This window comes from Phocoena phocoena, chromosome 12 (assembly GCF_963924675.1).
Source record: "Phocoena phocoena chromosome 12, mPhoPho1.1, whole genome shotgun sequence".
In the NCBI taxonomy this organism is placed as follows: Eukaryota; Metazoa; Chordata; class Mammalia; order Artiodactyla; family Phocoenidae; genus Phocoena; species Phocoena phocoena.
In genome coordinates, this window is record NC_089230.1 from 76,779,374 (window position 1) to 77,067,731 (window position 288,358).

At 36.3% G+C, this 288,358-nt stretch overlaps 2 protein-coding genes across 2 annotated transcripts; one reads left to right on the forward strand and one right to left on the reverse strand.

Annotated features, from left to right (window-relative positions):
* Window positions 1–55,219: 55,219 nt before the first annotated feature.
* PHIP (pleckstrin homology domain interacting protein) lies at window positions 55,220–177,908 on the forward strand. Its single transcript, XM_065888990.1, has 40 exons — window positions 55,220–55,259; window positions 55,375–55,433; window positions 55,577–55,606; window positions 55,796–55,855; window positions 69,464–69,614; window positions 69,712–69,810; window positions 89,137–89,297; window positions 102,686–102,907; window positions 103,197–103,297; window positions 107,527–107,597; window positions 109,049–109,149; window positions 109,246–109,286; window positions 110,068–110,166; window positions 110,971–111,124; window positions 111,557–111,691; window positions 123,109–123,237; window positions 125,271–125,496; window positions 129,354–129,491; window positions 130,242–130,425; window positions 133,933–134,050; window positions 139,446–139,586; window positions 142,245–142,321; window positions 144,916–145,147; window positions 149,448–149,567; window positions 151,029–151,136; window positions 151,705–151,829; window positions 151,960–152,042; window positions 155,336–155,447; window positions 155,627–155,688; window positions 158,102–158,257; window positions 159,320–159,440; window positions 162,830–162,955; window positions 165,952–166,021; window positions 166,354–166,407; window positions 166,677–166,826; window positions 170,838–170,990; window positions 171,583–171,746; window positions 172,202–172,461; window positions 172,984–173,181; window positions 177,271–177,908. Exons 1-40 carry the CDS (start codon window positions 55,220–55,222, stop codon window positions 177,906–177,908), a joined length of 5,469 nt encoding a protein of 1,822 aa, XP_065745062.1.
* Window positions 177,909–222,615: 44,707 nt separating this feature from the next.
* On the reverse strand, window positions 222,616–257,835 carry IRAK1BP1 (interleukin 1 receptor associated kinase 1 binding protein 1). Its single transcript, XM_065889168.1, has 4 exons — window positions 257,496–257,835; window positions 239,089–239,154; window positions 223,113–223,243; window positions 222,616–223,005 (listed from the first exon to the last, which is right to left on the reverse strand). Exons 1-4 carry the CDS (start codon window positions 257,808–257,810, stop codon window positions 222,735–222,737), a joined length of 783 nt encoding a protein of 260 aa, XP_065745240.1. The 5' UTR covers window positions 257,811–257,835; the 3' UTR covers window positions 222,616–222,734.
* Window positions 257,836–288,358: the final 30,523 nt, after the last annotated feature.

Here is a 288,358-nt window from a genome sequence, read left to right on the forward strand (position 1 = left end):
TCTTGGCAATAAACTATACTAGTTCACCACTGACACACTACTGGACTTTATTTGCTAGTTTTTTATTAATAATTTTACATCTGTATTCTTAAGTGAATAATTGGACTATTATTTTTTTTCTCTTATTATTATTTATCTTTATTGTTAACATTATGCCAGCTTCATAAAATATATTAACAAGCTTGATATCATTTTCTATGATTTGGAATGGTGTAAATAACATTGGAATTATTTGTTCTTCAATAATTTTAAACGTAATAAATGTACTTATCTTTTGTTTACATAATAAAAGAGCCCCACAGTCAGCTCTTGGTTACGCCTGAGAATAATACACTCTAAAAATATTACAAATGGTTGATGTAGAAAAGTAAATGGATATGTTAAATTAAGTTATATGAACATCAGAAAAGTAACTTGGGCTTCCCTGGTGGCGCAGTGGTTGAGAGTCCGCTTGCCGATGCAGGGGACACGGCCGATGCAGGGGACACGGCCGGTCCAGGAAGATCCCACATGCCGCGGAGCGGCTGGGCCCGTGAGCCATGGCCGCTGAGCCTGCGCGTCCGGAGCCTGTGCTCCGCAATGGGAGAGGCCACAACAGTGAGAGAAAAAAAAAAGTAACTTAACTCCCCATCTCTTACCCCATGATAATGGCTCAAGGTGTGTAGACTTTCACTCCCCTTGAAAACTTCTTACCTTTTCTCTCTCCAATTCTACTCTTACTGATTTTGCTTAGAAAAATATCTTTTCCAAAGTGACTTTGGGACTCTTGATTCATAAATATCCACAGGTTTTGCTTAATTGCACCTCCTTTTATTCTCCTCCTCACTGCATCGACTAAAATGTGGCTTTTTCTTTTTTCCTTTTCTTTTCTTTGGCTGTGCCACATGGCATGTGGGGTCTCGGTTTCCTGACCAGGGATTGAACCCGTGCCCCCTGTAGTGGAACTGTGGAGTCTTAACCACTGGACCACCAGGGAAGTCTCAAACGTGGCTTTTTCTTGATAAAAGTTCCTGAAAACTCTTATTTTCATATGCATACATTATATATATATTTATTCATTTTCAGATTCTTTTCCATTATAGGTTATTACAAGATATTGAATATAGTTCCCTGTGCTCTACAGTAGGTCCTTGTTGGTTACATATTTTATATATAGTAGTGTATATACTTTAATCCCAAACTCCTAATTTATCCCTTTCCCCTTTGGTAATCATAAATTTCTTTTCTATGTCTGTGAGTCTATTTCTGTTTTGTAAATAAGTTCATTTATATCATTTTTTTTAGATTCCACATGTAAGCAATATCATATGATATTTGTCTTTCTCTGTCTGACTTACTTCACTTCATATGTTAATCTCTAGGTCCATCCATGTTGCTGTAAATGGCATTATTTCATTCTTTTTTATGGCTGAGTAATATTCCAGTGTATATATGTACCACATCTTCTTTATCCATTTGTCTGTTGATAGACATTTAGGTTGCTTCCATGGCTATTGTAAATAGTGCTGCAATGAACATTGGGGTGCATGTATCTTTTTGACTTAGAGTTTTCCTCAGATATATGTCCAGGAGTGGGATTGCTGGATCATATGGTAACTCTATTTTAGTTTTTTAAGGAATCTCCATACAGTTCTCCATAGTGGTTGCACCAGTTTACACTCCCATCAACAGTGTAGGAGGGTTCATTTTTCTCCACACCCTCTCCAGCAAAAGTTCCTGAAAACTCTTGAAAGGAGAGGCTGTCATTTTCTCATGCTCTCCGTCTCAGCAACAAGTTGTAGGGGTGGACAACCTTCCTAGACTGCTAAGTTACCAGTCTTGAAGGTCACGCCACAGTTATGCCATTCTCCTCTCCTCATTGTCATTATCTTATTATGTCATGGCATCAACTGAGGACATCATACTAGCTCATGATTTTCTTTCCTTTGTTTGTCCTCAGCATCTTGAGGCTACGCAGTGCCCACATTTATGATTCACCAAATCTCTCATCTTAAGTTTCTTAACCCCTTTCCATCAGCAATGCTCATCTCCTTACACCTCAGCACCCATCTCCATGGCTGTATAATCTCTACCATTATAACAGTTTATCTTTAGAGAGCACTTTATGCCAAGCACCATTCTAAGAGCTTTATATATATTGACTCATTCAGTCAACACAAAAATCCTTCAGTGGAGCTTAGTATATCCTATGAGGAGACTGAGGCACAGAAAAAAACATGACTAACTTGGCTAATACCGTATATCACTTGTGAGGGGCAGAGCAGCTGTTGAAACCCAGACAACCTGCTTTTAACAATCACAGTATACTACCATCTTGATAAGCGTAACTCCATGTCTTTTAACCACTTCTACACCAATAACCCTGATAAACTTTCCCTTCAACCCACTAAAACATACAGTTTTTTGTAGTCTTTTTCTCTATCAGCTTCCTTCTGGCTTCACTTTCTTCCTGTTTGCATCAAATGCTATTGTCAGTCACTTCAACTCTACTTTCCCAAGCCTCCCTAATTTTTTTAGAGATCTCCTCTTCATACCATGACTTATTTTCCAAGCCCTCATATGAGCATAATTATTTGCTTTTACTCTCAGGCTGGCAATCATTGCTGTAGAAAATGACAAACTCATGTTAGCTGACTCCAGTATACATTCATGAGCTATAGACCCAGCTGAGCATTTACCTCTGCTCTGCATTTCTTTCCTTTCTATCTACCCCATTCTCTTTCCCATTCTGTATAGTAATTTTCCCCTCAGCAACTGCTCAATCATTTTATTTCCCTCAATCTTGCAAGTCACCTTCTCAGCAGAAGACTTAATTTCCAATATCAGAGGAACGTAGTAGCCATCATGAATAAACTTCTTTAACTTCCTCTTTTCTACCTCCAAATTGTTCTACATTTTATCCCTCCCTAAACTTTCCTACATGTTTTAGAGGAAGAAGTAGCCCCATTTCTCTCTGACCTCTTAACTTCTAACCTTGAATCCATCCTCTGCCTCCTTTGAATTGTATGCTCATTAAGTACTAACTTTTAAATTTGTGTTTTGGTCAGGATCAGCTATGCTATGCTGCAGTAACAAAAACGCTAAGTTCAGTGACTAAATACAAATTTTTTTTTAATGTATTCCGTCCACCAGATCTACTGTGGATCCAGGCAGCCCTCCAGGGCAATTGTCTTTGATGTGGTGACTCACGGATTCAGGCAGTTACGATCTTGTGGTCCCTCACGTCAACATAAGGCCCCCCTTGGTTTCCATGACAGAGGAAGAGACACTGGAAAATAACACAGGGGCTTTTCACTATCTCAGCCCAGAAGTAACATTAAAATTTTGTTTACAGTGTTTTGGCCTGAACTATTCATATGACTTTGCCGAACAGCAGGGGAGCTGGAAATGGAGTTTTCCTTGTGCACAGGGAAGGAAAAATACGAAACAGATTTGAGGGCCATGTAGAATTGTTTCTTTTACCTTTTGTATTCATCTATCTCTCTCATTTTGCTGAGTCTTTTGCCTCTATCCCGAGTAATGCCAAGTCTAAACCACCTTGAGAAGCGGCCACCCACCATTTCATCTGCATACCTTCTCCGATGTATTCCCCACATTTCAGCCACACTGCACTGCCTGATGTTACCCATATGCCCCCTGCATTCACGTGCCTCCTCGTCTCTCCTGTGTGATTCCGCTTCCGTGCATGTAGATGCTCCTTCCTGGAATGAGCTTTCTACATCCCTTGCCTCTTCAGCACCCCTGCTCGTTCTTCAAAGCCACCCTGAATTGTATCATCTTTCTGTAGCTTTCCCTAAGTCCTGTAGACAGAAAGAAGGCCCTCATATCTGCAATTTATGAATAAGTCTATTTTAACCTATATCATTGTATATTATAGTTATTTGCATGATTTCTTGAACTTCCATTGTAACTATGAGATCATAGTGAGAATAATCATATTTTATTTACCCGTATACTCAGCACCTTGCATAGTGGTACCTGGCATATAGAAGGCTTTCAGTAAATGTTTAAATGGCTGAGTAAATCAGTGAATAGTAAAATTTCTGAAAACTGATAGTGAGGGTGTATGTTGCAATTTTTGAGGTATTATTTATGTTAGAATTGTTTTATTTTTTCAGACAACATAATAATTATTTATTTAAAAAAATTAGTTGATAGCAGAAGTAGAATGAGGCAAAGAATTACCAATAGTATTATAATGTATTATTTATGCAACATTAAATAAACATAGCATGACGCAAACTACAGACTAGACAAAGTATCCATTTCAAGGAGTTAAAGTACGTCTTGATATTTATGATAAAATGCCTTGCACTAAAGGCTGAGGTGCTCTGGCATGTCTCCCATAATTGGTGATTATGTTTACAACATGAGTAACATAGAAGTGAATTTTACTCCTGTATGAAGTATAGATGTTATAAATGAACATGTCCCCTCTAAGATATGATATTAATATTGGAAAAGAGTTGATTAATTAATTAATAATAATAATAAAGCTAACCAAATGTTTAAGGAAATGTCTTTTTAAATATTCTGAGGAAAATTATAATTATTAGTCAGTTCTTATAATTTAAATTTGAAATAGATGATAAGGCTTGGGTTATGAATAAAGCTAAAATATTAGAACATTATTTCAACCATTAATTTTGATTATTTCTGTAATGCTTATTCACTTATCACATCCTACCACTTTGTTTGAATTGCAGGACAAAAATTATTATCTTCTGACCCTTTCTTTTGTCCTAAATTATAAGCAAATAGACAAGGGGATCCGGGCCAAATAAAACACTGTTTTTTTTGTTTGTTTGTTTGTTTTGTTTGTCTGTTTTTCTTGTTCTGGGTGTGTGTGGCTCGCGGGCTCTAGAGCGCAGGCTCAGTAGTTGTGGCGCACAGGCTTAGTTGCTCCGTGGCATGTGGGGTCTTCCCGGACCAGGGCTTAGAACCTGTGTCCCCTGCATTGGCAGGCGGATTCCTAACCACTACGCCACCAGGGAAGCCCTAAAACACCATTTTATTCGTTCACTTATCAAAAGTCATGCCATATAGAATTTAGCCAATGTGGCCCTTGCTTTTCTTAGAAAATACTTTTTAAAACTAAGTTTCTTTCATGTATTAAGTTCATCACAGTCCCCCAAAATGGAGACTATTGATTATTAAGCTTCCCCCGCTGCCACCCCTTTTTTGTTAACACATCCTGGTCCAGACTCTGGAACTGGTTGGAGGTAGTTGGGGAAGAGCCAGGAAACAGTCAGGACAGGTGGCTAAGCATACAAATATTTATCAAGGGTTTGCCCTGAAATGGGTGTCAGAAACCAAAAGGATTCAAAGTGAGAAGCTGAAATCAAGGATCAGAGCCAAGCTGAGCCTTAGCAGACAGAGACATTGAAAAGAAAAGAAAAAAGAAGACCAAGCAAGAGGAGTCTAGGTAACCAAGGTGGTGAGCGAAAAACACAGTAAGGGCTTCCCTGGTGGCGCAGTGGTTGGGAGTCCGCCTGCCGATGTGGGGGACATGGTTTCGTGCCCCGGTCCGGGAAGTTCCCACGTGCCGCGGAGCGGCTGGGCCCATGAGCCATGGCCGCTGAGCCTGCGCTTCTGGAGCCTGTGCTCCGCAACGGGAGAGGCCACAACAGTGAGAGGCCTGCGTACCGCAAAAAAAAAAAAAAACAACAACACAGTAAGGGAGAGAATCAAGGAGGGGGCAGAGTAGTTAGCTGGGAATGAATTAGTACCAGAAGGATAGTTCAAAGAGCAAGAGTGCTTGTTTAGAATTCCTCTGGACATCTCATTCTGCTTCTACTTTTTTTTATTCCTAATCCTCCCATCCTGGGGTTTTGATCCCAGTCCTTGAAGGCATGAAGAATGGCTTATGACATTTCAAGTTTTATAAACATTTTCTTTCTCTCCAAGAAAAAGTGCAAAGGTCTTAACATTTCAAACTCCAAAGGTAAAAGCATGCAACTGAGAATTCTTTTTAACACTGAGGAATTGTTTAAAAATTCATAGATGCCTTTTACCCCCTATATATTGTTTCAGATTCCATCCTACAAGAGGAATATATCTATATATACAAGAGGAATATATATGTGTTTGTGTATATATATACATATATATATACACATACATACTTTTCCCCCCCGGAGGGCAGTAACCAAATACTTGTCAATCATTCTGTATGCTCTATTCCATTTCACTTATTCATTCATCCTCTACTAAGTAAGAATGAATGGAAAGTATTCAAGTCAACTCTTTGCCATTTTGTTTATCTTATAAAAGATGATGGTCCGTTAAGAAAAGAACATATAAATCTACACAACTAATGGTCATATCTTGCCGTTACTATTCCCCTGGCAAAATGAAGTTTCAGATTCATTTCCAGGAGAAAACTTGGGCCAAGAATTCTTGCATGGTGGAGCCTTCATGAAGTCATCCCTCCTTAGATAACAAGGAAAACACAGCCCAGATGGTGTCTGTGAATGCCTGGAGAGAAGTGGGCATCCACCCTTCTCTTGTGTGAGGCTGGCAAATGAAAGTCACAATGATAGCTACCTTCATTGGGCACTACTCTGCAGCGGGCACTGACATGGGCTCTTGTTTAAATCTTCACGGTAGGATCCTGACAGGATCCTATTAAATAGGCATTACCATCAACATGATTTAAATGTAAGCAGAGGCTCAGAGAGGTTTTAAAGTTTAGTAAAGGTAACAATGCTGGTGAATGGTGGAATCAGAAGTTAAACCTAGCTCTGCCTCCAAAATTATGATACTCACCTTAGGCAAGGTATACATTTACTCAGCTTCAGTTTCTTCAAATGTCAAATGGAATTATTAATTTAACACAGATCCTGGCACACAATCCCAGGTTGTCCAGAGATAAGATATTTGACATGAGTGTGAGGATGACAAAGATACTGGCCTGTCTGTTCCAAGAGTAGGGAGAGCAGTATATTCCAACTGATTTCCTCCCTAAAGAAGCACTTCTGTAAGAGGCATGAAGAAGTAGTGGTTAAGAGCACAAAGCTTCCATTTTCTCATCAGTAAAGTGGGGATGGTAATATCTGGCTCATAGGGTAAATGAAACGATATTTTAAAACTTTTCAGCCCACAGCTTGCACATAGTAATCAGTCAAACATATTATAAATTATTAACACTGTTATTATTATTATTAAAAAGCTATGTATCAATCTTGGATTAGAATTATCAGAAGCAATAATGCTGTTAACAGATTCCAAAATTAGAAAACTCCTAAGTAACTGTAAGTTACTCTCCAAACACAACAGTTTTCATATCCCTAATTTGCTGGAGAATTTTGCTTTGTAGGATCAACCTTTCTAAGTAGAGGCCACCCCAGATGGATGATGACTCTCACTGACTTGTACTCAAGGTGCTTGATTCTGAAAACATGATTGGCCAGCTTTTGGGGCATCCACACGTGTTTGTCTGAAGGAGTAGGGATCTCTGAGCTGAGTCTGGGACCCAAGGATGCCGTGGTTGTCTCCCGTTCCCCCTCTTAGCCACTATCAAAGTGGACATATTCACAGAGAACCCAAGAACCCACAGCTTTGACCTGGGCATAATTTTGGCCACAGAACAATTTCACCTGGTGAAGACTTTCTTAAATTGTCAAAGCAAGTTAAATAGAAAGAATAGGCAAATGATTTGATTGTAATATATTAAGACCCAACTTAGGCATTGTTTTATTTATAATTTAGACTAGGTGAGCATACCCAAAGTAGAAATGTAAAATACAGCTTGAAATATATTTCTGACCTTTCCAGGGCTGTGAACCTCCACAGGTAAACCAAATAATTGCTGGATCAAATGATCCATTATTCAGAACTTCGTTATCACAGAGTGAAAGTCCAGATCACATTGTACATCCACATTTAATAGTGGAATTTCATGGCTTTAATGAATAAGCGAAAGTGAAATATTTTACTACTTCCACGAAACATTCAAATATCATACTCCTACTCAAATTATTTATTATTATAATGATGCTTTTTATAAAGATCAAGTATGAGTAACCTGAAAAAAAAAACTTAAGCTGTTTCTAAGGGCATAACATTTAGAAACAACATATGGTTCTTGTAGTCAAGAATAGGTTCCTTAAATTAGCCAAAGACATTCACAGAGAGATGAGTTGTAGGAAATGGGATCGTGGGCAAGAGGAAAAAAATTGTCATCTCTCTTCTCTCTGCTCTTCGTCTTCTTTGCCTGGCTGAACGTGGTTTTCATTTTCTACCCAATTCTGAATGTAAAAATAAAACAAGTGTAAGTCTCATAATGCAAGGTCTTTGAATGCACTCACCTTTTGTTTAGTTACTATCTTAAATGTTATTAAAACAGAAGAATACACTATATCATAAAATGTAAATATTCCATTCATTCATTCAATCAGCATGCATGAATCCCTTCTCTATGCCCAGGGCTGGGCTCTAAGGGGCAGCACCTGTTATCTAGTCACTGTTACAATCCAGATCAGGGGAGAAGGCCAACCTAACCTGGCTCCTTTTACTCTCATGTTCTCAACTCTTTTCAGTATAGATAGGATCATGTAACTTATTTGCTGAAAATCCCTCCATGGCTTCCGTGTCAATAGAATAAAATCCAGACTGATTACTTTGTTTCATACAGTCCTGTACGATCATACCTCTTCCTCTCCAGGGTCAGCTCTTGTCCGAATCATCTACTGGCATTCCTTCAGCCTCTCACACTTATTTGCTTTGCTTTTTCCCATCATAGGGCTTTATACATATCTCTCCTCTATCTGGAGCATTCACACAGACCACACACACACACCCCCCCCACACACACATACACACACACCATCACTATCTCCTTTTCATTCTTCAGACTTCAACTTAAATATCACCTGGAGAGACTCTCCCTGAAACTCATGTGTAAAATAAGTCACTTTCTCATGCTTTCTCTTATTCCCTATCGTTTCCTTCATTGCAATTTATAATCATATTGCTTACTTACACATTTTTATGTGTGTTTCATATATATGTGTGTATATATACATATATATGACAATTTTAATTCTAAATCTTGAAAGTAGGTAGGTAACACAGTTATAATACTTAAAAAAAATCAGTTGAGTTAACTAAGTTATTTGCCTCATACAAGGTTGAATTAGGCCATGTGGAAGGTTCCTTTGCATAATCTCTTCAGGACTTTGCATTTAGTTATTTCCAAGCTAGTGTAGCTAACTTCTAATTTTAAAGGAATTGTAGACATAAATTTATTATTTTTCCCTTTGAAGAACTTTCTGATAAAAATTGGGTTGCTTTACTATTTAAATCTCATTATAGCAGTGGTCAGAAGTTCCAATAACAACTCTCTCCAAGGATCTGAGGTTTGGCATCCACCAATTCACTCTCTTTTTAACTCGTTTCCATGTAAGGAATATGGGCTCATTCGCTTCACAAACCTAATAATTATATAGGCATAATGCTTCTCTGTATATATCACATGATTAATGGGAAAAGAAATCATTCCATAACAAATATGTATTAAGAGTCTACTGTGCGTCAACTATTATGGCAGATGTGGAAGGATGAGAAGCAACCTGGGAAGGGAAATCAGAATCAAGAAGGGAAAACAGAAAAGAAAACATCATTTCAATGCAGAGCAAACTACAAGGGAAGGATGTACAGGGTGGCACAAAGATCTGCTTAAGCGAAGTCGGGGAGGTTTCCTAGAAGAAACATTTAAACTGGGGTTGGAAGTAAAAGTAAGAATCTGCCTGGTGGATTAGGGTTGGAGAGTGGGTAGGAAGAAATCAGGAGGATTCATTCCATATCCAGCAGAGGAAACATTAAAATAAATGTGCAGGGGCATGAAATGATGTGGTGCACAAGCTCAGCTTGGAAGAAACAAGTTTCAACGTTAGAATAGTTAGTTAGGCAACTTGTTGGGTGCTTACTAAATGTCAAGCACCTTGCTCAATTTGGGGGATTCCAGAAGTGACTGAGAAGGACCCTCAAAGAGATGAAAGGTTAGCCAGGAAGATCAATATTAAACAAATGATTTCAAGTGTGTTATGTGCTTCAGAGAAGAAGTAAGTGTAGGATGCTAGGATAGAACACTGCTAAGTCTGGAAGGATAATAATCTTGACATACCAACAAATGTTGTTCCTTTCCCTCATGTTTGCCGGTCTTTGCTTCCTTCCATAAATGCCTCCTTTTCCTCCAAATCCAATTCAGGTAGCTAGTTTTGTTGCCTAAGAATAACATTTTGACAGTATGGAGAAAAGAAATAATCTCCGTGGCTTTTCCTGACTTTGCTATCAATGGTATAATAATTTAAAATCATGGAAGTGGATGATTCACCTAGAAGGGACAAAGGGTATAGAGTCAATAAAGGATGGTGCCTAGTATGCTCCTTTGAGAAGCACACAAAGGAATTTGTGAAAGAGCTAACAGACATAAGAGTAAAACCAGGCAGTAAGAGAGAGAGTAGGCGAGTTAGGTGGAGAGGCAGGCAAGGCTCAGCTCAAGAAGGATCATGTAAATAATATGAGTTTTGTTCGAGATGGCTCTCCCTCAACAGTTCCTTGGTCACCCCTTCTCTATGGCCAAACCTATTATATTCCTTTTGCCACTTCTCTATGTACATTTCAGAAACTCCCTTTATTTACTCTTTGTTCCACACCCTCTGCCATGGGGCAACGCTTCTCTTACCCACACTCAAGTGGCTACTGTGACTTACTCAGCAATCTTTACTGTGAATAATGTAGGGTCACTAAAAGGTCTATTTTCCCCCACTCCTTTTTTTCTCCTGTTAAACATTTTTGTTAGTTTTACTGAAGTTCAATTTATGTAAATAAAGTCCACCAAGTCTATACTTCAGTGAGGTTGGACAGTTGGATATAGTGGTGTAATCACAACGACAATTATGATATAAAACTTTCCATCACCATGAAAAGTTATTGCACACTCCCTCTGTGGTTAATTCCTTCCCCCCCACCTCTTGAAAAATACTGATCACTTTGCTGACTCTATAGCCTTTTCTAGAATTTCATGCAATAGAATAATAAAGTTTGTAGTTTTTTGTGCGTGACTTCTTTCACTAACTGTAAGGCTTTATAGAATCATCGATGTTGTTGCATATATCAGTACCGTGCCTCTTTATTGTTGAGTAGTAGTCCAATATATAGATATATCACAATCTGTTCATTCATTCACAAGCTGATGGTATTTGATTATTTCCAGTTTGAGGCTACTATGAATAAAACTTCTATAAACAGTCTTATACAAGTCTTTATGAAGATGTGTGCTCATTTCTCTTGGGTAAATCTCTAGGAGTGAAACTTCTGATTCATATGGATGTATAATAGGAGTAGTAAGAGTATATATCCTTGCCTTGTTTCCAAATGGAAAAAAAGCATGTAGCCTTTCACCATGATGTATTATTAGCTGTAGGATTTTTTGTAGTTGCCCTTTATAAGATGGAGGAAATTTCCTTTAATTCCTAATTTTCAGGGAACTTTATAATGACTGGGTGTTTAATTTTGTCAAATGCTTTTGTCTTCATCTATTAAGAAGGTCATATCATTTTTCTTTTTAGTTTCTTAATACAGTGAATTACATTGATTGATTTTCTAATGCTGAACCAACCTTGCATTTCTAAGAAAAACTACACTTGGTCCTGATGCATTGCCTTTTTATATATGTATATAACTGTATTCAATTTGCTAATATTGTGATGAGGAGTTTTTGCATCTATATCCTTGAGAGATACCGGTTTGTATTTTTCCCCCTTGTTATGTCTTTGTCACATTTTGTTACCAGGATGATGCTGCTAGCCTTATAAAATAGGTTAGAAAGTGTTCCCTCCTCTCCATATTTTGGAAGAATTTGTATTATTTCATCTTCAAATACTTGATATAAATTGACAGTGAAGTCACCTGGGCCTGGAGTTTTCTTTATGTGCAGGTTTTTAGCTATAAATTCATTTTCTTTAATAAACACTGGCTATTCCAGTTATTTATATCTTCATGAGAAAGCTTAGATACTTTGTGTCTTTCAAGGGATTTGTCCATTTCATTTAAGTTCCCTAATTGATAGGCATAAAATTGTTTATAGGTACCTATTATACTTTTAATATAGGTAGGATCTGTACGGTGTCCATTTTCATATTCTTGATATTGTTAGTTTTGTCTTTTCTCTCTTCTTGATCAGCCTGGCTAGAGAAGTTAATCAATTTTATTAATTTTCCCGAAGAATCAGCTTTTGCCTTCATTGACTTCTTAAATTGTTTTTCTGTTTTATTAATTTATGCTGTTAAGTATATTATTTCCTTTCTTCTACTTGCTTTGGGTTAAATTCGCTCTTCTCTTGCTATTTTCTCAAGTTGAAAGCTTAGATCATTAAGAACTTACCTCATTTCTAATATGAACATTTAATGCTATAAATTTCCCTTTAAACACTGCTTTCACTAGGTCCCACAAATCTTGTTATGTTGTATGTTCACTTACATTCAGTACAAAGTATTTGCTAATTCCCTTTGTGACTTTCTCTTTGACTGATATTTATAAGTATGCTGTGTAAGTTTCAGGTACATGAGAATTTTCCAGATGGCTTTCTTTTTACTGGTTTTTAGCTTAATTCTATTGTGGTTAGAGATCATATTTTGCATGATTTCAATTCTTTTAAATATACTGAGGCTGTTTTATCACCTAAAATATGCTCTATTTTGGTGAATGTTCCATGTGCACTTGCAAAGAGTTTGTGTTCTGCTGTTTTGGGATGGAGTGCTCTAAAAATGTCGATTAAGTCAAGTTGGTTAGTAGTGTCGTTCAGGTCTTCTATATCATGAGTGATTCACTCTCTAATTTTTCTATCAATTACCGAGAAAAGATTGTTTAAATGTCTAACTATAATTGCAGTTTTGTCTGTTTCCCCTTTCAGTTCTATCACTTTTTGCTCTATGCATTTGAAGCTGTTATTAGTAAACTGGCTCCTTATCATTATGTAATGTCTATTTTGCTTTTTCTTTTAAATTGGGGTATAATTGCTTTACAATGTTGTGTTAGTTTCTGCTGTACAATGATGTGAATCAGCTCTATGTATACCTATATTCCCTCCCTCTTGGACCTCCCTCCCCCACCATATCCCACCCATCTAGGTTGTCACAGAGCATCCAGCTGAGCTTCCTGTGCGTTATAGCATGTTCCCGCCAGCTATCTATTTTACGCATGGTAGTGTATATATGTCAATCCTAATCTCCCAATTCGTCCCACCCTTCCCTTCTCCACCATGTCCATATGTCCATTCTCTACGTCTACATCTCTATTCCTGCCCTGCAAATAGGTTCATCTGTACCATTTTTCTAGATGCCACATATATGCGTTAGTAGACTATATTTGTTTTTCTCTTTCTGGCTTACTTCACTCTGTACGACAGATTCTAGTGTAGTAAATTCAGCTTCTTTTGACCAGTCTTTTTCATAGTATATTTTTCCATTCTTTTAGGGTTTTTTCATCCTTTTTTGTTTTAACTTACCTATGTGTTTATATTTAAAGTGGGTTTCTTGTAAATAGCATTTAGTCAAGTCTTGCTTTCTAATCTAATTAGAAAAATCTCTGTCTTTCAACATGTGTAGTTAATTGGAACTGCACTGTCCAGTAAGGTAGCTCCCAGCCACATAAAAAATTAAAAGATTTTTTCTGGATATAGAAATATAGGTTAGGGCTTCTCTGGTGGTGCAGTTGTTGAGAATCTGCCTGCTGATGGCGGGGACATGGGTTCGAGCACTGGTCTGGGAAGATCCCACATGCCGTGGAGCAACTGGGCCCGTGAGCCACAACTACTGAGCCTGCGCGTCTGGAGCCCGTGCTCCGCAACAAGAGAGGCCGCAATAGTGAGAGGCCCGTGCACCGCGATGAAGAGTGGCCCCCGCTCGCTGCAGCTAGAGAAAGCCCTTGCACAGATACGAAGACCCAACACAGCCAAAAATAAATAATTAATTTTTTTAAAAAAAGAAATATAGGTTAAAAATTTTTGTTTTCTTTTGGTTTCATTTATTTGATGAAATTCCTCCATTATCTTCTGGCCTGCATGGTTTCTGATTAGAAGTCTGCTGTCATTTTTATCTTCATTTCTTTGAATGCAATGTATCCTTTATCTCTGGATGCTTTTGAAATATTTATCACTGATTTTTAGTAATTTGATTATAATGTGTCTTGATCTACTTTTCTTCATGTTTGTGTTAATTGAAGCTCATTGAGATTCCTGGATCTCTGGATGTATAATTTTCATCAGAGTTGGAGAAATTGTGGCCATTGTTTTCTAAAATATGTTTTCTGTTTTGCCCTTTCTTTCTGGTACTCCAATTATACATATATTATTAGATTGTTTGATATTGTCACACAGCTCATTAATCTTATGTTTATTAAAATATTTTTTTCTTTCTCTTTATTTCATTTTAGATAGTTTCTCTTGCTGTGTCAAGTTCACTAGTCTTTTTTTCTGCAGTGTGTAAATACTATTAATCTCATTCAGTTACTTTTCATTTCAGATCATGTATTTTTTCATACCTAGAAATTCAAATTGTTTTTCTTTAATACCTTCCATATCTCTCATCTTCATGTTCATATTTTCTTTACCTTCTTAAACATATAGCATATGTTCATAAGAGCTGCTTAAACATCCTTGTCAATCAACTCTACTATCTTCTCATCTCTGGGTCTGTATCTATGATTGATTTTTCTCCTGGTTATGGGTTGCATTTTCTGCTTCTTTGCATGTTTGGAAATATTTGATTGGATGTTGACAGTACTAATTTCTACATTGTTAGATGCTGAATTTTGTAGTACTCAAATATTGCTGGACTTTGTTGCTTGAAATCAGATTGATCCTTTAAAGATTTGCTTTTAAGCTTTGTGAAGCAGTCTAGGCTAATGTGTTCCCATTACTGAGGCATCTTCTTTCTGAGGACTCTACTTAATGCCCATATATTAGGAGGTTGTTTCACTCTGGCTAGTTAGAACACAAACTATTGCCTGCCTGTGTGAGCTTAAGGACTGTTTAGCCTATTCCTTCCTTGGAGTATTTTTCTTCAGTCTCAGACAGTTCCTTTCATATATTCACAGATCAGTATTCAGCCTCAAGACTTGTGGGGAACCCCTGAAAGATCTCTGTAGCTCCCTCCCCACCAAAAAAGTTCTCCAATCTCTTTAGCATTTTTCTTTACAAATTCTAGCCACCTTCATCTCTAGAGTCTAAACTGTGTCTCTTCAACTGAGCAAGACTGCCAGGCTGTCTCTCACTCTTTCTAGGCAGTTAGCTGGGGCAATCAAAGGACTCACTTTAATAGTCTGCCTTCTCTTAGGGATCAATGTCCTGCACTGCCTGTTGTCTAAATGTCTAAAAATTGTTTTTTCCATTTCTAATTGTTTAAAGTGGAAATTAATATACTCTTTTGCTCTATCATGTCTAGAAGTGGATGTAGCCAACTTAAAGGCATAGAGAACATGGGAAAATGTATAGTTAAGTCACTCTGGTGGGCAAATAAAGTATTAACTGGAGGACAGTGAGACTAGGGACCAAATCAGGTTAAGATGCTAGTAGTCCAAACAACAGACAGCAAGAGTATGAATTCTTGGCAGTAGACATTGGTAGGTGTAAGAAGTGATGGATATAATAATTATTCAGAGTAATGGGGTGTAGTGACTGGTTGAATCTGGGAAAATCAAATGATATAATGAACACAAAATCATTTTCAAACATCCATTTAAACATTTATTGAATAACACTCTACGCCCAGCACTATGGTAGGTTAAAGACTGAAAATATAAACAAGACATAGTACCTGGGCTAAAAGAGTTAACAGACTTATAAACATAGCTATAAAAACAATACAGGAACTGCCATAATGAAAGTACAAACAAGGTGCTGTATTATATAAATAATGGAGCAAAAACAGCTGAAGGGAGTCAAGGAAAAACTTAAAGAAGAGGTATATTTGAGGCAGTTCTTAAATAGTAGGTGAAAGTTTTTCAGGCAGATAAGGAAGGAAAGAACATTGCAGGAAAAGGATAATCAAAGCAGGAACAAAATCACTGTGGATGAGTGCAGAATATGCTGGATAGGGACTTCCCGGGTGGCGCAGTGGTTAAGAATCCACCTGCCAATGCAGGGGACATGGGTTCGAGCCCTGGTCCGGGAAGATCCCACATGCCGCAGAGCAACTAAGCCCTTGCACCACAACTACTGAGCCTGCGCTCTAGAGCCTGTGAACCACAACTACTGAGCCTGCGTGCCACAACTACTGAGCCCACGTGCCACAACTACTGAAGCCTGCGTGCCACAACTACTGAAGCCCACACGCCTAGAGCCTGTGCTCCACAACAAGAGAAGCCACCACAATGAGAAGCCCATGCACCACAACAAAGAGTAGCCCCCGCTCACTGCAACTAGAGAAAGCCCTTGTGCAGCAATGAAGACCCAATGCAGCCAAAAATACATAAAATAAATAAATTAAAAAAAAAGAATATGCTGGATAATCGAGGTATATAAATATCAAAGTGTAATATAAAAGCAAGATATTATTGTATCTTCAAGGATTGATACTCTAGACATATATGCCATATGAAATATATAAATAACTTTTGGTGATGCCATGGTATTCAAAGTAGACTCGGTGTCATTATTTACATAGAACAGAAAAAAGTCAATATTTATGCCTGCTTCCAATCCAGGATACAACAAATGCAATTACTTAAAATGTCTGCATTCATGTACCAAAATAATGTTCAGACAATCCATGCACTTTAGAAGAAATAGAAATAAATATTTGAAATGGCTCTAAGGAGTAACGAAAATTTTATATAGCATTCATTTTTTAAGGTTCCCTCTATGTAGGCGAATGCCATTGGCAATCATTGCTACACATCAAAATAATGTTCTTTTTGTTATGTGCCTCCGTATCCCTAAGGAACATGCAGAGCACCTTCTTGATACTTCAGCTTTAAGCATTCTGATGTTAATTTTGACAATCTACCTGTTGGAGTTCTCATCTTCAAGGGTGCCTCTTGTTCTCCAGTCAAGACCCTCTCTTTAGTCCTCTCCAGAAAATAAAACCTCCAGTCTGTTGCCATGTAGGAGAAGGTTAATCACCTGCAGTGCAGAGTGGTGAGTGTGCTCTGGGTGTAACTGCCTCTCAGGCAGACTCTCAGCCAGTCTGTTGTTGCCCAGCACTTAACTCCTATATCAGAGGTGCCAGACACCAATTCCTGTGCCTTCGGGTGAGGGGGGGGGGGGGTGGGCTGGGGGCGGGGCTGGGGGATTCTGAGTCCTCCTAAATCAGGCTGCCTCTTGGCTTCTCCCCACAGCAGCCTCAGCTCTCCTGGGTCTAATAAGTTAGTTGCCATTCATCTGTCTTCTTTCAGCTTCCCATATTCTGGTGCTGTTGTTTTACTCTTGTTCTCTTTGTCCTTGTGGGTTTATAGCTTCTTTTTAAAAATCCATTTACCATCACTGTAGTGGTCTTAAGAAGGGAGCTGAAAAATGCATGTGTTCAATACTTCCTCTTTCACTGGAAGTCCTTCAGCTCATTGTTCTTTTAGTATTATATGTGTGGGGTTTTTTGTAATGCACATAATATATTTGTACAATAATACATATATCATTTATAAATAAAAATCTACTGTCTCATTGCTTAATTTCAATTATTTTTTCTTCTTCTTACGGATAATGATATGAGATAAAAGTTTGAAAACCACTGCTCTGATTGGCCTCTAAATGCTGGAGTCCTCCAGGATTCAGAGCTTGTGATTTTCCTCTTTTTGTGTTCCTACTCCCCCAGGTGATCTTACCTAGTCCAAATGTCAGTGACTCCAAAATGTGTATGTTTAGCCTTGACCTCTGCATTCAGCTCCAGAAATCCAGATGCCCTTTTAATATCCTCAGCTGTATATCTAATAGGTACCTCAAATTTAACATCCAAATCAAAGATCTTGATTGCCACAACCCCACACCCTCCACAGACTGCACCTTGCCCAGGCCACCAGATATTCAGTCAAAAATTTGTATTAAATACCTATAGATTCCAAAGCCTGAGAATACGACACTAAACCAAACTGAAAAGAATGCTATCATGCAGCTTACCTCCTCCAGGTTGCAGGCGTGGAGGAAGGAGGAGGAGACAACAGAAAAATTTTAAGTAAATATGTATCTTGTGTTTCTATTTACTTACATTTATCTAGGTTAAGTGCTATTGAGAAAAATAAAGCTATGCAAGCAGAATGGATGGTCTTTGTGTGTGTTTTCTGTTATCTCTTCTTTCCAGCTTCCAAAATGTTGTCATTAATGTCATCTCTTTTGCTCTTTTTGTCTTTGCGACTCCATGGGCTTAAAATACAGTCATTAACTGCTATTTAGTGGAGTTTGAAGAAAGTGCTGAAGGAAATGCATGTGTTCAATCCTCCATCTTCACTTAGAAGATTCAGAGTGTAAAGGGAATGTATTTATGAGAAAATGATATTCAAGCCGAAACCTGAAAGCAGTGAGGAAGTAAGCCATGTAGCCATCTAAAAAAAGAGCATTCCAGATGGAGGCAGTTGCAAGTGAGAAAGGTCCTAACGTGGGAGTGTGCTTAATGTGCTCAAGGAACAGCAAGGAACCTACTGTTGCCGGAGCAGAATTGAGAGGTAGGATGGAGAGGGAAGACGATTAGCAAAGGAGGCTAGAGAGATGGCAAGGGGCCGGATCATTTATTGGAGGCCATGTATGAATTCTGAATTTTATTCAGAAGGAAGTGGGAAGGCTTTGGATGATTTTAAGCAGACAATATTAAATTATGTTTTAAATAAATCACTGTAGCTGCTGTACAATATCCTGTTGGGAAATGAAGGCAGAAACAGAGACACCAATTAGGAGTGTATCGGCAAGAGATGATAATGACTTGAGCTAGAATGTTGGCCATTTTTGTGGTGAGAAGTGGTAGGATTCTGGATATGCTTTGAAGTTAGAGCCAATAGAATTTTACTGCTGGATTGGGCAACAGAAGAGTCAAGCATATTCCAGGGTTTTTGACGTGAACAAATGGAATTATAGTGTCACTGAAATGGAGATGGCTATAAGTGGAAAAAATATTTGGGGGGTTGAGGTCAGGGGGACAGGAGCTCAGTTGGACATGTTAAATTTGAGATAACTCTTAGACAACCAAATGGTGATGTCAAGTGGCTGCTGGATATACCAGTATAGGGTTTGAGGGAGCAGTCAGGTGGAAGATACTGATTAAGGCTCATCAGTGTATGAATAGTATTTAAAGCCACAAGACTTGATTAGATCAACAAGGGAGGGAGTATGGATAGAAAAAGTGAAGAGCTTCAATGATTGAGATTGGAGGGGTTCCACATTTACTGACTGTGAAGGTGAGCAAGAACTCATTGAGGAGACAGAGGAAAGAGCAGCCAGTGAGACAGGAGAACGAAGAGAGGATGGTGCCTGGAGGAGAAATGAAGGTGTTTCAAGAAGCAAGTAATGGACTCCGTTAAATCTGCTAAGAAGTTGAATAATATGAAGTCTGAAAAATGATCATTTGATGAACAGTGTGGAGGTTACTGATGACCCTGACAATGATAATTTCAGTGGAACTGAGGGAGTGGAAGCTTAAGTAGAGTGCTGCAGATGCTGACTGATGACACAGGAGAGACAGGTGTTACCTTCTGGAGCAACGCTCATAATTAGGCAAGAAAGACGGGATCCAGAGTTTACATGGAGATGGTGGGCTTAGGTGGAAGACCAGACAGTTCATCCATGGTAGTTGGAGGAAGGGCAGAAAGGGTCATTTTAAGTAGGTTGGCAGATGTATCCAGAGGCATGAAAACTCACTTTTCATTGAACTAGAAAGCAAGGTCATGATTAGATGAGAAGACAGACAATGGAGAATTAATGGAGGTTAGACACTGCCCGGCCCGCAGAGCTGAGGTGTCAGTGCAGCCATTTCTCACTAGGCACTCTGATCTGAAGTGCCAGGTGTGAGGCCTCTGCATGAAGCACCCTGTGAATAAGTGAAACTAGACGAAGCACAAAGGAAAAGAAAAAAACAAAAGGGGGACCTTCAAGATGGTGGAGGAGTAAGACATAGAGATCACCTTCCTCCCCACAAATACATCAAAAATACATCTACATGTGGAACAACTCCTACAGAACACTTACTAAATGCTGGCAGAAGACCTCACACTTCCCCAAAGGCAAGAAAATCTCCACATACCTGGCTGCATGGATGACAGGGTCTTGGTGCTCTGGCCTGGTGTCAGGCCTGAGCCTCTAATGTAGGAGAGCTGAATTCAGGACATTGGACCACCAGAGACCTCCCGGCCACACATAATATCAATTGGTGAGAGCTCTCCCAGAGATCTGTCTCAGCGCTAAGACCGAGCTCCACCCAACGGCCAGCAAGCTCCAGTGCTGGATGCCCCATGCCAAACAACTAGCAAGACAGGAACACAACACCACCCATTAGCAGAGAGGCTGTCTAAAGTCACACTAAGTTCACAGACACCCCAAAACACACCACCGGACGCGGTCCTGCCCACCAGAAAGATAAGATCCAGCCCCACCCAAGAACACAGGCACCAGTCCCGTCCACCAGAAAGCCTACACAACCCACTGAACCAACCTCACCCACTGGGGGCAGACACCAAAAACAATGGGAACTATAAACCTGCAGCCTGCGAAAAGGAGGCCCCAAACAAAGTAAGTTAAACAAAATGAGAAGACAGAGAAATATGCAGCAGATGAAGGAGCAAGATAAAAACCCACCAGACCAAACAAATGAAGAGGAAATAGGCAGTCTACCTGAAAAAGAATTCACAGTAATGATAGTAAAGATGATCCAAAATCTTGGAAACAGAATGGAGAAAAGACAAGGATCTAGAAGAACTAAAGAGCAAACAAACAATGATGAACAACACAATAAATAAAATTTAAAATACTCTAGAAGGAATCAATAGAAGAATAACTGAGGCAGAAGAACGGATAAGGGACCTGGAAGATGAAAAAGTGGAAATAACTACCACAGAGCAGAATAAAGAAAAAAGAATGAAAAGAACTGAAGACAGTCTCAGAGACCTCTGGGACAATATTAAACACACCAACATTTGAATTATAGGGGTTCCAGAAGAAGAGAAAAAGAAAGGGACTGAGAAAATATTTGAAGAGATTATTGTCAAAAATTTCCCTAAAAAATGTCATGAAGAACCTAGGGGTAAGATAGGAATAAAGACGCAGACCTACTGGAGAACGGACTTGAGGGTATGGGGAGGGGGAGGGGTGAGTTTTGACAGGGCGAGAGAGAGTCATGGACATATACACACTAACAAACGTAGTAAGGTAGATAGCTGGGGGGAAGCAGCCGCAAGGCACAGGGATATTAGCTCGGTGCTTTGTGACAGCCTGGAAGGGTGGGATGGGGAGAGTGGGAGGGAGGGAGACGCAAGAGGGAAGACATATGGGAACATATGTATATGTATAGCTGATTCACTTTGTTATAAAGCAGAAACTAACACACCATTGTAAAGCAATTATACCCCAATAAAGATGTTTAATAAAAAAAAAAAAAAAAATTTCCCTAACATGGGAAAGGAAATAGTCAAGTCCAGGAAGCGCAGGGAGTCCCATATAGGAAAAATCTATGGAGAAACATGCCAAGACATATATTAATCAAACTATCAAAAATTAAATACAAAGAAAAAATATTGAAAGCAGCAAGGGAAAAGCAGCAAATAACATACAAGGGACTTCCCATAAAGTTAACAGCTGATCTTTCAGCAGAAACTCTGCAAGCCAGAGAGAGTAGCAGGACATATTTAAAGTGATGAAAGGGAAAAATATACAACCAAGATTACTCTACCCAGCAAGGATCTCATTCAGATTCGATGGAAAAATTAAAATCTTTACAGATAAGCAAAAGTTAAAGAGAATTCAGCACCACCAAACCAGCATTACAACAAATGCTAAAGGAACTTTAATAGGCAGGAAACACAAGAGAAGGAAAAGACCTACAAAACAAAACCAAAACAATTAATAAAATGGTAATAGGAACATACATATCGACAATTACCTTAAATGTAACTGGATTAAATGCTCCAACCAAAAGACATAGACTGGCTGAATGGATACAAAAACAAGACCTATATATATGCTGTCTACAAGACACCCACTTCAGACCTAGGGACACATACAGACTGAAAGTGAGGGGATGGAAAAAGATATTCCATGCAAATGGAAATCAAAAGAAAGCTGGAGTAGCAATTGTCATCTCAGACAAAATAGACTTTAAAATAAAGATTATTACAAGAGACAAAGAAGGACACTACATAATGATCAAGGGATCAATCAAAGAAGAAGATATAACAACTGTAAATATTTATGCACCCAACATAGGAGCACCTCAATACCTAAGGCAAATGCTAACAGCCATAAAAGGGGAAATTGACAGTAACACAATAATAGTATGGGACTTGAACACCCCACTTTCACCAATGGACAAATCATCCAAAATGAAAATAAATAAAGAAACACAAGCTTTAAATGACACATTAGACAAGATGAACTTAATAGATATTTATAGGACATTCCATCCAAAAACAACAGAATACAATTTCTTCCCAAGTGTTCATGGAACATTCTCCAGGTTAGACCATATCTTGGGTCACAAGTCAAGCCTTGGTAAATTTAAGAAAATTGAAATCGTATCAAGTATCATTTCCGACCACAATGCTATGAGACTAGATTATCAATTACAGGAAAAAAATCTGTAAAAAATACAAACACATGGAGGCTAAACAATATGCTACTCAATAACCAAGAGATCACTGAAGAAATCAAAGAGAAACAAATGACAATGAAAACACGGTGAACCAAAACCTATGGGATGCAGCAAAAGCAGTTCTAAGAGGGAAGTTTATAACAATACAATCCTACTTCAAGAAACAAGAAAAATCTCAGATAAACAACCTTACACCTAAAGCAATTAGAGAAAGAAGAACAAAAAACCCCAACGTTAGCAGAAGGAAAGAAGTCATAAAGATCAGATCAGAAATACATGAAAAAGAAATGAAGGAAACAATAGCAAGATCAATAAAACTAAAAGCTGGTTGTTTGAGAAGATAAACAAAATTGCTAAACCATTAGCCAGACTCATCAAGAAAAAAAGGAAGAAGACTCAAATCAACAGAATTAGAAATGTAAAAGGAGAAGTAACAACTGACACTGCAGAAATACAAAGAATCATGAGAGGTTACTACAAGCAACTATATGCCAATAAAATGAATAACCTGGAAGAAATGGACACATTCTTAGAAAAGCACAGCCTTCCAAGACTGAACCAGGAAGAAAAAGAAAATATAAACAGACTACTCACAAGCACTGAAATTGAAACTGTGATTAAAAATCTTCCAACAAACAAAAGCCCAGGACCAGATGGCTTCACAGGCGAATTCTATCAAACATTTAGAGAAGAGCTAACACCTATCCTTCTCAAACTCTTCCAAAATATAGCAGAGGGAGGAACACTCCCAAACTCATTCTACAAGGCCACCATCACCCTGATACCAAAACCAGACAAAGATGTCACAAAAAAAGAAAACTACAGGCCAATATCACTGATGAATACAGATGCAAAAATCCTCAAAAAAATACTAGCAAACAGAATGCAACAGCACATTAAAAGGATCATACACCATGATCAAGTGGGGTTTATCCCAGGAATGCAAGGATTCTTCAATATATGCAAATCAATCAATGTGATAAACCATATTAACAAATTGAAGGATAAAAACCATATGATAATCTCCATAGATGCAGAAGAATCTTTCAACAAATTCAACACCCATTTATGATAAAAACTCTCCAGAAAGTAGGCATACTGGGAACCTACCTCAACATAATAAAGGCCATATATGACAAACCCACAGCCAACATCATTCTCAATGGTGAAAAACTGAAACCATTTCCTCTAAGATGAGGAACAAGACAAGGTTGTCCACTCTCACCACTGTTATTCAACATAGTTTTGGAAGTTTAGCCACAGCAATCAGAGAAGAAAAAGAAATAAAAGGAATCCAAATTGGAAGAGAAGAAGTAAAACTGTCACTGTTTGCAGATGACGTGATACTATACATAGAGAATCCTAAAGACTCTACCAGAAAACTACTAGAGCTAATGAATGAATTTGGTAAAGTAGCAGGATACAAAATTAATGCACAGAAATCTCTTGCAAAATATACAAGCAGCTCATGCAGCTCAGTATCAAAAAAACAAACAAACCAATCCAAAAATAGGCAGAAGACGTAAACAGACATTTCTCCAAAGACAATATACAGATTGCTGGAAAACACATGAAAGGATGCTCAACGTCACTAATCATTAGAGAAATGAAAATCAAAACCACAATGAGGTATCACCTCACACCGGTCAAAATGGCCATCATCAAAAAATCTACAAACAATAAATGCTGGAGAGGGTGTGGAGAAAAGGGAACCCTCTTGCACTGCTGGTGGGAATGTAAATTGATACAGTCACTATGGAGAACAGTATGGAGGTTCCTTCAAAAACTAAAAATAGAACTACCATACGACCCAGCAATCCCACTACTGGGCATATACCCTGAGAAAACCATAATTCAAAAAGAGTCATGTACCACAATGTTCAGTGCAGCTCTATTTACAATAGCCAGGACCTAAGTGTCCATCAACAGCTGAATGGATAAAGGTGTGGCACATATATACAATGGAATATTACTCAGCCATAAAAAGAAACGAAATTGACCTATTTGTAGTGAGGTTGATGGACCTAGAGTCTGTCATACAGAGTGAAGCAAGTCAGAAAGAGAAAAACAAATACCATATGCTAACACATACATATGGAATCTAAAAAAATAATGGTTCTGATGAACCTAAGGGCAGGACAGGAATAAAGATGCAGACATAGGAAATGGACTTGAGGACATGAGGAGGGGGAAGGGTAAGCTGGGACGAAGTCAGAGAGTAGCATTGACATATATACGCTACCAAATGTAAACTAGGTAGCTAGTGGGAAGCAGCTGCATAGCACAGGGAGACCAGCTCGGTGCTTTGTGACCACCTAGAGGCATGGGATAGGGAGGGTGGGAGGGAGATGCAAGAGGGAGGGGATATGGGGATATATGTATACATATAGCTGATTCACTGTGTTATAGAGCAGAAATGAACACAACATTATAAAGCAATTATACTCCAATAAAGATGTTTTTAAAAAAAAGAAGTAATGGAGGTTAAAGGAGAGAGAAGAACGTATAAAATATTTACCGAGGAGAGCAGGACAGTGAATTACCTAGGAAATTATAGTAGGATTGCATGGCAGGACAAAGGCCCACTTGAAGTTTGAGGTCCTGAAGCGAGATCGGCCAGCTTGTGCACGTGCTTTTTCTCCATCCATGTTTCATTGCTCAGGTGCAGATGAAGCGTCAGTGGAGATATATTCACCAGGTTTGAGGTTTTGCCAGGCAAATTTGATGGAGACGTGCAAGGGAGCTGAAGGTGTGCAATGTGGTGGTTATACATTGATCCGCCATCTCAGCAAATGCACTCTTAATCGCTTGGTTGTTCTATACTAAGACATAGGAGTCAACTTTGATTCTTCCCTTTTTTCATTCCCCACAACCATTCCGTCAGCAGGTCCTATTGTTACTTCCAGTATATAACTGGCATCTATCACTTTTTCTCAATCCCCATGGTCAGCACCTTGGCTTAGCCACTTGCCTCCTTTCGGTGCCAGGGTCTTGGCTGTCTAACTGGTCTACCTGCCTCATTTCTTACTACCCAGCAATCCATCCTCCACACGGCAGCCAGAGTCACCTTCTAAGATCTTCATCAGATTATACAGTCCCTTATTGCAGCCTTTAGTGACTTCCCACTGGACTTCTGTTTTAATCCAAAGGTGGCCACCAGGGTCTTTCCTCCTCTGCCCAGTTCTCCAGCCTCTTCTACAGCTGCTTTCTCTGATGACTGCTCCATTCCAGCCACACTGACCTCATCTCTGGTCCTCAAACATGCACACTCTTTTTGTCTCAGATTGATGAAAATTTCTCACTCTACCTGAAAGGCTCTTCCTCTGACTCGTTAATTGGTCACTTTTACTCATTCTTCAAGTCTCAGATCTAATTATAACTTCCTCAGAGAAGACTTCCCTGAGCTTCGTATTAAAAGCTCTTTTACCCGTGATGTATCACATCACCCCGTTTGTTTTAGAGCCTCACACATCTGAAATCATGTTTACACATTTGTTCACCTGCACACCCCAACTAGAATGAGGTCGTGGACTCTGTCTCTTTACTCTCCTGCCTAGTCTTAGAGCAGTGGTTCTCAAACTTATTCATCTCAGGGAATTTACACTCTTAAAAAGCATTCAGGGGCTTCCCTGGTGGCGCAGTGGTTGAGGGTCTGCCTGCCAATGCAGGGGACGCGGGTTCGTGCCCCGGTCCGGGAGGATCCCACATGCCGCGGAGCGGCTGGGCCCGTGACCCATGGCCGCTGAGCCTGTGCTTCTGGAGCCTGTGCTCCGCAACGGGAGAGGCCACAACAGTGAGAGGCCCGCGTACCGCAAAAAAAAAAAAAAAAAAAAAAAAGCATTCAGGAACCTGAGCAGCTTTAGTATATGTGACTTACATCTATTATTATCTACTATATACCAGAAATTAAAACTGATAAATTTAGAAAATATTTACGTATTTTATTCCTTTATTTTAAAACAATAATACAAGAGGGAGGAGATATGGGGATATATGTATATGTATAGCTGATTCACTTTGTTATAAAGCAGAAACTAACACACCATTGTAAAGCAATTATATTCCAGTAAGGATGTTAAAAATAAATAATAATAAATCTATTACATGTTAACACAAATAACATTTTTATGAAAATAACATTTTATAATTCTATTTTCTAGAACAGAAAAAATAGTGAGAAGAGTGGTATTATTCTTCATTTTTGCAAATATCTTTAATGCCTGGTTTAAGAAAAGAAAAGTGGATTCTCATATCTCTGTCTGCATTCAATCTGTTGTGATAGATTGTTTTGGTTGAGATATATGAAGAAAATCTGTCCTTACACTGACATGTAATTGGAAAGGGAAGAATATTTTCAGACTTTTCAGATACCTGTGTACAGATCTTCCTCAGCTTACAATGGGGTTATGACCCGATGAACCCATTGTAAATTGAAAATATCGTAAATCGAAGATGCATTTACTACACCTGACCTATCAAACATCATAGTTTAGCCTGGCCCACCTTAGATGTGGGCAGAACACTTACAGTAGCCCACAGTTGAGGATAATCATCTAACACAAAGCCTATTTTATAATAAAGTTTGAATACCTCATGTAATTTATTGAATACTGTACTGAAAGTGAAAAATGGAATGGTTGTCTGGGTACAGAATGGTTGTAAATGTATTGATTGTTTGCCCTGGTGATCGTATGCCTGACTAGGAGCTGCAGCTGCCCAGCCTATCTGGAGAGTTTTTTTAGGGCACACCACTGGCCCAGGAAAAGATAAAAATCCAAAATCCGAAGTACAGTTTCTACTTGTGTATCACTTTGCACCATCATAAAGTTGAGAAATTGTAAATTGAACCATCAGAAGTTGAGGACCATCTGTATATGTTTAAAGAAGTTCCTTAAAGGCTAGTTGCAACATGGAATCTGAAATCATATCAATTAAATTTCTCACTGTGCACTGAAATTCATTGGTCTATTTTGAAAGTTGAACGGATCAGTGCCTTTGCATGGTTTTGTGACTTCATGCATTTGTCATTTGGTAACTAGTTTATGCAGATTTTTCAAGTGTTGACACATTTTATTAGGCAATATCAAAAAAAATCACATTTTTTCTAATCTCATCAGAAAAGTCTTTAAATATTGGGGAGCCTTCAAGCCCATGGTGGTGGATAAAAATTCTCCAAAATTCTGATTTTTATTTGGAAGTTTTAGTTTTTTATTAGCATCATCTGCTTCTTTTCAAATGAAATACTCACTTTTCGCATTTTTGAGAAAAGATTTGCCAAATGCCCAATTCTGATCTTCATAGTTTGTCAGCCATTTTTTCAATTATTAATGATGTTCCATGAAAAAACTAATTCAGTTTTTAAATAACAGCAAAAGTCCTCTTCCTCAAGATGACCATTGCACTTCAGTATGCATACTTTCCATTTTATCACAAAATATTAAAAAACATCTTCAAGGGTTAGATCTGACAAAATTCATAATATTATTGCCTCAGCAAGGAGGTTCTTAATATAACTGGTGTTTTTTAATTTTTTCACCATGAATGCATGTTAGTGAGGAACACAAAGACTGTGCACACTTGTGCTACTGCCTTGATTCATGCTAAGACTCCAGCAGTTTTACCCACTATTGCTTTTGTACCATCCACGTAAATGTAAACAGAGTGCAAAAAGCAAATGAATCTTAGAACTGTTATGAATATAATCTTATCTCACAGACCTCTTGGAAGGGTCTCAGGGACGTAGGGATCCACAGATCACAGCAGAACACGTGATACCAGATCACATAATGGTAGGAAGTTTTAATAAAAATTTTTAATATAAATGAGGGACTCGATAATTCTACTAGCGTCCATTATTATTGGTTCAGCAACTCTTTATTCTAAAAATAATTAGGCCTTAGAATTTATCATTTTTGAGGCATTTTATAAGGAAAAAAATAAGGAATCATTTAATCAAAAGTACCCATCAAGGACTCCCCTGGTGACGCAGTGGTTAAGAATCCGCCTGCCAATGCAGGGGACACGGGTTTGACCCCTCGTCTGGGAAGATCCCACGTGTCACGGAGCAACTAAGCCCGTGTGCCACAACTACTGAGCCTGCACTCTAGAGCCCGCAAGCCACAACTACTGAGCCCACATGCCACAACTACTGAAGCCCGTGCGCCTACAGCCCAAGCTCCAAAACAAGAGAAGCCACAGCAATGCGAAGCCTGCACACACAACGAAAAGAATCCCCTGCTCACCGCAACTAGAGAAAGCCTGCGCACAGCAGTGAAGGCCCAACACAACCAAAAATAAATAAATATATTAAAAAATATATTTTAAAAAAGTACATATCAATATCTATCTTTACATGGAGCTGTGTAGACACTGCACAGATGAAGTTAAACAGATTTTGTCTTGAGGAGTTTATAAACACTACAGACATAAAGGGCATAAACAGGGCCAGTAGTGAACATGTACATTAAATTAGTTAATAATGCCAATTTGTAGAGGGATAACTACATATTAAATGAGATATCATTAATGCCTTAGCCCTCAAAGGAGAAAATTTAAAACACTACCAAATGGCATTAAAGATCTGAATAAAAGGAGATCTACCCATGCATATAGATGGAGTGACTTGACAGTGTAAAAATGTCTACTCTCCCTGAATTACTCTCAGTCCCAATTCAAATGTCAGTTGTAACAGACAAATAGATGAATGGAACAGACATAAGAATAGATAAAGAAATAATAGCTATAGCTATACTATTGTATAAAGGGAAGTCCTAGAATCAACAAGACTGAAAACCCTAGAGAGATGGAGATATATATGAATAAATAACAAGTATATTATCTCAGTAAGTAAAGAAGAAAATCAATGAGATACTACTTTACACCCATCAGACAAGGGAAAATTGCCCAGTTCTATAATGCTAAGTGTTGATGGGGAAACAAGAATTCTTTCACACTTGAACACTGCCATTTTGGAGGACAATCTGGCACAGTAGTTGCACATATACCAATTATGTAAGATTATCCAATCACACTCCTAAAGGAAAAAAGGGAGAATCCTTACCAGAAAAAGCACGTAAGAGAATATGTTTTTCACAACATTGTGGAAGCAGGGAGTTGGAAACAACCTTGTTGTCCACCACCAGAGGAAGGAAGCTGTGGGTGCACGCCCCTGAAGATGACACAGCAGTTAGAAACAGCATCTTGATTGTGTTGATGGTTTCATGGGTATAAGCATATGGCCAAACTTATCAAATTGTAGACTTTACATACGTACAGTCTATTTTCTGTCAATTACACCTTAATAAAGACGTAAAGAAATACATGGATTAGAAATGATAAGCCTCCTTCACTCTTCCCCACCCATAAGAAATCTCTTTGGAGATTATCAGGGTGTCAACTCATAATTCTTAAATTTGCTATAAAGGTAAAGAATCCAGCATTTATCTAGACATTCCTGCACAAACTGTATTTGAAGGTAATCAAATAGTTGGTGAAACAAAGTTCTTTACAGAAAATCACAACTAATAAATGCAATAGGAGAAAAGAATGATAAAATCTCTATTTTCCATCCTACACTGAAATGATAGATTTTTAGACAACTATCATCAATGGTCCCTAAACCATGAGGTGAGAGGTGGATGAGGAACTTAGCATAATTGGCAAGTCAGGCCAACATCATCTGAATGCACTGATTAATCTAACCAAAGGAATACCATGTGCCTCCCATCATGTTACACTAGGAAATACAAGGTACTATTCATGAAGTATTCTTACCAAGAAAACAAACAAACAAATGAATCAAACCAAGCCTTTAAATCTAACCACTAGGTTAAACAAGAAACATTTTAAATGATGCCTCACGGACACAATCAGCCAAAAGACAAAATGTGGGAAATAATTTAGAAGAAATAATCCAGTTTCTACAAAGAAAGAAATATATATTAAAAAAATGTGGGGTGGAGGGTTGTCAAAAAAGAAAAAAAAAAAAGAAACAGCGTAGCTCGTAGAAACGTAATGCTTGGTGAAAATGGAAGAAAAAGAGTGAGATAGATTTATGTACGTTTAAAGTTCATACACACAAAATGACACTACATATTTCCAAAGATGCGTTTACACTTAAGAGTATACATTAAACGCATCAGAGCAGTTACCTGTTGGGGAGGGGAGGATGGGAGTGAGGAATTTGATAATAGGAGGAAATCCATTTAAAATTGCTTTTTTTGCCTTGCCTAAATCAATGATGATACTGTGCCATGAGCCAAAGAATAAGATTAATTCACCCTCTGCATGTATCCCCCCCTCCTCTAAAAAAGACAAGAAAGAAAACTATATATATCATAGGATGGTAACAAATTCACATAGTCTGCATATTTGGACAAGGATAATTAGAAAAACTTGCTACCTACCAATTTTATGATTAATCAGGAAAATTAGCCAGAGAGCTGTAGAATTCTTGGGAGCTGAAAGAAGATCTCAGTAAAAGCTTTTCTAGTTCCCAAATTGCCAGTATATCTATTGCCCGACCATACCAAATTGATTTGTGTCAATTCTTCTTTGGAAAAGTCATCAACAAAGGAGACTCCACATCTTCTTTTAATAGCCTGTTTTAATATTTAACAAACAACCCTCTCAGGAAATTCCTTCTTATCTCTGTACTGTATTTTCACAGTTACTTTCCAGTTAGTTCTCAGAGAAGATGGATAAAAGTTGGTCTACATTTTCCTTATGATAATGCCTCATGTATTAGGAGGTATTATTGTCTCCAGACTAATTAATTTCAACTCCTTCTACCTGTCCTCTTGGGTCTTATTTATTCACCACTTTAATCATATTATTAAACTACTCCGAACTTCTCCACTTCACAGCATCGTCAAGGTAAGGAGACATAAACTGAATGCAATACTAACTCCACAATGGCCCAATGTGTGACTAATTGAGAGAGAAATTATTTCCAACTATTGCTACCAGGAGTCCTTAAAGATAATAACTAGTGGCTGGGAGATCTCATCAACCTTTTTCTTTATGCATTTTAATTATAACAATTCCTTACATGTATAAATGTTATTGTTACAAAGAACTGTCTAATTTGGTCTTCCAACAACTCTATAATGACAGGAAAGATGTCACGATTCTCACTGCATAGATGAGTAATGTAAAGTGCAAAGAGGTTAAAGTAACTTGCCTGAGGTCACTGAGCTCTTAGGCGTTGGAGGTAGGACTTCTGATTCTAAGCATCTAGGAAGCAAGCTTGATTTCAAGCCTGTGAAGAGCTCGAATGGGAGGCAGTACAGAGCAAGAGAAAGAACATTAATTTGTTGCCAGAGGACTTGGATTGAGACTCCAGTTCTGCCACTGGCAATGGTGTGACCAGACAGGGATAATAATAGGGTTGATGTGAACATTATGGTTAAGGTGCACTCTATAAACTTTTTGTTTGTTTAGTTTTATAAATTTATGTATTTGTTTATTTTTGGCTGCATTGGGTCTTCATCGCTGCACGCGGGCTTTTCTCTAGTTGCGGCTAGCGTGGGCTACTCTTCGTTGTGGTGTGCAGGCTTCTCATTGTGGTGGCTTCTCTTGTGGAGCATAGGCTCAAGGCGCGCGGGCTTCAGTAATTGTGGCACGTGGGCTCAGTAGTTGTGGCTCGTGGGCTGTAGAGTGCAGGCTCAGTAGTTGTGGCGCACGGGCTTAGTTGCTCTGCGGCATGTGGGATCTTCCCGGGCCAGGGATCAAAACTGTGTCCCCTGCACTGGCAGACAGATTCTTAACCACTGTGCCACAAGGGAGTCTCTAAACTTTGATTTTTCATGTTTTCTTTGTTCTGATGATTTGAATACATCTGCTTTAAGAAGCTATTCCAAAATAACTCCTTTTCTTCTTTTTAAGAAGTTATTCCGAGGTAATTTTCCTTTTCTTCTCTGTTCCCACATCACCAGTTTAATTCTTCTTGAAAATATGGTCTTTTGATGTTATCAGTTGTTTGGTTTTTCTTCCCTTTGCACCTGGAGCAACATTCCCTTGCTCCTCTTGTATTTTAGATATTTATTAACAAAATTGGGAAATAAGAAACACATTCACTCTGACACTTTTGTCCTTCCTTAGATTACATAATCGGCCTCAAAATATTAATTGACTATGGACCAAAAATGAAAAGCAATAGATATTTGTACTCCCTTATATTTGTGGGTTTTGAAGCAGTAAAAGAGGGAGCAAATGACCACAGGCATTGAGGGAAAAATAATTAATATCAGGTAACTTATGCGAGTCTGATGACTCTTTAAACCTTTAAAAGTTAGTGTTGGAGAGCAAAACCTCAGAACGTGTCAATGATCCACTATTGCAATACTTTATTGAACAGAATTGTAGTAGTTATACACCAGATTTTCCCAACTAGAGAGTCACAAAGTCTTCACAATTATAAACAATGCGTAAACTTTATTTCTTGCTATGTAGGGAATTTCTGGAAGTATCTGATTAACACTCCACTTCTAGAAAAGTCCCTCTTTTCATCCACATAATTAATTGGTCCAGGGCCTCTGTCCATGTTTCCAAAGTTTCCAGAGAGTCAGTGATTACTGACTTACTTACGATTCGGTTATTCAATACTTCCTTGGATTACATGAGCCAGTTTATTTTTTCTTTTGTATTAATGTGGTAAAAACTGACACCTCCCTCACCGTCCAACTAATATCTGCTACAACTAATGTTTACATGGTTGAGGTGCTGTCTGTCAGATGGGATGCTGAGCTGAGCTGGTCATGTGGAAATATGTAGAATAGAAAGCGACATTAAGCTGGCAACAAAGCAAAAATCATGCAGCATGGGAACATGTAAAAACTTTACCTAGTGAGTATTAAAGAGTACACAGTCAGGGCATCACCAACATAGTATTGAAAGAACCATCAAGTGAACTGTCTGATCACTGTCTCTGCTTTTATAGACACTGTGAGATATTATTATACAGTTGCCATTGACTGTGTTGTAATTGTTGCTCACTTTAGCTTTGCTTCAAGTCTTTAGCTGTTTCAATGTGCTGCCATAGCTAATATTAAAAAGTGTGACAGGAAAATAGAAGGTATGAGGACTCAGACTGACATACAAAGTAGAAAAGAAAGAAGTTGAAACATACCATATTTTCTCAGTTCTAGTCTTTTCTCTCTTCACATTTAATGTGTCTAGAGTTGGAATGTATTTTACAGTGATAATTTCTTAAAACCCGCCAGTCATCAGGGAGGAAAAAAAAAAAGTACGTTGTCTTGTCATTGTCTGCGTATGTGCAAACGTGTGTTTCGAAGGAATCTGTTCAACTTGTTATTTACTATTGAATTTTAAGTTAAATGGGGATCTTCTTTTTGTGAAGTGAAAGCCTTTCACTAAAGCATTGGACATTTATCTGTCAAAAGCTCCCAGCTGGCTTCTAAGAGAGGTAACTTTTCATTTACATAAAAACCCTGTGATTTTACTGAAATAGAAAGTGCAGGAAAAACACTGGTATTCCTCAACATGCCTATAAATTCTCCTGTCAAGTCTTAAGATGTTAAAGAGGTAAAGGTTTGAGCACGAACTATGAAATGTAGTGGGTCACCAATGCAGACCTCTTAGATGTCAGCCATGCAGAAGATTTACTCTCAAATTCTGATTTGCTGCTGAAGGAAAAAATATATATACATGTAAATATGTGGATAAAAGAATGATATTATTGGCAAGTTAAAATAAACTATTTTTATTTAATATAGTTTTTTCCCCCCTTGAAAGCTACTGTAAAATGGGTGAGGTGGCAACTTATAATTGAGGGATTCATGTATTTTTTTCTGTGTTTCTAACAGATTGCTAGTTGTGACTCGAGTATCTGTTTTTCAAATACATGGGTCTAAAAAAAAATGTCGTTGAAATAAATACCCCTAGCTCCAACTGTAATTGCTTAACAAATAATTTTATTCTCTTCATCTTCTAAAACTTTCAGGACATCATTAGTTAATATACACTGAAGCTTGAAGGTTTTGTAAGTTTCTACTACCATATTTTTTAAATTATCTTTTTTAGAAAAAGTTGGAAAATTTTTTATGAGAGGTTTTCACCAGGAAGTTTACTGAAAACAATTGGTGATGATTAAATGTTTCATTGCTACTTTAGGAATTCTTTTTAAACTCTCACAGAGATTGGAATTAATTGGGATTGAAACAAGAATTAATCTCCAGCCTCAAAACATTTGAATGACCTGGCTCTGAAAAAAAATAGAAAACTGTATACTTACTTTGAGGCTAGTGATAACTGAGATGGAGTGATGATTAGTAAGGCAAATAGTAAATATAGCTGGCCATGCACTGGGTCTTATATACCCTTGCTTTTCCTTCAGTATCAATGGACCTGACAGAATATTTAAGTGATCTTTAGCTCAGAGTTGCAAAAGTGTTGAGACTTTTTATTTTAGAATCTCTCACTTAATTGAATTCTATAGCCTATCTAGAATCTGTGGTCTATGTCAAGAATACATAGCTTTCTTAGATCTTTCATATTCTTGTTTTATGAATATGTGTCTGATGTGTTAATGTTAATACGCCCTTTTGTAAAGCAAATTTCATTATGTAAAGATGTTTAATTTTTTTTTTAAGTAATTGAATACCTTTGTTTATCAGGGCCCTAGTAAAAAGCAGTGTGAATTATTGTAGCTTGATACTAACAGATCAGATTCAGTGCCTTTGATCGGCTTGGATTTCCACAGGCATGGATCTTGAAATAGTCTCCATATCATGCTAAGATACTGCTTTAAAAAACTTGTCGCTTTTTCCACCTGTGCCACCAACTGCCCACCATTGTTCGAGGGAAGCCACGTGCAGGCATGACCAGACTTCATTATCTTTATCATTGTTATTATAGTCCATAAGTTAAGAGAATACATTCAAAGCATTTCCTATAATCATATATTACCTTTGAGATTACAACTGCTTGTATTAGATTTAGCTGCTTTTCAGCTGCCACATTTTATATCAGTATTGCATAGGTAAATGATCATTTCCTTCCAGGGAGGAAAATACTTTACCCAACACAATGGGTACAATGGACAAACTTAAATAATGATTTAAATTAATAACTATAGAAAGAACATATATGAAAGGTGGGTTTTCATTTACAAAAAAAGACTTGGTATTTTTAAAAAAATCAATATTTACTCATTATATTAAAAAAATTTTTTTAAATGTAGTTCTTACCAAAAAAAAAAAAAAAAAAAAAAAGAGAAAGAGAGAGACTTAGTAGAAAAACTCAGAATATATAGCTCTATTTATTATATTGGATAATTGGCAAGTTAGATACATCCTCAAATATTAATGCGGAAGACGCTTCAGTGATCAAAGAAAGCACTTCCCTCTTTAAATAAATTTTATTTTGGTATATTACTGACTCTGTTGTTATGGGTGAACTGCTTTTTAGATATACACTGCTTAATTCTTGAATTGAAGAAACCAAAATGAGAAACTGACAAAGGGAGAACTGAGTATAAGTTGAGTCTGAGACATGACAGGAAAATAAAAAGGTGAACGGATGATGGAAAATATTTTTAAAGTATGACTTCATTGTTAATGATTCTTTTCACAAGAGGAACATTCCTAGGTATGAAAAATGAAACTCAGTGGAGCTTTAGATCAAAAGATGGTGCTTAATAAGCATAATTAAAAAGTAAGGAAATGGACTTTCTCATGAACATAATCTGTTTTGGAGGTTCTGGATTGTTAGAAATGACATAGAAATAATTACACTTCCCCTATATATAAATCAAGATAGAGTGAATTATTCTAGGATGATTAAAATGACTAGTCTACATCCTGAGACCTAGTGTTGCTTGACTGAAAAGAGGAAAGTAGCAAAGAAATGGTTTACTGTGAGAAAGAATGATGTGAGGCCTGAGGCCCACTCTGAGGCCTGAGTGATCTAGATTCCTAATTTATCCTCAGAGGATAATTTTATGGGGATATCTTTCTCCTGTGCTTTTACAACGGGTCTGATTGTTCCGTTCTACTCCGCTATGCAAGTACATGGAGGACTCATTTAAAAACTCTCTGTGTATCAAATATAAGTTACAGATTCCATGTACAGAAAATATGAACACATATACAAACATGTGCACACAGTTACAAGATGTTCACAGATTCCTAAGCTCTGTGTACCTGATTCCAGGTTAAGAAACTATTTTGCAATGTCACATGTGCTATGAACTTGCTGTAAGCACAGCCTTTGCTCTGCCACTGAAGTCTATATAACTTCCATAATATGTCTCGCCTGCCAGTAGGTAAAATGCTTGCTCGAGAATAGAACAGCAAAGAAGAGGAGCTTTGTCCGCCAGTAGTAAACTCCAGAGGGGTGCACACCAGTACACAAAAGGAATGAACAAGCCTTAAATATTAGACAGTCTGTCGTCACTGACAGCCCCAAACAAGTCAAACCTCAAATTTGTCTAAGGCTCAAAGTTTAGCTCTTGATTTTATGGTAGATTTGATAGACAAATGTATGCTTTATATAAGTAACTGTAGAATTATTTATATTTTTCTTCTTTTAAATGGTTAAAAAATATGTCTTTATGACATTCCAACAACTAACTAACCCTAGGGGCAAAAAAAAGGACACAAAAAAAGAGTATGGCTGGTTTCCAAGCTTTTCTGCAAAGAATAGTGCAGTGATGAAGAAGAATTAGCCACAGCAGTTAAATCTCTTGCTTAGATTTTTTTTTTTTTTCACAATTAGAGGATGCACTCATCATACAAAGTCTTACTGTCAAATTGATCCCAATAGCTTACACTGAACACCTTTTATGAAACTGATGGGTGAAAATTATATAAGTCAAGCACCAAGATGAATACAAAAGTGAAAAGCTTTTTTCCCCCTTGGGGAAAAGTCACGTTTTTTACAGCGTCAAAGTTTTAAAATATTACTTAAAAATTAGCATAAAGTAAGAGAGATAAGTTAGTCAAATTTGGGTGAGTTAAATATTTTAAAAGTTGAAGAATGGACTTCTGCTTTCAGCCAAGATGGAATAGTAGGGACTAGATTTACTTTCCTGACCGAAACAAATTAAAAACTGAATAAAACATATGCATCATTGGTTTTTAAGAAACTGGACATCATGGAATGAGTGATAGCGATTCTAAAAAACAGGAAACAAATGAGATGAGCACCAAGATGGTCTCAGTTTATTGCCTACAAACAGTTTCTAGATCGTGGCACAGATTGGAAGAATTCAGGTGGATACTGGGTAGTCTCTCTGAGTTCAGAAAGCATAGCTGGAGTCCAGGGAGGCCAAGGCTGCTAGAGTTTGCAGGGCACAGAGGAGAGAACTTTATAAACGGAGATATCCTACACATACTAACAAAGCTCACTCAAGAAGAAATAGATCATTTTAATGGTCATCTATCTATTAAAGATTATGGAATTTTTATAGAGAAAACCCCAAGTCCAGATGGCTCTATTGGTGAATTCTACCCAAATATTTTTTAAAAGATAACAATCTTACAAAAGCTCTCTCAGAAAAGTTAAAAAAAAAAAAACTTTCCAACTTACTCTATGAGACCAGCTTTACTCAGATATGAAAACCAGACCAAGACTTTACAGGAAGAAAACTACAGACTAATATTTCTCATAACATAGATGCAAAAATTCTCAACAAAATTTTAGTAATCTGAAGCAAAAAGTGGGTTCCAAGTGGCGTTTTTTTCCCTCAGGAATGCAAGGTTGGCTTAACATTTAAAAATCTATCAATTTAATTCATCACATTTAACAGACTAAAAAGGAAAACCACATGATCATCTCAGCTGGTGCAGAAAAGCATTGAACAAAATCCACATCCATTCCTGATTTTAAAAAACAAAACAAAACCTCTCCACAAACTAGGAAAAAAGGAAACTTCCTTAATCCAATAAAGGGCATTTATGAAAAGCCCACAGCTAACATCAGACTTATCGGTGAAAGACTGAATTCTTGTCCCATAATGTCAACAACAAGGCAAGTATGTTAGCTCTCAATATCTCTATTCAACATTTCATTGGAGGCTAGGGTAAGCAAAAGAAATAAAACGTATGGAGTTTAAAAATAAAGTAAAACTGCCTTAATTCATAGGCAACATGACTTTCCTATCAGGAAAATTTTATGGAATCACATTAAATGTTTTAGAACTACTAGAGCTTAGTGAGTTTGAAGCATACAAGATCATTATACAAAATTCAATTGTTTTTCTGTATGCTAGCAATGAAAAATTAAAAATTGAAGAAAATTTTGATGAAGCAAAGGCAATTCAGTGGAGAAAGGATTATCTTTTCAACAAATGATAATAGAAAATTTGGATATGCATGTGCAAAAAGTAAATTTGATCAGCATCTCACATCATATACAAAAATTAATTCAAAATGGATCAGAGGGCTTCCCTGGTGACGCAGTGGTTGGGAGTCCGCCTGCCGATGCAGGGGACGCGGGTTCATGCCCCGGTCCGGGAAGATCCCACATGCCGCGGAGTGGCTGGGCCTGTGAGCCATGGCCACTGAGCCGGAGCCTGTGCCCCGCAGCGGGAGAGGCCACAACAGTGAGAGGCCCGCGTACCGCAAAAAAAAAAAAAAAAAAAAAAAAAAAAAATGGATCAGAGTACTTAATAAAATCTAAAACTATAGAACTTCTAAAAAAACAGACTAGAAAATCTTGAGTTAGGCAAAGGTTTTATAGATATGATTCCAAAAGCATGGTCCATGAAAGAAAAAATTGAGCTTCATCAAAATTCAAAATTGCTCTTCAGAAGACACTGTTAAGAGAATGAAGAGACGAGCCAGATTGGGAAAAAATATTTGCAAGTAATCATTACATATATCTCATAAAAATTTATATCCAGATATTTAGAAAAACACCTCCCAGGTCTCATTAATAAGAAAACAAATAACACAATTTTTTAAATGGCTGAAAGATTTCAATAGACCCTCCACCAAAAAAGATATAAGGATAGAAAATATCCTTATATGCTCAATGATGCTCAATGAATGATGCTCAATGTCATTAGTCTTTAGGGAAATGCAAATTAAGACTATAAGATACCACTCTGTGCCTATTCAAAAGGTTAAAATGAAAAATAATGACCATACCAAGTTTTGTTGAGAATGTGGAGCAACTGAAACAAACAATTAAAAAAAACAAAAACAAAACTAAAGTTAGGCATATCATTTTGAAACTACAGCAATCAAAGATAAAGGAAAGATGCCACAAGAAATCAGAGGGGAAAAAAAACCTTACCTATAAAGGAAAAGGGATTATAATTACATCTGACCTCTCCTCAGAAACCAAGCAAGAACAGAGTACAGTACAATATTTAAAGTATAAAGAGAAAAAACCCATCAACCCAGAGTTCTGTACCCTGTGAAATTGTCTTTCAAAAGTGAAGGAGAAATAAAAACTTTCTCAGATAAACTGATATTGAGGATATTTGTTGCCAGTAGACCTGCCTTTTTTTATGCTAATATATGAGTGAAATGAATGTTAGTAATGATACAAGGGACAAGAGGGAGGAATTAGGATTTTTAGGATTATTTTGTTATTAAAAGGTATTCACACTACCCATGAAGTAGTGTAGTTATTTGGACTTGGATTAGTTGAAAATGTATATTTCAAACTTCAGGGCAACCACTAAAAAAAATTAAAAAGATGTATAATTGATATGCATAAAGAAAGGAGAGAAAATGGAATCATATAAAATGTTCAGTTAGAACCACAAAAGGCAGAAAAAGAGTGGAAGAAAAAAATAGGAACAAAGAACAAGGGCAACAAATAGAAGACAACAACAAATATGGTAGACATTAATCCAACTATATCAACAATCACTTTGAATATCAATGGTCTAAATGCACCAATTAAAAGACAGAGATAGAGTAGATCAAGAAATAAGACCTAACTATATATTGTACACAAGAAACCCACTTTCAATATAAAGATACACATAGATTAAAAGTAAATGGATGGAGAAAAATATACCATGCTAACGCTAATCAAAAGAAAATAGAAGGGACTTCCCTAGTGGCGCAGTGGTTAAGAATCTACCTGCCAATGCAGAGGACACAGGTTCGAGCCCTGGTCTAGGAAGATCCCACATGCTGTGGAGCAACTAAGCCCGTGTGCCACAACTACTGAGCCTTCGCTCTAGAGCCCGTGAGCCACAACTACTGAGCCCACATGCCATAATTACTGAAGCCCACGTGCCTAGAGCCCAACACAGCCAAAAATAAATAAATAAATAAATTTAAAGAAGAAAATAGGAGCAGCTGCATTAATTTCAGAGCAGACTTCAAAGCATGGAAAGTTATCAGAGATAAAGATGGGCATTACATGATGATAAAGGAGTCAATTCTCAAAAAACAAAATCCTTAATGTGTATTTACCTAACAGCATAGTGTCAAAGTATTAATACATGAGGCAAAATTGACAGAACTTCAAGGAGAAATAGATCCATTCACTATCACAGTTGGAGATTTGAACAGCCCTCTATCAGAAGTGGACATATCAGCAGGCAGAAAATCAGAAGGATATAGTTGAACTCAACAACACCAAAAATCAACTGTGTATAACTGACACCTATATACTGCTTCATCCAACAACAGCACACTACACATTCTTCTCAAGCTCACATGGAACATTCACCAAAAGAGTTCATATTATGAGCCATAAAACATACCCTAATTTAAAACAATAGAAATCAAACAATGTCTGCTCTCAGACCACAATGAAATTAAACTAGAAATCAATAACTGAAATATAACTGGAAATTCCCAAAATATGTGAAGATTAAACAACATAAATAACATAGGAGTCAAAGAAGAAATCTCAGGAGAAATTTTAAAATATTTTGAACTAAAGGAAAATGAAACACATAACTTAAAAATTGTGAGACGCAGTGGAAGTAGTGCTTAGACGGAAATTTATGATGTTGAGTGCAGGTATTAGACAATAAAAAAGAGCTAAAATCAATAACCTAAGTTTTCACCTTAGGAAACCAGAAAAAGAAGAGCAAATTAAATCCAAAGTAAGCAGAAGAAAAGAAATAATAAGAATTAGAGCAGAAATCAAGGAAACTGAAAACAGGAGTTCAGTAGAGAAAATCAACAAAATCAAAAGCTGGTTCTTTGAAAAAGATAGGACATAAATCACTAATATAAGAAATGAAAGAGAGGACATCACTATAGATCCTATAGACATTAAAAGGATAATAGAGGGATACTATGAGTAACTCTATGCTCATGAATTTGACAAACTAGATGAAATGGACCAATTCCTTGAAAGAAAATTTGCCAAAACTCATACAAGAAATAGACAATCTGACTAGGCCTATATCTAGTAAAGAAATTGAATCCATAATTAATAACTTTCCAAAACAGAAAACACCAGCCTTCACTGGTGAACTCTACCAAACATTTAAGGAAGAAATTATGCCACTGGTCTGCAATCTCTTCCAAGAAGCAGAGAAAATACTTCCTAACTTAAAATATGAGGCCAACATTACCCTTTACCAAAACCAGACATTGTAAGAAAACGACAGACCAGTATCCTTAATGAACATAGATGATAAGATCTCTATCAAAATATTATTTCCTATGTACCAATAATGAACAAGTGGAATTTGAGATTAAAAACACAATACAATTTATATAGCACCCCAAAACACAAAATATGTAGGTATAAATTAATAAAATATGTACATGATCTAATGAGGAAAACTACAAAATTCGAATGAAAAAAATCAAAGAACTAAGGAAATGGAGAGACATTCCATGTTTATGGACAGAAAGACTCAATATTGTCAAGCTGTCTGTCCTTCCCAACTTGATCTATAAATTCAATGCAATCCCAGTTGAAATCCCAACAGTTATTTGTGAATATTGACAAACTGATTCTAAAGTTTAAACAAAGAGGCAAAAGACCCAGAATAGCCAACACAATAATGAAGGCCAAGAAATTGACACTACCCACCTTCAATACTTACCATAAAGCAACAGTAATTAAAACAGTATGGTATTGGTGAAAGAATAGACAAATAGATGGATGGAACAGAATGGAGAGCTCAGAACCACCCTTCCCCTACACAGCCCTCACAAACATAGTCAACTGATCTTTGACAAAGGAGCAAAAGCAATCCAGTGGAGCAAAGATAGTCTTTTCAACAAATGTTGCTGGAACAACTGAACTTCCACATGCAAAAAATTGAATCTAGACATAGATCTTACATCCTTTACTAAATTAATCAAAATGGATCATAGACCTAAATGTAAATTATAAAACCTAAAAATCTTAGAAGATAACGTAGGAGGAAGTCTAGATAACCTTGAGTATGGAGATGACTTCTTAGATACAATACCAAAGGCACGATTCATGAAAGAAATAATTGATAAGCTGGACTTCTTTACAATTACAATGTGTTTGCTCCATGGAAGACAATGTTAAGAGAATGAAAAGACAAGCCATGGGCTGGGAGAAAATATTTACAAAACACAATCTGATAAAGGATTGTTACCCAAAATATACAAAGAACTCTTAAAACTCAATAAAAAAAACACACAACCCAATTAAAGGGCCAAAGACCTTAACGGACACCTCGCCAAAGAAGATATATAGACGACAGATAAGCATATGAAAAAATGCTCAACATTATAAGTCATCAAGTAGATGAAAATTAGAACAACAATGAGATACCACTATAAATCTATTAGCATGGCCAAAATCCAGAACACTAAGAATGCCAAATGCTGGTGAGGATGTGGGGAAACAGGAACTCTCATTCATTGATACTGAGAATGCAAAATGGTACAGCCACTTTGGAAGACAGTTTGAAGGTGTCTTACAAAACTAAATATACTCTTATTATATGATCCTGTCATTGCACTCAAAATTAATCAAAAAATTTGAAAACCTATTTCCACACAAAAGTAGGCACACAGATGTTTGTAGCAGCTTTATTCATAATTGTCAAAACTTGGAAGCAACCAAGATGTCCTTCAGTAGGTGAATAGATAAATAAATTGTGGTACAACCAGTTAATAGACTATTATTCAGTGTTTTTAAAAAATGAAATATCAAGCCACAAAAAGACATGCAGGAACCTTAAGTACATATTTACTAAGTGAAAGGAGCCAACCTGTAAAAGCTACATACTGTATGCTTCTGACTATATGACAGTCTAGGACAGTCAAAACTATGGAGGCAGTAAAAAGATCAGTGGTTGCCAGGGGTTGGGGGTAATGGCGTTAGTGACTGTTCCAGATTAGAGGAGAGTTGACAGTTACATTACATAAATGCAATGTGAGATATCTGATTGGACTCTAGATCAAAAAAAAAAAAAAAAAGAGAAAGGAAGGAAGGAAGGGAGGCAGGGAGGGAAGACGGGCAAGCTATAAAGAAGATTATTGGGACAGTTGGAGAAATCTGGATATGTATGTGTATTATGCTATATTATAGTACCAATGTTAAATTTCCTAAGTGTGATTAATACATGTGATCCTGCAGGAGATTCCCTTTCACTTGGGAGATTCATTCTGAAGAATTCAGGGGTTAACAACAGCAACAAGGTACTTGCTGGTTCTGGAATTCTAGAATTGTTGAATAAGTTTGTGTTCATACTACTCATTTTCATCCTGACTTTATTATATTATATCCCTTTTCAGTTTTCAAAGGTATTAATATTTTTAGTCGATTTTCTCGCAGCAAATTTTCTGTATCTTTATGTCATTTTAATTATCTTTCTTTAGATGGTTTCTAACCTTATGGCCTTATGTCTTCCTTGAGGTATGGCGACTAGAACCACACAATATTTCTAATGCCGACATGTAGTACCATGGATAATGCTTTCTGATACTCTTCCTTGCAGCACTTTGCATGAGTGTTTGGTAGAAAAGCTCTTTTGGACAATGTTTTACAGGGAATAACCTAAAATGACAATAGATCCCCTGTCTAGCAGTCCATTTTAGGATCCTGCCATTTGATATCATTGGCTTGGCCCTTTTCTCCCCATAAAAGCTTACTATCAACTGAAAATTAATCAATTTTTATGTGTATTTGTATGCCCCATCACGCTCTAAAAATAAAACTTGACTAGCTCCAGTGTTGACTCTGGGGACAGCAGCCATTAGGTCTGCTCTTCAGAAACTTACTAAATTCTTCCTTTGCTACTCTTTATTTCTTCCTTACTAAAATGTACTCACCTATAAGTCAAATAAAACATTGATTTTATGTGTATATGTGCCTTACATCTTGGGTACATACCTACCCATACACCTAAGTGTGTTTTTGGTACAAGAGGAATAACAAATAACAGTACAGGCTGGAATGTAGTAAAAAGAACCTGGGCTTTGGAACAAGACCAATGTCCCCCCGAATCCCAGTTCTGACTGGTTGAACCATGATACCTCTATGGGCATCTATGGCCTCCCAGGCTGGTTGTAAAGAGAATGCATTACACTTAAAGTAGGTCTTCAGTCAGTATTAGGCCTCCTTTTCTTCTTCCATCTGATAAAGTATAAAAATAGTAATAACTAAACTTACTAAGCCCTTATTACGTACCTAGGCTGTGCATGAAAAGGGATTTGTGCATACTAATAGCACAAGAGGCAGGAGACTGGCTAAGAGTAAGCGCTCTAGAACCAGCCTTCCTGGGTTCAATTCCTGGCCTTACCAATAATTAGCTTCAGGATTCAGGACAAGTTACTTCTTTACTCTGTGCCTCAGTTCTCTCATCTTTAAAGTGATAAGATAACAGTATTTTCCTTGTGAGGGCTAAGTGAAATAAAATTTGTTATTACTTAAGAAATTGTACTTAATATATGTTAGCTTTTGTTATAAACAGTATTATTATCTCATTCAACCCTCACAGTAGCTCAGTGAGTTAAGTGAAATCACTTTTCTTATATTATTTGTGGGAAAATGATGATAAGTGAGGCAAAATAATTTGCCAACAACACTCAGTAAAAGCCAGAAATAGGACTTGATTCTTTATCAATGATATTAACTCTCAAATTTCTCCTTATTTCTCTCCAAGCCAATTTCTTATGGGGGTTGTTTAAATAGTCTGATATAGGAACTTGTCACAAGGCTTTTTGAAAGCTTAAATATAAATTTTCTCTTTAAATCTCCTTAGTCACGCTTATTTATCCCCTCAAACAACTCTAGTAAAACCAACAAACATCATTTCTAGTGCAGAAATCATGTTGGCTCCTCCATGCTAAATTATTCTCTTTTCGCTATTCAGTTATCCTACCCTTCACCAATAACCTCAGAAAGATTGCAAGGCTGACTGAAATTTGAAAAGGAGGGTGTGAGTTTGGATAAATCATTTAATCTTTGAAAAGGTATTTGGACTAGATAATCTCTAGGGTCCTTCCAGCTCTAAAATTCAGTGATCCTACATGCGGCATTGCCATAATTATGGATGTAGTAACACAGACCCTCTTTTCCATTTGCTATAGGGGCCCTGCTGATGCACTATTCCATTTATTTGATATCTTATTTACATGTATGTTTGTTTTCCATCTGATTCTTTAGGGCACAAGATATAAGATGGGAGACAAAAGATAACGTAAGAAAAATGTACTAAAAAAGACAAGTTAAAGTTAAGTGGCAAGGAGGGGAATGACCTAAAGTCATTCACTTTAGGTTAGGCTTTCGTTTTCTTTTTGTCGTTATTTTCATATTGTGTGACCTTCTTTTAGTGACCATTTTATCCCTTCATTTTACACTCAAGTAATACTGTACTAAACATTCTGAAAGGGCAGAGCTGATATCCAAATATCACATGATATTCTGGTGTTTCTTTAAATACAGCACCTATTTTGTTTGCTTCCTTTCAGTGGGAAAACTATCAGTGGTTCCATGGGCCTCTGCTAGCCCTGTGAAGTCATGGTGAACTGGGGTCATTGTTGGGATCCATCTTAATATACCTCCAGAAATGACCATAGTTTGTTTATCTGATAAATACATTCCAAGAAAAAACCCCACTGAATTTATTAAGTACCTGTTGTATATTCTGATTGTTACATATAATGGGGATACAGAAATCCAAAATTCAGAGCCTGTCCTAAAAATTCTTAGTCTAATCAGAGCAACATAAAACTATGATATACCTGAAAGCTGTGCTACGATAGTGACACACAGAAGACGTTCTGTGCTACAATAGAGGATGAACACCTAGAGGTTTGTTTTCTTGGAGGAGAGGTATACAGGGTTACTCAAAGAAGTGATGATTGGGGGTGTCTTGAAAACTGCATCACAATTGGCCTGATTTTGAGATCAAGATTCCAGAAAGAGGGCCCAGCATGTACAAGAAAATGAAAGAAAGGCACATTGGGGAAAATATTTTCATACAGGAGTTTAGAGTATTCCTGGTCCAGTGGGTAAAGGTGAGTGTGGACAGGTTGAGGGGGTTAGATTATGAGAGATCACACATGTCATGTTAAGGGTTGTCCAGGAGTTCATGATACATCATTGGATGGGGTTTAAGTAGTTGAGTGGTATGATCTGATTCCTTAACAGCATACATTTCCAGTTATAAGAGAACTTCTTAGAAATGGTCCCAAATGACCATATCCAGCCAATCAATTTCCAGGGCTTAATATGGCATCTAGAATACGGTAGATGTTCTACAAATGTTTAAAATATGAGGTGGTAAATAAATGAATGAATCAATCAACGAAAGAATTAAGCTAGTCAGAATTTGTTTCTAGACTACATACCAAATTATTTACAGGGGTATTGATGGCATTTACTTTAAAGCAAGAAAGAGGGTGGCTGGAGGATAGATAGTAGAGGATTGTCCAAATGTGGATAATTATGAACGCTGGGAATCTGGTACCTGGGGATCATACTGCCATTTTCTTTACTTTTTTGGAATGTTTGATATTTTTCCACCACAAAGAGGTTTAAAAACTTCTCCCGAGTTAAGGAGACTTGATTTCTAGACTTCAAACATTAATGTGTTGATACATAAATATATTAGTTAAAAAGAATCAAATTTTTAAAGAATGGTAATATATGTATGTATCTTGCAGCACTATACAAATTTTTGGCATCAATGCAATTCTTGACCCTAGGTTTGTAAATTTTCAATCTAATTTTGACTTGAGATCTTCTTGACTCAAATCTCTTCATAGTTTATATTGTAGAACTGAAACTAATCTGTCAGAAATTAGTTAAACTTTTAAGAAAGATGGGACTCATACACTCATTTCAAAAGGTGTTTCCCAAAATGCTTTCACATTAATCTATACCACACTTGATTATTTCACAAAATTTTATGTTACTTTGTATTACTAAAAATAACAGTGGAATTTAATCCCGCTAGTATTCATCGAATATGAATCTTTTATACGAAAAGCAATTAGGTTAAAACACAAAAACAGTCTATAAGTGCTGTTCGTTTTTATTTCAGGAATGTGAATTCCTTGTAGTTAAAATGTGAATGGTATGTATAGCCATTGATCCATATCTCTTGTAGTCCATTCAGTGAATTGTTATTGCTGCTAAGTAAAGTCAGGTTTTAATAACTGATAATATCTGGAGATTGGCCAGACTATCACAGAAACCTCTGCTTTCCAGGTGTAGCCATCAGCGGGGGTCTCAGCTGCTTCAGATTAGCTCTCATCTCTACTGTCAGCCTCTAGTGAACAGGGCATCTCCATGTGTTGGACTAAAAGTACACAATGAGGGTCAAGCGGTAAGCCAGTGTTTAAATGATGATTCTTCAGCTGATGTACAGAATGCTGCAATGAGGATACTATAGCAGTAGGAATGGCACATGGAGACAAGGGAGAGATATTAAAGGTAGACTTTGGGTCCTTACGTCAACTCAAAAATTTTTGCCCAGGAAACAGGAAGATGGCTTCACAGAAGTAGTACAGGTCACTGGAACTTGTGACTGAAGTTCCTGTTTCTTTTTCATATTAAAATAAATAAATTTCTATTAAAATATTCTCTTAGTAATAAAAAGAAAAAGAAGAGGCCACATGAGAAACTGGCTGATCGAAAGGGGAAATGACCTTTGTAATTATTATCCTAATGCAATATTCACAGGCATTAGGGAAAAATATCTTACCGTTGTTGTGCCATGGAAATTTGCCATTGTGTGTTCATCCCGGATTTCTTTTTCGAACATTTTTATGGGCATGATGGGATCTGGCTCTGAAAATGAAGTGAATTTCCGACCTAAATATTTCAAAGAGGTGAAGTTACGTAGCACCAGAGAGTGCTTTGAGTCAGTGGCAGTCCTCTTCAGTCACTATTAGACTGGAAACTTCACAAGCTAGCGTCAGATAGATGCATTAATTACTTCAAAAATAACTTCTAAAAAAATTAGTAATTCCTCGAACTCAGAAAATCTAATGTCTAAAGAGGCCACACTTACCTTGACTTTGGCAAAAAATACTGAAATAGGAAAAATTTTGTAACACAAAATTGTACATATACTTCACAAACAGAAAATGCTTACTGCTTGGCATTTCGTTTCTTTCCTTACGAAAAAGTAAAGGAAGGCTTTTTCTTCCCTCCTTTTCACACCAGGTGTGTAAATTGTTTCTCTAGTCTTTTGTAAAATAACCAGGAGGCTGAAAATAAGAGAGGTGGAAGATTTTAGTGTGCAACAGTTTCAACTATAAGAAACGAAGAATAGATTCATCTTCATATTTTTAGAGCTTTTAGGATATATCCAAATTAATTATATATCTTAATTCCTATATTTGGTTTACCATTAGAACGAAAGTTTCAATGATGGAAGAGAAGGAGAATTTTATAGAGACGCTGAAAAAACTGAAAAGGTGAGGAAGCAGGGAAAGGTGAAACTCTTATACATACACTTACCCCAAACCCCAAGACAATGAATGACAAAACAAGTATAAAGTGTAACATGTGCAAACCAGAGAGGTGAGGATGGTAAGACAAAAAGGCAACATATTTCTTCGTTCTCATATGATACCACTTACTCAATATTCTTAAGAAAGATCTTTCTTAATGATATTCAGTGACAACACTTCTAATAACTGTTGAGAGGAAATAATACATATGTTCTTACCAGGAGATTCCATTTAAAGGCTATATTAGTTTTTCTATAAATCACTGTCAGTTGGAAGTTTGGATAAGCATGAAAAATTCCACTATAACCACTTAATATGCACCTTTATTTGCACGTGTTCAAATGTAAGCATGAAAACTTTGAATGCAATGGAATTTGTAGGTGTAATCTCAAAATCATATTCAAAGGTTCTCTTTTTTCTCTTAAGTTTTTAACACACACATCTCATTTGAAAGATCTACTTGGTATCAATATTATTTTAAATTTTATAAATGTGTAACAGAACTCATTCTTTGGGCTAGTTAGCTAATCACCATTTCAACAAATAGGTACGATTATATCCATTGAAGGAAATAAAGCAACAGATGCATGAGTCAAGGGGATCTTTGCCAAGTATGTGTGTATATACGTATACGTATATATATATATATATATATATATATATATATATATATATATATATATAATGAAGGCAATTTACAAATAAGGTGGTATAACGAGACATGCCTTTCTATAGGAATTTAGAAAATGGAAACACCATTTTTGATTACAAAGTCAGCTTAAATCTAAATTGGCTTCATTCTCAATTTTGAGTTGGATCTTACTTTTTGTACGTCTTATTCTCATATTTGAATCTCAAGGCAGCCTTGTGGGCACTCTGGTGGTCAGATCTTATTCTTTTAAACAACCATTCTCTTTCTTCACCAACAGTGTCTGCTTTGGTGTCCTTGATTCTGATTATGTAGAAGTTCCTCACTAACTCGACAGACAAACCTCTCCCTTTCCATGAATAAAATAATTTTTCTTCTTGGCGGTTCTCAAAGTTTATGAATTCAGGTACATATGAATGCAAGTGGCTACACTTTCTGTCCTCAAATTCCATCTTAGAATCACATTGATCATATATGCTTTATTTAATACACCACCACTAGCAACTTTTCAAGTCTCTGCATCCCTTCTCCTGAGTCTACCTTCACTTCTTCCACTGTTCCCTGTTCGATAAAGCCCACTCTCAATCCATTAGACATCATCATATAATAGAACATGCCTACAGACTTCTCCTTTAAGTTTCCTGCCATCCGGAACAGCTCTTTCTACTTCATCCACCGTGTTGCTCCAAATCTTGGGGGAATGCGTTCTAAAATTGTTTTTCTCCTTTAATCTTTGTAGCCATACTGTGAACTCATGAAGTGATGTGTGTGTATGTGTGTGTGTCTATATACATGTTTTTTTTTCAACGAAGATATGTATTTCTCCTTATCATGCAAACTAAGACATTTAAAAATCTAAGCTACTAGAATAATTTAATTTGGAGGAAAAAAAGTTGAGTGGTAAATTACTAATAACATTTAAATAAGTAAGGGATTATATGATTGTTGATAACCAGCTAATCTTTGTTACAGATTAAAAGGTTTCTCAGTGAGATATAAGGGAGACCATACAAAGTGTTAAATAATGAGTTGGCCTACTGAAGTTGGTTCTCTCTATTCTTTATGTAGCAGCCAAATAGTATATCTACTTACATGGTTCAAATCTGATATATATTCAAGCTTTGTGAAGGAAGAAGAATATGTGTGTTGAGAGGGAGAAAGTCAGACCAACATGGACAAAACCAATATTGGGGAGCAATCCAGAAGGAGGAAAGTGGTGTGTAAAACAACACTCTTTTGACAATTGTATTTTGTTGTTAGGGCAGATGAGGATCGAAAAAGAATGTGGTTTTTGAAGAAGAGTGTTTTCTATTTTTCCATTTCTACACTTTATAGGACAAAGCTTTTGCTATTAAAAAAAAAGCATAATATCACACACACAAAAGATTTAATATATAATCTTAAAAGCTGTAATTGTAAAGTTTTTTTGGGTTCACCATACTAGTGGGAGCAAACTAAATTTCATAAATGTGGTTGAATCTTTTTACTTATAAACTATCCCATCTTGTTCCAGAAAGAATTTGAATGGTAGCATTTGATTATTTCATTAGAATAGTAACTTATCACAATCAAGACAGACTTTCTGTTAAATGTTTATCTTGTTTCATGTGTTGCCAAGTGAAGCAATGAATTTCCCAGGAGCTTTTACATTTCACGAAGTTTGTAATCTCCTAGACACTGTATTATATAAAAACAGTAGTTGTTGGCTTTCCAAACTTTTACTATTTTTTTAGCCTTCTTATAAAAAAAAAAAGGTATGAAAATCTTTTAAAATTGACATTTTATTTTTGAAGTCCATGAAAAAGTTAAAATAAACAAATAGAAATGGATATAGATGAAATTTGAACTATCCTTATATGCAAAAGTTAGCTGAGAATGCCACTGCCCTGGGAACTAAAATTTAGGACTTCAAAGTAAGATTTTCTTCCTATTTGATATGTGCTGACTTTTTGTGTACACATGCACAATACATGACATAATAAACCCTATGGTTAACTGATGATGTCAGATTCCAGAAATGTTTTATGTTTAAAGAAATTAAAATGTTATAAAGGAGTATTTGTCACATTTGAAGAACTAAGTAGAATTCAAATTAACATCTATTGTTAAAAACAAATAATTTATTTGGCTGAAAAGAAGTTTTAATTTTTAGCAGGTAACCTATATTTTCTTATAACTAATTTCTATAAATTAGTTCAAAGGCAGGCTCCCAACTATCTTCAAATTAGGTCTTTGAAAAAGAAACTATAAACATTGTCAAAGGTTAGTCAAAATGACAGGAACATCATATTCAGAAAACTTAGAAGGAAATTTTTCCTTAAAATTTTTTTAGGAGCTAAGTACTGGTAGCATACTTAGGAAAAGCTTCTAAATGAAAAGCATACATGAGATATTCATACTAGCTTTCCATATTTCCATACTACTCACAAGATATATATAGAAAACTTTACCCAGAGTAATATTATATTCCATGTCATGATTTGGTTTCTTTTCCTTAGCAAGGATAAACATCTATTAGTAAGAATCAGACTAATGCAAACATTTTAAAAATCACAAAATTCTAACTATAATGTTTAGTTCCTAAAAAATCTGTTTATTTGAAGAACGTCGTAATGTAAAAAAAATCACAATTATTTGAAGAATATGATACTTTTTAAAAAGTTAAGATAAAATAGAAAGCATGTGTCACGGAAATAAACAGAATTGCAAAAAGGCATATTAAATGTCCATCTTTTCAAACCTAACCATCTAGAAGCAAGCTACTTTACCTATCATAGTTACAATAGAACTAATGTCTTTAAAAATGCAAATATTTTTAGTACTTGAAGGATAGCCATTTCAATAAATAACAATGACTCTGATAACCCTACAGCAATAGGACAAGTCATGGTAACTTCCCTTTTTTAAAAAATTTGGTTAAGATTGTTATAAAAGGCAATTTTTACATCCTATTACTCCAAATAGGTTTAGGTGTTTTTTTCCTCTTTCTCACATGTACGGTGATTTCTGGCTGTTTCAGTACAAGGCATCACACCGGTGCAGTCTTGCAGTGCAGCCCAAGGCAGTTGCAGCAAGTATTTCCCACTAGGAATGTAAGGAGCTAGGAGGGTACAAGGGTTGAGGAAGCAATCTAGAAAACCACAATGCAGCTTGTTGGTCCTTTCCCCATAAATAACCTTTTTAGACCAGGTCCATAAAATGCAGTTTATTATCTAAATTTTTTAAGGAGACTCTTTTGTTAAATGTTAACAAAAGAACGACTATCCTAGTTCCCTTTAAAATGCAATCCTTAAAAAAAAAAAATCAACTCTCAAGTCTTTTTGAAAAGTGCTTAAATCCTCTGGAGATAAATATCACTTGGTGTCCTTGTTTCCTAACAAATGGCTTTTTCCATTGTTTCCATTAATTTCACCCATATTCGTTTTTTAAAAAACAAGGCCCTTATCCTCATCAGCAAAAGACAGATGTATGATTTAGCATATAAAACCGGTAATTACATACTAATTTATGAAAGATTAATTTTTTTCTCTTTTCGTCAGTCTCCAAGAAGTCTTCCCGTGATCAACTGTAAACAGGAATGGTTTACACCTCAAATTAGAAGCCATTAATTAGCATGACGAAGTCAACTGCAATATACACAGATAATTTAAATTATTTAATCACCAATCACCTTGGCTAAAAGCGTACTATACTCTTTCGTTATCCTTCGGTACGTTATTGATCTGTCAGTATATTACCTCTAGATCAGTTAGAGATAAATATTAACGTTCTTTCCTTTCGCTCAGGTTTACATTATTCCTTCTTGTAAACACTTAGAAAAGCTTTAAGGTTCTTTAATCCCAAATCCCTAATTAGCTATTACTAGCCTTTTTGTAATGAGGAAAAAGAGTATCTGAAGTACAGATCAGGAGTTCGCTTTGCCCATATAACAATGAAAAACATTTTTAAAATGTACGCTTAAGGCAATGGCAGTAATAAAAGACACGAAGAGGTGGCTTCAGCAAATAACGGGCTTGCAAACGCAAGTGCTCAACAAAAAGCGCCTGAACCTCTATTGCAATATACAGCACTCCAATAAATTACACAACACTTTGCATAGGCTGCAGAAATAACGCAGGACAAGACTTACACAGATGCCAATCCGCAGCATTTATACACATGCACATGGCAAGAGAGAAACCAAACACTATCATTCAACTCGGGCAGGGTAGCGCGATCCCGAGTTTGCCCAGCGTGAGAGTGCTGTCTGCGTGTGTGTCTGTGCGCGCGCGTGAGAGTGAGACCCATCCTCGGGGCATTTCCCCTCTTTGGGCAGTTTTGCTTCATTTGTTTCCTATTTCTGCTACATAGAAACTAACTTCCATCTCAGCCCCAGCCAGCGCCGCTGAATAGAGCCTGTGCTGCGGCTCCGTGTGCGTCAGATCCCTCCGCGGAGCCGTCCCTGGCCCCCTCCCTCCCGAGGTCGGCCTCCACAGAGAAAGCGCCTTCCAGCCAACCGGCGGCTCCGGCTCCGACATCTTCGACTGGAAATAAATAAATAAATCGCACCTTCGGTCGGGGAGCCGCGGGCGGGGGTCTCGCCGCGCCGGCTGCGGGGGCGCCGGGGCCGCGGGGTCGGAGGCACTCCTTTTTCTGCGCCGGGGGCGGGGGTGGGGGCGCGGGCGCGGGCCGAGGACAGGCCGAGCCCGGGGCCGCGAAGGCGGCGGACTCCTTTCTGCGGCGGAGGGATCCGCGGCGGAGGCGGCGGCGGCGCCTGTAGCCGCTGCCTGAGAGTTGTTGTTTCCTCCTCCTCCTCCTCCGCCTCCGCCGCCGTTGCTTGAATGGTGGAGCCGAGGCTCGGCTCGTGAACACACAGTGACAGCTATAGGGCAGGCGGCGGCACCATCCCCGCTTCCACTCGGCGGCGGGGTGTCCCGCCGGCGGCCCCGAAGTGACCCATAAACATGTCTTGTGAGAGGAAAGGCCTCTCGGAGCTGCGATCGGGTAAGTCGGGGGGCTGCCGGGGCCGCTGGCACCGGGCGATTCCGCCCGCGGTCCCCCGCCCCCCGCCGCCCGGCCGCTCAGCCTGTGTGTCTCCCTGTCCCTCTCTCCCGCGCAGAGCTCTACTTCCTCATCGCCCGGTTCCTGGAAGATGGACCCTGTCAGCAGGCGGCTCAGGTACGGCGGCGCGCGGCGCGGGCCGGGCCGGCGCTCGCCGCTCGCGGGCGTGGGGGAGGGCGGCGGCGGCGGCGGCGTTGGCGGCGGCGGCGGGGCCGCGGCCCGGGGCGCGGGGCTCAGCTCTCCCCGCTTTGTTGTTGCAGGTGCTGATCCGTGAGGTGGCCGAGAAGGAGGTAAGGGCGGCGGCGGCCCGCCGCGTCCCGCCGCCGCGCGGCCGCCCCTGGGCCGCTGCGCCGCCGCCGCCGCCGCCGGGGCGCGGGGCGCGGGGCTCGGGGTCCCAGGCGGGGCGCAGGGAGGGCGGGGGAGGGGCGCGGGCGGGCCGGGGCCGGGGGCCGGGCTCACGGGGCGTCCTCTCCCCGCAGCTGCTGCCCCGGCGCACCGACTGGACCGGGAAGGAGCATCCCAGGACCTACCAGAATCTGGTGAGACATTCACGTCGCGGAGCAAAGAAACTTTTCCCCGAGTCGAATAAAAATTGAATTTCCCGCAATTTTTTTACAGAGACAAAAACTTGGCCCCAGAACCTGAAAGCTCCGAAGGCCACGGGGAGGGTTGGGAGGCCGGCGCGGGGGTTGCGGGGGGCAGTGGCCGGGGAGACCCGCACCCCGGGGCCGCAGGGGCTGCAGACAATTTATTTGTGATATTTTGTTAATGTGCTAGAAATAAAGATACGTCATGAGTGTTGTGCAGTGCAAGGCCGGAGGAGGAGGGGCCGGCGCGCGCGTCCGTGCGGGCGCGGGGGCGCGCGCGAGGCGGCGGCGGCGGTGGCGGCGGCGGCGGCGGCGCGAGGAAGGAGGGCGCGCTCGCTCGCCTGCTCGCTCTGCACGCGCGCTCGGCTCGGCTTTCTCCAGCCGCACACAATAGCTGGTGACTAACTGCTCCGAAGTGGCATTAGCATTTCACAAGCCGCCTATTCAGCCGCTGCGGAACCGTGGCAAGACGTTATTTTTTTTCCTCTTCCGTTTCTGTGGCTTTCCTTTACCTTCAGAGCTAGGTTTTTTGTGTGTGTGTGTGTTTTTTTTTTTTTTCCGTCGGAGGGGTTCGGCCGGCTGATGGTCGTTGGCCAGCGGGCGCATCTTGCATCTACGGAAGCTTTTTTCGCAGAAGTGTAAAGCGTGTAACACCCTAAAGCCAGAAGTTTAACAGGCTTTTTTTCATTTTGCTAATTTTCGCGTTAGGCCCCTCGTTAAATTAAAAGCTGCTATTGGAGGCCCCTGAAGAGTGTTGATTTTTTTACACGTACACTTACTGTGGAGTGGCGATTGGCAAGTAAAAGTTTTTCAGTTTTACAGTGGGATGTATTTTGTTAGTCGCTTGAAAAATACCTCTCTTAATTTTGTGGGTTTCCGAATTGAATATTTTAGTCATTTCTGAAAATTGATTTCTAAAAGTGGTCCTGACCCCCTTGTGTATTGTGAATGGAACAGTGGGGTATTTGTATTCGGGAGTTCTGCTTTCCGTGTTAATTTCTCCTCCTCTTCTGATTTAGGTTGTATGCGTGTGTGTGTGATGTGTGTGTTAAAGCAGTCACTGGGGCACATCGAGCCTTTGAAATTTATGCAGTGCATTGATTTTTCGGAGACATGTTTGCAGCTGATGTTTTAAGATAGTTATAATGTTACTTCAAGAGGGCTTCTGAAAGGATCAGGAAGTTTCAGCTAGCTTTGAACGCCTTCAGCGAGATTGAGGAAGGCATGACATGATTTTTGATGGCTCCTGTTTCATTTGCATATAGAACATCTAACTTTTGTGTCTAAATGTGTTATGATTTAGTATAGGTTGTTGGTAAGTGCTCACAGCTATTGAAATAAGCAAGCGTACTTAGGTTTAGTTAAATGAATAGAGAGTTAACAGCGCATTCATTTCCATACTGTTAGTTTTTCAAGTACGTAGTGATTTCAACTAGTCTTATTCAGTACTTGGCTAAAATGAATGGAGTTTGAAGCAAACTCTAAGATTCAGTAACAGCAGTGTTTAATTTTTAGGTTTGTAAATACTTGACAAAATCTTAAGTGGATTTCCATGTATTTCTTGTTATTTAAAGAATTATCATAAAGATTATAATATTCCATTTTTAAGAACTGGACAGACAGAACTCATCTTTGCCTCTCTTTTAACCACACCCATCTTTGCGTTTTATAAAACCCCACAAACCCCAAGTCACTGAAGGTTGCTGTGTTCTTTTTAATGTGGAGACTATTGGTAACGCTATTTTTATGTTTTTTAAATGAAGCAGCCAATGGTATCTGGCCAAATTATGAGAATGTCTAGTCCTTGTAGGAATATCATTTTGTTTTCCAATAAAAACAGGGTTACCCGTGTTTTTCAGCTTTTTTTGAGCGAGTTTCTTACCTCTCAAACATTAGTAAAATGAGTTTATATTCCTAGTCTCTTTATCAGACTTGACTTAGGATACCCTAAGCAGTGTCTTTATCAGTGTGTTATTTATCAAAATCCACCTATTTTGTATGGAAGTGTTTTTTCTTGCTTAGAGTGTTTTCAGACCTTTTTACCAGAGTAGTCATGTTGGCACGCTCATGAGATAGTTAAGAATTCTCAGTAGACTTCAGGGTTCTCTGGCTCATTTTCTCATTTCGTTCGTTCAGCATATTACTCACTCTGTATCAGCTGGATCCAAGGCACCATTTGAGGTACTTTCATACCCATCGAACTATATATCGAGGTGTGTGGTATTTGGTTTAATTTTGTTTGACTTTGTTTGACATTTAGTTAGGCCTAAAGATATTTTAGAACACTAGGTATTTAAGTACGTTTTTGTTTAATAGTAGGGTTTTGAAATTTTATGGTGAGCTAGGTGAGCACATGCAAAGTCTCTTGTACATCATTCTCTGTTGTCTTAATTTATTCCTGAGACTGAAAAAAAATTTTATTTTGTGTCCTATTAAATTTAATTTACATAACGTTGGTTTGAAGATTATTTTGGTGAGTGAAGCCAAAGTAATAATTATTGTTTGTAGTTTCAGTAGTGTTTACCTCTACCTGGAAATTTTGTTGCTTACGTTAACCGATAAATTGGGTAATATTTTAAATGGTTTTAAATGGGAGAATTTGTATGTCAAATTGAAATTTCTAGAGAACCTCAAATTACAGCTATTTAGGATGGGGTATAATATTTGTATTTGTGAGCTTAAAACGAGCATAGATCAGCATCTGCAGTCAGGCTGCAGATAAAATCACAGTGGTTGAGTTTTGACCAAGCAGAAAGTGGAGTTTTAAGAGCAGTTTAAAAGTTTACAGAGTTGAAATAAACATATTATTATTTTTTTTAAGTGTCATTGGTAAAGGTATTGTTAAACAGGATTATGGTTATTGCTGTCTAAAGACTTAAAACATTTTTAAAAGTGGATGGAATTTGATAGGAAGTTAAAGGGTTTAAAAATTTTTTTTGGCTCAGTGGTATATGTTTAATCAGATTTTCTATTTTTAAAAAGTATGAGGTTGCTTTTAAAGTAAAAGGGCATTTTTTAAGCTTTCATTAGAATTCTTATTTTTTTAAAAGGAGTCAAGCGTAAGGAGGCAACTTTACAGAATAAGAAAACAACTAATTTTTGGACAAAGAGAAAGCTTTGTCATTTATTTATTTCTTAGTTTGAATAGTGAAATTAGTTGGTTTATTAAGTTTCGCTCTCTAGTTGTCACCTTCAGTAGTGGCGACATAATTTAAGTTGCATATTTATGAGATCTTGAGGCGGAATTTATAAGCGTTTTTTGCCAGATTTGGGACTCTGATTACATTTCATGCCTACGAGGCATTATTTTCCAAAACTGTGTTCTTGTTTTGCTAATCTGTTATGATATAATAATTATTATTTTTTTGTAGTGGTATTTGCTTTTTAAAAAATGATTCCACTTTATTAGAAATCTTTGTATTCAAGGGAAAGGATTGGGAATCAGGAGACTGCGGGTTGTGATCTTAGCCCTGCCTACAGTTAGCCTGCAGGTTAACCTCTGGCAAGTCAGGAATTTCTCTGGGCCCCTGTTATCTCTTTCTTGTCAGATAAGCGAATTGAAATCTGATTTTTGACTAGAAGTCGCAATGCATTGTTTCTAAGAGCTCAACTTTTTCATTTTGGAGTTTCATTATCTAAAACACAGAAAAGTAGACTTAGACAAATCATGCATTTTAGTAAATTGTATAAATGCTTTTTGTAGTGCTGTTCTTAGTTTGTAGAATCATTTCTCCTTGAAAAGATGAAGATTTTTGAGACACAACCACTTTGTAGACTACCTCTTTGTAATTAATATGTTTTCACCATGGTTTAAGAACTGGTTTTCATAAATTATTGGCCGTCTTAAATTCAGAGATGAATAGGAACCATAAATAGGATTTTCTTAAGTGTTTATTTAGAGTATGCTTATTAATGTGAAAGTTAAGGTATAAAACCTATGAGACCAGTTTTAGAAAAAAAAAGATAACATATTAAATATTTTTGAATCAGGGATTCCCATTCCCATTAAAGATAACATAGTACTGTCAAAATTTAACCAGTATCAATTTTGGAGGGGGGTGGCATATAATGAATTAAATGTGTAGTAGACTTATCATTTCCTTTTTTAATAGAGTATCAGTGAAATAGTACGTTTCGCTTGGTAGTCTCCATAACACGGTTTTCGTGTCTCATAATCATTATAATGAAGAAAAAATGTTAGGCGTGAAGGGAATAGTACATATTGAAGGGCTGAAGTAGGCAAATCTTCATCCTTTCTTATACATGCAATTATTCTATTGATACTTATACCATTATTTTAAAGAGTTTGAGGCATTTACAAAAATTTTAAAATAAATACCTGTTAAATTCTTAATACTCCTGAATAATTGTAAAGTGGCATGAATATAAAAGGGGAGTTGGATTATCCCCTCCCAAACTGCACAGTGGTGTTTTATGATTGTTATGAGGCAGAAAAGTACTGTTGGAGTCTGTTTCCCAATCTGTACAATGGGTTAATAATAGCTCCTACTTTGTAAGATTATGAGAGTAAAAACTGACTGGTACAAATCAAATACTATGTAAGGGTTTGTGTTTGCTATTATCAGAACTTTAGTAGTAGTAGAAAGGTTGTTCCTACTATAGCTTTCTAACATTGTATAAAAATTTAAGAAAAAACATTTTTATTTCAGAAACAAGTATGCATAACTTTCTGAATATAGTAGTTGCCATATAAAACCGGCTGCTTAAAACTTTAGAAGGTACTAGTATTATAGTTACTTTGTAGATTCAAGAACAAAATAATTAAGCCTAAGATACAAAGAAAAAAGTATAGTAAATATCAAAAATAAATCATTTTTAAAACATTGTGGGTAGATTTCTAGAAAAATTTTGTTGGTCTGTATAGTGATTCTGACTATGACTGTATTTGTGGAACAGTTAACGTTAAGAAATGTTTGGGTGGTTGAAATATGCAGAATTGATTAGAGGATATATGAAGCTCTTTCTTTTGGTAATGATCAGATGGCACTTAGGAATATGTGAAGGGAGCTTGGCTGTTGTATCTGGTTCCTTCTGTACAGAGATTTGTGTAATTTAAAATCATCACAATAGTTTGTATTTTTGGAAATAGGAGGAGATACTTTGTTTTGTAATGTGGCTTAAAGGTATTTCTGTTTTAAGCAGAATTTTAAAAGGACCGTTTTGAATTTATTCTTAAGTGAGTATTTGGTTAAATAAATCCTATGAATGTCAGTCTTTTAGTCCATACAGAATTTCTTTGTTAGATAGACAAGTTTTTTTGTTTCTTTTGTCTAGAAACTTTTCTCACCTCTTGCAGCCATTCTTCTTTTTCCTCAATTTTGTGGTTATCTGTCGTATCACTACAGAATTATAGCAGGTAGAATTGTATTTTACCCAACTTATTTTGGACAATACCAGGTAGGTGAATTTCATTCTTACTAGTAGTTTCCACATAGAAGTTTTAGAATTCATAGAAAAATATCCCTAGTACTAAGCAAAGTGGCCATTAGTTAACAGAGTACTAAGTATATACATTTAGAATAATTTCGTATTTTAATGTACTTCCCTTTCAGGAAAGAAAGTCAAGCATTAAAATGAGTGTATTAGAGGAAAAGCTTTTAACAGCAAATTTGTTTAGAATACTTCAGTTGCTTTTGTAATTGTACTTAAAAGTGATAAAGACTATTATATAATAGGAACCAAATTGAAAATTCTGGAAGTTTTAAATGTGTAAAGTTTCTGTCTTGTTTGTGAGAACCTCTGTTGTTGACATGTGAGTAATTTGTGAAAACAAATTATTTTGGAATTAATAAATACGTTGTTGAGTATATGGAATATAGAGGAGGGTAAGCATTTTATAACAGGTTAGGGAAAATGACAATTTTTTTTTCATTATGGCATTTGAGAATTCAGGGTACTAAAAATAAAAAATTGTGGTATTGAGCAGTGAAATACAAAAGTTTGAGAACCTTTGGTCACTACGGAGCAGGGAGACATTAGATGTGAAGCTGGTCCACCTTTAGTTATTTGCCTCACACACATGTACACACGTATATGCATATACACAAAAGCGGCCTTATTTAAGCTCAGGGATCACAGATAATGAAAAGGATGGTTGGATGAGAAGTTTTTGATATTAGGAAAATTGGGGTAGCAACATTGGTGTAATGCAGTTTCTGCTTTAGTTAAAACTCATTTACATTGTAAGAGGAGTGAGATTTGTAGTATAAGGCTTAAGTTATTCATGGCAACATGGGTGATAGCAGCCTGCTGCAAAGGAAGCACATAAGGAATCCGTTTATTCTGGGCTCCAGATGGCTGTGGTCAGAGTAGCATGACCCGTTTGGTCTCTGTCTGGGTAAAGAACAGGCACATAGCCTGTCTTGGCAGAGGTTATATAGTATAAATGCAAAAAATACTTACCTTTACTTGTGTCACTTGATTCTGGTTTAGTTTTGGGGTGTGGAAGTACTAAATTCTAGTCAACTTGGAGACATATGCATTTTCTGAAACAACTTTACACTGCCGTTATTTGTGTGATGTTAGTTATTTTGAGTACGGTGTTTGAAACGGAAACATTACTAAAAATGAAACTGATTGTTCTCTTAAGATTATTTATATTGGCATTTTAAGAATAAACAGTTTAAGAATTTTTAATCTTAAAATCAATGGACAATAACTTTTTCAACAGAATCATAGGTTTAAGTTTTAAATTATACTTTATTAAGTAAATAATGTTTTAAAGATTTCTTATTGCACAGATTTTGCTTAGCAAATTTGACTTGATTTAAAAACAAAACTTCAAAATGTTATTTTATAAAGTTAAACTTTGTCATTTTGTTGTGTTTTAAATTATTTTTTATAGAGCATCTTTACTTTGTGGTTTGTGGAAACCTTAATTCTGGATAGAGTTTTGGGGTTTTTTTTAAACAAATATAGTCAAATTGTAATGAATAAAATTTGGAAGAGCAATATTGCATTTTATTTATTTGACAAATATGTATTGGTAATTGCATTGATAATTCTAACTGAATTATTATTATCTAAATGAATTCTTAGGTGGTTGACCAAATTCTGAATATAAGACACAGTCTTTTGAGCATGTTTATTCATAGTTATTAAGAGTAAATAGACCACCAAGATTAATTTTGAGACTTAGTAAGATTCTATATTAATTTTATTATACTCTAAGTACAAATAAGTCATAAGCTTGTAAGAGTCCTAAGAATTGTTACCCAGCTTAGAAGATTTGGCTTGAAAAATGGTTACATGGGTTTTATTTAAGTTTGGTAACCATAGAGCCTGTTTGACAGTGTGGGGGAAACTAAAGTTTAGAGAAGGAAACTATAGTGTTATAGAAATAACACTAAACTCGGAATCAGAAGACCTCGGTTTGATTACTGTTTCTCCTACTTTCTAAATGTGTGACCTTAACCTTTGGGCCTCAGTTTTCTTTACCTGTGAAATGAGGAAAATACTTAACCTTAAATTTTGAGCATACTTGGCACGGAGTAAGTATTCCATATTTTTTTTCTATGTGGAAAAACTATTACAGTTTTAAAAAGCTCAGAAAATGTAAACTTGTTTTAAAAAGTGTAGATATAATTTAACCTGCACTTTGTAATAATGGTAACAGATTTATAAATTGTAAGTTTAGAGAATTTTAGGGACTGGATTTTAGTAATAGGCCTTATAGAGTGATTAAACAGTGAATAGGGTTTTAAAAAATTCATGATTTTGTTTATATGCTAGAATAGACCTAAAAATAAGGACTATATTCTATGAAGCTGACCTTTTAGAAAGAGCTCAGAACCATAGCAGGAAGCAGAAGCAACTAGCCTATCAAATCTGAAAAAAATTGTGAGAAAACAGATGTGGGAGATCTGAAAAACTGTTTTAGAACCAGTCAGGTGTTTGGGACCTAGGGGTAAAGTAAAGAGCCTGGTCAAATCAGATCGTTTTGGTGCCAAACATTAGGTGGATCTTATTTTCATTAGGACTTCTTAATTACATCCTAGAGGAAGGACTGGCATTTCTAGGTCTCACAGGTAAATCAAGTAGTTGGAATGAATATATTGATCTAAGCTCACTTTTAAGAGGTCCTTAAAAAGATATCCAAGTTTTTTTTCTCTGTTTAGGTCTAGAAGGATTTTTTTCAACATGAAAAGGTCAACTTTTAAAACATTTCTTTCTGGCTTACTTTAATGCATATGTTGAAAACTATTCAAAATGTCTAATTTATAGCTTGCTTACACATTTTTATATACATATATTTGAGGCAGTAGGTACTTTGGAGGGGAGGTAGGAGACGGGCTGTATGATTGTGGCTCTGGAGTTAGATTGCCTTGGCTTGTCTCATCTCTGCCATCCACTAAATGTGTGTGACCTTGGGAGGGTTCTTTTATCTTTTTGTGTCATCATTTCTTTATTAATGGGAATAATAATAGAACATACCTCTTACGGATATTAAAATCATTAACTCAGCTTTTTCATGTAAAACAACAATTACCCCAAGGCCTAGCATTTAGTGTGCAGCCAGTATGTGTTAGCTATGTTAGTATTATTAATATTCATCACACTTTACCATTTGGTCATACTTTTTTGTGTTGAATATCTTTAAGAGCTTGAAAGCAGCTCTGGTCCTGAAAAGTAATGGGTATATTAGAATTGAGAATGTCAAGTTTTGTTTTGTTTTTCCTTAATAATAGTGTATGGACAATTACTGAAAATCCAGATATAGACATTTTTGGATAAGGGATTTTATTACAATATTGTTTTGACTTTACCTTTTAATTATTTCCTAGTAAATTAAAAGTTCATTCAGACTAAAAAGCTTAAGGTAATATTAAAGATACAGGGTTCTTAATAATTTGAAAATTAAAAATCACATATGTATAGCCATAAATGAGCTATTTTAATTTTTTAAAATTTGTTTTTGTTTTTACATTTTAAATATTGACCATAAATACATGGATTAATATTCATGAAGGATAATGTTGAGAAAAAGATAGTACCAAAAAATAATTTTTATTCATTTTTTAAAATATGTATTGGGGATGTGTGTATATATATGATGCATCTAGGAATGAAAGCTGATGGTCCCTGTTCTCATGTAGTTTACGGTAAAGTGGAGAAGAAAAACATTAAATCATTACATTGTTAAAGGTATAATCACGAACTGGTACATGAGTTAAGGAAAAGTCACCAGAAGACTGTTCACCTAAGATAATGTACCTAAACTGAATAGGGTGAAGGAAAACAAAGGAAGTTCATTGAAGGGAAGATCTGAAGCAAATAGAAGAGTTATCTGGGCAAGGGGACGTGGGGAAATGCTGAGAGTATATACCACATGGAAAAGCCTGACAGGAGAGAGTGCAGGTAAAGAACCTGAAAGAAAGCCAGTGTGTCTAAATGTGGAAAGAAGTGGGGTCTGGAGAGTGTAGGGCTGGGAATGTGCCAGATGAGGCAGAGAAATAGTAATGGACTGTACATGTACTTCAGGGCTTGTAGACCATGTTAAGGATTTGGATCTCCAGAGAGCAAGGAAAGCCTCTGGAGTGCTTTAGGTAGAGGTGACCTGACCAGATCTCTGTTTTGGAAAGAGCGTTCTAATTGCAATATAGAGTATAGATTTGAATGAGGTTGTAGAAGGCATGAGTGGATGTGGGAAAGATGGGAGTTTATAGCAAAGATGATTTGAACTTGGATTGTTATTATGGAGATAGAAACGGGTAGATGGGTTTAAGGCTAGGAAGGAAAAATTCAATTGGAGTTGGTGACTGCTTGGGTATTTGGAATGAGGTGGGAGGGAGGAATGAACAGTGTGAAAAACGTGACTTCTTGATTTTAGGTTGGTTAGATGGTGTTGCCAGTCACCACCGTAGGGAACTTTTTTGGTGGTGGGGGGTTGGCATGAGCATCTTGAGTTTACTTCTGGGTATGTTGAGTTGAGGAGGCTTTGGGACGCCAAGGAGGGGAGTCTTTTAAGAAAATCTGATGTGCAAGCCCAGGCTATAGATACAAATTTGGGAAGCTTTGCATAAAGATTGTTCAGGGAGAGTGTAGAGTGAGAATAAGAGAGGGTCTGGAACTGGGCTCTTGGATCTCAGACCTTAAAGAACCTCACCCTTTAATGGCTAGATAGAGAAGTCAGTTTTTTTCTGCATATTTTCATATATTCATTTATCTAATAATTAAGCACTTACCTGTAAGTACTATGTTAGGTACTGGGTAGACAGGTAAACAAGTTCTAATCCCGTGTGTTCTTAGGTAGGACATGGATAAAGTAAACTGGCAATTTTAGTATAGTGCAGGGTCTTATGAACCCCAAAACAGGGCAAGATAGTGGTAGAGCCTATATGTGTTTTGGGGGGGGAGGGCATCATAGCTATCATTAGATTCCTCCTGAGGTCTAGGTATCAAAATATATTAAGAACACTTAATATGGTATGATAAGTACTACAGAGTTCCGGGGAGTGCGGTAAAGGAATGTTTGGGAAGGAGTTTAATGTGCTGTGGAAACACAAAGATAGAATTCTGTCCGCAAAGAAGAGGCAGCGGCAGGTCATGGAAGACAGTGAGGCATAGACTGACATGAAGGAGAGTGAAGTGTGGAGCTGCAGGGTAAAAATTTCTAGCAGAAGGGTCAGTTTGCACAAGGTCTCAAAGCCAGAAAGCATAAAATTCTCTCTCCTAACTTTAAAATGAAAGTTGATTTTGAACAATTGAAATATACTAGATAATCAAGGAAAGATTTAGTTGGAAAAAGTGGATTCATAATATTTTATTAAAAAGATACAGTTCTGCAGTGAAGATTTTCAGGTTCACTACCTGAATTGTATTTTGCAAGAAGACCCTAAAACAGGATCATCACGAAACTAAAGTTAACAAGTAATGAACTTTCTTGTTAAACACTTTAAAAAGAATTCCAGTCAATTTTTAAAAGTCACATTAGAATAATTATCATGTACAAGTTTGAAAGTCGAAGGGACCCTATAAATATTGTAGACTTTTACTTTAAATTTTTAATTATTTTAGGGAAGGTTAAAGTATAAATACAATTGTAAAATTTTATATTCTGCTGTATTTTCTTCTGAATGCTTTTTCTGTTTAATCATACTAGTGTTTGAAAAAGTATGTTTTGATTCGAGATGATAATATTAGGGGAAAAGGATTCATATAACTAAAGAGTTTGTGAAATAAACAAAATTGAAAAGATATATCAAGATTTTTCAGAGCCTTTAATGTCATTGTGCTTTTGTGACTCTCCAAAGCTTCTCCAAAGAGAAGCGTTCTCCAAAGAGACGTAGTATGTATAATTTGTATTAGAACTTCTTTTCCAGAAGTATTCATTCTACCAATAATTATTGACCATCTGCTATGTGCGAGACTCTTTATTATTTTAAATTATCCTTTCGAAGTGTGGCAATATGGCTACATATTGTCTCTGTGACAGTATATTATGATAAAAAGTAAGGTAGGTTCCTCTTAATTGGCTTGAGCTTAGAAGAATGAATATCAGCTAATTTTTAAAAAAATATCATTCACAGTTTTTTGCAGTTAGAGTATAACAGATACTGCAAGATGGAATGATTTAATCCCTCACTTCCCCCCAAATCTGTCTTACCATAAAGAATTCATACTAAAATTGCCATTACTAAGTGGACTTTTCTTTTAAGTTGTCGTGTCTTTTTTAGGCTATTCTTGGCTATGAAATTTTCTCAGACTTTCCTTGTTATTTATTTATTTATTTTTAATTGAGGTGAAATTGACATACAACATTATTTTAGTTTCAGGTACACAACATAATGATTTGATATTTGTATATATTGTGAAATGATCACCACCACATTAGTTAATGTCTGTCACCATATATACTTCAAGCATTTTTTTCTCGTCATGACAACTTTTAAGATCTTCTCTCTTAGCAACTTTCAATTGTGTAATACAGTATTATTACCTATAATCACCGTGCTCTTCATGGTGGCTTGAATGTTTTATAACTGGGAAGTTTTGTACCTTTTAACTCCCTTCATCCATGGGAGTGGACGAAATGTGTAAAGGGAGGCAAAAGGTACAAGCTTCCAGTTATTTTTTAAAAAAGAATCTAAGTGAATTTGAGTAGCAATTCTCAAACTTCTTCACCTCAGCACCTCTTCACATTAGTAAAAATTATTGCAGTCCCTTTGTTTATGTGGATTCTAATCTATTCATATTTAACATTTAAAAATTAAAACAAATTTTAAAATATTTTTATTCATTTAAATATAATAAACTCATTCCATATAAGTAAAATTTTTTTATAACATAATTATGTTCCTAAACAAACCAAATTTGTGAGAAGAGTGGTATTGTTTTACACTTTTGGGGATGTTTAGCGTCTGGTTTAACAGAAGGCAGATTCTTACATCCACATCTACATTCAGTCTGTTGGAACATCACACGTCATGTGGCCCCTTTAAAACTCACAGTACACTCATGAGAAAATGAGAGTGAAAAAGCAAATAACGTCTTCATATTATTCATAATTTTTAAAAAAATTTTTTGGCTGCACCGCGTGGCATGCAGGATCTTAGTGCCCCCGACCAGGGGTTGAACCCATGTCCCCTGCAGTGGAAGTGCGGAATCTTAACCACTGGCCTGCCAGGGAAGTCCCTATTCATAATTTTTACCTGAAAAATCCCTAGGGGTCCACAGAACACACTTTGAAAATGGCTGAACTGGAATATTTCGGTACTACACTGAGAAATTTTTTGTAACTTGATAACCTAAATATAAGTGAAAAAATAGTGTACTTTTTTTTTCTAATTTAATTCTCTTTACATTATTATGCAAATATTGTCTATTTACTAAAGACTTCCAGGATGGATAATAAAAATATAGCATTTTATATCTTGGTTTTGAATGTTAGCATAAATTAAGCAGTACTTTGAAGTTGTTCCAAAAAGTGCTCAAACTTTGTAGTCGGTAGATTTATAGTCAAAACTTGTTTCATTTAACAGTTGGAATTTGGCCTTTCTCTCTGTGAGGTTTTTGGTATAAATAAATTATAAAATTCAGCATAGAAATCATGTAAGTGCTTTTAGATTTTATAATGAGAACATGAACTATCAAGTTTCTTTAATCCTGAACTATTCTGGAGATTTTAAAAAATAATGTCGAAAATACAAAACGTTTATTATATTTGTAGTTAGGTGATTTTTTTGCTGTTGGAAGTTTTTGAAAATTGTTAAGCTGAAACATACCATTTTAGGTTATAATGCTGTAGGTTTTTTCATTGTTCAGTATTTGCTCTGACTAGCATCTGTTAATTTATAACTTAATGTATTTAGGTTACATTAATTCTTTAGCATTTTTCCTCCTCAGTGGGGCAAATCATGGTTGGGTAGCTGTTTTATTCTGTGAGTCAAGTGGTTTCACAGAATAAATGTGAACTTTTCCCCCAAGTAAAATGAAATGTTGACTAGCCAGAAAAAATTACCATATTTTTTAAAGTTTATTTACTGTAAAGAATTGTATCACTTTATTTAGCAAATATTTTATATGTCTTTCACATAATAGGTGAAGTATTATAGACATTTAGCACCTGATCACTTGCTGCAAATATGTCATCGACTAGGACCTCTTCTTGAGCAAGAAATTCCACAAAGTGTTCCTGGAGTACAAACTTTATTAGGAGCTGGAAGACAGTCCTTGCTACGCACAAATAAAAGTATGAAAAATTTCTATTAGAATTTAGATGTTTTTTTCCTCACTTTTCGTCTTTGTGTCTTATCTTTGTATCCATTAAAAATGTATATGTTTAATAGGCTGCAAGCATGTTGTGTGGAAAGGATCTGCTCTGGCGGCATTGCATTGTGGAAGACCACCAGAGTCACCAATTAACTATGGTAGCCCACCCAGCATTGGTGAGTTGTTTGAGTTCATTACCAAGTTGATATCCTCTCGGTAAAGAGCTTTTGAAAATAAAAATGTTTTTACTTGCTGCGAAGTCAGAGAATTTCATATTATGTACGTTAGCGTTCAAAGAGGAAAAAGCTCTCAGAATTTTTTTCTTATGTTAGTAATCTATAGTGAAGAAGTCATAATAATGTGTAATTATGGATTGTATGTATTGTACCTATCTAAGCTAATTAGCTCATTGGTATTTTTACAAAAAATTGTTTATTAAGATGTATATCATTAGGCTGATTTAATGGGCAACTGTTACCATAATACAGATTAGTTGTACTGATGGAAAACAAAAATAGTTTTGTTATTTTTATGAGTAGTCATGTTTTTTTTTTTTGGCTTTAAAATTTCAAAGGAGGAAAACTGATGCAGATAGGTCTTCCTCTTGAAATGGCCTCTAGATTCATCCCTTTTACCTCTACTATGAAAAGGCCCTTGTCTTTCCCGAATTACTATAGCATCCTTCAAACTAGTATTGCTTCCGGTGTCTTCTCCCTCTCTCCCTTTCAGGTCATACTGCATAACACTGTAATTTTAATCTTATTTAATATGTCACTCTTCTGCTCAAGGTGGTATATGAGGTAGCTTATGCTATTTTAATGGTGTTGCAGTTCCTCTACCACCAAGTCTATACTTCTGACTTTCAGAGACCTTCGTGTTTTCATCATAGCCTCCTCTCCTATCCCTACCCTCCTGCCTAGCCAGAAATGTTATTCTCCCTCTTTCTTCCACCTATCCAAATTATACTTATTTCTTCCTTTTTGGGATAATTACAGTCAGTATTACTGTTTTATAATTCATCAGTATTACAGTTTTGTATAACTTTCATTTAATGTTTATATAGAATATCTTTTTCTGTTGTTTTATTTTCAACCCTTTTGTATCCTTTTATTTTCCATATCTTAAAAAATAGCGTAGAAGTTGTTTTTTAAAAATACAATATGACAGATTTTGTGTTTCACCTGGGACATTTTGTCCTTCATATTGCAATTATTGATACATTTGGGTTTAAATCTAACTGTTGCTGGGAAGATGATCTCTTTTTCTCTGGCTGCTTTTAAGATTTTCTGTCTCTCGTTGGTTTTCTGCAGTTTGACTGTGCTGTGTCTTAGTGTCAGTTTTTTCTATTTATCAGGCTTGAGATTTATTAGGCTTCTAGAATCTGTAATGTCTTTTGTTGGCATTGGAAAATTGTCAGCCATTGTCTTTTAAAATATCATGTCTGCTTCATTCTCTGTTCTCTCCTCTGGGACTCCAGTTAAACAGATGCTAGACCTTCCCACTTTTTCTTCTCCCTTACCCTCTCTTTTACGATTTACATCTTTTTCTCTGATGCATTCTGGATAGTTTTCTCTAACCTGTTTTCCAAAGGTATGCTATGTTTGTATGGTGGGTAATCATGGATGATGTTTTTTTTTTCAACATACAATTGTCCTGGTTAAATAATGATTTCTGTATAGTCTTACTATAACGAACAACTATTGAAACAACAAAGGATTTGAGACACTAGAGTTTATTTTCACTTGGAACATTATGCTAGGAGGTTGAACAGTTTTCTTGAAAGAAGGGGAAGGTAAATTTAATAGGAGCTTCCCCTCTAGGGAAAAGTTTATCCTCTTTTTGAAAAAATGCATATAATAAGGGGAATATGTTACATTGTTCTTTCAACACATTGTCAAGCAGCCCTGTGGTAGGCAATGAAAGTGCAAAAATGGTTGATAGTAAATAACTTCCCTCTTAACATTTGCTATGTGAGTAATTACTCTGTTCTAGTCACTACTCTAACCATTTTCCATTTATTTTTTTTAAAACCTTAAATGGTCTGTAGGTAGGAAATATTCTTACTTTACAGAGAAGGAAATTGAGGCATGAAAAGGTTTGGTGACTTGACCAAGGTTACACATTTAGTGAGTCGTGAAGCCACAGTGACTCCCATTATGCTATGCCTTATTCTCAGTTAGCTAGTAGTAACACTTGGCTACTCAAGAAAGTTGGTATTAGTCACTTTTTGGAAAAAGATACCAAATATTTATAAAGTCAGATAAAAAATTTTAGACCAGGTCATTTATGGTCAGATCAGTAAATATTGCTGACATGGATACAGGGGATGTAAATATGGCAAAAATATCTTGAGTTTTGTGTCACATCAGAGTGACACAACTGGTATATTGAGGTAATATATTGAGGTAATAGAATTAATTACCAGGCAGGTAATTGTACCTTTCTGAAAGAGTTTTATTTCATTTTTAAAGTTTATGATAAATTTTCTTCCCATTCAAATTTTCAGGAAAGTGTTCTTTATATTTAAAAAAACACCTGTACTAGAATGCCAGTTTTACCTGCTTTCTTGTTTTATACTCACACATAGTTTTTGACATCTCTAAAGAGAAGATGGACTAATCAAAACGACTCTACTTATTAATAGTCATAGTTTAGTGTCGTGTCTCGTCAGTTCACCTTGGTGACAATCTTGGATGTCCTGTCATTGCTATAAAAGTTTGACTAGATGGTAATGGAAAGAAAAATTCAGTAGGCTTTTTGGCAGAATAGTTTGCCTGCATAGTGATACAGTGTATCGTTTCAAGTTATCACAGAGTATGAGTCAGAAGATTTTTTTTTTTTTTTAATATGAACGTTCGTATTTTATTTTGTTGATTGCTCTGCCATTTTCTGTCTGGCTACCTCTAAAAATTTTCCTTGCTCTTTCCTTGGCCAATGTAGTATTACCAAGGATCAATGTAAATAAGAAAAAAACCTTAGCTTTGTAGTTTTTCATAAAATATGGGTTGAAATGTTTAATGTAGATTCAGATATTTAAGTTTTGATACATTTGGGAAATAGGGTCTTGTTTTTTTGTTTAACAAACTTCTAATTTTGAAATAAGAAATTAGTTGCTGAAACGTTGCACAAAGAGCTCCTGTATACCCCTTCTACAGTTTTCCCTAATGTTATAGACCTATATTACCTGGTATTTCTTAAAACTGCTCCACCAACATTGGTACGTTATTATTAACTAAACGCCAGACCTTATTCATATCTCACCACATTTTTCCACTAATTACCTTTTCTTGTTCCAGGATCCAGTCCAGAATACCATACTGCACTTAGGGTTTGCTCAGTTTTTTAAATTGAACTTTTTGCTGTAACTCAGAAGATCATTTAAGTTCAGGGTGATGGTAAATTGGATTTTCCTTTCTCAGATTTTTTTTCCTGTAAGGCCTATATATTCTGTTCCAGTCTTTTGAATCTGTTTTCCATTACCATTGCCATAGCCACATGTTGGGCCTTGGTACTTTTTGCTTGGAGCTCTACATCATTCATTCACTTAGCAAGTAAATATTGAGTCCCTACATTATATCTGATACTGGGTTAGATCTGAAGTTGCAGGATAAAGAAGAACATGGGCTCTGCTTTCCTAGAACTTACAGGTTACCTGATCTACTGCCTCCAGTCTTGTTCCTCTACCCTAGGACTTAGCTCTAAACCAGGGTTTCTTCACCTCAGCGCTGTTTACATTTTGGGCCACATAATTCTTTTTTGTAATCGGCTGTCTTGTGCATTGTAGGATGTTTATCAGCATCCCTGCCTGTATCCATTAAATGCTAGTAGCAATTCCTTTCCTGAAATCTTGACAAGCAAAAATGTCTCCACACATTCCCAAATGACCCTGGGGTGAAATTGCCTCCAGTTGAGAACCACTGCTCTGAACTTTCTGAAATGCAAATGTGATCATGTCATGCCTCCTTTTCCCCAGTGACTGAATAGTCTGAACTCTGTAATGTGGCTCACAAAACTGACCTTTTCCCACCTTTTCCTCACCTATACTTTGTGCTATAGCTTTGTATAACTATTGGGCAGTTCTTAAAATCAGCCATTTGTCTTGATCCCTTTCTCTCTGCAATGTCCCTCATTCTATGAACATTTATCTGTTCATCCTTTAAAACCTAAATGTAACCAGGTAGGATTAAGTGCTTATACAAATCTCTACTGTAGCTTTTATCACATAGTCATGGCTATTTATTTACCTTTTTTTTCCTACTATACTGTTAGGTTCTGGAGGTTGGAAATTACGTTTTAGTGCTCTGTGTACACCCAACTCCTCAGCATTAGTATTAAATAAAGAGGCCATAGGTAATTGATGTAATTGGTGAACTGCAGTGGGACAAGAAAAGTTCAGAAGTGGTAGGGGGTAAAAAACAGAATATAGGTGGTTGGAAGAAGAGAGACTTGGTCCAAGGATAGCTTTGAGGTAAGCAAAACCCCCAGACACTGATTTTTAGGAAATCAAGGTTTATTAGTGAACTGGGTTATCAATTCATTACACTTGGAATATTAAACCCCATACCTGTATAATTTCAAAACCAACTCTTGAGTTTATCTCAGTGCTTTCTTATCCTGTTGTATTTTGTTACCTGTTTATAAATCCTGACTACTTTGTACCTCCTGTTATTTGATGTAAATGGTGAAAATTGAACTGGAATTCAGTCTCAGGGCAGGAGAACCAAAGTGGTTGGCTCCTTTCCAGCCCTTTACAACCTCCTTTAATAATGTTTTCGAAAGCAAGAAAACCAAAAGATACTACTAGTCCGTTGTTATCACTAGTTTCAATTTTCTGTGGAAGATTTGTGAATGTGTACTTGGCATGGCCACGTTTATTTTCAAAGGTACTAACAGATCTCTGGTACTGTCCTTTCTTACTTCCTTACCCATATTATGCCTGTTTTCAGATTTAGTTTATTCTGTATTTATTTGCCTGTGATAAACAACCCTACTTCAATAGTAAGTGACATGGTGGGGGGAGAAAATAGGAAAGGAGATACCTAGATACATTAAGTCTGTTTTTAAAGTTAAATGTGGAGATTCATTTAATGCATGTTTATCTTGTGGAAAAGATTGTATTAAATTAAAGCAGTCATTTGCTAATTGCCTTGTTTGCACTTTTCTTAGGTTTACCATGTTAACGAAGTAAACTTTTTCTCTCTAGATTTTCCAGTTTTCATCTTTTATGTTGTTTTGCCTAGGTACTTCCATATGTTTGTTATTTTACTTGTTGCTTCTGCAGCACGGTTGCAGTCTTGGTGAGTGGAAATAAGGAGTATTAGGGAACCTGCTTCTTAAAAATGTATGCGTGTAAGGAAACAGCTTTGCCTTGAAAAACAGCTTTACTACACAAACATCCAATTAATGCTAAAAAGCCTATACAGTAGTTCCCCTTTATCCATGGTGGATATGTTCTAAACCCTCCAGTGGTTACATGAAACCTCAGATAGTACCGATCCCTATATATACTATGTTTTTTCCTATACATACATACCTGATAAAGTTTAATTTATAAATTAGGCACAGTAAGAGATTAGCAACAATAACTAATGATAAAATAGAACAGTTACAACAATATACAGTTGACCCTTGAACAGTGCAGGGGTTAGGGGCTCTAGCATCTCCATCCCCTGCAATTACATAATACTATAGTAAATATTTATTGAAAAAATCCTAATATAAGTGAATCCATGTTGTTCAGTGGTCACCTATAATGTAATGAGTTTTGTGAATGTGGTCTCTCTCAAAATATCTTATTGTACAAATTTAATGCCTTTTTTTTTAACCTCAACCAAGCACTTATCACACAGTGTGGCTATAATTTTTGTGGTTTGAAGTCTAACAACAAAACTAGCACAAATTTCTTTTTCCTTCTTCACGATTTCACGGATAGAATATTGTTACTGTAGATTTTAGCAACCTCAGCATAGGATTTTTTCTTTCTTTCTTTTTTTTTTTTTGCCCACGCCACTTGGGTTTGCAGGATCTTAGCCAGGCCCCGGCAGTGAGAGCACCGAGTCCTAACCACTGGACTGCCAGGGAATTCCCAGGATTTTTTTGTTTTTCTTTCCTTACTCACTTGAGAATTTTCACTTAAAGGAAGCACTTTACAGCTTCTCTTTGGCTTATCCGAATTGCCTGCATTACTACTCTTGCGCTTTAAGCCATTAATAGTAAAATAAGGGATACTTGAACATAAGCACTGCAATACCAGGGACAGTCAATCTGATAGCCCACAGGATCTGATAACTCAAATGGTTACTAAGTGACTAAATGGCCAGGATATACTGGGTAAAGGGATGATTACATCCTGGGTAGCATGGACCTGGAGGGTGAAAAGTTTTTCATCATGCTACTCCAAGTGGTGTGCAATTTAAAACTTAGGAATTGTTTATTTCAGGAATTTTCCATTTAATATTTTCGGACCATGATTGACTACAGGTAACTAAAACCATGGAAAGAGAAACCATGAATAAGGGGGGGGAGTACCGTACAGTAAAAGGAGTTTTAAAGCTTGTCCACATTTCTGGTTTTCTCTGAGGAAAGTAGTTTGAACAAAGGCAGCAAATATTCACTTAAAATTAGGTATAAATCTTGACTATGTTCAACATGTGTGGCCTTAGGCAAATTGTTTAACTTTTCAGCCTCTCAACCTTCTCATCTGTAAAACGGAGATAATATCTACCATATCCAGTTATTTGGAGGCTTAAATGAGTTAGCAAAGTGAGGCTTGAGGCACAAAGCAGGCAACGATAAATGTTACTTTCTGCCCTTTCTTTCTGTAATTATCATTTAGCAAAATGAATTATTTTGCTGATAAAGCTTGAGTACGTTTTTAAAGAGAAGGTTCTTTTCCCTTCTCATTTTCACTGTTATATTTTGCCATATTTCCAATATTGTATTTGACTTAACTCTGCAACTGCTAATTTCTTAACATATCTGGCACTGAGCTAGGATCTGGAGTTGCAGGGTTAATTTTTTACTTATGTGACTATATTTCTTACAAAAGTATTAGAAAGATTGTTTTATGTTATTATAAACCTTTGAGCTTCAGCATATAATGTCTAATTTAATATTTGGCATATAATTCAGTAAATCATAAGATTCTAATAATCTGTGGACTCTTTCCTGTTCATTCTTTCCCTAATATTTCCTATTCAGTCTTGTTCCTTTTCCTGCCTTCTGTACGATCCATACGTTAATCCTTAGTTAGGTGTTCTACTCATCACTTATTTGAATATATTTATTTCAATCTGTTATCTTCTCAGTAATCATTTTTTCTTCCAGAACTCATTTTCTTCTGTGATTTTAGTCTTCTGCTTTTCTAGTTATATAGTTTTATAATTTGTGTTGTTCTTTAACAATTTCTGATTTAGCTATATATGTATATATATATATTTTTTGGGGAGTGCGAGAGGGTCTTGGTTTTTGTTTTTTAATCTGTCCCCTGGATGATACGCATTTATTTACATTTGTTTTCCTGACTACTTTTAGGGTCTGGAGGGTAGAGGTTACGTTTTATTGTTCTTTATAGACCTAGGTCATCAGCATTAGTAAGTATTAAAGAGGCAGTATGTAGTTGCTGTAATTGATGAACTGGGGTGGAACAAGAAAAGTTAATGACATTCAGGTTTTCACTTGTCACAGGTTTTTGTTTTGTTAACTCTCTTCTCCCTACCCCCTCCCCTGCCCACCTCTTCTTTTCTTTGCTTCCTAAGAACAGGTAGCTGTGGGAGACTACTAAAATGTATTTGCATTTTGGTTTTTAAGGGAAATAAAGCTAATGTTTATTATGCCAAAATACCAAATATATAAAATAGACATTATTATTTACATTTTTTTCTTTTGCTTAAATTTCTTTTCAAATTATGATTGACCAAAAAAGGGAAGGCACTTTGAAGAATGACAGTTTCCTTGGGTGAGTTTAAATTGTTGCTCTTGTAGCTGTGTTTTATTTTCTTTTGTAAATCGTAAGATGAAATTTGTTTTTAGGTTATAGATGTGATGAGAGGTCTTCTCCCCCTCCCCCCCCTCCCCCCCTTGTGATGTGTCTGGCAAGTAATTTCAGTAGTAATTAGGAAGCACTGGCCATTGCCTTTTTTAGTTTGCATCATATATTTTTCCAGATTGATTATTGGGTTTGATGTTAAATTTCACAGCTCTGTAAGTGAAGCAAGTTATTATATTTTCTTCATAAAGTCTCTGTTTATTTTGAATTCCTTCAGGGAACCTTTGAAGTTAAGGATTAAACATCTTCCTAGACATCTTGAAAACTGGGAAGTCCATGATTAGGCTGAGTAGATATTTACATAAACAGCAGCAATTTGTTCAGCTCCTTAAGGGAGATGTAGGGGAAAAATGATCTCCCACAAAAGTCTTTAAAATAAAAGAAAAACTGTTCAGTAAAATTTGCATTTATAACATCTGACGATTTGACTGTTTAAGGACAGTAAATATAGATGTTAGTACATAGTACCTTTGAGTTTACAAAACGTTTTGTTTTATTTGCTTTTCATAGTAACTCTGCAAGATACCCCTACTTTATTAATGAGAAAACTGAAACTTAAGAGAGGTAGTAACTAACTGAGTTATATCCCTGGTTATTTTGTTTCTGATCTTCTTATGCATTGAACTTTATATCACATTTATATAGCACCTTTTTACCTGTTCTGTGAAATTCTTTTTTTTTTTTTTTTTTGCGGTACGTGGGCCTCTCACTGTTGTGGTCTCTCCCGTTGCAGAGCACAGGCTCTGGACGCGCAGGCTCAGCGGCCATGGCTCGGGCCCAGCCGCTCCGCGGCATGTGGGACCTTCCCGGACCGGGGCACGAACCCGTGTCCCCTGCATCGGCAGGCGGACTCTCAACCACTGCGCCGCCAGGGAAGCCCTGTGAAATTCTTTATCCATTAGTCTTGTTACCACCTGTATCCATTTGTTGACTTGGGATAGGAGCCTTTTGAATTATGCCCCAGTATAAGAACTCTAGAAACAATAAAACATGGTGTGTTCTCTCAAGTTTATATCTTGCCAGATAAATACTTAAATTTGAGAGAAAATAGTTCCGTGAGAAAACCTTTGTAATCTTGTTGGCGCACTGATTTAAGATTTTCTAAAATGAAATTTTGTTTTTGGAACCCTCTGATTTCTTTTGTAAAATCACCTTTTGCTTTTAGTTATATACCTTCTGATCTGTTCTTTTTGTAGTCAAGAGATAAAACTGTAGTTATCCCAAAGCAAATCTTTTACTATATTACTCCCACTTCTTTCTCCCTAAAAAACTTCAACTTTTTGTCCTCGGGAAATAGCCCAAAATGCCTCGCATAGCTTAGAAAGCACTTTGCAGTCCGCCTTCGACCTTCTTGGTCTCTCCAAGAAGGTCTCTCTTTGATGCTTGCCCCTTTGTGCTCCGTGGGCTTGTCACACCCGACTTCTTTATGTAGCTTGAGTGTTATGCTCTTTGCAGCCTCGGACCATTGCACATGCTCTTCCCTCCACCTAGGTAGAATATTCTCCCCTCCCACTAACATTCTCTGGCTGTTCATTTTTCAGGTCTTAGTTTAAATGTCAGTGTTTTAGAGAAGTCTACCCTGACTCCCTGATATCCTCCTGCCCTATATGTTTAGGACCCTCTGCTGTATATTTCAGGATTTCCCTGTACCTTCTATTTGATGACACTTATCATTGTTATAAGTCCTTGTTTCATGTCTTTCTTCCCTGCTAAACTGCAATCTCCATGACGGTAAGTTCTGTCTTTTCTTTTTCTGTTATATCCTTTAGCTCATACTTGGCCCATGTAGGTGCTCTATAAATGTTCGTTGACTCAAAATTGAATGATTAAAATGTTTGGGGAGAAAAAAACAAAACTAACTTTTTAAAAATTGAATTTTTATTGAAATAACTATTAAAATATTTTAAAATATTTAAAACTGAAAATATTATACCACTGTAGTATTTTCTGTATCATCACACTAGTTTCCAGGAAAGAAATGAGGAGGAAGAATAATACAAATCAAGCAATTGTAAAATTCTAGTAAATTACCATCCTAGTAATTGTAATGTCTGTTTTTTTGTTTGGTTTGGTTTTTTAGTGCTTATTTTGGTATTTGGCTTATGATATTTTTTGCTTAACTCTTGAAATCATTTTTTCACTTTCTGTATTTTATTTCAGTTACTTTTTGAGTTCTTTTCAGACATTATTCTTATTTGTGATACCCGCTAAATCTTAAGAAACACGGTGTCTTTCAAATGGGAGTTGCAGCTAAACATTGAATTGAATATGTAGAGATCTGGAGGGCAGCTCCTGTGCATACTAATTACTTTAGATACAGTTGTAAAACAAGGAGAGAGGCTCTCTTGGGCGTTATGTCACCCAGGTAATTATTTCCCTTTACTCTTGCATTCTCTCTTGCCTCCCCCTGCCTTATTTTGTGGACAGAAAAGCTAATTACAGGATTTTCCTTCAAATGTTGCGATCCCTTGTACTTTAAAGTTGGGACTTTTGTTCATTATAGTTACCGTTTCAGCATTTTATTTGTCTTGTTCATATGTTGCTTCCTTACTAGTTACTGGTGTAGTATGATAAAGAGACCAGATGGTGCTGTAGAAATTAACCAACCTGTGTTGAATTATTTCCCAGATTATCTCTGGCCCTCAAATTATGAATATTTGGTTGTAATTTCCTACTAATATCTATATTAGTAACCCCAGAAGAATTATTGTGGCGAACTTTTCAGTTGTGGCTCTAAAGAGAATTAAATGTTAGAAGTTCCTCCTTATACGATTCCTTCCCAAATAAAATTGAACCTAAACTACCTTTGACATCTTTTACTTTAAAAACTTAATGGGAGGGCTTCCCTGGTGGCGCAGTGGTTGAGAGTCTGCCTGCTGATGCAGGGGACACAGGTTCGTGCCCCGGTCTGGGAAGATCCCACATGCTGCGGAGCGGCTGGGCCCGTGAGCCATGGCCGCTGAGCCTGCGCGTCTCGAGCCTGTGCTCCGCAACGGGAGAGGCCCGCGTACCGCAAAAAAAAAAAAAAAAAAAAACCCGCATACTGCAAAAAAAAAAAAAAAAAAAAACTTAATGGGAAAGATTTTAGAAACAAAACTTATAACCAAAATTGATGGCCCTTTGTATTTTATGGCTTTCGAATCAGACTAGATGTGAATTCTTTGTAGCATGTCATTCAGTCTATGGTCAAATAGGCAATGGTTATTCTCTGTAGTGTAGTATACATTCAAATACTTTAATATACTTTCTTTCCTTTTTTATGATTAAATGAGTTTGAATTCCTTGCGTCTTTATCCCTGGACCTGTTTTTATCAGTCTTGAATTTAAGTTAATCTCCTTAGACAGTTCATATTTTTCATATTGCTCTTTTGACCTCCTCGAGGTAGATTGAGCTATACTTTATTTAATAAAAAATTAATCAGGATGTATATATGCTCAATAGAAAAAACTTGGAAAATAGAACAGCTCAAAAAATAACCAGTCTCACTGGTTGTCCGTTATTAATATTTTTGCATGTTTCCTCTCAGTCTTTTTTTCTAATATTTGTCTACCTAGCCAGCATGGTAAGAGTGCACTCTTTGGAATCAAACAGCCTGAATTCAAACCTGGGCTTCACCTCTGGGAAAGTTACGTTTTGTCCTTCAGTTCTGTTATTGGTAAGGAATATCCCCAGTAAGGAGGTAATAGTAGTAGCCATGTTAAAAGATGTGTGAGGATTAAATGAGAATATATGTAAAGTTCCTTGAACACTGCCTGGCATGTAGTAAAGTACTCAGTATATATTAGCTATTATTTTCCAGATCTGCTACACATCATAATAGTTTTCCACAGCTTTTTTTTTCTCCCCACCACAAGCACAGCAGATAAGACTTTTTTTCTATCAGATTCTTGAAGTCCCAGTAAGAACCTCTCTCTCTAGCTTCAGTCCCTGGTGACTTTTGTCTTCCTTTATATGCATTTTCTCAAGATAGGTGATTCTTGGCTTTAGCATAACTTCTTTTTTAGAAAATTATATAGCTGTTTTTTTGTGATCTGCACGGTTGCATCATCTCCTTTTCATTCCAACATTTTTGTGATTCTTTAACAAAAATAAAATGTTATGTAATTTCACGCGTTAGCAAATACCTTATACCACACAATACTTTATTTAATGGAAATCACCAACACCATGTAGAGACAACTTTTTGGACTCGTAGTGAATTTGGAAGGTTATTTCTATAGAAATTGCCCTGTGAGTGCCTGATCATGGATATATGTAGCATTATTTTGTTGGGAAAACTAATTATTGTCTAAAGAGGTAAATCATTTTAGAATTTGTTTTCACATGGTCTTGCTTACCTGTTTATCATTATTTTTGTACAGGCATACTTCAGAGATATTACGGGTTGGGTTCTAGACCACCGTGATAAAGTGAATATCACAGTAAAGCAAGTCACACAAATTTTTTGTTTTCCCAATGCATATAAAAGTTATGTTTACTCTGTACTGTAGTCTGTTAACTGTGCAATAGCATTATGTCTGAAAAAAATGTCGGTGTCTTAGAAAATAATGCTGTTGGAAAAATGGTGCCGGTAGACTTGCTCAATGCAGGGTTGCCACAAACCTTCAATTTGTAAACAGAAATAAAACGCAGCAGTATCTGCAAAGTGCAATAAAGCAAAGCACAGTAAAATGTTTGTAGTTCACTTTAGTTCTGTAGGTTTCCAAAGTTCGGAGAGCCTTTATTAACACAGATTGTGGAGATTGAAATAAAATCTAGGTACTGATTATCCAGAATCCACTCTTTTTTGTTTTTTTTTGCTGGTACGCGGGTCTCTCACTGTTGTGGCCTCTCCCGTTGCGGAGCGCAGGCTCAGCGGCCATGGCTCACGGGCCCAGCCGCTCCGCGGCATGTGGGATCTTCCTGGACCGGGGCACGAACCTGCGTCCCCTGCATCGGCAGGCGGACCCTCAACCACTGCGCCACCAGGGAAGCCCCATTCTCTTTTGTACTTTAATTTAGGAACTGTTTATATGGTTATTAATTACAAGTTACAACTACTTTTGCATTTTATTTACAGAAACTCTGGGAGCTTTCCAGGTGTTTTCTTTAACCAGAATCAGAGAATAACATTGATCAAAATATAGTACAAAAATGAATCTAATAAAAAATTTTTTTAAAAATTAAAATCTTCTAGTAAAATACTCTGATGTTTCCTATCTGAGTACCCTTTTTCCTGTTATCAGAAAAGGGTCTAGGTTGCACCTTCTGAAATTACATACTCTTTCTTTTTGCCTCCTCATTTAATTCTTCTACTGCCACAAACATTAACTCTCCACGTTTTGGCGTCTACAGCCACATGCCTCTCCTTGCATTCATTACGCTGCCAGCTGGGCTCTGCTTTCATGTGCTGGCAAAAGTTGTAGGCACTAGTCCTGGGCCCTCCAGTTCTGATTGTTAAGGCGGAACAGCTTTCCTACTGGTCTAGATATTGTATAGCATGTTATGTTGTTCATAAGAGTTAAAACAATAGCAAAAAAACCCTAACTTGTGCATTTTTGTTAATTCGTAGTAATTTTAGTATTTTTCCCAATTCATCTTTTTTAACAATGACCAATTTTGATCTTGGGTAATTTATTGCAGTTGCACCATGTGCCCTTGTCAATTTTTGTTTATTGATTGATTGGCCATGCTATGCGGCTTGTGGGATTTTAGTTCCCCGACCAGGGATTGAACCTGGGCCCTCAGCAGTGAGAGATTGGAGTCCTAATCACTGGGCCGCCAGGGAATTCCTCCATTTTTTTAAAGTACTTAGTAGGATGGTCTTGGAGGGTATTATGCTAAGTGAAGTAAATCAGAGGAAGACAGATACTGTATGATGTCACTTATATGTGGAATCTAAAATAATTCAACAAACTAGTGAATATAACAAAAAAAAAGTAGACTCACAGATAGAGTGAACTAGTGGTTACCAGTGGGGAGAGGGAGGGGGAGGGGCAACGTAGGGGTAAGGAATTAAGAGGTACAAGCTTATGCATAAAGTAAGTTATAGGATATATTGTACAACACAGGGAATATAGCCAATATTTATGATAACTGTTAACTGGAGTATAGCCTTTAAAAATTGTGAATCACTGTATTGTACACCTGTGACATATAATATTGCATAACAAGTATACTTCAACTTTAAAAAATGGAAGAAAAAAAAGTACCTGTCAGAAGGAGGAAACCTTTTGGAGGGAGGTGATAGTATTTCTGCTTTAGTTCTTTCTTATATGCAGAGATTTTGTCACATATTTTTCTAATATGCTCAGAAATGTAGTCACTAAGGTTATTGCAGATGCTCTTTTCTGGCAGCTACCCATTTTTTCCCCTGTGAAACTTGGTTCAAATGATACAGATTTGTATAATGAGGAAAACTGAAGTAAATCTGCTTATGTTTATCTTTTTCTAAAATCATCTGCATTGAAAACTTTGGCCCAGCTATAGGACCAAAGTACCGTGTTCCTGGATAAACAGATGTCAGTTGTTTATAAGTGAATGAAATTAAACTTATATTTCCAACAAATTCGTTTTTTTAAAAACTTTTCAGTCATCTTCAAATAAGATAATAATAAATCAGGAGTAAGATTTTTTAAAAGGACACATGAAGAAGAATAGCCAGATAAAAGCTAAAATGCCATTAAATTAAAAATTTTGGCAGTGGCATATAAATAGACATGCCATCAGCAACCTAGCACAGAAATATATATAAGATAATTTAATTGAATAGAGAAGGATTAGTTAGTGAAAAGACCGGAACAAATAGTTGATTAGGGGAATCTTTAGAGACTCACCTAGTAACATACTAAAACTCGAAATACATTAAGTAGTTAAGTGAGAAATTTAAACCACAAAAAAGTAAAAGTAAATGGGTATTTATTGTACCATTGGCTGATAGAAGAACCTTCATATTAAAGTACTAGAACAAGTTACAGAAGAAAAGAAAAATATTGATAGAATTGGCTATGTAAGTGTGAAATCGTGAGATGTCACAGAATAGCATAATATGAAAACCAAGTATATTTGTGGAAAATGTTTCTGGAAGTATAACTTGAGAAATCGAAGTAGAGAGAGAATAACTTGCTTAAAATCTCCACAGTGTCAAATTTAAATACAAGTCTGTCAAACTTAAAGCCTAGCTTTTATTTCATTAAGGAATATGGAGTAGCTATTAAAATGCTGTTTATGAGGGAAGTCTCTGCAAAATTTTATGTGATTGCTTTAGGTGGTAGAGTTATGTAGACTTTATGTTCTTATTTTCTACATTGAGTATGCATTAGTATTATGATTAAAGAAATAAATCAATTCTTGAAAAATAATTTGGTGTGAACTAGGAAGAAATGGCTTGTGGGGGAATTTTATTTATCATTTTATTACCTAGGATGTATCCACAGAAGTAACAGTTAAGACCCTACTGGCTAGATATATCTAGTTATATACAGTAGTTACACCTAACTTTAAGAAATCGTGGGCCTTTTGTTTATCTTCAGTAATTAGTTCTATAGACTTGTGCACATAGACTTTGTTTCAAAGACTGTTCTGAGTGATTTGCTACAAATGACACTGTTCACAATTTTGCTCCTTTTCTCTCTTCAGAGAGAGTAATACATCAAATGGATAACAGTGATTTCTGGAACTTTTATTTCTCTTTACTGGTCTGTTCCCTCAGAAGACATTGAGTAAATATTTTTACCTATCCCTTTGCTTCCAAATTAAGTAAATTTAGCAGGGCAGTTGAAATGAAGAACTGTTTCAAGATACTTTGAATCCATAATCTGTCCAATAAAGAAATCCATTTTTGTTTTATTTCCTAAACCAAATTATTTTATTGACGTGTAATTAATTTATTAAATCCACCAACTATATATTATCAACGAAGTGCCAGCCACCATTGTCAGCTTTTAGGCCAATCAAAGAACAAAACAGATGAAAAATCCTGCCCATGTGGAGCTTATTACGTTGTAGTGGGGGGAGGCAGGAAATAAACAGTGAACATAATTAGCAAATAAAAGGTGATAAGTGATGGAAAAAGAACAAATACTAAGCTACACAGAGGCGGGTCAGGAGTAATGGGTGGTGGTTGGGGGTGGGTTGTAATTATCAAGAGGCTGATCAGGTTCTGCTTCATTGAGAAGGTGACAAGACATCTGAGGACAGATTTGAAGGTCAAGGAGTTAGCTATATGTGGGAAGAGTTTTCTGGCCGGGGGAACAGCGGGTGCAAAGACCCCAAGTCGGGAGCATATCTGATGTGTTGGAAGAATGGGGGAGATTAGAATGGTTGGAGCAGACCAAGTAAAGGGGTCAGAGAGGTGTAATGGGGGACAAGATTATGCAGGATCTTGGTAGGCTGATGCATAAGGAATTTGGTGTTTATTCTGAATCAAGTGAAGGACATTGCAGTTTTGAACACAGGAGTGATACTATAGGGCAACCGGTTAGGTCGCTTTTAAAATTAAAAATTTTAAGTTTAAAATTAAGATTCACTCCTTAATAGAGGAGATGACATTTAAACTGGCCCTGGAGGGTAAGAAAGAATTTGCTAAGTGAAGAAGGTAGAGATTTGCTTTGGCAGGCTTAATTTAACAATATTTCACATCACCATACTTAAGAAAATAAATGTACTTTTAAACCAAAGTCATACATGTTACTTGATTTAAGGTTAAAAGTATAATAATGTCATATAAAGAACGTATTCCTTTATGACCTCTTATATCTGTCTAACCATGCTCGTTTTAAAAATTGATGTTCTAGTTTAATAAAATTTAAGGAGTTCCTATAATCCAAGAGACATTTCCTTTTCACTCAAAAATCCAATTAGTCTATTAAGAGTTTCTTTTGAAAGTAAATGATTGCCATTTGCCTTTCTGCCATAAAACTGTAAATTTAATTGAACCATCTTGTGTTTCTTATTATTAACTGAGATTCGTTTATATACTTTTTTATTTAAAAGGCTCTACACTCAGTTGTAGGAAATACAAATAAGACAGTTTCTGCCCTTAAGGTACTTAAGATCTGGTAGGGGAGATAAGACATTATGCAAATGGTATAGTAAAAGAAAATGTGAGTTCATTGAATGGGAGTCCTGCAACATCCTCCTCTCTTCCTTTATAAAAATTCTCTACCTATTTGACCTGGTCAGGCCATCTTTAAGTCCAGTCTCCTCAGTTGAACTTCAACTATTGAACCATACTTATATTTTCTTCTCTAAATCCCTGTATCAAGTTTGAACCACCAACTTATTACCTGGGAACTCTACATACCGTATGTCATATCTTTTGGTACTGTTGTACAAGTTGGTAAATTGGTTGAGAGCAAGGACTCTGCTAGGTACCTTTTCCCTTATTATGCAGTCACAGTATAGATATCTAGTAGTTAATTGGTAACCAAATATAGGGAAGCGTGGAATATAGTTTTAACTATAAATGTATTTCACTTAATGTTTCTGAAAAGTTTTACTTGAAACGTTGACTGTAAAGTAACTTTTCGAAAGGGATGTTCTTTTTCTCAGTCGATTCTTAAAATGAAAATAAAGATTTAATCCGAGTTTAGGTAAAGATTCAGTAAAAACTATGTTTAAGAGAGTAGTAACATTTTCTCTTGAAGGAAGTATTTTTTGCTTTATCAACTCTGAATTATAAATAGTCTTTATAACAAATTCATCTAAAAAAATCTGACACATGTAAAAGTGCCTGATCATCATTAAAATAATGGTTTTGATTTTGTGGTTATCTCCAATAATCATTTTTATTCCTGAGCAGTGTTAAATATTTTTTTAAAATTTGACATTTTGAGAATTTTGTAAATTTTGTATGCAGTGAATTAAAGTACGTCTTGGTAATGCAGCACTGTCAACATTTGTGTTACATGTCATCACTTATTTTCTTATAAAACAGACAATAAGTGAGATGTCATTCATTGATACTCAGTGTTTGGATAAGATCATGTGAGTTCTCGTTTGGCAGGACAGTTGATGCCTGTGGTTTTGTGTGATCTTTGCTCCAAATCAGTTTGGAGCCAAAGCACAGGAGGATGTCTTTCACCAGGCCATTTCTATGCATAAGGAAAAATGTATCAGGGTTTATTAGAAACTTATTGAATCACTGTTATTATATAACTAGTTTAAGCCTAAATATGCTAATTAACAACTTTCAACATTTGTCTTAGATATTGCAGATGTTGAAATAGATTGTATCATAGGACTTGTATGCTGTTAACAGCAAGAGATGTACTCTATCAGAATATAAAATGATTGATGTAGTAAAAGAACATATAAGCATAATGTAATTATTCCTTGAATTATTATTGCTTTAGAACCTGCAAAGTATTCTTCTACGTATCTCCTCACCAGTCCCCAAGATTTTCCTTTTTGCTTGCAAATGTAGTGTAAGCCAAACATTTATTGTATGTGAATAAAATAATAAGCACTGAGATTCTTTATGATACGTCTGAGATACTCGTATTTCATCAACTTTAGGGCATAATTGTAGGCTCTAAACCTAGGTTAAATAGTACTTTGTACATATATTTAATTTTCTTTGGGACTAAATTTAAGTGAGAAACCAGTGTTTATTCTGTCCAATGTAGATGGCAGTCACAGTCAGAAAGAAAGCCTTGTATTTAAAGATAATCTACAGGTGAATAATGTGCCTGCAGATCAGTCAACAAGTATTTATTGAGTGCCTTCTATGTCTATAATTATTGGTATAGAAAATAAGTACAGTAGTAATTTGGATGGAAAAGAACATTTTGGGCTGGAGTCAGCATTCTCAGCCTTTGGGACAGAAGATAAATTTCAGTCATGTCTTGAAAGATGGTTGAAATGGGTGAGGTGAAAAAAGAGAGCTCTAGGTTCTAGAAAAGGAATCATTATGCAGGTCTTTGGCAAGATCCCCAGTTTAATTATTTTTTTAAAATAATGCAACAGATTATTCCTCTGTCTTCATTTGTCGCAGAGTTTTTAAAAACATCATTCAGTGTGTCATATTTAGAGTGTTCACGAATTGCTGGTTGATGAAAAGTAAAAATCACTGGATCCAGTTTTAACTGCTTTTGTAAGAAAACCTATCTCATAGGGGCCTTTGAAAGAAATAATGTCTTATAAAGTGATTCTGGTTTTTAAAAAGCACTAGCCAGAGAGTATAGAAGTCTGAGTTTTAATCCTAGCTTCATGCCTTACTTTGTGACTTCAGACAGGTCGTTTAACTGAATTTACTTGTTTGTAAAGTGAAGAAAATAGTGCCTGACTTATTTCAGGTGAAATAATGCGCTCTTATGGACTATTTTGAAGACTTTTAACTAGGAGCCATATACCTTAGAAAGCATCTTTATTTTTACCAACATATGAGAAACTGAAATATGTGAATTCATAAAAGAGGATGATTAAGAAAATTAATTTCTGAATTATACTTATTTCCCCCCCTTTTCTTGGTAGCGGATACTTTGTTTTCAAGGAAGCTGAATGGAAAATACAGGCTTGAGCGACTGGTTCCCACTGCAGTGTATCAGCACATGAAAATGCATAAAAGAATTCTTGGACACTTGTCGTCTGTGTACTGTGTAACTTTTGATCGAACTGGCAGACGGATATTTACTGTAAGTAGTTTTTTTTTTTTTTTTTTTTTTTTTTTTGCGGTACTCGGGCCTCTCACTGTTGTGGCCTCTCCCGCCGCGGAGCGCAGGCTCAGCAGCCATGGCTCATGGGCCCAGCCGCTCCGCGGCATGTGGGATCCTCCCGGACCGGGGCACGAACCCGTGTCCCCTGCATCAGCAGGCGGACTCCCAACCACTGTGCCACCAGGGAAGCCCACTGTAAGTAGTTTTTAAAGTATTATCTTAATTCATATATGGAATTGCAGAAACATTGCTTAAAGTTGAACTTTGAAATAAAACCTTTGTTTTTTCTTTTAATGAAAAACTAGAAATTCAGGTAAATTAGCTTACTGTAACAGAAGGTTTTACTTAAGGTTGGACTTCAAGTTTGGAACATTCTTGAAAGACATGTTGTAGCACCGTTACAGTTATATTACGGTCCTCATGGATAAGTGTAATTTCCAACATTATATGAAATAATGCAGTGTGACCTTTTTAAAAATGTCATACAGTAGTTTTAATTCTAAACCAAGGACATTTCACCCAAAGTGTGTTAAGCAAATTAGGGGACTCTGAGACATTTCCCTTAAAGCAGCGATAGAAAAAATTCTGAGCATATGTGACATTGTCTCCTTCTACCTTTTATCCTTAGCCCCTCATTCTTCAATGTATCTCATGTGTTCAGTCTCTTAGGTTTGTTTGTTACTGTTTCTTTTATTAACAGAGAAAACAGAGCTTTTCAGCTTTAAGGGAGAAAATTGCTTTTGGAAATATTTCAATTTATTTTTAGGTGCCTTAACTATTATATCCACTAAGGGTATACTTACTACACTATTATGGTTGTACTTACCATTAAATACTACTTATATTAAATACTCTGCTGAAGGTATACACTCATTCACAGGATTCCTAATTTTAAATGGGAAATGGAAGTTAACATGGAAATTCCTATCTCTGTCTTCGAAGAGAGCAGCTGCGAATTTTATACAGTCACAACAATTATAGATTCCTCTTTTAAGTAAATATGCTTGTAAACTGAGATTTATTTATGTCTACTTTCTCTCCTTTACCCGTTCACCCAGTCCTCTATGAAACAGCTAAATGGCAGGGTGTGGGAAAGGATTTCCATACATATCTTTTCCCCGGTTGTAGAATCCACTTCAGGCGTTTGCAGATTATTTCCTACATTAGTATTCTCCCTTTCACCTTCTCTTTTATCTCTGCTGTTCTCTATGAAGCAGAATAAAACTGAAATTTAAAAATTTTTCTGATGGGTTATTGTTTTTAGAGTGGGGAATAGTTATCCCTGTATTGGCTAAAGTCCTTGATATACCTGCAATAGTAATTTGCTCTCAGATGGTAATGGAAACTTACTTACAGCCTTTTTGAGTTCAGTATATTATCATTTAAATTTAGCTCTCAAAACATAAAGTAAATTTGGCATCTCTAATGTTTAAAAGGATTCTTTCAAAAATAATAATAAATTGAAAGAATGGAAAGACACATTACATTGTGTTTATACTTCATTTTGGTGAGTATTAAGTTATGCCGTTGCACTGAGATTATAAAAAATATATAACTTCTTACTTAATTTTTGATGTCTGTAAAGTACCTTGTGGGAATTCTTTCTTTGAAAATGAGAGGAATGGTAAGCATTTGATTGTCGTACTTTATGAAGCACTGTGTATGTGTTGATTTGAATTAGACACATAATCTCCTACAACTTTTTGAGGGAAAAAATGCAGTGAGACAGTACACTGTTGCTGGCTCATGAATTTAGTAGAGTAATAGGCATAGAGTTGGGCGAGCACTCTGAACCAGGGGTTAGTAAACTACTGCCTGTGGGTCAAATCCAGCTTGCCACCTTTTTTTTGTAAATAAAATTTTATTCAAACACAGGCATGCTCAGTGGTTGCTTTTGTACCACAACAGCAGAGTTGAGTAGTTACGACAGAGACTGTATGGCCTGCAAAACCTAAGATAATTGTTATCTGGTCCTGTACAGAAAAAAATTGCTGCCCTTGTTCTAGATATTTAATTCCTACTTTTAAGAGCATTGAATGATATGTGAAGAGGGAAGCAATTTTCTGATTGTTTTCCCTTAGTTGAAGATACATAAATAAAGGCAGAAAATTATCACTGTACTATTTTATATGGTCTTATCAAGAGTCTAAAAATGTTGATGTTTTATGTATGTGATATAATCTGCTAATTGTGCCAAACTTATATTCTCATTTGTAATTTTTTACCGGTGATTTGCAGTTACAAATTCCAAAATGTTGCCTTGTGACAAGAAATGCAAAGATATGAGATCACTGTTACTTAAAATTTCTTTGTATTTTTATGATTATCACCTCGAGTTAGAGTACATATGTGTTTACTATTCATGTTATTTTATTCCACTGGGAACACATTAGCCACTAACTACTGCTTTGAAAACCAGTCTTGAAAAATGATAGGATAAGACTTTAGGATAGTAGATTATGACTGAACAATGAAAGATTCCTGTGAGAGAGTGACACACTGTTGTTATTTATTAGAATAACAATTCAGTAATGGACAGCTCAGTATTTCCTTTTTATGTATTCAGTATCTGAAGACATTGTACACTTATTATTAAGTCCTAGTGTTAGATATATTTGAAAGCTTTTTCCAAGGGACTCATTCCAAGGGACTTTTGAGTCCTTTCTGGGTAGGCACAGCTAGAGGCAGTATAGCCCTGTGGTTAACAGCATCAGCTTTGGCATTGGGGGCTCGTAGTTCAACTCACAGCTTTACCACTTCCTAGCAGTGCAGCTTACAAAGATTACCTCACCCTTTAATCTACAGTGTTCTCAGCTGTTAAAACAAGAAGGGAAATAGATAATAGTAGTACCAGTCCCACAGAATTTTTGTGGGATTGCGTGAAATGATGCATGCAGTTAGTATAGAACAAAATATACAGGAAGCAGTTATTAAGTTTCACTTGCTGCTCTTAATTTTATAGATGGATTTAAATGAATTCTTTCCACTTTATTTTCTTACCTAACTAAAATCTTATTTATAAATGCTGTGTACAAGATTGAAATCATTGTGATTGATAAGTGAAATTCTGTGTTAGGAAAAATTTCCAGTATTTTGTAGTAGAATATTTTAGTAATGGACATTTCCCAGTAGAATAATGAGAAGAACCCAGGGAGGAAGGTAGCATAATTAGCAAGTCAGACTACTCCCTAATTCTCTCTCTTTCTTAGTTTTCTAAAATTTTTTTACTTGGTTTCAGAATCATTGCGTCAAATAATATTTGCCAAAGAAAAGCAGAGTTAATGAATTCTCTCAGTAGTAAGCCATTCACTCATAAAAGTATGTTGAGGACCATACAAAAAGATTTCCCCTCTTTTTTCAGAAACATAAAATGTACCTCTTCAAATTAAGGCAAAAGAGCATAAACTGTTTATATAAATTGAGTAATTTATAATAAAGACTATAAGTTTATGCACTACTTTAATGAACTTCAGTCTTTTAGGAGGCGGACTGTTCTAAAAGCTTAGGATATAGAAATGACAGACATAGTATCTGCCACTGGAGAGTTCACAGAGAGTCAACACACAATATTGATACAATGTGATAAGCTTGCTAGAGGCAGCACAAGATGCTGAGGTGTACTATAGGAGAGAGGTACCTACCTAATTCAGTGTGTGGTAGGAGATGGTAAGAGAAAATTCCTAGAGAAGTGACACCTCAACTGAGCTAGGTATTCCAGAGTTAGGGAAGGGCATTTACAGTCATTGGGAGAACGTTAACATGCAATTGTGTATTATTGGACATGGCAAAGAATAAATACGGACCACTGCTGAGCAAGAGCTAGAGATGTTGTTGGAGGACAAAATCATTAAGTTTCTTTTGTGACATGAAGGGATGTCTTTCCTGAGGGCATGGAGCAAAAGTAATGGATTTAGACAGAGGAGTGAGCAGAATTTCTCTTTTTACTGATCTCTTTGGCATTATTGTAGAGGATGGATTGAAACTAAGTCTTTATACGGAGGTATTGGTGAAAAGGTTGTAGCAGTGATCCATGAAAGATTCACAGTGGAAGTAGGGATGGAATTAACAGATTAAAAATAGAATCTCTAGGATTTAAAAGGTTCATTTGAATGTAGGGAGGAATTGAGAGGGAATAGTATGGAATGACATGTTTTTTAACTTGTGTGACTGGTTAGAAAGTCATGTCACTTACTGTGGTAAGGATTTAAGTGGAGAAGTTTGTGAAGGTTGGGACATGTTGAATTTGAGATACTTATATAGATTGCCAAATAGAAATGCTCAACAGGTTGTGAGAGCTCAGGAGAGAGATCTAGGCTAGAAGATTGAACTGGGGAATCGTTGAATATGGAAATTGATTTTTTTACCTCATATGTGTAATGTACAAAGGCTGAAACTTCAACTTTAAAGCAAACTAAAGAAGAGGAGAGGAGTCAATAATTAAGACTGAGAAAGAGCTGCCTAAGAGGCCGGGAGAAAAATAGAAAAAGAAGTGGTGTCTTAAAAGCCAAAAGATTAGTATTTCACGAAAGGTAGAAAAACCTAAAGTAAAATTAGAACTGAAAGGCATCTTTTGGATTTGGCAGGGCTATTAATGAACTTAAGAAAAAATGTTTTATTTTAGCTTTAGGGGTAGAAGTGAGATTGCAATGCACAAAGGAAGGTTTGGGAATTGAAGAATTAGAGACGGTATAGATTAATCTTTCAAAACTTGACAATTAAAAAAAATAGGCTATTTTCTGAATGTGGTGTATTACCACTGAACATACTTTCATTGTATTGTGTTGTCCTCTGTGTTGCAGTGAATTTGTTTAGAGGTCTGTCTCTATTAAGTTGTGAGCTTCCTAACAACAAAGCCTTTTCCTTAAACTTTTTTAGGTCTGCAGTGCTTTACAGAGTATCTGGTGCATACAGTAGGCAAACAACAAAAAGATGAATGAATGAACCAGTCAGTTAGAGATACAGAAGTGAATAATGTCCTTTCTTGTAAGAAACTTCTGTTAGGGAAGATATATACAAAAATGTCTGTAAGACAAATTCCCTTCTTCTACTGTGCTTCATTTACACTGGTCTTTTTCTGTGTTTCAAACTCGCAAAGCCCATTTATGGCTTAGAGCCTTTGTACTAGCTATTCCCTTTGCCTGGAATTGTCTTCTTCAAAATATTCCTGTGGCTGATTCCTTTTTTAGCAGTTCTGTTCAAACACTGCTTTCTTAGCGACTTTTCCCTGACTGCCTTCCTTCCTCATACTCCATCATTGTCTATCACATTATCTTACTATATTTTTCTTATAGTATCTGTCACTGTGTGAAACTTATTTTTTAAAATGAGCTTTTATTGTATTTTCTTACTAATAAGCTCCATGAGGACGGATAGGACCTTGACTGAGTTGTTTATGACCACTGATTAAAGTAGGCATCTGTGGGTTATACTGATGTAAATAAGTAAATAAATAAGTGAGAAAGAAGGGAAAACTCCTATTTACAGTGGAATGCCAACTGATAATTGTAGAAAGAATGGTGGTTTGGCGACTATCATAGTGGTGGTTGATTCATTTGTGTGTCATTGCGGGAGGCTAAGACTGGTAGATGCTGGTTTGAAGATCTTAGCGTAATCTTGTATGTGTTCCCCCAAGATACCAAGTTAATTAAAAGGGGAAAAAGTGCAACTTTCCAGGGGAGAAACATGGGAAACATTAACAAGACAAAGTTATTAACTTTACTAGTGGTGGGATGGGTTGACATTGTGTATCCTCTGAAGTGGTACACTGAGGAAAACACAGCATCTTGTCTGTGGGATTCCTACCAAGACAGTATGATCTGGGTCTGGTCATTAATGAACATTAGACAGACTGAGGTTCCGGGTCATCCTATAGATGTAAGGTCTGTATTCTTTATGAACTTCTGAGGACATGAAACACAGAGAAAGCCTCAGGGAAATACTCCAGATTGAAGAGACTTAAGTGACAATACAACTAAAATTTAACATGTTGCTGTATGGGGTCCTAGGCCAAAAAGGAAAAGGGAACATTATCGGGATAGTTGACAGAATTTGAATGGGTCCTGTGGATTGGATGGCAGTTTTATCAATATTGATTTCCCAACTTAGGTAGACATGTGTCTTTGTTTTAGAGGAAGGCACACTGGGATATTTAGAAGTGACGGGGCGTCAAGTCTGCAGCCTACTATTAAATGGTGCAGAAAAAGACTAATGGGTGTGTGTGTGTGTGTGTGTGTGTGTGTGTGTGTGTGTTGTATGGAGAGAAAGGAAAGAAAGGTGGTGATGGAGCTGATGCAGTGGATTGTTAATAGTTGATGAATCTGAGTGATGGAAGACATTGGTACTGCTCTTGAAACTTCTGTAAGTTTGAAATGCAAAATTACTTTTTAAAAGTACCATGGGAGGTAGTGTAGGGATGATACCGTATATTCAGTAAGTTTGGTAGTAATGGAAAGGAGAGCTAGAGTACAGTAATTTATAGGAAGGTAAATTTTTGAAAAACTGGGTCAAGGGTAAGGAACTAGGAGCACAGATATAAGAGGAGGTACTTGATGTACAGTGGTCTTTATGGAGGGTAGGTAAATGAAGAAATAGATACAGAGCAGTCTATTTGGACTGCTTAGAAAGATAGATAATTAGGGTTACAATGAACAGATTCTGCTTTTCAAAGTGAAATATTTTACCTGATAAGAGTCTTGGTTAGGGAGTGGGTCTGGGTTCTAGAGATGAGTGATCAAACCTGGTGATAAGGAAAGAGTGATGAATGGGGGAAAAGGATTGCTGATTAGCCTTAGCCTTCCAGACAAACAGGAGTTATGAATTTGCAGTGTTGCAGATTTAGTGTCCTTGTCTTCTTTTCCATAATGGTACTTGGTATCTGGGAGCAGGATAAGGGCAAGTGATGATTACATTGATACAACGTTAGTCATTGGTGGTTTAGGTGGACAAGGGAGTGAGAAAATTTGGCGTGTGTTGAAATGATTGACACTGAAGTTTAGGGTAATTTGTAAGGGAAATGAAATAGGGGTCTGATAGATGGGTAAGAAAGAAAATCAATAGCCTCTTCTCGAAAAAAACATTGAACTAAATTTAAATTACAAGCACTTTAAGCTGCCTGAATAGGCTACTTTTTAGCTTGAAAAGAAAATGACATTATAGTATGCATAACCATATATACGGTGTTTTAACATTTAATTCTGTTTGTTCTAATGACATCAAGAGGTGAAACCTGACTCATAAGCTGTGCAGCAGTAGCGAGAAATGAGAATTCTCTTTTTTGGTTCTGCCAAGGACTGCCAAGTTCTCCAAGACACTATAAGATTAAAAATCACGTAATTTATCTTTATGTCAAAGTAGTAATCTTTGGTTGGTCTCTTCAATTGATGCTTCTCTTTTAGCAGGGAAAGGTTTACAGATCTACTTTTTAATTTTAAGGTCATCTGAGCAGAATCAACCTGCTGTACTGTTTCCAAGTGTGTGCGGTTTTCTGCTCACAGAAGTCCACAATTCTTTGTCACTTACTGTTCCATCCTGTAAAGTAGTTTTCTTCATCATTGAATGGTTCACATAGTTGTTACCTCTAATCTTCTAGCTTTAGTTTAAATAAATAAATACATATATACATAAATAGTTCAATTAAGCTCTTTAAAACTTGTCTTCCAGAAACTTGAAATTTGACCTTAGGTTCTGCTTTAGTTTTTACATAGAATTTAAGTGATTGAAGAAGGCCCTGTGTCTGAAGTTGTTTCATAAAATTTTCATATCAGTAGGTAGGACGTTTTTTGTAGATTTTAAGGAGCATTTTAATACCCAAGCTCATGACAAAGTAGAAAGCCATGTCACAGAGACCTGTTGAACTTCCTTTACCAGAATACCAAAAGCAAATGTGTACAATACATTTATTGCCTGGGCTTAACTATAGAGAATGTCAGCGTTTGTTTTTATTTATCTGAAATTTGCCTCTCACACTTTTTATTTTGAAGAAACTTTGAGTTTCCAAAAGGGATTCACAAAATAGGAACCTCTTTTAGATAGACATAAAATGAGAATTACCTGCAGTGTAAGAGATCTAGTTGTACGCTGAAAGGGTCATTAGTGCCAACAGTCTACTTAAAAGTACTAAAGAAATAATGATTCCAGAGTAAATGTCTGATTCCGTTTCCTTCCTCTTGTCCTAAGCTACAGAGTATGTTGACAGTTTTAAAGGCACTTGCCTTAATCATTTTGTGCGTCGTGTGGCTTTAGGTGTGGCTGTGGAATAAGAAAATTTATAGGGTACTTTAAGTTTAGGCAAATCTAAATTTTGTTTAAGTTCCACCCTTTATCAAGCCTTTTCACAAATAACATCTACATTGTTGTTTATTCAGGATAGAGATAAGGTGCTCTTTCAGCTTTCTTGGCTTTATCTTTGCATTGATGAGATGTCTTGACATTTAAGAGAAAGCAATGTAAATTTGTTATATCTCATTTGTTTGGGGATTTATGTAAGCCAGAGCTACTTGTTCTTTTTGTTATCTTTATACTAGGTTTGATGTAAACAGACAAATGATAACATATTAATGAGTACTCTTTCATGGTAATTATGACAATTTTACATTATTGAAAAGTGACACTAATGATCCACTACTGTCTTACATTTGCTTGGCATTAACCACTAGCTTAATATTATAATTTGATTTAAAAATGAATTCCATCAAAGCATCTTCAGTTTTCACCAGTTCGTGTATTTCTTAAAACTTATCATGGTTAAAATATTATAGTGACTATGCCTTGTCTGCTTAAAATTCTTCAGAAGCTTCCTCACCAGGTTAAATTCAAACTCCCTAACAGGCATTTAAAACCCCTACCTTCTATTACCTTCCTCAGATAAAACCTTTCCAGCTTAATTTTTGTTTCTAGTTTCCCACTTATACTTTGTACTCCCAACTTTTCTCACCTTGCCAAATCCCCAGTCCTAGCAGCAACATCTAGATGTTACTGAAAATAAATGAATACTTCGTTTTCCCCTAGGCATTAGAACTTTGCTTAAAAAACTTGTCAGTTGAGATATTTTTCTAAAATCATGCTATCTAATTTTAGCAGGAAGTTCACTGTTGCTTCCAGGTTTTTCCCCTTTTTCTTATTGCTCTTAAAATTCCACCACATTTTCAAACTTTGCTCACCTTTTTTTGGTTCCTTCTTTGTTTCCCCCTTCTCCACTTGAAGGAAATAATCTTCAGATATTTGTCTTACTTGCTAAGGTTAGAATCATCTAATTTCTTTGCTGCCTGCTTTAAAATTGCTATCTCCACCATACCTCTTCCCTCCTCGTGAAGCCTAGGAGCCTATGTGTCCCTCCTACCAAGGCTGACCCCTGTGCCTGTGTTGTCCATCTCTTTCTTTTCACCATTTAAATAACATTACTTTTGCTTTAATGTCCATACTGTCTTTAAAGTTTTGATTGAAAACTTATAATGTCCTGCTCTTTGGTTTATTATTGACTTTACTAACATTTGAGGTAGGCTTCTGGGAAGAAAGATCATTTGTTCAAATTCTCTGCATTTTGGTCTTTTTAAAAAGAGTAGTTTTATCAAAGTTTAGTTCATCCTTCCACATTCAACTTAAACACATCTATGGTGCTTTAAAAAATGTTTTCCCAGTAAATTTGATTTTTCTTCTTGTCTGCAGTCCTTTTCAAACAATTATTTATGTGTACTTGTATTTCTGATAGTCATTTTAAAAGAACTTAGTTGAATTTTGTCAAATCATATTTAGTTTCACATTTCCATAAAAACAGATGAATGATCACAAGTAATGAATGATGAAATAGAAGTTGCCTGAGGATGCTTTAGGGTTTGGTTTGAAATTCTGCCGGGAGTTCTGTGAGCAGGGTTAAGGGTTGGGGATAGTATACTACTTTATATCATAAAAGAGGATAGTGAAGAGAGTGAAAGTACGATGAAAAATTTCTCTCCTGCAATTTAATGGAAGAAAAGAAAGGTTAGTTGGGATACTACACACTAGGGGGAATTGTGTACAGTGGGTTTTTTTAAAACAAAAGTTTTGGTTTTTGGTTTTGTGGGGTTTTTTTAGTACTTGTCTAAATAAAGCAGAATTATAAAGTAATATTAAATTAGTGAACTTAATAAACTCAATAAGAATATAGTGGGGCTTTTTGTTCAATTTTAATTAGTGAAAAGTCACTGGAAGCTGAGTTTAGATAACAGGTTGCCCCTGTCCTTTTCATTGAAAGCTGGCATTTTGGTCAAAAAGATGTGTGGGTTTTGTTTGTTTTGTTTTTTCTGTTAACATGGAAAATATGTGATACACCTTCTATAGCAGAATATACAGCAGACTCTTAATTCAGATACATAAGAAATAATGAGATGACATGATTTTACTCTTTTCATATATTCTGCCTGTATTAGCATACTTAAAATTTTATTTTTGTTGTGAATGTAGATCAGAGGCAAATATTGCCTTAGTTTTTAGAAGGTAAGCAAATGAAGTGAATAAATTGACTTAATTTGTGGAATTTAGAGAAATTGAGGGTTGAATAAATGTTTTAAAGCCTTTTTTGGTTGTCCAACAAGTACCTAGTGCACTTCTTTCTACAATGCCAGGTGGTGTTGTAGACCAGCTTTCTGGAAATCACAGTCTACACACAGGCTCCTTCTTCATTTCCCACAGTTGGCAGGGATGTAATCCTCATCCTTTTTGTTCCCCCAAATACCTGTTGTAGCCATCTCTTCTGATCCTTCTCTTCTATAATAACAATATTACCATTCTCTCCTGCCTGTACTATTTTAACAACTTTCATCTGGCCTCCTACTTTCTCGCCTAATTCATACTGATGCCAGGATGATCTTTGGAAAACAAATCTGATCCTGATATTCACCTGCTTGATCGCCTTAAGTGATCCCCATTACATACCATACGCCTTCGTATCCCATAAAAGGGCCTGCACAGTTCTTCCCTGACTTCATCCTCTCACCTTCACCTCACACTTTGTTAGCTTACAGACTACTTGCAGTTCCCTGAACTTCTCACATTTTCATGCCTTTGATCATACTTTTCTCTCTAGTTGCCATGTGGAATATTTGTTCTTTTTAAAATAATAAGAATATTATTAAAGTAAGAATAAGAATACTACCAGCAACAAAAGCAATAATAGTAGATAGTCCACATATATATAAAAATATGTATATATATAGCTTTTACTCTATGCCAGGCGCTCTGCCTTCATTTACTCATTTCTTTTTTGCGACAACCCTATGAGGTAGGTGTAGATTAGAAGAATGAGGCAAAGAAGGTACATGTAACTCTTCCAAGGTCAAACGTGTAGAAAGTGGTTGCACCAGGTCCCATTCTCTCGCTTAATGGAATTCTAGATACGGTTGGATTTACTTCTACCTTTTTGCTAATAGTTTCTATTTGTGCCATCTCTTTTTTGTTCTTCTGCTTCTCTTTTACTGACTTGTGTTAGAGAGACATTTTTGTTTTGTTTGTTTTTGCGGTATGCGGGCCTCTCACTGTTGTGCCCTCTCCTGTTGCGGAGCACAGGCTCCGGACGTGCAGGCTCAGCAGCCATGGCTCACGGGCCCAGCTGCCCCGCGGCATGTGGTATCTTCCCTGACCGGGGCACGAACCCGTGTCCCCTGCATCGGCAGGCGGACTCTCAACCACTGTGCCACCAGGGAAGCCCAGAGAGACATTTTTGATGTAATTTTAATTCTCTTATTGATCTTTTAACCATTTTTTTTCTTGACCTCTAGAGTCTGTGCTCTTAAGCTACTACATTGTATTGACTGTCCAAACATCACTGCTTCTGGATTCCTTTCCAGATTCTACCTCTCCACGTTTGAGGAAAAACAGACTGCTCTCCTTTTAGATCTCTACTGATTAACAGTATAAGACTTAGGACATGTTATTGCATTTATATTCTTCTGCCTTGCTTCATAAGGACAGGAATACTACGTCTTTATTCATCACCCTTGAATCTCCAGTGTTTGGCACATATTTAATCGCAAGGCAAATGGATAAATGAATGCATGAATCACTGAATTTTAAAAAGGAACCTTGGAGATCATCCAATTTAACTTCCTTATTTTATAGATGAAGAGCTTGAGATTAAGTGAACGTGATGGGAATACCAGATTTTCATGTGAATAATTCACCAAAGTTAAGTTTTATTACTAGTCTTCAGTGGTTGGTAACCAATTTAATTTGCTTCAAAGGTCAGTCAGAAGAACTGGTTTTATAGTTAATTGAGAGTGCTCTAGGTAGTGTTGGCAGAATGTGGTTTAAGGTACAGCATTTAACATATGCTGTTAATACTGTGTTTGTGATCATTTATATGTCATGTCTGTCATCAGTATGAAGCGGATACTTCTTTCTCTGTCACTTGCTTTTGTAGATCCTCTAAGTACCTTCTAATATCAGATAAAATTGTGTGTGTATTTTTTAACAAATTAGATTGGAAGATTGTAAAGAATTCTAAACTACAATCTTTGCAATCTTTTGATAAATTTTGAATCTGGGGAATGGATATATGAGGTTAATGGTAATATTCTCTACTTTTTGTATGTTTAAAACTTTTTAATAATAAAAACTAGGGGGAAATAGGGAGAGGTTGGTAAAAGAGTAAACTTTGAGCTATAGGATGAATAAGGAAAATTAGAGAACAAAAAAAAGTCTAAAAGGTCTTACTGCTGCTTTGGCTAAGTGAAATTGAAGTGTTTATTTGTAAATATAGGAATTCATAGGAAACTCTGTATTCTTTACATTTTCTTCCTGAGCTTATGCTGCTGCAACAAACAAGTAATATATATATATTTTTTTATTGACTTCATACAGATAAAATTAATTTTTTTCTTATAACTGATGGGTGATTTTATATATAATGTATTTAGCTGAAGATCAGTGATGGGAAAGTCATGTATCATAGATTTTGGCTTCTTAGGAGAAAAAGCCTCAAATATGCTTCCTTTCATTTTTATATTAACATAGATAGGATTAGTCACTGTTGTGTATTACATTTGTTTTGCAGTTATAATTTTGTTATTTTAGATGTTCAGATTCTTTTACAAGGTTCTATATAGAGGGTACCATATAGGTAGTGGGTAGGGGACCATAGGTAAATGTTAGCTATTGCTAACATCCTACTTTTCCTGTTAGATGATGGGCACACAAGTATTCTTTATAAGTGAATAATTTAATAAAGTAGTCTTATGTAGAGGAAAATTCATAACACAAGTATTTAACACTTTTTAGTACTTAAAATTATAATTGTTGGGAAGTGGATGTAACAGATATGATTTTTTTTTAATCTGTGTTAAGAATTCCAATTAAAATTTAGAGTTAATTCTATTAATATCCATTTTTATTTTAAGGGTTCTGATGACTGTCTTGTGAAAATCTGGGCAACAGATGATGGGAGATTATTAGCTACTTTAAGAGGCCATGCTGCTGAAATATCAGACATGGCTGTAAACTATGAGAATACAATGATAGCAGCTGGAAGTTGTGATAAAATGATCCGAGTCTGGTGTCTGCGAACATGCGCGCCTTTGGCTGTTCTTCAGGGCCACAGTGCATCTATAACGTCACTACAGGTAGTCGTTTTAATCTCTGCAAAATCCTTGTTATAATCTAAAGTAAATTTTAAGAAGTCACTTTTATTATCCATTGTATAAAGCCAACTAAAATGAAAAAAGGAGTATTTCTCTTTTCTTTATAAGTACATGGACTTTAAATAACGTGGTAGCCATGACCTTCGTCAATTCTGAGTGTTCTCTCACTGTTAGTTCTCTCACTGTGTTAGTTGCTGTTTGTATGGTCAAGATGGGTTTATTATTTGGACTGTGTTACTCTTGTAAAAATTTTTTTTTCTTTGTTTTTCAGTTCTCACCATTGTGCAGTGGCTCAAAGAGATATCTGTCTTCTACTGGGGCAGATGGCACTATTTGTTTTTGGCTGTGGGATGCTGGAACCCTTAAAATAAAGTCAGTTGCTCTTCTATTTCATAGAATAAATGTGTATAATTTAATGGTTGAAATCACAAAAGTATGAAGTAGTCAACAATAGGAATAATTTTACTTTTTTTTCTCCTTGAGTAAGTAACAAATTCATTTTGTCTCTTCACTGATCTCTTTCATTTGTATGCTTTCCTTTTTTCATGCTTTAAAGAAAGATTTTTGTTAACATGTTTATTTCTTTTTTCTCTTATCTTTTTTCCTAGCCCTAGCTCTTTCAGAATATACCTGTCTTATTACCACTTCTGTTTTGTATGCTGCAGTTACATATCAGTAACTCCTTTTGGTACTGAGAACATAATCTTCAGAGTTCCTAGTTCTATAGAAGAATTGTAATTATTTCTGTTATCGCATCTATAGACTGGATTTTATTGTAGATCTAGGGAAATTTAGGAAAATGCAATCATTAAATTTTCACTGAACTATATCAAGGTAGATAGATGTACCCTTCCCTCTGCCCCATAATAGCATTTTGCATTTGTGCTTTCACCTATAATAATATCTTGGTTTATCAAAATAAGTTGTCTGCACAATATTATGTTTAGATTAAGGACACTGAGGCAAAGAAAAGTTAACCAACTTTCCCACAGTTAAAAGTTTTTAAAAATGGCAAGGCCAGGACTGTAACATTTCCCTGCCCTCTGGTTCTGTGCTGTGTCATGCCACCTCTTAACTGGATATAGTGGGAGAAGTGCTGTATTTACCCCATGGAAATCTGTAAATGGAGAGGTAGTGCATACAGTGATTCCATAGTGTTGAAATGGCCATCTCTGAGCTCTCAAGGTAAAAACTCATTTAGATTAGATATATCTCAATAATTGTTTCTGACATCTGTTTATAAACTATCAACCCAAATTGAGTTATTTAATAAAATAATTTGTGTATGTCTTTGTTATTTCGAAACAGTAATGTTTAGATAAACCTCATATGTGTGAACATTCCTGAATAGTGCCTCTTATGGCAGGGCATTTAGGGGGCTGTGGCAGCATGGGTAGCATAATACAGCAAACTATACTTCTTTTGCAGAAAGGATTGTGATCAAAGACTTGGCTCTTGGGAGAAAGCAAGCTGATTTCACTTTAGTTGCATTCTTAATATTTAGAATAGTAAAGGCTTTCTGTAGGCATTTAGATAAAAGTTGAAATGTTTCACTCGAGTATGGACAATAGCAGTAGTTAATTGTTTTCTCCTTTGAGTATTCTTTACCTCCTTATGATCTGATTTTGATACCTTCGTCTTGTCCTGTCTTGTTTTTGAAGAAAAAGTGATCAGCAATTTTCGAATCAACATAGGAAGAAAAAATGTGTTTACAAAATTAAGCTCTCACTTTGTGCTTCTGGAGGATTACATTGCTAAGTACAGTAACATTTATTTGGAAGTGAGAAGTGATGTATTCCATATAAATGATTTTTTTCAGAACCTTTATGTAGATTCACCCATAAACCCACTACCCTAACAATTTTTTTCACATAATTTTAATAGCTGCATTATATTCCATTGAGCTGTTCCATACTTTGCTTAGTGATTTTCCTATTTTTGGACATAAAATTTTTTTCTAGTTACTTAAAAGTAATATTCTATTTGTTATTATAATTGTCCCATGAAAACTTTTAGCTTGAGTTCAGGCATAAAAGTAAGAGTAATTTTCCTCACACGCAGACTTTGAGATGCCTGTTTTCCTTTCTTTATGTGTACATGGTTGATAACTGCCGAAAAATGCGGCCTTAATTACTAATCAGAGGCAAAAATCGTATTGAACGGTAATGCTTTTGAATAATCTTTGGGGTAAGTGACTTCAGCAACCCAGTCTGCATTAATTGAAAGAATCAGTTCTATCAGTAAATGAAATCTGTTTTGGAAACCCAAATCTCTTAATAAATTCACTTTTATATAGGGTTTATGTATATGGTAACAACTCCCACTAGTAAAGATGCTGCTTCTTAGATGAGTAATTTGAGTGGCTGGTTGACTCGAAAACTGGCTCAAGAGATTTCTGAGTAGGAGGAAGGTGTCCAAGCCTAGACAGATGTGAGAAAAGAATTGGAATCCTAAAATGTGCAAATGATAATAATGATTACAAATTTTTATTAAGCACTTAGTCTGTCAAGCCTAGTATTAGGCACTCTATAACTGTTACCTCATTAATTCTTATGACAGCCCTATGAGGAAGGTATAATTATTATCTTCAGGACAGATAGGAGAGAAAACTGAGGCAAATACTGGAAGTGCACTGTCAGAACCTCCTCTTAACCACTAGGCCAAACCAAATAGCAGTTATTTCTTGATGGACCATCTTGAACTGGTTGAACCTACTAAAATACTAATAATGCTAATAATAATTTACTGAGTGTGCTGGGCACAGAACGAAGCACTTTATGTGCATTAAACTCATCTAATTCTCTCTGGGACTCTGAGATATGTTCTCATATTTACCCCCCATTTTACAGATTAGACGACTGAGGTACAGAAACGTTAACTTGCCTAAGCTCACACAGATAAGTGGCAGAACTGGGAACGGAACTCAGAAGAGTCTTGAGTTCTAGGCCTTGTCTCGAAATAGTTCCTCAAATGTACATTTAAAAATAAATTATGTGTACCTGCTTATCTGTTTTTTTCTCTTTAAAAATATTAACATTCGTTTGAAATGACAATCTGTATGATTATTTGCATGTTCTGGTTATGAGTGCTAACTAACTGGTTGTTTGGCACATGTATGAGCAGTTGTGCCAAAACTTAATAAAAACGCAGCTCCACAGTCTGCAAGGTACTAATGGAAGTAGTGCATTTAGTTGCCTTTATAGTTTCAGATAAATTTACTTAGAGTTAATTTTCCTCTGAATAAATGTTTAGGTTTTAACTGTTTTAGTAAGTTTCTCTTTCTCCATATCAGTTATGCTCAGCTGTATCAGAGTCTGTTAATATTAAGAAAATTTACAAATTTATTTTTTAAAATTTTAGAAAATAGTTTTTGTTGTGTTCTGTTGTTCAGAATATATAATTGATAGATCAGAAGTATTTTGTACTTTTTTTCCCTAAATGACCACAAGATGGAAACCGTTCTGTGTTCAGTAGTTGTGGATTGTGAAAGTTATGCAGTGCACTCTGGTTGAAGGCTCTAATTATTTTTTAGTTCTCTCTCCTAATATTCTGAGGAAAAACTTGGTCAAAATATATGTTAAGAAGGGCTTTAAATATGATCGCTGTATTGGAACATTACGTATACATTGTACATATATTGGAGCTGGTATGGGTAAAATCTGTAATTTAATTTTCTTTAGTATAGTTGGCACTAAGCATTAATGTCAATAGCATTAATATAAAACATATGATCTGTAGTATAATTATACAATTAATGTAAGTATAGTTGAGTGTGACCTATTTTCTATAGATCACTAGTTTTTTTTTTTTTTTTTTTGTGGTACGCGCGCCTCTCACTGTTGTGGCCTCTCCCGTTGCAGAGCACAGGCTCCAGACGCGCAGGCCCAGCGGCCATGGCTCACGAGCCCAGCCGCTCTGCGGTATGTGGGATCTTCCCGGACCCGGGGCACGAACCCGTGTCCCCTACATCCGCAGGTGGACTCTCAGCCACTGCGCCACCAGGGTAGCCCTATAGATCATTATTTTAAATGAGCATTATAGTTGATGTGAGAGTCAAATAGTCTTCAGATTTTCACTAGAATGTAAGATTCTTAATTTTTGGAGTCTTAAAGGGCATATTTTATAGAAAGTAAACAGAGGGAGATGTTTAATTAACACTGTCTAATATTGAAAAAATTTATTGATTGATGGTGTATATATGCCAATGAGACAGCACCTATTTTGCTAATGTTTACAAATGACCTGTATTTCCTTATATATTTGTGCATTGCTATTCTGCTGTATAAAACTGAGAACCTGTTAAATTGGATTAGATGATTAGAAGTGAGTGTAACCGATAACTACATGCCACGTGTGACAGTGGCTTTGTTTCATGTGTGGATTGTTGTATAATCAGGAGCTTCTGCAAAACCTGTGTCTAAAGTTTCCACAAGATCCTGCTGATCATGACATATAATGATTTTGAACTTGTTTTTAAGAAGGGAGCCCTCTGTTGCTTCTTATTTAATTTTGTCCTTCTGTAGTTATTTTTGGAGACAGCTGAGTTCTGGTGTTGCTGGTCCCTTTGAGATATTTTTAATTGGTTATTTTTTGTATTACAGTCCGAGACCTGCAAAATTTACAGAGCGCCCTCGGCCTGGAGTTCAAATGATCTGTTCTTCTTTTAGTGCTGGTAAGATTTTTTTTCTTCCTAATTCTCCACTTAAAGTTGTATAAGTTTTATTCTCCACTTAAAGGGTTCTAGTGGAACACATAAAATTTTGGAAAATACTTGCTGTTGTAATATAAATCATATTCTCATGCGCATACCAGGGGATGATCGTAAATTAGTTTATAAGTATTTGAACTTTGCTCAAGTTTAGCTTATATACTCATTTGATTGAGTGTATAAATGATTAAGATTTTTCTTTAAGAAGACCATAATTCTTTGGTAGGAGGGATAAAATAGTTTCAAAATTGACTGTTAAAGAATAAATCTTTGAATAGTTATCTCTTTGAAAGAATAAATCTTTGAATAGTTATCTCTTTGAAAGAAAAGTAGTTTTAAATCTGTTTTATATTTTTATGGATTTTGGAGTCACACATAGCTAAGTAAAATAGGCTGATAGATATTTGTACATCTTTATTAATTACTTTGCTCCAGATTATTCTTATTCGCTCTTTAAAAGGTAGCAGTGTAGCAATGCTAAGATTCCAGTTATGTTTTGAGTTTATGTAGCAGCATTTTGAATGGATATTAGAGTCTTTTTAAACAAATTATGATCTGGAGATTTTAAGCGAATTGATGAGAAAATGAAACACGAATTAATGTTCCTAATACCAGTTCCTTCCACGTTTATTTCCGGTTTTACCTTTTCTTTTCCTTTCATAATTGTGGAGAGCAGTAGTACCTGAGATAAGAGATTGCAAACTGAGGACATGAATCTATTTTTGCCATACTAATATCTAAACATCTTTAATTACTAGCTTCTAGATTTCCACTGCTACTACCATGAAGACAGTTTTACTTCTAGTAGTAACGTAATTATAGGCACTACATATGCTTCAGAGTACTCTAGATGCGATTATATATAGCACTGTCTTCAGCACTATGGGAGGGTATTGATTCCAAGAGAGAGTAAATTGCATATACAAATAACTGTAATGCAGAGGAGAATGTATTTGCTACAGGACAAAGTCTGAGTGAGAGTTCAGAGGAGAGCAGGCGTATTTGATTGCAAGTCTGTAAAGCCTGTAGTGAAGGCGCTGGACCCTAAAAATTTGATAGGATTTTAACAGATGGGAAATGAGGCAAGAGAGGGATTTCAGCAGAATTAAAAGACATGTTTTCTAATAATGGTGACTGATAATTTTAACATGATTATGTAGTTACTTGGTGAAATCATTTGTTAGAAGAAAGCTTCTATAAATACTGAAAAATTCTTCCCAGGCAAAGCTTATGTTAGCAAACTTTCTTAATTTCAGGTTAGGTGTATTATATACATTAGGATAAGTATGAATAGTTTTAGAATGAAATATTAGTCATTCAACATATATTATGATAATGTTGCTTGCATTTATTATTTAATTCCCAGAGATTCTGACATTGTGTCTCACTCATAAATGTTTGGTGTTATTCCTCAGGTGGAATGTTTCTGGCCACAGGGAGCACAGATCATATTATTAGGGTTTATTTTTTTGGATCAGGTCAGCCCGAGAAAATATCAGAATTGGAGTTTCATACTGTAAGTATTGCTGAAAAGAGTTAGATGAGTACAATTTAAATGAGTCTAACGGTTTATATTCAGGATCCTCTTTTTTGTTCATCTGTTTATATATAGGACAAAGTTGACAGTATCCAGTTTTCCAACACTAGTAACAGGTAAAATAATTATTTTTGTTTGTCAAATTTAATTCCAGTTTTTAAATTATGAAATAAAGACAATTCTTATGGTCAGGTTTTAGTTAGATTTGTATATTAATTAGCCACCTAAAATAAAGATCTTGACTAGTTATAATGAAAAGTCAATATAGCCTTCACATGCCTGTGAACACGGCTTTATGTTTTATCTGTAATAATGTTAGTTTATTTGGCCACTGTTTTTTTAATAATAGGGACTTTTATCCATCCTACATATTTTCTATACATATCAAAGTGTAAAGAAACTTAGTAGAGATTGGAAATGTATCATAATGTAGTATTTGAGGCAGAACTGTTTATGGATGATAAGCTTAGATGACATTGTATAAGTTTTCTCATGTTCTTGTTTTAAATTTTAAAAAGATATTTCTACGCCTGATTAGGATGAGTCAGGTTCTTTAATGTTGAAAGGAAAATCTGTGTTTTTCCATTGGAAAATATCAATTCTCTTTCTAAGGTAATAAATAGTGGCCTTGAATCACTTTTGAATGTTATTTGTGAGACCTAGCTGTGCACATTAGAATCTGTATATGTATTTAAAAATTTTAAAGCCCATGAAGTTTCAGAAATTCTTAGATTTGCAGAGAATATCAGATAGAGTAATTTCTATTATATTAGAATGCTGTGTAAGTAAAGATGAATGCTGTCTTTTTTAGCATTTTTAAAAACATAACTCTATTGGAAAGTGCACTTCGGTAGAGCACATATGATTTTTTTATTTGGGGGGTGGGCTCCTTTGCAGGTTTGTAAGTGGCAGTCGTGATGGGACAGCACGTATTTGGCAATTTAAACGAAGAGAATGGAAGAGTATTTTGCTGGATATGGCTACTCGTCCAGCAGGGTAAGAGATGAAATTTGAAATATTACGTAGATATAGCTAGAACATTTAAAGTTGTAAAGCTATATTACAGGTTGGTGTGACTCAGCCTGTAAGTGTATGTATCATAAACCATGTTAAAATGTTTACTTTTCTGTAACAACTAGAGGTGCTTTTGGCGATGAAGATGTTGATTTTTATAAAATGAATTTTTGCCCTGTTTGAGAAGACCTGCTGCATTAATGATTCCTTTCAGTTCAGTTTTGTTAAGAGGAGGATGATAGTACTGTAAGAATAGCTGCAAGTTTTACTAGTTTTTTCAGAAAGCAGAACATATTATAATGTTCCGTCTGATACAGGGATGATGTGCTATATTCACTGGTTGTCTCCAGCCAAGAGAAATTATACTACACGTTGTAACTGTTATTTTGGTTTTAATATTTTATCCTGTTTGTATTTGTGTGTAGTAGTCTCAGAAGGGAGAGCAAAGTAGTTAGCAGGGCATGACAGCAACAGTAAAAGATGGTGAGTGAGCAGCATGGCTCAGAGTTCCTGGATCCAGAAAGAGTTAAAGCCAGTAATATTTACTCAAGGTCATCTATTACTAAGGACTTAGGAGTGCTGGAATCCTGATTTTGCTGACTTCGTGCAGTGATTTTTGCCATCGTTCTTTGTTGGTTCAAACTATTCTTAATTACCATGTTAAACAGTAGTTAGTTATCCATGTTAATAAATGTAACCTATAAGAAAATACATTTAGGTTTTTGTCATATTCGTATTTTAATAAATAATATCAGTGTAAACAAATACTGCCTCCATCACTTTCAGCCAAAACCTTCAAGGGATAGAAGATAAAATCACAAAAATGAAAGTAACTATGGTAGCATGGGATCGGCATGACAATACAGTTATAACTGCAGTTAATAACATGACTCTGAAAGTTTGGAATTCTTACACCGGTCAACTAATTCATGTCCTGATGGTGAGGAAAAAAGACTAATTTTTATTTGGTATAAACTGAAGCTGATTGTAGAATAGAATATTTTCATTAAGAAATAAAGTCTTTTGTATTATCTGAGATCTCTTGTTGGCTGGGTAACAGGTCTTTGTGGGAGAATGGAAATAATCTTAAAATGCACTTAAACAGGTTTGCCTTAGAAATATACATCTTGCTATTTTTTTAGTATGTAGGGCTGGATCAGTAAATAATATTCTCAGGTTTCACCAAATGATAGCAAATCCCTGGACAGTGATACTAGCTCAGCTTTGTTATTATACATCGATAAATTTGAAGATTTTTACCACTTTAATAATTCTTAAAACTCATATTTTAGAAATGTTGTCCTGTCGGTGTTTGAGTTTTCTTTTTATCTTTTAATATTTGTAATGCTTTGCCACTTAAAAAATATTTCAGGGTCATGAAGATGAGGTATTTGTTCTTGAGCCACACCCGTTCGATCCAAGAGTTCTCTTTTCTGCTGGTCATGATGGAAACGTGATAGTGTGGGATCTGGCAAGAGGCGTCAAAATTCGATCTTATTTCAATATGGTAATTATCAGTCTCTTCATATTATGGCTGTTAAAGACCTGGGGAGTTCTTGACACAGGTCCCCTGCATATCACAAAGGAAATCCATTGAAGAAACGGTTCAGACATTGTTTCCACTTTAAGTTTTAAAAAAGAGTTATTATTTATTCCATACTTCTATTGAGATACTAAATTTAAAAGAAAATTGATATGTCTATTTCAATACCTGTATATTGTGATAACTAGTTTAGTTTTTAAAATACTTTTAATAGTGAAACTTTTATGAGAAACTCACAAGTATGAAAAGACAATATAGAGAAGAAAAATGTTTGGAAAACCATGTGAAGAAATTATAAGTAAATATATTGTGTTATTGTATTTCATCAGCAGTCCTCCAGTGCAACAGAATTTGATTCAAATATATCCATTTTAAAATTAAAGCCAAAACAACAGATACTCTTGCCTTTTATCAAGTTATGGTACGTTAGATATTTATTTGGGTTAAGCCCTTTTCCCTCCACATTTTGTTTCTTGTATAGATATTTAGCATATTTTGCTGAGTATTTGAATTGCAATGGTTTAATATCACACACAACTCATGCAGTTTCCACTCCTCTAACTAGTGTATGAAGGCAAAAGCGCTCCGCTCCTCAAATGCTGCTGTTGTGTATCTAGGCATACTTTTTTTGTGTACTTCCTGTATATCAGGGCTGCCTTTCAACAAAGAAAACAAAAAGGAAGGCATGTGTTTCTACTATTTCAGCATTTTTAAATTAGAAATTAATTATAAAAACCTCTAGTAATAAATCATAAAGCAATACAATTAATAGTGTGTGGCCAGAATTATTTTGCAAAAAAAACTATTTGACAAAAAACAGTCATTTGTAAAATGTAATGGCTTGTGAAAATTTTCATAAAAGTGACACTACTTGATTGATAATCATAATAAAGTGACTTCTATGTAGTAAGCAAGCAGAATATAAAAGGAATTTTTATTAGTGAAGAAATTAACTTTAGCTGTTGTTGTGGATATGCCTTAGTGTACATAAGGTAAGATACAATTGGTCAAATTCTTATTTTTCTAAAAAGACAGTGTTAATTATTTGGGGTACAAGTGTTAGTGATAGATGGATTTCCTTAGTGATTATTTGTATAGAGAAGAATTTTTAAAAAACGAATCTTTAAATATGCTCGTAAAGAATTTTTTCTTTTCTCCTCCTCTGTCCTTGTGTTTCTGATTTGCTTCTTTTTGGAACATCTCTGCTGAATAAGAAAATAAGTCATATCTCAGTTTGCCTTTATAGCTTCAAAAGAACACAAATTGTGGGCTATACATGTTAGTTTCATATTTTCAAAGGTCATTGATGTATTAGTAGAGTGTTTGGAGGGAAAGTGTTCTCTCATACTTGAATATTGCTTTCACCTTTAAGTTATAAAGGTGAATTTTTCCTCATCAGGTAAGTTGATCACACTAATATTCCACATATCAGTAGATATAAAAATTGCAGCACCTTGAGATTGAAGTGACTTGCTCTTAGACCAGTAAAAATTAGTGATATAACCAGGAGTAGAAGTCAGCCATATTATGTTGTATGCTCTTTGAAATTAGGTAAGGAATTAGTTACATTACTGCCTCAAAAAGTATTATTTGCTTAATAAGAGTTTTAGATAAAGCTATTTTCCTGTTCTTTCTATGAATAATAGAGAGAAAAGCCTCTAAAGGGTGGAAGAAACCAATTTTTGTAATAGTAGAACTGGATGGATATCTATTGAATCTTCAAACTGAGAAAAACAAAACATAGACTAAAAAGGATTAAAAATATATCTTGCATTTAAAAAGCTGGAACATAAGCTACCCCTCATCACATTAAAATACAGATACTCACTTTAATTTTTTGCATGCTTTTTAATAGCTTCCAGAATTCTTCTACTTCGAAAATACTTAATACCTCATTTGGGTCTCATGAAAACCTTGTAATATAATTAGGGTAGATTTTATTGTTACTGGTTTTATGAATGCAGAAACTGTACAGAGATGAAGTGATTTGCCCTGGTTTACGTAAATCACAGAGCTATCATACGGGCATTTGGGGTTTAAACCCATGATTTTTGTCCCCTGCTAATGTGTTCTTAATGCTATCTCTAGTTGTGGTTGGTCATTACATAGCTAATTCCCCAGCTGTGTCCAGTTAGTGATATGTCCGGGGGAAAATGTTTTCATAGTGATAGTAACTTTGAGTAGATCTTTTGAGATCTTATTATGTAGCTTGATGATTTTTCTGTCTCTTAATTTACAAGTTGCCTAAGTACCCTACTTTTTGCTCTTCACTCCTTTGTTCACTTCATTTTTTTTTTTTTAATCTATAGACAGATAGAAGATAAAGCATCCAGCATTGCTATTAAGAAAATAAAAACCATTTGAGGGAGAAGTAGAAGCTTGTGTTCACTGTCTGCTATCATGAATGTTGAGTTTTGGCTATAGTTATAACTGTTTGGTTGTGTGTAGCTAATCAGTAAGTTTTTGAGTTACTAAAATAACATAGAAGTTGATCAAGTACAAATTCAATCCATGATATTAGATTGTACTAGTAATCATAAGTTCAATTTAATAAATACCTTTTGATCACCATGTAGAGGGATTCCTTATAATATCTTGGATGATTTAAAGATGAATAATTCTAGTGGAATATACCCCATTTCTAGACTAGAAATTGTAAAAGTTTACACAAAGTATTGAGATTAAGTAATATTTCATTTGAGTTTTTAGATTGAAGCTTAGAAGTATTGAATAAATTCACTATTACACCTGTGGCCAGAAAATAAGGAATGTAAACTGTACCTTTAAAAGAGCAAAAATTCTATATACAAATTCTTAAAAATGCAGGTTTTTATCAAGTGTATTTTGAGAGTACTGCTTTAATATTTGTCTTTTTATGATAATTGAATTTTCTACTTGAAATTTATAATGCTTTGCGAAAAGTAATGAAACCATGTAACAAATAATTATTTTATGTTAATCAGCGTTTTACTGCACTTTTCTTACCTATTACAGAAGTTAAAAATCTTTAAAACATTTTTAGAATAAAAAATATATCTTCAGTGGTTTCAAAGGTTGAATGTTTTAAAAGTCCATGTTTGACGTATGGTAATTGCATTTTAATACATTTATTAATAAAGTTAATAAATTTAAAAATATTTTGAAACATTAACATTTTATTGTAGTATGGCACGTGATATTCATCATTCAGATAAATTTTCTAATTCCTTTTTTCTTTTTCCTGTATCAAGTACAGTTTTTAAAATATTTTAGCACCACCTAAATCTGAAAACAGATTAAAAGATTTAAGATTGAGAGTTGAGATAAAAATATTTAATTTCTTGTATGCTTACATAATCCCCTAATTCATTTCATTTCAAAATCTTATAAATTCTCAACTTGCTGGTGGTGGTGTCTAGAAAAACTGATGGGGTTATTTTCCTCATTTTTATTGCTAGCTTTCCTCTTAATAGAGGATCTGAATGATAAAAGCAGTTGGGGGTGGGTGCTGGGTTTGTTTTTGTTACTTGTAAGAAGTGTATGATGAGATGGTATAACTCAGGGTATCAAATGGGATAGACAATACATGCTCCTTGCACTCCCCTAACCCCTCTGTTGTTTCATCTTTAACTAAAAATAAAACAATGTAAACTTTTAAAAGCATTTGTTGGAAAAGCATAATATGTAAGGTGGAAGGCTAGAGCCTTTCTTTCCTCTTTTTTAATGAACCAGAGAAAGGAGCTAAAGAGAATATTGTAGAGAACGTTGTGAACATAAGATAACTTTATTCTTTAAAAAACCTAAATTCTAGGCCTTAAGCTATACTTATTTACATTCGTCTACTAACTCTGTCAATTATTCATGTTTCAGCTGAATAGATCCTATATAGCTTGAGTATTCAGGGCAAAAGTTGAGTATTTGGGGATATTTTATTGAAGACTGATAGTGTATATTAAGAATATTTCAAACTATTGATGTTCTGTCTTTGGATGTGACAGGAGGTATCTTGTTTTGATAAGAGTTGTTCTAAATTCTAGTTAAAAGGCTGTAAACTCCTATTAAATGCTAAGAGGCAGATAAATTATTTCGCAGAATAACTTGAAAATGTGTGCAAACTCTCTGAACTAAAGTTGAGGGTTTTTGTATTATATTCCCCATCCCCCCAAAAGAGGTAGGCAAGTTTAGAAGTTTAATACACCCATAAATGTTCCTAAAATACAAAGTTGTTTTTTATAGCCTTTTTTCCCTTTAAATTTATCACAGTACAGCCAAGTTTTAACTACAAGTTTAATGAAATGAGTATTAACTTAATTTGAAAAGATACGAAAAGTGACTTTGACATTTCTTAGTACTAGGCCATTTTATGATTAGGTAGAAAATAAAGATGTTTGGAGGGGGATTTGTACCTTTCCTCGTGTCTCTGGCACTTTTGCTTTATCTTTTCTGCGCTCTTTTCTCTATTTCTATTGTTCTAGCTGTGTCTGTCTGTCTGTCTCTTTCTCTCCATATCGTTCTATTTCTGTAATGTTATTCAGAGCTCTAGTTTGTTGCCTTTTGTCTGGTTTTGATTTTAATTGAAGAGTACAGTGTCTCTGGCTAGAAAGCAATTTTACTGAATTTGATTTTTGCTTTGCTTTTGTTGTTTCATGGGTAAATTCCAAATAACAGTTTTCATTTATTTAATTAAATTTTCCTTATTTTTTATAATTGTTAACCTTTCTTTTACTTGAGATTTTAAAAAAATGTTCCAGTGTCCACTAATCCAGAACAATATATTTCTCCTTGCAACGTTCCAAACAAGCAGAGGCTGCCAATCCACCACTCAGAATTTTTGCACATGCATACTTCTGACATTAACATGTTCTCAGTGTGACCTCTAGTTTAGTTTTGGACAATTGTAGCTGCATGTATCTAGGAAAGGGAGAAAGAAGCTTGAAATAGGTGTATCTCGTATCGTGTTCTCTTGTGAATCAAGATTTCAAGACCTTTCTTTCTCTTCCTCTCTCTTCCTCCATCTCTCTTTCTCCTTTCTTTTTCTCCTTCCTTCCCTCTTTCGTTCCTTCCCTTTTATCTCATTACCTATCTATCATCATCTAACAGGATGTCATATACCTGCGGTCTGTTTGTTAAAAGGATTTTTCTGATACTTCCATTCTTTGTTTCAGCCTCTCTGCATAAGAAATTACCTTCAATCTTCTGATTGTAAACTTCAGTTATTGTCATTTTCTTTCAGGTTTCTGGGGTTCTTTAGATTCTGTCTCTTTCTCATTCTATATCTTGATATCAAAAACATATCTTAATATTTGTTGCCATGAATGTGAGCTTGTCATACTATATTATATTTGGTGAATTACTTTTTTTTATGTAGTAATTTTGACATGTTCCATGAGTTGCTATCACAAGGATATTTTGAGATTTGATAGTTATAAGGGAAAGTATGTAAAATTACGGAATGTAAACATGCAGGTGAAAACATTTTGATTAGCAGATACTTGAGTGATTTTGTACATAAACACAGAATATGGGAAGAGTAGGACGTGGTCCTTCTTTTGTTTTTGTTTTTAATCCAGCTTGCAGTTAAGTTGGGGAGATAAAATATACCTGAAAAGATAAGTATGGCTAAATAGTTTGAAGTGGTAGTGTGGCATATGAGAAAAGATAATTGGTATACCTAAAAATGTAAGGATAACTTCAGGGTGGATGGTCAGAGGAGGAAGAATTGGAATTATGCCTTGAAAGATAAATAACAGTTGTGTCAGAAGATAATTTTATAAGTAAGAGGAATATTATATAAATAGCCAAATAAGAAATGTTAAGACATGTTCATAGAGTAATTTGGAAAGTTTTTCTGGGATAGACTTTGAAAAATGGGTGATAAAATGAAAAGCATAAATTGAAGTGGCTTGTTGGTGCCCTCAAATTACTTGTAAACATAGAGAATAGCTAACCTAGTGGGGGTTTTGGTGAATTACTTTATATTCTAGAAACTTAAGAGAAAAATATTTTGGTTGCCAGTGGTAGTGTTTCAGGTATGAAATTGGATAGGTGGGGGAGATCTGCTTTCATCAGTGAAGTCATGATGAAACATTGTAGCGACAGGTAGTAAATTTGTGAAAGAAAAACATACATAGGACTTGGTGTTCTGTGCTGATAGAAGGATTAGAGCTAGAGAGTGACAGAAAATTTAATAAATGTTAAGAGTATTGAGCCTAGGTGATCTTGAAAACAGTGATACTCTTAATGGAAATATGGGAGATGTGAAAGAAAACGGATTTTTTAAATATGTTTATCGTGATGTAGTGTTGGACTTTTTGTGGAAATGGACAGCCAGCACTTGGAAATAGACTACTTGGAGAGGCTAGTTGTAGAGAGAAAGAAGTGTAGTCTTCCATGTAGAAAGATGTCATGGAGATAGAGAGGACAGTGTAGAGGGCTTAAAACTAAACATTTAGAAATACAGTTGACCCTTGAACAACATTGGCTTGAGTTGTGCAGGTCCACTTACATGCGGATTTTTTCAATAGTAAATACTATAGTACTACCCAGTCCGCGGTTGGTTGAATCCACGGGATGCAGACCGTCGATACAGAGGAACTGCGTATATATGGAGGGCTGGCTATATAGTTATATGTGGATTTTTGACTGTGCAAAGGGTTGGCGCTCCTAACCTCCTTCATCATTTAAGGGTCAACCTTAGTCATGTTTAGCAGAATGGAGAAGAGATTACAATCTCCAGAAAGTGTGTTGGGAAGACACCATGCTATGTCAGAGAGGCCAAAGGAGGAGAATCAGTTTCAAGGAGGACTTGATTAATAGTATTACTTCCCTCAGAGAAATCAGAATATGGGTAAACGAAATGGTGTTAAATTTGAAGATGAGTTATTTATTTTAGTAATACATTTTTCTTTTGATGAACATTAGAGTTGATTCTTCAGAATCACTTTAATATATCTACTGGTTTTATTAAGTCAGTTACAACAGTTTCCTTTTTTATATAAACTTATTTATCTTGGCACCATTTATTTTAAATAGCTATCTTCAATTCATATGTAATAATGTTACCATTAATTAAAGAATTTTCAATGTTAAAGTAAACATTTATTTAGGAATAATCTTTTAAAGTAACTTGATGACACCTGGACTGTTGGAGTGTGGATAGCTTCCCTTAAGATATATTCTTGGTTTACACCGTTACTATAGTAGTAATTAGAAGGTGACCTAAGCATATTTTAATCATAGGTATGACAATGTCTATCTCCAGCATCTAGGGTACATTCTTAATTAAGTTTATTTTCCCCCAGGTTGATAGCTTTAAAGGTTCTTTATACATAAGACTTTCTAAGGGTAATTCTTAGCATAAATTTAGTTTCTCAGCTCTTTTATTCTTGGAATATGAATCTATCCCATAAAATTATTAGGATATTTTGAAAGGTTCCTCATTTGAAATTGTGGAGTATTTTCTAGGTGAGATACTTACTCCCTTCTAATCAATGGTATATTTTAAAAAATGAATGAGACCCCAAAATTGACTGTGGTCATAGACTTGGAATAATTCCATAAAAGGATGATTCTGCCTAAGAAAGCCAGTTTTTTAAGCATCCTGATTTGTGTTGAGTTCCTTTAGGAGTACATGCTTCTCATATTCATCTCTGTGTGTTCCTCACCATTGATGTAATTTAGACCCTATAATTTTAGTCTGTATTCTGGTGCTTTCAGCATACCTCATTTTCAGATTGTCCAGTTCTTCCAAAAAAGGCTTCCTGAATATTAGGTGTTAGGATTTTAGAAGTGGGTAGGACTCTAGTGATCATTTAAATGACCTTTATCATTTCGCAGAGATATTAAGTGATTTACCCATTACTAGAGGAGAGGTCTCTTCAGTCTTAGGCGACAGTCTTCTGTCTCCTTTAATTATTCATCTTTCTAATTCACAAGAATTATATTAGAAGTTGTGGATTGTATTCTGCCTTGAAAAGGGTACTAGTATTCTTCATTAAATATGACAATTCTGTCATCATCAAAACTCTTTAATTCATAAGTTTTTGCATTGATTTTTTTCCAAGTTCAGTGTAAACTTCTAAACTAACAAGATTGTGCTGCTCATTTCTTGGAAATATTTCTAGAATTCTTTAGTCAGTATGAGAATTTTCCTACAAAGGAGTCATTATTTTAACTTGTCTGGTCTTTTCATCTCTTACTTTAAAAAACAAAACAAAATAACCTTATCATAGTTGCTGAATGTATTTTTCTGTTTTCTTTTAACTCCTATTCTTCTTGAAATTTTTACACTTATTAGTGAATATTACCTCATGGATTTTCTCAGCTTTCCTTACTTTGGTTTAGCAAGTATGACTTTTATTATGTGGTCTTTGTTTTCATATGTCCCAAATAATGTTTAGCAAGCATACTTGATACTATTAGGGGAATAGTTCATCTAAAATTCACTGATTTTGAAAATTTGTTATTATTCATTTCTTTCTGTTTTTAAACTTACTAGAGCATGCTATAAGTACTAGCATAAGTTATGTACAATGTTAAATTTTATGTTGACTTTTTCTATTGAGCATTTAATTTTATGATAGGTTCATATACCTTTTTATCTAAATGTATTTTTTAATTGAAGTGTAGTTGATATATAATATATACGTTCATATAACTTTAATATGAATAGAAAGGATATTTTCTTCCTTTTAGTTTTTGAATGTAAATCTCATTGCTTTTTAGTTACACATGCATACTCAAATAGTGCCTTCATTACTAAATTTTTTCTTTAAGAATTCTTAGTCATAAATATTCTGACCCTGGTTTAAGAAGATGAAATCCCTTTCAGAGAGAAGTATTTAACTGTTTTTAATGGTTGGCTTAGTTAATTATAGCATAAATCATAAAAATAGCTAGGGTATATTTAGCTGTATAGGAAAGTAAAATATTTTCCTACTTTGATCAACTGGAAAGGCTAGACGGCATTTTGTAGTTAGGGCTGTTTATTATCTGAGGAGCTTTTTCTGAAGATAAATCTGGCATTTTACATAGTAAGGTTATGGGCACCTTTTCTAATTGGTTTGTAAGTAAAGCAGATCCATTGTCTTCTTTAATAGTTAATCCAAATAATGTACTTTTGAAATACACTTTCATATTCTCCATATAAAAGTCACTCTGGAGTTATACAGATGGCTTATACCAAGAGAATTTGTACCATCCTGCCATACTCACAGTGGCATGTGTTATTGTATAGCAACACAGTGATCTTCAATAGGATTGCTATTTTTTCTTTGCTTTTTTAGAGCTTTAGAAGTTCTGCCTCTCCCAAGTATTCTCTCAGAGATCTTCTACTAACAGTAAATGTGGCAACATTGGTAGGTAGCATGGGTATAGGGTTGATTAATCCTCACCACCACTCCCCCCTCCGCCACCTCCCCAAAAGAAGAATGTAGAGCAAGATGGTCTAAACATTATATAAAGGATACCATGCTTATGAACATCCATCAGACATACTTTGGCATTGCTGAGTCAGACTCTCAGATCTCTTCCTCTGTTCTACTGTATACTTAGAATTGTAAACTTAGAATAGTATTACAGTTCTGGGAGCATTTATTATATTAGATTTATAAAGTAGTTGGGGTTTTTTTGGTTTTTTTCTCTGTCTTTTGTGAAATTTTGAGTGAATTGAGGTAAATAAAACATCTAACAACACATGGCCAAGACACTTTTAATTCTTTGGTCTTAAGTTTTTTATGTAAAATTCTATATAGAGCTAAACTTTGTTCGTGTGATTAGGTATTATAACAGTTCATGTAACTTTTTATTTCCCTAGACAACACTGAAAAATAGAGATGTGAATCCTGACATTTCGCTTATATTCTTTCGTTTTTGGAAAATACAAAGCTATATAGCTACTAATGCCCTTAGGTTAATCTAGAGAAGTAGTTCTTTCTTGTTTTTGAACAGTTTTAAAGTAGACTTGGAATCAGTTCCCTTTCTCTGTTATCTTATCCTCCAACTTTCTTCACAACCAAGAAATGATCCTGTTTCACTTACTCATTTTCTTGCTTTTATGTTATGTCTTTTAGTGTATTAGACGTTAGATTACTTCACCAGTTTTCTTTCATGTGATTAAATTTTAAGGAAATTTATTCTTATTTCTTTTCCATTATTATCACCGTTCAAAACAGCATTAATAAACACCTGTGTGCTCATTCCTTCTTTTCAACAAGCCAAAGGAAAAATTAGTTTTCTTTTTGAGGTAATCCCATTTGTGGTACTATATAAACTTCTTAGGCAGAGCCCTTTCTTTTAGAACAACATTTTCTCTTTTGACCAAAATGCAAACCTTCCTTGAAAAATCAACTATTCTTCAAAGTTTTAATTTCACTTCTGTACTTGGTGAACTGTACATTCATCCCTGTGCCATATTTTTAACACTAAAGAAAGAAAATTACCACTTCTCTCTTTTCCAAGCATTTACTGGGATATTGGGATATTACTAATAAAACCAATTTGTTCTAGATCAGTGGATACCGGAACAGAGAGGAGGTATTTCTTACCTGATAATGTGTGTGTGTTCCGATTCTGCTAATCCAGAAATCCAGTCACATTTGTTGAAAATCATCCTTAGTTGTTATTTGTTAGGGAGTCAACTCCCTATTTTAGTTGTTTTCTGAAATTCAGTCCCTAGTTGTGCTTTAGATAGGGTAGAATTTTTACCTCTTTCAGAACACTGCTAAAGAAGTTTTCAACTGGAACATAGTCTGAAGAAGCACTGAGAGCAAAAAAATTCAGAGTGGTGATTGGCCACCTCTGTTTGATTGACAGGTTGCAGGGAGAAACCCATTCGTTCTGGATTAATGGAACTGGAAAACAGAAAACAATTATCAGGTAAAAAAAACCTTTTCTTTAACCTTTGAAATTCACCATTTAAAAAATGAGTCAGACCATCAAGGGAATTTATTACCAAGAAGAAAAATTTAGTGTCTTGTGAGCAGTGATCTCTGGCTGTTACTTCAAGAGTTACCAAAAAATTGCTACAGCTACTCCACATTGTCAGCCTTTGCTGAAAGGGCTTGATTAAATGCAGATGAGATGGACTGTAAGGTGCAATTTCATTTTAAATCCGGGTTACAGACATGAAGCAGAACTATGGGTGGGGGAGAAAGGTGGTGTTTTATTTCCTGACTTGTGTCTGGTCTATGGATAAAGATAATACGTTGTTTTTCAAGGCTTTTAATCTGGCACTTTTCATGAATATTCACAAATTTTGTTACTATACTGTGTTTGTTATATCTTCACTTCATTAGGATATATACTTACATATCTTTTATCATAGAATTTTAGTAACAATAGTGACCAGCCAGTTCTTTATATTTTAATGGCAGTTTTCTGATTGTTGGTTAAATACATTTCAGATTGAAGGCCAAGGACATGGTGCAGTATTTGACTGCAAATGCTCTCCTGATGGGCAGCATTTTGCATGCACAGACTCTCATGGACATCTTTTAATTTTTGGCTTTGGCTCCAGTAGCAAATATGACAAGGTAGAGTACGATGACTGTATATCTACTCCTTATAGTTGTTTGTTTGTTTGTTTTTAAATCCATAGATGTTTAGGGGTTGTATTTTGGGGAGGGAAGTGATAATTTTATATTTCAGAAGAAATAACCTTTTACTTAGCCTGCTAGAAAGGTCTAGATTGCAGTTCTTAGGTTGGGGTATATAAGATGGGTATTGGAGATGGAGATGTCCATAGAGGGATTTGTTGAAATTCTGTAAAATGTTTTACTTATATGGAGAATATGCATTTGTCTGCGGTACAATTCTGTGGCTTTTATGTGGTTCTCAAAAAAATGTATGGCCTGGGCTTCCCTGGTGGCGCAGTGGTTGAGAGTCCGCCTGCCGGTTCAGGGGACACAGGTTCGTGCCCCGGTCCGGGAAGATCCCACATGCCGTGGAGCGGCTTGGCCCATGAGCCATGGCCGCTGAGCCTGCGCGTCTGGAACCTGTGCTCTGCAACGGGAGAGGCCACAGCAGTGAGAGGCCCGTGTACTGCAGCAAAAGAAAAAAAAAAAAGTAAAAAATGTATGGCCGGGGCTTCCACTGGTGGCGCAGTGGTTGGGAGTCCACCTGCCGATGCAGGGGACGCGGGTTCGTGCCCTGGTCCGGGAGGGTTCTGCGTGCCGCGGAGCGGCTGGGCCTGTGAGCCGTGGCAGCTGAGCCTGTGCGTCCGGAGCCTGTGCTCCGCGACCGGAGTGCCCGCAGCGGTGAGAGGCCCGCGTACCGCAAAAAAAAAAAAAAATGTATGGCCTACTGTGATGGTAGTTAATATTTTTAAATATTAAAGGCCCTATCTGAGATTAGTGACTAAAAGATTTTAATTGTTTATCTGTGGTAGAGTTGTTTAAAAGGTTATCATAGTAAAAACTGAAGCGTTCAGGTTTAAGAAATTCCAAATTAAATGATAAAATTTAAATTTACAGATGTGTCAGGTATGAGTTCATGTTAATAATTTTTATATTCAGAAATTTTAGAGAAAATGCTTATTCTCCTAGAAAATCATGTCGTTAATTTTTTATATTATTATTATATAAACCATGCTTACTGTATACTTACGGATTTTCTTAAATCGTATGAGTGGTTTCATTAAAGAGTTTAATTCAGAGAATAAATTGATTTCTTGTTGCAAAGTGCTAAAACAAATAATTACCATATTTAGTAATTTTAAAGATAAGATAAAGCATGATAGCCCTGGGAAAGTAAAAGTACTGCTGAAAGATTTATGCCTAGATTTAATTTTACCATTTAATTTGAAATTATGTACCTTATTTTTAATGTTTTTTTTTTATGAATACAGTCTCTTCCTATTCCAGGGAAACTTTAAAGCAGCTACTTTTTTTTTTTTTTTTTTAACATCTTTACTGGAGTATAATTGCTTTACAATGGTGTGTTAGTTTCTGCTTTATAACAAAGTGAATCAGTTATACATATACATATATCCCCATATCTCTTCCCTCTTGCATCTCCCTCCCTCCCACCCGCCCTATCCCACCCCTCTATGTGATCTCCCTGTGCTATGCGGCTGCTTCCCACTAGCTATTTTACATTTGGTAGTGAATGTATGTTCATGCCACTCTCTCACTTTGTCCCAGTTTACCTTTCCCCCACCCCGTATCCTCAAGTCAAAGCAGCTACTTTTCTAATCATAAAATTTAATGTAGAGGGCTTCCCTGGTGGCGCAGTGGTTGGGAGTCCGCCTGCCGATGCAGGGGACATGGGTTCGTGCCCCGGTCCGGGAAGATCCCACGTGCCACATAGCGGCTGGGCCTGCGTGTCCAGAGCCTGTGCTCCGCAGTGGAGGGGGCCACAACAGTGAGAGGCCCGCGTACCGCAAAAGGAAAAAAAAAAAAAAATTTAATGTAGAACATACAAAGATTTATTTACAGTTAATTCAAGAAAATAATATTCTTTTATATTATTAATACCATGATTTATATTAAAATGTTTGCCTTCCATTAGAAATCTATAATGATAAATTTTTCTTTGTCCATTCTTTTGTGGGCCTTTCTTTTTATAGATAGCAGATCAAATGTTCTTTCACAGTGATTATCGGCCCCTTATCCGTGATGCCAACAATTTTGTATTAGATGAACAGACACAGCAAGCACCTCATCTGATGCCGCCGCCTTTTTTGGTTGATGTCGATGGTAACCCTCATCCATCAAGATATCAGAGATTAGTTCCTGGTCGTGAAAATTGCAGGGAGGAGCAACTCATCCCTCAGATGGGGGTAACTTCCTCAGGTAAATGCTCATTTTAATTCCATGCTAAATTTTCCTTTTCCTATTGAAATCTTATAAAATTGATAATTGGGTAGAACTTTGTTTTTAATTGTTTTGAACAGATGAGAAGTAAAATGATTTTTATAATTCTCTAAAGTTCTTTGAATAATGCTTAAGTATTGCAAGGCAGTTAAGAAGCATTGGAGGTTTAAAGCAATAATTTTGGTCTATATCTATTTATAACCTTCTGAGGACTAATAGGGTAAGTCTATATTTGGTATGAGATGAGTCAGTTCATTTATTTATTCATTCAGTAACATACATTGTGAATCTCCTCTGTCACTGACACTTGCTAAGCTGTGGCATTCAGCAGTGAACTAAACAAATGCAATCCTTGCTCTCGTGGATGAGTTAGATTAGTAAACAGTTATAAACAAATACATAGTTAAAAATTATGAATAATTATTAAAGCAAATAATAGTATGATGTGAGAGAGAGAATAAGACTAGATAGCCTAGGGGACGTCCCTGGTGGTCCAGTGGCTAAGACTCTGCTTTCCCAATGCAGGGGGCCTGGATTCAATCCCTGGTCAGGGAACTAGATCCCACATGCCACAACTAAGAGTTCGCATGTGGCAACTGAAAGCTCCTGCATGTGACAAACGAAGATCCCATCCTGCATGCCTCAACTAAGACTTGGCACAGCCAAATAAATAAATAAATATTAAAAATAAATAAAAGACTAGATAGCCTGTTCATGTTAACGATTGTTTTAAGAAGTGATCAACTTTTAAAAGTTTAAGAAAAGTTAAGATAGGAATGAAAAGTGTTGCTGTTTCGGAGGGTGAAGTAATGGAGGGTGAAAGTTGAATTAATTGAAGAATCGAATGGGAGTTGAAATGGAGACAAGGTCTACAGGCTTCTTCCCTGCTTTTGGCAAGAAGAACAGCACTAATTTATTAAGTGAAAATAAATGGAAGGACTGTAAAGAAAGTTAAACCAGTTTTGCAATTATGAATCTTTGTTATATTTTAGACTAGAAAAATGTTTATGAAAACAGTTTAGGTTCTCAACTAGCATAAATGGACAAAACTTCTAAGTAGATATGAAGGACATTATGGGGTGTAATATATAATGAGTTAACTTTTAAATAATGAATTTAGAATCTGTAAGCAGCACAGAAAAATCAATCATCTCTTATTTTCTTAAAGGATTGGGCATGTGAAATTATAATAAAGAATCTAGAGTATGTGAAACTAAAATGTTTCAGTACGTGGACACAGCATGAACTCAATCCAAGAAAAGGCAGGATTTGAGAAATCTAGGCAGGCATTCAGATTAGAGAATTCACAATTGTTAGAGAAGTCTTGGTCATAGGACTGAAATTAAGATAAATGTCTTCATTCCCTTAGTGGGGAACTGGCAAGAATCAGATCTTTCCCAGGTCTAGTCAGGTACCTAGGCTGGGATTTCAGGCACAGGGAAATAAGAAAAGGACTCATTTATTAAAATATCAGTGCTATTTAATTATCGTGATTATTCTTCCCTTCATTTAACAGTTTTTAAAGGGCTTTCATAAATAACACTCATTTAATCCTTTTATCTGTGGTGTCCCAATTCTAAAAATTGAGAAAATGAAAATTTAACATTATGTCTTGTTCAAGTTAAAGTACATGGAATCGTAGGGACTCACATCCAGCTCTGACTCCCAGTCCATTGTTCTTTCTTCCATGCCAAGCTGCCCGTAGAGTAACAAGTGGACTTGATCTTGAAAATGAAATAGACACCAGTTATAGTATCGGGCTACAAGAGAACCCAGAGCAATAATTATGGCTTCAGAGTGAGTCACAGAATTTTTAAGTGTTCTAGTAGTTCACAGAATTCAGGGTAAATATCATTTCCTTCGTTATTTTAGACTTGCCAGGTACAAAAATAGAACAAAAGAAAAATACTTTTTGAAAAAATTTTAGCATCATTTCTAATTATGTTTCTATTTGCAAATCTAGATCTGTAGTAAAATTTATTTGGGGAAGTAGAGTTAGGTAAACATACATGTTGGATATTGTAATAAGTTGGTTTGAGTGCAGTTTTGTTATATCTACACTGAACAATACACTAAATGTTTTCTCAGTTGTAAACTTGAGCTGTGTCAGATTCAAACATGAGATGTTTTCTCACCAGTATACCAGGAAAGAGGCGTCCATAGGCATTTTAATTTTTACCTCTGTTCACTTTTACCACTTTGTAGCTTTGTGACCTTGGTCAAGTTATTTTATCTCATTGAATTTTAGTTTTCTCTTATAAAATGAAATAACCTTATGTGCTTATTAATACATGTAATTTACTCTTTTCTTATACCTTCATACTACTACTACTTCGTTTCAGAATATACTTTGTATCTTACTAACCCACTCTAAAAGTCTGATCGCATCAAGTCCTTGCTTACATTCCCACACACCCAATATTAATTGCTGTTTTCTCTCCTCTTGTGGCAATGCCTTTCATATATCTCATAACATTTTATTTGTTCAGCAGGATTGAGCATCTTTATATGCCTAGCATTGTTCTAGATTTAGAATTAGAATATTAAATGGATAAGAAAATTCATGCTTTTGAAGAACTAATAAGTAGTGGGCTTCCTTTCTATATTGGGCTGAGTACTAAGGTATGTACACAGTCAGTCCTCCGTATTCCTGGATTCAGCATCTGTGGAGTCAGCCAACCCCGTATAGAAGATATTCGGGAAGAAAACCCCAGAAAGTTCCAAAAAGCTAAACTTGAATTTGCTACTTGCAGGGAACTATTTACATAGCATTTGCTATTACATAGCATTGCATTAGGTGTTTCAGGGGTAGTCTGGAAAGATTTCACATAGGAAATATGGAGATGCCATTTCTCTTGGTGCTTGAAGGATGTTACCATTTATCACATTTGTACTTGAAGTGGTCAGAAGCTCCAAAGCATAAAGGTGTATATCCTATTACGAGAGTAAAAGAGTCAGGTAGTCTCATATCACTAGTGTGGGTGAGAATTGATGTTGGAGGAAAAGCAGGATGGGTTAAAATACACCAAGTTCCTCCCTACTTCAGAGCTTTTGTATTAGCTCTTACCTTCTGTCCAGAGTGTATTTCTAGCTCTTCACATGGGTGACTAATTCTTTTTTTTCTTCAAGTCTCACTCAAATGTTTCCTTTTCAAAGTGGGCTTCTTTGACTTTTCTGACTCACCATAGGTAGTTCCCATTTCTCTCCTTCCCCATTTTCTCTATCTCATCACCTTCTTTATGTTGACAACATTTTTTCCCAATCTTCATTTGTGTATGGGTTTATCATTCAGTTTCCCCATTAGAATGTTAGCTCCCTGATGGTCAGGGACCGTGATGTATCTTGTTCACCACTGGATCCTCAGTTTCTTGGTGTAGTTCCTCATACATAATGGGCACTCAAGAATTTGTTGAATGAAGCAGTAAAGCTTTTTGAGAAAGTGGGTAATCAGATTTGCCTTTTTTAAAAGAAGATCTAAGATGAAATCCTTCTTTTGCCACTTATTAGATATATGACTTGGAATAGTTATTTTGATTTTCTTATCTATAAAGTAGAATTAATAATACCCATGGGATTGTGGTATTGTAATGATTATATGAGTACCTGAATCATGGTAAACACTAAGTAAAAGTTATGTCTTCATCATCATCGTTATTTTTAATGAAGATTGAAGGGGGCATGTTTCCTTTTTTTTTTCTCTCTCTCTCTCCCGTCATTCACAGTTGCTCATTTTAGGTCTTTTACTCAAGCAAAATTAATGTTTAATTATGGACTCAAAGTGAGGTTGATAAGTAACATGGTTTGAAATATCCTTAGCATTTTTGTGGTTTACGTAGGACTGAACCAAGTTTTAAGTCAGCAAGCAAACCAGGAGATCAGCCCACTGGACAGTATGATTCAAAGACTACAACAGGAGCAAGACCTGAGACGTTCTGGTGAAGCAGGTATCAGTAATACCAGCCGTTTAAGTAGAGGTAAGCAGTGATTCTTAAGTGAAATATTTAAAAAATTGAAGCAGTCTAAACCTACAGCAGTAGAGAAGCAATTAAACAAATATGGTAAATCTATTATGTGAAATATTAGGCTGCCAAAATGATCATGGTTTTGAAGAATATTTAATGACCTAAAAAAATATTCTTAATATAAGGTTTCACACTATGGATAATGAGTTTATTAATGTATATATTCTTCCAAATCTCCTATAATAAACCTGAATAATTTAGAAAAATGTTAAAAATAAATTTATTCAATAATTTATGGAATACATTCAAAGCTACATTCTCGAACATCTCACCATCCTTAATGTTGTATATTACTAAACTTTAGAGAAAACTTATGAACCATAAATGTCCTTGGGTTTGTGTCTGTTTTTGCTTCTTATATAGTTTTCCCAAAAATACACAGTGGGCAATTTTTTTTTAAGTAATATTAGGTTTTACATCTTTGGAGCTTAACAGTCCATAGTCATGATTCATTCATTAACTTATCTAGTCAACTGAATAGCCATGTTCTGTCTTCATAAAGCTTTTGCTTGTGGTTTAGCTCCTAATTTGGTGATGTGATTATTTGCCACAGCACTGTGAAGTTTCATGTGGAAGACAGTATGGATTTTTTTCCCCCTGGTGTGTTTGTGTGTGTGTGTGTGTGTGTGTCTGTGTGTGTGTTTCCTGTTAGAAGCTAATGGAGAAGTGTGTCTAAATAGAACTATTAATTTTTTCACTTAGGCTCTACAAGTTCTACCTCAGAGGTTCATTCACCACCTAATGTAGGACTAAGGCGTAGTGGTCAAATCGAAGGTGTACGGCAAATGCATAGTAATGCACCAAGAAGTGAAATAGCCACAGAGCGGGATCTTGTAGCTTGGAGTCGAAGGGTGGTAGTACCTGAACTATCAGCTGGTGTAGCCAGGTAAGGAAGGGGAATTATGAATTTTTATGTACCACAGTTGTTTGTATTCATTTTGAATTACAGTCTTCAGAGTACCTTTTTAGCTCTAATTTGTTTTAAGTTTATCTGCAGAGCTAATGTTTTAAACTATTCATGACTCTGGAGAAAAGTTAAATTTCAGTATATGTCCCTTTCTAGGATGATTCATGTAAATGATATGGGGGGAGTGTTAAGGTGAATGGGGGGGGATTATAAATCTGGCTTGAACAAATATGAGATTTTACTGAGTAGCATATTTAAATCTTAGTTTGTCTTGTTTAACTGTATCTTAAAACACATTCATAGTTAGTTATAATTTATTTTTCTGTGGATTTTACGAATCATTCACACCACATCATTCAGAGGCATAGTGAAAATACATTATTTACTGGTAATAGATTATATAAGTATTTTAAAATATTTTTTATACTTAAAAGTATACATATGTAAATTAAAAAGTATTGATTTATGTAATCCTATTCTAAAGGTCATTGCTATGAGGGACATTTATATCCAATTCCTTTTGATTCTTTATTAATGAAATACTCATGAATGAGGTCCATATGAACCCCAACTAATACTGACTATATATTATAATACTGTACTATAACAAAAAACATAGGAAGATCAAATTTGATTTTAGGATTTCCTAGTTCTTAAAAGATAAGAGTAATTATATGATTAAAAATATTTGTAATCTGAATGTTTATATATATTATGCTTTTTTGATTGGACAACACTCAAATTTGTGTTAGGTTTTAGGATTATACACCTAAAGCTTGAATTTGAACCATAACTTTATCTGATGACAAATATACCCAGATGTTCTTTAGCTGTGTTCCTGTCTACTTTTTAATTCTAATGTTAAGGTTTGAAGAGGGTGCAATAAATAATACCCATCATTTTAAAAATAGTTCTGAAGGAGTAAAAAATAACACAAAAGAGTAAGACAGGAAATGAGCATATTTTATTATTCATACGGCTGTGAAGAACGTGACTTTTATCTGCATGAACGTGTGCTTCCTAATACTGAACCCCAGCAAAAGGTACCACTGGGCCACGGTGTTTCTCCCCATGTGAGGCAGCTGGTTTGCTTCTTTAAAGTGCAGAGAAGAATGTATACATGGCAAACAGGGCATAGAACTGGGCCATGCTAAGCTGGATTTTCCTTCTAGAGCATCCTAATTAATTAGTTCACTCCTCCTCCCCTAGACAAGAATGAGTAAGGAGGTGAAAAGCGTCCAGGAGTGGGTTGCTCGTTGGTGGTGGAGGTCCCTGCACATGGAACAGTGGGGAAGATTTGTTTCTCTCCAGATATTCGTCACCTTTTTATCTCTCTCTCTTTGAGCTTGACCATTGAGCGTATGGTCCAGCGAGGCTGTGGCCATTACTTCAAAGGGTATTCGGCCTTCCTGGAGCTTTGCATTAAAATTAAATCCAATCCCATAGCCAACAAAGGATTAATATCTATTATATATAAAGAACTCTCAAAACTCAGCAGTAAACAAAGCAATCCAATTAGAAGATTGGGCAAAAGCTATGAATAGACATTTCATCAAAGAGTATATACAGATGGCAAATAAGCACATGAAAAGATACTCAACATCATTAGCCATTAGTGAAACGCAAATTAAAACTTCAGTGAAATAATCTATGTACCTATCAGAATGGCTGAAATACAATGACAGCACCAAATGCTGGGAAGGGTGTGGAGAAACTGGATCCCCCATGCATTGCTGGTGGGAATGTAAAATGGTGCAGCCACTCCGGAAAAGAGTTTGGCATCTTTTTAGAAACCTAAACATAGGACTATCATATGATCCATTGATTGCACTGTTTGGGGATTTATCCCAAAGAAATTAAACTTATTTTCACACAAAAACCTGTACACAAATGTGTAGCAGCTTTATTCGTAATAGCCAAAACCTAGAAACAACCCAGATGTCCTTCAGTGGGTGTATGATTAAACAAACTATGGTATTTCCACACCATAGAATAAGACTGCATTAAACAGGAACGACCTGTTGATACACAACTTGATTGAATCTTCAGGGAATTACAGTGAGCAACCAGTCTCAAAGGTTATGTATTAATCCATTTATGGACTACTCTTGAAATGACAAAAGTATAGAGATGGAGAACAGATTGGTGGTTGCTAGACATTGTGAAGAGGAAGGGCTGAGGAGGAGAAGAAGGTGGCTATGATCATTAAAAGGGCACCGCAAGGGACCTTTGTGGTAATGGAAATGTTCTTTCTGTATCTTCACTGGGCCAATGGATACACAAACGTACACATGTGATAAACTCGGAGAGAACTAAATACAACCACACACACATGAGTGGAAGTAAAACTGGGGAGCTCTGAATATCAGTGGGTAGTATCAATATCCAGATCCAGGTTATGATGTTGTACTATAGTTGTGCAAGATATTACCATAGGGGGAAGCTAGGTAAAGGACACAAGGAACCTCTTTGTATTATTTCTTAGAACTGTATGTGAACATACAGTTATCTCAGAAAAAAACAGAGAACATAGTTATCTCAATAAAAAAGTTTAATTAAAAAAAAACAAATTAAGAACAAACAAAATTAAATCCAAGGGCATTCTTTTCACAAGATTCAAGTTCACTCATTTCCATTCAGAATCTTGACCAGCCTCATTAGAGATTCTGCAATTAAGTATAAAATGACAACATTGATATACCCAAGTAATAAAATGTCAACATTATAGAGCTCTTCCAGGTTCGAATATTAACTCCCTTCCAACCGTGATATCTCCAGGGAAAAATTAAAGTTCAAAGATTAAATACCCTTCCAGTTCAAAAACCTTAAAGTCTTAAGGAATTAAAATTTTTTAAGAATTCTCTTGTCCTTGTGAGTTCAGGTTCCATGAAGTTAAAGTTCACAGTTAATGTTCCTCAAAACTTCTGTTGCTCAAATTCTGCTTGATACCTGGATAGAGTTGAAGTTTTTTCAGTGGCTGAAGCCTGACCTGCCTTTCACTGGAGAGAATGTAGTTCTTTCAGGGCTTCGGGAGTTAATGTTAGTTCTACCTCAAGGGTCTGTTGTGCCTTATTATTTTTTTTAAAAATTCCAGCTATCTGTATTGCATATAAGATTATCACAGCGTAAGCCCAACACTGACGTAAGTTTTGAAGAATAAATAAATTCTGTTTTTAATCCTTGGAGCAGTTACCTTAGGAGTAACCGTGTTCCCAGATCCTAAAACTTTATTTGCCAAAGACAATAGTAGAAACGGTAGTATCTAGTTCAAGTGGACAGAGTCTGTCTTTCCAGTATTCCAGTCATTTAATGCTCAATGTCCAGAGCTCACAATCTATGAAATTAAACTCAGAAATCTTTATCACATGCCTCATCTGAAAAGAAGGCATCAGAAGTAACATCCCCTCGCTGATACCTAACATTCCCTTTGGGGAGAAATCAGTTATAAACATTACAGATTATATGTGGCTTTTAATTCTCTTTCAGTAGGCAAGAAGAATGGAGAACTGCAAAGGGAGAAGAGGAAATAAAGACTTACAGATCAGAAGAGAAAAGAAAACACTTCACAGTTCCAAAAGAGAATAAAATGCCCACTGTCTCCAAGGTAAATAGTAATTACTTAGATGTTTAATATTTGCTTCATAAGTACAGTGACCATTTTGTAATTAAACATGTTAATATTGTAGACAGGATATTTAACTAGTGAAATAAAGTTAACATAGCTAATTCTCGATTATCTTTGGATTATCTTTAATATTACATTTCCTACTTTCTAGCATACCTTTTCCCCAAATGCCAATTGTAATATGCCTGTTAAATCTAATAAATTACACCTTAAGCCTAAGCAAGATCTTTTTTTTAGTTCTGCCATTGATGGCACACTGTAAAACAGTGTTCTGGTTTTATTTTGTCCTACACTTTTTTTTTTTTTTTTACTGTTTTGCACCTATTTGTTATTGCAGGTAATTAAGACAGCTGTGCTGCTATAAATAATAGTTCTCATTTTCTCCATTAAGATAGGTAAATTGTCCCTACTAGTTTGCCCTGTTGGTTTGTCTGTCATCCTACTCTGGAAAAACTTTTCAGTCCAGTGGATTTCAACTGGTTATGCCCTAATCTGGCAGAGATATGTACTTAACCTTCTTGAGTGTCAAGGGTTGACTGGTCTCTAGACCCAGCTTTGTGCTCCTTCCTCTTATTTGAGTTCCTCAGACCTTCTAAAGTAGTTTCCTTTATTACAGCTACCTTTTCTGACTACTCAAGTAGTCCTTTGCAATTATTTTATGTTTTCCTTTACTAAGGGTATCATACCTTGGCATCAGTAGGACCCTACACTGCTACAGTTTCTGTTAGTATAATCTGAAATAATCTTTTCATTTTTAGGTTTTTGTTGTTGTTGTTGGTGGTGGTTTTTTTCATGGTGGCTGGAAAGCATACTCTTTTTTGGGTATCCTTGGCTCTGAATCCAAGGATGTGGGGACATAATTCATATAATGATTGTGAGCTTCTATTGGCTGCCACTTTTATGGATGGAATATGGTAATATCTGTAAAAATTAAAAGGATGTGCTTATCTTTTAATCCAGTAGTGGTACTTCGAACACTATTTTTTTAGAAAGAAAAGAATTGATGTGAATGTATATACTTGTGTCTGCATGCAGATATTTATAGTGTCTCTGGTGGCAAAAACTGGAATAACTTTAGTGTTTATTGGTGGACGAAAGGTAGGATGTCATGACATATATATACCCATGGAATACTCTACAGCTTTTTAAAGAAATGAGTTAGAGCTCACTCCGTTGCCTTGGAGAAATGTTCATGATGTATTTGTTAAGTGAAAAAAAGCAAGTGGGACAGTAGTGTTTATAACATACAAAAAACATTTGTTTTTCAAATTTTATGAGACTGGAGAAAGGTTTGAAAGCACCTCCTGTTGATAATCACAGATGTAGAAGTTATGAGATGCTACCTTTCATCTCAGAGTTGCATTATTTTTTTCCCTCTAATAGTAGAGGGTACTAACTGTGCAGGGGGGTTGTATAAATTAATACAAAAAAAACTGTTTAGAAGGCAATTATAAAGTTGATTTTTGATAATAGGTTTGGTCCCCAAATTATAGTGCCTTAAATTTACTTAATTTCTCTTAAATATTTATTTATTCCCCTTGAGGGAAATGTATTTCTCTCAGATTTAAAAGCCTCGGTAGGTGGTCAAGATCTGGTTTGATGCCCTCTGTGTTGAGAACTGAAGCTCTAAATATTTCTGATTTTCTTATGTGTGAATTTGACTTCATGCCTCAAGATGTCAGCATTTTCATATAAGGCTGCAAGATGGAAGATCATATCAGTGAGGAAGTTGCAGAGGGTACATATGCTCTCCTGAGGAAGGTTTTTTGAAGTTGTTCTGCAACATTGTGCCAGATATCCCATTGACCAGAATTTAGTCACATGAAATTCTGACAATGAAAATTTCATTTTCTGTGCAAGAAGCGGGGAACAGATGTTGGTTGACAACCAGCTTTTTCTTACGCATTATATATTAAGGCATTAAAAACATGTTCTTTGACTTGGAATTTATTCTAATGAAATGCAAAATCGTGGATAAAGCTTTACAAAATGAAACAAAAAGCAATTTTTAATGAAATAGATTTGTGTAGATAAATAATATTTAAATGAAAGAAGCAAGATCCATTACATTCTTAACAATAAATTACTCAAAGCTTATGAGATTATAGTTGAATATTATTTCCTTTTTTACATATTTTCCCAAATTTTTGCAAAATTACAGAACCCTTCAGTAATTCTTTTAAAGAGAATCTGTGTGGAGTAAATCTTGTATCCTTGTATGTGAAAATGTCTTTTATTTCACTTGGCTTTTACAAGTTAACAGCCTCAGCAAGCGTAGAGGTAAAGTGCAGGGAAGAAGTGACAAGACTGTGGGGAGGGAACTGGAGAGTGGAGGTGATGGAGAGACAGAGACTGGTTGAACTCAGGTTTGCAGTATTATAGGTCTTGAGGTACACAGCCCCATCCCCCCATACACATACAGAATCTTTTTTAGGAGACAGGGCAAAACCTAGATTTTTTCTTTTTCCCTCCCTTCCCAAGTGCCACCCAATACACTTGTGAAACCAGAGCCAAACATACTCAGATATTCAACACAGCATATTATTCTGAGAGAGATAAGAGAGGATATTGGAAACATGATGTAGCAGCAAGCTGTTTTGGAGAGGGTTCTGTTGGAGAAATTGGGATGAAACATCTTGTCTTTGAAATGGAGAACTCAATGGATGGGTTGAATAGAGGAATACAAAACACTGAAAAATAAGTTAACAAGCTGGAATGTCAAGTTGAAGAACTCTTCAGAATGCATCAACAAGGGATAAATTGATGGAGAGAATGAGGGAAATGTGAAAAACATGTATGTGTATGTTTATGTAATGTGTATGTTGTATACACAGAGAGATTAGAAGTACATAGTAAAAAAAAAAAAAAGCTTTATTTGGTAAGAGTCTTCAAAGAAGAAAAAATATACAGACGGAGAAAAGAGTTGGAAAAATGATCCAGAATTTCCTAGAATTAATCTCTAGCTGAGCAAATGCATAGCATGCCAACTAGAATAAGGAAAAAAGAATACAAAATTAAAAAATTTAAAACCTCAATTAAGCACATTATAGTAAGATTTGAAAATATCTAAAACAGAGAGTATTCTGAAAGTTTCTGGAGAGAAAAAGGGAACCACATGAACTTGAACTTGACTGATATTAGACTTTGTTGTTAACAAAATGGATTCCACTGAGCACCCTACAGCCAGAAGAGTTAAGAGGAAATTAAAGAATCAACACCCACATTAGGAAAATTGTCTGCAACCCCAACACAGTCGTGTTTTTGCTGATTTCTTACTGGAATGGTGACAACGTGCTGGAGCCAAGTGCTAATGTGCGGTGGTTCAAGGGATGGAAAGTCACCCATAAGGATGGCACTGCCAGTGGAACCATGCGGCTTAAAACTCTGAATGGCATCCTGCCACCGACTTGTCTAATGGACAAGCCCTTGGTGCCTGCCCCTCCAGGTAGTATTGGTACTGTCCCTGTGGGCCAGTTGCAGACTGGGGTTCTCAAATCTGGCATGTGATCACCTTTGCTTCAGTCGTCATTACAGCTGAAGTTTAAAAAAAAAACTGTTGCAGTGCACGTGAAGCCTTGGGTGAAGCTCTTCTGAGACAATGTAGACCTCAGTGTCAAGAACGTGTCTGTCAGAGCTGCTAGCCATAATAGCTTTGTGGTTCCTGACAGCAAAAATAACCCATGAATGATGGAAGCAGCCAGCTTCACAGCTCAAGGGATTATCCTGAGCCATCCAAGCTAAGTCAGTGCTGGCTGTGCACCCGTTCTGGATTGTACCACAGCTCAGCTCACACAGCTTGCAGGGTTGCTGACCTGAAGGAGAAGATTGGTCACTGTTCTGGGAAGGGGCTTCTGGAAGATGGCCTCAAATTCTTGAAAGGTGGTGGTGCTGCCTGCCACTGTTAGGTTCCTGGCAAGCCCCCTTGTGTGTTGAGAGCTCCTCTGACTGTCGCTTTGCTGTTCGTGACATGAGACAGGCAGTTGCTATCGGTGTCGTCAGATCAGTGGACAAGAAGGCAGCTGGAGCTGGCAAGGTCACCATGTCTGCCCAGAAAGCTCAGAAGGCTAAATGAACATTATCGCCAGTACCGGGTACCCCATTCTTAACCAGTGGTGGAAGAACTGTCTCGGGACTGTTTGTCTCGATCAGCCATTTAAGCTGAATAGTAAAAGACTGATGGATAACAATGCATCATAAAACCTTGAAGAAACAGAGAATGTTTTGTGGACCATTTGTTTTTCTGTATGTGGCAGTTTTAACTTACTAGTTTTTAAATCAGTACTTTTTAATGGAAACAACTTGACCAGAAATCTGTCACAGAATTTTGAGATCCATTAAAACAAAGTTAATGAGAAGAGAGAAAAAAAAAAGTGAGGATATAACTATAGGTTCAAAGGACTGAGGATATAACTAATAGGTTCAAAAATTATTTTCTGTCCACACTTTAAAGATAGTGTTCCTTTTTCTTATTGTATGATTTATTGCACGATATGTTGTATATATAAGTCTGATGTCAGTCTCTTTTTTCAAAGGTAATTTTTAGTATTTTCCTTCTATTTTTTTATATTCACAAGTTGGGTTTTTTTTTTTTCAGGTGTAAATTATTCTTTTTGTTTAGTTTTTTCCGTCATATAACCATGTTGGACTTTCAGTTATTTTGATCAGTCTTAGTTGTTTTCTCATCTGCTGAAGAAGACTTTTTTCTCACATTTGCCTGCAGCAGAAGAGAGAGCTAGTCACCTGGTGTCCAAGTCTCATAGTGATCGGTTAGCTTTGTGATCACCATTTTGTTTTCTAGTTTGCCTCTGCCTTATTATGTATGCCTCCCAGTCTGTGGTCCTCTTTCTTATATCTGTTCTATAGGTTTGGCGTAAGTACAGGAGAGTTCAGTGTTAGGCTTAGTCTGTTATTATGAATCCTCATCAGAAAAAAAAGTTTTTATAACCTGTCAATCAGCAAGTGAATTTCAACATATCATAAACCTGTGTTTTAACTTAATGTTAAGATATTTGAGGTGGTACTATAGTTTAGTCTACTTATGGGATATCTTAAATATGAATGGGTTTTTTATCATTAAAAAATACAACTTTTAGGGCTTCCCTGGTGGCGCATTGGTTGAGAGTCCGCCTGCCGATGCAGGGGACGCGGGTTCATGCCCCGATCCGGGAAGATCCCACATGCCGCAGAGCGGCTGGGCCCGTGAGCCACAGCCGCTGAGCCTGCGTGTCCGGAGCCTGTGCTCCACAATGGGAGAGGCCACAACAGTGAGAGGCCCGTGTACCGCCAAAAAAAAAAAAAAAAAAAAAAAACAACTTTTAAAGTAAAAGGTGCTCTTTAAGCATACTCCAAATAAATTTAATTTACTTTTTTCCAGAATCATACTCATGAACATTTCCTGGATCTTGGAGAATCCAAAAAGCAGCAAGCAAACCAACACAATTATCGTACGAGATCTGCATTGGAAGAGACTCCCAGACCTTCAGAAGAGATAGAAAATGGCACTAGTTCTTCAGATGTGAGAGCTCAGCACACTCATAGATTTCTGTTTCCATTTTTACTTGTTTTTTTTAATGTAACTTTTATTCTTTGCATTCATTGTTATATTTATAGATGTAGCTCAAACATGGTTTGTCTAGGTCTTAAAATGATAGTGATAGTTGAAGGACCGTAGTGTGTGTTCTGGGCATGGCACAGATATTCATAACCTCAAGTCCACAAAACAAATGCATGTGAATTAATTATTCCCATTTTGAGGGCTCTGAAGTTCAAAGATGTTTAGATTACACATTTACCTAACTATTAAATGGTAGAGCAGGGATTAAACGCACGTTCCTTTCACTCCAAAACCAAGTTTTTGAAATGGTACCATGAAGCTCTAGTCTGTAACTGTAACTGATCAATAGACATTTGACAATTTTTGGTTAGTTTTTAATCTCTGTACCAATTTATAGCTTTCTCAATGTAAATTTTAAAAATATTCCTTAGGTATAATTATTTCCATAAATATCATTGTCCCTACTAAATTATATATTCTTTCAGCAAAGGGAATCCATTTGCAGTCACAAATCAGTCTTATTTAGCAATTACAATGGTCTTCCTTCCCCTGTCGCACTCTCCCTATTACCCTTTCACTCACAGTTAAGTCAGAGACTCTATGATCTGAGATGTTGACAGCTACATATTTTTGAAGTCATGTTACATTTTGCAGTGTTAGACACGTGTGGGGATTCTCCACATATATTCTCTATGGACAGGGCAATATTAGCACAAACCGAGAGTATTCCAACCATAATTTAAAAGTAAGTCTCCAGCGTTTTCAGATCCTTGTATGGCCAGAACAAAACGATACATTCAGTCTGGCAAAAAAAGATAAAATATACTCATTATATAAACTTGACACATAACAATTTAGATATGCCACAGAATGTAAAATATATGTGTGCTATTTATTTGCATTATAAAATATTTATTTTTGAAAGATTTATAATATTACTCTTTTAAATATTAAGTTTCTATAAAATTTTAAAAATATTAATTCAGTTCAAAATGTATTTCCAGGTACGTCTGTTACGTAAGAAAATTCTACTAATTCTTTGATTTGTCTTCAAAACTAATTTGTTTATGCCTTAAATTTGTAGAGGAGAATAATAAGAAAAGAATATCACCTTTGGCACAATATATTAGTTAAAAATGAAAGAATCTGGGCTTCCCTGGTGGCGCAGTGGTTGAGAGTCCGCCTGCCGATGCAGGGGACATGGGTTTGTGCCCCGGTCCGGGAAGATCCCACATGCCGCGGAGCGGCTAGGCCCGTGAGCCATGGCCGCTGAGCCTGTGCGTCCGGAGCCTGTGCTCGGCAACGGGAGAGGCCACAACAGTGAGAGGCCCGCGTACCGCAAAAAAAAAAAAAAAAAAAAAAGAAAGAATCCTGGGTTTTTGGTTCAAATAATTTGTACTTCCATATAGTACCTTTTTATTTTGTATTTAGAATGTAGAATTATGTTTCTGTTCTCCCCCTTTAAAGAAGTAATATACTAAGAGTGGGAATAATCAGATCACTTGTTTAGATTTTTTTTTTTCAGTTATATTGAGCAAAGGTTAAATTTGCTCTGGATTTTGATCTTTTCATATTTGCCTAGTTTTCAAAGCCCTGTGGAATAGTTATGTAATACATTCTTCATTTTTAAGCCATCAAAACAGGAAAAAATTTCTCCCCAAGATATAACATTTAATTAGTAAAAAAATACATTTCATTATCCTTGTGAAAAATGATCTGGATGTGCCCAGCAGTTAGTAACACTGAACTGTTCTTGTGTAGAGTGGGGTCTAAGCTTTGAAGTAAAATGACATGAGTTCAAAATAGGCTTTGCTGCTTATTAATTGTTCTGCCTTGAGTAAATTTCTTAGCCTGTTTAAGCTTTAGTTTCTTTTATTTAAATGACTGATTCTTATCACCAGCACTGTTTGTCTAGATCAAATGGGATGATATATACAAAGTGCTTAGAACAGTTTCTGACATATACTAAAAGCTTAATGAATGTGAGCTGGTATTTTTATTGGAGCAAGATTTTGTGCCCCCCTCCCCCAAAAAAAACCCAATTTTTATAAAGAATATGGCTTCACAGGTAGTATCCTGTGTTAACCAGTGAATATTTACTAAAGAGAAATCAGAGTGTTTGGGTAGTTTTTAATCCTCTCCATTTGTATAAAATAATACCTGAGTTGGAATATCCTTTTTTTATATGATAAAGCTATTTTAATAATAATAATAAAAACATAAAAGTTCCTGAATTTAAGTTTCTCAATGCATCTATAGAAAAAGAAAACTTAAATTTTAAAAAAAGCCCAGGAAGTAAAGTTGATACCAAATATTAATTTGGTATCACCCAGTCTAGAAGATGTGTTATGAGGCTTTTTTAAAAAATGTTAATCCACCCAAGAGATTGCTCTGAATCCAGTATTAGTAAGTATTTTATCTTTGGATACACTTAATATTTGGATACATTCAAGAATTTTTGTATAGAAATATGAGGCCTGTGTTTTACAACTAACTTAAATCAGGTTTTAATATAAATATCCTAATATTCATACTATTAGATATCACTGATATTTTCTGTAATCATAGAATGTTATTCTGTAAAGCTATACAATAAAATATGTATTAACTATCTCTTAGGAAGGTGAAGTTGTTGCTGTCAGTGGTGGAACGTCCGAAGAGGAAGAGAGAGCATGGCATAGTGATGGCAGTTCTAGGTAATTTAATGAATTTTTATTCTTCCAAATGTAATGTAAATTCTTTAGAAAGCTGCCTTGATTCTTAATGTTAAATTCTTTTCTATCAGAAACATATTTCAGAGTCCCTTTGGTTTTAAAGTTGATCTTTCTTCAGAGTTTTTTTGTAGTTGTCCAAAATTTAGATTTCCTTTGACATGTTTTCGCTAGTAGAAAAAAATTTTTGGATATTGTAACTGGATCTACAGAATGATGCTTTTAACTTTTTCTTAGTTGATATTTTATCTTCTGAATGCTGTTATATTTGTAATACTGAACCACAAGCTAGCTTCATTACTGGCTTTGAGAAATATTTATGCATTAAATTATGAAAGTAATGAGATTTTGTAGAGTTAACTTGTTTTTAATGGAATTTGTTGAGTGCTAATAATATTTTCTTCCAGCAATGAGAATAAACTTTCCCTTATTCCTGTTGTTCCCACCCCATTTGATCACGTAAGCGAGGATTCCTTCAGCTCCTTCTACTTGTGATTCACATTGTTACAGGGCTTAATGGCCTTGGCTGACCTTGGCGAGGTCTCAGTAGCAAGAAGTAGAGCCTTTGGGAATGGTAATTATGTTTAGCCCCTGATAGTTATTCCCTGGCAGAACTAGCTCTTAACATTGCCAAAGAAACCAAGAGCCTGTATTTAAGAATTCTTTACCTCTTTTTGTCATGGACTTCCCTATTTCCACAGTAGTTGCTCCCAGTAATGATATGCAAGTGTTCATTGTTATGTCTGGTGGTTTTCTGTATTTGAAAGAAGACAGTAGAAGAAAAACTCACTTTCTTTTGGCTCAGCAGTGGAAATAGAGTATAGGCATACATTGGTGATATCTCAGGTTTGACTCCAGACCACCACAATGAAGAGAATATTGCAGTAAAGCAAGTCATGTGAATTTTTGTTTTCCCAGTGCATATACAAGTTATGTTTACACTATACTGTAGTCTGTTAGGTGTGCAGTGGTATTACTTCTAAAAAAAATAATTAAACATTTAAAAACAGCATTAATCTGAAAATAATACTATTGGGAAAGTGGCACCGATAGACTTGTTGCCACAGAGTTGCCACAAACCTTCAATTTGTAAAAAACACAATGTCTATGAAGCACAGTAAAAACAAGGTATGCCTGTATCTCAAACCATGAAACAACATAGAGGTTCTTGTTTTGAAAAAGCAGCATTGGAGTTGGGGAAATTGTTGTAAAGTACATAGACCTCTGGGGTTTGTAGTCCGTGCTGGTGGCAGCAGATTTTCTGTAAGAGCTGAGTGCTCCAGAGAGTAACAACAGTGAGTATTTGGCGAGTGCCATTTACAGTGACCATGGCTGGGGTTAGAGTAAATAAATGCTCCTAAGTTGAGGATAGCCTAGGTGGCTATTTGCCCTGCAGATGTGTTTCCACATATCCAGAGTAGTGTCAGAAATATTTTTTATTTAAGTTCTTCAAAATCATTTTACGTTTTAAAATGAAGTCATGAAATCATACTAGAAAACACCTTAATTATTTGATTCTTATCTGTGATGATTATTCTTAGGGAGATAATGGGTAAATTACCCATAAAGGACACTCGGACCAGAGGGACAAGGTAGTAGAATAAAACTCCAGAAAAATATGCCTTCAGTGTTATCAGCAATATGTTTAGAGGAGTGAGGATATACATCAGTAAATCTAGGCAACCTGATTATTGATTTTAACACAGTATAATTTAGATTCCATTAAGGTAATTATATTTATAAAACTATAAAATCAAGTAATGAAATATTCTCATGTACTAAAATTAAAACAGAAGATAACATAATTGGATTCTTTATTTTGCAACATCAGTTTAGTAAAACTTAGGTCTGTTGAAGGTGAACTGAAAAGAAAGCTTGAGTTTCCAGTGAGATACAGCCAATGGCAAACACGATTGGTAGTGATACATAAAATATTAGGCCTGTATTCTTCTGAATCTTACTTTGCTTTGAGGCATAAGATACACTTAGGGTGTACACTGGAGATGCCGTGCAAAGTTGGCAGGCTCAGTCTTCCCGCTGGGTAGGAGGACTTCTGGTCCTGCAGTTCGGTATCTAGCTACCATGAAGGCATCAGGGTTCTACCATGGGCGTTCCTGTGTCAGGGGGCCCACCTCCCCTCAAAAAGGAATCCCTATGCTTCTTCCTCAGTGACAGTACCTCCTATGCTATCTAGGGCTATCTTTCTGTTGTTGCTAGAATTGAGGAAAGTGATGCTGTGCTCCTCATTTTTGTATACTCCACAATATTTTGAACACGTGCAGCACTCAGAAATCTGTATGTTTGCTAAAATCATAGAAGGTACTTAAGTTCATTGTTTAACTAGCACTACGACCTTATTTATCTTAAAAATTTTTGGAGATACTTAAGTAAATTAAGCCTACAGACTTCTAAGAAACTATTTAGAAGATGAGTTGAAAGTTAGGAAATATTTTTAGTTCATTTAGTATGTACTGTTCTGTCATTACTTTTTATGATGATCTTTCTTTACGTTTTCATACAACAAAGTCTTAAAAGTGTATCTTGTCTGTGTATTTTTTAAATCTCTTCTTTCCTTCTAGTGACTACTCCAGTGATTATTCTGACTGGACAGCAGATGCAGGAATTAATCTGCAGCCACCAAAGAAAATTCCTAAGCATAAAACCAAGAAAGCAGAAAGCAGTTCAGATGAAGAAGAAGAATCTGAAAAACAGAAGCAAAAACAGATTAAAAAGGAAAGAAAGAAAGTAAATGAAGAAAAAGATGGACCAGTATCACCAAAGAAAAAGAAGCCCAAAGAAAGAAAACAAAAGGTTGATTTATATATATATATATATGTGTGTGTGTGTGTGTGTTTTCTATAAAAACAAAGCACGCATTTTAAAAGTGCAGCTGATGAACATAAATACTTTTCAGGTGTAAGAGCAAGTAATAGAAAAAACTCAGAAGTACGCAGTAGTAAAATAAAATATATTAAGATCTCTTTAGTTGCCTCAAGTTTTTAAATGTTTAGCATGTGAGAGTATGAACTTGTAGAATTACCATATTGTAAATATTGAGCACTTAATCGTATAACATGAGCAGATATTTTTCTTGAGACTCCAGTGGGATTTGTTTATTTATGTAAAAAAAATAGTGCTACAAAACACACAGTTTATTAGTCTTTTAATTGCCTTTACTTTTCAACCATCCTTACTGTTACTGCTGAAAATACTACTGTGGTAACAAGCCTTCATTAATTTACAGAGCATGTGAGCCATCACTAGTCCTTAGGTCAGTAGTACTGGTTTGATTACTACATCTTTAGTCTGTGGATACTTTGAGACAGATCAGAAAAAGCAAGAGATGAATGTTATGCGAATAATATCTGTTAGCTGTTACGGAGTCGGAATTCTTTAAAAACAAGAACTATTTAAATTTTGCTCTAAAGTAAATGAAATACAAGGGACATGTTTTGTATTCCCCAGAAGATTATAAATTCGAGGCACATTTGGTTAAACAAATGGAAGATTTTTTTAAAACCTCTGCCATTTTTAGAATCAAATAGAAGTTGTTATCTGTGGAATTAAATACTATACTAGGGAGACGGTAGGGTCTTTATCTTTAGAGAGCTTTGAAACATTTTAGGACTACTTCTGTCTTAAGTGTTTATTTTATCTGCATCCATTGAGCACTTGTTTGTTTCAGCTTTATAATTATGGATTACTTTAATCTGCATTCCTCAGCCTACTATCCTTTTTGTCACCTCCTTTGCATTTGTCTAGGGGATATTTACCAAAGAGAGTACCACACATTAGCCACAATATTTCTCTTCTTCCTTGTCAGTGATGATAAATGTAGGCTGACCTATTACTTTACATAGTAGACAGGTAAAACCGATTTAGTCATGTATCTGGCTAATGAGGTAAACTTTTTTTTCATCTCAAGACCGTTTTGATGAACTTTTGAGGTTTGCAGTGTTACCTCACATAATTCTTTTATCCCAGGAGTGCAGTTTACTTCACCTGGTCCCCTTTTATTTGATGATTATCCATAAACGAATACCTCAGGCTCCTTCACACATGCTGCATGCTACATTTGGATCCACTGTTACTGTTTGGCATATTTTCATTTCACTGTTTTGCTTAAAGTATTACCCCAGGGTCTGTCTGCCACTAAATTTATGTGGGACAGATTTTAAAAAGCATAAGGTTAGGATGTTACAGGCTACTCCCTGTAATTTGGTTTTTGTTCACATGGTTTGTTGTCAGCCTATCAGTGAATCTAACAGTAGATAGAATTGTTCTTATTCCTTAGTCGTCTTATCTCAAGTAAACACAATATTTCCCTTCTTACGCATAGAGTTGTAGGGCTGAAAAGTAACCGAGACATCATTAATTAGTTGATATTTATTGCGTCTATGAAAAAAATGAAAATATTTTCCATATGATTGTTTGAATTAAGCAAAAAAAAAGAAAAAACAACCCAGTTAGGCAAATACAGAAAATGCTTATTAAAAAATAGAATTCTCTAGAGATACAGTAACGTTATCTCAGATATTATCTGACATATATCCCTTATGCTGTTAGGAGCTCTGGAAATCAGAGCGATGAATTTTTATCTAGTGCCTGCAGTTTATAAAGCAATACAGTGGATAAAAAGAAGTGTAAGACATAGTACTTGCTCCAGAAACAATGTGTGACTAACAAGTTGTTTGAATCCCGCCCCCCGCAAAAAATGGAATAAATATCACATGATAAAATATGTTTGATTGGCAAAGTAATTTTATAGATAATAACTCAGAAACCAAATGGGGCCATCCTATCTTAGAGTTTCACATAAGCTTTCCAGAAGAAATAAGATTTTAGGTGGGCCTAGAAGAATATCCATGGATAGAAAGGAAATAAATCAGTTACCTGTATCTCCAAAATTAAAGAAATCCTAATTCATGAGGCTGGAAATTTAGAGACATGTCAAAGCATTTTATCCCCTAAGTGGTTGTAAGTACTAACTGACAGAAATCTACTTTAACCAAAACTTCTAGGTTCCCCAAGAATTGTTGAGGAATTGTCATAATGTTTATCATAATGATTCTTGTCTATGCCACAGTCTTACAGTTACAAATATGATTACTTCTATTTAATATCCAACTTACCTGGCTTCAGGTAAGAGTTGTTAGCTATCCTAATCGACATTCTGGGAAGAAATGCTTGCCTTAGTGTATTAATAGTTCATATTGAGGCTGGAATAAGTAATTTTTAGACTTTTCCTACCTTTTTTCCTTTTTACTAAGTCAAAGGAAACCTCTTTCAAACACTTTAACTGAACACCTCATCATATGTAAGACTGATATGATCTGTGGATCTCACTCTGTGATGTGCTCAGTGCATAACAGTAGTGGCTGCTCAGTAACTACGTGTAGATAAAATAACTGTTCACATGTCATGTGGCTTCACATCTCAAATCTAACACATAGCAAAATTTATTTTCTAAGCTTTCCCCTCTAAGGTGCTGCACTTCAGCCTTCCTCATCTCAGCAGTGACAACTCCAGTTGTTTACACCAAAACCCTGTAATTCTCCTTTTTCTCTCATTCCACATTCAGTCCATCAGGGAATTATCATCATGGCTCTGTCTTCTAAATACATTCAGTACTTGACTGTTTTCACCACTTTTGCTATCATGCTAGTGTCAGCTACGTGAACTCTCACTTGTATTACTGCAGTAGCCTTCCATCTCTCTTCCTGCTTCTACCCTCATCCCCCTAGCCTCTGTTTTCTAAAGCAGGGATCAACAAACTTTTTCTGTAGAGGGCCAGCTACTCCACCACTGTAGCCTAAAAGCAGCCCTAGACAATACATAAACGAATGGGTATGGCTTTGTTCTAATAAAATTTGATTTATAAAAGAAGATAGTGGGCTGGACTTGGCCATGGGCCATAATTTGCAGATGCCTGCTGTGATGCATCCAGAGTGATCCTTTTAAAATATGTCAGATCCTATCACTCTTCTGCCTAAAATTCTCCAATGGATCCATCTCACGTATAGTAAATGCCAAAGTCCTTTACTCCTCCCTTACTCTCCAGAGAGAGTTCTCCTGATGTGCTTAACTGAGAAATACAAAGGTGGTTAATAGGAAGGAGAGAATTAATAGGAAAATGAGTATTAAGTAGCAACTGTAGCATACCTGCTGCAGATGGTGTTCTCGACACCCATTATGACCTTTTTCCTTTCCATGAACTTTCATTAACTCACAGTGATAACTACCTTATAACCACCTTTTTTTTTTTTTTTTAACAAACGCAAGAGAATAAAATTTAGAAATCTTAGTTTACAAACACTGAACCAAAACATTTTTAATCAGCTGCATTGAAGTTTCTGTCTCTACTTACATATGTTAGGTTTCAGCTCAAAGTCCATTTTTCCGAAGTCTAAGGTAACAATATCCAGGCTATGATGGCCACCTGTAGGTGACCGGAAATTTTTAAATTTTTCTCAAAGGCCTATTCACAAAAGTAAGAGACCTGGCTTGACAGCATTCTGTTTGAAGAAAAAAAAAAAATCTGAAAAAAAAATTTTTTTAGAAGCTTGTGTGTGAAATGGCTACTTTAAAAGGAGTAAAGGAATGTTCTTGGGCTATGTGGAAGTATAATGCCCAGCCCATGCAAACAGTTAGCCTTCTGTATCTTGGCACTGCTCAGCCCATATGAGAATATCTTAGCTAGTTCTTACTAACACGCTTATGACTAGGATTTTTTAAAATAAAATATCGAATATGCTTCGGTCTGTTACATAGAGTGTTTATGAAACTGATAGAATTTTGAGAGGAAAGAAAGGAGACACAGCTTATACTTTGGTGTTTATGGGAATATCTTGTCACCTAGTTTTGTTTTGAATATTGTCTGTAGAGCTTTGGTTTATCTAGTTCTTTTTTTATGGAGTGATTTGGAGAAATCGAATATAACTATACTGCCACTGCTGCCATCTTCCCAGAGTAAGCTTTTTAATACTTAATAAACATTTTTGTACAAAGATCCCTTCCCCTTTTATTTTTTAAACTACCTTTGTAGTTATTTTAAGGGGCAGATTGATTAATGCTTTCATGATAATATTACTTTATATTGTTTTACACTTAGAGATTGGCTGTGGGAGAACTAACGGAAAACGGTTTGACGTTAGAAGAATGGTTACCTTCAACATGGATTACAGATACTCTCCCCCGAAGATGTCCATTTGTGCCACAAATGGGTGATGAGGTATTTTTTAGCTTTTAAAAAATACCCTTTGTTTCATTCAACTAACTTTAAATACTTTTTATAGCTCTTGAAACAGAACTCCAGAAAATTGCAGCAGTTTTAGAAAGTATCTCATTTTACATATTTGTAGCTGTATATGGAAAAAGGAAAATTAGGAGGAAAGCTTTACTGATAATCTTTTTTGAGGCTACTGTAAAAATTGCAATAGCAAATTAAATATTGTAAGAGAATAGAGGTTTCGTTGACATTTTAAAAGCTAATACGTATTTTTTAATGAGGATTTTATGGCCAGTTTTCTTTTTCCTAAAATATATTTATATGGTAAAGGAAAAACAAAATTCAGCCTTTTATTTTTACTTTTATTTCAAAGAAGTATTTTATTTAAATAACTATAATGTTCATAATATGTTCCTTAGATCTTAAAAAAATCTATTATATTCGAAATATCATTTCATTTTTAAGAAAATATGGTGGCTGGCCATCATTTTGGACTATGTTCTTGTGAATTTGAAATGAAAATGTAAGATTAGACCAAACTTTTCCACTCAGGAGTTCATGTCTCCTTGTTTTATGCGTAAATGTTAAGAGGCAGGGTTATCTGGTGTTCAGTAGGTTCATAGTAATAAGTTAGGAGTTAAAATAGAGGCTTCTTTAGCAGAGCACACTAACAGTAGAAAGTGACAGGTGGCAGTTGACAGTTTAAAAAAAAAAAAAGGAAAACAAAACCTTTTTAATGCAAGAGCAATAAGTAACTCTAAAGTTCCAGGCAGCTGGAGCAATAATGATATTAATGACTAGAATGAATGTGTGTAAGCTAATGGGTATCCCAAAATATTGCTAAGAACTTAATAGCATTTTTTGAAATTCCAGCAGCATTTTTTAACAAGCTCAACTATTTATTGTGGGAGGTGTCGTGGGAAGAACACTTGGGGTCAGACTGCTGTATTCACGTACCGGTTCTCCAGCGTGGTAGTCAGGAGTCACTTAAATTTGACCTCCATAAATGAGGATAAATATATGCCTTGCTCTCTTTATAATGACAAAATATATGTGAAAATATATATGAAAATATATTTTTCATTTTAAAGTTTCCTGCATTTGTACAAACTGCTTGCTATAAAAGTAGGTGAATAATCAACTAAACATGACCCCTAGTTACAACTTACTTTATTATGCGACATAAATGAACTTATTTTGAATCCAAAAATAAAATGGTGAAACCAAAAAGCCAAAAAATAACTGCTTATCCTAACCTCTTAATGTTATTTAGAACACTGTGGTTATGATTAAGTGACAGTAGGACAGCTTGAGGAAAAGAAGGGGGAAAAAAAATCAAAATATTAGAATTTTTTTTAGTTTAAGGGACATTAAATTCTCTCTGCAGTTTCAGCTGATACCGTGCATCTTGCGTCAAAGGAAACACATTCAAGTTTTAAAATTGTGATTTTATTTACTTTTTAGGTTTATTATTTCCGACAAGGACATGAAGCGTATGTTGAAATGGCCCGGAAAAATAAAATTTATAGTATCAATCCCAAAAAACAGCCATGGCATAAAATGGAATTACGGGTATGGTGTTTATAATTTAATAGTCCAAAAAGATGTGATTATAGAGGAAATTGTATTGAGTGTTACTATTTTCACTATAAGAAACTATCATGAAGATGCCTTTTCTAATTGGAACAATCTGGGGAGTAGAAGGTGTTTAATTTCTAAAGAAACATAAGATTGAATTTATATATTCCAGTAGTTTATAAATTGGGAATAAAATGTAATTATGGTGAGGACTGGACAGCATTAACATCTAAGGCAAACTTCATCTTTGTAAATTTGGAAGTATTTCTAGGTTTATCAGCAGTAGTTTAAAATTATTTCCATGTCCTTGGAACTGTGTTAGAAAACTCTTATTTCGATAAAGTTTTCCTTTTTATTTTTTATCTTTCTTTTGTTTTCTCTTTTTTAAATTGACATATAACTTGCATACTATAAAGTACACCGATAAGTACACAGCTCAGTGGGTTTTTACATATACATACAGAGTAATCACCTAGATCAATATTAAAATGGATAACTTTTTTTATTATGTTTAGCAGTTTATTTTGTGAAGATGGTTTCTTATTTTCTGTATCTTCCTCAGGAACAAGAACTGATGAAAATAGTTGGCATAAAGTATGAAGTGGGATTGCCTACCCTTTGCTGCCTTAAACTTGCTTTTCTGGATCCTGATACTGGTAAACTGACCGGTGGATCATTTACCATGAAGTAAGGACTGTTGAAAGAGGCAATAGTTTCTTAGTATTGTAGATTATTTTTCAAGATCCAGATAAATTTGAATGCCTTTTAGATATTTGTAAGTATATGACCTAATCAGTTTGTTTCTGTTTGTACTTAGGTACCATGATATGCCTGATGTTATAGATTTCCTAGTCTTGAGACAACAATTTGACGATGCAAAATATAGGCGGTGGAATATAGGTGGGTAATTTATTTAGAAGCTGTAATGTTTGTTTTATCTAATAAGTGACTTACTATTTTTCATAATTTAGGTAAAGATAATCAGAAATCTTGCCATTTGCAGGGATGTTAATAAGAAAGTAAGGTATTGTGTCAGGAATTTATTTTTAAGAATGAAAATACTTCTAATTTAGGTGATGCTGAAATTCCAGACATTTTCTCTCTTATATTTCTTAACTATGTATAAGATTGTTTATAGCTATTCCTTCTGCTGTTTTATGTGCTGAATTAAATTCTTATACAAAGGAATTAATGACAGAATTCAAACTTGAAGCAAAAGTAGTCTTCCAGTTCAAAATGTTTAATAATTTGGACTGGGACTAAAACTGAACTGACATTTTTCTTTTATTGGTTAACTCTGTTAAAATTAAAGCTAATATTGTAATCAAGACTCAAAAAAAAACTTCTAAAATCCTTAGAAGTCTCCAGGCATTTAAGGTGCATTCATTTATGTACAGATGGATGTGCTATTTTCTAGAGTATTCCTTTTAAAAATTTCAGACAGGACCACTGTGTCATCTTGGAGTAGACTCTGGTGCCCCTATGGCTTATTTGGTTTGAAAAAGCACATCAGTTGACGTGGCATTACATCCCTCTTCCAGTGCCATTGGAAGGCCTTTGTGTGGTGATTTGTTGTCTCTTGTTTGGTCTTGGTAAACGTAGAAATTTACATGTGTGCTGTAAAAAGAAAAATTATGGAAATGCAAGTCATTAAAATTAGGGACATGCAAGTTACAGAAAAAAATTTACATCCCATGTACCGTTTCTCTGGAAGCTTTGAAAGATGTGTTCCATCAAATAAGGGAGAAAAGAAAAAGACACGGGATCTCTGCAGGAGACAGGAAATTCAGAACAGGAAAGCAACAAAAGGAATTCCCAAATAACAGTCAACAGAAGTCTCAGGATAGCAGCTGTTTAGCAAGTCTGTAAAACAAACAGTCCAGAAAACATTGTCCTCTAAGAGTGAAATCATCAGGGAAAAAAAAGTTAAATGGATAAATTGTATAAGATGTTTGACTTTGTGGGAAATTATATATTGAAGAGTGTTTTATAGTTTGAGCTATTAGAGAATGTGGGAAGACATAATCATAAATTCAGAGAAAACCAACCATAAGAAAATGAAGCAGTTATACAAAATTATATAGGAAAGGAATTGTGTGCTATTTGGCTCATTAGCAAACAATATTTATACAGTGTAGTCATGACAGAGGAAAACTGAATTAAATTAAATTAAATTAAATGCACATACCCTTTATATACAATTATATGGAGAGAGACCAGTACTTAATGTCTAAAATTGATGAGTGAAGAAATAGCTATATACTCATTATTTAGAAAACCGTAAGTAAATTCAAGAAGAAAGAGTTAAAAGTTCTTCTTGGTTTTAGATGTAAGCCTTTGGTACCTATGATTTTTAAAATTATTTACATGTGTTAGTTGATAAGATCAATTTCATCTCTTATTTTTGAGGACACGCATCCGCCAATAAATTGGCGGAACAAATATTAGCAGTCAGAGTCCAGGAGAACATTCTAGAAATGCACTGACAACCTAAGCAAAGAAATACGGCAAGTATTGGACAAATCAGAGAGATATTTCAAATGGATCTACATCAGAATGTTATCATTTGGATCTTATCATTTTTCTCCCCTAAATTTATAGATTACTATTTCTTCTAAAGTTAATACTAGTTCCTCTTCTATTTCTGAAGATATTTACATGTATCTACCAACTGCCATTTAAAATTACATCAATAATAATTACTTCAGCTTGTCCTCAGGTATGTTTAAGGCTTGCTCTGGTAGACTCTATTCCTTGCTTAACTTTATTGTCATTAGCCTGCAGTATCGTTCATTGTGGTCAGGCACACATTATCCAGTTCTTCCTCTTTAGCGTACTGTCATCAGTCTAGGTACAATAGGATTGTAAGAAATAGCTTTATGAAACTCATTATTATGTTTACTGTAAGGTGTCGGAGGTGTCAGTAATGCTGTTTATTAAATTATGTATTAGCTTCTCACTAAGGGTAGTGTCACTAATATGCATCTGAGGAGCAATTACTCTTAGTCTAGTAATAGATCATGTTTCCCTCTTAACATTGGCCATTAGAATGCTTGAATTTGAATCTAAATTTGATCCCAGTGCATACCCACTCAGAGTATATATATACACATATATATAACTCAACAACATGCAGTTGTGTTCTGTTAATTTAGCCTGACTCCAGCTTTCTGTCATTAAATTTCTTTTCTTTTTTAAATACATTTTATGCTATATAGTTGGCCCTCCGTATCCATGGGTTCTGCCTCCACAGATTCAACCAGTCTTGGATCAAAACTATTACAAAGATTAGTTGTTTTTGTTTCTTTTTTATTTGTTTCTATAGGAAAGGGAAAGTGAGTGTACAGATAAGTGTACACTTAGCAACTTAAGGGTGATTGAGTCAAAGGAAAGCAGGTTGGATTGTTGTTGTTTGGTTTGTTTTTAGGCTGGACTCTTAATTGTTGGTTAGAGGAACTTCCCTACAGAAAGTAAGAATTCAAGATAGGGCTTCCCTGGTGGTGCAGTGGTTGAAAGTCTGCCTGCCAATGCAGGAGACACGGGTTCAAGCCCTGGTCTGGGAAGATCCCACATGCCACGGAGCAGCTGGGCCCGTGAGCTACAAATACTGAGCTCTGCGCGTCTGGAGCCTGTGCTCTGCAACAGGAGAGGCCGCGACAGTGAGAGGCCCGCGCACCGCGATGAAGAGTGGCCCCCGCTTGCCACAACTAGAGAAAGCCCTCGCACAGAAACGAAGACCCAACACAGTCAAAAATAAATAAATGAATAAAATGCAAATGTCCCTGGAAGGATAACACAAAAAAAAAAAAAAAAAAAAAGAATTCAAGATAGACTATAAATATTTTTGGGGAAGAAATTATCTGTGTTTTTATTTGAATGAAAAATTTGTGCATAGTCCTAATGATGTGCTAGATTGGTAAAAATGTTTAAGGTAAGAGTGAATTTCTCCTTACCGTAATAAAATGTAAAAAATGGTGCTGAAAAGTCAGTCACACTTCAGGTGTGCTTATTAAATAACTTTTTCCCTCAGTATTGCTGATTTTATATATTTACTTATTTATTTTGGAGTGTGTAGGTCATTTTTCGTAGGTCTTTTAAAATCATACAGGCAATTTAAGTATCTTAAAGGAAAGAGGAGTAACAACAGCAGTGTTTCATTTCAGAGTAATGAGATGGCTTTTATTCTTGTCCAGGTGACCGTTTCAGATCAGTCATAGATGATGCCTGGTGGTTTGGAACAATTGAAAGCCAGGAACCTCTTCAGCCTGAGTACCCTGATAGTTTGTTTCAGTGTTATAATGTTTGGTAAGGAAGTATTGTATTTTTGTTCAGCCTAACTTGTTTTGAATGTTTTCCCCGCCTATTAATAAAATGATAAAGATACTACTTTTAAACACTGAAGTAATTATTTTTACAAGGTGATTTTATTAAAATTGCAATGCAATATTTAGATTTTTTAATATAAAGCTTTTCCTTCCTTTAAGCTGGGACAATGGAGATACAGAAAAGATGAGTCCTTGGGATATGGAGCTTATACCTAACAATGGTAAGTGTATGTTAAGCTTTTTGCATCTGTATTATGGAATTAATTTCTTAAGTAAAAATCTGATTTGCTAACTTGCAACTACAAAGAGTTCTTAATGAAGACCGAGTAGAAAATATTCATTCCACGAATATTTATTACCTATTATTGACCCTGGAGGTAGGGGAGGCATAACAGTCAAAAAATTAGACAATCCTTGCCCACTTGGAATCTGTAATTTAACAGGGAAGGTTGAAATTAATTACAGCAAAATATGATACTGATTTGTTAATTATTATTCACTCTAGAACAGGGGTCCCCAACCCCTGGGCAGCGGACCGCTACTGGTCCGCGGCCTGTTAGGAACCAGGCCGCACAGCAGGAGGTGAGTGGCAGGCGAGGACCGAAGCTTCATCTGCTGCTCCCCATCGCTTGCATCACTGCCTGAGCCATATCCCAGTCCCCCCCCAACCCCCCACCCCCACCTCCCGTCCGTGGAAAAATTGTCTTCTATGAAACTGGTCCCTGGTGCCGAAAAGTTTGGGGACCGCTGTTCTAGAAGATGAGCACTTGGGATCAAAGATATTTTTGTAACTCCAGCAGAATACGTAGAATACAGTGTAATACTTAAGAGTTCAGGCTTTTGAGTACGACTTAGATTCCTATCCTAGCTCTGCTGTCTTTTATCTATGTCATCTTGACAAGTTCCTTTAAATCTCAAAACTCCAGATTCTTAGGATTCAGCTTTTGAAACTATGTAAACTAATACTTTCCTTATAGGGCTGCTATTAGGATTAAATGATATCATATGTGTAAAGTGCTTATTATAGAGCCTGACACATGTAAGGGTTCAATGAATAGGTAATTATAATTAATAATAATAACCATCATCTTGCATATGGCCTGCCGCATTGCCTTAGGATTTGGGAGTTAGCCTTAGGCAGTGAGTATGACATCTTCCTGGAACTGAGAAAAGACCAATGTGGCTGAAGCCTGGAGATTGCATTTTCTTTCTATTTCATTGTCCATGTTTGTTTCAGTTTTAAAAAAATACAACACACACAATTGTATATGCCTAAAAAGGTTTAAAAGGATATATACCAGATTATTAATAATGGTCATTTATAAGGCGTGGGGATATGAGGACTTCCACAAATTATCTTTTACATTATTCTGTATTGTTTGATTTTTTAATAGTATGTTACTTTTACTGTCATGTAAGAATAACGATTTTAAAAAACAAAAAGAAAAAAAAGCCTGACTTGTAACATAGTAGAAATAATCATTTATAAATGGAGTTCCTCACTAGTTATTGTATTCTAAAAAAGCAGAGAAAAGACAATGTGGGAAAACTAAACCCAATCTGGTAAATCTTAGAAATGAGAAAATGGTCATGCTGATTTTGTTCAAAACTAGTACTTTCTAGAAATTATCACTTTGAGATACCAATACCAATAATGTCTTTTTCATCTCATTGCTAAATTAGAGCTGTTTAAAATATCTTAATCAACTTGTAAATGTGTTACATGGCTTTTCTTCTGGTTTTAGTTCTCTCCTTTGTGAAGGTTTGAATTTGAAGTCACATCAGACTATTGTGAATATGAGAGAAATGAAGCTAATCGATGTTGTAATGCCTGGGGTATTTCTTGAAATGAATTAGTGACAGTAATATACTACTTGTCTTCTACCTGAATATATTGCTATGTGGAGGGGGTGATTTTTGTTTTTGTTCTATTTGGATACATGTACATAGGCACTTATAGAGTTTAATTACATTTTGGGAGGAGGAGAAATTTTGTAAACAAATAGTAGCATATTTCAAAATGTTTCTCTCATGAAGTCTAGTTCAAAGAAAAAATTGCTTGGCAGATTTGTAGATTTTATGTCACCACCACCCCGTAATGATTCTGTTAAAGATTCAGGCATGCAGAAAGCATACCTTCATCATTTAAGAGCAAAAAGTGTAAGAATCATCTGTCAGTATTCATAATTCTCTCTGTTCCCACATTTTAAAAAACTGAGCCTTTGATTGAAGCATTTCTGAAAGAATACCACTTTTGCTCAGTTTCACCTGTGTGTTTTATCAAAGTAAACATGGAGATTATACATTATGAAATGATTCAGAAAACTTTTAAATTTGCACCATTTTATAGGAATACTTTCTCCTTCACCTGTAACTGATAATAGAGCAAGTTGTCAGGTATAATTTTGGAGAAGTAATTATATGCTCATCTAGAGAATTATGAAATCAGTGTTTTAAAGAATAAATTTTATTGACCCTTGAAACATACTTTCCTTTAATGAAAATAAAGAATATACTTACCATTTACAAAATTATACTTTATAACAATATTAACTCTGATTTCTAAAGGTAACCTAAATATTAGTAAATTACCACATATTTTCACTAAATCTGCTTTCTTTCTTTGTATTTCAGCTGTATTTCCTGAAGAACTAGGTACCAGTGTTCCTTTAACTGATGTTGAATGCAGATCATTGATTTATAAGCCTCTTGATGGTGAATGGGGTTCCAATCCCAGGGATGAAGAATGTGAAAGAATTGTTACAGGAATAAACCAGTTGATGACACTAGGTAAATAATAGTAACACATGAATATAGATAGAAGATGTTGCCAGAAAGCAAAGGAAAGGAAAAATACTATTATTCAAGCAAAACTTTTTTCCATAATATCATGTCATTGTTTTCAAACATTTTTAAGTGGTATTTTTTTTTCAGTGCGATTTTACGCAGGGCTTAAATATCTAAAACAGTTATAAATGAGGTTGCTCTAGCTGAATTTCAGAGTAAGGGACCCCAGAAACACCAGGGGTACCATTGAAAAACCTAGATCCTCCAGAACCTAATTTTAGAATCCTTCACATACTCACGCTGACATGATGCGACTTGAAAGAGGAGGGCTGAAAGCTGAATTATATGGGTAACTGTACCAGTTTTCCTCTTAACTTGATATACGTATACACAATAGAATATTTGTAAAGGGAAGGGAGAGGGTATATGAACTGCTTTGCTTTATTTTAAAAAAACAGAAAAAGAACAATGACCACAAAGCATGATTATCTGAACTTTTGGTGCCCAAAATAACTCTAAACTAGTGTGGTGGTTTGTATTAACCTAGACTTTCAGTAAGGAATGAGCTTTAAAGAGTCTAAGGGAGAAATTAACATGAATAAGAGCTGAAGATATTGGAGACACATGTTGGATGATATTTTCATCTGAAGTCTTTTAAAATATGGGCAACACTTAATTATTGTCTCAGATACTATCTTAGGTAATTTTAGTAATTATGTCAAAACAATTACTGTCAAACACATAACATAGATTCAGGAATGGCCTGGTTTTAATTATAGAAATACATGTAGATGTTCTTTAATAAGTCAGTTTTATATATTGTCTGTCATCTCTTTTCTTCTAAGGAGTCCATAAATAAATACTCCTAGAATTTTGCAGTATAAATGTAGACATAATAAAAAGTGAGACTATGTGTTAGCTAAACTGTATGTATTTTCTATCAGAAGATAGTGGTAGACTAATGGTTATGTGGATTAGAAATTAAGGCTTAATTCAAGCAGAATTTTGAAGTATTTTAAGCAATACAAAAATAAATTTATAAACGTATTTGTTTGTTTCCCTTAGACATTGCTTCAGCATTTGTGGCTCCTGTGGATCTGCAAGCCTATCCCATGTATTGCACTGTAGTGGCATATCCAACGGATTTAAGTACAATTAAACAAAGACTGGAGAACAGGTTTTACAGGTTAGAACCATTTGCTGTAGCTACTAACAAAAGAAAGCTAAGTGATTCTCTCACCCTTTTACTGATCCTCTCTAGCCGTGTTTCTCAAACTTCAGTGTGCATGCAAATCACCTTGGGCATCTTGTTAAAATGTAGAATCTGGTAGTAGGTTTAGAGTAGGACCTGAGATTGCGTTTCTCACAAGTTCCCAGTGATGCTGGTGCTGCTGGTCTATAGACCACACTTAGAGACAAATATGAATTGATGGTCACTGTCTTTGTGTTGTATTTTATGAAACAATCCAACATATTTTATTTTCTCCTAGATATCCCATTGAAATATTTGTTCATGGATTTTTTCATAGAATAATATTAAAAATTGTGTGTTCTCTTATTTATTTAGTTTATGAATACTTCTGAAAAATGAAATTAAGAAAATTTTGGGTACTTTTTATAGTCGTAGCTTAGTTTGAAATATAACTAGAGTTTTTAAAAGATGCAATTTCAGTTAATTTGCATATGCTGGTTAACAATTTTTGTAAACATTGAGTTCTAATGTTGGGCAGGCTTTGTAGGTTTATTGCCTAAAATGTCTTATCAAAAAGTGAGGTTAAGGGCTTCCCTGGTGGCGCAGTGGTTGAGGGTCCACCTGCCGATGCAGGGGACACGGGTTCGTGCCCTGGTCCGGGAAGATCCCACATGCTGCAGAGCGGCTGGGCCCGTGAGCTATGGCCGCTCAGCCTGCGCGTCCGGAGCCTGTGCTCCGCAACGGGAGAGGCCCACGTATCGCAAAAAAACAAAAACCAAAAAAACAAAAACGTGAGGTTAAGTCCATTGTTTTCACGTAATGAAATCAGACTTTTAGCTTTCACATTTCTTATGACTTTTGCTTACCAGGCCAACAATATTTTAACTTAAATAATAATTGCATTAAAACTTTATTTTTGTGATCAGTTTTATAGTACTGCAGTTCTTTACATTACTATTTATTTTAACTTAGGGAAGGTTTTGTTTGTTTGTTTGTTTGTTTGCGGTACGCGGGCCTCTCACTGTTGTGGCCTCTCCCGTTGCGGAGCACAGGCTCCAGACGCGCAGGCTCAGCAGCCATGGCTCACGGGCCCAGCCACTCCGCGGCATGTGGGACCTTCCTGGACCGGGGCACGAACCTGTGTCCCCTGCATCGGCAGGCAGACCCTCAACCACTGCGCCACCAGGGAAGCCTCTTAGGGAAGTTTTTCATCATATTTTGTATTCATATTTTTCTGTGTAAAATGTGCCTTTAGTTCTTTTTAATACTTAAATTGTAATTCTAATTTGATACTGTGTGTACCTGGTGCTGAAAACACCATTTGTTATTCCCTACTGACTAAGGTAGGGTTTCTCAACAAAAGCATTACTGACATTTAGGGCTGGAAAATTCTTCATTATGAGGGGCTATCCTTTGCCTCTACCCTTAAGTGCCAATAGCAGCCCCTAGTTGGAAAAACCAAAAATGTCTCTAGACACTGCCAAATGTCTCCTGCTGGGCGGAGTCACTTCACCGAGAAACACTTGGAATAAAGAAAACTAAGGCATTGGACTTTACGTTCTGATCTCGTTAGGTATTTCTGCTGCTGCTTCATTAATATTTGTCAAAAGCATTGAGATGAGGAGGAAATCACCTGTGATTTGTGCCTCCCAGCCGTCTTCCTCTCGAAGCACACTTCTTTAAGTAAATCATTTTCAACGTTAAAGGTTTAAGACAGGAGATGGAGAAGAAATTCTTAACTATATCCTTATTTCTCTCTAAGCCCCTAAGTTGTTAAACCTTAGGAGTTACACCCCGGGCTTCAGAGATGGAACAAGATGTGGGAGAATAAAAGGGAGAGAAAGAATTGTTTTCTACACACTAGTAGTTGGACTACATCTAGAAAGATAAACTTCTGCCATCTCTCACCATTGTTAAAAATATACTTTCTCATAGAAATACTGCTCAACATGAGAATTGCTAAGGAGTACTGTATTTCAATACACATTACAGCTTAATTAGGCTTTTTGGCATTAGCCTAGCTTAGCCAACTTAACCAACTTAGGAAAAAAATCTTTTGGAACAGAGTCCTTACATAAATTAGAAAGTGCCTGATTTTTAACTAAATAATGTAGTTGTAGACCTGAGTTATGTTCTTATTTCATAATAATGATGCCTGCATGTGCTATTTCACTGTTTCGAGCTTTTTTGCTTCTTCTCTGCTCATTGGCTTCAGACTTCTTACAGTTTGTAGTTTTCCTCTTTGATACTTCTAGTTCAGTCTTAAACCACTGTCAGTTTGCCCTACTGATATTAAATCCTCATGCCTTATCTTACACACAGTTTCTATAGGGTACTCTGAAAATGGCCTGTGATTCTTTTATTAGAATGAGCCTTGTAAATGCTATTGGAAATGCACAGAAGCTTTTCTGTATGCTTCTGTATCCACAATTATATATAATTCTTTAAAAATTCCATACAGTTGTTTTCTGTTCAAAAATCAGTAACATTTCCTGAGTATTTTCTTCCTTATCATTTTAAGTTGGATGATATTCTAGAATCTGCCTTTGGATTTTTCTTTAGTTGCTGAAATAAAATAATAAAACACCAAAATTTTAGTACAGTTGACTCTTGAACAGCATGGGTTTGAACTGCACGGGTCCACTTATACACAGATTTTTTTTTTCAATAAATACGTACCTGTAGTACTACATGATCCATGGTTGATTAAATCCATGGATGCGGAACCTTAGATACGGAGAGCCAACTCTAAAGTTGTATTCGGATTTTAGACTTCAAGGAGGGCCAGTGCCCCTAACTCCCCCATTGTTCAAGGATCAACTGCATTGTCTGTTTAGTGTAAAAAAAAAATTAATTTTCATTTCGTTAGGTTTCTTAGTAAACTAACATGTTCACCATATTTTTATATTTTTGTATCTCATAAGCAAGCTGTTAGTTAGCTTTTCATTTTTAAATGTCATTTGATTACCAGTAATAGAATTAGATTGAAATTGCTTGGTTTCCTTTTTGAAGTAAAAGTCAGATATGCTTATTACCAAAAAATTACACCATACATGAAAGGAATATGTAAAGCAAAAACTAAAACTCCACTGTTTCTCTCCTGCTACTCTCCTTATAGTCTTTCTCCCTAAAAGAAGGCCCTGTTGATAGACTAATGTGTCAAATCCAGACATTTTCTATGCCAGTACATAACGTTACTACCTTTTCCACCCGCCCAACACAAATGACGTTCTGTTTTTTTGAAAACAGCTTTTTAAGGTGTGAGTTTTGTAATTGATTTAAGACTGCAATTAAAAAGTCTGAATGTCTTGGTTTTAAAATGTGTGCATGTATTTCTAAGTATAAAGAGATTAATAAGACTTCTGCATTTTGTTTGTTTAAAGGAGGGTTTCTTCCTTAATGTGGGAAGTTCGGTATATAGAGCATAATACACGAACGTTTAATGAGCCTGGAAGCCCTATTGTGAAATCTGCTAAATTTGTGACTGATCTTCTTCTACATTTTATAAAGTGAGTATTTTTCCACACTTAATTATATTACTGTAATAATTAATGGCAGTATTTTAAAATGTAAAATGCCAAAACGTAGAATACAATCATTTTTTATTATACATCATGTCACGTGCTGTGCTATAAGCATAGTTCCACTCAAAATAGGAAGCGTATGTCTGTCTAAAGAAGCAGCGTTTAGTTCACTGGCTGATAATAATTAGAGTCAAAGAGATTGTGTTACAGTTGTGTTCTGCAATTCAAGTAAGAAAATATGGATCTTTCTCTAAATCCAGTGTTCGATAATAATAATAGCAAGCTTTTACTGAATGTATAATGCTTTACCTAAATTAGCTCTTCTAAGTCAGATAAAAATCTTACAGGTGGGAGAGATCATTATCTGGAATTTACAGTTAAGGAAATTGAATCTTTTAGAGGTTAACTTGTTTAATTTTCACAGTAAATGAGTGTCTGCCATTTGATTTGAGAACCTTTCATCTTAACATTGTATTACCCCTATCAAGTTTTGGAACAAGTATTCAAATACATCAGCAGGAAACTGAATTTAACTTTCAAGGTTTTTCTTCTTCAAAGTCAGGTTTACTTCCTCATTCATTAATTCCATACCAACAGTGATGATAACTACAACTTCAACTTCTTAAGACAGCAGGACTTTTACTTCCTTGTCTTACGGATTTTATGCATTCATAGAATGGATTGAGTCTTCTAAATTGAAGCCAGAGGAATGAATCATATGTATATTTTCTACGAAATACAGCTCTGAATTCATACGAAGTTTATTTATATTGGATAATTTTTTCTCATTAAGAGAATTGGGTATTTTATAATTTAAGTATTCACCTATTTTCAGCTTTCATTTTTACATGAAGGGATTATTGAGGCTTTTTTTTTTTAAAACATCTCCAGCTTCATTCTCATTACTCAGCATAATCATAGGGTCCCTTTTCTTGGTATTAGGTGAGTTTGTTTTTGTTTGTTTTGCTAAGGAATGTAGGTAATTGCAATATAAATAAACCACCAAAGAAAATTCGTAAGATAAACTTTATGCCCTTCCTCGACCTTATTTCTCTAAAGAAAACTGTTGCCTTCCAACTGGTTTCGGGGCTGTTATTGCTAAGCTTTTGCTGCTTTTCAGTAAAATTGATAATCAAGAATTAATAAGATAATAAAAATTAGTTATCCTCAGAAAACTATTTATATACTTGGTTGTAAAAGTTTATAGTATCTTAACTATAAAGTTTTTAATCTGTAATTTTGTGTTTTATATATGTTATGTACATCTATTTTTCCAAAGAGATAGGAATCAGTAGAATCACATGATAGAGTAAATTCATATTTTAGTGAAATAATTTAGATGAAACAATCATTTTTACATTTGGAATAATCTGTGAAATTGTATTTCTTTCAAATAGTTACTTTGAAATGCCTTATAAGAACAGATTAAAATAAAATAATAAAACATTTACATTGTATATATCTAAAAATAAATCCCTGGCATTTTTTAGAGGTATACAATTTGTTAAGAACCATTTTTAGCTAGTGTTACTTTTCAAGATGTCTAGTATGTCTTGAAATTTTGGTAATGGTACTTCTTAATTGAGTTATTTGGCCAAATTTCAAGCAATAGTTATATTCAAAGTGTTGTAATAGATACTTGGAGATAGAAAGAAATGCATAATTATCCTCTTAATACAGTTTTGTAGGGTAGATAAATCTGTAACTGTAATATAAGGAAAAAGTAAAAGGAGTTTGTATGAATGCTTAGATGAGGGATAGGGTCACTTCTGGCTATAAGGGTGGGATTTCAGGTACAGGGAGAAGTATGTTAAGATGTTCTGGACAAGGTAGATACTGATTCAGAAGTTAGATGAAAGGAAAGCAGTTCCAGGGATGAGGAATGGCATGATGGAGGAAGGTAAATATTTGTTAAGGGAATCGAGTAACTGAAATCAGGTGAAGTAGAGAGTACATGAGCAGAAGTAATAGGGATACAGTATGCTAAACTCGAGTTTAGACCATATCGTGGAGGGCCTCGAATGCTGATCTGAGGAACTGTACTTAAAATATGAGCACAGGGAGCAAGGAGCTATCGAAAATATTTGTACCTGAGAATAGCATGGTGCTTGCTATGCCTTAAAAATATTAATTTGACTGCAGTGTCTAATGTTAACAGATAGGGAGGAGACAAAAGGCAAGGGACTGTTGAAATTTTTTTAACATGAGAATAACATGATGCAAATTGCCCTAAAAATATTAAACTGACTGCAGATTGACTTCTACAGCTGACCAAGTAAGAGGCGATGGAGGCTTACTTTATGGAAGTGAGAAAGAGGCAGATGCCAGGAGATTTTGAAGGTAGAATCACAGAACTTGTCCAATGATTGGGTTTATAAGGAGGAGGCAAGGGAAGGAATAGTGAAAAACCATGCATTACTGTAAGAATGGTTGAAAAAAAAAGTTAAAAAGAAAAGGGAGAAAGTGGAAAACAACAGTTAGGTTTAGACATGCAGAATTTTAGATGGTGTCAGGAATCTCAGAAGAGTCAGACCAAATTATAGGAATTTGGAGTTCACTAACACAGATAAACTGCAGATATATAAGATTATCTGGTCAAAAGGTATAGAAGATGGCTAAAGACAAAATTTTAGGGAATGCCTACATTTAAGAATAAAAGGAAGAAGGAATTAGAAGACAGAAGGTATACTAGCTATTCCTTGTAGACTGAAGAATGAAGGAAAGCATTCCAGGCCCAGTAGTGAACTGAGCAAAACCTGGGAGATGGGAATTGGGCTTGGTGTAATGAAATAGGCCAGAGTGGAGGCTTCACATAGAGTGGAGGGGCAGGGGCAGATGTGTGTGCCATAGGGTTTTGGAGTCAACTGATGAAGAAGGCTTCAGCTTCAAGTTTTATCTTAAAATCTTGTTTTACTAACAGGTTTAAAGGACAAAAATCTCATGACTCCAGTCTTGTATACTAACATTTCTTTGTTATTTAGGGATCAGACTTGTTATAACATAATTCCGCTCTACAATTCAATGAAGAAGAAAGTTTTGTCCGACTCTGAGGTATTTAATATTTCATTATGATTATTACTACATTGGTTATGTTCCATATGTAAAAAGAAATTTACACACAGTAGTTTTCAGGTAAATGCTGTTGTGAAAATTATTTTTGCCTAATGCTGTTGCTAACTTTTTTTAAAAAAATGATTCAGAATTGTTATAATTTTTTTTAAACGGTGGGTGGAGGGAGACTTTTTAATGAGTCAATAAAGTGTTCCAGCATCATATATACTATGGGTTTTCCAAAATGTAAAGGAGATAATTGGTATTAAAAAACTATAGAATATAGTGAAACCTAGAATATTTTATGAATCTGATAAATTCTTGCTTCAAAGGAAGAAGAAAAAGAAGACACTGATGTGCCAGGAACTTCTACCCGGAAGAGGAAGGTACTAAGTTAGTTCTTTGTTTTAACAGAAGTGCCTTATATGAATTAAAATGTATTAAGCATTTTTTTTACTCTTACTATTTTTAAAGACAGATTAAGTATTAACTTCCAAATCAGTTTCCATCACAACAATGCATGGTTTTCAGAACTAGGTGAATGATGTTTTCTTTTATTTGAATCACTGTATATTACCTCATTATCCAAGATTAAAAATAAAAATTTTATTATATGTATTATTTTATTAATATTATTTGAACATTTTAATTTTAGGACCATCAGCCTAGAAGAAGATTACGTAACAGAGCACAGTCTTATGATATTCAAGCATGGAAGAAACAGTGTCAAGAATTGTTAAATCTCATATTTCAGTGTGAAGATTCTGAGCCTTTCCGCCAGCCAGTAGATCTTCTTGAATATCCAGTAAGTATTTTTTTTTTAATGTGCTTGCACATAGCTTTTTAAAAATTTTTATTTATTTATTTTTGGCTGCGTTGGGTCGTCGTTGCTGCACGCAGGCTTTCTCTAGTTGCGGCAGGCAGGGACTACTCTTCGTTGCAGGGTGCAGGTTTCTCATTTGCTTGTTGTGAAGCACCAGCTCTAGGTGTGCGGGCTCAGTAGTTGTGGCTCACAGGCTCTAGAGCGCAGGCTCAGTAGTTGTGGCTCACGGGCTCTAGAACACAGTCTCAGTAGTTGTGGCTCATGGGCTCTAGAGCGCAGGCTTACTGGTTGTGGCGCACAGGCTCTAGAGCGCAGGCTCAGTAGTTGTGGCGCACAGGCTCTAGAGCGCAGGCTCAGTAGTTGTGGCGCACTGGCTCTAGAGTGCAGGCTCAGTAGTTGTGGCACACGGGCTTAGTTGCTCCTCAGCGTGTGGGATCTTCCCAGGCCAGGGCTCGAGAACCCATGTCCCCTGCATTGGCAGGCGCATTCTTAACCACTGCGCCACCAGGGAAGTCCCCCAGTAAGTATTTTTGAAAATACTTTCTTTGTCAGTTTGATTTTGATATATGTATATAAATACATATACATCTCTTATACGTGACAGTTTACTATTTATTTTTATGATTATAGTTTATTTCTTTTTTATTTCATACACCTGCTCATTATCCATTTGGCTACATAGAGCATCTAAATTGAACAGTGTGGTAAAAAAGAAGTAACCCTGAACTAAGACTCCAAAGAATTGGGTTATTGTCCCAGCTCTGCCTCTTACCAGTTCTGCAGTTTCGAGCAAGTTATTTAGTTTTCATATCTGAGTATATATTTACTATTTTCTTTTCCACACTAATTCTGTGAATTTACTATGAAAATTATTTGGGAAGCAAGAATAATTATACCTGTCTCTAACCTTCTTTACAGGGTTATAGAAGTGGAATGAGAATATTACTAGTTATTTATTCAACATTAAAATAGTTTTTACACTGAAGCACTATATATAAATGTAAGGTGGCACTACTATATATGTGGGTTATGCCAATTTATGATCTTTATGGAATTCGTGGTAAAACGTTTGAGTAAACATGTTACAAGTATTTATTTTTGCATGCAGTTTTAGCAATCTAAATTTCACTTCAAGTGATTTTTTTGTTATTCCTTTTTTCAGTTACTAAAGATTGTATATCAGATAACATTCATGGTTTCAAATTAAAATTAAACGTTTTATAAGAGATCATGACCTGGATGTGGTATCACCAAAGTCTTTATTATCTGTTTTTTTATGTATGTGTTCTAATTTGCAATGATGAAAATAGAGAAATTTCATCAATAGATAAATATCATAAATGACTTGTCATTTTAAAAATCAAGAAACATGTAATCTTAAATGTAGAAGATAAATCTTTAATTCCAGCAATGTGATAAACAGGACTAATTCAAACCCTACCGTCCAAAAAACCTCTTAGAAGAACTGAGCTAATGCTAAAGTGCTCTGGTTTTCATTTCTCTTTGTTTTTGAAACGTGTGGATTTCCTTTTGTTTCTTGCAAGCCCAAGTATGTATTTTTTAATCTCTAAGCCCAGGAGTCTTCACTGGAAACTTCTACCAGATGTTTAAAGAACTAACACAAATTCTACACAGTTTCCTCAAGATAAAGAATGCTTCTACACTGATTCTATGAAGCCAGTGTTACCCTGATGTCAAAACCAGACAAAACAGTACAAAAGAAGAAAGTGCAAAAATTCCTAATATCAGCAAATAGAATTCAGCAATATATGAAAATGATTTTGTACCCTGACCAAGTGGGTTTTTTTCCCAGGGATATAAGGCTAGTTCAGTATTCAGAAATCAGTCAATATGTCAAGAATTCATTACTAAAGAAGAAAAATCACATGATCATATCAGTGCAGAAAAGGCATTTGACAGAATTCAGTACTCATTTCTTTTAAGAATGTACATGTTGGGTATGGTGTAATCATTGTGGCCACAGGAGGAAACAAGAATGAGTCTTGGAAGAAAGAAATTTATTACACTTAAGGTCCCAGAGAGGGGTTCACCAAATAACCACTTAGGGCCACAGGGGAAAGCACAGGGTCTTAGTTACGTTGCAGAAGACAGGAGCGGGGGCTTCCCTGGTGGCGCAGTGGTTAAGAATCAGCATACCAAAGCAGGGGACACAGGTCTGATCCCTGGTCCGGGAAGATCCCACATGCCGCGGAGCAACTAGCCTGTGTGCCGCAGCTACTGAGCCTGCGCTCTAGAGCTCGCAGGCCACAACTGCTGAAGCCCGTGCACCTAGAGCCCGTGCTTCACGACAAGAGAAGCCACCACAGTGAAGCCCGCGCACCGCAACGAAGAGTAGCCCCCGCTCGCCACAACTAGAGAAAACCCTCGCACAGCAACGAAGACCCAACACAGCCAAAAAACACAGGGGCAAAGGACAAGCTTGGGCCAGAGCCTTTACTGAGGTTTCCATGAGAAAGGCAAGGCAGAGCATAGTCAACAGCTTAAGATTGGCTACTTTGAATTACTCCAGTTGGTTTTGGGGCATAAGGGTGGTCTCTGGTTGTCTGATACCTGACCCTGGGATGATTCATGGCAGAGGAAATACTGGCTTGGTGTGTGAGGGTTGCTTAAGGACATGGTTGGTTTACATATGAAAGCTGTATTCCCAGTACAACCCTTTGCCATCTCTAAGAATTGCCTAGCCCTTGGAAGGGGGCAGTCTCTCCTTAGGTCTGTTTGGTCCCCAAAATGCCACATTATCAAGAATACAAAAATAAGAAAATTAATATAGTTGGCCCTGTGCTGAATGGATGCCAAAAAGACAAGTACATAATCTAAGAAAACAGAACACCATTAATAATAAAAACAGACTTAAGAAAACTAGGAATAAAGGGGATCTTCCGTAACTTGATAAAGAACATCTGTTTAAAAACCTATAGCTAACATCATGCTTAATCATGAAAAACTGAATGCTTTCCCCCTAAGATTGGGAGTGGAGCAAAAATGTCCATCCTCACAGCTGCTATTTAACATAGTACTGCAAATTCTAGCCAGTGCAGCAAGACAAGAAAAGGAAATAAAGGGCATTGCAGGTTGTTATGGAAGAAATAAAACTGTCCCTATTTGTCAAAGGCAGTAATACTGTTTGCTTTATGGTCAAACATATTTGATCATAATTTAAACTTGATGGGGCAAAGTCAAGTTATTGTATTTCGAAAAATACAGTTACATACTCTGGGGCTGTGGAAAAGGTATAGTATTATTTACTCCTTTAAAGATACCATATTTGGATCATTTTATCCTATTCTGTTGCTTTTTTCTCCTTTCATTTGCCTGTTTTTATTGCTTTATCTTATACAATTGTATATACAATATACAATTGATTAGGTGGAGACTTTGGGTGACTGCACTTTTCCTCCGTGGAATGAACTACAAAGGCTTTGTGACAGATATTTACATTCATAATTCTTGATTACTACAAAGTTCCCAATTATAGTAACTGTAGTACCGCAGTTGAGGTTACTAGAACTCAGGCCTTCACGTACATGGGATGTTAACATATTTTTATTTTTTTATCTCTTAATTTTAAAGGTACAATTATGTTTCAGTGAATTAGCAGCCTTTAGAGTTCATGGGTAGTATAAAGTTTTGGGTTTTTTTATATCAAACTTGTAGCTGTGGAACTGAGTTTTTTCGATATTCTTTTAATCTCCTTTTTCGAACACAGCTCTACCCTTTACCTCTTTCTGAAGGAAAAAAAAAGCAGAATTTATAGGTTCTTGAATGAGAGAAATCCTGTGTTGATTGCAGTAAAAGGTAGAGGACATGAAAAAAATAAAAACGACTTCAGGAATAAAGGGAGCCTTGATGAGGGAAACGAGGAATGATTATTGGACTTGCAGTCATCACAGAAATTGAATGTGAATCCCTGTTATGAGAAGTAATGCATTATTATTATTATATTATTAATATGACTTGTTTTCCCTCTCTTAGGACTACAGAGACATCATTGACACTCCAATGGATTTTGCTACCGTTAGAGAGACTTTAGAGGCTGGGAATTATGAGTCACCAATGGAGTTATGTAAAGATGTCAGACTTATTTTTAGTAATTCCAAAGCATATACACCAAGCAAAAGATCAAGGGTATATAATTGAATTGTTTTCTTTTCTGTTTAAATGAAATGAAATTAGTAGAAAAGTATGTCGAGTAACTAAATGCTGCTTTTATTTAAAATTTAAAACAAAATTGACAAACTTTCTATTAGGTTCTTAATGGTATTCTAGTGGAAAAAGGAATTCACATCTTTCTGTTTTATTCCTTCTATGAAAAAACACTAATGTCACTAATGTTTAGGAATGGTTACTTTTCTTGAAGGTAGTGTAGTTGAATAGACATCACGTACACATTGTCCTGATATGTGTTAGAGGTACGTGTGCTTAACTTTTCCAGCTGTTTTCTGCATTAGTGGAAAGGAGCATTTTTTTCCATATAATGCTCATACGAGTCATAAAAATGAGTAAAACTATAAATATCATTTACCTTTCTTTGTCCAAGAAATACAAAAATAATTTAATTGTAATAATGTTTCAGTTTTAGTCTTTGTCAAAAGAGATTGAGAAAAAGCAATGTTTTAAATTCTAAAAACTTTTTGTTAGAAAAATATTTAAATTATTATCTCAAAGGAACAGGCATTTCCTTCCAGGAATGTTTGAACAGTTTTTTTTCTTTCCATAGATTTACAGCATGAGTTTGCGCTTGTCCGCTTTCTTTGAAGAACACATTAGTTCAGTTTTATCAGATTATAAATCTGCCCTTCGTTTTCATAAAAGAAATACAATAACCAAAAGGAGGAGGAAAAGAAATAGAAGCAGCTCTGTTTCCAGTAGCGCTGCATCAAGGTATTTGATTTCTTTTAAATATCATCAACTGATCTATAACTTTGTCATCTAAATGATAGAACTTGGTGTTTTTTAATACTTCCTTTACTATTCCCTATATTGCAGAATGATATATTTGACATGCAAGTTCCTATGATGTGGAGGATTTTTAATCTTTTAACTAAAGCTATACTAGTGTAAGTGCTTAAATTCAAACTGCTAAATCTGTACAGTAAAACAGCATTTTTAGGATAGTGATGGCATCATGCTTTCTGTCATATAACTATAGCATTTACAGCGATCCTTCACTAAATATTCACTTTTCAAAGGCTCACAACCATATGAAATCCACTACAAATCTCATATTTTAACATATTTCATAACAGTACAAATATTGAATCCAACAGTATTATAAGACTGTTTTATTCATCCACATAGAGCTAAAAGAATGACTAATGATACTATTTTATTTACAGCCCTGAACGGAAGAAAAGGATCTTAAAACCCCAGTTAAAGTCAGATATTGCTACCTCTCCATTCTCTGCACCTACACGATCAGTACCACCAAGGCACAGTGCTGCTCAGATAAATGGTAAAACGGAATCCAGTTCTGTAGTTCGAACCAGAAGCAATCGAGTGGCTGTGGATCTAGTTACCAGTGAGCAACCATCCACTTCTTCAGCAGCGAAGACTTTTATTTCGAAAGCTAACACATCTGCAATGCCAGGGAAAACAAGTAAGAATCAGCTACAGTTTCTAAATTGAAATATATATAATGACTTTTGTAATTTAAGCATTTACTTTGCCAAATGGAATATATTGGATTTAGTAAATTCCATCAGACACTGTTGGCTTTGCTTTTCTTTATTGTTTTTGCCCGTTTTTCTTTTAATTTTTTTTGATAAGGAAAAGGATATTGAGGTTTAGGAATGTCAGTATAGGATAATGCTCAAAAATGGCAACTCTGATCCAAACTGCCTAAATTTAAATCATAGAACCCAGACTTGGTAGCAGTTTGCCAGCACTTCCCTTCATAATCTTGCAGTGACTGGACAGCTTCTGAAAGGTCTGAAACTATTATGTACACCTTTTTCCTTTTTGAAAGTAGATTTCTTACGGAAGCTTTAAGCATCGCCCCAGGTTTTGTCCTGTTGGCTAATTCAAACAATTCACTTTAGAAGTAATCCCAACCTTCTTGCTTGTTTTAAGGTTAAATAATTTAACTCTTAGCTTTTAATCTTTTGTATGTGTGTTTTAGTTCTAGAGAATTCCATGAAACATTCCAAAACCTTGAGTACTCTTTCAAGTCCTGGTCAGTCCAATTTTAGTCATGCCACTAGGAACAATTCTACAAAAGAAAACATGGAAAAGGAAAAGCCAGCCAAACGTAAAATGAAATCGTCTGTGCTCTCAAAGACATCCGCTCTCTCGAAGTCATCAGCTGTCATCGAGCAAGGTACCGTAGATCTTAACAAATGGTGGTTCTATTGGAGATAATATTTATATCCACTTTTTAGGTTGCTCATTTAAAAGTCACACATTCTGTATTAGTTGATATATTTACTGAGACATCTTTTGATATGCATCTTTGTGCCAAAAGCAAACTGTATTGTTACTAAATTTTAGAAACCAAGAAAAACTTGCCCTATGAAAAATAAAAGCATTTTCTGTCCTATGAAAAATAAAAGCGTATTCTAAAATCAGAGGCTTTTAATGATATAAATTTAGTAGTTTTCAACTTCAGTATTACAAAACCTAGAAAAGTATATCCAAGAAATTTAAATAAAGTTGAATTTAGTTAACCCAGTATAACACTTCTTTAGAAAAATTTTTGAGTTTTTTTATATCACAAAATTGAACACACTGACCTTTAAATAATAATTCATTAGGATTGTCTATAGCCAGATATCTATTCTAGCATACAACTTTTGACCCCTTAGAGTTATGCTTCCAAAGTTCTTTTGTCTTCACATTTTCATTGTAAAAGTTTTCTGTTTGAAAGATGAAGAAAGTAACATGAAATACACCCTACGACATGTTAAAATAATTATGGCTTCTTGACAGCAGACAGCTCAAGAATAAGCATTTTTCGTCATGACTCCAGAGTGTGTCTAGACCATTTCCTTTTCAGTATTCCCCCCAGAAACCTCTCACAATTTAATTTTTCTACTGAAACGACCTCATTTTGATTAATGATATTGGGATCTTCCCACCTCTATAAGTTTAAAATCATCATCCAAATCTACTTATTTCTTTCTGCCTCCTTAACATCTCTGAGATCCATTTCCTCCTCTCCATTCTCACGTCCATGGACTGTCGCACTCTCCTAACTGGTCTCCCTGCCTCAGTTCTCAACTCTACCTTATTCAGTCCATCTTCCACATTTAAGTCGAAGTGACCTTTCTGATCACGTGCACACAGACACACAGAGAATTAAGATCCTTCCCTGCCTTTGAATCATACGTGGAATCAGAGTTGAATGTTTTTGCCTGTTATACAAGACATTGCTTGGCTGTTGTCTAACATTCAGCTGTCCTTACTTTTCTGTCTCCTTTTGATGTCCCAGCCATCCTGAACCACTTGGAAGTCCCTAAATATTGTTGTCCTTTCTTCCTTCTTTGGAATTTCTTTTTTCCTACTAGTTTAATAGTTTCCTGTTCATTGCCGTTTGTGGCCCTTACAATGTTGCTAGAACTACTCTCTTTTTACGCTATCTCCAGTAGAATCTGAGCTCTGGTGCGCGCCCATGCTCATGTTTTAATTGCCTATACTTAGTATATAGTGGACAGTCAGTGTTTGAATAAATAAGTAAATAATTTTGTATGTGAGCGTTTTACATTTTTATGTTTGCTTCCTTTCTGAACTGAATTCAAAGTTTTGAATGGTATATCGGCCTTCTGTTAGTCCTGAATCCTAGAGAAATCTAATGTATATAGAGAATTGGTTCTAGCATTATGATAGGGGAGGTCCAATAGCCAATTTGATTCATAGTTTTTGAGTATTACAAATACATAGGAATACCAGTACAGTATAGAAGTATAATAAGGTACTACGTAACCCGTTAATGATGACTTATCATATAAATGTTGGCACTTGAGTTAACTATCAGAGACGAGCAGTGCTGTGCAATTGACATGTAATACGAGCCACATATGTCCTGGTAGCTACACGTCGTAACAGCAGACAGGTGAGATTACCAGTTTTAATACTGTATTGTATTTACTCCTTTATGTCCAAAATATTATTTCAGTGTGTCATCAGTGTTTCAAAATGTACACTGCTTCATGTTCAAATTTAAACTTAATTAAAACTTCAGTTCCTCAATCGCTTAGTTACATTTCAGGTGCTCAGTGGTCATGTGGTTAGTAGTGGCCTCATTGGATAGTACAGGTCCAGATGAGTGATTTTTTAAAACTTCTTTTTAACTCGAATTCCTTTTTAAAAGAACTGCATTAGTTCTGAACCTTTTTAGGTTACATATTGCTTTGTAAAGTTGGCCAACCCTATAGTTTTTTTTCCCTAAAAAAATGCACATAGGCATATCCACACAAACTTTGGACCATTTCAAGGAGCTCCTGGAGTTCTTGAAGCCAGTCTGTAGAACTTTTGTAGGGTATATGAACTGGATGTTTATTTGCCAGTAGTCTTAATGTAAAACAAATGAAAAGATATACAGAATCTTACAGAATCCTCAGGCAGGTTAAGGGTACTTGTTTGTTAGAAAATACTTTTACTACTTTATGCACAGACACGTTTCTCCCCTGCGCCCCTCCTCTCATCATTATTCAAAACCACTAATCTGAAGAAGGTCATTTGTACTGTGGGGTCAGGAAATGAGGGCTTTGCCTTCTTCCTCTGCTATTGGCTCAGAGACTCCTTCTCTGAGTCTCTTGACAGTTATTTCCCGAAGTTTGCAAAGCACGGTACGGTTCAAGCCCAAGACATATACCATTATGAAGAAGCATTCTCTTTAACAGCACTTTCCATCTCTTTATGGAGTTCCCGTAAAATACTGCATTGCAGATCTCCCATCACAACCAAAACAAAGAACTTCAGAATTTTGGAGGAAAAAAAGTTAGTGCTGGGCTTCCCTGGTGGCGCAGTGATTGAGAGCCCGCCTGCCGATGCAGGGGACACGGGTTCGTGCCCCGGTCCGGGAAGATCCCACGTGCCGCGGAGCGGCTAGACCCGTGAGCCATGGCCGCTGAGCCTGCGCGTCCGGAGCCTGTGCTCCGCAATGGGAGAGGCCACAGCAGTGAGAGGCCCGTGTACCGCAAAAAAAAAAAAAGTGGTAATGCGTGTTTGTCATCTTTTTCGTCATCTGAAAGGGTAATAGCTTTTTTTTTTTTAAAACCATAGAAAGGCAGTTCATCATGATGTCCAGATTCTACAGATTTGGAATTTAATCTTCAGAATTTTTATTTTATTTTTTAATAAAGCGTAATGGTCTTTATCGTGGAGTTTGTTATAATGGGATTTTAATCCTGATAATAGTTGCACACATAGTGGATTTGATTGATATGTGCAGCCAGTATTGCTTATGATTATAAATCAGTCATTTGCCATTCAGTTACATAAGGAGATAGGACTGTTCCAAAAAGAGCCTATGAAGAAAACTGCCATTTAGTTGCTTTTTTATTTTAACCCTTTTTTAAAAATTCTGTGACCAAGAGTAACTTATATCTACTCTTGTAAAAAGGATAGATGAAGAATATCAAAGCCATGGTAGTGTTTATGGAGAACAACTGTTATAAATTATTCCAGTAGGTGTACTTCCAAACCCCTTGCATAGGAGTTAGTAGGAAAGGAGATCCTTTTTACTTCTGAGGAACATAAGGAAATATTTAGACTATAAATTCTTCTCTGATATCAGAAAGGTCATGATGATCATCACATCCAAGAGAGGATTAAATAAGAGTTAGAATCATTCCAGCCTTGATAGTCCCTTTTTCCTCCATCTGTAATAGAAAAAAATGATTAGAGGAAAGTAGAGGGGGATGATAATGCTTATTTATTCCGATTACCAAGTTTAAAGGTCATGGATTTTATGCTAAGATTATTTTCCATGATGGAGCTGCTTGAAGGTAGGAAGACAGAAAAATTCTGTGTTAATGAGGGAAACAAAGTGCTTTGTGGTGGTGAAGTTCTGTACGAGTAAACAGGGTCATTTTGTGTAATGAAAGCAATGCTCATACATTAGAATGTGTAGTAAAGGTAGTAGGAATAAGAAACCTTGGCTAATCCCAGCTCTGTCATAATTTACAGTATTAACTTAGACAAGTAATTTATTTGCTCTGAGTTTCATTTCCCTCCTGTCAAGTCATCAGTGACTTCATTAAGGATGCTTCTCCTCTGTGAGTTTTAAATAGAAGATAAATAATATCATTAAACCGTTAGCCTTTTGTCAGTTCTTTTTCTCATATTAGTTAAAAAAAAATTAGGATTATGTCATTACGTATAAGTATAGCAGTGGACTTATTGACTGGCTTGAGGGTCAAATAAAAAAGCAGTTCCATATATTAAGTGCACTGTTGTTCCCTTTCAGCAGATTGTAAAAACAATGCTCTTGTACCCGGAAGCATTCAAGTAAATGGCCACGGAGGGCAGCCGTCCAAGCTTGTGAAGAGAGGACCTGGAAGGAAACCTAAGGTGGATGTTAATACCAGCAGTGGTGAAGTTACACACAAGAAGAGGGGTAGGAAGCCCAAAAAGCTACAGTATGCAAAGCCCGAAGATTCGGAGCAAAATAGCATGCATCCCATCAGAGATGAAGTAGTTCCTTCTTCAACCTGCAATTTTCTTTCTGAAACTAATATTGTAAAGGAGGATTTGTTACAGAAAAAGAGTCGTGGAGGTAGAAAACCCAAAAGGAAGATGAAGACACAAAAACTAGACTCAGATCTCATAGTTCCTACAAGTGTTAAAATGCTAAGGAGAAGTAACCGAAAAAAGACAGACGATCCCCTGGATGAGGAAGAAGAGTTTGAGGAACTTAAAGGCTCTGAACCTCACATGAGAACTAGAAACCAAGGTCGAAGGACAGCCTTCTATAACGAGGATGACTCTGAAGAGGAGCAAAGGCAGCTGTTGTTTGAAGACACTTCTTTGACTTTTGGAACTTCTAGTAGAGGACGAGTCCGAAAGTTGACTGAAAAAGCAAAAGCTAACTTAATTGGTTGGTAACTTGCACCAAAATATTTTACTTCAAAATCTATAAAGCAGGTACAGTTAAGGAGTATGTAGAACTATGGCTTCTGCTTCCTTGCTGCTATGACGGATTAGGGAATGTTATGATTTGATTTGCAAAAAAAACAAACAAACTTACAAGACACTTCACTTCTTTAAATGAATATATATATATATATATATACATATATATTTTAAATGTTTGCTATTTATTGCCCTTAGATAGGTTATGCATTTCAACATTCATTTCATTTACTGTTCAAAACAAAGGAAATTGAGGCTCTATAATGAATTCCCAATTTATTTCTGAAGAAGACAGTTCTGCTGTACTCTTAAGGAGCATAATATTCCTAGTGATAGAGCGTTTTATGTTAAAATGAATTATTTTTGACCAAGCCAGGTACATTTCTGTTGATACAGAAGTCTTGTCCCTAGGAGAACAGATGTTACCAGAGTAGCAGTAAATTAAGAAATGTGTTTCCTCTAAAGATAAATATAAAATTCCCACCATTTGATACCCTGAAAAGTTTAATTTTAATTATAGAATGTTCATCTACAAAGAATCTAGAGGAGGCTTTTGCTGTATTCCATTTCTGCCAAACTTAAGAGAAAATGTACTGATGCAAAGGAAACATATCCACATTGGAAAACATTTGACTGTCTAATTTTTCAGACCTTGATTCTTATGTCAATCACTCAATCTCTGTTTATTGTGCCAAAGACTGAGAATCAGTGCAGTGGAAAGCCTGTTTTTGACTGTCAGGACAGCATACACTTTTTCAATATTGGAAAGGCTATATATTATTCTAAAGAGCAAGTTATTAAAGAGTTATGCTGAGGTGTATCTTTTTTTGGTACTAATAGTAGAAAATAATGCACTGGTGGGTCCTTTGACAGAGATGTTTTAGAGAAAATGTTTAAGTGGTTAAAGGATTCAAGGAAAATACAGGACAAAGGTATGGGATTTGATGTTTACTTGTTAATCCGGATTAATGTCATTTCTAAACTTTAGACATATCTAATAGGCTAAAATGACTTACAAAGAAATGTGTCTGTGTGTGTATGTGTATATATTGATAAATGGGTATAATTAAATATATATACAAACACATACTTATATACTATTACCCAGGTATAAATTCTTTTTTCAGGATTTTTTAGATAGTGGTAGAATAAAAATAATTTTAAAATGTCATACTTTATAGTTTAATTTTAAGGGGAAGATTGGTTATTTTCAATTATTAAAGGTTTAAAAATAGGCCAAATCACTTTTTATGCAATCATGTTTTATACAGTGGTCTCATTGCACATTGTGTTTTTTCTGCACTTTTTACGGTATCCTTATCACGCTGGTATGTCAGTATACACCCTAAAGAAAAATTCCATTTAATGATTGTGCCTTGTATTCTATTATTTTTTGCATCATTAGTAAAATTAAGTTGTCTATTGTAAATGATAACTATATGACTTAGGAGAATGTATTGCTATATGTACTGCTGTGGAAAAGGAAAGCAGTTATTTATTTGTTTATGGTACAGTTAGTTATTTTATACCTTAAAAACCAACATAAATACCATTTCTATTGTTTAAAGATTATTGTCCATTTTTTTTTAAAGTTTAAAGAATGTAGTATTTTGTGAGGACTGGTATGGTACAAAAATGTAGCCAAAATTTTCAGATACTACATTTTTAAAAAGCGAGGCTGGGGAATATATGTATCAGCATGACCCTGATATAGAAAAATAAAGTCTTTAATTGAACCTTGGCAAAATACATTACATAATTATTTCTATAATATTTCTGGTAGGGATAAATGTTAGCTGTCATCTGATTGTCTTGAAAAAGGATGGAAAGTGACGCATTTGGGCTTTTTAGATTGTTTGTAACTAAATTTGTACAGAAATCCTCCTATGGAATTAAGTAAACCATTTTCCAGATCTTAACTGGATTGCTGTGATTTTGCAGTTGAAAATAATTTCAAATTTTTCAGGTTTTTTGTATATTTATTTTTTTCTAACAAATATATTTAACTATATAATTAAAATTCAGTAGTTAAACTCTTCATAATGCAGAAATGGATGGCTTGGTTGTATAGTAAAATGAGTCTCTCAGCTACACCAGTATTGAAAATAATAGTGTGTATGTTTGAAATTTAAGTCATTAATTTGTTGCTTTTGAAGGCAGTCTATTTGAAACATGTAATTTCCTGATGTTATCTGCATTGTGTTAGAAAATAAGACTATAAAATCCATTTTTGTAAAAAAAAAAAGTATGTGTACAGTTTTAAGGTGTGTACAGGAAAAGGAAGAGCGTACACAGTCTTAAGAGTGAAATATACCGCTAGTAGGGTGTATTAGTTCTAACTCGTGAGCAAAAAAATGAGTATTTACCATCTTACCTGCAACAAGTAAATGTATTATTCCTGTTCTAAAGACACTATATTTATGACCTTATTTGGATATTATTAGACACTGGTTACTTAGTAAGGCAGAAATGACTTGGATCAGATTCTTTATAATTGAAACACTTAAAAATGTGTTAGTAATAACCAGATATATCTAGATTTTATCTTTTTATAATTTAGCTTCTATACGTTGCAAAAGTTGCATTGAGAAAGTTAAGTCATCACCATAGTTTTGTTCTGTTTACCACTTGGAAAATATCTTCTCTGAGACAGTAACACCATATATATACTGTTTATAGGTCAAAAGGAAATGTTGGCAGTTGTTTTAGGTGAGCAATAAAAGAATTTTAAGTTTCCTGAAAGTTTCAGAAATATAACTTGTTATTACATTCGTAGAAAATGTAAATCAGTTTATGTATTTTTAAGTACCTAACCCTAATATTCTCTCCCTCCACCCCAACATTCTCGAGTCCCAATCAAATCTTACAAAATTACACAGTGTTGCAAATCAGCAGATTAAACAGTCAGTCTAATTACAATCTCGTAACTCTGGGCAGTAGACATACTTCTTAAAATTTTTATTCTTTGCAATCTGCTGTTGTGACATTGGACTGTTCTCTGCATATATTCATGAACTAAAGATTTGGCCTTGCTTTCATTGTTTTTATTATTGTACAACATCACAAATTTGAAGACTATTTGGTAGCATTGTAACAACGATCTTCCTCCTTAAGTAGAATAATTGTATAGAATATTTGTGAGCATGTTTAGGTCACATCTGAGACACGAAGTTTGGTTGAATCTAGTATCACTTGGAAATGATGTAATATACACTGATCAGCAAAAAGATCCTTGTGCAGCATGTATGTTAACATCTAGAACTGTCCCTTATCTGCAGTGCAGTAGATTAAGCAGACATTTTAACAAAAGTATTCAAATAACATTTTTACCTTATATATTAGCAACATTTACGTTTTGAAATATGATTTGTAATATAAATTAGTTTCTCCAGTTTATAGCGTTTAATTCTAGCATTCCATTTTATACATGCAAACATACCTCTCTCTCAGATGTCAACTGGAAGCAATTTTGACTGTTTTCTACCTAATGAAAACAAATTGTTATTCTGAATGTTTTTGTCCACCTGAAATTTACTGTTGAGTAGGTTGAAAGGACCAAGATACTTGAGTGTTTAAAAGGGCTATAATTGTTCTCATATGCAGGAAATATATGATTTTTAAAAGTCATAATAGGGGAAGTACTTTTATGCTCTGTGAATTACACCCGTATTTAGTTGTTTTTTTGGTTTTGTTTTTAAACAGGTTGAGAAGTGGTTTAGTTAAACTTAGGCGACAATTTATTTTCCTACTAAAGTCGGAAAATATACCTTTTCCTCACTTCCCTCCTTGCAGTTCCCCTCATTTCCCAAATTTCCAAGTGATTTGAACTAAATATTACATTTACTAAGAAGCTATTTTTGTTCTTAATTATACTGAGCTAAGGACTCCAGATGGAAGGTCATTTTGTACTATGTACAATACCCAAGAAGAGGTCACACTGAGTCAGAAGACTGTAAAGTACCGCTTTTGACGCTCCAGATATAAACCTTGTACACACTGTAGTAAAACAATTAGAAAATATTATGAGCTATAAATATATATTATTTTTAGTTTTGATAGCTCTGTGTTGAAATACTTTTTTAATGCAGATAAAATCATCAGGAAATTAACCTTATATGGCACAAACCAAATACGTAATAGTGGGTGGCTATGAGTTTCTACATTTAAGGAGCTAAGAAAATAGGTTTGAGATGATACATAGTACACACACCTATGAGGTAGATGCGCACACGCTTGTTACTGTTAAGACTGTGCGTGTTGATTGAAAGGCTACAAATTGTGACAAAATACAAAGTTACATTTTTGGACCATATTAAAACTGCAAGAAGATGGGGTCTTATTTAAAGATCTTTTAGAAAACTGTTAAATCCTGTCACACGATATTTAGACGTGTAGAATGTAGCTCAATTTTAAAAAGTAACTGACCTAGAGAGTTAATGTTGAAACTGACACATTTGCAAATTAAAATGCTTATTTTGTACAGAAAACAATGTTAAACACAAGCAAATCTGTTGTATGTAATAAGTAACAGAGTTTAAAAACAAATTAATTATTTAGCTTTATTGAGGTTTTTGGTTTTTTTCTTTCTGGAAACCTGGAGTATCATGTTATAAACGGCAGTCTCACACCAGAATAGCAGTGCCCTTTGTTTTTGTACATATTGATTGGACCTTTCTTTACTGTTAGGTGGACACTTTCTATGTTAGTTTTGAAGCATAATTCTTTGAATCCTTTTATACAAACTAGAATGTATGTGTAAGAATTCCTGTCCCTGCAATGTAGTAACTACAAACTTATTTTTAAATAAATAGAAAACTTGTTTTTCTAAGCTGTTTTGTAGAGCCTCTTGATTTCTTTATTTTTTTCGGTAACACATAAAGCACTAAGTACATAATTTCAAGAGGTATTATGTAAATGGTGGTACATTAGTGTCTCCAGTGCCCTGTCTACTTGGCAAAATGTTAAAATACATTAGCTAATTAAAGGATTATGGGTACCCTAATGTAACTTAATTCCAAAATAACCAAAGGTTAAAAATGTCATTTGCCTTTCAATGTGTACACTTAAAACTATATTGATTTGCTCCTATGCATAAGTTACTGTACTGGGTATAATACTTCAATATTCAGACTTTCTTCTCTAAGATATATTTCAAAGAAACAGTTCACATAAGTATTTTCTCAAAAGTGTGAAGTGAAATTTCTAGGAAAATTAAATGGAAGAATGATGAAAATGTTTCATTTGTTACGCAGCTACACAAAATGAGATTCATAAGGCTATTGCTGTTTTTCTAGAAATTTGTTCAGATTGGTATACATTTTTATTGACATCCTGAGAATCCCAATTTTAGTATAAAGAGTGCATAAGGCTACGATAAATGAAAACTCCAATTAAGCACATGAGATAATTTGTGAATTTGTAGCCATTAGTGATCATTTCTCCTTAAGAAATTTGTTTAAATGACTTTGTATAAAATAAATTTCTAAGTTGAGGAAAGCAGGTAAGCATTCCCAGGTACCTTTTTTCTTTCTAAAGTATGCTGATACTAATACCTAGTTTATACTTAGGAGAACCAGCCAAGAAAAAAATTATTTTTGGCAACCACTTTTTACTAGTTTCTCTTCTGTAATAACATCAACTTTATCTTCTAGGCTAAGCGTTTCCATTATTTGAGAACAATAAGATTAAAAGCCAAAGCTCAAAACGTCTGTTTTTGCAACAGAATACCTTGTATTTGTAATCTTTTTGCATTTAACATGTTTTACCATATATAGATTATTCTTTTTGGTTTTGTTTGGGGAAAAAATAGTGGAAAAGATTCATTTAAGTACCTTTCTGTCTAATATATTAGACATGTTGACAACACAGTGTAACGGGATGAACTGGGGTTGGAGTTGGGTCATTTCATCTCTGAGTTTCACTTTCCTCATCTGTAAAGTTAAAAAAGTTGATTAATCTGCAATGTCCAATTCAATTCAAATAATTTGTGATTATTTCTCATGTGTATATTGTCTTCACTCATGACTCAATCTTGGCTTTTCTATTTAGTCCCTAAAGAAAATATGCCATTTAATGTGTAGCTTTCAGGCAACTGTGCCTTGTGGCCATGACCTGATTGTAGTTATGAGATCTTCTGAACGCTTAGTTACAACTGTGCTATTGCAACACACTATAATAAATTGTGAGTTGAGTTGAAATATTTGTTTACTGGTAATAAAAAGTACTAAAGTTTGTGATTTTCCCAAGGGCCCTCTAAAGAATCTCAAAGATAGTTTTAGTGTAAAACACATCCTGAAATTTTTATTTAAGGTCCAGTCTTGGGAAAGCAAAGCCAAAGGAGTTTGAGAAAATTTAATCATGGGTGCCTGAGAATAATAGTTGGTTTCCCATTTAATTAAAAATGAAATAAAATATTTAAATATAGAAGGCAGAACTATCTTAAGAAAACTTAGATCTTTGGCAAGTGGAAAACGTTTGTTCCTTGTTTGGGCCTTCGTTTTGAATAAAAAGGACATAAAGTCAAAGCAAAGCAAATTACTCTGATGAGATATGGAGAATCTGAGCAGATTATTTAGAAGTTAAAGAGCAACTCAGTCTTCTTTCAAGCTCTTTGAAAACAAGATTATTGTAACAGAAAACCAAATTCTACTTTGGTATTGACATAATACTTAGCAATAAAGGTTTTACAAGCTCTTCCCTCCCCCTCTTCACCTGAATAAGTGCTTCAAAGGGAGGGTAACTGTCAAATTTTTAACGTACTTTTATAGTTTCTTTTCAGGCTCTTAATTCTCTCTGCTACTTGTATATACTTTTTTTCATATTTTGGAACAAATAGACACTTCAGGACAAAACTCTTTGTCCTAGAAAAACTCATTCCATTATCCTGATACTCAGTTTTATTTCTCTGTCACTATTTGTTCTTGGTCTCAACTACCTACCTGAACTACAAGTTTCAACCAAAGTAACTAAATTCGATTTCAGAGAAAATTGGAAGGAAAGTAATTTGAAAACTGTCAGGTGCAAGCATTTTTGTAGAATAACAAACTCATGAATACACATAACTTCTAAATCTTAAAATTGCAAAAATAAACATGTTCATTAAATACATGACCCAAATATAGCCACTCCATAGTATATAAATATAAGCAGATGTATATAAACTTGAAATTATGCTTAGCGATATTTCAGTATTGAATTTTATAATTAAATAGGTACCCAATGATTAACCATTAATTCCGTTTAATATTAGTCCAAAGTTTTAAGTTACCTGAAGATCTTGGAAATTATGTTCAAGCTGACATACTACAGAACATAATTACTGTTACAAAAACTTTTGTCAGAATTATGATTCAATTAATTTGAACACATAGTTTATGTTTTTAGCTCTTCCAAATATTATGTAAGAGTAGTGTTAGCTTATCTAGTCAGTAGACCAGCATGAGAAATTTAGGGGCTTCAGATTAACTTGTCTCTTCTTGAGACAGCAGACCCAGTTTTCATTTTTAAGAAAAGCAAAATAGGGCTTCCCTGGTGGCGCAGTGGTTGAGAGTCTGCCTGCTGATGCAGGGGACACGGGTTCGTGCCCCAGTACGGGAAGATCCCACATGCCACGGAGCGGCTGGGCCCGTGAGCCATGGCCGCTGAGCCTGCGTGTCCGGAGCCTGTGCTCCGCAACAGGAGAGGCCACAACAGTGAGAGGCCTGCATACTGCAAAAAAAAAACCCAAAATATTCTTGCATTATACTCCATATTTATATAGAAAAGACAGCCATTTTTTTAAAAACCAAAGTTATTAAGTTTAATTTGTCCAAAGATTCATCTTAATTATATAATTGAAATTCTTAAAATATTTGTGAGCTTGTTGCTTCTGTAAGACTGTTTTTAATGTCCCTTACTTAAAATACTAGAAATTTAGTTTCTCTATTTTCTGTGAATTTGGGAAATATTGTTTATAAAGACACATTCATCTCTATAAACCAATCAGAAGAGAGCTCCTTTGAAGTCCTTTAAGAGATGCTTCAGTTCGATTTATTAATACTTTCTGGTAGTAGGAAACCATTTCATACTTAAGAGAGTAAAGGCTTTTGTTGGTTACAGACAGAAACACAGATCTTATAGCTTCATTTCTACAACTTTAGTCAGTAACAAGTCAAACATAAACGCTGTCAACTGAAAAAAAATAAAAAGCACAACCTAAAAGTTGAGAAAGGTGTTTTGCTCAGTGGACAAAACTGAGGACTTAAGCCTAGGACACAGGATCTCAGGTAGCTGAGAAACTGCTCAGAAGAGGTAAGGGAGGAGCCAGAATATATAGGAGTTTTTGCAACAAAAAACCAGGTAGTCAGAGCATCAAAAGATTAAAGAAAACCAGACATCTCAAGTTTCAGAATTTAGTGCTTTTCTACGTATGGGAAGATGCAAGAGTCTGGGCTCTCTGAAATCATTCCTTTGATCTGCATCTCAGCTATCTGGGGCCAGGATCCTGTGCTTTCTCACCCTGAGTCTCCTCAGGGTACACCGTCGGGGTGGCTGCAGCAGTCGACTGCTAGATGGGGGGGCATCCTGCCTCCACCCTGAGTTCCCTCAGGACTCACTGCCAGGGCAGCTGTAATGTGGTGGCTTAATGGCTGCCTTTGTTTACTGATATGGCAGGTGGCATTCTTAGTTCACAGTGCTCCCTCATGATCATAAACTCGACCAATGTTTGGGAGGCATTTCATGAACAATTTTTGTCCCATGGCACTGAGAAATTCATCCCAGATCAGGCGAAGATTTTTTTTTTCCGCACTGTGCGGCACGTGGGATCTTAGATCCATGTGGGATCTTAGTTCCCCAACCAGGGATCGAACCCAGGCCCCCTACATTGGAAGGTGGAATCTTAACCACTGGACCACTGGGGAAGTCCCCGAAGATTTTGTTGATATGCCATTCCAGGGGCTAACTTCTGGATTAGGCCTGTTTGATAATTTAAAATTCTCTGGGTGGTGGAGACATGAGGACCTGCTGTCTGCACAGTGTCTGGGTGCTGGGCTTCTTCCTGTACCTCTTCTCCCTGCAAACCCCAAGTATCAGAAGACAGGCTGCCTAAAGTCATACTGAGCTCACAGCCACCTCAAAACACACCCCTTGACAAGGCCCTGCCCATTAGAGGGACAAGACCCAGCTTAACCCACGAGAGGGCAGGCACCTGTCCCTCCCACCAGGAAGCCTACACAAGCCCCTGGACCAACCTTGCCCACCAGGGAGCAGACACCAGAAGCAAGAACTACAAGGCTGCAGCCTGTGGAAAGGAGACCACAAACGCAGAAAGTGAGACAAAAAAAGAAATATGTTACAAATGAAGGAAAAAGATAAAAACTCACAAGAACAACTAAATGAAGAGGAGATAGGCAATCTACCTGTAAACGAATTCAGAGTAATGATAATAAAGATGATCCAAAGTCTCGGAAAAAGAGTGGAGGCACAGATCGAGAAAGTACAAGAAATGTTTAACAAGGAGCTAGAAGATTTAGAGAACAGAGATGAACAATACAATAACTGAAATGAATACACTAGAAAGAATCAACAGCAGAATAACTGAGGCAGAAGAACGAATAAGTGAACTGGAAGACAGAGTGATGGAAATCACTGCCACACAACAGAAAAAAGAAAAAAGAATGAAAAGAAATGGGAACAGTCTCAGAGACCTCTCAGACAATATTAAACGCATCAACATTTGCATTATAGGGATCCCAGAAGGAGAAGAGAAAGAGAAAAGCCCTGAGAAAATATTTGAAGATATAATAACAGAAAACGTCCCTAACATGAGAAAGGAAACACTCAAGTCCAGAAAGAGCAGAGAATCCCACACAGGATGAACCCAAGGAAGAACATGTCAATATACATATTAATCAAACTGACCAAAATTAAAGACAAAGAAAAAATACTAAAAGCAACAAGGGGGGACTTCCCTGGTGGTCCAGTTGTTGGGACTCTGTGCTTCCACTGCATGAGTTCAATCCCTGGTTGGAGAACTAAGATGCCACATACCATGTGGTGCAGCCAAATAAATAAATAAATTTAAAATATAAAAGCAACAAGGGAAAAGCAACAAATAACATCCAAGGAAATCTCCATAATGTTATCAACCGAGTCTTCAGCAGAAACTCTGCAGGTGAGAAGGGAGTGTCACAATATATTTCAAGTGATGAAAGGGGAAAACCTACAACCAAGAATACCCAGCAAGGCTCTTATTCACATTTGGTGGAGAAATCAAAAACTTTACAGACAACCAAAAGCTAACAGAATTCAGCACCACCAAACCAACTTCACAATAAATGCTAAAGGAACTTCTCTAGGTGGGAAAGAGACCAGCAACTTAAAACACCTCTGTATACATATAGACTGCTAAATCAAAACCTCTTGGGAACAGCAAACCCCAAAACTACAGTAGATACACACAAAAAAGTAAAAGCAACACAAACACAACACTAAAAATGGTCATCAAACCACAAGAGAACAAAAGAGGAAGGGAAGAAAAATGTCTTACAAAAACAAACCCAAAACAATTAAGAAAATGGCAATAGAAACATACATATCGATAATTACCTTAAATGTAAATGGATTAAATGCTCGAAGCAAAAGACACAGACTGGGTGAATGGATACAAAAACAAGACTTGTATATATGCTGTCTACAAGAGACCCACTTCAAACCTAGGGACACATACATACTGAAAGTGAGGGGATGGAAAAATATATTCCATGCAAGTGAAAATCAAAAGAAAGCTGGAGTAGCAATATTCATATCAGACAAAATAGACTTTAAAATAAAGACAGTTACAAGAAACAAGGAAGGACACTATGTAATGATCAAGGGATCAATCCAAGAGGAAGATATAGCAATTATAAATATATATGCTCCCAACATAGGAGCATCTCAATATATAAGGCAAGTGCTAACAGCCATAAAAGGGGAAATCGACAGTAACACAATAATAGTGGGGGACTTTACAGCACTTGCACCAATGGACAGATCATCCAGACAGAAAATTCATAAGGAAACACAAGTCTTAAATGACATATTAGACTTAATTGATATTTATAGGACATTCCATCCAAAAGCAGCAGAATACACTTTCTTATCAAGTGCACATGGAATATTCTCCAAGATAGATCACATCTTGGGCCAAAAATCAAGCCTCGGTAAATTTAAGAAAACTGAAATCATATCAAGCATCTTTTCCAACCACAATGCTATGAGATTAGAAATCAATTACAGGGGGAAAAAAACTGTAAAAAACCACAAACACATGGAAGCTAAACAATATGTTATTCAACAACCAATGAATCACTGAAGAAATCAAAGAGGAAATCAAAAAATATCTAGAGACAAATGACAACGAAAACACGACAATCCAAAACGTATGCGAAGCAGCAAAATCAGTTCTAAGAGGGAAGTTTATAGCAATACCATTTTACCTCAGAAAACAAGAAAAATATCAAGTAAACAAGCTAACCTTACAGCTAAGGCAACTAGAGAAAGAAGAACAAACAAAACCTAAAGTTAGTAGAAGGAAAGAGATCATAAATATCAGAGCAGAAATAAATTGAAATAGAGACAAAGAAAACAACAGCAAAGACTAATGAAACTAAAAGCTGGTTCTTTGAGAAGATCAACAAAATTGATAAACCTTTAGCCAGACTCATCAAGAAAAAAAGGCAGAGGACTCAAATCAATAAAATTAGAAATGAAAGAGGAGAAGTTACAATTGACACCACAGAAATACAAAGGAGCTTAAGAGACTACTACAAGCAATTACATGCCAATAAAATGGACAACCTAAAAGAAATGGACAAATTCTTAGAAAGGTTCAACGTTTCAGGAAAGTTTCTTTTCTATTTCAGGAAGAAATAGAAAATACGGAGAGTCAAATCAGAAGTACTGCTATTGAAACTGTGATTTAAAAAACTGCCAGCAAACAAAAGTCCAGGACCAGATGGCTTCACAGAATTCTACCAAACATTTAGAGAAGAGTTAACACCTATCCTTTTCAAAAAATTCCAAAAAATTACAGAGGAAGGAACACTCTCAAGCTCATTCTATGAGGCTACCATAACCCTGATACCAAAACCAGACAAATATATCTCAAAAAAAGAAAAGTACAGGACAATATCACTGATGAACATAGATGCAAAAATCCTCAACAAAATACTAGCAAACTGAATCCAACAACACATTAAAAGGATCATACACCATGATCAAGTGGGATTTATCCCAGGGATGCAAGAATTCTTCAACATACATAAATCAATCAATATGATACACCATATTAACAAACTGAAGAATAAAAACTACATGATCATCTCAATTAGATAAAGAAAAAGCTTTTGACAAAATTCAACATCCATTTATGATAAAAAGTTCTCCAGAAAGTGGGCATAGAGGGAACACACCTCAACATAATAAAGGCCTTATATGACAAACCCACAGCAAACATCATTCTCAATGGTGAAAAACGGAAAGCATTTCCTCTAAGATCAGGAACAACAAGGATATCCACCCTCTCGTCTTTTATTCAACATAGTAGAGAAGAAAAACAAATAAAAGGAATCCAAATTGGAAAAGAAGAAGTAAAACCGTCACTGTTTGCAGATGACATGATACTATACATAGAAAACCCTAAAGATGCTACCAGAAAATGACTAGAGCTCATCAATGAATTCAGTAAAGTTGCAGGATACAAAATTAGTATACAAAAATATCTTGCATTCCTATACACTAACAATGAAAGATCAGAAATAGAAATTAAGGAAACAATCCTATTTACCACCACAATAAAAAGAATAAAATACCTAGGAATAAATCTACCTAAGGATGCAAAAGACCTATACTCAGAAAGCTATAAATGGTGGTGAAAGAAATAAAAGATGACACAACAGTTGGAGAGATATACCGTGTTCTTGGATTCGAAGAATCAATATTGTGAAAATGACTATACTACCTAAAGTAATCTACAGATACAATGCAATCCCTATCAAATTACCAATAGCATTTTTCACAGAACTAGAACAAAAAAAATTAACAATTTGTATGGAAATACAAAAGACCCTGAATACCCAAGGCAATCTTAAGAAAAATGGAGCTGGAGGAATCAGGCTCCCTGATTTCAGACTATATTACAAAGCTACAGTAGTCAAAACAGTATGGTACTGGCACAAAAACGGAAGTATAAATCAATGGAACAGGATAGAAAGCCCAGAGATAAACCCATGCACCTATGATTACCTAGTCTATGACAAAGGAGGCAAGAATATACAATGGGTAAAAGACAGTCTCTTCAATAAGTGGTGCTGGGAAAACTGAACAGCTACATGTAAAAGAATGAATTAGAACATTCTCTAACACCATACACAAAAATAAGCTCAAAATGGGTTAAAGACCTAAATGTAAGACTGGATACTATAAAACTCTTAGAGGAAAACATAAGCAGAACACTCTCTGACAAAAATCACAGTGAGATCTTTTTTGATCCACCTCCTAGAGTAATGAAAATAAAACAAAAATAAACAAACGGGATCTAATTAAACTTAGTAGCTTTTGCATAGCAAAGGAAACCATCAACAAAATGAAAAGAAAACCCACAGAATGGGAGAAAATATTTGCGAATGAAGCGACCGACAAGGGATTAATCTCCAAAATATTCAAACAGCTCATGCAGCTCAATATCAAAAGAAAAAATAACCCAATCAAAAAATGGGCAGAAGTTCTAAATAAACATTTCTCCAAAGAAGACATACAGATGGCCAAGAGGCACATGAAAACATGCTCAACATCACTAATAATTAGAGAAATACAAATCAAAACTACAATGCAGTATCACCTCAACCAGTTAGAATGGCCATCATCAAAAAGTCTACAAACAATAAATGCCAGAGAGGGTGTAGAGAAAAGGGAACTCTCCTGGACAGTGGTGGGAATGTAAACTGGTACAGCCATTATGGAGAACAGTATGGAGATTCCTTTTAAAACTAAAAACAGAGCTGCCATATGATCCAGCAATCCCATTCTTGGGCATGTATCTGGAGAAAACCATAATTTCAAAAAGATACATGCACCCCAATGTTCATTGCAGCACTATTTACAATAGCCAGGACTTGAAAGCAACCTAAATGTCCATCAACAGAGGAATGGATAAAGAAAATGTTATACATATACACAATGGAATATTACTCAGCCATAAAAAAGAATGAAATCATGTCATTTGCAGTGACATGATTGTCATACCGAGTGAAGTCTGACAGAAAAAGACAAATATCATATTATATTGCTTATATGTGGAATTTAAAGAAATTGTACAAATGAACCTATTTACAAAATAGAAATTGTGTCACAGACCTAGAAAACAAACTTATGGGTACAGGGCGGAGGGAAGGGGGAGGGAGGGATAAATTGGGAGATTGGGATTGACATATACACAGTACTATATATAGAATAGATAATTAAAAGAACCTATTGAATAGCACAGGGAACTCTATTCAATACTCTGTAATGACCTATATAGGAATAGAATCTAAAAAAAAGTGGATATGTGTGTATGTATAACTGACTCACTTTACTGTACAGCAGAAACTAACAACATTGTAAATCAACTATACTCCAATAAAAAAAATTCTCTGGTTCCTGTCTTACTAGTATATTGTTATCCAGGAAATATTTTCCCTGCTGCTTCTTCCCATACCTAGAATCACACTGTTACGATTATTTTATGAGTCATAAATATGATCTATTTCCTCAAGATGTTTAGCCATCATTAATTTTGTTGGAGGCCTATTTACACATTGTGTAATATGAGATAACCTTATAAAATAAGATATAAGTAATACCGCCAGTAACATTAAATAAAATCATAGTGAGGCTGGGAGACACAAAGCATAAACAATTTGAAAACAAAGAAAAAATTAAAACAATGATTAATATAACTAGTTGTAATCCAGTTGCAATAAGCCATGAAGCCCACAGGAGAACCAGCTGGAGAATCCAAATTCTGGAAGGATCAGGTAGAGAGAAAAAGATAAACGTTCCATCTTTGTTTACAAAGGTATACTTTATCAACTTGTAGGTCATAGCATAAGAAGAAAGGTTTTTCTGAAAATCAGAGATTAAAAACTAGTGTATTTCTCAAGAGTCACAAAGTTACAAATCATATTTATCAGTTCATTTAGTCCCATGTAATTAATTCCTATTTATCTGAATGAAGTCATCAGGTTTTCCCTTAGAGTTTTGTCATTTGTTATTTAGTTCAGTGGTATTATCTAAAGGCTATCAGAAACTTATATTTGTTTAAAAGCGCTTTTATGAGTCTTCTTGAAGATCTTCATTTTTTAAAGCATCAGTGTAAAATAATGATTGTCTATAAAGGTCAAAACTTAAAATGGCATAGTTAAGGATTTGACTACAATAAAATTGGCAAGAAACTTGGATATTTCTGTGACATACAACATTTTAAGATTACATTATTTCAAGGTATATGAGATTTTAGGAGTTCCATATAAATTTTGGAATATCTATATTAATGACATTTATCCATACACTATAAACTAAGATTCACCTCCAATCACTTGGCAATGTTTTTCAAGTAATTTAACATATCAAATAAGCCTATTTAATTTAACATTCCTCTCTGAGATATCTCAGGGTTCCTTCAAAGCATCCTAGAGTTAAGTTGGAGGCTAAAAGAACTTTAGTTAGAATTTGATATTTGGGAAGTTTTGTTTAAAAAGTTTTAAAACACAATAGGATCATAGGACACTGTGAAACAATACTTATTCATTTAACCAAAATAATAAAAAGATTTCAAAAATCAAATACAGATCACTTAAGGGCATGAAAGCTCAATCTGTTATCAAATAGGAACACTCAAGAAACTTTGTTCTCCTAAACAAGAGAGAAATCAAATACCAGTCTTTTACTAGCTTACTTTTAACAAGATCCATTTACTAATTTAAATTCAATCTAAATTTAGCTAATCCTGACCATGCTTAAAACTTTCTCAGGGTCCCTTTCCACAACCTTCCATCATTTTCTGTAACCATTAGTTTGTCCCTTATTTTTCCATCCAAAAACAAACAGCTCTAAACTTACTTTCTTTTCCCTTAATAAACTGCAATTCTGTTCCTCATACCTTCTATACTGAAGACACACATCCTACTTTCCTACTGTATACTGAAATGTTTCCTTATTATTTCTATTAGCTTTAATTACATGTTTAAATTAGAATCTTCAACTCTTACAAACCTTAATTTCTAGTGAAAACTAAGAAGCGAGCAATTGTTAACTCTTTTACATTAGCATTCTGTAGATTGTGAACATAATACCAGGGACAATTTCTAAAAACATTTGCTTTCTTATAGAGAACACCTCAGTATAGCACCAAACATATTCATTAATAGTCTGAAATACCTTTAGTTTCTCTGTTTAGTAATTGATGTCCCAGTATTTTATATTTTGGGGAAATGATCTAGCTATTCAATAAACTTCCATCATTTAACTTAAATTAGTGTAACTCTAGAATTTTAAGTTACCAAGTATCTGGAGAGATCATTTTAAGTAGACATTTTAAAAACATATTTATTTTTAAAGAGTTCACCCAAAAGCTCTTCTTATTTGCATTTAATTTACTTATAAGAATTTTATATATTAAACTGGGGTAAATAGAGCAGACTTGTTTGGCCTTTAATGTTGGGGGCCAGTAGGGGATCCCTTTTGGCTCATTTAACCTTAGGTATTATAGTATCAAAACCTTAGTTTTTTAATCCCATAAATGTTCATTTTATTTATCTCATTTCAAATAACCATCTAAAGATTTCTTTATCCGTTTGGGATAAATCTTTTTAAAATTTCTACATTGTTGGGAAAAAAATATCTAGGCTTTCCTTACTTTTTTTTTTTTTTGCTATACACGGGCCTCTCACTGTTGTGGCCTCTCCCGTTGCGGAGCACAGGCTCCGGACGCGCAGGCTCAGCGGCCATGGCTCACGGGCCCAGCCGCTCTGTGGCATGTGGGATCTTCCCAGACCGGGGCACGAACCCGTGTCCCCTGCATCGGCAGGCAGGCTCTCAACCCCTGCGCCACCAGGGAAGCCCTCCTTACTTTTTTTTTTTCCTGTTAACATTAGTTATTTTAATGTTTTTATTAGCATCTGTAATACCCATTGAGGGAAAGCAAAGACTGCAAGCAAAGCTTCCCAAACCAGTTTTTTTTTAATTTGTGTTAAACTAAGGAAGTTCTTAGGTTAACCATTAGATTTCTTTTTTCCACCTTTAATTTGATTTTTTTTAGGTACCAATAAAGCTGCTGTTTATAATGAGAGCTCTTTAAAAATTTACAAATTTAGAAGTTTCTCCAATTTAAAGGATCCATCATTTGGCTATTAATGAGATATATATTCATAGTGATTCAAACCAATAGGATGCAAGAGGCTTCCCCATAAGAGAGTGGGGAGGAAACCACCTAAATAAGACCCAGAAAGTTTACTCCCAAAAATAATATGGCAGAGGTCAAGGTTTCAATACACACACACGCACACACACACACACACACACACAAGATCAGGTAGAACATTTACATCTCAAAGACACAGGAGGAGAAAGGCAAGTTCCCCCTACAAGGTTTTTGTTTAAGGTCAGAAATCTGAAAAGATATTTTTATCAAGCTGGCTTTCTAAATTTAACTGTATATGCAATAAAAGAGCCCCCTTATTTTCAGAGTGAGATTTCCTTTAATTTCTAATTAAGTAAGTACTCGAAAGTTTGGGGTTTTTTTGTTTTTTGTTTTTGTTTTTTGCGGTACACGGGCCCCTCACTGCTGTGGCCTCTCCCGTTGCAGAGCTCAGGCTCCGGATGCGCAGGCTCAGCGGCCATGGCTCACGGGCCCAGCCGCTCCGCGGTATGTGGGATCTTCCCGGACCGGGGCACGAACCCGTGTCCCCTGCATCGGCAGGCAGACTCTCAACCACTGCGCCACCAGGGAAGCCCAGTACTCGAAGGTTTTGTACATACATAAATTTGGCTGGGGTATTAATTGGAGGCTGGCGATATGTCACTCCTTTTTCTTTTGTTTTGAAAGTTTTATTCCCCATTCGGAGGTTGGTTTGTCAAAATAAAATCGCTAGTGTAGTCAATTCAAGGAAAAAGAAGAGGCCCGTCTTCCCTCTAATAACTCAGTCCAACTCTACTCAGTGTTTAACTGAGCAAAGTGTTCCCAGTCCTTCAACTGAGGATAAACCACTCAGTGTCTACACTGAGTGAAATCTTCCCAGTGCCTTTCACTGAGGATAACCCAGGTACCTCTCCTTGAAACTAAGTTTCAAGGATAACCTACTCCTCCAGAGAGGAGTTTAACACCACCCAATAAAACTTAGGATTACCAACCAATAATGGGAGATGCTAGAACCAGGACTCACACAAATTTGTCTGGACTCTCCAAGGAGGTGGATGGGCACAAGAGGCCTCTGCTGGTACCAAGGCTCCAGATCCCCATAGAGTTCAGGCAAAGGGGAGAAGTCCTCTCTGAGTCCCTTCATAATTAGTCACCAAAACCTTTGACCAAAAAAAAATGCACAACCTAAAAGTTGAGTTATGTTTTATTCAGTGGACAAAATTGAGGACTTAAGCCCTGGACACTGCATCTCAGATAACTCTGAGAGACTGCTGGGAAGAGACAAGAGGGGAGCCTGGATATATAGGAGTTTTTTGCAACAAAAGACCAGGTAGTCGGAACATCAAAAGATTACTGTTAGTAAAACAAAACCAGATATCTTATGCATCAGAAGATGCAAGAGTCTGGCCTCACTGAAATCATTCCTTTTACATGCATCTCAGCTATCTGGGGCCAGTATCATGTGTTTTCTCACCCTGAGTCACCTCAGGATACGCCATCTGGGGTAGCTGCAGCAGTTGACTGCTAGATGGCAGGCATTCTTTGTTTCCATCGTGAGTTCCCTCAGGGCTCACTGAGAGGGCCCCTGTAATGTGGTGTCTAAAAAAATTGCAGTTGTGTGTTTTGACTGCTCTAGTGGCTCCTGGAAGGATCAGGTCAGGGGCTTGCCTTTGTTTCAGCTACCTTTGAACTTTCGCAGGGCCGAAGTGGCCCCCTGGGTGGCGTTTGTCAAAAGGATTTAAAGAAAAATGTACTGACCACAGCTGCCCGAAGCAAGGCAGAACAGATGGGGTAAGCAGCAGGCAGACTGAAAAGCTTGGAAGGAAGATAATACATGGGAGAATAAAGGCTTTGAAAAACTTCTATGTATACTAGATGGTCTAGGAGGCAATATGCATGCCAGGGCCACATGCATGCTCAGAGAGGACCTGAGAAGATGCTAAACTTTCACCTGTGTCTGACCTTTAGGCTCCTCACAACAGAAAGTAAAGGCTATGGCAGAATTGTAAACAGGCTGCCTAAATCATGAGTCCATGTCCCAACACAAAGCTAATCTGGGAGGTGCATCTTGCGGGGGAGAGTGAGGGCCCTAATTGTTTAAGAAAATCTGTCAGATCAATAGCTGACCCCTAAATTAATGGAACGGAGATTTCGGTGGCCACACATGACAAAGAATACAGTCTTTACAAAAATAGTTTAAAAAACTAACTAAACAAACAACTATGACATTCAACAAACAGAAACAAAAAACCCCAGGGGCTGGGGGGAAGAATCTGATTTCCAGTTACTAGAAGAGAATATTCAAAATGTCCAATTTTCAACAAAAATTGAGGCATGAAAAGTAAGAAAATATGGCCCACTCACAGGAAAATAAAATTGCTGGGTTAGATACAAAACTGGTTAATGTTTAACAGAGCAATACCACAACTTTGTAGTTCTGTTTTCCATTGAACAGAAATGATATTTAACTCTACTGGACAAAATCTAAAAGTTAACCTGTAACTTCACTTAATGTGAAATCTTTAAGCAAAATCTTAAAAGTCATATGAAAAGGACTTCATATACTCAGCTGAAACTCCCACACCCAAAGGCTTGTGAAACAAATAATTTCATCAAGATTTCTGGTGTTCTCATAATATAAGGGCACCCCTATTAAACCATGGAGGCCATATTTATCCCAGAGAAATAATGAACATATATGCCCACTTTGCTCCTGGTTACAGCTGTTTCCTAAAGACTCTGAGGCCCCAGTTTTGTTTTTTTAGATGAGTCACTAATTTTGCTAATCCCCACGGCAACCTATTTCCTCTTTAACCTTAACCAGTCCCCTCACTTATTAAGACCACTTGAAAAGATCATCTGGAATATATTTCTCTTATTTTTAAGGAACCAATTGAATGCTAATAAGTTCTCACAGTGGTCAGAGTAGCCATATTGTTTTACAAAATAAGCGATATTAGTTATTTCACTGGACACCAAGCTACAATAAAGTTTGCTATATAAAAATAGTGTAAAACTTGGAGCAAATGGAACAAGTTTCTCCTCCCCCTTTTCAGATATGCCATTGAATAAACAGTTTTAGCTTTTCTAAACACTCTGACCATTTCTTTTCTGACTCTTTGTTCACTTAAGTGTAAATTTTCTATCCTAGCTGTCTTTGCAAACTACATGTTCTCAAGTGCCAAGCTCATGCTGCTATTAATAATGATGGTTAACATGTGGTGATTAAACTCTTGGGTCAATATACATTATTTTTATATATATATATATTAGTTCATTTAGAATGCACAACTGTGAGGTAGGTACAATTATTATTCCTATGTTAAATTAGGAGAAACTAAACATCCAGAGATTAAGTAATTTGCACCCTCCTACCAAATGAATTGACTGGATTAATGAGTGGTTTCCATATATGATTTATAATATTGGTTCTAAAGGCAATTCTGCCTAAGGTTGGGTCTTATTATAAAAGGCCAGTATACAGACCACCACAAAGACCTTTTTGGACTACCCATAAACAGTTTCTGATACCTAGGATTTAACAAACTTCACCAGTCTGGCATAGATCACTTTACTCTTTTTTTTTTTTTTTGTAGTACGCGGGCCTCTCACTGTCGTGGCCTCTCCCGTTGCGGAGCACAGGTTCCGGACGCGCAGGCTCAGCGGCCATGGCTCACAGGCCCAGCCGCTCCACAGCATGTGGGATCTTCCCAGACCGGGGCACGAACCCGTGTCCCCTGCATCGGCAGGCAGACTCTCAACCACTGTGCCACCAGGGAAGCCCTATCACTTTACTCTTGTTACCGAATCCAAGCTTGTACTGCTCGCCAGTACAGCTTGACATCAGAGTCCACTAGAACATGAGGTAAGCCTACAGATGGTGCCCATGAAATCCCCAGAAAAGGAGACAGATATATACATATCTCCCCCCCTCTCCAACCCCAAGGTCTAGGAAATGTTAAGTCCAGAAGTGTGTGGTGACAGCACTCCAAGGAAGGCCAACCCGGATTGCATTTAAAAAGGGACACTGGGGGCTTCCCTGGTGGCGCAGTGGTTGGGAGTCCGCCTGTCGATGCAGGGGACGCGGGATCGTGCCCCGGTCCGGGAAGATCCCACATGCCGCGGAGCGGTCGGGCCCATGAGCCATGGCTGCTGAGCCTGTGCGTCTGGAGCCTGTGCTCCGCAACGGGAGAGGCCACAACAGTGAGAGGCCCGCGTACCGCAAAAATAAATAAATAAATAAATAGACAGACAGACACTGGGACACCTGATCTAAAACAATAGCCTCTGAGGCAAGAGGCCCAAAAGGGAATTCAGCCAATTCTTAGTTTTTGAAAACAGGACTGATTAAACAATGCAGGTCCCTGTGCAACACAAAAAGCCAAACTCAGTAGAGTGTCACTTTGTCCAAGACTTGAGGGTTATTAATGAAGTCGTCCAAGACTTGCACCTGTGGTACCTAATCTGTATACTGTGCTCACATCTATTACAGGAGAGTACAGCTGGTTCTCAGTTCTGGACTTGAAAGATGTTTTTTTCTGCATTCCTACTGCAGAAGAATCACAGCAGCTGTTTGCTTTTGAATGGCAGGACCCAGAAACACTGGTAGCCCAACAGTATTGTTGGACAGTCCTGCCTCAAGGATTTAAGAATTCCCCTACCGTGTTTGGGGAAGTGTTGGCTAGGGACCTTCGAAATTTCATATTGAATGAAGGATTCTGAACCCTACATATGATAAATGTCTACAAAATACCATCAGAACCCTGAACTATTGTAAATATAAGGTCTCCCAGAAAAGGATCCAGATACATAAGCAACAAGTCATATATCTGGGCTTTGTCCTTTGCCAGGGACAGTGGGATATTTTGCCTGACAAAAAAGGAGATTGCAGGCTTGGGAACACCCAAGACCCACAGACAACTGAGCGGGTTTCTGGGAATGGCAGGATTCTGTCAGACTTGGATCCTGAACTATGGGCTCATGGTAAAGCCCCTCTATAAGGCTTTAAAAGGGACACGATCTTGAGTCCCTTACTTGAGCTAAAGAACACCAAACACCTTTTGAAACAATAAAAACAAAATTAGCCTGGGCCCTGGTTTGGGGACTACCAGATTTAAAGAAACATTTCAAATTGTATGTTCATGAAAGAACAACTGGTGATTAATTCAAACTCTAGGACTAAAAATAACCCAAAGACTGCCATCAGACCTCCCCAGAGGGGGACTCAACACAAAGCAACCTGCCCCACCAACGACTGGCAAATAGACTTTACTCAAATGCCTGATACATGGACACTTTTTCAGGATGGGTAGAAGCATGTGCTACCAGACAGAAAGTCTCTGAAGAGGCTAAAGCTCTCCTTAAGGAAATTATCCCCTGATTTGCATTAAGGCATTGAAGCTACATTCATCCCGGAGACTGCATTCCACAGGAAAGACTGAGAAAATGAATCATACATTAAACAGGAGCATTGCTGGACTTCCCTGGTGGTGCAGTGGTTGAGAGCCCACCTGCCAATGCAGGGTACATGGGTTTGATCCCTGGTCTGGGAAGATCCGGCATGCCGTGGAGCAACTAAGCCTGTGCGCCACAACTACTGAGCCTGCGTGCCACAACTACTGAAGCCTGCGTGCCTAGAGTCCATGCTCCGCAATAAGAGATGTCACCGCAATGAGAAACCCACACACCCAAACGAAGAGTAGCCCCCTCTTGCCGCAACTAGAGAAAGCCCACACGCAGCAACGAAGACCCAACACAGCCAAAAATAAATAAATTAATATAAAAATAAAAAGGAGCATTGCTAAAATATGTCAAGAGACTAATTTAACTTGGGATAAGGCCTTGCCAGTTGCCCTGCTATGGATCAGAGTGGCTCCCACTTTGAAATATTGTATGGTAGGCCATTCCAGGTGTCTGCCTGGGCAGGAGAATCTATGAAGTCTTTAAAAGACCTAGCAGTTGCCAATTATGTTAAAACTCTGGACACTATACCAATCTCTGTTCATGAGTTTGCCTCCAGCAGATCTGCCTATCCAACTGAAGTAGCCTTACATCCTTTCCGACCTGGAGACTGAGTCCTCCTGAAAACCGGGAGAGAAAAAGGGCCTGAACATCAGCTGACTGCAAGGTGGACAGGACCACATGTGGTATTACTTACCATGCTCTCATCTGTCAAGTTAGCTGGGTTGAAGCCATGGACTAAAGCAGCACCACCATCATCAGAAAATGACTCAACTCCCGAGAGGCCTGGGGAAAAATGGGCCTGTGAACCTATTAAGACTTAGGGTTGCTCTTTTTTAAACATATTGAGATGATAATTTCACTGTAGCTGGAGAAGGGTCGACCTATTTAATTTTGTCCAAATAAATAGCACAGGAATTTAGTATATGTATTGGGAACTGGAACCCAAACCCCGAGATTAGAAACCAGACAACAAAATGCTCAGGGATTTCATCAGGTTAAAGTAGTTGTAGATAAAAAAAGAAAAAGGATTGTACTATTGACTAAAGATTCTAAGGAATATTTGTTGCCCACTTTCAACAGGAAGTAGCCAGAGTAGGGTCTTCATCCCCCTTCCCACAAACGGATCACTGATAGTGGGGAATTGTAATAGGGAAGAACCTGTGTATTCTATTAATTGAGCATTCAGTTAGTTGAGCATTTAATTTACAAAGGAGATCTTGGCCCAAAAGAGGGATTGGACATTCTGGCATATATAAGAAACTATGGGGCTTCCCTGGTGGCGCAGTGGTTGAGAGTCTGCCTGCCGATGCAGGGGACGCGGGTTCGTGCCCCGGTCCGGGAAGATCCCACATGCCGCGGAGCGGCTGGGCCCGTGAGCCATGGCCGCTGAGCCTGCGCGTCCGGAGCCTGTGCTCCGCAACGGGAGAGGCCACAACAGTGAGAGGCCCGCGTACCGCAAAAAAAAACAAAAACAAAAAACAAAAAAAAAACTGGACGGGGCTTACCTGGTGGCGCAGTGGTTGAGAGTCCACTTGCCGATGCAGGGGACAGGGGTTCGTGCCCCAGTCCGGGAAGATCCCACATGCCGCGGAGCGGCTGGGCCCGTGAGCCATGGCCGCTGAGCCTGCGCGTCCGGAGCCTGTGCTCCGCAACAGGAGAGGCGTCAACAGGGAGAGGCCTGCGTACCAAAAAAAAAAAAAGAAGAAGAAACTGTTTCAGGGTGATGTCTATCAGAAAGTTAATCAGCTCATTCCCCACTGTTAAGTTTACTGGGGGCTCCTGTGGGGAAATTGAAATTGGGCACCTCAAGCCCAAGGAAGCCCCTGGGTCTGTTCATTCACCAGAATGAGGCTCTTTCTCTTTTTGTTTCTTCTTATGTTTTAGCCTAGGGAGATCTTTTTTCCAATTCCCTTCTTCCTTACAGTGTTCCCTCCCCAATGGGTTACTTGCCTTCCAGGAATCCAATGATGCTGCCAGAAAAGTGTCCTTTCATTTGACATCTTCTTTATTCTGTTGTTGTTCTCTGTTGAACACTTTAAAAGCAGCATCTACCAACTGATAAGGGCTCATTCCAAAAGCAGCATCTAATTGTTGCAACGTTTTCCTGATATCTGAGGCGCTTTGCCCTCCAAAAAGGTCAAATTTACCATTTTAGTATGTTCAGGGGCCTCTAGGATCTGCACTAGTATAATGTCGAGACATGATAGATCCTTTCCAAAAATTCAGAGGGGTATTCATTTTTTTTTTTGCTGAATTCCTTGAATTTTTTTCAAACTCTTTTGCTTTGGTTCCCCCTTTCAAAGCCCTGCCAACTAACAAGTAGGGTTCTAATAAGGGCATTGTTCCCTCTCTGAGCTCCCAATTTGGTTCAGCTGTGCGTACTGCCAAGTGAGCTTCAGGTGTAGAGGATCCTGTCTATAAGGAGTGTTGCAACTCTTCCAATTAAAGAAGCCTGAGAAAACCAGCCAGCCGGTCATTTACATTAAGCCCCCTAGGAGATAACAGTGTAAGGGAAATTGGCCTGCTTTGGGAGTGGCTCCTGGCCCAAATTGGGTGCCCTGTTGGATCTTAGATGGTGGCAATACCAGATCAGGTCCCTGTGCCCCAGAAATTAACACAGGCTTTTCTAATCGTTCCCTAGAAGGAGAGTGGAGTCCTGAGCCCCAGTATCAGGAATTGGGGCTGGATAGGAAGGGGAGGTGGTGCAAGAGGTAGATATATTGGCACAGTGGCCAGAGCAGCTGAGACAGTCAGCTCGGCTGGAGGAGTTAAGGTCTGAAGCAATATATCCTCACTCTCATTCCCTTTTTTTTCTTATTTTCCCTGATGTAACGGCACAAAAGCTCGCACATAAAGGATTTCATCATTTTTCTCCACCTCTTCACAGAATAGTTATAGAGCCATTCAAAAGCCACTGGAAAACCATAAATAGCGACTGGTCATCTCTAACTATTCGAAGTGTGCCTTTTTGGCTTGCCATCAACAAACCGGGCTGAATTCTGGGATGGGGCTTTTATCGATCTTAGGAGCCTAGCGGAATCTTTCTTTTCTCCCTGGGAAAAGAAACAAACAAGGACAGGTTTTTTGGTTGGTTTGTTTGTTTTTTGTTTTTGTCCTGTTCCTTTCCTCCATTTGACATCAGTAGAAGTTTTAAACATCATAAAACTGACTTGGCTGTAACTGGAGAAATGGTCCAAAACAAAATGAAACAAAATACCCAAAGGACAAACAGGAAACCCTAAATAAATCCTCAAGTTTGGTCTTGGGGTTTTACATATACAAATGACACAGGAGACCACAGATGACGTAATTAACACAGCAAGGCTGATGGTACACGGTGCACAGGGTCCCAAGATAACCCTGCCTAAACCCCTTGTGGAGATCCTAACAAGTACTGTGGCCACACAATCTTACAATAAAATATCATCTTCCTCTCACTCATTAGTTCATAGCTGTAATCAGATCACTTATCCAAAATGGGCCTCAAAGGACTTTCTTCAGGGATAATTGAAACATTCCCCATTTTTTAAAGACACAAATACAGGACAAACAAACAAACAAAAAGGCACACACAAATGCTAGCATCCAAAGAAACAAACAAACTGGTACACAAACTGGGTAAAAGTCCAGCAACTATTTCCTCTGTGTAACAGGATAACCTGCTGAAATTAGGGAAAAATTGGCTTATTCTGGAGAAAAAAACCCAAATGGAGAGGACACAAAGTTTCTGGTTGTACACACTGGAGTAACTTACCCTACTGTATGGAACTCGTCAGCTCCCAGATGAAAACTCTTTGCTCCCACTGCCAAGTGCTGGGGCAGCCGGTGGCACTTTGGGGAATTTTGAAGGGAAGATCCACAGGACAAGTGGTCCTGGCAGCTGCTTGGGCCTTACCCCAAAATTCCCTAACTGGGGCTGTCTGGCCCTGAGTAGCAAGGCTTCTAGCTGGCTTTGCCAACATTTGTTACCAAGTCCAAGCTGGTACTGCTTGCCACAGGACAGGCCAATAAATTGAGAGACGAGTTGACATTATTCCTTTTTGAGGCAAAGGAATATAGCAACTTGAATCAGACAGCTAGCAGACCCAGTCACGTCTCAAAGAACCATCTTGCCTGCGTTAGGATTCGGGCATCTTTTATACCAAAAGGGGAGGGAGTAAAGTCAAACATTTCCTGGTTCCCATCAGCCTCCAGATTTGATGTGTTTAGTTCTTCCTCCCTGCAGTCATTCACAGGTGGGCCTGGTCAGGATGTTTCCTGTGAGCTAAACAAAGGTATTTTAGCTTAATGCTCATTACCTGGGAGGCAGGGTTCCCAGATATGGGCCATTACGTATAATTTAAGCTTATAGGCAACATCCCTTTAGTGATTAACTTGTAATAGAATACCAATGTTCTTCACTATTACACTTTTAATTGAATACCCAACAGATATTTCTAGACATATGTCCAGGTCTTCCAAGAAATAGATGACAAGTTGGGATTAAACATACAAGGATGTGAATAAGGAAGTGCTATGAAAGAAAATTGGGAAGGAGCCAGGAGAGGCAGGGAGATCCATCAGACTGCAGTGTAAGTCTGACCCCAGTGAAGCAGACAGGGAAGTAAGGTGGGGTGAAAGCATCCCAACTGCCGTGCTGTCTAAGAAAGATTCAGCTGGACAAATGGGAAGTCCTTGTGTCAAAGTTGCCCAGGGAAGTGTGAATCCACGGCACAAATGCAGCGATGGAATTCAGAGTGCAGCTGCTGGGGCTCCGGTCTAGGTTCCCTGTAGATGGAGTTCTTCAAGCCCCATTCTCATGGCTACCATGACATGCTTAAGAGTTTGGGGCTTTATTTTAATCATGAGGTCAATGTAACACCTCTACTTACATGATTGCCATTGATTCTAATCGCTTGATGTATACATTGTTAGGAATGCTGACTGGCCGTCCCTGAATAATTTTCTCTGCCTATCTCAGTTGTTTTTAATGCATGATATGCGACCCAGTATACAAGGATCCATATGATCCTACGGAAGGAAATGTGGAGCATGACGACAATTCTGCCAATAATAGCTAAGCTATGAAAACGATAACCTAATTGTTAGAATTAATTGGTACCAATAAAATGTATTCAGCTTCTGAAGCCAAATGTCATAATCACCTGGTAAGAGAGTTTTCCGTTATCACAGATAGGTAATGGGTGATTCATTGAAAATCTTGAAAGTAGTTCTATATATGCCATATTTCACAGCAAGCTTTGAAATTGTTAGCGGTGTTGCCTTGAATTAATTTTTTACATGAAAGAGGTCATCAACCAGAAGACTGCAGACAGGCAATGTAGGCAAAGTGGCTCCACTGAACATGAGACAGAAATATCAGATTCCAACTTCATAAACAGAGCTTTTCAGCCTGAGAAACATTACTATTATTATTTTTTTTCACTCAGTGTGGATGCTTGCTGTGGTGTGCAAAAGTCAGACATTTTATTTTGGAAACATGAAGGCTTATAATAAATAACTTTAATGTGCTGGATATTGGCAATACCAAAACTCAGATAATGGCTTATCTATAAATTTAACGTTCATTTCAATCAAAACTTTAAAAGAAGCTACCCTCTGGGTCACCCTTTTCATAATTCTTGTTATTTGAGAGGAAAGTTAAGAGAGACACAATTTTCCTTGAATTTTGAGAAAAATAATTCTCTCTTATTTGTAAGAGAAATTACCTAGGAGTAATTCTCCTAGGTAATTTCTCCTAGAAATTACCTAGGAGTTAGATAACAAATATATTAATTAGTTGATCTCTAATTAAATCAAGTTTCTTTTCATTTAGGAGAATGGTTAAAATGTCTTATATTACAAATGAAATTTTATTTGGGGACATTTCATATGACTCAGGCTTTTTGGCATAGTATATATTGTTACAGTGACAAATATAGATTTTAACTTTTGTCACTAAGGAGCAGCTGGAAAATGTCAAAAGACATAAGGTTATATCATCTGCTCACTTCCTATTTACTTCTCCCTATCTTACTTACTATTTTACCTAATGTCAGTTATTTTTCCCCCAAAATCTAAGAAATGCTATTTTTTTACTCGTTTGACAGAAATCATTGAAATATTGCTAGAAAAAAGAAGGGGCCATTTCATTTAACTAAGTCTTAGTCATTCTCATCACTTTTTGATCTATGTTATCTTTAAACTCTATTTTATTTTTTATTTTAAATTCTTTTATTTTCCCCAGACTTATTAAAGTATAATTAACAAATAAAAATTGTATATATTTAAGGTGTACAACATGATAGCTTGATATACACACTGTGAAATGATTACCACAAATTTGCTCATACATCCATCACCTCACATAGTTATCTTTTTCTTTCTTTGTTTTTGGTGTGGTGAGAACAGTAAAGATCTACTCTCTTAGCAAATTTCAAGTATACAACACAATATTATTAAGTAGAATCACCATGCTGTACGTGAGATCCCCAGAAATTATTCATCTCATAAATGAAAGTGTGTACCCTTTGACCAACCTCTCCCACCTCCTCCCCAGCTCCTGGAAACCACCACTCGACTGTCTGAATTTGACTTTTTTAGATTCCACATATAATAAGTGAGATCATACAGTATTTATCTTTCTTCCTCTGTCTTATTTCACTTAGCATAATGTCCGCCAGTTTCATCCATGTTGTCACAAATGGCAGGATTTCCTTCTTTTTGGTGGCTGAATAATATCCCCTTGTATATAGGTACCATATTTGCTTTATCCACTCGTTGATGGGCACTTACGGTTTCCGTATCTTGGCTATTGTGAATAATACTGCAATTAACATGGGGGGGGGGTGCAGATATCTCTTTGAGATAATAATTTCATTTCCTTTGGATATATACCCAGAAGTGGGATTTCTGGATCACGTGGTAGTTCTGTTTTTAATTTTTTGAGGAAGCTCCATACTGCTAAACTCTATTTTAAAGATGCAATCCCCTCCATAGTAATAACATTTGTGCCATCAATCATGTTTCACAGTCCATTGTATACCAGTTGTATAATGTGCTTATATAGCATGCATATACATGTGCTTATAGAGGCATTGTGGGTTATAAACATCCAAATATCTGTGAAATAGATTGCATATATTGTATGCAAGTGTATACATGGATATCACATTGTTGTTTAACAAATAAGGACCCTGAGTGCTCTCTAATATCTTTTATTCCTACATTTTTGGTGGCTGCTTTCTTCCTACGTTCTTTGGCTGTTTCTTCATACGACTGTAATTTTGTAATACTTCCAAGATTTACTCATGTTTTACACAAGGTATAATTCATTCATTTCCACTTATGTATAATATTTATTGTGTGAACATCACAATTGAACCATTCTGTTTGCCATTAGACATGGTGGTTGTTTCCAGCCTTTTGTTGTTATTAACAACCCTGCTATGGACATCATTTCCTGTGTTTGCTTTTGTCCCTTGACAACCCATCCCCTGCAAGGTTGCTGGTGATGTGCGTGCGTGTGTGTGTGTGTGTGTGTGTGTGTGTTCAGTAAATCCAATTCTGATGTTACTCTTTCACTTAAAAATCCTTCAACCTAGAGGCTTAGCAGAACCACCTGGAATAATATTCCAGATGACCTGGAATGATCTCGAGATAACTCCAGTAACTGAAGCAATTCCTTTTAAGGATAAACATCAAAGAACGACGTTACTCAGGTTGCTACTCCTCTTTCTTTCTGGCAGCGGAACCTACCCTGTCCCTTTGTACTCTGCCACTACAGATGCTCTAAATCTGATCAGAGGTGAAAATGAATCTCTTATCACCAAAGTTTTCCAGGAAGAATCAAAAGGAAATCTTTCTTTGGGAGGCTGTCCCAGAAAAAGCTACGATGGTGAAAAGAGCCCAGGGGAGTCAGATGTTCCTCGTCTGGAACATGCACTGCCATTTATGAACTGTAAAGTCACTCGACTTTCTGGATCTCTTTGCACATCTAAAAACAAGGCAGTTACGATTTCTGAATGGCCCTGCCTTCTAGACTGGTGTAGAGGATCAAATAAAACCTCCATTCATTCCACAAACACCTACTGTGTCTCAGTCACTGTGCTAGGTCCAGAAGCATGGATGGCCCCCTTGTCCTAAAAGACCTCACAAGCCACACGGTGATTCTCAATCATGGCTGCATACGGGAATCACCGGGAATGTAAGTTTAAAAAATATGGATGCCTGAGTCCCCTACATCCTGGCCATGCGAGATGAGACACATTTTTAAAGCTCTTAGCCTATGCTGCATGTGTATGATGGGAATAACAGAAGCTACTTCATAGGGTGGTTGTAAGTATTAAATAATTCGTAACACCTGCTTAGCCCCGTGCCTGGTACAAAGTAGCAGGCGATGAACTGCTGGGAGTGGGGTGGGGAAAACCGGTAACTACGTAGCTGGAGTAGTGATGTTTGCTACAATGGAGAGAAACATGCAGGTGCTCTGAGGGTCATCTCACTCTGCTGGCTGGGATGGCAGTCCTGGAGGATGTGATGTCAGAGGCAACTTTTTAACACAAAGGTGAGTAAATTAGCCAGGTAAGCCTGGTAGGCATTGGGGGTGGGGAACATCGCAGAGAAGGAGTCTGGAATTCTTCTGGAGCGCGCGAGGAGAAGGAGGGGTGAGATTGCGGAGAGCACAGGGGTCAGCTCTTGAGGGGCCTTGAAACCACGCAAGGGGGGTGGCCTTTAATGCTGCTGGCCACCAGGAGCCACCAAAAGGTTTTAAGCTGGGAAGAAGGCGATCAGAGTCGCGTTTACGTTGGGTCACTGCATCCTGGCGTGGCTTTGCGGTGATTTGAGACCGGAGGAGGGTGATCAGTAGGGACGGTGGCCTGGGATCAGGCAGCTGCAATAGAAACGGAGTAAAAGGCCTGAGAAGAAAGGGCGAAAAAGAGGTAAAAACCACGGCCCTTGCCGGCGTTAGGAGGGTGAAGGATGCGGAGGACACGAAGGCCATCCTGACCTTTTGCGCGAACAGTGGGCAAAGCAGGGAAATGGCACGGCCTAGGGCTGGGGGTCTCAGCACGAGACGGGGGCTCTGGGTGGACTACGGCAGATCCCGCCGAGGGCCGGTGAGTCTGAAACGCCGGAGGCCTGCAGGCCGAGGTCGCGCTGGCGCGGCGCCTGGGAGCGCGAACAACCGGGCGGAGCGCGGGGTCCCAGCGCAGCGCGCCCCCAGCAGCCCTGCCCACAGAGCGCCCGCTCGGGGAGCCGACCGCGGGGACCGAGCGCGTCGCCCCGGGGGCTGATCCCAGCCCGGGAGGGGCTCTCCCGGCGCGCCGGCCGGGATCCCGGCTTCCCCGGGGAACAGGCCCGCGCCGCTCCGTGTGGATGGAGAGCCCGCGTCGCAGCGCGGGGACGCCGGGGACGAAGCGCGGGCGGGGCCTGGGCCTCCGCTCCGGGGACTGCTGGACGGTAACTGGATTGAGGCGGAACCAGGGCGAGGGCGGCTCCTTCTCCTTCGCCTTGCGTCATTTTAGGTGTTTTGGGGTCGAGGAAGAAGGACCTGGGGGAGGGCAAGTGTTTGTCGAGGTTAGTTTTGGTTTGGTTTGTCCTTTGTCGTCTGCATCTTTCTCTCTCTTTTGTTTGATGTCATGTTTCCTCCTTTGCTATCACCCATTCTTCACTTTCTTTAGGTATCTTGGAGCTGTTACACAACCTGTCTACCCCTGTATATTTATGACTCTTCAAACAGTAACTATTGACTTTACCAGAAGTGGATTTTTTTTTTCCTGTCCAGTGTTGTCACCAAACTAACTACTTTACGTGAATCGTTTACTCAGGCGATTATGTTCTGACGCTGATTCATGAGCTAGATTCTGGGATTTGTATTTCTCTAGAATGTTCCATAATGCCCAGGAGTGTGGTAGGCACACAGTTGCCTTTCAATATATTCTTGATAATCTGTCACTTTTTAAAATTCATAATGTAATTCTTTTGTTTATTTTTATCTCAAAAGATTCTGTGTTCTGAGTCAACACACCATTTTACCTTAGAAGTTTTCAACACTTTTTAATGAAAATCTTTTATATCCCTTCGCATGCACCCATATGCAGCAGCTAGCGATTAAGATGATGAAGTTAAGTTGGTTTAACAAACCTATCTCAACGAATAAGTGAAGACCATTTTAATTGATCTGTCACTTTTGTATGCAGAGAGAAAGCAGTATCCTCTTCTCATTCCTCTTGTGACCTGATTAGAAAGCCCCCGACCCCCAAGCATGCCCTCATTCCCTCTCACAGATCCTGCCCTGCCTCCTAACTAGCAACTCCAGTTTCTTGCATTATGGTCTAGCAACCCCTCTCCCGAGAAACTCCTCAGGCCCGTCCTTAGTAGCACTTGGATATATGTCAAGGTTTGGGCACCTGGCTTTTCAGCCTGCCTTTCAGACTCTGCATGTCCATCCTTTGTGACCCACCCAAGCCTTCACATTCTTTTCGTTCTCTTCTCTTGTGTTGTTACTGGAAACAGCATGCAGTAATGGAAAGATGCCATTTCAAACAACCATATTATGAAAAAGAGCAAACACATAGAAATAACATCAAACATCTGGTCAGTATTTAAATTTCCAAATGTCTCCCGCTCTAGTTTTGTTTAGTTTGTTTGAATCAGGATCCAAATAAGCTCCAAATAATTGGTTAATATATCTTAAGCAATTCCTAAGTTCCCCTCCATCTGGACTTCATCTCAGCCTCTGGACCACTTTCTGCCATTACTGAAGTAAATTATTAGGTTTTTAAGGACCTTTTCCTAGAGGGTGAAATGGACTCACCAGTGATGTCTGGACTTAGAGTTGTGGAAATCCTCGGCATTTTGTATGCCTTTAAGAGCCCAGCATTTTGGCTTGGAATCAGAAAGTGGAAGAGAGCATACAGAGACAAAACTCATTCAGCGGCATCCTTGATGTACTTGAAAAACATACACACGTGGGACTTCCCTGGTGGTCCAGTGGTTAAGAACCCGCCTTCCAATGGAGGGGACGCGGGTTCAACCTCTGGTCGGGGACCTATGATCCCGTATGCCAAGGGGCAACTAAGCCCGCGCGATTTATAGCCTGAGTGTCACAACTAAGACCCGATGCAGCCAAGTAAATAAAAACAAAAACAAAACACACACACACACACACAGTGGACTTGCTGCGAGAAGCTAGGTTAGAATCTTTACATTGCAGGGATGTGCAACCCCTCAGCCAGTGTGTTACTTGACTGCTTTCCCTTCTTAAGTCAGTAGTTTTCCTCTTCTTCAATATACACTTTTCCCTCTTCCCATTTCATACTTTCTCTCTCGTCCCCAAACTGGCCTTCATGCTATCATTCTTTCTAATTTTCTACCAATGCTCTAATACCAAAGACTGGCTGACCACTCATCAGAGATGCTGTAGAAGAAGTATGGGTTTAGGTAGAAAGCGGACCCAGAGTTGACCTCTATGGTCCAGCTCTAGAGTGCAGGTAAATCAGGAAACAAACCTGATGCTGGGAAAGAGATTGAAAGGAAGAAAAACCAGTCAGACCTCTGCCGGTGAAGAGTCAGCAGATGGGGCTTAAAAAGTTAGTGCACATTGTTTCTGCCCCACAACGTGTCTGAATCCAGAAGTTCTTCTGGTAGATGTACACACTGCAGTGGTAATGTAGGCACCTGCATTACACTGATCAACAACAAGTGCTAGCTAACTCACACTGAGAATAGCCCAATTCAGCAAAATATCCAAATTAGGCTATCTCAATATTTTTTTTCCTGTATGTGTGTGTTCTACACATATACAAAATAAACATTCTCAGTGCCAACTTCTAACCTTTCATTGTTTTAACTGTGGATTAAATTGGTCTTAGGAATTTCAAGTTACCCTTAAGAAAGGATATTCTTTTCCTACTGAAGGAAGCTTTTCTTGCAGTCTAAGATTTCTCTTTAAGCTACTTTTACCAAGTTTATCAAGTGACCTTTTATCTGGGCTCACAAATGTAAGAAACCTGTTAAATGAACCCAAGTTTTGTGGAAAGTCGGGTGCTTGAATTAGGGGAAATAAATTATGCTATTTATCATTCATTTTAAGAAGAGTAGTTGTAGCTGGGAAGAAACCTAATGACCTGGTAATGCTTCTAGTTAGCTTCCGATCCAATACCCCAAAATAAATAGTAGTAAGTTATTGAGTTCAGAGGTGGTAATTAAAAAACATCTAGTGTTTCATATGTAAATCTTGCTAAAGGAGTTTGCACAGTGAAGGTGAATGAACGTATTTTTCTTTTTGCCTGATATACTACATAGAGAAGCATCCTGGCAGACTTCTCACGGTGGAGATTCCCGAAGGTGGTATACTGATGGTTCTGTAGGCTGAACGCCACTAGAAACTCTACTGACTCAGGTATGCCAAGGGTCCTGCTTAGAGTCTTCAAGGAATCAAAGGGTTGTACTGTACTGTAATTCTTGTATTTTCTTTCATCCTTAAAAAAAATAGCTACCGTCCTTCGGGGGAGAACTTTACACATCATTTAAGATAATATTTTGGGATTGTGGGAGCAGAAAATGGGTTACTCAATGTAGTGTCTTTTGGCAAATAAAAGATATTAAACAACGTGTGCACAAAAGTGTTGAAAAGTAAAGTCCAAGAATAGAAATCCCTTAACACAATGATATAGTCATCCTTCTGTAAATATTAAAAAAAAACAAAAATGAATAAAGATCAGTACGCATTCTCCTTTTGTAGTGGAAGCTCTGTAATTAAATCTTCCCTCCTTATCTTTTTCTTGGAGGGGGGGATTGGGAGGGTGGCTCAATCAATTATAACACTACCTCTACTTATTGAGATTAGCACGGTACTTTTCAATAACATTTGGTTGATAAGAATACTTGAAAATTGCAATTAGCTTTAAGAACAAACAGGAACTCTTCTTAAAATCGTTTTAGAAAACTAGCTTGAGCATGGATGGGCAAATGGGGGCTCAAAACAATTTTGGAGAAAAATAAAGTCAGGTGGTTACCTTGGATGACAAAGTGTAACTTCTGAAAAGTATTGACTTTTTAGCTTTATCTCAAGGAAAATGAAGCAAGACTATGAGGGTAATGGGAACATGATCTTAGTCTGTTCTTTGCCCACTTTCACATATCATTTCCCTATATAGTTGGGAAAGAAACCAGATTATTTAGTAAAAAAAGAATATTTAGCATTCCATATACTCGAGGGTAGTTTATTGCAGCAAACATGTCTTACTCTCAGCTTTTTATTGGTGTATACTCTCCTTACCTTTTGGGGGAAAGAAATTACTGAGTTACTCTCCCTATTTCAGACGGATCCTGTATGTCACATCAGTGAGGGCTGAGGTGGGGGATTGCAGTTTTTTGGCCTCGCCAAATCTGGATTTTACCCTGAGTTTTCTTTTGCTTTCTTTCTTTTTTTTTTTTTTTTGTAGTTTTGTGAACTCTTGGGACATCAGAGAACTGTAGTAAAATATTATTATAAAATCACATATCAATGCTGAATATTGGTATCTAAGACTTTAGAATTCCTTTTTACTATTAGCTCAATTTTGACCCTACAGGGTGAAAAGCTCCACAGTATTCCAGAGGTGACTGATTGCCCCATAAGGTATATTACACTTTTTAAAAATAGTGTGCTCATAAAAGCTTTTTTCTAAACAATAAATTTTGTCTGATGTATATTCCTTTTAAACATGTACAAAATGAGAAAAAGATCCTTTGTGGAAAAGAGAAATTGGCTCTAATGGATAATAAAACTGTAATAAAAATGCAGAAAAAGACTATGTAGCTAGATTATACTTTTGTGATTAAAAAATTACATTCTTAAGATAAAATAACCTATAGTTCTGACACCTGATTTCTCACACAACAGAAAACTTACTGGGCATGATATGGACTGTGTGTGTGTGTGTGTGTGTGTGTGTTTTATGTATTTTAATACTCTTGTTTCATGGAAGAGGTCTATTTTCTCTAACTTTTACACAGATAAACTCAACATGGTTGGATAAAAGACAAGTTCCTCTCTCAGACATGATAGCTAGACCTAGGTAACAAGAAACGTCATTTGCTATATATTAACATGCGTTATGCCATTTGTTGTTTTAAAAGCATTTTATTTCTTTCTTTTTAAGGCTTTCTGACTGTTGGAATGGTTTTAGATGGTCATCCCAGAGAATGAAGGCATGGATGACTCACATGAAGCGCTGGTTGTTAAAGACAAGGTGGGAGCATTTATAAATCTGCTTTCAAATTTTGCCTAATCTGACTCCTGATTTGCACATACTCTTTCCAAAATATATTTTGAACTACGATGCCATGTATAAAATAAAGGAAGTTTGGAATGGTCTTTTCTGACCATCTAGAAGATTCGCCAGGCTTCTAGTAATCTATGTAAAACGTATTAATTCCATGTTATTCCTGAATAAATATTTTAAAGACCAGGGAGCTAAGAGTAGGGATAATTACTTCCTATTTAAAAAAAGGAGACAGATTCATTTTTTAAATAAATTTATTTTATTTTTGGCTGTGTTGGGTCTTTGTTGCCGTGCGCGGGCTTTCTCTAGTTGCAGCGAGCGGGGGCTACTCTTCGTTGCGGTGTGTGGGCTTCTCATTGGGTGGCTTCTGTTGTTGCAGAGCACGGGCTCTAGGCGCACAGGCTTCAGTAGTTGTGGGACTTGGGCTCAGTAGTTGTGGCTCATGGGCGCTAGAGTGCAGGCTCAGTAGTTATGGGCGCACGGGCTCAGTTGCTTTGAGGCATGTGGGATCTTTCCGGGCCAGGGCTCGAACCTGTGTCCCCTGCATTGGCAGGCGGATTCTTAACCACTGCACCACCAGGGAAGCCCCTCATTTTTTAAAAAACTATACTGTTAGTAGTAATAGGGAAGTGGCAAAGGAGTAGTCCCTTTTATTTTGATAATTTATATATCTATGTATCTACATCTATATATACAAATGTTTATAAGATTTTTCAGATAACAGTGTAAAACCATGAATTTAAAAGCATCAAGGCCACTTGAGAATAAGAAGTGTTCTAAAAATAGTAATTGGCATAGGGATATAACTGACCACAGACATCTAGCAAACAGAATGGTTTAAGGGATTCTACAGGTGTAAGAAGATTATCCAAAGTTCATTTCAAACCTTGAAAATGAAAGTCATTTATTTTTGACATTTTCATGCTGTTTCAATACTGATTTTTTTTTTAATGAAAAAGAATGAGAAAAACTGTAAGAAATAATTGTAACTTGACATTTATTCGAACATTTGTCCTGGATTATTTTAGGCTTGGCTGGAAAGGGGATATATTTTGGACAGGGTATGAAAAAAGAATTATGATGTAGGTAGCAAAATATACCCTAATATAACTGTTATTAAGACTTGATAAAAGTTTTTTTAACACGTAATCCACTTTTCCCCAAATAAGTCATGAAAACCTCACCATCCATGATAATTCATCTTCTCAGTGGCAAAAATGAAAAGATGTCAGGCTTTATTTGTGATATGCAGACTCAGTTAAGGGCACTTATGTGCAAGATTTTGGGCTGTTTATCTTGACTATGTATGACTGGAGAGAGAGCATTCATGAGAAATAGCGGTTTGTATGTGAGACAGGGAAGGAAGGGGAGAAGAGTATTCAGAATTCTTTTTTTTTTTTATAGATAAAAACCTAAACAAAACTTTGATTTCTTATATGTTTTATTAATTTCAAGCATTTTAATTTTAGCTTTTGTCCCTTCTTCTTAAATGATGTTGCTTGCAAGTGTAGCATTACAACTACACACATTCCTGATCATGATTTTAAAAAATTCTTTGTATTCAGACTTTACATGTTTCTTTCTAGTTGTAATAAGCTCTGGCAGGTAGCAGGCTGCAAACTGCAAACTAAGCATTGAAGGAACTGCCTCCACATATACTTCTGGGAGTGATGTGACAGCCTCTATCATGCCTGCTATCTTCCAAGAAGTTCATTATTCTCTCAACCCCCATATTCCTTTCTGAACACATAGAGAAGCAGTAGTTGGGTGGCTCTATAGACACTGCTGGGGTTTCTGCTCTTCTTGCCGTCAGGGCTGCGGTGGTGGAGTGAGGGTTAGAATCTCTCCAAGTCTCAGAGCTGCAGGTGTTCTCATACTTATTCAGTCGTGTGCTTATTGCAGGGTTATGTTTCCAGAGTTGTCACCAAATAATATGAAAAACCATTAGTTAATATCGGACAATGAAATGTCTAATCATTTAGATAAACATGTCTAAGGTGTTGGATTTAATGTTAGTGAGATCATCAATTCTCTATTTATTCAAACGAACAGTTGAATATTTTATTTATTTACTAAAATAAGTTTTATTTATTTATTTGGGTGCACTGGGTCTTAGTTGCAGCATGAGGGATCCTTGTTGCCGCGTGTGGGATCCTCACTGCAGCATGCGAGATCTTTTAGTTGCAGCATGCATGATCTCTTTAGTTGCACATGCAGGATCTTTAGTTGCAGCATGTGTGATCTTTTAGTTGTGGCATGCGGGATCTTTTAGTTGCGGCATGCAGGATCTTTAGTTGCAGCATGCGGAATCTTTAGTTGCAGCATGAGAACTCTTAGTTGTGGCATATGGGATCTAGTTCCCTGGCCAGGGATAGAACCCGGGTCCCCTGCATTGGGAGTGTGGAGTGTTAGCCACTGGACCACCAAGGAAGTCCCTGAATACTTTAAATGAATGTAATGTTTAAGAGCAGTAACATTTGGGGATGCTATGAATTCTCAACATTCCTACAGAATGAAACAAATATAGTCATTCCTCAAATATATGCCGATCTCTGTGGTTTGCAAAATTTTCAAAGGTTTCAGCTGCATATTCATAATGGATTCTTTGCAGAACACATCAGTCTATATCACTGCATCTTTATCATTTTAGGAATAGGTACAATGAAGAAGAAATCTGTGCTTTCCTTGCAGGTATTGAGCTAGTGGAACATTTGCTATATTAAAATAATTTTGTATTTGATTGACATTCAACTTTAAGTTAATTATACCTCACCTCCTACTCCAATATAGAATGTAATACTTTAGACCTTTCATCACTAGTTTAGCATAAACTAAGAAAAATTTTCTTTTGATGCTATTTACTTACTTGGGCTAGACTTGATTTATCTGAATCATTACACTCACTCTTTTTTTTAACATCTTTATTGGGGTATAATTGCTCTACAGTCGTGTGTTCGTTTCTGCTGTATACCAAAGTGAATCAGCTATACATATACACATGTTCCCATATCTCTTCCCTCCTGCGTCTCCCTCCCTCCCACCCTCCCTGTCCCACTACAATGAACATGGCTGACTTGGTAAAAAGAAAAAGCATAAAAACTGTTTTTGTATGAGATAAAAATTCATTATTGCTATCAAGTACAAATATAACCTTCTAAAATAGGTTTTGAAAGTAAAACTAATGGAAACATTCAATTTAAGCATCTGTTTATTAGAAGTTGTAAGTTAACTGAATTTATTAGATGCAGTTTTATAGCGGTTGCAGTCAGAATTTCAAAGGAAGCAACTTTCCCTGAGAGTGTGTCATGGCCTGTTGGTGAGCAATGTGTGGCACAAGTATATCACTCTCAGTGGTGACAGGAGGGTGGGGCAAAGGTCCTCACTCAGAGCTGATCCAGTAGAAAATATGCAAACGCAGCATGAACTCCATGTGGTAACTGGCCACTGAGAAGACCCTCCGCGGAAGAAACTCGAACGGGATGGTCACCAACAAGGCATCTTTGCCTTAAGTTTTGCTAATGTTGCTTGTCTGGGAGAGAGGTGGTTATGTAAATAAAAACAGTGAACTAGAGCCAAACAACAACAGAAAACAAAAAAAAACAGCCCATAGCACACTCTCAGGGAAAGCTGCTTTTGAAATTCTGACTGCAACCACTATAAAACCGCATCTAGTAAATTCAGTTAAAACTTTTAATAAATAGATGTTTAAATTGAATTTGTTTCCATTACCATTAATTTTCAAAGCCTGTTATAGAAAATCATATTTGTACTTGACTCTGGAATCAGTGCCCTGCATTTCCCTTCCCCATGTCCATGTGTACCAACATTGAGGTACTCTGCTATAAATGCTATCCTTCTGATTTGGGAATAAAGCAGAATCACTGACAACCAGCTTTTCCTCCTCTTAGCCTTTTATTAGCCAGGTACTAGGAAAAGAAATGGTTAAGACATAGTCCTACCCTTGAGGAGTTCATAGTCTTGTATAGAAACTGATACAGAATTAGGATGTAATGAATGTGATTAGTGTAGATTTTTCTGTTTGAAGTATTGGAACTATTTACCTGTTTTTGGGTCTTTTGTGCAAAATCGTTTGTAGAAGGGAAGGAGCAGAGAGGATGACAGAATCTCTATATTTAAAAAACTGGACACACACGCACCGCCCCCCCCCCCCGCCCCCACTGCCACCAGATGGCAATGTGATATTTGGAGGATTTTTTTTTTAAATTCAGGGATCACTGCCTTGTTTCAGGATCATTTAGATTAGTACTTTCTCCTGCCACCTAGGCTTTTAATCTCTTAGTGTGGAAACTGATTTTAGTTTTTGGTTCACTTATTTGCCTTACTAATTGTATCAAGCATATGAAACCCTGATGAATCAAACTCTGTATAGCAAATAATATGATTTTGATGAGCTGTTTTGTTTTTTCACTGTTACGACAGTACCAACTTACATTTGAAGTCCAAAGCCAGCATTTGCTCATTCTGAGGTGGGACTGGTGAGCATCCATAAGTGGCATGGCTATTTGGGAGTACTTTTGGTTGGGACACTGAAGCCAGGGCTCCAGAGAATATCCCCCTGCTAAACAGGTTATAAAAGGATGTTATTCTTTTTAATAAAATGGTACAAATAATTCCTCTTGAAAAGTATCTATTACCTCACCCTGAGAAGTGTTTGACTTGGATAAGCCACTGTTAATTCTAGTCTTTTAACATAACTGAACATGTTAAAGTGATTTAGGCCACAGGAGATTTTATGGCTATTAGAAACTATTTGGCTGCAAATATAATATGAATAAAATAATAAATGTTTTTTATTTTGATTAAACTGATTTATATAGTTTTTTCTGGAATGAATCATAATATATTTGTCTTCCACATAATTTTGTAATGTAGATAGTATGTTAACTCCCACTTTTGACCTCATAATTCATGTTTTTATTGTTTGTAGGCCAGTGAGAAGAATTCCTCATTATCAAATTCTCATCAACAAGTCTGACAGAATTTGCGTCTCCTAAACCTACATTTCCAAGGAGGTCATAACAATATTTATGGAATATGAGGCACAGAATCTTAAGTTAAAAAATATTTTTCCAGGTCTCATTTGCATTGAACTCAAATTAACTGTCAAATAAGAATACTGATATAAGGAAGGTAAATACTACAAAAAATGTAATCTTTAGCATGTAGCTGAATGGAATCCTAAATTTTATCAGTAATATTCAGAAACCTTATTTTAATAGTATTTCCTTCTAAAAAGGAGCTTGGAACATAGTGGGTTTGTTTCAAATATCCTAATTAGAAAGAAATTTTCTTTCAGAAAACAGCAATTGCAATTTTTTGCTTTCTTGAAAGATTTTCTTTAAAAAGGGGTTCAGAAGAAAGAAATTGTCAGGATTAAGGATTAAGTTTGGGATAGGTTTATTCTAGCAGGCTTTGTGGCACAGGTCCCCTAAGTAATTCATTGTGATACTCCAGTATCTGCCATGTGTCAGAAATTAACTTGCCATTAACTGACAGCTAAATTTGATACCCTTAGTCTTAAAGTACACAGGATGTCATACATAAACCAGTCCAATCTTTGAAGGATTACTTCTCTTAGATGCTCTACAGAATTGTAGGACTGTCCATTTTATAGGATTTTTTTTTTGAGGCAACATCTTTAAAAATGCCTGTAAATTCTAAAAAGTGTTTGCTAACTTAAAATTTGTTTTTAGGTATTTATTGCTAAGTTGAAAACCTTCTTTACCAAATATGATGGAACCAAAGATACGACGAAGCCATGGCTAAGAAAAATCAGCCCCCGTGATTAAATTTTATTGAGTATGAACAATTTTTTTCTTGATGTACAGACTCAATAGTACTTTTCTACCCAACTGGATAAATAAAAGCTAAAATATAATTTATTTAACTCTTTTTGGAAATAAAACTTCAACATACCTTAAACTGGTTTTCTGATAAGTTTATTTTTAATATGACTATTTAAAAATTCATCTTAATGATAGATTTGGAAAAGCCAACTTTTACTTGGGTTGACAATAATCAGAGAATGCAGCTGGTATAGTGGCTACCATTTACCGAGTAACTGCTATGTGCTAGGCATTATTCTTGTGGTCTTACAGTTCACTGCAGGGTAGGTATTATTAGCCTCATTTCATTGGTGAGGAAAGAGAAGCTTAAAGAAATTAAAGTGCCTTGCCAAGTTTCTATAACCAGTACATTGCTCAGCAGATATTTGAGAGCCTACTCTGTGTTGGCCCTTGTCACTATGCTAAGACTGAGAATGCAGCTGTGAATGAGAAAGACAAAATCTCCATTCCAAAGGAGCTTACATTCTAGTAGTAATATCAGGATTTTAAAATAGCGGTGTTGGATTCTAAAATTTTTCTTCTTAGCTTCCACACTCCTTCCCACCAAGGGTACTACAGAAGAGATAGATTAAGCGGTTGTAGTGCCACTTAAGAAAGCGGGTGGGGATGAAAACTACATACTGGAATACGTTATAGGAAAGAAACATTGGTATATGAGTGTCAAGCTCTATCAAAGGAAAAACCCTAGGGCTTAGCTGTATGGCAGGGAATGGAAAGCCTGTGCTGCATAACAGACTTGGCTTAGGTAGACACACCTGCAGATGGTGTATAATGCAATAGCAATGATATGTACTTGCTCAGATAGCCTTAAGGATCAGTATTTTCTCAGTGTATGGGCCTGCACTGTCCAACACGGTAGCCATTACCTACTTATGGCTTTCGAGTCCTTGAAATGTGGCTAGTGCAACTAAGGAACTGAATTTTAAATTAAAAAAACATTTTTAACTTAAAAACTGACACGTGATCCAGTTACTAGATCTTTCAAGAATGTCTGGAACAACTGGGTGTGTGAATCTATTTTTTCCACCTATATTTTAAGAAACTTAAATACAGATCAAGTATTTCTGATGAAAATTTAGCATCTGAATTGAGATGTGCTGTAATATAAAATACACACTGGATTTTGAAAACTTAGTATAAAAAAGAATATACAATATCCATTAATTATTTTAAGAAGAATTACATGCCGAAATGATAATATTTTGGATATACTGGGTTAAATAAAATATTAAAATTAGCTTCAACTGTTTTTCACTTTTTAAAAAAATGTATCTACTAGGAAATTTTAAATTACATATATGGATTGCATTATATATATTTGTACTGGAGAGTGCTGGTATAATCAAAGGAGCCCTAGTGAAGAGAGTCTGGTCCATATATTATCTTTTATTTCTGTCATCAAAATATTTTCTTAGTATATCTCATTACCCTTTTATCAAAAGTTATGTATTGCTCATCATTCTTTCTATGAATGTTAAAAATCATGTTAATAACTGTGTCAATACTTTGTCCTGTAGTAGGAATATAAAATTATTTACACATACACTTATATGAACTGTCACTATGCAAGTGTGCACATATAACACATTTATTCCCAAAGAGTACTTCCCATAGTAAGTTTTCAAAAACAGAAAGTAAACATAAGTATTCTGTGGAACTATATTCAAGGATTGACAGGCTTGGGGGAGAAACACTTTATATACTACATAATATACATATATTCAGGACAAAAGCAAACATTATAAAAAGTATAAAAATAGACAAAAAGATACAAACACAATATATTTTGGTCAGAATTTCAGATATGTTTTTTTTTCTTCTCTCTCCCCTTTACTTCAAAAGTTATAAATACTTTGGAAGCAGCATGTATTGTTGCACTTTTGATTTTTTGTTGTACAGTTAACGAACCTGAGAGTCTGGATGACTGGTGATCATCTATTTGGCCTTCCCATTCTTTCATTTCTTCTTCTTTGATTAATAAAGGTTTTCCTAGAGTTTGGCCAACAAGATTACAGACTTCTTGAGCTTTGCGCCATGCATTTTCTACAGCAACGACACAGGCTTGCCGTCTTAGGAATTAAATGCAGAGATTATTAATACGACAGTCAACAAACCGCAGCACTGAATAGTTTTGTTTAATTGGCTGATAATTAATTTAAAGATGTGCTTAACTTACCGAAGATTCTCAATAGAACCTGGAGTATGATAGAACTGGGGTTGGCTGATGACAACAGAGCTATCTAGCTTTTCAACAAGAAAGTTACAAATATTTTGCATTTTTCCGAATTCAGTAAATGTAATGCAGACCTATAAATGAAATGACAATTGAAATTATTTTCATGTCTGATGCTTTATTTCAAATCTTTCTCTAAATGTGAGTTAAAAAAAGTAAAGCCAGGTTACAATGAGGTCATTTTATAGTATGTAACAGATATGAAAGACCTACTTGGTACTTATAACTAAATTTTATTAAATTTATTTTTGCTTATTAATTTTGTAATTTATCTAATGTTGACTTGAACATTTAAAACTTCATTTTAAATCAGTCAGAGACTTTTTATGAGAACTGGAGGGTTTCCCCTTCAACTTTATTATTCAGATAAATTCTAACCCTGATAAATGTTTCATGACTCTTTAGTCATCTATGCCATTAGTTAGCTTCCTGATTAGCCGTAATTACTTCATATTTCACTGCTGTCATTTGAGGTATGTTTCTTCTTCCAAAAGTTATTTTCAGATCTATATGCAGAAGTTCATCTATTTCACTATGTCCTCTGCCTTTAAATATGTGGAAGCAGCAAAGAGAAAAAGAGGGATGAGGTAACCTCCTGAGTCACCTTATACACTGAAGAACAGCTGCCTTTAATCATAAATGTTATCCAGGGAAGACTGATGTTCTATCTGGTTTCAATACTAAGTGAATAATGTCTTTTATAATCAGTTTGTCAATTTCTTTCTTTTTTTTTTTTTTAAAGCTGACTGGGATTTTGAGTGGGATTGCAATGACTCTAAATATAGATTAAGGAAGACCTGATACCTTAATGATACTGAGTCTTCCAAATCAGGAACAAGGTATGTTTCTTCATTTATTTAGGTCTTCTTTAATTTCTCTTAGCAATATTTTGTAGTTTTCAGCATACACGGTTAAAAGATCAGATTTATCCCTAGGTATTTTATATTTCTGATGTTTATTACCATTAGATATTCTACATTGATGGTCATGCTGTCCATGAATAAAGACAGTTTACTTCTTACTTTCCAGTATGGATGCCTTTTATTTCTTTTTCATGCCTCAGTGCACTGGCTAGAACTTCAAGTACAATGTGGGATAGAAGTTGTGAGAGTAGATACGTTTGTCTTGTTCCTGATCTTAGGCACAAAGCAATCCGTGTTTCATCAATAAATATGATGGTAACTGTAGATTTTTCATAGGTTCCCTTCATCATTTTGAGGAAGTTTCCTACTATTTCTAGTTTGCTGAGAATTTTTATTAGGAATGGATGTTGGACTTTGTTAAATGTTTTTCTTCATCTACTGAGATCATCATATGTTTCTTTCTTGTTAATATGATAAACTAGATTGACCAGTTTTTGAATGTTGAACCAACCTTTTATTCCAGGGATGAACCATACTTGGTCATTATATATTATCCTTTTTATATATCACTGGATTTGATTTGCTAAAGTTTTGTTTATAATTTCTGCACATAAGTTTATGATGGACACTGGTCTGTAGTTTTCTTTGCTTGTAATGTCTCCCTGCCCTTCCCCCCTCCCCCACCGGTTTTGTTATCTTCTGGTTCCAAATAATGAGTTGGAAAGTATTCCAGCTTCTTCATTTTCTGGAAAAGTTTGTACAGAATTGGCATAAATTCTCCCTTAAATGTATGCACTTTTTAATTTCTCTTTTAACTTCTCCTTTGACCCATGGGTTATTGAGAAGTATGTTATTTAAATTTCAAATATTTCAGTTCTATCATTTTTGCCTTAAGTATTTTGAAGCTTTAATATTAAATGTATAAGTGTTTAAGACTGTTATATTCTTGATTGACCCATTTATCATTATAAAATCATCTTTATCTGGGTAATACTCTTTGCTTTGAAATCTACTCTGTCTGATATTATCATAGCCACTACAACTTTCTTTTGGTTATTGTTAGCATGGTATATCTTTATGCACCCCTTCGATTTTTTTTTTTTTTTGCGGTACGCGGGCCTCTCACTGTTGTGGCCTCTCCCGTTGCGGAGCACAGGCTCTGGATGCGCAGGCCCAGCGGCCATGGCTCACGGGCCCAGCCGCTCCGCGGCATGTGGGATCTTCCCGGACCAGGGCACGACCCCGTGTCCCCTGCATTGGCAGGCAGACTCTCAACCACTGCGCCACCAGGGAAGCCCTGGTTTTTTTTAAAGGCAGGTTTATTAAGGCATAACTTATAGAGAGCAAAATACACTCCTTTCAGTATACGTTCTATGAATTTTGACAGATGCATTTACTCATGTAGCTACCATTATGATCAGTCCCATCAACTTCCTCAAATTCCCCTGTGCTCCCCACATCCCAGCCCCTGAAAGCCACTGATCTGTTTTTTTTAAATAGTTGCACTTAATTTTTTTAATTTAATTTTTTATTTTTTGGACAATTTAAAAGGTTACTTTCCATTTACAGTTACTACAAAATATTGGCTCTATTCCTTGTGTTGTAACTCTATGTCCTTGAGCCTATCTTATACCCAATAGTCTGTACCTTCCTCTCTCCCACTCCTATATTGCCTCTGCCCCCCAACACTGCTAACCATTAGTTTGTTCTCTATATCTGTGAGTCTGCTTCTTTTTTGTTTTATTCACTAGCTTTTAATATTTTTTAGACTTCACATGTAAGTGATATACAGTATTTGTCTTTCTTTGTCTGACTTATTTCACTTAGCATAATGCCCTCCAAGTCCATCCATGTTGCTGCAAATGGCAAAATTTCATTCTTTTTTATGGCTCAGTAGTATTCCATTGCACACACACACACACACACACACACACACACACACACACATATACACCATAGCTTCTTTATTCACTCATCTGTTGATGGACACTTAGGTTGCTTCCGTATCTTGGCAGTTACAAATAATGCTGGATGAACACTGGGATGCATGTATCTTTTTGAATTAGTGTTTTTGTTTTTTCCAGATATATACCCAGGAGTGGAACTGCTAGGTCATATGGTAGTTTTATCATTTGCAAATATTTTCTCCCATTCAGTAGGTTGTCTTTTCATTTTGTCAATGGTTACCTTTGCTGTGCAAAAGCTTTTAAGTTTAATTTGGTCTCATTTGTTTATTTTTACCTTTATTTCCTTTACTTTAGGAGACGGATCAAAAAATATTGCTGTGATTTATGTCAAAGAGTTTTCTGCCTATGTTTTCCTCTAGGAGTTTTATGCTATCCAGTCCTACATTTAGGTCTTTAATCAATTTTGAGTTTATTTTTATACATGGTGTTAGAGAATGTTCTAATTTCATTCTTTTATAGGTAGCTGCCAGTTTTCCCAGCACCACTTATTGAAGAGACTGTCTTTTTTCCACTGTATATTTTTGCCTCCTTTGTTGTAGGTTAATTGACTATAAGTGCAGGATTTATTTCTGGGCTGTCTATCCTGTTTCATGGATGTGTCTGTTTTTGTGCCAGAGCCATACTATTTTGATTACTGTAGCTTTGTAGTATAGTCTGAAGTCAGGGAGCATGATTCCTCCAGCTCTGTTCCTCATTCTCAAGATTGTTTTGGCTATTAGGGATCTTCTGTGTTTCCATACAAATTTTAAAATTATTTGTTCTAGTTCTGTGAAAAACGCCACTGGTATCTTGATAGGGATTGCATTGAATCTGTAGATTGCCTTGGGTAGTACAGTCATTTTCACAATATTGATTCTTCCAATTCAAGAACATGGTATATCTTTCCATCTGTTTGTGTTGTCTTCAATTTGTTTCATCACTGTCGTATGGTTTTCAGAGTATAGGTGTTTTTCCTCCTTAGGTAGATTTATTCCTAGGTATTTTATTCTTTTTGATGAGATGGTAAATAGGACTGTTTCCTTAATTCCCCTTTCTGATATGTCATTGTTAGTGTATAGAAATGCAACAGATTTCTGTGTATTAATTTTGTATCCTGTAACTTTACTAAATTAATTGATGAACTCTAGTAGTTTTCTGATGGCATCTTTAGGATTTTCTATGTATAGTATCATGTCATCTGCAAACAGTGACAGTTTTACTTCCTCCTTTCCAACATGGATTCCTTTTATTTCTTTATCTTCTCTGATTGCTGTGGCTAGGGCTTTCAAAACTATGTTGAATAAAAGTGACAAGAGTGGACGTCCTTGTCTTACTCCTGATCTTAGAGGAAATGTTTTCAGCTTCTCACTGTTGAGAATGATGTTAGTGGTGGGTTTGTCATATATGGCCTTTATCATGTTGAGGTATGTTTCCTCTATGCCTGCTTTCTGGAGGGTTTTTAATATAAATGGATGTTGAATTTTATCAATAGCTTTTCCTGCACCTATTGAGATGATTATGTGGGTTTTATTCTCCAATTTGTTAATGTGGTGTGTCACATGGATTGATTTGCAGATATTGAAAAATCCTTGCATCCCTGGGATAAATTCCACTTGATCATGGTATATGATCTTTTTGATGTACTGTTGGATTCGGTTTGCTAATATTTTGTTGGGGATTTTTGAATTTATGTTAATTAGTGATATTGGCCTGTAATTTTCTTTTTTTGTGTGTGATATCTTTGTCTGGTTTTGGTATCAGAGTGATGCTAGCCTCACAGAATGAGTTCCGAAGTGTTCACTCCTCTGCAATTTTTTGGAATAGTTTCAGAGGACAGGTGTTAACTCTTCTCTAAATGTTTGGTAGAATTCACCTGTGAAGCCACCTGGTCCTGGACTTTTGTTTGTTGTGAGTTTTAAAATTACTGATTCAAGCCCGTTACTGTAATTGGTCTGTTTATATTTTCTATTTCTTCCTGGTTCAGTCTTAGGAGATTGTGCCTTTCTAAGAATTTGTCCATTTCTTCTAGGTTGTCCATTTTATTGGCATATAGTTGTTCACAGTAGTCTCTTATGATCCTTTGTATTTCTGTGGTATCAGTTGTAACTTCTTTTTCATTTCTGATTTTGATTTGGGCCCTCTCCTTTCTTTTCTTGATGAGTGTGGCTAAAGGTTTATCAATTTTGTTTATTTTTTCAAAGAACCAGCTTTTAGTTTCATTGATCTTTTCTATTGTTTTCTTCATTTCTATTTCATTTATTCCTGCTCTGATCTTTATGATTTCTTTCCTTCTACTAACTTTGGGTTTTGTTAGTTCTTTTACTTTAGATGTAAGGTTAGGTTGTTTACTTGAGAGTTTTCTTGTTTACTGAGGTAAGCTTGTATTGCTGTAAACTTCCCTCTTAGAACTGCTTTTGCTGTGTCCCATAAGTTTTGGATTGTCATGTTTTCATTTTCATTTGTCTCTAGGTATATTTTGACTTCCTCTTTGATTTCTTCGGTGATCCACTGCTTGTTTAGTAGCATACTGTTTAGCCTCCACGTTTGTGTTTTTTTGCAGTTTTTCTAAATAGTTGATTTCTAGTCATATACCATTGTGGTCAGAAAAGATGCCTGATACAATTTCAATTTTCTTAAATTTACTGAGACTTGTTTTGTGGCCTAGCATGTGATTTATCCTGGAGAATGTGCACATGGAACCATGTGCACTTGAAAAGAATGTGTATTTTGTTGCTTTCTACTGGAATGCTCGGTATATATCAATTACGTCCATTTAGACTAATGTGTTGGAGAAGATATAACAATTGTAAATATATATGCACTCAACATAGGAGTACCTATATATATAAGGCAAATACTAACAGACATAAAAGGAGAAATCAATGGTAACACAATAATTGTAGGGGACTTTAAAATCCCACTAACATCAATGGACAGATAATCTAGGCTGAAAATGAATAAGGAAACACAGGCCTTAAATAACACATTGATCTGTTTTTCTAAAACTTTATTTTTTTAGAGAAGTTTCAGGCACACAGCAAAATTGACAGGAAGGAACAGAGGTTTTCCATATATACCCTTCTACCCCCCACACACATAGTCCCCCCTCACCATAATCAACATTCCCCACCAGACTGGTACATTTGTTACAATATGTGTACCTACTGGGTTGACCAAAAAGTTCTTTCAGGTTTTTCCATAACACCTTTGGCCAACCCAATACACTGACACAGCATAATGACCAGAAGTCCATAGTTTACATAAGAGTTCATTCTTGGTGTTTTATATTCACTGGGTTTGTACAAATGTATGCTGCCATGCATCTATCATTATAGTTTCATACAGAATACTCTCACTGCCCTAAAATTCCTCTGTGCACCCCCTATTCATCCCACCCTCCCCCTAACTGCTGGCAACCATTGATCCTTTTACTGTCTCCATAGTTTTTCTTCTCCCAGAATGTCATATAGTTGGAGTCATACAGTTTGTAGCCTTTTCTGATTGTCTTAGTAATAGGCATTTAAGGTTCATACCTATTTTCATGGCTTGAGAGCTTATTTCTTTTTAGTGATGAATAATATTCCATTTTCTGGATGTACCAGTTTATGTATCCATTCGCCTAATGAAGGACATCTTTGTTGCTTCCAAATTTTGCGATTATGAATAAAGCTGCTATAAATATCCACGTGCACGTTTCTATGTGAGCATACATTTTCACCTCCTTTGGGTACATACTAAGGAGCATGATTGCTGCATCATGTGGTAGGAATATGTTTAGTTTTATAGGAAACTTTGTCTCCCAAAATGACTGCACCATTTTGCATTCCCACCAGGAATGAGTGAGAGCTCCTCTTGTTCCACAACCTCGTCAGCATTTGGTGTTGTCAGCATTCCAGATTTTGGCCATTCTAATAACTGTGCAGCGACACTTCATTTTTGTTTTAATTTGCATCTGCCTAATAACATATGATGTGTATCAGCTTTTCATATGCTTATTTACCATCTATATATCTTTTTTAGTGAGGCATCTGTTAAGGTCTTTGGTTTATTTTTAATTTTTTTTTTTCTTACTGTTGAGGTTAAGAGTTCTTTGTGTATTTTGGATAGCAGTCCTTTAAAATAAGTGTGTTTTGCAAATATTTTCTCTGGGTCTGTGACTTTTCTTATTATTCTCCTGACATTGTCTTTCACAGAGCAGAAGTTTTTAACTGTAATGAAGTCCAGCTTACCAATTATTTCTTTCATGGATCAATGCCTTTGGTGTTGTATCTACAAAGTCAGTGTGATACTCAAGGCCATCTAGGTTTTCTCATACGTTTATAGTTTTGTGTTTTACCTTTAGGTCTATGATACATTCTGAGTTAATTTTTTGAAGGGTGCAAGGTCTGTATCTAAATACTTTTTTTTTGTATGTGGATGTCTTGTTGTTCCAGCACCAATTGTTGAAAAGTTGATTGTGCCCCACTGTACTGCCTTTGCTTCTTTCTCAAAAATCAGTTGATTATACAGGAGTCTATTTCTTGGCTCTCTATTCTGTTCCATTGATCTGTTTGTCTGTTCTTCAAACACTACTACACTATCTTGATTTTTGAAGCCTTTTAGTAAGCCTTGAAGTCAGGGAATGTCATTTCTCCAACTTTGTTCTTCTCCTTCAATACTGTATTGGCTATTCTGGTTCTTTTGCATCTCCATATAAACTTGAATCATTTTTTTTTTCTATATCCCCAAAATAACTTACTGGGAGTTTGGTTGAGACTGCATCAAACCTATAGATCTAGTTCAGAAGAACTGACATCCTGACCATATTGAGTCTTTCCATCCATGAACATGGAATATCTCTCCATTTATTTGGCTCTTCTTTGATCTAATTCATCAGAGTGTCAAAGTTTTCCTCATATAAATCTTGTACATATATGTTGTTAGATATACACCCAAGTATTTCATGTTTTGGGGTGCTATGGAAAATTGTTTCTAATTTCAAATTCTACTTGTTTGTTGCTGGTATGTAGGAAATATTTTGTTGAATATTTTTGCCTCTATATTCATGAGAGATTGGTCTGTAGTTTTCTTATCTTGTAATGCATTTCCATAGGATTTGTGGTGATGTCTCCTTTTTCAGTTCTGATATTAGTAATGTGTTCCTTCTCTTTTTTTTCCCCCTTTAGTTTGGCCAGAAGCTTATCAATCTTATTGATATTTTCAGAGAACTAGCTTTTGGTTTCACTAATTTTCTCTATTGATTTCCTGTTTTCAATTTCACTGATTTCTGCTCTAATTCTTATTATTTTTCTTCTGCTTACTTTGGACTTAATTTGCTCTTCTTTTTCTAGTTTCCTAAGGTGGAAACATTATTTATTTTAGATTTTTCTTCTTTTTACTATATGCATTCAATGCTAAAATTTCTCTCTAAGCTGCTTTCACTGTATCTCACACATTTTGATAAACTGTATTTTCATTTTCATTTAGTTCTAAATATTTTAAAATTTCTCTTGAGATTTCTTCATTGACCCATGTTATTTAGAAGTGTGTTGTTTAATCTCCACGTATTTTGGGATTTTCCAATTATGTTTCTGTTATTGATTTCTAGGTTAATGCCACTGTGGTCAGAGAGCAGACATTATATGATCTATCCTTTTAAATTTGTTAAGGTATAAGTTTTGGCCTAAAATGTATTTTTTGGCGGTGGTGGGGGGAAGTAAAGGTTTACTGCAGGGCCAAGCAATGAGAATGGGTGGATTGTGCTCAAAAGACCCAAACTCCAAATGTGTTCTATCTTGGTGAATGCTCCATGAGAGCTTGAGAAGAAGAATACTGTTTCTGGAGGAAGTAATTTATAGATGTCCATTCTATCCAGTGAATTCATGGTACTGTTAAGTTCAACTAGGTCCTTACTGATTTATGCCTGCTGAATCTGTCCCTTCTTGATAAAGGGAGTTGGAGACTCCAACTATGATAGTGGACTCATCTATTTCTCCTAGCAGTTCTATTAGTTTTTGCCTCATGTAGTTGGGGAATGCACGTTAAGGAGTTTTTTTTTTTTTTTGGCTGTGCCACCACGCAGCATGTGGGATCTTAGTTCCCCAACCAGGGATCGAACCCATGCTCCCTGCACTGGAAGTGCAGAGTCTTAACCACAGGACTGCCAGAGAAGTCCCCAGGGATTGTTATGGCTCTGGGAAAATTGCCCCTGTATCATTACCTAATGCCCTTCTGTATCCCTGATAACTCCTTGTTATGAAGTCTGTTGTGTCTGAAATTACAATAGTGATTCTTGCTTTCTTTTGATTAGTGTTAGCATGATTAATTTTTCTCCATGGATTTACTTTTAATCTATATATGTCTTTATATTTAAAATGGCTTTCTCATAGATAACATATAGTTGGGTAGTGTTTTTTGATGCACTTTGACAATCTCTGTCTTTTAATTGCTGCGTTTAGACCACTGATGTTCAAAGCATTACTGATATAGTTGGATTAATATCCACCCTATTCTTTACTGTTTATTTGTTGCCCTTGTTCCTTTTTCTAAGTTCTGTCTTCTGCCTTTTGTGATTTAAAAAAATTTTTCATTTATTTATTTATTTTGGCTGTGTTGGGTCTTCGTTGCTGTGTGTGGGCTTTCTCTAGTTGCTGCAAGCGGGAACTACTCTTTGTTGCAGTGCACGGGCTTCTCGTTGCGGTGGCTTCTCTTGTTGCAGAGCACAGGCTCTAGGTGCACGGGTTTCAGTAATTATGGCACACGGGCTCAGTAGACGTGGCTCGTGGGCTCTAGAGCGCAGGCTCAGTAGCTGTGGCACACAGGCTTAGTTGCTCTGCGGCATGTGGGATCTTCCTGGATCAGGGCTCGAACCCATTTCCCCTGCACTGGCAAGTGGATTCTTAACCACTGTGCCACCAGGGAAGCCCTTGTGATTTTAACTGAGCATTTCATGGTTCCCTTTTTTCTCCTTTCTTAGCATATCAGTTATATATTTTTAAGCTTTTTTAGTGGTTTCTCTAAAGTATGCAATACATATTTACAGCTAATCCAAGTCCACTTTTAAATAACACTATACCACTTTATGGGTTGTGTGAGCACCTTATAATAACAAAATAATCCTAATTCCTCCATCCCATCTCTTGTATCATTACAGTCATTCATTTCACTTATATATCAGCATACACAAGTATATATATAAGAAACATGCATAAGCATACAAAATTGAATATATTGTTGCTATTACTTTAAACAAACTGGTATTCACTAGATTAAGAATAAGAAAAATATCTATAACACAGGGAACTCTGCTCCATATTATGTAACAACCTAAATGGGAAAAGAATTTGAAAAAGAAGAGATACATGTATATGTATAACTGAATCACTTTGCTGTACACCTGAAACTAATGCAACATTGTTAATCAACTATAATATAAGTTAAGAAAAAGAATAAGAAAAATAAAAGTATTTTACCTTCACTTACTCCTTTTTTGATGTTCTTCTTTTCTTTACATAGATCCAGGTTTCTGATCTATATTATTTTCCTTCTTTCCAAAGAACTTCTTCTAACAGTTGTTGCAAGGCAGCCCTAATGGTAACAAATTCCCTCAATTTTTGGATTTCCCTGCTGGCCTAGTGGTTAGGAGTCCGGGCTTTCACTGCAGTGGCCTTGGTTCAATCTCTGGTTGGGAAAGATCCTGCAAATTGCATGGTGTGGCCAGAAAACAAAAACCAAAAACACCCCCACCCCCTGAAAAAACAGTCTTAGTCAAATTCCCTCAATTTTTGTCTGAGAAAGTCTTTATTTCTCCTTCAATTTTGAAGGATACTGTGTAGAGAACTCTAGGTTGGGTTTTTTTTTTCTCTCAACACTTTAAGTGTTTAAACTCCACTCTCTCTTTTCTTGTATGGTTTCAGAGGAAAAGTCAGATATAATTCTTGTTTTTCTTCCTCTATAGGTAAAGTGTTTTTACCTCTGGCTTCTTTCACGTTTTCTTCTTTATCTCTGATTTTTTGTAGTTTGAAAATAATATGCTCACCAGTAGGGGTCTTTCTGGGCATTTACTGGGGAAATTCTCTGTCATTATTGCTTCAAATATTTCTTCTGTTCCTTTCTCTCTTCTCTTTCTGGTACTCTCATTATGTGTATGTTATACCTTCTGTAGTTGTCCCATAGTCCTTGGATATTCTGGGGGTTTTTTCCCCCCAGTTTTTGTTCTCTTTGCTTTTCAGTTTTTGAGCTTTCTATTGAGATACCTTCAAGCCTAGAGATTCTTTCCTCTACTGCATCCAGTCTACTAAAAAGCCCATCAGAAGCATTCTTCGTTTCTGTTACAGTGTTTTTGATCTCTAGTATTACTTTCTGGGTCTTAGGATTTAAATCTCTCTGCTTATGTTGCCCATCTGTTCTTGCATGGTGTCTACTTATCCATTAGAGCTCTTAGCACATTAATCATATTTGTTTTAAATTCTCAGTCTGATAGTTCCAACATCCCTACCGTCTCTAGTTCTCATGCTTGCACTGTCTCATCAAACTGCATTTTTTGCCTTTTGGTGTGCCTTGTAATTTTTTCCTTGATAACTGGACATGATATATTGAGTAAAAAGAACTGCTGTAAATAAGTCTTTAGTAACGTGGTGGTAAGATATAGGGAGAGGGAAAGTGTTCTACTGTTTTATGATTCTCAGTTTTTTAGTGAGCCAGTGCCTCCAGACTGAACTTCACAAGTATTTCTGAGTTGTTGTTGTTTTCTCCTCCTCTTTAGGTAGAAGAAGATGGCTAGAGTGGATTGGATTTCGGTATTTCCCTTCCCTCTGGTTAGTTAGGCTCTGATAATATACCAGCAGGTTAGGGTCTGCTTAACTAGTTTCTCCTGAGGACAGACTTTCTTAAGAACAGAGTACTCTGGCATATTTCAAAATGGTTCCTTTTCCTCTCCCTCTGCCAGACACACTAGGGAAGTTTTTTCCCATCTTCACAGTGAGAACCTAGTCGAGCACGTGGAGGTAAATCTCACAAAACTGTGGGTCCCCCTCTATGACTGGATCCTCTAGAGTTTTAATTCTCAGAGTTGTCCACACTGAGCCTCCAGGAATTTGTCAATTATAGTTCAGAGTTTCCTACCCGGGCACCGTTTCTGGAGGTGGTTTCTGTTGTCTCTGCTCTAGTAAGCTGTGACTCACTGTGTGTGCCTGTCTGTCTCTCCAGTTTGGGGGGTAGCAGTGTGCCCTGTATGCTCACCTCTCTTATGGATCCTAGAAGAGTTGTTGATTTTTCAGTTTTCTTTCAGCTTTTTACTTGTTAGGATGCAGTGGTGACTTCTAAGCTCCTAACACGTAGACTAAGAAACTGAAAGTCTGCCATTACTTTTAACCAGTTGGTGCCCTCATATTTAAAGTACATTTGTCCTATGTAGCCGCTTCCCACTAGCCATCCATTTTACATTTGGTAGTGCATATATGTTAATGCTACTCTCTCACTTCATTGCTGCATAGCACAGGGAGATCAGCTCTGTGCTTTGTGACCACCTCGAGGGGTGGGATAGGGAGGGTGGGAGGGAGGGAGATGCAAGAGGGAAGAGATATGGGGATACATGTATATGTATAGCTGATTCACTGTGTTATACAGCAGAAACTAACACACCACTGTAAAGCAATTATATTCCAATAAAGATATAAAAAAATAAATTCTATTAATAAAAGAAAAAAAAAATAAAGTATGTTTGTTGCAAGCAGCTTACAGGTGAGGTGTGTTTTTTTATACAATCTGAAATATAAGACTTCTAATGGAGGTATTTAGAGTATTTATATTTAATGTGATTATTGATATGGTTATATTTAAACCTCTGATCTTGCTATACTATTTGTCTCATATTTTCTTTTTTCCCCCTCCCCATTTTCTGCCTTTTTTTGGGGGGATTGAGTATATTTTTATTATTCTATTTGATATCCTTCATTGGCTTCTTTGCTATAACTCTTGTTGTTGTTGTTAATTTAGTGTCTGCTTTAGAGTTTATAGTATATACATGTTTATCACAATCTACCTTCAGGAGATATACCATTTCATATATAAGAAACCTACAATATTCTACTTCTATTTCTCCCTTCTTGACCTTCATGCTATTGCTGTTGTACGTTTTACTTTGACATATGTTAGAATTCCTAAAGTTCGTCATTGTCATTTTTGTTCAAACAATTATCTTTTATATAGATGTAGAGATATAGAGATGATATAAGAAAAATATCATATCTACCTGTGTAGTTACCATTTTCAGTGCCCTTCATTCCTTTGTGTAGATTCCTATTCCTTTTTGGTACCATTTCATTCCACCTACCCCATTTCATTTAGCGTTTCTTGTATTGCAAGTCTACAGGTAATGAATTCTTTCAGCTTTCTGAAAAAGTCTATAGTTGGCCTTCAATTTTGAGCAGAGTTTTTGCTGAACTCAGGGTGATAATAACAAACTATAAGATAGGAGAAATATGATTTAAAAGCCCCAAGTGAGAAAGACACTGTTTTAGTTGTAATCATTGTTTATGACTGTATGCTCAACAGAAGGGAACAATGGGATGCAAGTGCCAAGGTGTTCAGGCGTATATGTGTTATTAGAAATGAACATTCCAGAATAGGGAAGATAATCATCTTTCTCTAATATGGAATCACAATTAGGACACGATAGTTGTAGATGCTTTAGGAGGAAATTGGTTAACAAAAGAGAGAGCTTGTCATCTAAGAAATGACCAAAGAAACTGGGGATCCTTACACTTGGAGGAGAAAAAAGTAGCATTAATATGATACTGAACCTCAAGTATATACTTCTAGGAAGAAATATTTGTTTTGTCCTTGGAGAGGTACGTAATTAAAATGGATAAGTACTAGTAAGTCAATTCTTGGTTTAATGTTAGAAAATTGTATATTGATTAGATGTCTGAAAATGGAATTGGCCTTTTATATTCATACCTATCTATGTATAAAATATTTCACAACAAAGATGAAGAGTTAAAAGAAAATTAGATGAGATAACGTATGGAAAACACCTGACACATGGAAACATGCAAGGAAAAGGAGGGGGGAAACTGGTTATACTATTTTTTCTATTTAATAGACTTTTATTGAATGCCTACTATATCCCAGGTTTTTAAAATCCCTCCAACACTGAAATTGTAACAGGAAAACAACATGAGAAGTGGAAAGAGTAGAGATATAAGAATTGCAAAGCCAAGGTTTTACTCCAACCCCAAATATACAAACACCCACCCACCCTTAAAGAACTCACTTAGATAATTTCTAACTTTCAATATCTTATATTCAAAATAAGCTGAAGCAGCAGGGTAGGCGGGAGGTTAGAAAAAGAATCTCTGAAGTGCCTTTCAGGATGAAAATTTCAGATATTATGTGAAAAGTAATGTTCTACCATCTAATCTTAGTCTGTATATTTAACTATCTGCGAGAATATTGGTATACATCAGATATTAGGTTTTGGTGTTCACTATAGCCATAGCCATAAAGCCACACATTGTTCTTTATGCACAGGTTGGCATACTTTATACCTCATGACCCTACCATCCTGGTCTCTGCTGATGCTGACTTAAGGGCAATCATGTATTAGACTACACTATATAAGAGTTCTGGCTACTGGGGAGCCCTATACAAAATATAATCAGATTCTCTCTTAAGAAATTCAAATACAAGACATTAAAAAGGTAAGTACAGCAAACGGACGAGGAGTAGAGTTTAGCCAAGTCCTCACTTAGCCATGTCTTACAACAAAATAAGCAGCTCTAAAGCACACTCTGTACGTGGCGGGTCAGTCCCTAGAATAAATCAGTCTGAAAAACTGGCCAGTTTTCCATGAAGCCTGGCTGAATGTTTGCTGGGACTGTTCCTTTTCCTCCTCGTGTACTTACTAGTGTACCCTCACAACAAACCCCATTAACTAAGATAACCAGAGTCCATCTATGTTCACTACAACCTGAAGTCCAAACAGGTAATAACTACTGGAGGATGCTAGAACAACTCCCAGTCTTTGACTTCCATAATATGGAATCTTACCAGACCACTCTTCATCCTGTTTTGAAAGGTATGTTTTGGTCCCCACTACTACAGAATAACATTTGCCAAATGGATCCCTAAAATATCATAAGATGGTTAAATTTTAAGTGAAGAAATTATAAATTTATTAAAGTAAGTATAGGGACAACAGCGTGTTATGGAAATTACTGTCTCAAGAGGTAAGAAGCCAGGATCCTAATTTCCATTCTAATTCTTATAATATGATCTTTGAAAAATCTGAGCCTAAGCTATCTAAGCCTAAGGTCACACCCTTAAAATTAGAAAAAATAATTTATTATCTGCCTGAAGGTTGGACTAGTTGATTTCTTGAGGTATTTTACACCTCTAATGGCAAAGATTCTCTGATTAGATAAACAATATTCCATTCTAATCTCATTCCTGTTTGTTTCCTGGGGCAAAGGAGGCAGCCTGACTGCCCCAAAGTACCCCAAGATGTTTGGAGCCAGGAAGAGAGAGCAGTCTTGTAACCTAGCCACAAGTACATATAACATACTCTGGTGTCATAAAATACTGATCATACAATCTTTAAAGATAAGTAAAAAGCTCGACAGTTTTAGGAACTAAATGTTTTCATTAATTGAGTGTACAAAAATATTTTGTTCTTTTTAATTTGTGCAAAGGTTGAGTAGTTTTTATTTTTAAATAAACCTGAACACAAAACAATAAAATTACATTGTGAAACAAAAGAATGTTGAAAAGTCTTTCAATCCTTTATTCTATGACTATTAATTTGCTATTTATCGGAGGAGAAGAAATTTTTCTTTTGTAGTGCTTCCTGCTCACTAGATGATAACATTACTAAAAATTTATTCATGTGGCAATTAAATGCTACCTCCCTCTGCTATTTTTATTCCACTTCAAAACAATTTCTCTTAAATCTCATTAAATTTATTTTAAAAGCTCACCCAGATATGTAACACCAAAAATGATTGAGAAAAATGATCTTTTATCAATACCATGAGAAGCATTTCTCATATACACTGAGTTTCAAGAATAAAATTAAATGCAAACTGTCTCCACAAGTTGTGCTGTTTCCAATTATTTAAGATAAGTACATACCTCTGCTTCCATGTGATAAGCATTTTCTACCCTTTGAAAATCCTTTGTCACAGTTACATTTTCTGACTGAAACAGAAAGTACAAGAGTATGATTACTAAATGTTTGGTTACTAAATGCAATTACTCTAAAACATAAAGCATAAACCTGAACTTATTAAAATCAGAATGACAAAATATGCAGAAAGAACTGGTTTGCCTGGTGTTTTAAAACTTTCCTAAAAGTAACATAAAATAAATTCAGAAACTTATACATATTTGCTGAAATTTCATCATAATTGTCACTACACTTGTAGTAATTTTTACATTAGCTAGTACAAAAAGTATGAACTTAGGGTGGTGTATACATATATATATGAAGAATTATTTGTACATAAAGCATTCTGAATGTTGTAGGAATGTTAGAGTTTTAAAAATGTTTAATTTACAAATAATACAAATTTACTGAACATATCGTACACAACTTTAGGCAAGTTACTCAACATTTCTGAGATTTAGTCTCCACATTTATAAAATTAGGTTACACTACATGTGAGGTAGGAGGTAGACTGGCCCCAGGCTGAGCAGCTGGAGTGTGTCAGACTGAGCAATTGGAGCTTGTCTCCCTACCACACTCTGGCCCCTGACGACATTTCAAGGAAAAAGATAACAGCAGGAGCAGAGAGGAACTAAACTCTGCAGCAGTAAAAAGATAAGATGACCACGTCTTCATTCTTCAGGTCAAGGAGACCTCCTCAACTTCACATGTACAGAAAAGTTCCTAGGGGATCAAAAAGGGAGGGAGCGCTAACCCATAATATGTTCTGCCAGTCTCCTAGAGACCCTCACACTGGAATCCATCTTGGCCAAAAGATGCGCATGCACATTAGACAGGACCCTGAGTCAGATCGGATATGGGGAACAAGCAAGATGATTGGCCAGAGGAAAACAAAGACCTGGAAGATGGCCCCTACATAAGCAATTTAAACCACGCCTTTAGCGCTCTTTATTAGCGAAGATGCCCACACTCTGAGTGTGCAGCTCTGCTTTGCTTCTGTCCTAAATAAACTGCTTTTCTTTGTGCTCTACCACACGTACTGTGCTTCTAAGAAACTCTGTGTCTGCTTTACAACCTTGGTCTCTGTAAAATTCGTTTTTCAAAGAGGTCAAGAGCGAGGGCTCTGCTTCTAGCCACTAGCCCCTGGTGGTCTAGTGGTTAGGATTCCTCGTTTTCACCCAGGCAGCCCAGGTTCGATTCCCAGGCAAGGAACTAAGATCTTGCTTCAAGCTGCCATTCACTGCTGTTACCCCAAGATCACATGGGACTGTTTTGAGGATTTAATGAAAAGTTGTAAATAAAATGCTTGACACAGAAGGCACTCAGCAAACACACATGCTATACCATTATGATATAAATATTTCCTGAAATACTGGACCCAAGCCAGTCTGTTCTTAGAAAAGTAATATTAATGCTTTTTGATTCTCTGGGTAAGTATAGGTTATATAATTCTGGTTAAAAAGTTAAATTTCTTATTTACATTTCAAAAGGGTTTTAAAATTTAGTGAAATGAATTCTTGACCTACTCCCATCCTTGGGGATAGACAGAACTTATATTTTATAAATTTTTGCATCTTTTTTTCCCCACAATTGCATTGCTTTATTTGCTGACCCCTAATAAATTGAACAGGTTATGATATTTGCCACAATCATACAATGTTGGAACTTCAGGGATGGAGCTATGGCCAACTCTTGGGCCCCACTGGTCTTTAAATGCAGTTTGTTTCTTAGATCATGGGTCCTTTGTGGCATTGGAAAGGTCACTGCCAAGAGTGACACATAGGAATTATTCAGTGCATGTTGGCCAACCAATTTCCCCTTAGGTGGATTATTTTTTTGGCTTAATCATGTCAAATACATAAAACACATATCAAAAGTTACACAGAAAATACATTAAAAATAGATACACCCCTCAATATTATTGCCAATGGTTGTCATGAAGCTTTCCCTTATGTTTTCTTTTAGTAGTTTTATAGTTTCAGGTCTTACATTTAAGTCTCTAATCCATTTTGAGTTGATTTTTGTATATGGTATGAGATAAGGGTCCAGTTTCATTCTTCTACATGCGACTATTCACCATTGTGAACATTCGATAAAGAATCCACTGTTGAAGAGCCTATCCTTTTTTTTTTTTTAACATCTTTATTGGGGTATAATTGCTTTACAGTGGTGTGCTAGTTTCTGCTTCATAACAAAGTTAATCAGTCATACATATACATACGTTCCCATATCTCTTCCCTCCTGCGTCTCCCTCCCTCCCACCCCTCCAGGCGGCCACAAAGCACGGAGCCAATATCCCTGTGCCATGCGGCTGCTTCCCACTAGCTATCTACCTTACGTTTGTTAGTGTATATATGTCCATGACTCTCTCTCACCCTGTCACAGCTCACCCTTCCCCCAAATTTTTGTATCTTTAAAAATATATGCTAAATAAAGAATATTATGCCCAATAATGATTTAATTATAAGTTATTTGGTAAGGGATTTAGCTACACCTGAATTTTAAGGTATACACTAATTTCAAGCCATATATGACCTAGAAAATTCTAAAAAGCTTTAACCTGAAAATCTGAACTTAAGTTCTAATTACAGCTCTGATGTCTGTTACCATGAAAATATTCATTTTTTATGATGAACGTAATATTTACTCATTGTAGAAAAATTACAATATGGATATAGATAAAATAAACCAGTACTGTATACATTGTTTGAAGTTGAAAACATGAAACTTGAAACATAAAGCATTTCTGTCATTTAATATTCTCTTATGACATGTAAACATATCTTCTATTTTCTTGGATGTCTTTTTTTCATTTTTTCCCCCCACTTCACTTAATAAATACATATAAAACTTCTGATTAAAAAATTATTAGAGAAATAATTTTAGGAAAGGTAGCTGAAAAGAAAGTAGCTTTTACTGTTGCACTTAACAACGTTATTGCTTTTATAAAAATAATATATGCTAATTAATGAATATCTAATACTAGAGAAAAGAACAAAGTAATAAGTCTCTAAACCCAGTAGTATTAAAATTTCAGGGCTTCCCTGGTGGCACAGTGGTTGAGAGTCTGCCTGCTGATGCAGGGGACACGGGCCCGTGGGCCATGGCCGCTGAGCCTGCGCGTCCGGAGCCTGTGCTCCGCAACGGGAGAGGCCACAACAGTGAGAGGCCCGCGTACCGAAAAAAAAAAAAAAAATTTCAGTAAACATTTTAAGTCATCTATCAATGCATATAAACATATCTATGTATAGTCTATCTATGTATAGACTTTTCCATAAATGAAATTATACTCTACATGCTGTTCTGTAACCTTTATTTTAGAAAAAATTAAAATCTACAGAAAAGTTGCTAAGATAGTATACAGTTCCATATAGCTCAGTTTCAGATTTCTCTGATGTTACCATCTTTTATTACCATGATGCATCTGTCAGACTAAAAAACCATCATTGGTATATAACCATTAACTAAACTCCAAACTTTACTTGCATTTCACCAATTTTTCTATTAATGTTCTTTTAGTATTTCAGAATCCAATCCGTGATACCACATTGCATTAATTCATCATGTCTCCTTAGTCTCCTGTAATCTAAGAGAATTTCTCAGTCTTCTCTTGTTTTCATAAACTTGAAGGTTTTGATCAGGTATTTTGCAGGATGTCCCTCAATTTGGGTTTGTTTGGTAGCTCTTCCTCATGGTCAGACCACGGTTATAGGCTTTAGGAACGAATATCACAGAGGTGAAGCGCCCTTCTCATTGCAACATATCAGGGGGGTACGGGATATCCATGTGACATTACTCACGATGTTAACCTTGATCACTTGGTTAAGGTAATGTCTGACAGGGTCCTTTACTGTAAAGTTACTATTTTTCCCTTTCCATGTTTTATTCATAGAAGGCAAGTCACTAAGTCCAGCCCATATTCACTCAATAAATACTACATTATTTATTTTGTTGCTCAAATTGTTCTAGCTTTGGCTATTGAGACTTCTTTCAGGTTGGACCTTATATCCCTTTGACATCCATCCATCCTTTTATTTTTTGAGCACTTCCTTACTTTCCGGTGCAAGATGCTATAGGCTCATGTTGTGGTTTCCCTGCCCAGCCCTAGAATCAGCCACTTCACTAAGAAGCTTACCATCTTTTCTTTGAGATTGCTATTTAGAACCAAGACCTGGGTGTTGAGACTGCTCATCACTACTCAAGTGTCATTCTCTGTAGGCCCTCTCAGTGGACAGAGTTTGATAATACATTTATGTGTACAAACTCACACATACACATATATCTACAATTGTTTCTGTATCTATCCATCTGCACATATTCCAAGCTAAACATGAGTTCACCTTGATGTTTCCAACTCTCATTAAGAACCACAGAGTTCATTCTAAACTTCCTTTCTTATCTGTAACTTCCCTCTACAATAGTGAGAAACCTGGCTCCCATCACCCACCAACCACTTACTATTTTTCAAGCCTACTATACATATAAAGCAGTTTCAGAACTGTTAACCAGCATCCCCTTGGAAAACAAATTTACTAACTGGAGGATAGTATTTACGTATCTTTCATATTTATCCTTAGTTTCTAGTAAAACACAATTTTCCAGACTGACTTAGGATACTCCTCTCACCTCCCACCCCCATGTTCAGTGCAGTTATTTCACTCATTTGTAATAGAGTTAGGTTCATCTGTCACAGTCTGGATTTTGTCCTGGAACTGATCTTTTTTTTGATGTCTTTTTTTTTTTCAATTTGCATACATTCATGTTCACTCTTTGTGATTTACAGTTTTATGGGTTTTGACAAATGTATTCACCACCCTAGAACCACAAAGAATAGTTCTTTCCCTTGAAAAGTTCCTCTGTGCATCTCCTTTATAGTCAACAACTTTGCCATTCAACAACCCCTGTCCACTGATTTATGTCCCTATAGTTTTCCCTTTTCCAGAATGTCACATGAATGGATCATAAAATATAAACCTTTTGGATCTGGCTCCTTTCACTTATAATATCTAAGATTTGCCCATGTTCTTCTGTCAATCAATAGCCTGTACCTCTTTATTGCTGAAAAATTTTCCAATGCACGGATGTAACAGTTATCCATTCCCCTGTTGAAGACATCTTGGTCGCTTCCAAGTTCTAAAGTTTTAGTTTTAGCAATTGATGAATAAAGCCGCTATAAACTGCTTGCACAAATTTATATGTGAACATAAGTCTTTGATTCTCTTGTGGGTTAATGGTTCCCATGGTAGTCTAACTTTATAAGGAACTGTAAGACTCTTTCGAAGTGGCTGTACCATTTTGCAATCTCACCAGAAATGAATGAAAATTTCTGTTGTTCTACATCTTTGCCTGCATTTGCTATCATCAATGATACTGGATTTCAGTCATTCTAATAGGTGCATAGTGCCATCTCATTGTGGTTTTAATTTGCATTTCTTTAATGACAATGTGGAGGATCTTTTCATGTGTTTACTTGCCATCTGTATATATTCTATGGTGAAGTATATGTTCAGATATTTTGTGCTTTTTAATTGAGCTACTTGTTTTTTTATTATTGAATTGAGTTCTTTATATATTCTTGATGCAAGTCCTTTATCAGATATGTAATTTGCAAATTATTTTCTCCCAGGCTGTAGAATGTCTTTTTTAAGACTTTATTTTTTTGGCGCAGTTTTAGGTTCACAGCAAAATTAAGTGGAAAGTACAGAGGTTTCGCATACGCCCCCTGCCCCCCACATGCACAGCCTCCCCCATTATCAGCATCCCCACTAGAGTGGCGCGTTGGTCACAACTGATGAACCTACACTGACACATCATGATCACCCAAAGTCCATAGTTTACATTAGGGTTCACTCTTGGTGTTGTATATTCTGTGGGTTTGGACAAATGTATCATAATATGTATCCACCACTATTGTAGCAAACAGTATTTTCACCACCCTAAAAATTCTCTGTGCTCTGACTCTTTATTCCTCCCTCTCTCCCAAACCCTGATCTTTTTAATGTCTCTATAGTTTGCCTTTTGTAGACATGTCATATAGTTGAAACATTACCATATGTAGCCTTTTCAGATTGGCTTCTTTCACTCAGTAACATCCATTTACATTTCTCCCATGTCTTTTGATGGCTTGATACCTCATTGCACTTTGGCACTGAAAAATACTCCATTGTCAGTTTATTTATCCAGTCAGCTTCTGAAGGACATCTTTGTTGCTCCCAAGTTTTGGCAACTGGATTGTCTTTTCATTTTCTTAACAATTTCTTTCACAAAGCAAAAGTTTTTAATTTTGATAAAGTTCAATTTACATTTTTGTTTGTTTTTTCATGGATTGTGCTTTTGGTAATGTAACTAAAAAGTCATTTTCAAACCCAAGGTCACATAGATTTTCTCCTTTACTTTCTTCTTCTTTATGTTTTACATTTAGGCCTATGATCCATTTTGAACACATTTTTGTGTAAGATGTGAAGTACTTGTTGAGGTTCACTTTTTGCATATGGACATTCAACTGTTATGACACCATTTGTTGAAAAGACTCTCCTAACTCTACTGAATTGCATTTATACCCCTAGTGTTTTCCTTTCTGAGGAGGAAAAAATTCCTAGAAGCAATTTCGTTTAGTTTATCCCAGTGACTCTTAGAGCAAATGTGTGTAGTTTAAAAGCAATACATGTAAGATAGTTACCTTGCTTATAAATGTAGTAACATATTTAATAAACATTGAAATTCCAAATATTATAGGGAATGAGGAAATAAAAATTGCCTCTTGGCAATCAGACTGAGAAGTTCTAAGCAGAATATAAACAGTTTTCAACACGACACAGACAGAACCAAAGTTTCTAACAGAAACTAACTGAACTGCAACAGCAAAAGTGATTAACATTCTTTCTCTGCTTGATTGCTGCCTTTACAGAAGCCAACTCTATCCTAACTTTAATCCTCTGGGTTTCCTGTGAAAAACATGAATAAAATAGCCAATCACCAAACTGCCCCTTCTTCACTGATCCTTCCTTAGAACCACTCACAGCACAAGTCCAAAAGCTATAAGAGGTCTCTCCTTACTCCCCCTTTCTGAAACACTCTTAAGGTCCTTTGAGATGCATTCTTGTTTGCTACATCATGCTAAATAAACCTAAATTTGTTTCGCTACAGATATTTTCCTGATGTGTTTAGCTGGTGGGATCCCACACAAAGCATGAGATTTTTTTGTTTATCTACAGGGCAGTGGAACTCAACCGGAGGGTGCTTTTGCTCCCCACAGGACACTTGCTATGTCTGGAGATATGCTTGATTGTCACAATGGGTTGGGAGAGTACATGGCTGTGATGCAGTGATTAGACAAAGTGAACAAGTATCCTTGTTTACCAGGAACTGAGGAGATTCCTGAGACATGGGGCTTTCAGTTGTAAAACTGGGACAGTCCCAGGTAAACTGGGATAAGTTGGTCACCTTATAGGTAGTGGCCAGGAATGCAGCTAAAATATTCTACAGTGCACAGGACAGCCCCTCCCAACAAAGAATTATCTAGTCCAAGATGTTAATAATAATGCCGACATTGGGAAATCCTGCCATACTGGTGATAAACTAAAAAATATTAAAATATACAAACCTAGTCCATTAAGTTTTCCCAAGTAAGCTACTGATATTTTATATTTAAATACAAAAGACAGAGTTTTAAAATACAAAATGGTCAATATAAGAATAACTATTTAAATCTATGAAAGAAGCAAGGTAACATTCTAAATAGCCATAAAAAACCGCATGTTATTGTAGGAATAAACTTAAAAAGGGTAAACAAAAGAAAACCATAAAAGTTTACAGAAAAAAGCTCAAATGGACTAGGAAAACTACTGTAAATTCAGCAATTCTCCTGAAATTAATATATAAACAATACAAAATATGAACAGATATTTTATTTATAGAATAAAATGTAGAATTTTCCATTGTCTGGATTTCCTGATAACATCCCCATGGTGTCGTTTAACATGTCCCTTGCAGGAAACCTTTTCAGTAGAAGAGTAATGAGGGGAGAACTTGCCCTACAAATGTTTTACAAAGATGTAATAATTTAATGTGGTACTAACACAACAAGGTGACCAAAAGAACTACAAAAATCTGAAATAAAGAATGTCTGAATACCACAAATATAATACCAGTAACATTTCAAAACAATAGGCACAACAAACAATATGGAATCCTCACGTCTACATTCTGCCCCTACTCTCTCTGAGCAGCAACTATGTGGTTCAAGGTAAGCCCTGACGGGTCTAAACCATTCAGGATTACACATCTAACTTGCCATAGAATTACGTTAAAAAATGGGCAGAAATCAAATCTAATCTAATTAGTGTATAGCATTTCTCTGGCCACAAAGACAAGTTGAGGTTGTCCACTTAGAGTGAACTACAGGAATTTTTATTTTTACGTGGTTGCAGGAAATAAGAACCATTGTCTTTCTCTTTATGGTACCGTATGTCATGAAAGGCTTGGGAGTGGGGCAGTCATTTTGGTATCATACAGAAAGCTGCAGGTAAAGCCAAGAGAACTATATCAAAATAGAGCCTTGACCATTGCGTAAGTGAAAACCATAATACAACTTGACCGTAAGGTCAAAAAAGCAATAATTTTTATTTTTAAGGGCAGTTGAGTTACATTCTTGCACATGCAGTAAGGGAAAGATAGACTTCAATAAATGATTTCGATATAGAAATACAGACTTCAATAAATGATTTCGGTAAGTACAGCAACTTACCCGTTTAGGAGAAAACAAAACCCTTTTCCTTATAACAAAATAAATTCCAAATGTAGTAAATATTTAATGTACTACAAAGGTCTCTAAAATTTCCAGGAAATATTAGTTAATGGTTTTATGGCCTCAGGCTTGGGAAGGACCCAATAAGCATTACACCAAAGTCAGAAAACATATTGAAAACATTAATGACTTTGACTAAATAAATCTTTAAAATTTTGAACGTTTAATACTGTAAACAAAGTTACATGGCAAATATGAAATTGGGAAAATGTTTGCACTATATGAGAGCTATTGATAATCTTAATTTTTAAAGTTCTCATAAATTAGTAAAGAAAAGATAAGAGAAAATCGGCAAAATATTATGAACTGGCAATTACATGAAAAAATTTTAACTTCAAATGTAAAAAAACCAAAGCATAAGAAATAACAACACTTTTTGGACTACTGAACTGGCAAAATTAAGAAGAAAATAATGCCTACTGTGCCAAGGATATATTTCTAGTGAAGAATGTATTTCTTCCTTGAGTGTAACTTTTCATAAGCCTTAAAAATATGCATAAGCCAGGAACTAATGTCAAAAGAACATAATGAATAACATGTACAAATACCTAACAAGGATATTCATTTTGTCACCATTTTTAATAATGAAAAACTGAAGCCAACTCATATGATATGTTCAGTCTCTTCCTACCACTCCCTATCTTTATTTGGGTGCACCCAGAAAGACTCTGAGACAAGGATTTGAGTACAAGCAGTTAATTTTTAAGATGATTCCAAGAAACACCACAGCGGAGCAGGAAGTGAAACAGAGAAGGAAAGAAAGCCGTTGAAGGGTGTGTTGTCAAGCAGTCACTACTGTGGGCAACTGAAACTTACTCCTGCAGAGAGACTCTGGGAGCTGGGGTAGAACACATGCCTTAGAGCTATCCTCCCCAAGGGTGAAGGAATCTGGAGTCTCTTTCCACTCACTACCCTCAGCTGTTAGTTGAAGGCTGCTGGAGCAGGGGGAGGGGCTGCTAATTTTCTGGTAGTGTTTTCGGGCCCACCTGTAGGTAGAGTGGCTTCCTGCAGCCAGGGAAAGCTGTCAGAGAATGCACAAGTGTTGGCAGATATAAGGCGGGCCTGCATGTGCACCAATGTGAAGAGCCAAGGGAAACAAATGTGGGGTATCGACAGCATCTGCTGCACCCTCTACCTGAAACTCAACCACCTGCTGCCAAGACAAGAGCAGCAACATGCTAGAGCGGTTAAAGAGCGTGGGCTCTGAGGTCAAAGTTCTTGACAGGAGTCTAAACTCTACCACTTCCTACCTGTGTGATCTTGGTCAAGCTACCTGCTAATAATCACTCTGGTCCCGAGAGTTCTCATCTGTAAAACAGCCACTGAGATACCAGTCTCATATAGCAGGAGTGAATATCAAATGAGGTAACATTTGTAGAAAGTCTAGCAACAGTAAGCAGTTTTTTATTATCAATAATATCCAGCCCCTCAGTATGGCACACAAGGCCTTCCTCCGTGCTCTGCCTACAGCTTTCTTCCTCAGTCTGATCTCGTGATTCCCCTGCATTTTCTCCAGGCACTCTTGTGTTCTAGCCATGCTGAACTGCATATAGTGCTTTGAACACATACACTTGCTGCATTCTAGGGTGGAACTGAAATGCTTTCCCTTCAGCCATTGTTTAAGACTTGATACGAGTGCCACTTCCACTATGATATCTTTCTGGAATTCCTCAAGTAAAATGAACATTATTCCCTTTCTTACTCTGCTGTACTGTATCATGTACATACTTTCATCACAACACTACATATTAGTCTAGTCCTGTAATGGGACTCCTTCAGCACAGTGCCTAAGTTTTACTCATTCTCTATTTCTGGTGTCTAGCAACATGCCTGAGGCATCCATTACACATTTATCAAAAAATACAATTATGAATAGGCAAACATTGGAGCTTACAGCCTATGGGGGGAACATACAAACCAGAAAACAAAATAATTACATGTCGTGTTAAATGCTATTTAAAAATGAAGGGAATGTTTCTTCATTCATAGGGAATGTTTAATAAATGTTTTATGGTTGAATGGTAAATACTGCTTAGAACTTTAAAACAGTTTTCCATGAAAACAACACTAAAAATGAGGGTTATACCTTCACATGTGAAACTATATATCACCATAAAACTATATGATCTACACGATTGTTGAACTAATAGTTTATTCATTTAGTGCTTCATTCATTTTTTTCTTTTATTCATTTAAAAACCATTTTCTAAGTACACATTATGTGATGTGTATGAAACATAATCCATCAATACAGAGCAAACAAGAGACAAAATGGTCTGTGCTCTGGAGAGCTTCAGAATTTGGAGGGACAAGGAGAGCAACAATTATAATATAGAGTGATACGTTTTATTAAAGGTGGGGAATGGAGTGTGGTATGGCAGGGACTAGTGCTACGTTAGGAAAAAAGTGCTGAGGAGGTGAACTTGGGCTGGATTTTAAAGGAAAAAAATGGGAGTCAGTTAACGAGGGGAGAGAGATGACAGGAAATGACAGAAAGTTAGGCTCCATCTATTAAGCAAAAGAATTTGGAATATGAGGGGCCCTTTAAGCAGGGGAGTGATGTTTATAAACCCAGATTTTAAAGTTTAAAATGAATAAAGACTTTGTGAAGACACATTATAATTCATCCTGGAAAGTAATATAAATTAATTTTTGCATATCTACTGAACAAATTATTTACATGACTGCTTTCCTCCATCAGCAGAGATAACTGGGAGATTAATGACCTTTGTATGTCTTGTCTTGAGCACTAAGTCTAAATGTAATTATAAATTGGATGTAGTGATTTACTTGGTTTTACATATTAGAAGTTACAGCCATGTGAGCTCAGTGTACATTTTAAGTAAATAACTTAAGATTTAGTTACATTATTCAAACAGGCCTGTAGCACTGGCAGCAGCTTTTGTGAGAAAATAGTTTTCTATATATTAATTCACTTTATTCACATAATTTATAATTAGCATTAGAATTCTACTAAACTGTAAAATCATTTAGAGACATCTTTTCAAAATGTCTTTTTAAATAACTCTGTGTTTATAGATGCAGTACAAGTGTATTTTCTCCTTAAAATAAAGACTTGCTTTTTCAGGGTGTGTCATTTCTAACAAAAGCACTTTTATGAACTCAATGTTCGGAGGGCATAAACCACAGCTCTGGCCTTTAGAGTCCTACTCCCTAAAATGAGTGAACTGAGACAATGACCCATGCTGTACTTTCTCATTCTCTTTCATTCTAATTATCCGGAGCCTAGGCTAGTTGGAAGAAACATAGATTTTGGTTTCAGGAACACAGAAGTTCAAATACAGCCCTGGCTGAAGTTCAGAGCATTACTTAACTTCCTTAAATCTGCAAAGTGGGGATATTAAAACCTGCCTAACAGGGCTGTTGTGCTGATTAAATAAGGCTGGTTCATTTCTTTCTTCTTTTCTTAGAAGTAGGCTTAAAACAAGATTTATTTAGCTATGTGTCTCATGGACATCTCTGGTAAGTAGAAGTATTTCATATATGTGGCATCTACAATATACTGGCTTAATTTTCTTTTTAAGCTACAAAAGACAAAATTTGGAGAGATTTTTTGAGTCTTTATAAAAAGAAAATAGGTGCAATTCTACACCCCCTCGTGGGCCCCACATTATTGTTTGCATAAAAATACTGAAGTATCACTTCATGCAAAGCTTTACCAGGGGGAAGACCTTCAAGATGACGGAAGAGTAAGACGTGAAGATCACCTTCCTCCCCACAAATACATCAGAAATACACCTACATGTGGAACAACTCCTACAGAACACCTACTGAATGATGGCAGAAGACCTCAGACTTCTCAAAAGGGTCTTGGTGCTCCGGTGGGGAGTCAGCCTATGTCTCTGAGGTGGAGAGCCAAGTTCAGGACACTGGTGCACCAGAGACCTCCCGGCTCCATGTAATATCAAAGGACAAAAGCCCTCCTAGAGATCTCCATCTCAATGCTAGGACCCAGCTCCACTCAACAACCAGCAAGCTACAGTGCTGGACACCCTATGCCAAACAACTAGCAAGACAGGAACACGACCCCACCCATTAACAGAGAAGCTGCCTAAAATCATAATAAGGTCACAGACACCCCAAAACACACCACTGGACGAAGTCCTGCCAACCAGAAAGACAAGATCCAGCCTCATCTACCAGAACACAGGAACCAGTGCCCTCCACGAGGAAGCCTACACAACGTACTGAACCAACCTTAGCCACTGGGAGCAGACACCAAAAACAATGGGAACTTCGAACTTGAAGCCTGAGAAAAGGAGACTCCAAACACAGTAAGTTAAGTAAAATAAGAAGACAGAGAAACACACAGCAGATGAAGGAGCAAGATAAAAACCCACCACACCTAACAAATGAAGAGGAAATAGGCAGTCTACATGAAAAAGAATTCAGAGTAATGATAGTAAAGATGATCCAAAATCTTGTAAACAGAATGGAGAATACAAGAAGCATTTAACAAGGACCTAGAAGAACTAAAGAGCAAACAAACAATGATGAACAACACAACGAAAGAAATTAAAAATTCTCTAGAAGGAATCAATAGCAGAATAATTGAGGCAGAAGAACGGATAAGTGACCTGGAAGATAAAAGAGTGGAAATAACTACTGCAGAGCAGAATAAAGAGAAAACAATGAAAAGAACTGAGGACAGTCTTAGAGACCTATGGGACAACATTAAACGCACCAATATTGGAATTACAGGGGTCCCAGAAAAAGAACAGAAAAAGAAGGGGACTAAAAATATTTGAAGAGATCATAGTTGAAAACTTCCCTAATATGGGAAAGGAAATAGTTAATCAAGTCCAGGAAGCACAGAGAGTCCCATACAGGATAAATCCAAGGAGAAACACACCAAGACACATATTAATCAAACTATCAAAAATTAAATACAAAGAAAAAATATTAAAAGCAGCACAGAAAAACAACAAATAACACACAAGGGAATCCCCATAAGGTTAACAGCTGATCTTTCAGCAGAAACTCTGCAAGCTAGATGGGAGTGGCAGGACATATTTAAAGTGATGAAAGGGAAAAACCTACAAGCAAAATTACTCTATCCAGCAAGGATCTCATTCAGATTCAATGGAGAAATTAAAACCTTTACAGACAAGCAAAAGCTAAGAGAATTCAACACTACCAAACCAGCTTTACAACAAATGCTAAAGGAACTTATCTAGACAGGAAACACAAGAGAGGGAAAAGACCTACAAAATCAAACCCAAAAACAATTAAGAAAATGGTAATAGGAACATACATATCGATAACTACCTTAAATGTAAAGGGATTAAATGCTCCAACCAAAACACATAGACTGACTGAATGGATACAAAAACAAGACCCGTATATATGCTGTCTACAAGAGACCCACTTCAGACCTAGGGACACATACAGAAAGTGAGAGGATGGAAAAAGATATTCCATGCAAATGGAAATCAAAAGAAAGCTAGAGTAGCAATTCTCATCTCAGACAAAATAGACTTTAAAATAAAGACTATTACCAGAGACAAAGAAGGACACTACATAATGATCAAGGGGATCAATCCAAGAAGATATAACAATTGTAAATATTTATGCACCCAACACAGGAGGACCTCAATACATAAGGCAAATGCTAACAGCCACAAAAGGGGAAATCGGCAGTAACACAGTCATAGTAGGGGACTTTAATACCCCACTTTCACCAATGGACAGATCATCCAAAATGAAAATAAATAAGGAAATACAAACTTTACATGATACATTAAACAAGATGGAACTAATTGATATTTATAGGACATTCCATCCAAAAACAACAGAATAAAACTTTTTCTCAAGTGCTCATGGAACATTCTCCAGGATAGATCATATCTTGGGTCACAAATCAAGCCTTGGTAAATTTAAGAAAATTGAAATCATATCAACTATTTTTTCCAACCACGATGCTATGAGACTAGATATCAATTACAGGAAAAAATCTGTAAAGAATACAAACACATGGAGGCCAAACAATACAGTACTAAATAACCAAGAGATCACTGAAGAAATCAGAGAGGAAATCAAAAAATACCTAGAGAAAATCAAAAAATACCTAGAGACAAATGACAATGAAAACACGATGACCAAAAACCTATGGGATGCAACAACAGCAGTTCTAAGAGGGAAGTTTATAGCAATACAATCCTACCTCAAGAAACAAGAAACATTTCAAATAAACAATGTAACCTTACATCTACAGCAATTAGAGAGAGAAGAACAAAAAAAACCCCAGAGTTAGCAGAAGGAAAGAAATCATAAAGGTCATATCAGAAATAAATGAAAAAGAAATGATAGCAAAGATCAATAAAACTAAAAGCTGGTTCTTTGACAAGATAAAATTTATAAACCATTAGCCAGACTCATCAAGAAAAAAAGGGAGAAGACTCAAATCAACAGATTTAGAAATGAAAAAGGAGAAGTAACAACTGACACTGCAGAAATACAAAGGATCATGAGAGATTACTACAAGCAACTACATAACAATAAAATGGATAACTTGGAAGAAATGGACAAATTCTTAGAAAAGCACAACCTTCCAAGACTGAACCAGGAAGAAATACAAAATATAAACAGACCAATCACAAGCACTGAAATTGAAACTGTGATTAAAAATCTTCCAACAAACAAAAGCCCAGGACCAGATGGCTTCACAGGCAAATTCTTTCAAACATTTAGAGAAGAGCTAACACCTATCCTCAAACTCTTCCAAAATATAGCAGAGGGAGGAACACTCTCAAACTCACCCTATGAGGCCACCATCATGCTGACACCAAAACCAGACAAAGATGTTACGAAGAAAGAAAACTACAGGCCAATATCACTAATGAACCCATATGCAAACATCCTCAACAAAATACTAGCAAACAGGATCCAACACCACACTAAAAGGATCATACACCATGATCACATTGGGTTTATCCTAGGAATGCAAGGATTCTTCAATATACGCAAATTAATCATTCTGATAAACCATATTAACAAACTGAAGGAGAAAAACCATATGATCATCTCAGTAGATGCAGAAAAAGCTTTCGACAAAATTCAACACTGATTTATTATAAGAACCCTCCAGAAAGTAGGCATAGAGGGAACTTACCTCAATATAATAAAGGCCATATATGACAAACCCACAGCCAACATCGTTCTCAATGGTGAAAAACAAACCATTTCCTCTAAGATCAGGAACAAGACAAGGTTGCCCACTCTCAACACTATTATTCAACATAGTTTTGGAAGTTTTAGCCACAGCAATCAGAGAAGAAAAAGAAATAAAAGGAATCCAAATCGGAAAAGAAAAAGTAAACTTGTCACTGTTTGCAGATGACATAGAGAATCCTAAAGATGCTACCAGGAAACTACTAGAGCTAATCAATGAATTTGGTAAAGTGGCAGGTTACAAAATTAATGCACAGAAATCTCTTGCATTCCTATACACTAATGATGAAAAATCTGAAAGAGAAATTAACGAAACACTCCCATTTACCACTGCAACAAAAAGAATAAAATACCTAGGAATAAACCTACCTAAGGAGACAAAAGACCTGTATGCAGAAAACTATGAGACACTGATGAAAGAAATTAAAGATGATACAAATAGATGGAGAGATATACCATGTTCTTGGATTGGAAGAATCAACATTGTGAAAATGACTATACTACCCACAGCAATCTACAGACTCAATGCAATCCCTATCAAACTACTAATGGCATTGTTCACAGAACTAGAACAAAAAATTTCACAATTTGTATGGAAACACAAAAGACCCTGAACAGCCAAAGCAATTTTGAGAAAGAAAAATGAAGCTGGAGGAATCAGGCTCCCTGACTTCAGACTCTACTACAAAGCTACAATAATCAAGAGAGTATGGTACTGGAACAAAAACAGATATATAGATCAATGGAACAGGATAGAAAGCCCAGAGATAAACCCATGCACATATGGTCACCTTATTTTTGACAAAGGAGGCAAGAATATACAACGGAGAAAAGACAGCCTCTTCAATAAGTGGTGTTGGGAAAACTGGACAGCTACACGTAAAAGAATGAAATTAGAACACGCCCTAACACCATACACAAAAATAAACTCAAAATGGATTAAAGACCTAAATGTAAGGCCAGACACCATCAAACTCTTAGAGGAAAAATAGGCAGAACACTCTATGACATAAATGACAGCAAGATCCTTTCTGACCCACCTCCTAGAAAAATTGAAATAAAAACAAAAATAAACAAATGGGACCTAATGAAACTCAAAAGCTTTTGAACAGCAAAGGAAACCATAAACAAGATGAAAATACAACCCTCAGAATGGGAGAAAATATTTGCAAATGAAGCAACTGACAAAGGATTAATCTCCAAAACATACAAGCAACTCATGCAGCTCAATATCAAAAAAAGAAACAACCCAATCCAAAAATGGGCAGAAGACCTAAATAGACATTTGTCCAAAGAAGATACACAGATTGCCAACAAACACATGAAAGAATGCTCAACATCATTAATCATGAGAGAAATGGAAATCAAAACTACAATGAGGTATCATCTCACATCAGTCAGAATGGCCATCATCAAAAAATCTACAAACAATAAATGCTGCAGAGGGTGTGGAGAAAAGGGAACCCTCTTACACTGTTGGTGGGAATGTAAGTTGATACAGCCACTATGGAGAACAGTATGGAGGTTCCTTAAAAAACTAAAAATAGAACTACCATATGACCCAGCAATCCCACTACTGGGCATACACCCTGAGAAAACCATAATTCAAAAAGAGTCATGTACCAAAATGTTCATTGCAGCTCTATTTACAATAGCCCGGAGATGGAAACAACCTAAGTGTCCATCATCGGATGAATGGATAAAGAAGATGTGGCACATATATACAATGGAATATTACTCAGCCATAAAAAGAAACGAAATTGAGGTATGTGTAATGAGGTGGATAGGCCTAGCGTCTGTCATACAGAGTGAAGTAAGTCAGAAAGAGAGAGACAAATACCGTATGCTAACACATATATATTGAATTTACGAAAAAAAATGTCATGATGAACCTAGGGGTGAAACAGGAATAAAGACACAGACTTACTAGAGAATGGACTTGAGGATATGGGGAGGGGGAAGGGTAAACTGTGACATATATGCACTACCAAACGAAAGGTAGATAGCTAGTGGGAAGCAGCCGTATAGCACAGGGAGATCAGCTTGGTGCTTTGTGACCGCCTGGAGGGTGGGAGGGAGGGAGACGCAAGCGGGTGGGAGGGAGGGAGACGCAAGAGGGAAGAGATATGGGAACATATGTATATATATAACAGATTCATTTTGTTGTGAAGCTGAAACTAACATACCATTGTAAAGCAATTATACTCCAATTAAAAAAAAAAAAAAAAAGATGGGCCAAAGATTCACTCTGCCAGGTTCTCGTGCCTTCTAATGCCACCGATGACACAAAAGTGTCCCAGACGCTCCCCACCCCCCAACCCCCGCCGCCGGGTTTTCTTGGGCAGGCCAGAAGCTCCTCGCCCGCGGAGCTCTCACCTGCACGCCCTGCTGCTGGAGGGTCTGCGTGATGTAGTCCAGGCGGCGGCAAACGCTCTTCTTCGCCTCGGCTGCCGCCTCCTTGGTGCTGCTCATCTGCACGACCACCTGCGCCCGGTCGGGGGTCGCAGACACCTCCGCAGTGCCGCTTACATGCACCTCGCGGGTGGCAGTCTGGGTCTGCGCTGAGGAGAGAGGGCGGCGGAGGCCGGGCTGCGTCTCTCCGCCCGAGAGCAGATAGTTCTCCCGGCCCCGGTCAGCCCAGGGAACCAGTTCCACGAATACCCGGGACTGAGGGGCCTGTTGCACCGACATAGTGAGGGCAGCTGGGTTTCCATAGCAACTCAGAGCCTACGGCGGCCGCAGCGGTCCAAGCGCGTCAGGGATTGCCCCTGCGCGGCGCAAAGAATGCCGGGATGAGGTTGGAGGTCCAGGAGCTCGTGGCGCGAGGTACTTGAATCCTTGCGGAGCGTCTTAAAGCGTCTCCTTTACAAGTTGTTGGCTGAGCGGGTCGCTCTGGTTTTTAACTTGTTTACCTTACGCCTTTTATAAACCGTAGCGAGGTTTCTCTGCGGCCTTCCTCTCAGTGAGCTCCCATTTCCATGCGCTCCGTCGGCCTCGGCCGGCCACGTACCTTGCCTGCCTCGGAAGTTTCCTGATAGGCTCCGCGGCGCTTTTATCTTTCTCTGATGCCAGGGTGCGATTGTCACAGCTTTGTCTTTCCTTTTGTCTGACTTTACCATTTTACTTGGGCACAGCTTTTTGGACCGCGCAGCACCTTGGATCGCCAGAGATTTGTGTTGGAATGAACAGCTCTTTACTAGTTTGATCTTGGAAGTTTATGATTCCTCGAATCTCAGTTTCATCGTCTATAAAGCCGTGTTGATAATACATTCACATTTGCAGTGTGGTTATAAAGTGTTTGCCATATGGAAAGCAGAAAATAATGGATAGTAGTAATAGCTAAAGCTTTGGCATGCTTTTCAAGTCGCTTGAATTTTCTCTAAAATTCCTGGAATGGTTCTGGCCTTGAATAAGGAGAGGCGAAACTCAAGCGGTAGCAAAGCACATACAACATGGACAGTACAGGGCCTGTACTACTTAGTTCTTGTCAATACCCTTTGCTTGGCGCAACAACAGAATCCTTAACCCAGTTACCTGCATTAAGTAGGTTTTCTTCTTACCAATAAGTAATGATGTACAAAAATAGACCTCCTATACCATGAGGAAAAAAATTTTTTTTTTGGATAACTAATTTAAAAAAAAAGGACAACTGTTCTCTTGAAAGGAGCCTGAACAAGCCAACTGACAATCTTCAGGTGGTTTCCTCTCTATCATTTTTCTTTTATTTCTAATTAGTATAATTCAATTAAATCAGATGGTACCCCCCCACCTTCATTTGGCTCATTACTGGGTGAGGTAGTTTTGTATATATTTATTTTGATGTTTATTATTAGCTAAAAACAATTATATGTTAGTATTTTAATTTAAAAACTTTCCCACCATAATCTTTTAAGTAATTTGGGTCACCCAAAATAATGTTTCTTGAATTTCGTAGAAAATTCTTTTTCTTTAATGATAAATGTGGAAAAATATAATCTCCAAAATGAACTATTGAATGAATGAATGTCATAAGTAAGAAGCAGTAGGAGTTTTAAGTGCATATAAATATTTAGGGTATGATAAAAGTAGGTTTTAAATAAATGGGAAAATGAGTAAGTGGTACAGGGATAATTGGTTGGCTATGTGAAAAAAGAATTGATCTGGATCTTACATCATGCACTAAAAATAAAATTCAGATGACAAAAAAATAGTAAGAGAACATGGGTGAATATATATATAATTCTGGGAATGAGAAGAACTTTCTAGGAATGATTTCAAATGCAGCAACTGTAAGAAAAGGTCTGAAAAATTTGACTACTCTGAAACAACTTCAGTATGTGAAACAAAACAAAAAGATGAGGGGGCAAATAAATTGGGGAAAATATTTGTGTAAAAAGCGAATAGTCAATGTTTAGTGAGCTCTTACCAGAATAAAATGGAAGAAAACTGCATAATGAACACAGAGGCAAACCGTTGGTTAGTCAGGGCTGCCATAATAAAATACCATGGAGTGGATGGCTTAACAGAAATTTGCTTTCTCTGGAGGCTAGAAATCCAAGATGAAGGTGTTGACAGGTTTAGTGTCTCCTGAGGCCTCTCTCCTTGGTTTGCAGACAGCCTTCTTACTGTGTCCTCACATGCCTTTCCTATGTGTGCAAGCATCCCTGCTGTTTCTTTGTCTTATAAGAATACCAGTTCTGTTGGATTAGAGCTCTACCCTAATGACTTTATTGAACCTTAATCTCCTCTTGAAAGACCCTGTCTCTAAATAATCATATTGGGGGTTAGCACCTCAACGTATGAATTTGGGTGGTGGTGGGGACACAATTCAGTCTAAAACACAAGCTAGTAATGCAGAAACACCAGTAGTCTATAACGAGAAAAAAAAATTTAGTAGTTAAAAAAATGCAGATTTTACAATAAATATCCTTTTTTTTGGACTGTCATTTTGGAAAATGACAAAGGAGGTAGGAATGGAGATGGAATAGATAAAAGATTAATTTTGAAAGAAGAATGGAATAGTTCATGGTGAAAGAACTATATAGTAAATAAAAGAGAAGGATAAACCAAAGCTGACTAAGGTTTCTAGTCAGGAGAACTGGGAAAATGAGAATGATAAGAGTATGTCCATTGTTCAGCTAACAGTGACCTAGTTCTCCTTTAGAGTCAATGCTGAGCCTCTAGCAATCATTTTTAATAACATGACTCTTGACTTTGTACTTTACACAATTTGATTAGATGCAGAATAGGCACTTGATTCCAGCTAGGCCAGTTAGAGGTTTTTTGTTTTTATTATTCATGGGAATCTATATTTACACCAAATTTAAAAAATTCAATCTCTCAGATGGTGGACCATGACACACACACACACACACACACACACACACACACACACACACACACATATAACTTTGAGAGATAATAGATTTGCCATTTTTCACGTACCATTTCTAGTAGAGAAGCAGAAAATGTCAGTGTGTCAATGTATAGAGAAAAGGAAAGAAAAGAGAGAGGAAGTCACTCAGAGAGGAACAGAGATGAGATTAAGAATCCAAATGCAGTTCCAATTTATGTTTATAGAATTTTCCTTAGTCCTGTCTTCACTCCTGGAGTTCTATAAAATATTCCTGTATCCTTATTGTAAAATCTCACCTGCCTTTTTTTTAATGCATAAGTAGGTTGATTGAGTTTTATGTTATCTTAAAACTAAGCAGTTTGACTGATAACAGTGGATAATAGAGGAGGATTCAAAGAAGACTTATATAGCTTTCAGCCATAAGGAATTTATAGAGCACCACACAAAGTGGATCATTAGGTGCACAGTTCAAAGCTTCACTCTTGGAGAAAATTTTGCTTTTCACTGTCATTCAGTTGAATGATTGTCATGCAGCTATTTTGCATTTCCAACTAGAACCTGTTTATCTAGGCAGCCTACCCATAAACCTATCCATAAAACCACAGGCTTTTCCCTCTTCCTTTAGCATTTTATACAAGAAGCCCTATATAACCATTGGTATGAGCTGAGAATGGTGTTATAGTGCAACCTTGGTGAGTGGCATGGGAGTCTGAGTAACCTCTTCATTGAGCTTGCTTATGTCCTCTGGTCCTGGTCATCCTTCCTTTTGTTAATGTGATGTATCGCATTGATTGATTTGCAGATATTGAACCATCCTTGCATCCCTGAAATAAATCCCACCTGACAATGGTGTATGATCCTTTTTGTATATTGTTGAATTCAGCTTGCTAATATTTGTTGAGGATTTTTGCATCTATATTCATCAGAGACATTGGCCTGTAATTTTCTATTTTGTAGTGTCTTTGTTTTTGGTGTCAGGGTAATGGTAATTAATTAATAATAATTAATGATAATGTGACCTTGTAGAATGAAAATGGGAGTGTTGCCTCCTTTTCAATTTTTTGGACTAGTTTGAGAAAGATAGGTATTAGCTCTCCTTTTTATATTTGGTAGAATTCCCCTCTGAAGCTGTCTGGTCATGGAATTTGCTGAGAGTTGTGTTATTTATTTATTTATGTATTTATTTTATTACAAGTTCAGTTTCACTCCTAGTGATTGGTCTGTTCAGATTGTCTATTTCTTCCTGATTCAGTCTTGAGTGGTTGTATGTTTTTAGAAATTTATCCATTTCTTCTAGGTTGTCCAATTTTTTGGCGTATAACTGTTCATAGTATTCTCATGACTTTTTGGATCTCTGATATCAGTTATTTCTCCTCTTTCACTTCTCATTTTGTTTATTTGGATTCTCTCTCTTTTTTTCTCGATGAGCCTGGCTAAAACTTTATCAATTTTGTTTATCTTTTCAAAAACCATCTCTTGGTTTCATTGATATTTTCAATTTTTTTTGGTCTCTATTTTATTTCCTCTGTGAACTTTATTATTTCCTTCATTCTGCTGACTTTGGGCTTTGTTTGTTCTTCTTTTTCTAATTCCTTTAGATAGTAAGTTAGGTTGTTTATTTGAGATTTTTCTTGCTTACTGAGGTAGGCCTATATCACTGTAAACCTCCCTCTTAGAACTGCTTTTGCTGTATCTGATAGATTTTGGAAAATTGTGTTTCTATTTTCATTTATCTTCAGGTATTTTCTGATTTTCTTTTTCATTTATTCATTGACCAAATAGTTTTTTAGTAGCATGTTGTTTAGTCTCTACATGTTTGTGTTTTTCCCATTTTTCTTTCTATAATTGAGTTCTAGTTTCGTATCACTGTGGTCAGAAAAGATGTTTGATATAATTGCTATCCTCTTAAATTTGTTGAGAATTGTCTTGTGGCCTAGCATGTGATCTATCCTGGAGAACATTCCATGTGCATTTGAAAAGAATGTGTATTCTGCTGTTTTTGGATGGAATATCCTGTAGATAGCTATTAAGTCCAGTTGGTCTAATATGTCATTTTTTAAAACATTTCTGTTGGAGTATAATTGCTTTACAATGCTGTGTTTGTTTCTGCTTTATAACAAAGTGAATCAGCTATACATGTACATATATCCCCATATCTCCTCCCTCTTGTGTCTCCCTCCCATCCTCCCTATCCCATCCCTCCAGGTGGTTACAAAGCACCCAGCTGATCTCCCTGTGCTATGTGGCTGCTTCCCACTAGCTATCTATTTTATAACATGTCATTTAAGACCGATGTTTCCTTATTGATTTTATGTCTGGATGATCTGTCTGTTGACATAAGTGGGGTGTTAAAGTCCTCCACTATTATTGTGTTACTGTCAATTTCTCTCTTTATGTCTGCTAATATTTGCCTTATATATTTAGATGCTCCTATATTACGTGCATATATGTTAACAAATGTTATATTCTCTTCTTGTATTGATCCCTTTATCATTATATATTTCCCTTCTTCATCTTTTGTTATAGACTTTGTTTTAACGTCTTTTTTGTCTGTTATGAGTATTGCTCCTGCTTCTTTCTTGTCATTTCCATGAAATATCGTTTTCAATTATATCACTTTTAGTCTGTGTGTGACTTTAGTTCTGAAGTGAGTCTCTTATAAGCAGTGTGTAAATGGGTCTTTTAAAAAAATTTATCCAATCAGCCACCCTATGTCTTTTGATTGGAGCATTTAGTCCATTGACATTTAAAGTGATTATTGATAGGTATATGTACTTATTGCCCTTTTGCTACTTATTTTCTAGTTGTTTCTGTAGTTCTTTACTGTTCTTTTCTTTAGGTTCTTGTGATTTGATGATTTTCTTTAGTGCTATACTTGTGTCCCTTTCTGTCTTGTTTTTGTGTATCTATTGTAGGTTTTTGAGTTGTTGTGATTATCATGGGGTTCATATATGTTGACTTATAAATATGTCTACTTGTTTTAAACTAGTAGTCATTTTAGTTTAAACACATTCTGAAAGATCTACCATTTTTACTCCCTTCCCTCACATTTTTTGTTCTTGATATATTTTAACCTTCATGTTTATCCCTGTATTATTTGTTGTAGTTATAGTTGATTTTTACATTTTTTGTCTTTTAATACTAGCTTATTTATCTGATTCATCCTCAGCCTTTACTATATATTTGCCTTTGCTAGTGGGATTTTTCCTTTCCTATAGATATTTCTTGTTATAGCCTTTTCTTTTCCACTTAGAGTAGATCCTTTAACACTTCTTTTATGGTAGGTTCAATATTGATGAACTCTTAGTTTTTCCTTGTCTGAGAAGTTCTTTATCTCTACTTCAATTCTAAGTGATTATCTTGCTGGGTAGATTTTCCTAAGTTGGAGGTTTTCCCTGTTTAGCACTTTAAATATACCATGCCACTCTCTTCTGGCCTGCAAATTTTCTGCAGAAAAATAGCCTTATTGGGCTTCTCTTGTATATGACTCTGTTTTTCTCTTGCTGCCTTTCAAATTATCTCTTTATCTTTTGTCATTTTAATTATGATATGTCTTTGATGATGTCTGTTTGGGTTCATCTTGTTTGGGACCCTATGTGTTTCCTGTACCTCACTATCTGTTCTTCAGGTTCAGGAAGTTTTCAGCCATAATTTTATCAAATGCATTTTTGGCCCTTTATCGCTTCTCCTTTTGGGACCCCCTATAATGTGAATATTGGTACTGTGTTGTCCCAGAGGTCCCTTAGACTATTTTTAAAAATTTGTTTTTCTTTTTGCTGTTCTTATGGGTGATTTCCATTATTCTATCTTCCAGATCACTTATGAGTTCTTCTGTATCACCTAGTCTGCTGTTAATTCCTTTTCGTGTGTTTTTCATTTCCATTATTGTATTCAGTTCTGAATGGTTCTTTTTTATATTTTCTAGTTCCTTGTTAAAATTCTCATTGTGTTCATCTATTATTTTCCCTTATTCAGCTAGCATTCTTATTATTCATGCTTTGAACTCTTTATATGGTAAATTTTTCATTTCTGTTTCATTAATTGCTTTTTCAGGAGTTTGCTCTTGTTCTTTCAATTGAAAAATTTCTCTGTCTTCTCATTTTGCTTAACTTTCTCTGTCTCTGTGAAATTTTTTGAAACAGTTAACCTATTGTGGTCTTGAAGGAGTGTCCTTGTATGGGAATGTACCTGTACTGTCTGTATGTATCCAGTGGCTTTGTTGGAAGAGCTGGATCTGACATGAGCATGAGTCAGTCTTTCCCCAAGGTTTGCTGGAAGCTGTCACCTTGGTAGGAGGTAGGGCTGGAGATGAAGGGGCAGAGCCTCTTGTCCTGCTCATGCTTGGTGTCCCAGATATACTATTTTTATCTTTTGATGGATTTCTGCTGGACTGATTGTGTGTTTTGGAGTGTCTGACAGGACCCATCTTTAGATGGGCAATTCTGTACATCTTCAAAAAAAATCTGTTAGAAGAGAATGGAGTAGTATATTCTAAATGCAGAGGTAAAAATGAAATTGAACATGAAGTGTGTATTAGTTAAACTGTCCCTCAAGAATGAGGGAAAAATAGAGATTTTTTCAGACATACAAAAACTTAGGGAGTTTACCAGTTACAGTCTCTCACTAAAATATTATCATAGAATATGCCTCTGTAGTATTAGTAATTGCAGGGACTTCCCTGGTGGCGCAGTGGTTAAGAATCTGCCTGCCAGTGCAGGGGACACGGGTGTGAGCCCTGGTCTGGGAAGATACCACATGCTGTGGAGCAGCTAAGCCCATGCGCCACAACTGCTGAGCCTGCACTCTAGAGCCCGCAAGCCACAACTACTGAGCCCATGCACCATAACTACTGAAGCCCATGTGCCTAGAGCTTGTGCTCTGCAACAAGAGAAGCCACCATAATGAGAACTCCGAGCACCACAACAAAGAGTAGCCCCTGCCTGCCACAACTAGAGAAAGCCTGCATGCAGCAAAAAAGACCCAACACAGCCAATAAATAAATTAATTAATTAAAAAATTAGTAAGTCCAAAGGGAAGGCATGGCATAGAAGAAACAACAACACAGAAATTGGTAACATATGTTGAGAAACTTAATTACTTATTAAAAAGGATTTCTTATCTCTGTGTGAGTGCAACCACAGGATATAAAATTTTCAAAAAGGGAAAGGTGCTTAATAATGTCAAATGGTACAGATGGGAAAAAATTTGAGAATGGAGATAAGTCTATTGAATATAATATTTAGAAGATCATTAGTGACTTTCAAAGGATTGTTTCACTAGGAACTGAATGACAAGGGTTAAGGGATGAGTGAGTGACTAGAAAAAGGTAAATATTTGTTAATACTATCTTAAGTTAATACTGCCTTCTGGTTTGCTTTTTTAAGAAAAAATAATTGTATTCAGGCTTTCCAGAAATGAAGGGAGATAATATCCTATTTTATCTCACAAATACCCCCAGACACTTCAAATAGCTCTCCTTTTTGTCTTTTTTCATTATTTCCATGTTTGTTTTTTGCTTTATTAGAGGTTGCAGATGTTCATCTTCTGGTACCTGAAATGATATATATAGAACAGGATAGTGGGCATAGTGTGTGCTGTGTCCATGGAGATTACTGCCAGTCATATTTATTTACTTGTCTCCCCTGCCCAATTTACACAGAGTTCCCAAGTCTAATGATTATATCTTCACCTTGAAAGTTACAAATTAGAGCCACCCCAGGACCAAGCCCCACCCACCAGTAGGCTAGCACTAGCCCCAAGGTGCCCCTAGCCAAGCTGTGCCAGGACCGAAGCCTTCCCACCAGTGGGCCGGCAGCCACAGTACAAGGCAGGGTCTGGCAGCCAACTGGAATGTGGGACAGCCACCTACCAGCCTATTTGTAGTAGTTGGCCCTGCCACAATAAAAGGGCCCACACAGCCCACATAAAGGGCACCCCTAGAGCATGTAGCACTGGTGACCAGAGCAGAGTGTGCTGCTGGGATCCACAGGACATCTCCTATATAAGGCCACTTCTCCAAGATCAGGGAATGTAACTGACTCACCTAGTACATAGAAATAAACACTGAGAATTAGGCGAAATGAGGAGACATTGGAATATGTTCCAAATGGAGAAACAAGACAAAACCTCAGAAAAAGAACTAAACAAAGTGGAAATAAGCAATCTACCCAATAAAGAGTTCAAGGTAGTGATCATAAAGTTGCTCACCGAACTTTGGAGAAGAATGGATAAAAATAGTGGGAATTTTACTGAAGAGTTAGAAAACAGAGCTGAAGAATACAATAACTGAAATAAAAAAATACATTGGAAGGAATCAAAAGTAGATTAGATGATATAATGGAATGGATCAGAGAACTGGATGACATAGTAGTGAAAATTACCCAAGCTGAAGAGAAAAAAGTTTCTAAAAAATGAGAACATTTTAAGAGACCTTTGTGACAATATGAAGCATACTAACATTTGCATTGTTGGGGTCTAAGAAAGAGATGAGAGAAAGAAAGGGGCAGAGAACTTATGTGAAGAAAAAATAGATGAAAACTTCCCTAACTTGATATAGGAAACAAACAAATTCATGTCCAGGAAGCACAGAGAGTCCCAAGCAAGATGAACCCAATGAGGGCCACACCATAGTACATTCTAATTAAAACAGCAAAAATTAAAGATAAAAGAGAATCTAAAAAGCAGCAGAGGAAAAGCACCTAGTTACATATAAGGGAACACCCATAAGAAAACCAGCTGATTTTTCAGCAGAAACTTTGCAGGTCAGGAGGTGGAGAACTCCAAAGGAGTTCTTCCAGTCCAAATTGGAAAGGAAGAAGTAAAACTGTCACTGTTTGCAGTGATATTATTTGTAGAAAAGTGTAAGTACATACCAAAAAAACTATTAGGAATAGTGAATGAATTAAGTAAAAGAGCTGGATACAAAATCAATATACAGAAATCTGTTGCATTTATATACACTAGTAATGAACTATCAGAAAGAGCAATTAAGAAAACAATCTCACAATCGCATCAAAAAAGAATAAAATACCTAGGAATAAATTTAGCCGAGGAGGTGAAAGACCTGTACTTAGAAAATTGTAAGACATAAATAAAAGAACTTGAAGATGACACAAACAAATGGAAAGATACAATGTGCTCATGGATTGGAGCAATTAATATTTTTCAAATGTCCATACTACCCAAGGTAAGTTACAGATTCAATACAATCCCTATGTAAATACCAATGGCAGTTTTCATGGAACTAAAACAAATAATTTAAAAAATTGTATGGAATCAGAAAAGACCCCAAATAGGCAAAACAACCTTGAGAACAAGGAGCAAAGTTGGGTGTATCACACTCCTTTATTTCAAACTATACTACAAAGCTCTAATAATCAGTGGTACTGGCACAAAAACAGACACATATCTCAATGGCACAGAATAGAAAACCCAGAAGCAAACCCACATGTCTATGGTCAGTTAATCTATAACAAAGGAGGCAAGAATATACAGTGGGGAGAAGACAGCCTCTTCAGTAAATGGTGTTGGAAAAACTGGACAGCTACATGTAAAAGAATGAAACTGGACCACTTTCTTGCACCATATAAAAAAATAAACTCAAAGTGAGCAAGACTTAAATTTTAGACCTAAAACCATAAAACTCCTGGAAGAAAATGTAGGCAGCACCCTCTTTGATATCAGCCTTAGCAATATTTTTTTGGATGTGTCTCCTCAGGAAAGAGAAACAAAAGCAAAAATAAACAAATGGGACTACATCAAACTAAAAAGTTTTTCACAGCAAAGGAAACCATCAATAAAATATAAAGGCAGCCTACTGAATGAGAGAAGTTATTTGCAAATGATTTATCTGATAAGGAGTTAATATCCAACATATACAAATAACGCATGCAACTCAACATCAAAAGAAGAAACGATTTGATAAAAAAATTGGTAGAGGACCTGAATACTGAATAAACATTTTCCCAAATAAGACATACAGGTGGCGAACAGACACGTAAAAAAATGAGCAGCATCACTAATCATCAGGGAAATGCAAATAAAAACCACCATGAGATACTACCTCACACCTGTCAGAGTGGCTTTTATCCAAAAGACAACAAATAACAAGTTTTGATTATGATGTGGTCAATCATTAGAGATCTAACAGGGCACAGTGAGGTAGATGCTAAAAAGTCATCACAATTATCAAAGAAAAAAGATGTAAAAAATTTGATAAAGTAAGAGAGAGAAATACCATGGGAAAGAAAACACAGAATTTGGAAGCTAGAAGAAGCATAGTCTGATTTTACAGATGGACATACTAGAACAAACCAAAAAGTGTTTAAATTTACATACCCCAGATTATGGGGTGGAGGCAATCTAATGATCTTTCTACTGTGCCTTGCTACTTCCCAGCAATCAATGATTATCTGCGCTACATAGAGGCCTACTGCTATTGTAAAAGCTCTTTTTCAAAGCAAATGAACAAATAATCTGCTTCATCTCTAGCCTTTCTTGACTTCTATAACACTCTATTCTTCTTGTTTTACTTCCTTCTCTGGTCATTTTTATACTGTATACTTTACTGACTTCTTTTTCTGACTGACTCAGTCCTCAGCCTACTTCTGTCTAAATTTGTAACTATTTTCATGTATTCAGTTTTCACTTTTACTGACTCAATTTTCTTATTTGTAAAATGAGAGAACCGGAGTAGCTTCTTTTTTACTTTTAAAAGCTGGGTCAATGACAATATAAAATGATGGATGTCATAAATTTTTATCTTAAAAGCCAGCATTGTCTGAACAGACACTTCACCGAAGAAGATGTACATATGGCAAGTAGGCATATGAAAAGGTGTTCAACATCATATGCCCTTAGGGAGTTGCAAATTAAACAACAATGAGATACCACTACATCCCAATTAGAATGGCCAAAATTCAGAACTCTGATAACAGCACCAAGGGTTGATGATCATGTGAAACAACAGGAGCTCTCATTCGTTGTTGATGGGAATGCAAAATGGTACAGCCACTTTGGAAGGCAGTTTGACAGTTACTTCTGAAACGAAACATTTTTTATCATATGATCCAGCAATTGTGCCCCTTGGTATTTACCCAAAGGAGTTAAAAACTTAGGTCCACACAAAAACCTGCACATGGATGTTTATAGCAGCTTTATACATAATTGCCAAAAGTTAGAAGCAAGCAAGATGTCCTTCAGTACGTGACTGGAAAAATAAACTCTGGTACATCCAGATAATGGAGCACTATTCAGTGCTAAAATGAAATGAGCTACCAAACCATGAAAAGATACAGAGAAACCATATTACTAAGTGAAATAAACCAATCTGAAAAGCTACATACTGTTTGATCTCAACTATATGGCATTCTGGAAAAGGCAAAACTATGGAGACACTAAAAAGATCAGTGGTTGCCAGGGATCAGGAGGGAGGGAGGGATGAATAGGCAGAGCTCAGAGGATTTTTAGGGGAAACTATCCTGTATGATAAGACAATGGTAGATACATGTCATTATTCATTTTTCAAAACCCATAGAACGTATAAAACCAAAAGTGAACCCTAATGTAAACTATGAACTTTGAGTGATTGTGTTGTGTCAATGTAGGTTCATCAATCGTAATGAATCTACTACTGTGGTGCAGGACGTCGATAATGGGAAGGTTGTGTGTGTGTATGGGGACAGACTCTCTATGGGAACCCTGTATGTTCTGCATGATTTTGCTTTGGGCCTCAAACTGCTCTAGAAATACAGTTTATTAATTAAAATGAAAAACAGCGTTGTGTTGACAGTATTTTAAAAGGCAAAGGTATTTAGGGTAAAGTGACATGTATTGTCAGGATATGAACTGGAAATTTATGTCCTCTGAAGCTTAGTTGCTTTATATTTAAATGAATTATATGTATAAATGTATGTACATATTTCAGAAAATATTAATAACCACTGGTACTAGAGTTCCACTTAGGGAACTGTCTTCATTTAGGAAAATGCCTTGATAAACTTCCATGACTGTGGAAGGTGAGGCCTTTTCAGTGAGGTGTAGAAGGAGAGTGCATTACAAAGAGAGAACTAAGCAGTTATGCATAAAGAAGTGAACATAGATGTGGAGGAGGAATGCCAGGAAGAAAGACAAGGGAGGATGGAGTTAGAAAAAAGGCCATAAAACATAGGTAACAGGCTGAATCTGTGGAGAAAGAAAGAAAAATTCCTATGCCACTATGGTGGCATGGTAGCTGAGAACTTTAAAGGCCTTTTGACAATGTAACAGCTCATGGCATTGCAGTGTCTATGTGATTTGGGGGAAATCAAGGAAAGAAGCTCTGTACAGAACAAAGAGAAGCAATCATCTCTAAGAGGTGAGGTGTATGAAATCAGTAGTTCAGCAGAAGTAAGAGCTACGGTTGACCATAAGAAGGCAAGTACATGGGACTAAGGGCAATGGAATTTCTCATAGGAGCCTTTCTCAAAGAGAGGATGAGGTTCCAGTTGACAGATCAGATGACTGGATTCACAGGACGATTATGGGGATATTTGAAGGTATGCAGCACACATGGTAGTAAAAGTTTAAGTAAACACACAACTTCCAACGGTCTTCTATAGTCCTGCCTCACTTTTCAAGCTGAGACAGCCTTGGCTTTGAGGATTATCTCTGAGTAAGGTAGTAGGGAAGCTCCGACGGAATAAAACTCTTACCCGGTACCTAACAGAGCATGGCAGAAAATTGCCTATCTGAAAATGCCATTCACCCAGATCCAGAAAAAGGTCTAACCCAAGTCATGTCCCCATAAGAATAGAATTAAGACATGTAATCTTTTCTTTTTCCAGATTTGTAGAAACATGGTAGAGTCACATGAAGCTTAGAAAGTATCATATTTTTGAGAACAGTAAAAGATTGTCCCAAGGAGGGTTAAGGTTAGATAAGTAACCTTCCGAGAATGGCCACAGAACTGAAAAAGGAAACAAATTATATTCTCTCAGAAACGTGTTCGTAAGGTTTAGTAGAGTCAGGAATACTGACTAACATGATATGGAAGTGCTCCTAAGATGCAATGAATACAGAAATAGAGAAAAAAAACATAGCAAATGACTAGCGCTATTGGCTCTTCCCTTTTTCACTATCATAGTTACCATCCTTTTAGATAACTTTCCTGTCTGTTTGCTTCTAGACTTTCTCACCCAAACCAATTGCATAATTCAATGGCCACTAAAAGAAATTTGTTCACTTGCATCAGTAATTTAGAGCCCAGCCTGATCTTTCATATCAAATTCAAGTTTCAAGTCTTTGAACCTCCATGTTTCTTATTTGTAGTTCTAGTAGTTTTTGCCTATCTAATCTTTTGATGTGTCTTGATTTCTATCTCATTTATAGCCAAATTAGCTTAATGATTTCCCTATATATCTTTCTATATACAGAAATATATAAAAATTGTTATACGGAGATAACAATTTTATCTACCCTTCATAGCCAGCTCACTAGGCATCTGCCTATGAAGAAAATACTCTGCTTTCATCTTAATCACTTCGTGTTCTGTCCTTACCATTTGCTTAATCATCCCACTGAGGTCAGTATACTGAGGTGGTGACAGTTCCTGTGAGTTCTGCAGTGTTACTTAGAAAGAGCATGGGCTTTTGGGTCCTACAGACCTGTGGTTGAATGTTGTTTTCTAGATCTGTGACCTTAGGGAATTTATTTGAATGTTTCAGAGACTCAGTGTCCTTATCTGTAGAATAGAGATAGTAATATGTACCTGCTGCAGAGACTGCTAATGTTTCCCTTTTATTCTTGGGCACAATAAATATTTTTAGCCTCTCTTGCAGACTGGTGTGTCCAGGCCTGAATTCTGGCAGTGGATTGAAATGGAAAGAAAAAGCACCACTTCCTGCTTGGCTTATAAAAATCCCCCAAGTGCGCTCTTCTCTTATTTTCTCCATCTGCTGGCTTACTGGGGAGGACTCCAGAGACCTATGAGAAACAAGAACTTTAAGACAGAAGGAGCCTGGAACAGAGCCTGCTGCCACTCCTTTGCCACCCCATCAGATGTAAGCAAGAGATAACATTTATTTTGGTAAGTCACTGAAACTTGGAGGATGTTTGTTTCAGCAGTTAGCCCACCCCAACTAATACACCTTTAGGATTATTATAAAGATTACACGAGGAATCTTTATAAAGTATCTGACGTAAATTAAGTGTTCAGTAAGTGACAGTTATTGTCACCATCATCCTTGACACGTATAAGCATGTGAGTGTTCAGGCACTGCAGGTACCAGAATTCCCCCAAATGATCAGACCGACAGGATCTGAGTTGGCAGGACTGACTTCTTGCTGCTACTCTTACAGTTAGACCCATTGGTATTTCTCAGATTCCTTGGAATTATAAATGATTAATTCATTTAGTTATAGATTTTTAAATTCAGTTATAGTTGACATATAACATTATATTAGTTTCAGATATACAATGTAAATGATTCGATATTTGCACTTATTGAAACAATCACCACGATACATCTAATCAACATCCAGCTATAGATTTTGACATCACATATTTAATCCTTTTGTTGGCCTGTTCATTTTATTCTCTGTCATTGTACCATGTGATACACCTAACTTAAGTCACATGTTTTATACTGTGATTGTATACCATTTAGGATCCAGGGGAGAGAGACTAGACTAGTGCTGTTCAGTAGAAATGCAATGCAAGCCACAAACATAATTTAAAATTTTCTAGTATTGATAGTTACATTAGAAAAGTTTAATAAAACCCAGGTGAAATTAATTTTAATAATTCATTATCTAACCTAGTATATCCAAAACATTAAAATTTCAACATGTAATCAGTATTCTTTGCATTCTTCTTTTCATGCTGATTCTTTGAAAACAGTGTGTATTTTACACCAACAGCCTGTTTTGATTTAGACTAGACTGATTCCAAGTGTTCAATAGCCACATTTGCATAATGGCTGCCATATTAGACAGCTCGGGAATGGGCAAATGAAAAGACCTATCACCACTTCTGAAAAAAAAATCTTCAAAGTCATGTGCTACATTTTCTTTGTAGAGAGAGGATAGCATTATTCTTATTGTTCTGGGAGACTAGACGTAGGAGGGCAAACATTCAGATCATCAGGTTCAGGAGATGGACATTTTACTTATAGGTGTCATTTATCTGGAGATACAAGTCAGGAACCTTCTTTGTAGCTCTATCTTCTGTGGTACTTTGTACATAGAAGGCTCTTACTGAGAGTCTTCAATGGGATGATCAATGTTCATACAATTATGTATTCAACATTCATAAATTTATAATAAAAATATTTATAAGTTTTACAGGAAAACTAACATTTTGAGCTTGTGTGCTAAGGGAAGCCATGCAAGATCCTGGTATATGGTAACCCCCAATGTCTAAGTTAGCGATAAAATGTTTATTTTTCTTAAGGAAAAACTAATTACTCCTGGCCTCAGTTTTCAAAGGAAATTTAACATTTTTGTATAAAACATAGACTTCAGAAATCCATTACTGTATATTGAAATGCACATCTATCCTTGTTTAATGAAAGCATAGGAATTAGTCACTTTCCAGTGTATAAAAAAAGAGTTTAGTTCAAAGACATTGGATTTACCAAAGTAAACAGTATTTGAATAGAATAGTTACTTTAAAGATGACAGGCAGTCACTCCTAGGAAGGAAATAATATGTTGCAAGTTTGAAAGAAAATGGTTTACATAAGGTGTTATTTCATGAAAAGGAAATAATGTCTTTGATATTCAAAGCACCAAAAAAGAATTTAACACACTGTGCTAGAGAAACCAGAGATAACATTTGATGGTTAGAAAAGATAGGGTTTTAAGAAAAAAATGTTACCTTGTTTTCCTCTTCCATCACAGAAGGGAGATTAGATATATGAGTTAGATATTAGATATATGGGGGAGTTAGGGGGAAAGTAACATATACAAATCAGATGGTATAAGGAAAAATTAATAGAGCTAAATGCAGATTGTTAAATGATAATGGAAAGTGGTCATTTTTTAAAAAAGATTTATTTTATTCTTTCTTTATTTAATTAATTTATTTTTGGCTGTGTTAAGTCTTAGTCATGGCACGTGGGATCTTTCGTTGTGGTGCACGGGCTTCTTTCTAGTTGTGGCATGCAGGTTTTCTCTCTAGTTGCGGCATGTAGACTCCAGGGTGCACGCGGCTTAGCTGCCCCACGGCATGTGGGATATTAGTTCCCTGACCACGGATCAAACCCGCGTCCCTTGCATTGTAAGGTGGATTCTTTACCACTGGACCACCAGGGAAGTCCCAGAGGTCATGTTTAACATAACTATATATTTTTAAAACTATAGTCATTATGTTGTATAATATATCCCCAGTACTTGTTTATCTTATAAACACACTGTATATTAAAATTAGAGTGCACTGTCGGTGGCAATGTAAATTGGTACAGCCGTTATGCAAGTTTCTCAAAAAATTAAAAATAGAACTACCATTTGATACAGCAATCATACTTCTCCACTGTCATTTCCAGCTACTCCTTACCCACCACACTACAGAGAACTGAAGACTAGGCTTGCTCTTAATGCAAAAGGCATGGCTTCACAGTCATAAACTTGGAATAGAGGACTAGCTCAGCTGTTTTACTTCCGGTAGGAGACAGAGGGGCTTTAGATGAACTCTCCAAAAGCAAAGCCATAGGTTTGGGGAGATGTTCTCTGTCCTTCAACTTGCATGTAGCTATCAATTTAGTAGTTGACTCATTAGGTGACTTAGAATACATTTTGCAATGTTTTATTCTTGGAAAATTTATCAAGAAGTTACATTTATTAATTTTTTAAGGTCAGATGATTCTGACCTTAAAAAAATTTGCTGATTACAATTATTACAGCCTTGCTTTATATCATTGGATTGTTTACTTTCAAAATTGATTCTCTCTCTCTCTTTCTTTCTCTCTACTTTTGAAGGGGCCAGGAAAAGAAAGTTTTGGGTAAGAAAGTTTTAAACAAGTTTTTTGTTACGTGAACTTAGGCCTTAAGCACTGTAGTTATAGTGCCTGATGGGTAAAATTGCCTTGCCTTTAAGGAAGATTCATAATAGTTAAAAAAAAAATTAACCCTTATAAGAAAATTTCAGCATAAATTGTTTGAACCAATGAAAAATTCAGTTCTTTAATTCGTCTTTTTGTATCTTACTTCACTGGCTTTAACTTAAGAAGAATAAAGATATGTAGAAAATGAAGCAATATGATTTCTCAGAAAGATATTGATAGTTTCTTTTACTTTCATTATCAAAATAAGTACTTTTCTTAAGTAGGATGAAAATACTGATTCAACTCTGTAAAACTTCAATCACTACTTTGGGTGACTAGTACCCTGGATTTGCTGTGGGTCTCTTGGAAGTTTGAGCTATAATGGCCCCTTGACACAAGGAGCAGCAGACTGTACAAGTCTCCTGACAGACAAAGTAGGGAGAGCAGTGAAAAACTTTGATTTCTAGAGAGAAGACAGCAATGGAACTGTTCCTTGACTTCCGTGGTTGTTTGCCACAACTCTTCAAAAGTTTACAGTCAGAACATTTATTCATAAAGCATGAAATATACAGTCATGCCTTTTACTTCTAATTGTGGATACCTAAATTATGCATTTTTGGCCTATTATGGCTAATCTGGAAAATAATAGTTTCATTATATAGTATCATCTACAGACTCCTTGGACTGTTCTAGAATTATATGATATGAATGCTAAATTTTTATGACATTTAAGTATGGATGCTCCCCGTGGTATTTAAAGCTAATAATAATAATCCCCTAAATTCACAGTTTAATGAAGCAAAAAAAAGGAAAACTGATTAGGTTCAAGTGCATAAAGTTCATGCTGCAGGAAATGTTGTTTACTAAATTCTTCCGTTTACTAAAAAATTAAAAATGGCTCTTTTAAGGAGCCATTTCTGCACTGAGTATGGAAAGGCATAGACACTATATTAAAATTTAGGATAATGCATATGTTTAAGTTTTGTTGTCTCCAAAACACTTTGGTATTGACTGGTTCGTGTATGAAAAACATGAGTTTCTATGCCATCATGCTGACTAGAAACTTCTTCAGATTGTCCAGTGGCTTGAGAGAACTTGAAGTAACATTTTAAGCAGTAGCTCCCCAAAATGTACATTACTTAGTAAGTTTTGTACTTAAATATTACTGTTTTTCACATGATTTTAATAGGTATGTATTAAAAGACTTGCTCCCCCTTATTCCCTGTCCTCGGTTGTATTATTTTTCCCAGCTATTCACGGCCTTTCCTGCAGGAGAATTGTACTTCCCAGCCCCAGGCTTGGCCATGTGCTTTTCTTCGTGAGCATGAATGATAGATACATATTGGCTAGGCAGAAACATTACTTGCCATCAGTCATTCTACTGTTGTTCTTTTCCCTCTGTCACAAGAAGTGTGCATCATGGATAGGGGTTGTTCCTTCAGCTTGGATCCTGGAAAGATGTGTGGGACAGAATCACAGCCAATCTGCAGTCAGTTTATGATGTGATGTGGGCCAGAGATAAACCTTCATTCTTGTAAACAACAAGATTTGAGGGTTGCTTTTTAACCACAGCAGAAACTAGCAAAAGCTGACTTCTCAGACTGTAGTTATAGCCCTTGTTGAAAGAAAAAAAAGGGGGAGGCTAGGAGGTTATATAACTCAACTCTGTTCCACCAACCTCCACTTCAGCCTACAATTGCTTGGGTCCAATCCACCTTTTTTTTTTTTTCTTGAGAATTTGAACAAAGAGACATAGACTGTTGTGTTCAGTTACGGTGTACTTGAGTTGAAAGGTCTTGTAGAGCAAGGGTTAGAGTTGGCTCCACAAGCTGAAGTTCTGAGGTAGCAGAACGTATTAGTGGAAGCTAATGCAGATTATTATAACAGTTAACATTTACTGAGAGCTCACTTTGGGCCAAACGTTACTTCAAGCACATTCTATCTCTTTTGATCCTCATATCCATGCTATGAGCAGAGCCATGTTGAAACTTACAATTGCAGTAAGCACTGAAAAGATTATGGTGCTTTGTCATCCCTCCCCTAATGCAAGCACACACCAAATGGAATTTCAAATAACTATTAGTTGTTAATATCACTACTTTGATAACCATTTTGACGCTTTTTCATATCCATTAAAAATGTTTTATCATTTCCTCTTGACAACCCTGCTTTACTGGTACAATGAGTACATCCTTATTCTGCCTATGGGGTAACATATCACTGCTTTTGAGGTAGGTACTAATTATTATTCCATTTTACAAATAAAAGAGTGAAAGCTTCAAGAGGTTAAAAGTTTGTCTATGGTCTTATAGATAGTAAGGGTTAGAACTGGGTTTAGAATTGAGGTTCAAACTCAGATTTATTAGGTATCAAAATCAGTGTACTTAGCCATAGCAGGAAAAAAAAAAAAGAGATTAGTGGCTAGGCAGCTCCTGAGAGACAGCAAGAAGGATCTATGCTCTTGATTTTCCAGTTTCTCGTTCCCAAGCAGCCTGGCTCTACTTAATATACTGCCCTTATATGTAGATGGGGGTTAGGGGATGGGAGGGGGAAGGGAAGCCAAGAAAAGTGCCCTCATCCATTTGCTTTTAGTGTTACTCTCCATTAGAGGTATCCTTAAACAGTACTAAATTTTACTAGATTTTAGTGAAATGACTGTTCATTTTTTGCTAAAGCCCTCTTTCACATTAGGCCACAGACACGAGTGCAAACAGCTAGGCTGGGGCAGATTGAATGACAGCTACTCAGAATGTGTAAAAATTTGGCAAATAAGACTTTGTTACTTGATCAAACTTATTGTGCCTGGTTCTTCTACTTCTTAGAATAAGTCCTGTCTTCTGTTGTTCCTCAGTCCCTCATGTAAAAACTTGTGTCTTGTGTAGTGACTCAGTTTCCCAGATATGCCTGTACATTTCTGAGCCCAGATGGTAGTGGTAAGAGTGTTTATTCTCTAATCAGACTGCTATCAATAGCATCACCTGCTAGGCATGACCTTGGGTAAATTACTTTTCTAAGTCTCTGTTTAACAGTACCTACCACATTGGGCTATTGAGTGAGTGAATACATAGAAGTTTCTGGCACAGGCTGAGTGATGAAGGAATGTTGACTGCTTGGTTATTTATTGTCTACATACAGTGCCTAGTGTGCTTACCAGCTGATAATCCTTTGAAATTACTTTGAGGCCTAGAGTTTCCAATCCAATAGTTTAGAAAGCCCAGAATCTAAGTTCATCAAAATGGAGTAAGTCTTTAAGGTATTTGGGGTTTTCTCTTAAAAGGGAGTTGAAATATTGAAAGGATCTTCCAAAGTCAAGTCTCCCCTGAAGGCCCCTGTGTTGCTGCTCTCTCTGGTCAACATTATTCTGTTTCACTGCCAGGCATGGTGCAAAGGAGTTCCTTACACTAATTGTAGCTGGATTGATCCTGCTTAGGGATTCCCTATAGGGACTAAAATTCAAGACCTTCAGCTGTTTAATTATGATCTGATGTTTTAAGACTTGAAGTTTTGCTGTATCCTTCCCTTCTGCAATTTATGGGCTTTTGGTAATTGGTGGTGCAGTAGGGAGCCTCTCCCTGTAATCACAAGGCATGGACCAAGAATTCTCAGTTCTCTATCATCTGTAGGCACAGCGCCTCAGCTGTTAAGAAGCTTCAGCTAGGGGTATCTATAGCATGCAATCATATTGACTAGAGTTTAGACCAGTGGTTTTCGAACTTCAGCATACATCAGAATCACCTGGAGGGCTTGTTAAAATGTAATTTTTGGTCTTTGTCCTCTGAATTTCTGATTCATTAGCTCTGGGGAGGGTCTGAAAATTTGCATTTCTAACAAGTTCTCTAGGACATGATATTGCTGGTCCAGATACATAGAAATATTCCTATAATTGTTACGCTAAAAAGTGTTTAAACATTTAAATTGTCTTCTCTTCATAGGGAGTTTGCCATTGAAGAATCTTTTTATAAACCAGTATCATATCAGATATGGATATATTTGACTGACAGACACAACTGTATAAAAGTTATTGAAAGGGACATACTGAATTTGCTCTCAAACCAAGGTATATAGTTACAGCATTCATTTGTATGCTGACTGCTTTTTATTTTGTAATTATAAAAGTTAAACAGAAACATATTTGGGTGATGTACAAAGATAAGAAAAATTGGATTTAATAATATGAAACAGATTTTTTTTAGTGATTGAAATTTTGTATTTAAAAGTATTTTTTCAACTTTACTGAAGTATGATTGACAAATAAAAATTGTACTTATTTAGGTTGTACGAGTTTTTTTTTTTTTTTTTTTGCGGTACGCGGGCCTCTCACTGTCGTGGCCTCTCCCGTTGCGGAGCACAGGCTCCAGACGCGCAGGCTCAGCGGCCATGGCTCACAGGCCCAGCTGCTCCACGGCATGTGGGATCTTCCCGGACTGGGGCACGAACCCGCATCCCCTGCATCGGCAGGCGGACTCCCAACCACTGCGCCACCAGGGAAGCCCATGTACAAGTTTTTTAAAGGTATACAAGGCAGTATAGTGAAGTGATGACCACAATCCAATTAATTAACATATCTATTATATCACACAGTTACCTGAAACAGATTCTCAAGAAGTATAATGCAGTTTTACTTTTGGGGGCTATATTTTTATAGAAATCAAAATAGGTTATGACCTAATTTGAAAGGCCTAAAATAACACTGCTGAAACTTACATTCTTTGCTAAACACTGATGAATGAGACTTAAACATATTTACTCCTAACAAGTCAATGTGCTCAAGAGGTATGTGAACTGATATTAATAACAAACTTGTATTAACTGTTTATTATATGCCAGGCATTGTGCCAGATTCTTTCAATATATTAACTTTTCATTCTCACACAGTCGTTTAAGATAGATATTAATGTACTCATTTTAAAGGTGAGAGGACTGAGGCTCAGAAAGTTTGAGTGACTTGCTTTGGTCATATATCTAGGTATTATTTGAGGGAAATTCTCACTCTCAGGTTTTAGCTTCTAATCAGTGTTCGATATAGATTTTAGATCAGGGCAGAATTGAGAAGCTCTCTGCATTGTCACTTTTTCCTCCTTCAGAAAATACACTCTTACCCTTTAAGTACGCAGGTTCTTCCTGATTTCTAGTCATTTATCTCTATCAAGAGGTTTCATTTTTCATTTGTATGTGAGAACACTCACAATAATGTGTTCACTCTGGCCTTTTAATCTTCTGTTAATTAAAGGCTCTGTTTCCTATTGAAATTTTAGGCAGTATTGTGCAGGAGACTTGTTTTTTGAACAAAGTAAAATTCTTATCTCTGAAATCATGTAATTCCTGAGGTTATGTCTAAAAGCTGACCTGCTTATGTTATATTAGGATTCTTTGGAGTTTAGGAAAGAAACAGTGGGATTCTTGGTTCTGTTGCATTCTTTCTTCTAGCTGTACTCCTGAGGAGCTCTATGAAATTGGCCAGGTCACCTATCCTACTTACATCGCAGATTCCTCATCTACCTTTTATTCTCTGCCTTCATATTTTGATACTTCTGTAGCATGATCTTCTCTCTGAACACGATATTTAAAAATCAAAAGTGCCAATGCTTTCAATCATCAGACTTATTTAAAAAGCAAAGAGACAGTGTTGAGGACTAGAGTTGCTTTTCATGCATCTTATGCATGCCTCTAACTTACTTTAGAGCCTAATTTATTGTGTTTATTTCTTATTGTAGGGAGGTCGTTTTTGTCAGAACTATTCTGTTCTGGTGTTTCCTTTTTTCTTTTCACCAAGCATTCTATGAACATTACTCTTGAAATGCTTGATCTGAGCTAAGTTGACAAGTGCATACTTTCTTTCCTGAAGCAAAAGCCCATTAACACTTCATAAGGTTTCAAACCATAAAATTCCCAATACTCCAAATATTCTCTCCAATTCAGATTGACAAGTTTCCCACTCCACCAAATGCTTGGTAAAAGTGCATGATCATCCGTGTCTTCAGAAAAGTATGACACAAAAAGTGCAAAGCAATACATATATACGTTTTATTTCCAGAGTAGCAAAAACCAAACCACAGGAAAATTGCATTATGTGTTTTTTCAGTAATCAATTTATTCATGAATTCCACGTTTATTGAGGGCCCACTATAGATGGGACACTGATGCTGCAAGACTCGGACCGTCTGTTATAACATTTGAATGTACACGATTTTTACCTTGACTTTCTTGGTAGCTATACAGATATTTTCATCAGGATAAAAAAGTGAAAAATGTATCAAAGTAGTTTGAGATAATATTCTCTCCTTGTATTGCAGTCTCCTTCTATACCTCACTCTAAAGACCTCACCTTCCACACTCACGGAAGTTTATCAAGGCATTTGCCTAAATGATGACAGTTTCTTAAGTGGAACTCTAGTACCAGTGGTTAATAATATTTTCTGAAATATATACACATATGTATACATACATTTCATTTAAAAAATAAAGCAACTGGGCTTCCCTGGTGGCGCAGTGGTTGAGAGTCCGCCTGCCGTTGCAGGGGACACAGGGTTTGTGCTCCGGTCCAGGAAGACCCCACATGCCGCGGAGCGGCTGGGCCCGTGAGCCATGGCCGCTGAGCCTGCGCGTCCGGAGCCTGTGATCCGCAACGGGAGAGGCCACAACAATGAGAGGCCCGCGTACCGCAAAAAAAAAAATAAAATAAAGCAACTGGTAAAATCCTCTGTGTTCTGCCTATTCATCCCTACCTCCCCCCAACCACTGATCTTTTAACCGCAGTAAAAATTATGGAGACACCATACTTTTGCCTTTTCCAGAATGTCGTATAGTTGATATCATACAGTATGTAGCCTATTCAGATTGGCTTCTTTCACATAGTAATACCCATTTAGATTTCTTTCATTTTTTTTTTTTTTGGCTCAATAGCTCACTTTAAATTAGTGCTGAATAATATTCCATTGTCTGGATATATCAGTTTATTTTTCCATTCACCTACTGAAGGATATCTTGGTTGCTTTCAAATTTTGACAGTTACAAAAAAGTTACTATAAACATCTGCATGCAGGTTTTAGTTTATATTTAAGTATTCAGCTCCTTGGGTAAATACCAAGAAGTGTGTTACTGGATTGTATGGTAAGAGTATGCATAGTTTTGTAAGAAACCATCTAACTGGCTTCCAAAGTGGCCGTGTATAATTTTGCATTTCTGTCAGTAAGGAATGAGAATTCCCTTTGCTCCACATTCTTGTCGGAGTTTGGGATTTTGGCCATTCTAGAGGTGTGTAGTGACATTTAATTGTCATTTTAATTTGCATTTCCCTGATGACTTATGACATCGAGCATCTTTTCATATGCTTATTTGCCATCTGTGTAACTTTTCTGGTGAGTTCTCTGTTAAGGTCTTGGGGCCATTTTTTAAATTGAGCTGTTTATTTTCTTATTGTTGAGTTTTAAGAGTTCTTTGTATATTTTGGATAAGAGTCCTTATCAGATGCATCTTTTGCAAATATATTCTCTAGGCCTGTGACTCATGTCTTGCTGCCTTAGCATCGTCTTTAGCAGAGCAGAAGTTCTTAACTGTAATGAAGTCCAGCTTATCAATTGTGTTTTTCATGGATCATGCCTTTGGTGTTGTATCTGAAAAGTCATCTGCATACCCAAGGTCATCTAGGTTTTCTCTTGTGTCATCTTTTAAGAGTTTCATAGCTTTGAATTTTGCATATATGTCTGTTTTTGTGAAGGGTGTGAGGTCTGTGTCTAGATTAATTTTTTTGTATGCAGATGTTCAGTTGTTCTAGTACCATTTGTTGAAAAGACTAGTTACTATACTTTTGGCTTTACAGTCCCTGAAGCTTAAGTACCTTTGGGTTTTCAGTAAAAGTGGACATGGTAGCATGGATGGTAATAATAATGATGAAAATATCAATATAAATAATTAGAATAGTCAACATTAATATAAATGGTAGGAATAATTATAATGATATTAATATCTAATGTTATTATAATAGCTAATGTTAATGGTATTAATAATTAGACCTATGTATTAATAATAAAATAGCTGCTATCAATAGCCCTTACCATATGCTAGGCAATGTTCTGTGCATTAAACGTGCATTCAGTCATATGGCTTAAAAGCAAAATGCAAGGGAAGCCAGATGGAGAGTTCTTGAGAAGCATACTGAGAAGTTATAAGGCATATTTTTTACCTTTTAAATAAAGCACTGATGATGAGCACTTGTGAATTTTTGAAAATGAAAGGTTTACTTTTAAACTTTTATTTTTATATATATATTTTTTGCGGTACGCGGGCCTCTCACTGCTGTGGCCTCTCACGTTGCGGAGCACAGGCTCCGGACGCACAGGCTCAGCGGCCACGGCTCACGGGCCCAGCCACTCCGCGGCATGTGGGATCCTCCCGGACCTGGGCATGAACCCGCATCCCCTGCATCGGCAGGCGGATTCTCAACCACTGCGCCACCAGGGAAGCCCTAAACTTTTATTTTTATACTTGAGTTCTATAGGTATAGCTTTGGTATCAACTAAATGTCATCGCATATGGCAGTACAACTAGGTTGTTATCACATTTGTTTCCCTTTTGTCAATAATATATCAAGAAAATAGAGAGAATATAGGACATTTGTCAGTAAATTGTATTTGCCTTTCACTGACTGATTTACTGAAAGCTTAGCTTAGGAAAATATTAAGTATTTTAATTTAGATTTCACTTGGGGGCTTGAAGAAGTATCACTCTCCAAAATCAAAGTTATTGCATCAAGTCCTTTTCTTAGATTAAGTTGTCTACTATACAAAAAGTGAGTTGTAATGTATTCTTATTAAAACTGCTTCTTCTATCACAATGTTATATTGTTTTTATAACATTTAATTGTTAAAATATATATTGTATTAGAAAGGTGAATTTATAGTAGAATAAATTTTTTTCTATTTTTTCCCTGAGTTTTCTTTTTTCAGGTGAATCTTCTCTCTTATGTCTTTACTGATAATCACTGTTGTGGTTCTTATGCTTTATTGGTAATTGACCACCTGTTCATGTCTGCATGTTGGAGATATGCTTGCTTAGCTACCTAAGTGTAAGACTGAGTTAGGCACTCAGGAGTCCAGTGGTAAATCATGTGAGTCATTTACAGTTTGGTGTGAATGTGCTTATCATATCCTTCTCTCAAAGAAGGTTTTTATAAGGGAAAGAGGAAGAAGATCCTGGATATCTTTAAAGGGTAAATAGAAGACAGCAGTGGAAGTGGTGGCTAGAGCTGAAGCCAGAATTAATCTTTGTGATTTTGTTTAGCACTCACTGTACTAGAATGTTAGTTTTGGATGAGTCTGCCATTAAACCATTAGGTAACAGTGATTCACAAATTCTGAATTTTCAGAAAGAGTATTTTAAAACATAGTTTTGATTATTTTGAATTCTGCTCAGTGTCTCTGCATAGCTTAATCTGCATCTGCTATTTTGATAATTTTGAATAATCCATTGCCTCTCTGATTATTTAAATATTTAACTCTGGTTTATGTCTAATAACATCGTAACTAGGATTCTTATTCATACTATTATTTTTTCGGCTTTCAAACATTCTTTACTGTAGATTTTTCTTCAGAAATTTTAGAAAGTACTTTTCAGGTAAAAGACTGAATTCTTTTGTTTTAACTTTTTATTTTGGAAAATTTAAGACATGTACAAAAGTAGATAGAATATCATAGAGTATATCCATGTACCATCACCCAGTTTCAACAGTTACCAGCTCATGCCAATGTTATTTTGTTTCTACCCTCACCAACTTCCTCTGTTATATTATTCTGAGGCAAAAGCTAGATATGTTATAGTTTCATCGACACGTATTTCGCTAATAGTGGCCAAGTAGTTTTTAAAATCATGATGAAGTCCTGATTTAAACATATTTGATGTCTTTTAGTCCACTACAGTAAGTATCTTATTGAGACTTAAATTATTCTATATTTGGTAGGTGCCTCTCTTTGGGTTTTCAAGCTTTTTTGGTACATAGTCCCCCTTTTCAGAGTCGTTGATCATTTCCTTGCTATCTGTTATGACAAAATGTATAGACTCATCTTATACATTTCCTACTCCATACTTTTGGTCAATCTTTCCTTCACTGAGTTCTGGTTCTTTATAGTGAAGAATGGAATTTCAAGACAAGAATTTGGGTGCAAAGGGTGCTCATTGTTCCAAAAAAGACTTTCATTTCGATACTTATAAGCTTTACTTTTTGTATTCTCTGATTTATAGTATTTATTTTACATATTTTTGTATAAATGAATTACTGTATTTCTTCTGTTATGTGAAGCCATGATGTATACTATGAACGACCCAGTTAATGGCAGGTTTTTTGGAAAAGAAAATCACCTAAAAATATTAAATGTCTGTAGAATAAATATCCATTTAAAATATTCATGCTTCTTTTTTCAGTATCCCAATGAAAATTTGAGTTAAGGGAGTCTTCACATTTATACTCTAAAGATTCTTCTCAATTAATTTTTCCTATTAGCAGTTATGCATAGCTTTGTGGTGTCACATTGTTCTTCATAACTTCTGTTCATGATCTTGCCATCTTTTTATCTTGCCTCCTTACCAGCACTCAGAATTTTGAAGAACTGGTTTGAGGCTCGGAGCTAGGCAAGTCTATCTGTTTGAATAGTAGGGAGGAGACATGGGAGGTAGAGGCAGAGATGCTAATAGAATCTACGTCTGCTGATCTGCTGGTCTGGTGTCTGAGCCACATCAGGGAGGACTCTTTGCACCTCCTTCTCTTTGCCGTATCCTGTCCAGTGCTAAATGAGGTGTAGAGGCAAGTAAATACTAAAATGTAAATAGATGATGAAGTAGTTGGCATGGGATGGAAGTCCAAACAGTGCCACTCTCCAGCTGTGTGATTGGGTAAGTTAGTCTCTCCAAGTCTTAGATTGCACTCTTTACCCCATTACTCTGTAATATTTTCTTTAGAGCACTTCTACTACACGAAATCATCTTTTTGAAAAAGTATCTGAGGTTTATCTTCTGTTTATAAAATTCCACGAGAGCAGGAATCTTTTCCTCTACTGACTCCTCCGTGCTTTGAACAGTCCCTGGCACAAAGTGGGTGCTCAATAAACATTTGATGAATTATTGCTGAGTTTTTGAGAAGGTAAAATAAAATAATGAATGTAAAAAGTTTGGCACTATGACTACCACCCAGTGAGTGCTTGATAAATATTAAAAAAAGACTCTGGAGGACATATAGATACTTCCATTCTGATTCATCATCATAGCTCTATAAATCTAGCTTATGACAACATAAAATAGTTAATAAATACTTTTAGTAAATGAATGGAAAGATGAAATAAATGAATACTGTTGTTGCTATTGGAGCTGATTTATGGAATAAGCAAATGATATTTAGAAATATAGAAAGATGTCCCAGTATTGATCCAAGCATCGGGTATTTTTCCTTTCTAAATATGATCAGTAGGTCATTATAAATAATAGGAGGAATCCCTTTATAGTGGACATATTTCTCCCTTTATAATAGTAATTTTCCATATAGATATTTCAGAATTGAAAAAAATTATAGTCTGAATTGTATAACTTCTGCTTGTTTACTATTTATACTTGTTGATTTTTCCTTATGGATTACATTATTTTTTTTTTTTTTTTTTTTTTTTTTTTGTGTTACGCGGGCCTCTCACTGCCGTGGCCTCTCCCGTTGCGGAGCACAGGCTCCCGACGCGCAGGCCCAGCGGCCATGGCTCACGGGCCCAGCCGCTCCGTGGCATGTGGGATCTTCCCAGACCGGGGCACGAACCCACGTCCCCTGCATCGGCAGGCGGACTCCCAACCACTGCGCCACCAGGGAAGCCCGGATTACATTATTTAATGGATAAAGGACAACAAACTCCTTTTGCCTTAGCATATTTTCCCATTTTGATATATCAAGGGAAAAAAAGACCAAATAAAACAAGCCTCTGTGGCTCAAGTTAGCTATAAATGAAGTCCCTCTCATTCTCCTTATAGAAAATGCTCTAGTAGATCTAGAATCTCTGTGTCAAAGTATGGCCAATACTTATGGCTGTGAATGGAAGAGGGGTCAGGTGGTTCCCTCACTTTATTCAGTTGTCAGGCGACCTAGTTGCTCAGAGAAGCCCGAAGCCTGCTTGTGGAGACAAGATTTCATTGGTGGAAGACAGGATTGTTAGAATCCTTACTCCTAGTTGAGTTAAGATGGAGAGGGGAAAGAATTTACATTGAAAAACCATGCTTCAACCTAGTTGTCCTGTGGTACTTGAAGATTGCCCCGCCACTATAGCCTGAATAGAGAAGATTGATGACACTGATAAAAATTAAAATAAAAAACTTAGGTACATCATAAGACACCATAAACAAAGTGAAAAGAGAAGCCACAGACTGGAAGAAGATATATGCAATGTATACAATAAACAAGTGAGTAGTATTTAGCCTAAGTAAAGAATTCTTACAAATTAATAAGAACAAGATAAACAACCTTAATTAAAAAGTGGGCAAAGAATATGAATAGGCTATGATGGAAGAGAAAATCTGAATGGCTAATAAACATATGAAAACATGCTCCATCTCACTATTAATCAAGGAGTGGCCAACTAAAACGATAGAGAAACACATTCATACTATTATATTGACAAAAATCATAGTGTCTGACAATATCCAGTGTTGGTAAGGATGTGGGGTGGAGCAATTAAGTCTCTTGCAGATTACTTTGAGGATTATGGACTGGTTAAACTGTGTTGGAGAGAAACTTAGCAATAGGTAGCGAAGTGTAGACATGCATGCCCTTCAAGCCTGCAATTCCACTTCTAGGTATAAAACACCCTAAAGCAGTGCTTCTGAAACTTTAGGAGAGAAACAAATCACCTGGGGATGTTGCTA

Coding starts and splice junctions, on each gene's coding strand:
- PHIP (XM_065888990.1), top strand. CDS start 55,220: ATGTCTTGTGAGAGGAAAGGCCTCTCGGAGCTGCGATCGG. Junction 55,434..55,576: donor CCTGTCAGCAGGCGGCTCAG/GTACGGCGGCGC, acceptor TTGTTGTTGCAG/GTGCTGATCCGTGAGGTGGC. Junction 69,615..69,711: donor CTTGCTACGCACAAATAAAA/GTATGAAAAATT, acceptor TATGTTTAATAG/GCTGCAAGCATGTTGTGTGG.
- IRAK1BP1 (XM_065889168.1), bottom strand. CDS start 257,810: ATGTCGGTGCAACAGGCCCCTCAGTCCCGGGTATTCGTGGAACTGGTT. Junction 223,244..239,088: donor CTTATCACATGGAAGCAGAG/GTATGTACTTAT, acceptor TTTCATTTATAG/GTCTGCATTACATTTACTGA. Junction 223,006..223,112: donor GGTTCTATTGAGAATCTTCG/GTAAGTTAAGCA, acceptor TTAATTCCTAAG/ACGGCAAGCCTGTGTCGTTG.